At 35.0% G+C, this 226,156-nt stretch overlaps 3 protein-coding genes across 10 annotated transcripts; 2 read left to right on the top strand and 1 right to left on the bottom strand.

Moving 5' to 3' along the window:
- Positions 1-8,842: 8,842 nt before the first annotated feature.
- LOC111048488 (transcriptional enhancer factor TEF-1) lies at positions 8,843-163,489 on the top strand. 7 transcript variants are annotated; one of them, XM_039438763.1, is made up of 11 exons: positions 8,864-8,955; positions 48,613-48,670; positions 96,396-96,440; positions 125,310-125,654; positions 141,377-141,507; positions 147,864-148,025; positions 149,417-149,457; positions 150,527-150,719; positions 154,079-154,320; positions 155,898-156,132; positions 157,465-163,489. In XM_039438763.1, exons 4-11 carry the CDS (start codon positions 125,648-125,650, stop codon positions 157,576-157,578), a joined length of 1,125 nt encoding a protein of 374 aa, XP_039294697.1. In that variant the 5' UTR covers positions 8,864-8,955; positions 48,613-48,670; positions 96,396-96,440; positions 125,310-125,647; the 3' UTR covers positions 157,579-163,489. The 7 variants fall into 7 exon arrangements, with proteins under 7 accessions (XP_039294695.1, XP_039294691.1, XP_039294697.1 ...); XM_039438762.1 differs by lacking the exon at positions 8,864-8,955 and adding an exon at positions 9,095-9,573; XM_039438761.1 differs by lacking the exon at positions 48,613-48,670 and having other exon boundaries at positions 8,843-8,955.
- A 4,877-nt stretch (positions 163,490-168,366) lies between these two features.
- Positions 168,367-188,974, bottom strand: LOC111048486 (synembryn-A). The gene is made up of 10 exons (XM_039439430.1): positions 188,687-188,974; positions 187,926-188,065; positions 187,649-187,782; positions 186,274-186,473; positions 184,522-184,709; positions 183,196-183,370; positions 181,938-182,175; positions 180,794-180,950; positions 178,404-178,523; positions 168,367-176,931 (listed from the first exon to the last, which is right to left on the bottom strand). Exons 1-10 carry the CDS (start codon positions 188,771-188,773, stop codon positions 176,787-176,789), a joined length of 1,584 nt encoding a protein of 527 aa, XP_039295364.1. The 5' UTR covers positions 188,774-188,974; the 3' UTR covers positions 168,367-176,786.
- Positions 188,975-193,504: 4,530 nt separating this feature from the next.
- On the top strand, positions 193,505-219,110 carry LOC111048480 (venom carboxylesterase-6). Of its 2 annotated transcripts, none has more exons than XM_039438754.1 (10): positions 193,505-193,948; positions 195,440-195,607; positions 197,684-197,876; positions 199,696-199,881; positions 202,234-202,442; positions 204,185-204,338; positions 207,031-207,230; positions 209,911-210,067; positions 213,255-213,381; positions 216,020-216,314. In XM_039438754.1, the coding sequence occupies exons 1-10, from the start codon at positions 193,604-193,606 to the stop codon at positions 216,216-216,218; spliced, it is 1,938 nt and encodes a 645-aa protein (XP_039294688.1). In that variant the 5' UTR covers positions 193,505-193,603; the 3' UTR covers positions 216,219-216,314. The 2 variants fall into 2 exon arrangements, with proteins under 2 accessions (XP_039294688.1, XP_039294689.1); XM_039438755.1 differs by lacking the exon at positions 216,020-216,314 and adding an exon at positions 218,894-219,110 and having other exon boundaries at positions 193,609-193,948.
- Positions 219,111-226,156: the final 7,046 nt, after the last annotated feature.

Below are 226,156 nucleotides of genomic sequence, written 5' to 3'. Positions count from 1 at the left end.
TAAGAAGTAGAATTTTCGCAGGACGACTAACAGATGGTTTTTTTATTGACCGAGCGAAGTGAGGTCTAAGATTCAAGTCGTCGGTTTGGCATTTCTCTTAATGTTTAAATGATTATATGTTGCGCATTTACGACGAAACGCGGTAATAGATTCTCATGAGATTTGACAGGTATGTTCCTTTTTTGATTGCGCGTCGACTTATATACAAGGTTTTTGGAAATTTTGCATTTCAAGGATAATATAAAAGGAAAAAGGAGTCTCTTTCATACGCCAATATTAGAGTAAAAATCAGACTATAGAATTATTCATCATAAATCATCTGACAAGTGATTACACAGATGTGTTGAGAAGCCAGTCTATTGCTGTATTTCCATAAGGTCTATAGTTTCAATCAGGTACTTTTGGATGAGAATACTGCGTGAGGTCTACTGTTCACAGAACTACTAGTGATAGATATATGCTGAGACCAGTTGAGCTTCTCATCAACAATCACACCTAAATATTTTATTGCATCGGTCTGACCAACAACCTCACAGTCATTAATTTCGATCACAGCATTTCAAATACAAATTGAAATTTAATGAGGTATTAAGGATATTGAGTTATGTAAAGGTGCGTACAGATTTACGCGCCGCTAACATGAGCAATTCACGTTTAATCAGCTGATGCCAAGCTTTTTATATCTATATCTTATACCGTTTCTGTAAAAATACAGATATAGTCACTAGTCAGCTGATTAAAAGTGAATTGCTCATGTTCGCGGCGCGTATATCTGTACGCACCTTAATATACAACATGACAATAAAGTTTAATAAAATGTTTTTCAACCATTTTTCTACCCTTTTCTAATTCATGCATTTGAATACTCCAAAAGTAATCAATTTAATAGGACAGCTTCTTGTCTCGTCATGCATCCCCAGTGCAATTACAGCGTTGGGCTAGCCACAGTCCATTCTCCCATGATTCTCTACCCATCACCACCCTCTTCATCTCTGTAACAGTCTTTTCTCTTTTCCATCCTATCTCCTCAATACGATCCTCATCCTCATAGGCCTACCTTGGACGTCCCACTATTCTTATTTCCTGTACTCTCACATTCACATACGGTACTGCTTTGTCTTGCAGTCATTCTCCATTTGCTGTAGGCATACACCCTACATGTCCTAAAGTTCGTTTATTTTGCTCTATTCCAATCCTTAGTTCAGTATGGTAATTCTATATGGGGAGGAACTTTTGATTCAACTTTAAAACCTCTATTTGTTTTACAAAAGTTAGTTATCAAAACAATAATGAGGTATCCGAGAGATTTCCCAAGTGTCACATTGTTTCAAAATTCCAATCTGTTCACTATAAGACAATTGTTCATTTTAAAGACTATTAAGAAACATGTGCTCAAATTAAAAAATATTCAAAATTTTCAAAGAGTAACTAGACAAGTCGCTCAAAACTTAATCACAATTGAAAGAGTTGATAGCACCCTATCCCGTAGAAGTATTTCATATTTGAGAAATAAACTCTATAATAAAGTTCCAAGAGGATGGTTGATAAAGAAGCCTAAAATAAAAGATTTCCATACCTGGGTGAAAGAAAATTATTTTTATTCAATTAATGATTTGGTTTAATATTGATTGATGTTGTATGAATCTTAAATTCAGCTTTATGTATATCTTTAATTTATTGTTATTTCTTAGAATAGAATATTTAGTTGGTTGAATGTTAATTACTGTTAGCCTATATTATAATATTGTAGGATCATTTTATATATTAATATTAATGTATAAGTGAATAAGTTATATTAAGACTCCACGTCGGCGCACAAGTTTTCTTTTGCCGACGTGTAGCACAAAGTTGTCAATTTCTTTTCAGTTGTATTCTGTATATATTTTTGTGCAATAAACGATTTGATTTGATTTGATTTGATTCGTGCAAATTTACTTCCGACTTGGGTTGGACATGCGCAGCAGAGAAAGCATACAGCGAGAGGGATACAGAGGCGCGTTGTTGCCGTTTTGAAGCGGCCAGTGTTCACCAACTTGCGAAGTTTCTTGTCTGAAAGCAGCCAAACGACTGACAAATTGGCAACTGCGCTTCTACCTATGACTCTATTAATCACTGTAATTGGCTGATGTCCCTCCATTTTTCTGTGCCGCATATTCCTCCAAGTCTGAACTAAATTTGCACGGACTATAATTACACTAACTGAAAGCCTGTTGTTTCCGTACCTGTACGCCATTTGTCAATGGTTCTTCATTTTTTTTTTATCAAACCTTATATTTTTCAAGTATATCTTATTATAGGCTACACTTTTTAGAATATTTTATTGCTTAAAAACAGTAGCTCCTTTTCTTACACTGCTAAGCACTTTCCTATCTATTTTTCCATCATCTGGAGCTCTAGAAACAAAGATAATTATACATATTTCTCTACCCGTTCCAGCTCCTCATTATTATAACCTGCACATCCACTGATAGTAATAGGATGTTGGGGGGGGGGTTGATTGAGTTCATTTCATATGATATTATAGCTTTGAAGTATCATCCCAGAACTAATACAAGGTGGAATGTATGATGCAATACTGTATGCATAGGTGAATATAGTGAAGGCATTAAAATGTAATAAAATAGCAATTAAGGAAACAGTAATTCAAATAAGTACTAACAGTACTGAGATTTTTTGAAACATTTGAATTCAGCGCTAATAGCGAATTAGGTGGCATTTTTGTCGATAGGTAGCGTGTGTGTTGACCTTTTGAATGCATTGCAAAGTTTTCAAAGCTTCGAAGACCTGAAAAGTGCAGAGGAATATCACTTGGAACTGTTCCGGTTACTTCAGTCTCAACTTGAGTACTGTATCAATTATGAGTACTTCAACCAAGTAACTTGAGCTGAGACTTTCCACGACACGTGAAGCTTGATTTTTCTCAAGTAAAACTCTGTCATGTCATCTCCTTTGCTTATAATAAAAACGCATTCTCTGATCATCCGGAATCCACTTGGAAATGTGTGTTTTACGACCTATATGTTCCATTGATGTATTTTCTATGCACTGGATTTCCTTGTGCTAAATTTGGGGTTTTTTGATGTAAGATAGAATGTTATCAAGTATATCTCAAAATCTAGGGTTATTCTAGATAAAAGAGGCTAATTATTGATCTCAGGCTCTAGAGGACATGAATACTCCCAGAGGGATTTTGAGCTACCATATTTATTTTGAATTGTGACAATCTTAAGATACCTTATTGATAATAAAAATTTCATTTTTTTCTAAAATTTGGCAAATTTTACTAAAATTGTAACTCTGTACAGTAGATAGAGAGTTCAGAATAATCCAATTGTATTTGCAATTTTATTATCTAAATAATGGGGAGTAAAAGTTCATAAATAAAAATAGAAATCCAAGTACCCTTTTAAAATAGTTTAGTCACAACATGTTTCAGCTATATGATGCCATTATCAAGTCAAGATAATGACTTGTCATTATCAAGTCAAGGTAATGACTTGTCATTATCAAGTCAAGGTAATGACTTGATAATGGCATCATACAATGGCTGAAACATGCTGTGACTAAACTATTTTAAAAGGGTACTTGGATTTCTATTTTTATTTATGTTCAAGAGTAGCCCTGAAGAAAAAAAGAGAATAAGTTCTCCTATCTGATGGCTGGTGTTGGTGGAAATTACTGAAAACTGGGAAAGGAACATAACCTTTGAGGTTTTTGAGGCACTCTGTATTAGCACAAGGAAATTTTGCATGAAAATTTGGTTCTGGACACCTTTTATGTATCCAAACAACATATAAAAAATCCAAACTACAATATACTTTGCAATCACGCCCCTTTTTCATGTCCTTGATTGGAATAGAAACAATAAACAAATTTTTTTTTATGGAAGAACCTTTCATTAAAATAGAATTGGGAATAAAACATTTCCAAAATTTGGTAATTACTTAAATTCCATAATGGTAATACATATTATCTATTTGAATTCAATGTTTCTTAGGATTTCTATTTCATAGATAATGAATTAAAATTACATAAATATTTTTGTAAAAATTCAAAATTCATTCAAAAGATGCTGAACAGCGGCGCCAATATTCAAATATTGGGGAGGGGGGCAAAGTCCAGCATTAAAATCTATAGGGGGGTGTCATCCGAAGATGGGGGGAGGGGGTTGTGAAAATACGCAAGCAGTAAGACTATGCGTTTGATTTTCGTAGTTTTATGGTTTGTGGACATCGTGGGAGTAGTCTTTAAAAATAATGCAGTAGGCCTATTATACCGTTCAAACTGTAAAAGCCCAGTTTCCAGATGTAAATATAATAAAAATACCTAGACAGGTCCATTGTTTCGTATAATATTGGTTTCATTTGAGATTTTTGGAATTGAAGATGGGAAAATATTCTTTTAATATTTATTGATGTAATTTTCTCTTGTAACGTATGAAGAACATTGGGGGAGGGGGCAGAATACATGCATTGCCCCCCCCCCCTGAGTGATTATTGAGGGGGCAGAGTGCCTTGCCCCCCCCCAAAGTCGACGCCACTGATGCTGAATTCAAAAATTGATCAAGTATTAAAAAATATATAAAATTTAAGCAATCTGAAACCTATACATGTGACACAGCAACACAAACACTCTCACCTCTCACTCTCACTGTTCATTACACTGAATTATACAGTACCATATACTAAAGTATTTTATTTTTAAAAAATAAAGGGTGCTTTAAGATTTTATATGGTTTTATTAATTTAAAAAGTAGCCCATGTGAATGAAGTGTTTTTATAAAATAGTACCATATACTGTATTATATAGGGGTGTATTATGAATATATGTAGTGATAGATGAGTTGTATAATAATTACCCTACTTCGTACTGGTCAGTTTCTGTTGTACCTGCATAGAAGTGGAACATTCACATTACATTCAACCTAAAAATGAAAATCAATTGTTCATCTTGAATTGATCTAAAGTTTTCAGATTAGCAGTTTGATACTTATTCAGAATCAAATCGATGAGGAGTGGATTGAATGCATCTCTTCAAAATGTTATCAACTGCTTCATGATGGGGTGATTCTGCAATAAATCCATCAATAATGTCGAGTTCCCTAACAGCAATATTATTGTACAAAGTTCAAGATGATTTCAATAAGCACGTGCATTGTGAGAAGAGGAATAAATAAAGCTGGAGATACTCTGGAATGTACTGTTACAGTTGTGTAGGAGTGGGAGGGTGAAATGCCTGAATGAAGATGCGATATTCACCTGGCTAGAAATTTATTATAGGATTTGCTCAAGCAGAATTCAGATGCCAAATCTTCCCCATTCAACCGGCAATATGAAATTGTAAGATCTGCTGGTATTCTGTATATTCTTCTCTCATAATATTCTTGGTATTCGACTGTTCCTTTATTTGCTCTCCCCTCCTTCTTGTTTTCTGTCAATACCTGAATATTTCCATCATAAGATTCTCTTCAAACTAACAGCATTGTTTAAATGAGCAGCGTTTTAGTGTTATATTTATAAGGAATGCTGCTGACAGATTGAAGTGAACTCAACTATAGAGCCAAGTTAGTCTTGTAATATTGTGATGTTTGAATGCCTGTTATTCAAAAATCTCAGGATCATCCCAGGATTTTTTTTGAAATATGAATGAACAGAAGATTTGACTAGTGAAGGAATGTATATTACGCAACTATTGTAACCCTAGATCAGTCAGAGCCGGATTAAGGATTTTTGGGTCCCTATAGTTAGGTCTACGTTATAATTGCAGTGTTTGATTAGCAATTGTATTGCTATCCTTGTCTATCATCCAACAAAGCGAATAGCGCTATCACTTTCTCGCTTTGCTCTGTTGCCAGATCGTTTTTAACAATGTAGACATATAATTTATTAACAAAATATTTCATCTTGAATATATGAATTCATTATTAAATCATTGAAAAATATTATTTTTTGCTTGATAAAATATAATTGATTATTTTAAACGAGAATGAACAGTTAATATGTCATCAATAATAGACCGGTATCAGTTACCCTCCATAGACAAGACAGAGGATCGGCAACGTTGTTATCCTCTCTTTCTCCACTGCCATTATAACGTGGACCCTACTATGGTCATGTTTAAGGTCCAGTCTTCTTCACTTTCAAGCCTCTCACCGGATGAAAGATTTTTTGGGGTAGAGGATGTCACAATTTTCAGGTCACATCATATACTCCCCTAAAATGAGTTCACTTTCTATCAAGAGTTTAGATAGGAAGAAATAAAACATCATTCATTTTCAGACCATGAATTGAAGGGTTTTCATCAGGTGGCAATAGTTCATTGACGTATTCAAAATTCAAATTTTTTTATTTGCAGAAACCCTTGAGGACATCAAGGGCATTACACACGTCAAGGATACAATCAACAAAAAACATTAAACATACAAGCAATAGAGTCTCACTATTAACTAATAAAAAAATCCAAATAGCAATCAATGGAAGTCAATGGCAATAAGTATCAATAGTATGATACTATAAGAGTATAGTATAAAGTAGCAATACTATGGGAGCTCTCAGGGTCAGTTGCATGACAGTACAAGGGGTGCCCATAGGGGGGAGGTTTGAATGCAGACTGCGTTCTTGAAATTCTTGAGAGGGGGTCTAAAAAAGGGTCGGCAATGTTTAAAATGACTGTTGACGACATTTGTAAGGGATAAGGGGTAGAAGCCGAATTTTTCCTAAATTCGTCCTTAGACTGCGTCCTTAGGCTTGGGGGAGGGGTGGTAACCCCTGACAAATATATTGAAACATCGTGAGATATTATCCAAATATTTGAATTATCTTACTCAAAAACCATGAGATAACAAAATTGCATTGACTTCAAATCAATTGATTTGTTCTGCTGGATGATATCATTCTACAACAGTTCACTTGATTGGATTTCTGTGTAACTGATCATTATACTGTATTTGTAATGCTCAAAATATAGTTTGTATTTAGATTTTTTAATTTATCTATTCTGCTGATATTGTGTAATATGAGGATCCAACAGTTTTGAAGATTATTATTATACAGTAGCCTATATGAGTGAAAATTATTACATGAGTGGGCTATTAAGAGTTCAATATGATTAAAAGAGTACATAATTATTATTCAATGAACGGAGTTGAAAAGTATTTTTACTCATAACCTTCATGTGATTTATGGTTAGTAAGAACTACAGTTTTGTGTAAGATAAGTGATGCTGTTATAATAGTCCAGTCAATAAAGACATAAAAACAGGGTATGCTTGCAATTTATATTTTACCGATAGTTCTGATTTTTTAATACTGTATATTATTTGGGTACATAAGACAAGTCCAGAACCAATTTCTTCATGCAAAATTTCCTTGTGCTTTCGACAAAAAACCTCGTATTTTCGGCTCATTTTCCAGTTTTTAGCTATTTCTGCCAAATCTTGTAATCGGACAGAGAAATTCTGAATAAAATGAGATCATTCGGAACTCTCTATCTCCAATGAGTACTGAGTTATGATTTTTCAAAAATGAGTGAAATTTGAAGAAAATAATCAATTTCGATGAATTTTAGTTTTTGATCAACAATATCTTCCGATTGTTACATAAATAAAATATGGGCTTAAGAACATTCAACAATACATTTTATATTTTACGACGGAATTTGAATTATGATGCATGGTCAAAAGCCCTTCTTCTGCTTCTAAATAATGCTTTGGAACTTTTCATTTCTAGAATGGCACTTTTCCCATTGACTTAGCTTTGTGCCATTCTTTCTTTCTTTTTCCATCTGTCGGCCTTCCTTGGTTGTATTCTAACTTCTTCTTAGGCTAACCCAAGGTGTGGACCGTGTTGATGGGTGGTGCTTTTATATGGTGGTTCTAACGGTGCCTGCAGGATACCAGGCGCCCTCCTTTAGTATTGAGCCTTGCCCCATCAGGGCAGGTTCCTCAATCTAATCGGTGCTTCAGGAACACAGGAGGCTCCATTGCCCTCATATGTAGAGGCTATTAACGTTGAAAAGGCTTCTACTGATCACAACATGATGTAAGCTCAATCACACCATTCCAACTGGAGAGGAAGGATGAGCTTCTCAGACCACTGCTCAAAGAAGGGTGGCCATTCAGGCAAAATTTATTGGAGAGGTGAGGCTTTTTGACCCTGCAGATTCTCGAAGGGGCAAAAAAAGAAAAACCCAAGAGACCAGAGATGGGTGAAACTCCAGGCACACATGTGGGCCAAGAGGCTTAGTCGAGGGCTGCCAGTCCCCAGGCGCCCTAGAGGAAATTTGGTGACCCTTCCCTCAGCGGAAGGACCTACAAAAAAGGACAGGAGTGGAACTCACATAGGTCACGAGTTTACGGGCTGGAGAGACGAAACCTCACCACTGCTCAAGAAAGGGCAGCCATTCAGGCAAAACTTCTTGGTAGAGGTGAGGCTTTACACCTTGCAAAGTTTTGGTGGGACAAAAAGAAAAAAACCCAAAAGATGGGTGAAACTCCAGGCACAAGGGTCAATATGATGAGTCAAAGGTGGCCGGGCGCCCTAGAGGCAATTTGGCGACCCCTTCCTCAGCGGAAGGACCTAAAAAGAAGGCCACGAGTGGAACTCACGTAGGTCACGAGGACCAATCAGTCTTGAGAGACTGCCAAGCATATCACACTGGATTGCTAGAGACTATGAACAAGAAGAAGGGCTCCATTTGCCTATAACTCTAATCAAGAACTGAAGAATGGAACAGTTCCATAGAACAGTTATCGGAGTAGCAGTTTGGTGTCAGGTTTGCGAGTCCGTTGATACATAGGTGGTTGCGCGTGAGTAGATGCGCAGTAGCACGGTGCGTTGTCTGGATTCTTTGTGTCATTCTTGGCATACCAAAAACAGACTCGGTCCCTGTGTTTACGGACCAAATACCGTTCTTAATTTCTACAATTTCGCCGAGAAGGCGTCCAAATATTTCTCTGGTAAGTACTTTTCATCTAGATTATAATTTGCAATGACTATTATTGGTTGTTTGTCGAGGTTGAGGTCAAACAAAGCCGAGTTGTTTGTATGCGAGCTTCCAATACCTCACATATTTGACATGTTTGCCTCAGCTAACTTCCGGCGAGGTCTGGTGGGAAACTTAGTTCGTCTCCGTGAATCTGTCAAGGAAGTGATAGGTTATTTTCTACAAAGTGTTGTGTTTATTTGAATGTTTTTAGGCTTTTATTTTTGTGATTAGTTGTAAGTGAAGGGTGTGTTTAGGCTCTGCTGTTGTGTAATGCTATTCCACGACAAGTAGTCATCTTGGCATTGCTGTACTACTGTAGCGTCTTTGGTTAGATTCTGACTTCGGCCGTTCAACTAACTACTGCAAATTCAAATCCATGATGCCAGATCTACCTGTTGTATTAAATTTAACCAAAACTCTACGAACAAAAAATAACCTTCAAATTAATTGTCATGTTTTAAAATAAAAACTTTGGTTAAATTTACAGTGCGTTTAAACTTGGTTGTGAAGTTTTGTGCTTTGTTTTGGTGTTATGTCAACATAATTCATTTTGTCCTAATGGGAAATTAATTACTATGCTTGATTGAACGTAAGTACACTATCATCTGTATTATTTTTCTACCGTATTTTGCCTTCAAATTAATTTATTATTTATATTGGGCTATTAACTTATTTAGGTCTCTTAATTCACTAATGACGCCGTAATGAATTCTAAATCAATCAATACCGTACGGTACCGTAGTTACTTTAAATTTACCTGAATACCAGTCATAACCACCTACTAAAATGTTCCTCTTGAATATTTAGATAATAAGGCTAGGCTATCTTGGAATATTTTTTTTCAAGAATTTAAAAATGTACAATTTTGTTTCAAATTAATCCTAGCCTACTATAAACCCAAATTACAAAATTTGAAAATACAAATGCATTGAGTCTGATTATTAATAATTATTTTGGAACACTATACAATTATTTGATAATAGGCCTATAAATTAGTCAAGTTGTTTTTAGTTTTGATAAAATAAATTAAATATAAGATCAAATACTTTTTTAGTTTTTATAGACTGTAATAGTTTTCTATATTAATTATGGTTAACCATCATCATTCAATAGCCATAGCAAACATTATATTAATTAGGCCTGTTTAGTTAGTCTTCTTCAACAACCCTAGAGAATTGATTTAGCCTAGTTTGATTAAATTTTCAGAGTCCAAGGCCCGGTTGCACAAAAGCAGTTGAATATTTATTTACCGTGATTAATTTCACAAGAACCAATAAGAGAAACCGTCTTTTCAAAAAAGCCTTCTATGATTGGTTCTCGTGAAATTAATCACTGTTAAAATTTAACAGGCTTTTGTGCAACCGGGTTCTTAAGTTATCAAAGGTATAGTGAACAAAAAATTGATTTTGAAGTAACGTGAAAGTTTCAAATATATTTGTAAAAAAATATATATATAATTTGTGAACTTATTTAGCGGTTTCATAGTTCTATTTTTGAGGGCATTTGTTTGACTATTATCAATATAACGTTCTTAAAATTGCAGTAATTACGAGTTATAGATTTGTAAATCATTCTATGAATTATTTAAAACTGAAATTCTACGTAGGTATCCTAGTATTTTTCAATTGTTTAAAAGTCATTGCCTATCCTCAGAGCCAGTTTGTAGACATTTTTGGTGCTATTCTATTATTGGAAATATTACCTGTTATGGACATGCCTCATGTGAAACAATTAATTGCTGGAAAACAGCAATTGTATTGAATTCAATATTATTAACCGATTACGTACAAAAACTCCTTCAATTATCAAACAAGGTGAACAGTAATTAACATTTTATACAATGAACAGTATTAATGATAATATTTATAGATCTATTATCAGACTAATGTAGAACTGATCAGTGTTTTCTATAAACTAGAAAAATTAACAGTTGAAGATCATGGAAAATCGAATTGAATTGTATATCTTTTTTTATAAAAATGTATTTAATCTTTACAAATTATCTCTCTTTTTACATACCGTAATGAGTCTGAACAGCAAACCATCCAGAAAAAATTACTCAAGATATTTCACACTAATTTCAGACGTTGGTCTTTTCAAATATATTGATGCATTAATTTATCTTTCTTATCAAATCATTTTCTATTCTTAGCTGATTACTTTTTCAGAATTCTATTAGATGAGCATTCATCTGTTCTTTTAGTGAAGATTACATCTAGATAGGCATTTTTGATTTAAATCCAGATCTCTTAGATTTATTTTACTGTCGCATAATTTTTATTATTCAGAGACATACTGCATTAATTTACAATTCAATATAAACCTACTAATTAAATTTAAGATAATAGTTTTCCTCCAAACAAAATTCCATTAGCAATCAATTTGATAGAAAGATTTTTCAGCGATAATAAATGACGTCAGAAAGCTCCGTCATAGAGTGTGGAAACTTATTTTTGATAATATTATAAGATGCTAATTCACCATCACTGTCAATGAACTTATTGTTTTATTATAATTTATTAGTTTTGCCTTGATGATAATGTTCAATTACAGCTAATCAGTTCAGTGACTCCATTTTTTTATTCCAGTCTAGTATAATATTGTAGCTTAGTAGTTATTCTGTGTAACTATTCTATTGCAGATCCAACTACCGTAAAATTGTTATTAGATATGAATTTGCAGATGGGAAATAGCTTAGCAGCGATTAGCGAATGAAAATGAATTTAAATAGCATTACATTATCGTTAGATATAATTTTCCAATATTGATAAATTAATAACTAGATTGATGATTTACTGTATTTCGAAGACATTGAAATCAGTAGCTTGTGATTTTTAATGATGTCTGGAACTAAATGTTTATTAGTTTTAGAGTTATCTTTTAGACTTGGTGAACCAATCAGTTTCCCTTGTTCCTCTTATTGAATTAGAAGTGAGTTGTCCATTAGAAAGGTTTAAACTTATGATATTGCTGAAATAGAATTATCACAATTTCTGACAAATTTTTACTTGAGATTCTATGATAGGGGCGAATTTGAGCTTCGCAGAAGAATTACTTATCACCTAGCTTCTCATTGAGTGATGTAGTTATCGTAAAACCGTTTCAAAATGTCCACAATAACCACCTTCCCTTTCACAAAACTCTTATTACTCGAATTATTACAGATTTATATAAAATATATCTTGAGAAACGATCTGTTTTATAGGCTATTCTCGCAAAGCAGCTCAGTTTTTTCCGATGAATAATTCATCAGCTTTCTTTATTATTCTTTCCGAGCTGTATAAAATTCTCACAATCGCGGAGCGCCAGTAAATTTAATGTAGTCTTCATGTTAATGAAAAACAACTGCTTTTCATTACAAGTTTATTGGAGTTTTATCATCGAGAGATCAGTTTTTATGTTGTGATGTGCTCGTTTCAATGCTGTAAATTCATTGTTTGTTAGGTTTGATGATGTGCTATGTCTCTGACACAGGGATGTTATCAAGTTTGAGATTCTTTGATGGTTTTGATTGTAAAATACTATTTTGAGATGCGGTTACTGTTATGTAAGAAAAACATAAATAACGTGTTTCATCAGTTTGAATTAGTTCTATAGAGAGTAGAGTGAAGATGATTTATTCTGTTTGATACATATTATATTTTTGTCAAAATCAAATTTCCTCGTTTTTAATCTGTAGGCTCTTCATTTTTAGAAATTTTTGGAATATCATTTTCAGGGTTTTTTACCCTAACCTCTTGGGTCAGTCGAAACTACTATTCTCTCTAATCTATAACATTTGTGATACAACTCAGCAGCATCTCAATGGAAACGGGAGTCAGAATTTAACAATTTTGAATACATTAAATATTTATGGGAAAACTTGAGACAGTTATAAAACTCACTGAACGCGTCACTGTTCGATTCAAATTAGAGTAGCCTAATGTATGGGATATCATCAGAAAGAAACTGTTTGAATCAGTGGCAGATAATATCAGATTTATTATAGATTTATTCTTTATTGATCAAAGAATATAGAAGATTTATAGATATTCATAGAGCCAGATATCATATAAGAGAGTCGATATGAAAGAATGAGAGGGCATAGAAAGAGAGGCTGTAGGGGAGTGAATGGGAATATCATGAAATGGAACAGGTGCGCAAAATAGTAATCTTAATGCATACAAAGTGAAAGGAAGGACAGTTGAGGAATAATTGAAAAGACTGGCAACGATAGTTGAGAGAATGGTAGTGATAGTGAAGAAGGAGACAAGAAGAAAAAAAAGAAGATAGAATAATAAATGAATGAAGAAGAGAAGATAGCAATGGCGAAGTGAGAAGAAAGGTGAAATACGCAATAAAGCAATATTTACGATCGAAAGAACAATGCGTAATAAAAGGAATCGATCAGGTGGAACGAATGTTGGAAATTGAAGAAACAGTGACGCACTCAACTTTCAAGCATCAGTGGACATTACACTCACACTCTCTCTCTCTTTTACATTTTCTCTCTCCTTTCTCTGTGCCTCGTAATTTTATTTCTCTAGTTGTATTTTCTTTCTCTAGACCTCCAGACACTTTAAAAATGCTTTCCCTGTCATTGGGTGGCGGGGTATCATATCATATCATCATATCATAATTTCTTTATTCATAAGTTTGTACATTGTATACAATGAATAGTGTCAAAAATATATATCTTTGATTAGATACAATTAAAAATAAAATACATAACAAATAAAACATCTACAGAATACAACAATACAAACATACAATACAATTCAACTCATAGGATCTGATCTCATTTATTCAAATATTCTTTGATATTATAAAGAGCTCTTCCAGTTAAATATCTCTTTAATTCCAATTTGAATTTATTGGGATTCAGCTCTTGTTGGATTCGCGTCGGGAGCTTGTTATAGAACTTGGCTCCTATGTATGTGGGCTTCTTCTTGTAGAACTCAAGTCTATGGCTTTGCAAATGTAAAAGTTTATCTCTGTTTCTAGTGCTGTACCTATGATTATGTCCTAACGTCAAAATATTTCCAAGATTTTCTTTCACACACATAATTGTCTCAAAGATGTAAAGACTGTAAACTGTCATTATATTCAAGTGAGCGAAATGTTCTTTAACTGATGTTATGGGGTCTAGGTGTAAAATTATTCTTATAGCTTGTTTTTGTGATTTGAGAATTGAATCCATGTTCTGATTTGAAGTAGATCCATAAAGACTTATACCAAAGGATATTATAGAGTGTATGTAGGCAAAATAAATCATTTTCCGCGTTTCTATTTTACAAAAGGGAGACATTTTTCTAAGAACATATAATCCACTCGATACCCGTGACAAAACCCTTGTGACATGTTCTGTCCAATTCAAGTTTTGATCTACTGTTAATCCCAAGAACTTGGTAGAGGTGGACTGAGAAATGACTTTGTTGTCCAAATTTATTGAAGGAAAAAATGTTTTTACCTGCTGTGTAGTGAATGTCAATAGGTTCGTTTTACTCATATTAATTATTAATTTATTGTTCAACAGATGTTTTGCCAAAGAGGCTGACAACATGCAGAAAACATGAATAGAAGATGAAGTTTTGTTTGGAAATTTTATATTTTAATAATCAATAAAACGATCCTTACGAGCGAACAGGGATCCTGCTCAAAAGTGACCTATTGAGTGAATGTCACATTATCTGAGCCTATTATCATCACATTATTTGGTGACTTATCTGAAGCCAGATAAAATGGAGTATGGTGCAATTTGATTGTACAGTATCTACAGAAATGGTCAAGTGTGTGCATTAGATACATTTCCATTCCTAGCCTTGAAAATTTATCATACATCTTGATGGGATGTTTTTCCTTCCCATCAACCCATTGACTAATTAATATTAGGGAATTGAAGAGACAGAAACTTGAGAGTGTTTTATCTGAATTAATGGTGGAGTGTACTGTAAGCATATGAAACATTTATAAATATAAAATTAGAAATTCAAGTACCATTTTAAAATTGCACAATCACGACATGTTTCGGCTATATAATTCCATTTTCCTACAGTTACGTTGAAAAGTGGTCATTGCTGCACTGATTACAGAACGCAAAGAATCACTTTTCCGCTCTAGTGCGGGAAAAATTTTTCTGCACTCCAGATTTGCAACATGGCAACGCAAAATACTTAGTAGGTTATATGGAGCAACAGTGCAGCAAAATCAAAATGAAGTTGGTAACAGTGACTGCTGTGGCTGCTATAGTGAGCAGAGGTGCAACGAAGCACAACGCGCTAATTATTATTCATTATATATTATAACCAAGGACAACGACAGCACAGTGCCACCACAGCACACACCACACAGCTGCCCCCCGCCATTCAAACACTACTAATTTATTTGATGGATTTCAGGCAATTTTACCCATAATTACCCACTTTTTATATTCAATGGTAACTGTAGGAAAAACTTAATGTGAAATACGTGCGCAAAGTTCCTCTGCTGCACTCAAGAAACCATTCCGCCCGAGCCGTGTTTCTTTCGGTGCAGCAAACTGTCACTTTGCGCACTAGTTGCACAAATAACTATTGTATGTGTATTGTTGCGATTAGAGAAGGAGTGTACGATGAATCATAATTTTTCCCATCAACAGATGACCTACTGGAGGTGAGGGAATTGAGAAAATTTGATTTGAAGGATTAGGAAAATTCTCCCTAGACAGAGAGAGTAAGGTGATAGAGAGTGTGAGATAATGAATGAGACGAAAGTTACAATTGCAAAGAAGAGATGAAATTTGTGAGAGAGTGAGAGCGTTGAAGGAATAAGTGGGATACATGCATAGTAATACAATATTATATCTTCTATTACTATGGCTGCAGGATGAGTTCAGATCTGAGTTTACATTGAAGATGTATCCTGTGTTATACAGCAAAATACCACAAAGGGTAGCCTAGCCCTTTTCAATGAGACAGAGAGAGAGAGAGAGAGTGTGATGAGTGAAAGGGCATATCAGCCAGCCTTGTTTTAGGTTTAGAGGGTTGGGTGTAAGGGAGGTGTAAGGCTGAAAATGCCATTAATAATGGGACGTTCATTAATACGCACACAAAATATCAATAGGACACCAGTCTAGGGGAAACGGCGGTGGGTGGGGGGATTTTGGAAACCCGTGGGGAGGGGTATACAAGCGACAGTAAATTTTGTTGCGCTTGGACAATTGCTTTACGGTATTGGATGAGGTCTCTCTCTCTCTCAACTCTCTCCGTCTATCTCTGTTTAGCTCCCGTTTGTTTCTCTCTCTCTCTCTCTCTGAGCTTGTACACACTCAATAACACAATCATTGCACCTTAAATCATACGATTGTGACAGTAATTAATAAGGTTTCAATGTATCTTTCATGGCTCTCACTCTATCTCTCCACCATTTATTCTCATCTGTCATTCTCTCTCTTCCTTCCTCCCTTTATAGTTTCTCTCTCGTCTCTCCTATCCCATTTGATTCGTTTGTAGGTCTTCAGCTATGGCGGAAAATTGTATTTGTGAGATATTGGTTGGAAATAGTTTTGATATTTTGTGGATTACTCACATGTCATTCTTATCATCTATTTTTCTTTGGTTTACAATAAAGTATTATTAGTAGATGATAAGTTAACTTATTCAGCTTCCCAGTAGAAAATATATATTTGTTTCATTGTGGATGATACTACGAGCTTTTATCTTATGCGTGGGTAATAGAATTGTTTATTGTGTATAATTGGTAATGGAAAGTGCGTGGGTGATTTTGATGTGATGATCAAACGTCCATGCTCAACGGTGGGATTCGAACCCACGACCAGGTAGCGCTAGCATACCTGTTCAATGCCTTAGTCGTCTCGGGTAACCTGACCGGCAAATAATATATTATTTGTTGATTTTTTAGGATTCATATTGGGAATAATTATCTGTGTGATAATCTTGAAGTAAACCTATACAGGAAACAGCTATTCATAGTTAGTAGGAAAAGTATGTCTCATATCATATAGAATCATATGCATTTGACATATTTGTGCATGAAATTCAAACATATTCAAGTGATGGGTTGAACTTGACAGTATCTATCTCTGGTTCTCGCTTATTTGTATTGATAGAATTGTTTTGACTGACAACGTTTGTTGTTTCATGAGTAATAATTAGAAATTCAGTTGACGAGTTGTTTACAAGATTACATTTCTTACTGAAGGTAATAGGTGATAAAAATAATACTTGTTTCATCTCTTCTGTTATTAAACTAGAGCTGGCTTTATTAATTCTGTAGATGATCTTCTCCACAAGGCTGTGCACTTGATCGATTTTTGTTTATGTCATTGATAAAATTTGCTAATAATTAGATTGAGTCACAACAAATAAATTCAAACTTCAAACCTATCCCTCTCTCTCTCTCTCTCTCTCTCTCTCTCTCTCTCTCTCTCTCTCTCTCTTTCTCTAGGTGGGACCTTCCCACAAGGGACTCCCATCAACAAATGTTATTCGAATATACAGTGTATGGTTTTCAACACTACTTGTTCGAGTATTGTCTGACCGTTGTACTGAATCAAACTCTCTTCTATCTTGATCTTGATCGTTCTCTATCACTCTTTTAATTTCCCTCCTTATCTAGTAGATGAGAAGAAGTCTTCGTTCTGGGATCTCGACGCCTGTTTACGTTGCCATGGCGACTGGCGCAGATTAATTACACGTTTCAGTGTGTAAAACGAAGTGAGGAGTTGCATTCCTCCTCCTGCTCCACCTCCTCCTCCTCCTTGACTTCTGAGAAGTCAAGAGTCAAGAGAGAGGAGCTGTTTTCCTCCTCACTGGTGAGAGCTAGGAGTCAAGAGTAGGCTGAAAGAGACTGTGAGAAGCTCGGTGAGATTCGTCTCTCTGAGATGAAAGATAGAGAGAGAGAGAGAATGGGTGAGTGAGTGAGGAGGGCGTTTCTCAGTAGGGCGGTGTTTTTGGTGATGGAAAGGCTCTTGCACTATCACTTACAAGTTAACGGTTGTGTTGAATGGTAGTGAAGAAGGAGAAGAAGGCAGGAGAAGGAGAAGAAAGCAGAAGGAGAAGAAAACAGAAGAAGAAGAAAGCAGAAGAAGAAGAAGAAGAAGGCAGATGATGAAGAAAAAGAAGACAGGTGGAGAAGAAGAATAAGAAAAAGAAGAAAAAAAGAAGGCAGTTGAAGAAGAAAGAAGAAAAAGGAAAAGGATACAAAACAGTACAGACAAGGCACAAGGAAGTTAAAAAGGAATTGAGGAGTGGGAAGTGTTTGTCAGAATAGTAGTATCGAAACAATTATGAAAACCAAGCAGGGTAAGGTTTAGAGATAGAAAGAGAATGAAATGAAGAATTGAATAAAAGTGGTGGGAGAGTATAAAGTAAAATAATGGAAAAGTGATAGAAAGTAAAGAATCAGTAGTCGAGTAAGAAGCAGTAGGCAAAAGAGAGTGAGATTAAGTTGTATGTAGAGAAGAACAATGGAAAGACTGCTGTGGCGGAGACAGGAACAGAAAAAGGAAAAGTAGAAATGAAGAATAATAGGAGAAGGAAATTATGAAAAAGATATTAGAAAAATATTAGTTATTACTTGGAAGAAAAGGAGCAGGTAGAGCAAATAGGAAGTGAATAAGTAAGACACCGGTAAGAGAGTAAAACAGAGTTGAGAGAGTAAGAAAGATAAATGAAGTGTGTATGAAGTTGGAGGACAAGAAGCAAAAGGAGAAAGGAAGTAGGTAGTAAGGAAGAAAACAGATCTAATGAAAATTACGACGAAGAAGAGGAAGTTGTAAGAAAACAAAATGGGATGGTGTGGAGAAGAGAGGGAGGAAATAAGAGAAATAGTAGTAACAAGAGAAGAAAAACAAGTAAACTGGAGAAATTGATTAAAAGAGGAGTAGGATAAGCAGAAGACAGACAAGAGGGAAAACGCTATGAAGTCGGTCCTTCTAAAGTGATTACAACTGCTTTCGCTTATATGAAGTGGGCCTAGAGTGGGCCCAAATGAATAAAAAAGAACCAACCAAAGAAAAGCTTCTGTAGGATGAAGTGGATGGCAGAGAAGTCGAAGAAGGAGGAGGAGAAACAGTCTCAAAGCTTTGATGTTTGTTGCAATTATTGTGTAATTTTGTGTTGGGTTTAAATCGAATTTTCTCCTCTACCTCTCAAACTACATACTGCACCTACTTACTCCATTTAATTGTTGTTTGATTGTAATGAAATTCTGCGAATGTTGAAGTGTTTTTAGGGTAGGTTTGATAAGTTTAATAAGTTTCTGATTGACAATGTGGAGTAGCGACTTGTAAAACCCAAAAGAGAAGCAGCCACTAACTCATGTTTAATCATATCACGGAAAATAAATTTAATAATTCTACAACATTAATTCTAAATGTTTAGTATAACTGGACTGGAAATAAATTTGTCTAGTTGAAATTGAAGACCCAATCCTATTTCATAATTTGTCATCTTTCTGAATGCGGTAATAGTAAATAGTAATAGATAAATATTATTAAATTAGCCATTTTCCATGAAATTCCACTGATGCGTTGAGTGAATTGTGATTTTTCTATATTTCTAGATTGAAACAATTTTAAGCTTATTATGGCTTGAATTTTCAGAATTACAGCAAATTCATTTATGCAGACTATATAGGTATTACTTCATAACTCATCCAATATGAATATTATTATCTAAAGCCAGGTAATAGTATAATATTCAAATAATATCGATAATTGACCGAATGAAGTGAGGTCTATGTTTTAACTCTATGATTTTCTTTTGTCTGTATGTATGTAACGCATTTACGGCTAAACGCGTTGATACAATTCTTTGAGATTTGGCAAGAATATTCCTTTTTCAACTGCGCGTCGATGTATATACAAGATTTTTTGAAATTCTACATTTTGAGGATAATATGAAAGGAAAAGGAATTTCCCCCATACTCCGATATCACTATATATATAATCTAATCTGAAGATAGGATTAATCAGACTATAGAATTATTTATAATAAATCAGCTGACAAGTGGATTATTCATTGCATGCATTACACAGATGTCTGGAGAAGCCGGTGAAAAAGGTGACACCAGATACTTGTGGATGAGGAAACTGCGTGAGGTTTACTGTTCACAGAACTACTAGTATAATTTATGTTTATTTAGCATTCTTTATACACACACAGTTTCAGACATTGGAAGATCATTAGAATGTCTATAATATTGAAATTTATTATAATTGATGAAATTAATACATGGTTTTCCAGTTAGATCCTTATCATTGTTGGGATTTCAATGACTTTAGCTCCCGTGTACAGGCGAATAAAGAGCTTTTGATAGCTCTTGAAAAAATAGCTTTCGAAGCAAGCTCTATAAAAAAGTCACCCGTAAACCGTCCACCAAAAATCCAAGCAAAAACCGTGTGGAATTTCCGCCATTTAAAATGGGAACAGATTACCTTATTTAGATACTGCACATATTATCATAGGCTGCTACAGTTATATTCAGTTCACATTGTTAGCAATCCTAACAGCTTCCCATTCTAGCAATGCTGACAATCCAAAGTGAAACTCACCGTACAGAATTATGCATTCTCTTGGAACACGTTTATGTAGTGAGTGCTGAGTGGAGTTCTTTTCAAACGTTGAGCTACCGCCTGAAATATTTATGTTAACAATTTTCGAATTCCAATGTTTCTCTGTACCACTCTTATTCCCACTATATTTTATCTACCTAATCGGAATCGTACCTCTCCCTCCTCCCTTCTACCTGCTAACCTCCCCACACCACCCCAACCTGTAAGAGCTGTTGCATTGTTTAAACTCCAATCGGCTTACATATATGTGATGTATAATTCGTGTGGGAATATATTCGTCGAATTTCTGTTGCTCACTTAGTGCTCTCTGTTCCTCCCTCTCTCACTCTCACAAACCCTCTACCCCGCTCATTGCCATTTTGGTGGAGCCCCAAAAGCTCCAAAATTCCTCCAACCGTTCTTTTCAGTTGCGAGTTTGGAACCCGAAAATGTTGCATGCTTTTGCAATGCATAGTAACATATATGCTGTAGCATTCTCTGGAAAAATTAGGGCCACGAATACTGTATGAATTTGGGATATTTATCAGTGCGGAAAATAGCATTTCCCAACCTCATTTACCTGTGTTTTGAGTTTTGGGATTCTGATCGGTATTTGAAAACTGCAGTTTAGTTATAATGTGGTATGGCACTCATATTTATGATGATGCTATTTCAGCCATTTGATGTTGGTATTCTATTGTTGATATTTTCATTTGTTGAATGAGTTCTCTCTAAATTCCTTCATTAATGATGGTGGAATTCTCTTTGAGGGTTTGGAAACTATCCCATGCATTAGAATCTTTTCTAATTGATTCCTCAACCACTTTTACATCATCAAGTTATAAATATAAAATTAAAATAATTAAATTCAATTTTGATTTATTGCAAGAAGAATCACGTGGAGAGACAAATAATATGAGATTAATTCAAGATTCAGAGGGAATTTTAAGATTAATACTTGTTAATAGTTACCTATTAGGTTAAATTTATATTATTGAAGGAAAACTATGAAGTCTGAAATATGTACTCAGATTTTGTGTTTGATAATATCAAGTTTGATGTTGAAAGGGATGATTTGGAAATAAAAATGATATCTTATTGTACAATATATAAATTTATTGTTTTTTTTTCAATTTTCTTTAATAAATCCACATTTATGAGATTTTGAGGTGATGGAAACAGGAAAAACAGTAATAACATGAGCATTAGAGTTTGAACTTTGATGAAAATAATATTTTTAGAACATAGATAGATAGGTGATATTCCATCAACAGTTTCCACCCCTAGTCTTCTTTGACCAAGAATTTAATTTAACAAGCAGGATTTAGCAGCCAAGAACATACGTTCTCACATTCAATCAACCTTATTTAAAGCTCACTTTTCCTTGTTTTCCCAGAGTTGGATATTCGGGAACAAAATATCCCCGGCGGGAAATCAGGAAAACCCTGCATTTCCTGGTATTTGCGTCCAGTTTTCCCGTTGGCAGTTTTCTAGATCAGCGGGCAGTGTAGGGCCATTTCACTGTCTTGTTCAATTCGTGGTTGAAAAAATACCATTCAACAAATAAAATGAAAACTCATCAATTCTCTCAATATTTTCACTAAGTTTTCATGTGGAAATTGGCGAGTTTTATTGTTATCAAGTCTATGTTTATTGTTTCAAGTGTTATCAATTTCGGCGAGTTTTATTGTTTCTCATTGTTATCGTCTGATTCATCATAGTTATTGTGATCTCTTTCGAGAAATTTGACTGAATGAGCAGAGAGCTTCACCGAATGTTAGAAAGTATTATAAATAATGTTAGACTGATTAAAATTTGTCAGAAAAGTGGTTGACTCAGTTTTTAAAGCTATATCTGATCGCTCAGATTAGATTAGTGACTTGTTCTTGGTTCTCCTGTTGGAAGGGTGGCTACTTGAAGCCAGCTCCACGAACTGGCAGTTATATGAGTTACGTAGATCTCTACCCCTTTATTTTGATTATATTTTTCATTTTTGACAAGATTTACATAATTGAATAAAATTGTACATTTTACATATAAGACTCCTAAATTTTCTTTTGGTTCCAATCGAAAAAATTGACATTTAGTTGAGGATACACTTGCATTCACTAAAAAGTCTATGCTCCATTTACGTTTCAATTTATGTTTTATGTAAAACTTGGTTTTCATGGTCGCGTGTTACATTCCGGGCTTAAACTAGTTGTGAATCAATAAACTGAGAAATTTCATATGTGTATTAATATTCTATAATCTCTTAACATGACGGTCTGCTGCACTAGATAACCTTACAAAAAACTAATTGTTACATTGTATATCTTTGTAAGTCACTTGGTTTTTTGTTCAAATGAAAAAAAAGAAATGATTATATCATATCTGTTTCTGTCCAGTTATATTCATACTTAGTGTCCTTAGATATATTACTAACAGTATTTTCTGTCTCTCTCCTAACCATAGAATCCATAGGTTGACAGTGTTATTCACATTATTTCTATTATTATTATTGTCACTAATTACTCTAATTGAGGAGAATCGATAAACCTCGAAATGTATCAGATGGATTAAGGTTTGGTCGAGGTAAAATCAATAAAAGGAACGACTATTTTTGGTCTGTTATTATTCGGTAATGAGACTGAACAAGTAAACTAGATCAGTAAATAATAATTAGATAATTGGAGAGAGATAATGCACTCAGCAGAGAAAGAACGAATGACAGAGACAGAGTGACAGAAAATTCACATGACATTGGAGAGAAAGAGAGAGAGAGAGAGAGAGAGAGAGAGAGAGAGAGAGAGAGAGAGAGAGAGAGAGAGAGAGAGAGAGAGAGACAATTCCCATGACATTAGAGAGAGTGAGAGTGAGATAGACTCATTATTCTGTTTGTTTAACGGGAAAACAGATGATGATTGATTTGCTGCAAAACCAGGCTAGCCTAAGGGTGTTTTAAGGCTAAACATGGTGGCGCCAGCTGAAATAGCCTAAGCTTATGCCTACTGGGATGAGATAGGATGTATTTTTCTGTAGCAAGAAGCCTAATTATTGTGGTTAAGAGCTTTCCACTTGTTTGTTTCTTGAGTTTGAATCCTGCAATGTCAAGTCGTGAGAAAATTTATTAATATATAGTTTATATTGTTATCGATATGAGTCGTATCGATTAGTCGATCTCTTATGATTCACAATTTGTTTATACTTTAGTACAGGTGGAACTTTCGCAGTAGGCCAATTCCGGGTAGATTTTTTAAAAATGTATACGAGTATCATTTTCCCTAATTTTTCTTCCTCTTCTTATTATTCCTTTCTTATTTATCATTCTCTTATACTCCCCTTCCTCTTCCTTACTCCTCTTCTTCTTCGTATTCCTCTTCCTCCTCCTTCTCCCACTCTTCCCACTTTGAATTAAGTATAAGTAAGATCAAGGAAGCAGAAAATCTATTATGATTAGTTGTGTCAAGTATGATTATTATGATTAGCTTATGCAATGATTGATTAATAAGATTGTGGGTCGTGGACCTATTTAAAGATGAACATAACGATAATACTATCAAAAAAATTTTTTCCTACAGTTACGTTGAAAAGTGGCCATTGCTGCACTGATTACAGAACGCAAAGAATCACTTTTCCGCTCTAGTGCGGGAAAAATTTTTCTGCACTCCAGATTTGCAACATGGCAACGCAAAATACTTAGTAGGTTATATGGAGCAACAGTGCAGCAAAATCAAAATGAAGTTGGTAACAGTGACTGCTGTGGCTGCTATAGTGAGCAGAGGTGCAACGAAGCACAACGCGCTAATTATTATTCATTATATATTATAACGAGGACAGCAACAGCACAGTGCCACCACAGCACACCCACACAGCCGCCTCGCCATTCAACACTACTAAGTTATTTGATGGATTCAGGCAATTTTACCCATAATTACCCACTTTTCATATTCAATGGTAACTGTAGGAAAAACTTAATGTGAAATACGTGCGCAAAGTTCCTCTGCTGCACTCAAGAAACCATTCCGCCCTCGCCTACGGCTCGGGCGTAAACGTTTCTTTCGGTGCAGCAAACTGTCACTTTGCGCACTAGTTGCACAAATAACTATATCTATGCTTCAAAATGTTTGCTGTTGACATGACCAACTATTTTTTCCAAGCTAATTTCAAAGTGTAACGCGTTACTACAAAATAAATGGTGTTGCACTGTTTACTTGATCAAGTAGCCGGCTACTCTTTCTGGTCATAAATCTGTAGTGATTTCAGTGAAATTTTGAAAACCTTGTAATTTCGAACACAACATGTACAAAGTCAACCAGATGAAACCGACAGGCTGTTAATAGCCCAAAAAATGATATCATGCCACTCAGAAGACATTCTTGTTGAGTTCTGGGGCAGACATATTAGGACATTAGCAGCCTCACTTCAGCGACATGAGTGCAGGTTATATTTGTCCCAGACATGCATTTTGTCTGCAGGTTGTAAAACATAATAGACGAACTATAGACATGGTTCACATAGTCATGTTATAGTTACATAGTCATGTCTGTCTGGAATCGACCTCAAGCCTATACACATCTCTCACACTCTCTCTCTCAGTCTGTCTCAATGATCTATTAGTGATCACAACATCAGCATGTCGTCACCTGACATATTCATGTTGCTCTAATGTTTCTATCAGTGTGCAGTTAATTTTGACTAGACACCATGTTGTCAGAGTAGTCTAGACTGTTGATTTAATTCTGGTGGTGAATGTATAATTCTTGGGTTGAATAATTTTGGGTGTTGGATGGACGGACGGTCAGTGTTGAATGTTGAGTGCAATATAAACAGCATTTGCGCATCATCAACTATGGTTTATAGTTGACAGCGATCTCATACAGTTTTATATAGTGCTCTAAATATTGTAGGGCATTTTCCTAAAAGCAATTGTTTTCTTTTCGGATTCGTAAAACGTTCTTAACCTGTAGAGGAGATCATTGCGGATAGACTCTTGTGTGAATTGATTCTTATGAGAGTTTTCACACATATTCAGTCTGCCGGTGAGAACACTCCAATAATATTCTGGTGAAAAGTTATCCAATGAATATGAAAGTGGTTAACAATTTCAATTTGTGTTTTTCAATAATACTCTAGTTTGTCCAACACAGCAGAAATACTTTACATTGGTAAGCAGAGCTTTAGTCTCACGTGTCGGTGCTTAATATTGTTAATTACACTCAAAAGTCGATAAATGATTGATTTATAGTGAGTTTCATTCACTTGAACTTTGGGCCTTCCTCATAAATTTCGATGCTTCCCAATGAAACAATACTAAAGTAGATCAGCTTGCTGGATACACTAAATCGAATCGATTCTATGACTGTGAAACGGCTATTTAGACTAGCAAATAGAATTAAACTTTAAATGCAACGACATTTGAGAGCGCATCTAGTGTCTAAATTGAGACTCATGCCAACTATAGGCAACACACATTCTCAGACATCTTCGTTTCAAATCAATCGTCTCACTGACTTGTGAGTTCTGTAGAAGAGATTTTCGGTTGAGTCAAATGTCTGCTGTCGGTCAAGACAGTTATCGAGAGAGAAAGAGAGTTACTGAAAGAGAGAGAGTGAGAGCGAGTGAGTGAATGTGTGTGAGTACGAGTGCTAGAAATAGTCTTGACCTTGTATTGGCGAAAGAGCTGTAGTTTTTTTTACTCAGTGCGGGATTTAATCTTAAAGAGTTATTAGTTTCAGATTTGCATTGAAATTCTGTCAATACTTTACAGTTATATGCTAATTCATATTGTAACTAGATTGGTTCAATTGCAGTTGCAGAGTTTGAAATGTTCACTATATTGCTCTTAGCAATATAAAATTACAGAAAAAACATTTGATGGATTTCTGGCAATTTTACCCATAATTACCCACTTTTCATATTCAATGGTAACTGTAGGAAAAACTTAATGTGAAATACGTGCGCAAAGTTCCTCTGCTGCACTCAAGAAACCATTCCGCCCTCGCCTACGGCTCGGGCGTAAACGTTTCTTTCGGTGCAGCAAACTGTCCTTTGCGCACTAGTTGCACAAATAACTAATCTATGCTTCAAAATGTTTGCTGTTGACATGACCAACTATTTTTTCCAAGCTAATTTCAAAGTGTAACGCGTTACTACAAAATAAATGGTGTTGTACTGTTTACTTGATCAAGTGGCCGGCTACTATTTCTGGTCATAAATCTGTAGTGATTTCAGTGAAATTTTGAAAACCTTGTAATTTCGAACACAACATGTACAAAGTCAACCAGATGAAACCGACAGGCTGTTAATAGCCCAAAAAATGATATCATGCCACTCAGAAGACATTCTTGTTGAGTTCTGGGGCAGACATATTAGGACATTAGCAGCCTCACTTCAGCGACATGAGTGCAGGTTATATTTGTCCCAGACATGCATTTTGTCTGCAGGTTGTAAAACATAATAGACGAACTATAGACATGGTTCACATAGTCATGTTATAGTTACATAGTCATGTCTGTCTGGAATCGACCTCAAGCCTATACACATCTCTCACACACTCTTTCTCTCTCAGTCTGTCTCAATGATCTATTAGTGATCACGACATCAGCATGTCGTCACCTGACATATTCATGTTGCTCTAATGTTTCTATCAGTGTGCAGTTAATTTTGACTAGACACCATGTTGTCAGAGGAGTCTAGACTGTTGATTTAATTCTGGTGGTGAATGTATAATTCTTGGCTTGAATAATTTTGGGTGTTGGATGGACGGACGGTCAGTGTTGAATGTTGAGTGCAATATAAACAGCATTTGCGCATCATCAACTATGGTTTATAGTTGACAGCGATCTCATACAGTTTTATATAGTGCTCTAAATATTGTAGGGCATTTTCCTAAAAGCAATTGTTTTCTTTTCGGATTCGTAAAACGTTTCTTAACCTGTAGAGGAGATCATTGCGGATAGACTCTTGTGTGAATTGATTTCTTATGAGAGTTTTCACACATATTCAGTCTGCCGGTGAGAACACTCCAATAATATTCTGGTGAAAAGTTATCCAATGAATATGAAAGTGGTTAACAATTTCAATTTGTGTTTTTCAATAATACTCTAGTTTGTCCAACACAGCAGAAATACTTTACATTGGTAAGCAGAGCTTTAGTCTCACGTGTCGGTGCTTAATATTGTTAATTACACTCAAAAGTCGATAAATGATTGATTTATAGTGAGTTTCACTTGAACTTTTGGCCTTCCTCATAAATTTCGATGCTTCCCAATGAAACAATACTAAAGTAGAAGAAACATAAATAGAATTACTGTGTTATTCTTCTTGAATATTGTGAAGTACGGTTCATCAATTTCAGGGAATTTTGCAATTTGAGACCAGACTGTACACATAAAATATGGAGGATTCAACGTTTATATGTTTATCATTTCATTTGTATGATAAATTCGTGTAAAATAGAGATTATCTTCAAGATTTCATGAATCAATATCTCTTTTGTTTATTTGGCGGGAAGAATTGTTTTAGTTAAATAATTTGCACTGAGAATTTGACATAGATTAACGTTGATTTGTTTATCATTCCATTTGTATGATAAATTTATGTGAAATAGAGATTATTTTTCAATATTTCATGAATCAATAATTTCTCTTTTGTTTATTTGGCGGGAAGAATTATTTTAGTAAAATAATTTGCACTGAGAATTTGAGAATTTGGCATAGATTCAACTATATTCTGGGATTAAACATTGGATTAATCTGAAATAAATTGGTCTACTTTATGAATTGATGAATGATGTATAACTGCTAGAATAGTTTTTGAGGATTGAAGAAACTGAAACTACATTAGAACTTTTATCAGAATTTGATAAAAAGTCCAGGTTTCAATATTTTATTTTTGCAAAACTATTGTCTTGTTTTTTCAGGGTAATGTAGCTTGGAAACCTCGTACAAAGCACACAGGCGAGCGAAGTGAGCCTACTGGGTTCCAGTACCTTAACTGTACTGTATTTAATTTACAGTGGTTACTCTAACAAAGGGCAAAGAGCCTATCAATTACAGATGCACGTGCATTGCATTGCATTTAGATCCAATATTGGCTCTTCTCCCTACTTGACTTTTTTCGCGCGTTTTTTCACTGTGTTCACTGTAGTAGCCACAGCCAACTAGATTACGACGACGTTGTCACCGTTGTCTATTTGTGGACTAAGCTGGTTTTATTTCCAAGACTTATTTACGCTATTTCTCTTCCACTATTTGTGTTCTTATTTTTCGGAATCGTCTGGACGTAACTTCTCAATTGACCATTAAATAAGGAGGGTGGCTGGTGTATTTCTGGGTGATTGCACCAGTAGGAAGACGAAAATTCAGAATTTTTTTTCGCGTACAGTAAAATCTACCAATCATGAAATACTCTGCGATTCACAGAGGAATCTCAGTGTGCTCTTGAAGTAATTTTTCTGCTTTTATCTTGTAAATACAGAAATTTTTGATTTTATATGGGCGCATACAGGGCAAGCCCCAAAAATTGCTCCCCAATCAAAACAATAGAAAATACATCAATTTCTTAAAAATATATAATTTAACACAATAAATAAAATATACTCCTGAAAATAATAAAATAACAAAAGCAAACTACAAACTGAAGAAAGTTATAAAACTAAGCGTGATAAACTAAAAAAAAATTAACTAATAAACTAAAAACTAATAGAATAAAATAAAATAATAAAATGATAATCAAAATCTGAATAATATAATGCGAATTTAGATAAAATTAATTGAAAAAAAGAGATGCAAAAATAAAATCATTACTAATAAGAGGAAATTTATATAAATTTTATGAGAGATGAAGATGCTGATGATGATGATGATGATGATGCTGGAGATGATTCTGACAATGAAGATGATGATGATGACTATGGAGACCAGGGTGAAGAGAAAAGAAGATTCAAAAAAAAGATAATAACCTACATAGAATTACCGGCGGAAAGATGGTGGGTATAGGGCTGCACAAGCTTTCTTGAACTGCAAAGTTGACAAATGAAATGGATCAAGATGAGCTCCACAAAGATTAAAAAGACACATCATACGATTAACTGGAGAATTATAGTGATTATTGGTTCTGCACTGAGGAAGCTGGAACCTAAAACTGGAACGCCGAGCCACTTGGGGGACATAGATGTTAAGCAAAGAAAGAAGGTAAGAAGAATCAATCCTTCCATTTAAAAGATTATACAGGAATACAAGCAATCTGCAGTTACGCGATGCCCCAAGGGATTGCATTTGAAACATTACTCTCAGATCAGAAGTTGGGTAATTGAAAGGACAAACTGCATTGAAGTGTTTAAAGTACAAAAATCTTAAAAATTTATTCTGGATTTTCTCAATCTCCACACTCTGAGAAACTAGATAAGGATGCCACACCTCGGAGCAATAATTGAGCAAACTTTTAACAAGTGAGTTGTACAACAGAATAAGAACTGAAATTTCATTGAAATGAGAGCAAGTTCTGCGAATAAATCCTATTTGCTGGCACGCCTTGGAGCATAAATTTCTCAAATGAAAATGAAACTTAAGCTCAGAATCAAAATACACTCCAAGGTCCTTAAATTGATCAACACGCTTGACTACTAGATTATTGATAGTATAAACAGGAACCTGGGGGTCTCTCTGCCTTGTGAAAGTTACAGTAGCGCATTTATCAATGTTGATCTTCAGCTGGTTTTCACTGCACCAGCAAAATAAGCCATCCACATCACTCTGAAGCATTCGACAATCATCCTCCGACTCATCACCTTGTAGATTTTTACATCATCGGCATAGAGAAGGCAAGAAGAATGCTTTAGGACTCCAGGCAAATCATTTATGAATAGCAGGAAGAGTAGAGGACCCAGATTAGAACCCTGCGGAACGCCTGACGAACTAGTATAGAATTTAGACTGGTTACCACCAAAAGAAACAGATTGAACTCGGTCAGACAGATACGAGGAGATAAGCCCAACACTTGGAATGGAAAATCCAAAGAGTGACAATTTATTGCACAACACCTTGTGGCTCAGAGTGTCAAAAGCTTTAGAAAAATCAGTGTACACAGTATCAACACGCAAACCCCTATCAAGATAGGCTGATACCTCACTTCGGAAATGCAACAAATTGGTGACAGTAGATCTCCCAGGCAAAAACCCATGCTGATGTTCAGTCAGTAATGGCTTAACATGACCAAAGATTTTCTTATAAATACATTTTTCAAAAACTTTAGCAAAACAGTTTATTATAGAAATGGGCCTGTAGTTATTGATAGCTTGTCTACTACCAGCTTTGAAAATTGGAATCACTTTGGCCTGCTTCCACAGATCAGGGAACGTAGATGTCTTTAGTGCTAAATTGAAAATGAATTTAAGTGGTTCCAAAAACAATTCACAGCAACCCTTGACAATATAAGGTGGGATACCATCAGGGCCAACTGATCCTACCCCCTTGAGACCTCTTATGGATAAATAAATATCATCTGACGAGATTGCATCAATGTGAAAAGGAGAGTGATTGATCAGGTTGTCTCGTGCTTCAGTGTTACTGTCACTTTTGCTAAATACAGATGAAAAGTATTCAGCAAAACCATCCGAAATGTCATTGCCAATGAAAACTCTATTATTCCACTTCATCACATTCTCAGTACGTCTCATTTTACGTTTATTGTTAATGTAGGTCCAGAAACCTTTCATATCACCCTTAACGCTCAATTGAACCGAATTTATATAGTTATGATATAACTTTTTGATATGGCTTTTTATGGCTTTTTGTGCAACAGGCACTATGAGTTAGGAAGAAAGTGTGATATTCCATTTTCCTACAGTTACGTTGAAAAGTGGCCATTGCTGCACTGATTACAGAACGCAAAGAATCACTTTTCCGCTCTAGTGCGGGAAAAATTTTTCTGCACTCCAGATTTTCAACATGACAACGCAAAATAGGTAGTAGGTTATATGGAGCAACAGTGCAGCAAAATCAAAATGAACTTGGTAACAGTGACTGCTGTGGCTGCTATAGTGAGCAGAGGTGCAACGAAGCACAACGCGCTAATTATTAGTATTAGATATTATAACCAAGGACAACATTTTTATTCAATTTGACAATAAATTAAGGTTTTTATCAATAAGAGCATCACACACACAAACATTTGATGCATTTCAGGCAATTTTACCCATAATTACCCACTTTTCATATTCAATGGTAACTGTAGGAAAAACTTAATGTGAAATACGTGCGCAAAGTTCCTCTGCTGCACTCAAGAAACCATTCCGCCCTCGCCTACGGCTCGGGCGTAAACGTTTCTTTCGGTGCAGCAAACTGTTACTTTGCGCACTAGTTGCACAAATAACTATTTTATATCTTTAGTTCGTTGTGCGTAAGTCTCGTTGTGTGTTCTCGGCCTATTCATGATATTCTTTACTGTTGACAAGGTAGAAGCCTAGAACCCTCTCTTTGATCAGAACAGCTCGTTAAATGGCAAGGTCCAACACTGTTCTGACAAATCACTAACTTGTAGGTAGAGAGCTATGTAAATGAGTGCAGCTCACATTATATAACCGTAGATTTACCCATATAGAACCCAATATGGCATGAACCCATCTAATGGCAGAATTTAGAAATACATTGACGACCAAGACCAATCACAAGATAGAAGGAGGATGTTCGTAGCTTGTCTGTAGAATAACAACCTAGTTGCCACTGCCATCTACCGGCAGTATACACAAGTACATTATTCGTCGTCCAATCAAAAGAGAGTAGGCGGAGTTTTGAGGTGTGTCATGAAAGATCTATAGTCAGTCTAAGCGATATGAAGACTGCTGGTAGAAGGAGGATATCATTTCAGATAGAATATAATATAATTTATTTATATAATCTTTGATAGAATATATGAATTGGTGGTTCCACACACGAAAGGAGAAGAAACATAAATAGAATTTTCCTACAGTTACGTTGAAAAGTGGCCATTGCTGCACTGATTACAGAACGCAAAGAATCACTTTTCCGCTCTAGTGCGGGAAAAATTTTTCTGCACTCCAGATTTGCAACATGGCAACGCAAAATACTTAGTAGGTTATATGGAGCAACAGTGCAGCAAAATCAAAATGAAGTTGGTAACAGTGACTGCTGTGGCTGCTATAGTGAGCAGAGGTGCAACCAAGCACAACGCGCTAATTATTAGTATTATATATTATAACCAAGGACAACGAGGACTTTAGGATTTTAGGATTAAGGTTTTTATCAATAATAAAATTACACAGAAAAACATTTGATGGATTTCAGGCAATTTTACCCATAATTACCCACTTTTCATATTCAATGGTAACTGTAGGAAAAACTTAATGTGAATACGTGCGCAAAGTTCCTCTGCTGCACTCAAGAAACCATTCCGCCCTCGCCTACGGCTCGGGCGTAAACGTTTCTTTCGGTGCAGCAAACTGTCACTTTGCGCACTAGTTGCACAAATAACTATACTGTGTTATTCTTCTTGAATATTGTGAAGTACGGTTCATCAATTTCAGGGAATTTTGCCAATTTGAGACCAGACTGTACACATAAAATATGGAGGATTCAACGTTTATATGTTTATCATTTCATTTGTATGATAAATTCGTGTAAAATAGAGATTATCTTCAAGATTTCATGAATCAATATCTCTTTTGTTTATTTGGCGGGAAGAATGGTTTTAGTTAAATAATTTGCACTGAGAATTTGACATAGATTAACGTTGATTTGTTTATCATTCCATTTGTATGATAAATTTATGTGAAATAGAGATTATTTTTCAATATTTCATGAATCAATAATTTCTCTTTTGTTTATTTGGCGGGAAGAATTATTTTAGTAAAATAATTTGCACTGAGAATTTGAGAATTTGGCATAGATTCAACTATATTCTGGGATTAAACATTGGATTAATCTGAAATAAATTGGTCTACTTTATGAATTGATGAATGATGTATAACAGCTAGAATAGTTTTTGAGGATTGAAGAAACTGAAACTACATTAGAACTTTTATCAGAATTTGATAAAAAGTCCAGCATTCCAATATTTTTATTTTTGCAAAACTATTGTCTTGTTTTTTCAGGGTAATGTAGCTTGGAAACCTCGTACAAAGCACACAGGCGAGCGAAGTGAGCCTACTGGGTTCCAGTACCTTTAACTGTACTGTATTTAATTTACAGTGGTTACTCTAACAAAGGGCAAAGAGCCTATCAATTACAGATGCACGTGCATTGCATTGCATTTAGATCCAATATTGGCTCTTCTCCCTACTTGACTTTTTTCGCGCGTTTTTTCACTGTTGTTCACTGTAGTAGCCACAGCCAACTAGATTACGACGACGTTGTCACCGTTGTCTATTTGTGGACTAAGCTGGTTTTATTTCCAAGACTTATTTACGCTATTTCTCTTCCACTATTTGTGTTCTTTATTTTTCGGAATCGTCTGGACGTAACTTCTCAATTGACCATTAAATAAGGAGGGTGGCTGGTGTATTTTCTGGGTGATTGCACCAGTAGGAAGACGAAAATTCAGACATTTTTTTCGCGTACAGTGAAATCTACCAATCATGAAATACTCTGCGATTCACAGATGAATCTCACTGGCTGGAGAACTTGCTCAAATACCGCTGAAATGAGTTGAAAATTTAAATTTGATTGGTGAAAGCGTTCGAAAGCTATTGTCCAACATACAAACCCCCAACAACGAGGGTCAAGTCAAAAGTAGGAACTCGCTACGTTTGTTCAATAAATACCCACCAATAAATAATGTATATTGTATGATGCTTTGCTCAAGCTTACACGAGTTTGAGTTGAGGTTTCTTGATTGAATATTCATAAAATTGACACATTAATCTTCATGTTAAAATAGCATTTTAAGCATGTTTATTGTTATTGAATAGAAAAGTGGAAAATTTATAATGCTAATGAATCTTTTTCACACCCATTCGTGATGGTGTTTCTACTACCACATAGGTTTTCTTTTGAGTAGCTATTCTTTATCAAGGTAATATGTTTTTGTATTGTTTTTGTTTTGTAAAGTAATGCTTTTCAATGAGAATTAAAATTATTTCTTATTATTGAGTTGAAAAGAATAATCTACATTGAATAAATTCTGTAGAACTCCACACAAATCAATATGACTTAACATTTACTTAGACCTGTCGATATGAGTTTTTACCGAATCTTTCCAAGTTCAGATAAATGATAAAGCGAAACTATTTGTAAATAACGATAATGTAATCTAAGTACAGCACGGAAAACTCTAATATTTGTTCAATTAACAGTTTTCAAGCAGCTTCTCGAAAAGACTAATGCATGCTGTATGTAACTGAAATTATCACACATTAGTGTTCATTTCGATGAGTTATAGTAATTGGTTTTGCTATCACTGTTGTACCAACAGTTGTTGATAAAAGTTACGTCAACCGAATAACAATAAATCACTATAAAATGACTCATTGCTAGTTACTGACTAAAGAGCGTGGAGACTTGAACAATGAAGTTATTTTGACTGATTCATTTCGTTCAGGTTCTCTTGTATAGCTTTCTCTTTCTTTATTACATTGACGAAAACAATATAGACATTTTCTTATTCTATCGTTGTTATATTGGTCACTACTCACTAAATTAATATTTTGGCAGATTTTTATAGATTGAAACAATTTGAAAACTTATGACAGTCACTTTATTCTTAACACTAGCCGTCAGGCTCGCTTCGCTCGCCATATCCGCCTAGCCAGGGGGCTCCTCCCCCTGGACCCCCGACTGGATCGTCCAAGAATGAGATCAGCAGGCTCGCTTCGCTCGCCTGCATTTTTCATTTGAGCATTTTTATCATATGTTAGGACAATCCAGTCCGGGGGTCCAGACTAAACGTCTGGGTAAACGGATATGGCGAGCGAAGCGAGCCTGACGGCTAGTATTTAATAAAATCAATAATAACAAATGCTCAAAATGAATAAAGACAACAATATCAATCAGTAACTTTCAATAGTTCGCCCATAATAAGGCTACGTTATAATGAACTATTTCATATAATAGTTGACATTAATAATTTATTCTACATACTCCTGTCATGAATTCTTCTAAAGAGTAGAATGGATTTTCAATGAGCCATTTTCTTGAATATCTAGGGAATACAGGCAGGGGAAGGGTACGGAAGGAGGCTGGTAGAAGGTTGAACAATTTTATCCCCACTACTGGAAAACTCGAAAGAGTTTAATTAGATTGTGAAACAAAGTTTATAATAGTTTGGAATATTGTAAATAGGATTATCGTGCACCAATCATTGATTGTTACTACTTGACTGTAGTGACGAGTCTTGAACCAGTAATTAGTGAGTCTCACTGGCTGGAGAACTTGCTCAAATACCGCTGAAATGAGTTGAAAATTTAAATTTGATTGGTGAAAGCGTTCGAAAGCTATTGTCCAACATACAAACCCCCAACAACGAGGGTCAAGTCAAAAGTAGGAACTCGCTACGTTTGTTCAATAAATACCCACCAATAAATAATGTATATTGTATGATGCTTTGCTCAAGCTTACACGAGTTTGAGTTGAGGTTTCTTGATTGAATATTCATAAAATTGACACATTAATCTTCATGTTAAAATAGCATTTTAAGCATGTTTATTGTTATTGAATAGAAAAGTGGAAAATTATAATGCTAATGAATCTTTTTCACACCCATTCGTGATGGTGTTTCTACTACCACATAGGTTTTCTTTTGAGTAGCTATTCTTTATCAAGGTAATATGCTTTTGTATTGTTTTTGTTTTGTAAAGTAATGCTTTTCAATGAGAATTAAAATTATTTCTTATTATTGAGTTGAAAAGAATAATCTACATTGAATAAATTCTGTAGAACTCCACACAAATCAATATGACTTAACATTTACTTAGACCTGTCGATATGAGTTTTTACCGAATCTTTCCAAGTTCAGATAAATGATAAAGCGAAACTATTTGTAAATAACGATAATGTAATCTAAGTACAGCACGGAAAACTCTAATATTTGTTCAATTAACAGTTTTCAAGCAGCTTCTCGAAAAGACTAATGCATGCTGTATGTAACTGAAATTATCACACATTAGTGTTCATTTCGATTGAGTTATAGTAATTGGTTTTGCTATCACTGTTGTACCAACAGTTGTTGATAAAAGTTACGTCAACCGAATAACAATAAATCACTATAAAATGACTCATTGCTAGTTACTGACTAAAGAGCGTGGAGACTTGAACAATGAAGTTATTTTTGACTGATTCATTTCGTTCAGGTTCTCTTGTATAGCTTTCTCTTTCTTTATTACATTGACGAAAACAATATAGACATTTTCTTATTCTATCGTTGTTATATTGGTCACTACTCACTAAATTAATATTTTGGCAGATTTTTATCGATTGAAACAATTTGAAAAAATATGACAGTCACTTTATTCTTAACACTAGCCGTCAGGCTCGCTTCGCTCGCCATATCCGCCTAGCCAGGGGGCTCCTCCCCCTGGACCCCCGACTGGATCGTCCAAGAATGAGATCAGCAGGCTCGCTTCGCTCGCCTGCATTTTTCATTTGAGCATTTTTATCATATGTTAGGACAATCCAGTCGGGGGTCCAGACTAAACGTCTGGGTAAACGGATATGGCGAGCGAAGCGAGCCTGACGGCTAGTAATATAAATATTCCCAGGATTGAAGTAGCAGTGCCCAATCAATTTTTCCGCGATAAATGCATTTAAATCCTCAACTTGGTGCCAACCTAACAAAGTCAACTCAACTTAATGCCATCCTGACAAAATTATTAATTTAGTTGCCAGTTAACAACTGTTTCGAAGAGGTACTCTATCTAGATTATAGTTCTATAGTAACATATGATATGGAAATTTCAATTATAATTAAGAGATTGGGAGAAGAAGAATATACATGCTAAAAGACGAACTTCAAACCCTCAAAAACAACCCTTAGAATTAAAATATCGCCAAAAGATTTCTTAGTGCGCCTCTAAAGGGCCAACTGAACATACCTACCAATTTTGAAGGTTTTTGGTCCGGTAGATTTTTAGTTATGCGAGTGAGTGAGTCAGTCAGTCAGTCAGTCAGTCAGTGAGTGCCATTTTGCTTTTATATATATATATATATATATAGAAGATAGATTAGGTCAAACTTGATGCGGTTTACACAAAAAATGCGTGAAGATTCTATTTCAACTTAATTTTATTGTTTCAATGATTTTATTTGGGTAAAAAATTGTTGCTTGGAGCTGATTGGTAAATAGATAGAGTATTAGCATAGAGTAACGATACTTAGGTTGGTAATTCTATGGTATTAGTAATGAATAAAGCTGGATTCTCACATATCTGTATCAGAACCCGCGTCCGGTTCAGTGAAAATATTTTTTCCTACAGTTACGTTGAAAAGTGTCCATTGCTGCACTGATTACAGAACGCAAAGAATCACTTTTCCGCTCTAGTGCGGGAAAAATTTTTCTGCACTCCAGATTTGCAACATGGCAACGCAAAATACTTAGTAGGTTATATGGAGCAACAGTGCAGCAAAATGAAAATGAAGTTGGTAACAGTGACTGCTGTGGCTGCTATAGTGAGCAGAGCTGCAACCAAGCACAACGCGCTAATTATTATTCATTATATATTATAACCAACGACAACATTTTTATTAAATTTGACAATAAATTAAGGTTTTTATCAATAATAAAATTACACAGAAAAACATTTGATGGATTTCAGGCAATTTTACCCATAATTACCCACTTTTCATATTCAATGGTAACTGTAGGAAAAACTTAATGTGAAATACGTGCGCAAAGTTCCTCTGCTGCACTCAAGAAACCATTCCGCCCTCGCCTACGGCTCGGGCGTAAACGTTTCTTTCGGTGCAGCAAACTGTCACTTTGCGCACTAGTTGCACAAATAACTATTTCTGGGAGTTCTAATGGGACTATTGCCACCCTGCCCGGCCGAGCAGATATGAATAGTCCCATTGTAAATTGAACCTTGAATATCATGGAAACAATATTTTCACTGAATTGGACACTGGCTATTATAATGATAATATGTTGAAATCCAGCTTAAGACTGCAGCTAATTTGAACAATACAAGCACCGCTTGCGTTTCAGATTCAGACTTTAAACTAATCAATTATCAAGTGCAATATAACTTTTCTATACAAGGTAATTCTAAATTTTCAGATTATTTAATTAGAAATTGAACTTGAATACGATAATTTCCATCTGTAGACTGGCTGGCCACTATGGCTTCGTATAAAATGAGCGCTGCTATCCAGAGATTGTCAGTTTGGTGTAAGGGTAAGCATTTCTGACGGCAATTAGGAGGTACTGGGTTCGATTCCCGGGCTTACAAATAATTTTTGAATTGTAGCGCTTATTGAATTTCCATCTAGCTGTTTATCCTGTTGTCAATATTTGCAGTAGCAGAAGTCTTTGGGGTGAATTACAGCATTTAATTTGGATTTTCGTTTAATAATAATGAATACTAATCATAATAATAATGAATACGATAATTTCACAAAGTGTAATTTTTTTGAAAGCGGTTGGCTCCACGGTTGCGCTGATCAGTTATCCCTCAGATAAGTTGAGATTCTTGAGCATAATGGTACCCCCTTATCAGCTTAAAAATTGCGTCCTGGTAGTTTGGAACGTACCTCTAAAGGTATAGGTCCAAACATTTCCCATCATCATCATTATCATTCTTTCAATCAAGCCTGGGGAGTTTGAGAGAAAAGTGAAAATACAACGCTATTTTTGGACGATATCTGAGATTTTAGGAAAATATATTTAGATTGCAATGATCATTTTCTGAATATTGTTGTGATGTGTGCCTGTTCAATAATTTTAATGATTGTAATAAATAACTACAGTGAACATTAAATTGCTGAGAAACAGGCAAAAAATGATTACAATACAAGAGGGGGAAACACAGAGGCTAGCGCTCGTAAAAAGATCAAAGTCTTCCTCGTTTGGTGGATAATTGCGTTCTATTTTTCGGCGGCGCATGGAAAGTGAGGATGAAAATGAAGAATAAGAGCGGAAAGCATTGATGAAATGAGAGATGCAACGGGAAGAATAGGAGGAGTGAGATAATGTCCAGGGAAAACATAGGAGGGTAGCCTACACTTTCGTCAAAGAGAAACTTTGCAAACTTTTTCCGATGCCGGTTTTTCGGCCAGCTAACCTCACTGTTCGCTCTCGAAATATTGAAACGCGTGTTCGACTGGGGATGAATGCAAGACCCACCAAGTTTCCTTTTTCGGCAGCGAAAAAAAACTAAAACGTCCAGTTGCAGCTCAATAGAAACACGGAAGCTTTATCCAAAAGGGGGTTCTTCATCCTGCTCTCCTACTCGAGAGTGAAGGCGAGTTTCCCAAAAAGCCCGAGCTCAAACTCTCCTACTGTTCCCCCTCCCTTGATTCACTTCACAACAGTCAGCATTGGAGGTGAATCCTCTATAGGAAGCTCTCTTGTTTCGAGAGGAGTTCAGCTGGTAGAAATATAATTATTGTTTTTTTGTTTTTTATTGGGTCTGCTACAAAAGCCGATGAGAGTGATTCTATTTTTTGTGTGTTGTTTTGTTAGTGAGCTTTTCGCAAACATTTCATTTGTGCGCCCAATAGCCGACTAGCATGTGATTCCTATGGGAGCATCTCTCAATGGTAGGAGGTTGCAGAAACACCCTTAAATTATAGAGCTGTTTGTTCCAGAGAATATAGAATGTTACATTCTATAGCCTACTCTCTGCTTTGTATACTCATCCGTGTATGTTCTTACCTATGTCAGTTACATGTATATTGTGGTTGATGGCACGATACATACCTACTCTAGAGGCATACTTCACAATCATATTATATGATTATAATGATCATACTCCTTCCATTGTTTTCATATTCATAAAATATTTATATATTTGTTTATAACTGGTTATTTACCAACAGATTTCGAAGCAAAATAGAATCGAAAATTATTCATCAAGAGTATCAAGCAAGGTTTGATATTTTAATCTATTACTTACTATTTTGTTGTTTATGTTTTTTATCTCAATATTAATATTTCTATTTGAAGGCTAAACTTTTATCGTGTTGGAAATAGTGAATTTCTAGTGAAATTAAATTTTTATTCACAAAAACACATTAAAGATGAAAATCATTAAGATTCATAGTAATTGAATCTTATATTCTCTCAACAAACGTGAATTGAAAAACTTTTTTCCTACAGTTACGTTGAAAAGTGGCCATTGCTGCACTGATTACAGAACGCAAAGAATCACTTTTCCGCTCTAGTGCGGGAAAAATTTTTCTGCACTCCAGATTTGCAACATGGCAACGCAAAATACTTAGTAGGTTATATGGAGCAACAGTGCAGCAAAATCAAAATGAAGTTGGTAACAGTGACTGCTGTGGCTGCTATAGTGAGCAGACGTGCAACGAAGCAACGAAGCTAATTATTACATTATATATTATAACCAAGGACAACATTTTTATTCGATTTGACAATAAATTAAGGTTTTTATCAATAATAAAATTACACAGAAAAACATTTGATTCATTTCAGGCAATTTTACCCATAATTACCCACTTTTCATATTCAATAGTAACTGTAGGAAAAACTTAATGTGAAATACGTGCGCAAAGTTCCTCTGCTGCACTCAAGAAATCATTCCGCCCTCGCCTACGGCTCGGGCGTAAACGTTTCTTTCGGTGCAGCAAACTGACACTTTGCGCACTAGTTGCACAAATAACTATTGAAATGAGGTAGAAACGGACTGCTTGATTGCAGTCCATTGATTGTTCATAATCTGATAGATGAATATTATTCTAAACGCATTCAAATTCTACATTTTGTTCAATATATCCTGTGACTGTTTCACAATCCATCCTTAGTATTTTTAAATTTTTGTACCATATATACAAACAATTCTTCCAAGTACTAATCTCCCAAATTTCCATCTTATTTCGTGAACTGCACCACTCTATTCCAACAATCACAAACATAATTCATCCGTACATTCCAACTGTTATACTGTTAACGCGCCACCAATTGAAAGGAGAGGGATGACCACAACATCATCATCCAATCCTTCTTGTTTCCCCTTGCCTTACAACCAACACCACATCCCCCCTCCTGACAGCACCACGAAATGACCAAACACGAAAACTATCCAGATCGGACCAGGGTTGGTAGTCGACGTTGCCTCGTTGCCAGGGTAGGCATCTATGGTGAGCTGTCAGTATTACCCATAAACAGTAACTTAGCTTCCCGTTCAACCTATGCTGACAGTTTCACTATTGAAGCAGCATATCATCGATACACGGATAGATGCAGTATTCGTTTTATGGGAAACGTAGTTGTTGTTTATGGGGAGAAGTGACAGTTGAAAGTGAATCGCCCTATTGGGCCAGCATATCATCGATGCACAGTCATATGTCAGTATTGGTGGAATGGGAAACATGTTGTTGTTATTTATAGGCGACGATGACAGCTTAAAGTGAGTCGATACACGCACAGATTCCGAAAGCGTTGAAATGCAAGCGATCATTGTAACGTCCCCGGAAACGTACTACTGTACGTAACTGGTCAGTAGTGGACGTTGCGAATATTTGTGGAATCCTCCGGAATAATTCTCGGTTGGGGTTATTATGGGTATGCCAAACCCGCGGGCAACTCCCCCCCCCACCCGTTCAGGGGTCCCAAAAAACCCCTAGCCGGAATTCGCAGCCGGCAATTACCCGTGTTTACGTATGGCATTTCGGCGCGAATACTCTTGTGCACTATGTTTAGCTGGTGTCTCCTCAGCCCCCACCCCATCTACTCTTGGTTACACATACTCTTGTACTGTGTGTAACCATCCCCCCCCCACCATGAGGCACACATCATCATATTCATGATTTCAAAGTGATGATGACTGCACGCATGGACCGTTCATCAACTACCATAACTCTATCTGCCTCTGCCTTCCCCTCTCTCTCGACTTTGATATGATGTGTTGTCCGCTACACTATTGTCCGAATATTTGTGCATTAGATGCTGTGCTGTGAAGTATGTGTTATGGAAGTAGTGGTCTACATGTATGTGTTATGTAGGGGAGGAGGGGGTGTCAGGCTTAAGAAATGAGCAGTTGGTATATGTGAATGTGAGGATATATCTTTCCAAATGTCAGCATTGCTAGAATGGGGAGCGTTTGTATTGTTTATTGAGAATGCTGTCAGTTTGAACGGAATCCTACCAGTAACTGATGAGTTTATCACAGTCAGTGTGAGTTTATCATCCTTTCTGTGGGTCTAATCTCATACAGTGTCTCTGTTATGCTGGAATGGAGATGAATTTGAAGATGTGAATTTCTTGGTCTATGAAGAACTGAGTTATCAATGTTTAAAAAGTACCTATGTAATATACAGTTGAATATAATAATTAACGGGTAACGGGTATTTTGTAAATAATTAATTCGAATATTAATTTAATTTAATTTTAATCTTGCACTTTTACAACAGTACTCACGGTTTTCTTGTTTGACGGACGCGTTTCGTGGCACTGATCAACATCCTTAATAATATCAACAGTTCAAGAAATTGATAAAAATACTTAAACTCCTCATGGAATAGTATATTTCGCACCTAGAGCAGAAAATTAGATTTTTCCAGCTCGAAATCGGTTTTCAAGTCCGAGGCCGTAGGCCGAGGACTAGAAAAGATTGAGAGCTGGAAAAACATTTTTGCCCGTGGTGCGAACGATATTTTTCGCCACACTACAGGTATTGCTGACAAAATAAATAAAGAATACAAAATAAAGAATACTCGTTAAGCTATCGTACCTATCTCTTGATTTTAGTGGTAGAAGATTTGCAGTCAGGATTTCAGATTCTTTTAAAATTTCACTTGGAATACCACAGTCATCTTCAAGCATTTTTGAAAATTCGGAATGCACTAATCAACAATAAATAATTGAATAAAACTGGTTGCGAAGCGAATTAGTTTGATTCGAAACTGGAACTGAAATCATGGCTACTTCAGCTGATGATGAAAGTGGCCACTCGCCCGATCTAGCGGATGACTTATTAACTACTTCCATGAGCGGCTGGAAAGAGACAACTTTCTGACCTAGCCCGGAAAAGAAACCCTTTTCTGACGTCGTCTGCAAACAAGGTCTTTCAGATCTACGTAGGGACTGGAAAACAGCTGCTTTCTGTGCAGTGTGGCGAAAATGATGTTTCAGTTTCCCATGAACTGAAAGTGAATACCGTGAATTGAAGACATCTCATGGTTCGAAACAGTTGAGTAGGCAATTTAATCGAAAATTTGTTGCAGAACTGAAGAAAAATTATAGTTTTGCAATTTAAAAAAGGTTTAGGGTTTATAGTGTTTGATAGTGAAATTTGAAAATCTAGTTATCTTCGTATCTTTCTTCTTCGTCTTTCTGCACTGTTTCTTCCTTTATTGCAAGGACAATAATTATAGAAGCTTGCAGACGGTTGGCGACAAGTTGGGTTTGATTTAATGGCGGCAAAGTTCAAACAGAGCTGCTAAGCGGTCCTCAGAAAGGACTTTGCTGACTTCTAAATGCCTTCTGCATTCCTTCTGAATTCTCCGGGTCTGCATACCGATGAGAAAAATAATCGGATAAACAGTTGAGGAAGAAAGAGAGGAAAAAAGTCGAGAGAGAGAGTGAGTGTGTGTGTGAGAGAGGGGGAGTAATATCGTGGTGAAAAAGAGGAGAAGGTTGGAGAAAAATGTAGTGGTGGTGGTACAAGAGTGTAGTGGTAAATAACAGGTGTTAGTGAAAGAAGGATAAAACATGGATAAGTGAAATGAAAAATTAACTGGAGTTGTAGGAAGTGGTGGAGAAAGAGAGGAGAAGAAACTTAAGAGGAGACGGGAGAGTATTAAAGAAGTATAAGTGATAAGGAAAAACATGAAAGACATATGATTAAGATGAAAATAAAAGTTAAGAAATAGGGGGTTGAAAAAATGGCGTAGTTCCTTTATTCACATCACATGTTGGTGTGGATACCAAATCATAATGGAAGAGAAAAATTATCGACCGAGAGAAGTGAGGTCTAAGATTCAAGTCGACTCAGTTCACAGAGTGAACTCAACTGCGTGAGGTCTACTGTTCACAGAGCTACTAGTAGTATGGCGGTAGAGAAAGTTAGGGAGGACGAAGTAAGGGAATAGATGAGGGCATAGTAGGCCTATACAAAGAGTAATAGGGGAAATCTCGGCTGATAGAAAAATAATGAGTTGTATATAGAGAAATTGAGGGAAAAGATTGAGGGATGAGGAAAAAAAGTAAACTTTTGTGAAAAGAAAAACTTTTGTGAATTTCCTTCTTTCTATTTTTTCTTCTTCTTTTTCATACTTTTCAGTTGATTTTCTTATTCAACAAACTTTGTAAAGTTATTTTTTAGTTTATACTTTCTTGTTTTTATTACATTACATATTGTCTTTTTCTTTATTTATTTCGAACTTCGAATGTCATAAAAATTCCTAGTACACTTTCCTAATTATGTTCTTAATATTGTTTTTTTGTTTGGGCACCCGCCGAAAAACCTACAGGTTTGGCAGGACCCTAAATTGTTTTTTTTGAAATTGTGAATAAAATTTGATTTGATTTGATTTGATTTGAAAGAGGAGAAAGTAAGGTATAGGAAGAAGTTGAATGAAAATGCAGATGTAGGTGTAGATAAGGAAATAGATAATAAAGAGAAAAAGGTTGGACACAAATCTGTGGTAGACAAGTTAATAATGCAGTAAAGAAGGGGTTGATAACAGATTAATGATGAAATAGGAGAAGAGACAGAGTGCATCGGAAATTAGTGTAGTGGATGAATTTGAATGAAGCGAATAGGAGGAACAAATGGGTTATAGAGGAAGGTTAGGAGAGTGGCGAAGAAGAAGAAGAAGAAGAATCAGCCGATGTTCATGAGGAAGAAAAGAGGAAGCGAGAGCGAAATTAAGTGGAGAAACGAAGAAATAAAATGCAAATACTGGAGGGATTGCTGATCAATTCAATCTGGGAACGCCGAAGCCCAAGAAACCTCTGGCATGGACTAGAGCGGATAATTTATTGAGGTGTTGGCTAGGAGAATAGGTAATATAAGTTAGTGAGACTCACTTCAAACTGACAGCATTTCGAATAAATAACATCAACACTTCCCATTCAACCAATGCTGACAGTACAGAGTGAATCGAAGTAGAAACAACGTGAGTTTCAACCTTGTTGGTATCTTCTCATGCCGATTCTCTTGAGTATATTCTTGTCTTTAGTTTTATCAAAGTCTTTTAAACCACACATCATATGCGTGGTCAGGACCTACTTCTTTTTTTGTGAGAGGGGTTGCTCCAGAATAGAATTCCAAACTATTTGTCAGGATACAATTATTCCAGAGGAATGTCCGATTTCGTCGAATAGTTTTCAATCTGAATGTGTATCTACATTCACAAGTATACAGATCGATTTACCATTAAGCCTAGCGTTGACGGAACATGGGTAGAAATGTGGAACTTTCATTGTTAGTTCAATTTCTTTCACACACAATACAAGTTTGATACATATTAACAAAATAATACATGCAAACATCATCTATGTTTATAGGAAGGAGTCCATCTATGTTTAAGGAGTAGCCTACAAGGTAAAATCATTGTAATTTACCTTGTAACCAAGGTGAAGTTCATTTTTTGTTTAAAAGCTTATACTCTTTCACTTGAGTCAAGTAGGTTTCCATCAACGTCTTTGCATAAATATACGATACAGAAATGTTCTACGATTTGAACTGAATCCTGAAATTTAGTAGGCCTAGATTTTTTTAGCTTCTCTCGTTTCAATACGTACCTATTAGATTCAAGTAATCCTTGAGCAGAGTTCTCCAATAGAAATATAAATAAGAAATATATGAATTATCTTCTTCTCAAGCCATAGTATTATAGAAGAGGGGAGAACTACAAAAACAGGGGTCCAAAAAATGTATACACAATTCACATTGAATGTTAATTGACCGAGCGAAGTGAGGTCTAAGATTCAAGTCGACGGTTTGGCATTTCTCTTAATGTTTAAATGTTCATATGTTGCGCATTTACGGCGAAACGCGGTAATAGATTTTCATGAAATTTGACAGGTATGTTCCTTTCTAAATTGCGCGTCGACATAAATACAAGGTTTTTGGAAATTTTGCATCTCAAGGAGAATATAAAAGGAAAAAGGAGCCTCCTTCATACGCCAATATTAGAGTAAAAATCAGACTATAGAATTATTCAACATAAATCAGCTGACAAGTGATTACACAGATGTGTTGAGAAGCCAGTCTATTGCTGTATTTCCATAAGGTCTATAGTTTCAATCAGGTACTTGTGGATGAGAATACTGCGTGAGGTCCACTGTTCACAGAACTACTAGTATAGAAGAGGGGAGAACTACAAAAACAGGGGTCCAAAAAATGTATACACAATTCACATTGAATGTTAATAACTCAAAATAACTTACAAATATGAATCTTATTATTAGTATTGTAGTTTTGTTAACACATTTAATTGTACTGTAAGAACGTTTTAAAATATTAGTCGAAAATATAACGCAGTGGCTTCAGCTGTAAAATTATATTTGAAATGAAGATATCCACTGTATGTACATATTTTTCTGGGCCCATCTGTTATACGAGTAAAATACATCTTTTTCCGATTTGTATGATGCCACAATTGAGAGATAAACATTTTCAGTTTACTGTTTTCTGTCTAGCGTAGACTAGATGTTGAGTAGCAGGATTAGACGAGTGTTAGAAGTGGGAATAACAGAAGTCGGATTTATTTTTGGCTGCGGTGTTGTGGTGCTGTGCCATGCATGCATGCATCCAGTAGCCGTATCATGAGAGGGGCGTCATTAGATTTCTAGATGTGTGGTGGTCTATCACACACACACTCTCACACACGTCTAAATACTCTGAAATTCTAGCCGGGCAGTAGCCAATTGAGTTTGGTTTGTTCTTTGGAAAATGGAACATCTTGTCTGTAAACTTTAATAAGATATGTGTGTCACAAATATTAACGCTGAAATATTTTGTTCTTTGGAAAAATGGAACATCTTATCTGTACACTTCAGTAAGATTTATGTTACGCACAAATATTGCAGATTCATATTGACCAATGAATTTATATGGTTCTCGTTCAACTGAAAACTCAGAAATACTAGACAGTCGTAAGCAAATTGAGTTTGTATTTTCTTTTAAAAAGATGAAGCCGGTGCAGGCAGCCGAGATGAAATTTCTCCGAAGAATCAATTCAAGGTATGTGACAAAGGAGATCATTCTAGGAATGAAGATATTAGGAAAGAATTGAATATCTGCAGCATGAATGAAAGAGTTACGGAGAATCGGCATCAATGGAGGAAGCATTTTCAGAGAATGTCAGCTGAAACAATATCGTTTTGAGTTTATATTATCAGCGAGTACGCAAAAGAGATGTTGACAGACCACGCAAGCGGTAGCAATAATAGGATTTTTTATGTTTATTCGAATAATTGGCTAGATGTGAGTCGGAACAGGTTGCAGCCAAATCCTTATTTGTGAGAAGAAGAAGAAGAAGATGAAGCTTCTAGGTCCTTTTTATGGAACTCTTTATAAAACGTGAAATACCATATTTCAAATGCGCAAGATCATGAACAAGAATCAACTATTTATATTTTATCAGATATACCGGATAACTTGAACACCTACTATAAAAGGCGGTGGAAAAATAAAAGTGGCAACTATGCCGTCCTATAATTTCACTGGCTATGAAATAATGTAAACATGATATAATGTATAATACTTGTAGGAAGCTTGAGTGGAGTGTGAAATTATCTGTGGTAAAGTGGGGTTCATCATAAAACTGTCAACTGAATAAGAAGCATTTATATTAACGTTATTTTTGACAGTTTAAAGAGACAGATTCATTAAAATCTAATTATTATACATACCTCTCTTTACACAGTCAGAAATTCCAGTTATTAGATCTTGCTGAATTGATAAGAAGGATTGAATTGAATATTCAGCTGTGCTAACTCTCATTTTTCTAATTGTGTTTGTTTAAATTGTTTCAGGTGAGTTGACGTTGAGTTGTGGGGGCAGTTGAGTTGCAGTTGAGTGTGATGCCAACAGGTAATATTGTCAGTTTCAAAATATGTTTCACTATTTTTCATCTAGCACAATATTCTACTTTTTACCAAGTATATCAACTCTCACACATTATTCTAATTTGTTCACAAACTTACGAAAACATCTTCTTAGTTTGGAATATTTTCCTATACCTGTCCGATATTCTAGTAGCTTATTTTTGGAGATTTTCGTCACGTTTCTCTTGAATTCTTCAACATTGTTTGGTCTCTCTGGACTAACTCATATTCATGCATTAGGTCTAAAACATTACAATATTAGAAAAAAACAGGCGCTTGTCCAAAACTTCTTCTCTTCCTAAATTTAGTTTCTTTTTATATACATAATATTATTATGCTGTTATTTTAAGAATAGTCGAAAATACCTAAATTAGTCTTGGAATTGTTTACTCTTCCCTATTCAAAGCAAAATACACTCTGATTCTGCATAATTACATTAGCATAAAGGTTTATTTATGGTATTACTAAGATATTTGAATTGAAAGATATTTGGCTACTTTACTACTTATCTACTTCAGCATTGTATATTCTGATTCAATATCCTACTGGGCTTGACCTCAAACCATCTTTAGAATTTTTGTGAGGCTTCATAAGGTTATTATTAAACTGTAGGAACCTTCATAGTAGAGGTCCTCGAGATAATATGATCTCATAAGGTCTTTTGAGTTTAATTTGATTTCAATTTTTACGCAAAATCTACTCCTTGAAAGAGATTATGAAATATATAGGTTCTTTCAACAGTCGATCTGTTTGAATTGATGAGGTCTTTGAATTTCAGTTTTATAGACTACAAAATTTTCTGAGGTCCTCGAGATAATATGATCTCATAAGGTCTTTTGAGTTTAATTTGATTTCAATTTTTACGCAAAATCTACTCCTTGAAAGAGATTATGAAATATATAGGTTCTTTCAACAGTCGATCTGTTTGAATTGATGAGGTCTTTGAATTTCAGTTTTATAGACTACAAAATTTTCTGCTTCCAAGAGGTTATGAAATATATTGGATTGTTTTTCCAACAATCGATAAGGTTGGATTGATTGAGAAAACTTGTTTTAAGGGCTATTAGGGTATTTTACCTAATACAATCATGATGTGTAATTTATTTATTTATTTATTGGATAGAGCAAACAATACAATAGTTCGAAAAAGAAAAAAACAAACTATTGCCCAAAACTTCTTCAATTTCCTAATTTTGTCTCAAATTGTAATGTGATGTTCTCTCTTGTTACCTCAATAAACAGTCCAGTATACATTCTGATTATGCCAATGATTCCGTAATATGAGCATGATCAATTGAATTTATTTTTTCCTACAGTTACGTTGAAAAGTGGCCATTGCTGCACTGATTACAGAACGCAAAGAATCACTTTTCCGCTCTAGTGCGGGAAAAATTTTTCTGCACTCCAGATTTGCAACATGGCAACGCAAAATACTTAGTAGGTTATATGGAGCAACAGTGCAGCAAAATCAAAATGAAGTTGGTAACAGTGACTGCTGTGGCTGCTATAGTGAGCAGAGGTGCAACCAAGCACAACGCGCTAATTATTATTCATTATATATTATAACCAAGGACAGCGAGGACTTTAGGATCTTAGGATTAAGGTTTTTAACAATAATAAAATCATACAGAAAAGCATTTGATGGATTTCAGGCAATTTTACCCATAATTACCCACTTTTCATATTCAATGGTAACTGTAGGAAAAACTTAATGTGAAATACGTGCGCAAAGTTCCTCTGCTGCACTCAAGAAACCATTCCGCCCTCGCCTACGGCTCGGGCGTAAACGTTTCTTTCGGTGCAGCAAACTGTCACTTTGCGCACTAGTTGCACAAATAACTATTTTAGTCTTGTCCATTTAGCTGAGAAAACCGATTTTTTATGTACATCGAACCCTTATTATCCCTTCACAGTGACATAACTTTCAGTGAGTTTATACCGTAGTTTAAAAGCATACAATTTATAAGAACTTTTTAAAAATTAATGGCGGTACTAGCTCGCGGCTTGGTGTTGATTGAAAAATTAATATAAGTATATAAATATATAAGTGTATAGAATATAAGTCTGTATAATAAGGCTGTGGCAAATGAATGGGTGTTTGGCACGAGTAAGACCTATTAATACGAGTATTCATTGACAAATAAATTCGCAGTATAACATATTGGAGGGCTTCTCCGGATACGGACCTAGCTATCTCACAAAGCACAATGCCAAGGGATTATTACATTCGGCATAATAATGTAGTCACACAAAACCCAACCCCCCACCCAACCCTTTCACACCAATATCAATGTCATGCAGACCAGCGTCTTGGTGTGTCTGCGTTGTCATGGTAACGGCCATTCTTGTTTTCTCTCTCTCAACATGACTGATACATTTCCCCTCTTTCTCTTTCCATGTCTTTTCACCACCTCTCTCCATTCTTTTCTTTCACACACCCTCAACCGCGCTGGTCAAGTAGAAAGGATTTTCTTGGAGGTTCTTTTCTAAGGTCATTCTTATTTTCCAACGGTTCTTGGCAATACATATTGATTGCTAGTATCGTACCATTGAATATGAAAAGTGGGTAATTATGGGTAAAATTGCCTGAAATGCATCAAATGTTTTTCTGTATAATTTTATTATTGATAAAAACCTTAATCCTAAAATCTTAAAGTCCTCGTTGTCGTTGGTTATAATATATAATAGTAATAATTAGCGCGTTGTGCTTGGTTGCACCTCTGCTCACTATAGCAGCCACAGCAGTCACTGTTACCAACTTCATTTTGATTTTGCTGCACTGTTGCTCCATATAACTACTAAGTATTTTGCGTTGCCATGTTGCAAATCTGGAGTGCAGAAAAATTTTTCCCGCACTAGAGCGGAAAAGTGATTCTTTGCGTTCTGTAATCAGTGCAGCAATGGACACTTTTCAACGTAACTGTAGGAAAAATATTGTAACGTACAGGAATAAAGAACTCCAATCTAATCTCTCTCTGTTAATCATTCTCTGTCTCTCTCTCTCTCACCGGTTATGTTTTAATGGAAAGAATGTAGTTTCATATTATTTTCCAAGAATCGACAGTTATTTGTTTCCATTCATGTACTGCAGTTAAATTACAATATTGTATTATCGATATTCAAATTACATCCAATGTTCGTTCTGATTAATATTTGTCTATACTTTGTAAAATTCGTTGAATAATTTTGAGTATTTAAGCTATAGAGTAATTTATTTAAATTAGTGTATAAGCCAGAATATATTGTAACTCGCACGAATAAAGAACTTTAATCTAATCTCTCTCTCTCCCTCCCACTCACATTTTCTCTCTCTCTCTCTCACTGTCTGGCTCTCATTCTCTCCTTATGTCTCTCTCTTTCTGGCTCTCTCTCTCATTCTCTCCTTATCTCTCTCTCACTCTCTTCCTCATTCTCTCTCTCTCTCTCTCTCTCTCTCTTCCTCTCTCGTGTCTGGTGTGTAGGTTTTAAGTTGCAGGTGATGTGTGGGAGGTTGCTATAGGGGTGGGAGTGAGGGTGGCGGGCAGTAGGGAAAACGCAATAAAGTGACCAAATGGACTGGGGGCTGACAACGCGTGACGACTGGACTTGCCGCCCCCGGGGGTGGGCTCACATCTCTCACAAGCTCAATGCCGCCTCCACGAGAGGCAAGCGATATCTGTTTTGTTGACTCCTTACTCTATCTCTCTTATCTATTTCTCTTACCTTTTCTTCTTCGTATCTGTTTCTTACCCGTTTCTATTTTTCTCCTCCCACTCCTGTTTCCACTTTTCCTTCCCCTCTATCTTGTAATTTCCTTTCCCTTTTCATCTCATTCCACACCCATGTCTCTTTGTTGTGCCATCTTCATCTTCTTCCACTCATATTTTGTGTCGAACCCTCTTCCCCTCTCCCACCCACCTCACACATCTCCTTCCTTCTTTCTCAATCTTTCTCTTCTCCCTTTCCCAAGTTTTTTTCATATCATTCTATACTCCTTCCTATCTCTTTGTCTTGTGAACTTTCTCTTCCTCCATAAGATGAGAGAAGTGAATAGAAAATGGATGCTGTTTTTCTTTATAGTCTTTGGGTCATGCATTTCCCTTTTTCTTTCACTCTCCATTCTTCCTTAAATCTTCCCAATACACTTATTTCTTTCCTTGCTGTCTCCTTCTCACGTTTTCCATCTCATTTTACACTCCTCTGTCGTACCATCCCCTTTTACTCTCAGTGTATACCCTCTCCTTTTCTTCTCCCTATCGTTCCTATTTCCTCTAACTCTCTCTTCTCAACTTCTTCATTTTTCCTCTCCATTTCACCATCTTCCTTCTCAATTTGTTTTGTCCGTATAGCATAAAAAGATATCTTATGGAATAAGTCATTTATGTTCCAAATTTCAAGCTGATTTTTTGATAACTTAAGCTGATGACTGTTGACCGCTGTGTATTATTACTGTTTCAATCTATTCTATCCTCTTGTTTTTTTTCTATGATTTTCTCTTGTTTTCTTCGTTCGGTAGCAGTTTTTCTTCCCTATCTTTCGCATTATTCTATAGTTTCTGTTCTTTCCTTAGGCTTCTGTAGACCTGTAACTATTTCCTCTGTTCCATTCACCCTATTTTCTCACTCATTCTCACCTCTTCTCTCGTCTTTGGGTCAATCTCTTCATTTCATGAATCACCAATCAATCAAATTGATTTCTCCATCAATTTTTTACTTCTCTTTCCTTTATTTCCTATACATTTTCTCATTCGTCCTTGTCTCTCATTTCCCTCCCTTCTGGTCTTTTCTCCTGCTTCTATCCGATTTCTTCTCTCATTTTTCTACTATATTTATTTCTCTGTTATCGCTCTCCGATTTACGGTAAGCTCTCTATATGAATCTCTATATGTGTTTCCCATTACCTCCTGTGACTTTTCATTCTCCTGTCCCGTTTTTCTCACGTCCTTTATCTTCCTCACTCTGTCTATTAAGCTCTCTAACTCACCACCTCTTTTTCTTTTCCTCTCTCCGAGTTTTCTTATCTGCTCCTCCTCTTTTTCCATCCCTGTCTTTCTCTTCCTCATCCTCTCACCATATTTTGTTCCTCTTCCTCTCGTCACCTATATCCTTCTTTCTATCTATAACAACGAATCTGTCTCTCTCTCTCTTCCTTATCCTCATCCTCTCACCACCTCTTCCACTTTTCCTCTTCTTCTCCGACATCTATCCTTGAGTTCTTATTGTATCATTAAGCCTTTACCTTGTGTCTTCATCTCTCTTTCATTCTATTATTGTTGTTTGTTTCCCGCTGTCCTGTGTGAGTGAGAGAGTGAAGAGCGCGGACTTCGCGATATTGATTAAAGCTCTCTTTCCCTCTCTCTCTCTCTCTCTCTCTCTCTCTCTCTCTCTCTCTCTCTCTGGAGCCGCCTAAGAGAGAGTGGATGCGTGGCTGATGGATAAGGGTGAGGGGGAGGAAGATATGTGCTTTGTATTGTGTGCTGTCTTCGGTTGAGGACGGTTCTGTCACTGTGTACTCTCCGAGAGGTCACCCAAGTCTTATTGGATACTTGGCGACAATTCAGTGAGATTTACTTCAAACTGTCAGCCTTAGCTTAATGAGAATCATTGATGAGGAATACATTGTAGATTGTACAAGATTATAGATAATAGATTGTACAAGTCTGATGGAGACAATTTGATGTGTCGTGCAATTACAGACCAAATTAAGGAAAATCAACAAAATCCAATTTGGATTATGAATTAATTCAGTACAATCCGATTGTACAAGTCTGATGGAGACAATTTGATGTGTCGTGCAATTACAGACCAAATTAAGGAAAATCAACAAAATCCAATTGGATTATGAATTAATTCAGTACAATCCGATTGTACAAGTCTGATGGAGACAATTTGATTTGACGATTGTCGTCCACATACGGACCAAATTGTGGAAAACTCAACATAACAATTTAATTTGTATTATCAACTAGCAGGTAACCCGTGCTCCGCAATGGTCTATTTTGAAACTTGACAAACTGAAAACTTGACGGAATGAAATTTTGTAGAATTGAAAATAGGCCTACAACCATCCTCTGTTAATTAAGAATCTATATGCAAAATTTCAAGTTAATCAGTCCAGTAGTAGTTGAGACGTAATGATGCGTCAAACATAAGTCTTTGGAAGTACGCAGTCTTTGGGATAAAATCAGTTACATCAGCTCTGATGCTCTCTCTTATTTTTAGAAATATATTTTCTCCCCCTGTATTATAGATAAAGAAAGGTGATTTCCCCCATGCCTATTATTAACTAAGCCTATTATTATAGATATATAACTCACTTATATTTTCTTTGGTTTTTTTCTCTCTGAAATTTACATGATTGTGTATGTAACACTTATATTCAGTGTAGCTTTTACCTTATTATAGTTTAGATTATAGATTGAACAAGAATATTATGGAGACAATTTTATTTGTCGATTGTCGTTCAAATACAGACCAAATTGAGGAAAGATCAACATTAAAAAGAAAATCAACTTATGTTACTTTTTACCCACATCTCATAGGGGCCAGTATCTTGAAAGCCATTAATCTCCGTGAATAGAGGAAGTTGATGAGGGAATTTTTAAATGTTCCGAAAAGAAGGTAAAAGTCTTATTAGGGCTCAAAATATTTACTTTTTTTAAATATTGTAGCGATTTGAGAATGTAGCATAGCTGGTGGACGAAACTTTGGATGATGAAGTTGACAAAAGTGAAGGTAAAGGCAACCATCTGATAAACCTGCATCACTATTATAAGATTCACTTTCAAATGTCAGTGTTCCTTATAAATAAAAGCAACGCTTCCTATTTTAACCAATGCTGACAGTTGAAGGTAAATCTCATTGTATCAAGATTCACAGGAAAGCTACGAAATATTCATTAAGAGGCAAAAAAATCCACCTTCGAAATAAAACAAGAGAATTCCAATCCTTTTCGAATCAAGTTCGAAATTCCTTTCGGGGAAACCCTTCTTACCTCACTGAACCTCTTCACCGACCCGAAATTAACCAAAATGACAGATGACAATTCAATCAACCTTCATCCCCCTCAACCCCGCGCGCCATCAACCCTCCAAACGAAGAGATTAAAAAGAAAATTCTTGAAAAAGGGAAGAGGACGAACATCGTATGGAATTCGAAACATTCAAAACGTCGTGGGGTGGTGGGGGTGAAATCTGGTAGGGTGGTTGGGGGGGATGATATACCAAAAGGAAAACGGGGGGTTGAACATTAGAATGCTGCTTCCAAGATGAGGGAATAGAGTATAGGTAAGGGCTGAAAAACGAATAGGTGAGACAAGAGAGAGAGAGAGAGAGAGAGAGAGAGAGTGAGTGAGAGGATATTATTGAGAAAAAGAAAGAAAATGCAATAATTAGAAAGTAAAAGAAGAAGAAGAACAAAAATTAAGAAGATGGAGAAGAATGAGAAGTGGAAGAAAATAGACTGAAGAAGAACAACAAACAGAGAAAACGATAATGAGAGGATCAAGAATCCTATAAGAAATGATTGAGAGAAAGAAAGATGATGGTGTATTGAAGGGATGAATTGGAACAGGTGGTACGAAAATGGGGAAGTGAATGAGGAGGAGGAAGAATTTGAAAACAGGGAAACTTGTTTGATAATAGGGGTATAGAAAAGCAAATGAGAAGGAGGAGTTTAATAATTGGGAAAAAATAATTAACGGATTATTGAAAATGAAGAGAGATGAGGCAGGGTGAGAAGAAAAGCCATCAGAATGGTTGAAGGTAGAGGAAAGAGAAGTATGTAGATTAGCAAAATAATGAGAAGAGGAAGAAAAGAGAGGTTCGAGAAAAAATTGAAGGTGAATTGTGTGTGAGAGAGAGAGTGACGCAAAAAAATAGGTGCATGTGGTGAAGAGGAGATTTGCAAATATGAAAAATATCAAAGACGAATTGTGAAGGAGGTGGTGTCAGGAAGAAGAAGAGAAAGAAGAAGAATTCTTGAACAACGAGGAGGAGGAAAAGAAGAAAGAGAAAGATCAGAAATGATGAAAAATGAAGGGGCGATGGAAGAAAAAGAAGAAATGAGAGAGAACTCAGAAAAAAGGGCCGATACTGAAAACACGCCTTCCTTACATTTCCTCCGATCTGTTGTTATCATGATTATTATTTTATTACCTAATAAAGGGTAGCTTTTCGTAACCGTGGCGGTGTGAGGGGAAGACGAAGGGGTTGTTCAACTGATACTTGAGATAGGGTTGAAATTAATTACAATCTCCTGTGCGGCGGCTCTGTTGAGATGAAGTAGAGGGTTGAATCCAGTTAGGGGGGGGAGAGAAACTCAGGAGAAGCGTACCTTGGAATTCATCATCATCATCATCATCATCCACATCATCATAATAATAATCATCTGCGTCTGTTTTACAGACAACATAGGAGTATGATGTGTCAGTGGCTCCTCAACCTTCCCCAAGTTGGCTAAAGCTGAGATAATTCTCCATCTCTCTCTGTATAGTCCCTTTCAGTTATTTGTGCTTGTAGCTGTTGTTAATCGATTGTTCACTCTCTCTCTCTCTCGAGTTGCAAACAGCTCATGATTTGTGTCTTAAGCTCTGTTTGAGCTCGCCATTACCTGTAGTAAACTCTGCAGTGGTGAAGTCGAAACATCAAGATGCTGGCAAAATCTATGAGGTGGAATTGTTTTTTCCTACAGTTACGTTGAAAAGTGGCCATTGCTGCACTGATTACAGAACGCAAAGAATCACTTTTGCGGGAAAAATTTTTCTGCACTCCAGATTTGCAACATGGCAACGCAAAATACTTAGTAGGTTATATGGAGCAACAGTGCAGCAAAATCAAAATGAAGTTGGTAACAGTGACTGCTGTGGCTGCTATAGTGAGCAGAGGTGCAACGAAGCACAACGCGCTAATTATTATTCATTATATATTATAACCAAGGACAACGAGGACTTTAGGATTTTAGGATTAAGGTTTTTATCAATAATAAAATTACACAGAAAAATATTTGATGCATTTCAGGCAATTTTACCCATAATTACCCACTTTTCATATTTAATGGTAACTGTAGGAAAACCTTAATGTGAAATACGTGCGCAAAGTTCCTCTGCTGCACTCAACAAACCATTCCGCCCTCGCCTACGGCTCGGGCGTAAACGTTTCTTTCGGTGCAGCAAACTGTCACTTTGCGCACTAGTTGCACAAATAACTATTGAAACTGTTCTCATAGATTATGAAGGAGTTATCTAAACATGATAGAGCTGGGTGCATTTATAGGGTGTCTAAATCTGTCTCTTTATTCATTTATTCATAGAATAGAATAGTGTCTATTGGAAACAACAACAAATGAACAATATACACTCATTGATATACAGTTTCGATTTTAGACTATCATTTGAAAGTTCATTCCTTTAAGGGTATTTTTACTTTCCTTCCCTATTACCATAGGTAAGGAAAGTATCGCTTTCCGAAAAAATTAAAGTACCTCAATTTCTAAATTTCTATACTATTTCAAGGTCCCCTGAGTCCAAAAAAGTGGGGGTTTCCACTTTTTTTCAAAGTGCGCTAAAACAGCTGATCAAAAAACTTTTCATTATCTGTGTTTATTATTCAAGAATCAAAACATTCATAATAATATCATCTTATTGCCATTTGAATGCTATACATAAGGCAGCATTGAATAATAGTCATTCAAGGCATGACAAATCATGATGAAAAATTTGAATTTCATACTGTTCGGACACATAATATATTTACACAATTATATGTATTACAGATAGCTAATTTTAAAGTGAAAAGGTGGCAAGTCTTGATCGATTCAATAAGTTTATTAATAAATCACTTTCTTTGTAATTTCCATCATAATTTTCAAAAGTAAGACGCCAATCATGAAAAGGCTATAAATGAACTTATTATAGAAGAAAAAGCAAGGCTTTAATGGTTTATGACTGTCAATTTGCTATATGGACAATAATTATTTACGAATAAGCTTTTATATTCCTGTCATATTATCACAAGCTGACATATTTTATATTATGTAACACCATTCTATTTGATGCATAATGTTGAATTAAAATCAACTGAAATATATTTTCGAATGTCCCACAAAGTTTTGTCACTGTGTCAAAAGTTTTGCATGTACGATTTTAAGAGCGTGTGCATGTCTGGGTTGATCTGAACGCTTGTTTTGGTGGTTATGTTTTTGTTTAAAAGTGTGTAATTTTGTAACGCGCAGCAAATAATATTAGCTGCCATAAATTGAATATTTATGCAACAGTAATGCATTTTTGCAGTAGTCTGTGTGTTTTTAGGAAACATGTTTAAATGAGTGCATTATTCGCTTCCAAAAATCGTGTGCCGACATGCAATTTATGTGTAGATTGTTGTGGAGTCGATTGTGGGGCTGTCAGCCAAGTGGTTGTTACTGTTATTATGATTGATAGCTCCATAATCGTATTATCTAACAATTCTGCGGACACCGCGAGCATCATTTTCGTTTAGAAATTTACAAACGAATTCGTTTAGCCATCTGTTATATGACCCTAAGAAAAAGGTTACACACGCAACGATTTTTGGACGTATGATTTTTTATCATCCTTATAAATTCTATTAGATTAAACAGATGCTGTCAAACAGATGATGTTATTAAGCTCCGTTCAACCTGATAGGATTCATAAGGACGGCAAAAAATCGAACGTCAAAAATCGATGTGTGTAACTAACTGACTTCAGAGGTTGCATGCTCTTTACTTTGCTACTGATCACAATTGTTTTTCATCAGAATTATTTATAATTGTCTTTATATTCTCGCAATTTTCAATGCTTTATCACTTCTTCATCAAATTGAAGTTCTATTGTATGTGTTTTTCATTTTTTACTCCAAGAAGTCTGTTTTGTGAAACTAATAGACCTGTCAACAAGATGTGTTGTGTGGAGCTCAGCACCTATAATCACATCAATCGCACCAGGTGAATAGAACTTTTTATTGAAGGGGATGTTTTCTAGTTCAAATTTGTAGCAGTAAAATTCAAATGTGTAGCTCCGTTTATAGTTAGGAGATCATAAATTATATCACAAGTTCTCATTCTTATTCCATGTGCTAAAAGGCTGAGGGTGGATTTAAAGTACCATCTTTATAGTTTCCGCAAATTTCTCAAAAACTCTTCATCCTAGCGACATAGAGTATGCTGTACAAAATCGAAGATTATAAAATTTTCTACAAGTTCTGTTCTGTAAATTTTGTTATATCCCTCATAATTTTTGAGATTTTACTTAATAACACTTTTCCAATAAAAAATACTCTTTTCTAATTTTCGAGATTGATGAAGTGATTATTGTTTATTGAAGAAGTTTGAAAAACATACAGTTCTCAAGTTCTTGTTTTTTTAAATCTTATATATAATTCTTTAACGGTGAATCAAAAATATATGCCGGTTATAGGCTTGCACAGAATTGAATTCTCTTCAATAATAGACTATCAGAGGCTAATTTCTCGTTAGTTATCAATTTTTGTGCACTACTTTTTTCTAATTAACTGGAAGAGATGTCAGAACTATTCCTGTTGATTGGCTGAAAGTAAATGCTCAGTGAGTGGTCTGTCTGTAACATTTTTCATTGGCAATGCATCTTGCTGTCTGCTATATAAATAAACTCACGGTTCAACTCTTCTGGAACCAACTAAATAAAGACTGCCAACAGTCGGGGCCTCTATATCTATAGTTTGAGTCTCGAGTTTATAGAATAGCTACCCAATATTGATATGATAAGATGTTCCAGTTCTAGTTTTATAATACATTAGTTTTAAGGTACCTTTTATAGCTTTGGACCTGTTGATTTTCTATAACACTGAAATCAACTAATAAATATTCTTTGACCAGTGGTTATTCTAATGAATTTTCTAGTTGGCTTGTTCCAGTATTAGATATTATTTCATGAAAATAAATGAGATTGGATGGAAAAAACGTTGGAAAGATTTGTATTTGAAATTGAAAGTATGCAGTATTACTTCTTTGCACCTGCTTGAAATGTGGCTCTACTTATTCATCACAATCATCTGTTTTAACACCAGTAAGTTGACCACGCACAAGCCCAAGGCTTACGTGAACATCATCCTCAGCAAATCCTCAGACAAAATTAATCTGTCTTCGATAGGGAATAATATTTTCCAGATATCAATATGGATATCTATTGTTCAGTCGTCGATGCTTTGAAGCACATGTATTATTGAATTTTTCTGTCATGATGAAGACCCTTTCAATCCATTAATAATTGATTTCCGATATTTCGTTCCAGAGCCAAAGAACAATTCTCTCTCGTAAAATAGCCGGATTTCCTCGTTTGTAGTTTCAATCAAATTAATACGCGGAATGGAGTATCCTTCAGGAGCATTCACTTTGATGAATTCATGCATTTTGAACAGTCAATTCAGTTTTCGCAAAAAATTAAACTGTTCTGGTTCGGGGAATTTGTGGATGTAAAGGGAAATGCTACTTTTTTCAGTTTATTTGCGAGTCTAGAATCAATTGCAGAATTCACAGGGTTATTTTAGGTTTTGCTTACATATATCTCAATCCCTGACTAATTCATTTATTCATTCATAATGCTTTACCTCGTTTCTTAACAAAAAACGTCTTCTAATGTTATAGTAGTGGCCGAATTAAAAGTGATACCTTGATAATTACTAAAGTGATGGAGTAGTTTTGAAAAATTACCGTTAGGTCAGTATAAAAAAAATAAGGAGGGGGAGGGTATCTCACTTATCCAATAAAAACCGTGAAGTGTTTAAAGTGCTCTCATATAATCTGTATTCATATTCATTTATCAGGTCGAAAGCATTACAATATCATCAATTTTTCATCTGTTCATTCATAATTCTAAACTTTGTTCCTTAACAAAACGTTTATATTGTTGTAGTAGTAGCGGAATTAAAAGTGATACTATTAATAATTACGAAGTGAAGAATAGAGTTCTAAATGAATCAGACATTTATTTTATTATTTATTTGATATTTTAACAATTGTTTTCAAGTGATTGCTTAAGCCTATTGAAACAAAACCTCTATAACAATGAATGCAAAGTGAGAAATAAAAAATTGCTAGATTAGTGTAAAAAATTCAAAAAGGTGTGAAGTGTTTTCATATAACAGGTATTCTTGTTCATATTAATTTATTAGGTGAAAAGCATTAAAATATTGTGAAGTAATAACAGGCGCTAGCCCAAAACTTTAACTCTTTCTAAATTTAGATGAAGTATTTTTATTTAAATCGTATTCCAACGTATTTTAATTTTACATTATCATAAATATGGTGATAATTCTTCAAATTATCAAGTTATTAAATATATTGATAACTCCTTCTAATCCCCATTCAGTGTAAAATGATGCATGTTTTATGTACCTTGCACAGCAAGTTCGTCAAAAATTCAAGTGGTAAAGTTATTCCTGAGTGCAGGGAGACAAACTCTAGCCACCAGCAAAAGGGTAAAACAGTAGCACGACAACATGGTGCACAAAACATATCTATATACATATATTAGATCATGTATATACATATTTAGATCATAAGTACTTGGATGAAAATATGTATAGGGCAGCAACCACCCTCTCGTGTGTGTGTGTCATACGGTTTCTCGAAAGTGTTGCCGGCTTCCTGGAAATGGAAGCATGTCACCACACATTCACACACAATATATAATAATATTCTAAACAGTGAAGAGGCCTAGAAATCAATAGCAAGCGTGCATTTGCAGAGACAATCCGACTATAGCATTTAGATTCATTAGTCAGTTTGCAGTTGCATGCTGCCATGAAGAATGCTATGCATTTGCTCAATTAACTGAGTGTTCCTTGTGTGCGATTCGCTTTGAACTGTCAGCATTCCTCATGAGTTACTATCAATGCTTTCCATTAAACTCATGCTGACAGTTTGGAGTGAAGCTCTATGTTCTATGTCCATGTCCATATTAGCATTTGATTCGGTTTGGCTGCCTGCTGCTATGCTGGAGGCCTTTTGTCTAGAGACTCAGGCATTCCTCCATTATCAGTCAGTATTCACCAGCAGTAATTATACTGTTGTATGCAGCTAGACAAAGCGGTTTCCTTGTATTCATTATGTCAGCTATTATTATAATCTGCATGTAGATTTAATTAGTGTTGAAAAAAGTGATAAGGTAAAAATGGTTGTAGGTACCTTTGATAAAGTAGGTTGGCTTGGTTGTGGTGATTGAGTCAATGTTTCAAATTCAATAGGTTGTGAATTTCTTTTTCTTTTTCCGGTTGTAAAATCTTTGTACAGGTAACAGTAGGTATTTACCTAATAATTACTCCCAAATTATTAAAGTAGTCTACTACAACTTAATAGATAACTAACAAAGTTGTGTTGTGTCCAATGTATTTCTCCATAATCAATAAATAAATGTAAAACTGTCGAACACTGTTCAATTTTTAAAAGTTCTACATCACAGAACGTGTTGTTTATCTTTTAAAAAGTATGAAGTACTTGACAATTTCTGATTCGTTCTATGTAAATACCAAATTATTAAAATCCTTATGAAATTTATTGATGCCAACTCTCCTTTACCATTAAACCATCAGTAAAGAGGAGCCATTATCTGGAGCATCTATCTCCTCACCTGACTACATAGATTTCCGTCTGACACATTACACTCCACATATCGCATTAGTGCAGCCAGACTGATAGATGATATGAATAGCTGTTGATGCCTAGACGACTGTCTAGACGGTGTTGATGTAGCCATTAATTGTATTTGTGTTGTCATATGCAACATGTGCAGTTTTCTGCCCATCAACATTAAACATCAAATCAAATCCTTGCCGATGAGGTTAGCAGACAGTTGTATATGCGAGGTAAGAGGAAGGGGCTCAGAAGACACATTTGGACAGGTAGATGTGAGTGATGAAAAGTCCCCCTCTATTGTGTCATGTAGTGTAAAGTTGGCAGACTGCAGACTCCATTCCCGACTGTCTGGCCCCCCTAAAAATGTTTTAGTCCAAATGGTGTGTAATGGGTTAACAGTGTATTTGCCGTTTTAATCTGCTGGTGATGCTGAACAGGTTGAAATCAACTGCTGCTGATTGTGTGTCATGTCAGGGAAATGCAAATGCCCCACCGCTGACACCATTTCTGTGTGACATTGTCAGAATTGTCAACATTAACTGCCGCCACTCTCTCTTTCTGTCTGGGACACTTTTGGGCCAGACACCTCAACTGAGATCATCCCTTCCACTTGTGTCTGGGTCTGGAAATCACGTGATTGACCTTTGTCACGTGATGTGGTCACATGCGCTGATCTGCAGACATCAGCAGTCTGGTTGGTGTCAGAGGAAGCTGCAAGTCTGTTGGTAGTACCTGACTGCGGATGATTGTGTTTGGAGGCCTTCACATGCCCTTCAGTAGCCGGTTGCCGGATTTTGGCTTTTTTCTGGGTACAGGTAGGTTCAAGATTTTTGATTTCCTTCGAAATTGCATCCTGAATTTCCTTTGCTCTTGAATTATGTTCTTTCATGGTCTTCAATATTGACACTTCTTGATACAGGTGAGACCAAAATTTGAAAGTTACTTCAAGGAATTTGTTTGTTTCTATGTATTTTTCTTGGGTTAGTTATTGTTTTTTGGAGTTTTCTTAGTGAAATCGACTTGAAAAATCGTCGAATAGCCAACCGAACTTCAAGACTTTTGAGAATGAGTTCAAGGAACTCAAAAGTACTAAAGTAAATTCGTATAGCTTTTGTTGGTGGGGAGTCCCTTGCGGGAATGTTCCACCGCCTGAATATATAATTTGAGCCGTCAATGGACCTTTTGACTGTCATACTTCAGCCGGGACCGACAAATTAACGTGCCCATCCGATAACATCATAGTTGCAACTATAGTTCTGGCTGAATTTCTCATTTGATACCTTTTTTCGAATTGAACTTGAAAATTGATTAGGTTTGTGACTAGAGAACCGTCGATTCTCTTCAGATTAGATAGGCGTCGGCTGCTTGGTATTCCTCATGGTCAGTTTACCTCTTGAGGCAGCTCCGCTAATTACATCATTTCTGTGCTTTGAAAGTGCTTTGGATCCCACCTGAAACTGTACGTCTATTCATCTCACAGCATCATCAAACTTTGCAACCTTCCCTCACGCACAAGTCTAAGGGTCAAGTGGAAATCACTCTGTCAAAGAACAAGAGAAAAATTCCAATCTTTACTTCTGCAATAAACTACAGCCACATGATTTGTAATCTGTATTTTTATTATCAAGTAGAATTCGCCCCCAAAGTTTTCTTCCACATTTGAAAGTTAGTAAATTTTCTACACTCTCCTGTCTTCAATACTCGATTTCCCAGACTGACAAGTAAATGTTATAATTGAGTGAATTAATGAACTGGAAAGAGTGTTGAAAGCATTGCACTGTGGACGTGTGATCGCCGACTGGCAGCTCAATGGTGGTTGGAGTGCTTTTCATCAGGTTTATTCCACTCTTTTGTCCTTTGAGATTTGAATCGATGTCATCCATTCGTTTATTTTCGGGTGACATGATTTGTTGAAGTGGCTTTTTCAATCTGTTTCATTCAACAATTGTTGTTATCTAATTGAATAGATTGAGGAAGGGATGATATTCCAGCGATTGTATTAATTATGGCAGTTTTATCAACATTAATCTTGTGTTGATAGCAATATTTTATGATAGCAACATCATGGAACTTATTTATGTATTTACATTGAAAATATACACAAATTATATGAATGATTAGGAAAGGATCAATAGGTTCAACCCAATACTGTCCCTTTCCCAAATTATGATATAAATGACATTTTGAAAGCAATTTTGTACAGTGTGTGTAAGTTTAATGTGATGAACTCAATGAATCAAGCTGTGGCCGCATTTATTAATGTGTTACACTATCACCAAATCATCCATTTCAGTATAGCCTCATTCTATTTTGAGCCAACGATCGATCCTTAGAGATTAGAGCCGTTGGGTTCAATCGGAATCGGATTAGTTGGTGGACTGAATCTGGCTATGGTTGCTTTTATTAAAATGTTCCATTTTGTTTTTGATTTCCAGCTACACCATTCCAGTTCAAAATAATACTTTTCCTACAGTTACGTTGAAAAGTGGCCATTGCTGCACTGATTACAGAACGCAAAGAATCACTTTTCCGCTCTAGTGCGGGAAAAATTTTTCTGCACTCCAGATTTGCAACATGGCAACGCCAAATACTTAGTAGGTTATATGGAGCAACAGTGCAGCAAAATCAAAATGAAGTTGGTAACAGTGACTGCTGTGGCTGCTATAGTGAGCAGAGGTGCAACGAAGCACAACGCGCTAATTATTATTCATTATATATTATAACCAAGGACAACGAGGACTTTAGGATTTTAGGATTAAGGTTTTTATCAATAATAAAATTACACAGAAAAACATTTGATGGATTTCAGGCAATTTTACCCATAATTACCCACTTTTCATATTCAATGGTAACTGTAGGAAAAACTTAATGTGAAATACGTGCGCAAAGTTCCTCTGCTGCACTCAAGAAACCATTCCGCCCTCGCCTACGGCTCGGGCGTAAACGTTTCTTTCGGTGCAGCAAACTGACACTTTGCGCACTAGTTGCACAAATAACTATTGCAATGTCTTTTGAGGTTTGTATTAGATTCACTTCAACGAAAAGGTCACCCTCTTCATCTCTTCAATGTTGAACAGGTTGTTCAAATTTATCTTTATTCTTCACTCTTTTATCCATTGTACTTGATTACATTAGTTGTAGGATGTTTTCATTCAGGCTAGTTCTGCACTACACTGTTGATTTGAACGAATTCGTGTTCTGAAGTCGAAGCGATTGGTTCTTATAGAATAGAATTTGAGATCCGAATAGTTTACTGAAGCATTTTCTTGGAAATGTTTTTCTTTTAATCTTTCCGTCGATGTTGTTTGAACTCTGAGATTATAAATGAAGGATGAACCATTCATATGGACATGATGGGTGGATTCGTGAAGAGGAATATTATGTGTCTGGAAAGCTTGTTGCTCAATTGTGTACTCCCCACTCAGCCTAGATAGATAAGCTCCTTATCTGTTCAAGTTCATCTTCTATTGGAGTTCAGTACTGCATTATTTGAAACTTTGACGACTTGGTTGAACTTTTGAATTGAATTATTTTATGTTTTGGATGATTGCTCTGTGAAATTGAGAAACACGTTCAGTACTTTATAAAATTATTACCGTTAAAGCTCTTAATTCTCTTAAAGCTCGATTGGAAGTACAGTAGTTACTGCAGTATTTAAACTTTGACGACTTTGTGCTGAGATTAAAGCACATGCACCTTTAAAATGAACCGTTAAAGCTATCTTTATTGATTATCTCGAATCTTCAAACCTCAATGTATCTTATCAAAAAACAAAAAATTCTGATATTGAAAAAGCCTATTCATTGTTATTCATAACCAAAGTAATAGTCGCATATTTATCTGTTCTATGATCTGAAGACGAACATTTACTTTCAAATCTATCTCTGATTCATATAAGCATCTGATAAACTCCAGTTTTGAACTGAAAAAATAAACTTCATTATAATAGTGCTCTACTATTCGACTTGGATCTATTTCATGCATTGAAAATAACAGGCTTGCAGACAAAGCAATAATCCCAACAGAGTTAATAATTTTGTACTTGTTTTAAGAGTTGAAAAGAAAAGGATTTTGTTCAAATACTAGTAAAAAACAACTGTGATAGATAATAGGCAATAGTATATTATATCGTGTACTATTAATATCGTAATAGATTATATTGCAATACAATACATGATTTCTAAGTTGAATCAGAAGTACGAGTAAAAATATGAATTTTTGGTCGAGAGAGTTGAGTATATCTGATGTGATGATTGTGATGAAATTGTTTGGGCGCTGATACAGTTGAGGCTCAATAAATATTTTGACATGATGATGAGCTTCGACAGCATGTCGTGGGGTAAGGAGGGGTGAAAGGGGGTTGATTTGTCCCGGGGGTAGGAAATGGGTATAATAAGGGTTGCAAAGGGTTGTTAGGGAGGGTTTAGATCGTTTGACAACAGAATTGAAAGCGTTTAAAAACCGCGCGTTTGTGGATGTAGCCACGCGCTGTGCACTTTTTAGGGCAAAATAGGGGAGTGATGTTTGGCATTATCGCTGCTTGTTGGTGTTTCCGCAAAACATGATGACTGGCGGAAGTTTGCTGTGTGTTTTGACGGCATCAAGTACCCGGTTTATGATAGGACTATTTTGAATTAGGATCTAGTGAAGAGTTGGTGTGTTGAATTACAATGTTCACAGGGTTTACATTGCGATCTGACGAGATATTATATATATTATAGTTAAATAAACATCATCTTTATAGATTTTTATCACTAGCAAAAGATTTTGTAAATATTTAACATGTCTACTGGATCTACTAAAGTGTTGGGATGAGATAGAAGTGAAGGGTTACAATGAGATTCAATATCTATATATGTTTACAGGGTTTGCATTGCGATCTGCCGAGATTTAATATTTATTATAGTTAAATAAATATCATTTTTATTACTAGCAATAAATTTTGTAAATATTTAACATGTCTACTGGATCTACTAAAGTGTTGGGTGAGGTAGAAGTGGAGGCGTACATTGAGATTCAATATCTATAGATGTTTACAGGGTTCGTATTGCGATCTGCCGAAATATAATATATATTATATTTGGATAAATGTTACTAGCAATAGATATTGTAAAGATTTTACGTGTCTCCTGGATCTACTAACAAGGTGGAGGGAGGTAGAAGTGAAGTGTAACAATGATATTCAATATGTATAGATCTATTGACATTAAATTAAAACAACATGCAATTATCAATATCACTTATCAATCAGGCACCTTAAACTAAAGCTGTGCTTTCCTATATATTTCTGGCTTGTTGGCCATAAATAGAATATAGAATAGTTCTCACGGGAGTTGAATGAAATTGCCAAAATCTAAAAGACCTGGTGAGAACTGTTCTCTGCTTCAAGGATTATTTTGGGACACAAAATAAATCATTTTTCACTTTTTGAACTAATGGGATGAAATGTGAAATCCATGTATCTCATTTCTTAATATTGCATCTTGAGAAATCGCAATTTTGGAAAAACTGTTTGTCAAACAAGGTTGAATCAATTTCTCAAATCCAAGTTTTCGAAATCTTTGCTGAGACAAGTTTTATTCTGCTATAGTTTAATTCATTCGCAACTAAGCAAGTTTATTTGGAAGATTGGAAAGATTTGGAGGATTTTGAAGTGGGAGGGAGGCATTATGATAAAGACAAATCTAGTCTTTTCTTCTGAAAAAACTCTCGAAATTTAATATAGTTGGAGTAGAAACAACAAAAAGCAAGCAGCAAAGACATGAAGATGGAGTACTGGTTGTCACTGACTGTCTCTTTTACTATCCAAAAGGGATTCTCCAAATGTTTTATTTTTCTTCCACTATTGAAGGTTGTCTGTGAATGCATATAGATATAGGTATCCTTCCACCTTCCCAGGCTTTCTCAGGAGCTTTTTGAATCTTTATATATCGGGTTGTGTAGATATAATCTATGAAATTACTCACAATCCGACATTTCTTTGTGGAAAATGTGAGGTTAGAAAAATGCGACCGACCTGTTTTAATTGGTCAGGATGCCAGAGAGGCTGGTTCAGAGTGAGATTCACTTTAAACTATCGGCATCTCCTGTATATTTAACCACAGCAACGCTTCCTATTCAAACACTGCTGACAGTTTGAAGTGAATGTGATTATAGGCCATAAACAAGCCAGCCGGCTGTTTGTAGATTGCCGCCTCTAACCTTTCAACGACAAAATAATAAAATCGAATGGCAGGCCGAAAACAGGATTAAAAAGAAGTGGGGAGGAGGAGGAGCAGGTAGAAGGAGGAGGAGGAAATACTGATAAGAAGGAAGAAGATAGTGAAAGGAGGAAGAAGAAATGGGGGTAAGGAGGAAGAAGCTGAGAGAAGGAAGAAGAAAAGAGTGAAGAGAGGAAAAGGAGGAAGAAAAGAGTGATAAGAAGGAAGAAAATGAGTGAAGAGATGAAGAAGTGAGGATAAGGATGAAGAAGATGAGAGAAGGAGGAAGAAAAGAAAATAAGGATGAGTAGAAGATGAAGGTGGAGAAGAAGAATATCGAGAAGAAGAAGAAAAAAATAGGAGATCAAAACCAAAACGATAGGAGACGGAGTTCGAAAAGACAAAAAGAAAAGATACCATGAAAAATAATGAGGAGGAAAAGATGAAATTTTAGGAATTTGGAGAACGTTGAGAAGAAATTGTAGAAGAGTTTTTGATATATTGTTTATAGTTGGAAAATGAAAAGCGAGGGTGAAAAACTGACCAAAAGTGAGGGAGGGGATAAGTAGGCTAGAAAGTGGAATACCACAGAGGGGAAAGAAGGTGAAGAAAAGGGAGATAATAGGAAAGCGAAAAATATGTAGAATAGTACTTATAATATAGAAAGACGGGGGGTGATTTAGAATAAGACGGGTGAAGGAGTAACATAATAAATATTGGGTTAAGGGGTGAAAATGAAATATATGGAAGAGGAGAAGAAGATTGAGAGAAGTAGGAATGTTGGTGTATGAGTATGTATTATGAGAGAAGAATAATATAAATAAAAAAATCTGGTGTGGCACACTAACACAACTTTCCTTGCTCATTGATCTATACGCCTCACTCTTAGAGGATAATTTAGGGGAATAACATAATGCCGATTGGCGGCTGAACATTTAAAACTTTACGATCATACTATTGTATAATATATTATTTTCAGAGTACGGTACATTTTCATTTGCATAAATTGTGAAATTTGATGATTTTTTAAAAGTCGTCAAAACAGCTGTTCTACAAAAATAAAATATCGACTGTGTTCTTTTGAATAAACTGCTCTACCTACCTACCTCACGCACGAGAAGGAGGTTACAAAGTCCATTTCTCAAGGATGGGGTGGACCCCCTGTTAGTTTCCTAGGAAAGATACTCATGCTAGTTGATGTAATGGAGCTGATAAATAACTATACAGGTTATGAATTTGAAGAAAATCGGTCAAGTCATTTTTGAGAAAATCGTGATAGAAATTTAACAAAATTCATTTTTCTCAAGAATATTACGGATCTCCTGCAATTTTCCCAGAGATGAGACTAATGTCAGTTGATAGGGCTTATAAATAGCTATCCAGGGTATAAATTTGAAGAAAATCGTTAGAGCAATTTTCGAGAAACCCGTGAAAAACATGGCTTTCTAGCCATTATCCGCCATTTTGAATTGAATTTTATTGTATTTCTTATTGTCGGATCCTCATGGTATAAGGACCTTAAGTTTAAAATTTCAAGACAATCGGTTGATTAGGAATGTTATCGTGTTCACAGACACACACACACCCACACACACACACAGACCAACACCTAAAAATCATGTTTTTGGACTCAGGGGACCTTGGAACGTATAGAAAACATGAAATTTGGGTACTTTAATTTATTTTGGAAAGCAATACTTTCCTTACCTATGGTAATAGGGCAAGGAAAGTAAAAAAGATGGAACAGGACAAATTAGAAATATAATTTGAGGTAGGCCTAGAGATTTCGAAGGAAAACTAGGAAGTACTGTGAAAATATTATAATGATAAAATACATTAAAAATAAAATACGAGTTCTCCTGTTACCTCTGCTATGGAGATAACAGAGTGTGAGATTTCCGAAGAGAGATAGCTCCGAGAAAAACTATAAGAATGAAAAAACAAAAAAAATTCAAAAAAAGGTAGAAGAAAGAAATTTTGAGAAGTAAGATGTGATGAGTACCTTCAAGAAAGTCAAAGATGATCGTGATGGTAGAAGTAAGAAAAAACGTCAATAGTGTGAGAGCAAGAGTTTAACCAGTCATTCAGTAGTAGTGAAGCTGATTATTTTTGTAGCCTAATGTGAGTAGAATGAAAAACCTGTTGTCACCTGTTCAAAAACATGTTTTCCCAGTGATGCTGAGGTACTTAGAGAAGATAATTCACCACACGAAGTGAAAGAAAGGTCATAGTTGAACTATCTAAAGGAAACTTTGTATTTCAAATGAAATAAACTTGAGAAATTCGATTAATACTATTTTTCCTTAATTTTCACTATCTTACAGCTGACAGGATACGTTTCATACTGATGCATATTTCTCTTTTGTTTTCCATCTCTCTAACCCATTTTCATATTTTGATGTATTTTATACCAGAGAATTAAGGGATCTTTGTTCCTCAATATTAAATTGATAATATCCAATCTCTCAGTTCATCACTTTTCCAGAACTCATTAGAACACATAAATTACCTTATTTGGTTCTCTTTTTGTCATGTCTAGTATGACTCTTTGTCATCCGTCTACTACGTCGACGTCCTCATTTTCTTAATTGAATTATTTGTAATGTGTCAAAAAATTGTCCATAATTAAACTGGAGTCTCTACAAGTTACAAATTAGTCATGTAATTGTGCCATTGGTTGTTGCTCATCTATTCTTGGTATAGCCATTCATTACTTTAATTATTCGGTGAAATTTGCGGATGCCAGGTGGCTTCTATTGAGCCGAATTACAGTGAAATAATGCAAGGTAATTTACAAAATGATTTCAAATTCTCATTATTCGTTTATGATTAATAAAATTGGATAGGAGACATTTCATTATTGTCGAGCGTTTGGATTGAACAATAGTGACAAAGCAACTTCAAAATAGCTTGTAAAAGTAGACTAGAATAATAAGAAGAAGGGAATAGTATTGAACAATTAATTTGCTGATCGTTTATCAACTAGAAAACAATTAATTTTCGAAAAATTAACACCTCTGATTATGGTAAATGTACAATATTCGTTGCTATCCATTGATGGTTATGTCCAATTGGCTAGTATTGTGACACCTGCTTTCCTTCTATGGAATTATTGAATATTGAATGAACAATAGTCTCAATGAAAGCGTTTCTCAATAATGTTTCTATTTAATTATGTAAGTATCCACTTGAGTAACTCAGCCTAATTCAAAAACTTTTTATTACAAACTAGCTGTAATATTGATACTCTTGATCGTGAAATTTAAGGGATTCAAACTGTATAATAATAATAATATTAATTAATTAATTGATCAAGATTTTAAAATGTTCATGATAGACACTAGAATACATCAATCGGATGGGCACGGTAACTGTCGGTCCCGGCTGAAGTATGACAGTTGTAAGGCCCATTGACGGCTTAAATAATATATTCAGGCGGTGGGACCTTCCCGCAAGGGACTCTCCACCAACAAAAGCCAAACGAATTTACTTTTACTAGAATACCTAGCGCTATTTCACTATTGACCAACTATTATTATTTCACTATTCCTCTAATACCAAGCGCAATTTTTTATAATAAAAAATGAAATATGCACCAGAAATTAAATCTCACATGCAATTAGAAAGTACTACGGTGTAATCAAACACATTGATTCTTTTTCTGAAAATTCATTTTCCCACAGTTACGTTGAAAAGTGGCCATTGCTGCACTGATTACAGAACGCAAAGAATCACTTTTCCGCTCTAGTGCGGGAAAAATTTTTCTGCACTCCAGATTTGCAACATGGCAACGCAAAATACTTAGTAGGTTATATGGAGCAACAGTGCAGCAAAATCAAAATGAAGTTGGTAACAGTGACTGCTGTGGCTGCTATAGTGAGCAGAGGTGCAACCAAGCACAACGCGCTAATTATTAGTATTAGATATTATAACCAAGGACAACATTTTTATTCAATTTGACAATAAATTAAGGTTTTTATTTATAATAAAATTACACAGAAAAACATTTGATGCATTTCAGGCAATTTTACCCATAATTACCCACTTCTCATATTCAATGGTAACTGTAGGAAAAACTTAATGTGAAATACGTGCGCAAAGTTCCTCTGCTGCACTCAAGGAACCATTCCGCCCTCGCCTACGGTTCGGGCGTAAACGTTTCTTTCGGTGCAGCAAACTGTCACTTTGCGCACTAGTTGCACAAATAACTATTGGTGAAGGAGAAATTAACTGCTAATGAAACTCTGTTATAGTACAGTGTACTTGAGTGTATTTTAGGAGGAGGTATCACTCTTGATGTCATACTTCATGTTTGAATTATTCAGTAGTTGAAGACTACTGTAATCAAATACCTAAGAATTTTTTTCAAAAATATTATTTGACAGGAAAGTTCGTTTTTACCACAGTACGGCTATCAATCAACAATACAGTAGTTGTATCAGAGACAAATAATCTAGGTTTCAAACAAATAATCTTTTCAAAATTATTTTTAACGTACATTATCTATAAAATAACAAAGGAAAGAATTGGTTTATAGACGTACGGAATAGGAAATTCACGAATGACGCATCACGTCTCAACTACTGCACTGATTAACTTGAAATTTTGCATATAGATTCTTAATTCACCGAGGATGGTTATTGGCCTATTTTCAATTCTTCAAGATTTCAGTAAATTAAGTTTTCAGTTTGTTGAATATGTAATTGGACCCTTGTAATTGGAGCACTGGTTACCTGTAATAATAATATTATTATATATTCCACAAAATAATGTGTATCAAACAAATAATCTTTATTTGTACCTATCTAACAAAATATCTTAAAAATTTGCACTCTATGGTTGTATCTAGTGTAATAAAGATACAATATAGTGTAATGGGTAATGTAGTGTCTATAGTTTGGTCCACGTTATAATGGCAGTGAATAAAGATAGAAGAATAGAGATGCCAATTCTCTGCATTAACTAATTATATTTCTATACTGTCAAAAACATAATTGTTATCGTTGTGGACCTAGAAAAGGATAGTACCACCGTCTTTGTCGAATGATAGACAAGGATAGCAAAACCAAAGTTGATCATTATAACGTGGACCTCACTATAGTGTATAGACCCAATACATTGTCTAGTGTAATGGAGATATATCACTTTTTGTGTAGTTGAGAAGTTGATATTGTGGTAATTATTCATATTGAATGAAAAAGACTAAGATATTGTCAAAAAACCACAATGATTGTGGTTGAGAGACTGACAATGGATTGACAATGGTGTAATATCCGAAACCGGTCTTTCTAATTTCAATAAATCAGTGGTTTTTTGACAATATCTTAGTCTTTTTCATTCAAGGAGATATATCAATATCATAATTGTTGATAGTAACAATTATTTTCTTGTCCTTGAACTATTATTACAAAATTTCATAAGACATAGTGACAATGTACACTACAAATAATGTAACATGCATAGAACCAGAGTAGTCAAATTTTATGATTGAAGTACTCAATGTATAAAATTGCAGAATGTTTAGTTTAGTACATGGTTAACGCCCGTTTTCGTCATCGCAGGTGTTGCAATATTTAGAAAGCATTATTTATTAGATAGAATGCTGGCCGTTGGAAGTGAACTTACCGATGATTAATCAACACACCGCGTTTCCTCGTAATGTCTCGCCCGACACCTGAAGCATGACTTGAAGTACTTTGAGTCATGTTTTTGCAACGCATGAAGGCGAATAAGTGGAGAAGTAATTCAGCACCAGAACGGTCTAGAACGGTCCGAGTGGATGGTTTGTTAATTCCGTGTTGGATACTAATAAGTAAGAAGTAGGCCTATTCTGTGCATGCAGATTGATTGCGTTATAAGTGCATTAGTGCATTCGGAATCCACTTATTACTCAATTGCAAAGTTCAGAAGTACTGTACTTCATCATAGAGGAAAGATCATTAAAGATCTTTAGAGGAAAGATCAAATTTCATTACCATTATTCATTATTATTATTATTATTATTATCATAATTGTACTGCCGTTGATTCATCACTTCAATGCTTTTGAATCTTAAAGACACAGTGGAGAACGTATAAAGAAACTTTTTTCAACTATAGTTTCAAAAAAGGTTTGATGCTATTTCTTCAATGATTCACAAAGAAAACAAAATTGTATAATTCAAATAAATATATGAATTTGAAAAGTTCATTACTCTAATCTTACTCTACTTTAGTTCGAGATTTTTTGTCAAATAGTTCCTGTAGTTTGTTTTGATTGTAATTGTTTAATTTTCGGCGTGTAGTTACCTTTAGTTTATTGCATTTGTAATTATTTGAGGTATTAAATGAATCGATATATAATTTTGACAGATCTATACTCTGAAGAACAAAATTCTTATGCCAAAAGTTGAAATTTCAATTTGATCATCACTTGAGCATGTGGCTATTATGTAAGAAGAGTTATGTATATATATATTTTCAAACACTGTTGATTTTTTTGATGTTAGTAATCATTTTAACTGTTGATTTTATTAGATTGCACCATTGAAGTTTAATTTTATTATTCTGTGGTCAATAATATCACTGGATAGACAATAATGATAATAATGGAGCTCGATATTCACTAATGAATTAGATTGATTCCATGCTCCTCTAAATCAATCGTAAAAATGAGTTTATTACTTGAAGAACTATTAACTTTATCAAGCTGAAAACTAACTAAAAGTGTGAATAAAATACTATCTAAAGTTTTGTTTTAGTTTTGTTAAAGGCTACGGCAATATTCAATGAATGAATCAAACCAACTTGAAAACCACCGATTTATTAAAACATAATTGGTGTATAAAACATGCTTATTTAAAACACAAAACCTTTGTTAATTCTTCTAACTTCGGGTACTGCCATGATATTGCATTTTCTGTTATTCTTACTCATATTTTTTATTCGGGTGTGTTAGTTACTATCTACAGGGTGATTCTTAATTATGGTAAAATAATTTAATACGTGATAGTAGAGGTAAAAATAAGAAAAAAAGTTCTTATAAACATATATCCATAAACGCTTCATTAGCGAGCTATACAGGGTGAAAGATTTCGCCCGGAATTCAGTTCCTCTGGTGAAATACACCGATACTGAATTGTTTGGGGACTAGTTTTTGATAAACTTATGCTGGATTAATATGGAAAAATATCTGAAAAATTGAATAAAACTACTCTGGAAGCTGTAGTGTGAGTAGTTTTTGAAAAAAAAGTTGAAATATGCAAAAAATCTAAGTAGAGAAAACACAGACTTCTACGTTTGATGCCCAATAACTTTCTTTAAGACAGTAAACAAATTATTTTTGCAATAAAAATTGTTGAGAATTTAATTCTGAAAAGAATATGTAAGTGTGTCAACTAAATTTAAATAAAAGTTGAATAAAATCTATTCTTATGTAGTACAATCGATGAGAAGACATCTGAACATATGCATTCAGAACAAAGGAGGTCACTTTGAACATATCTTTAGTCTTTTGGTATAAGTTTAATGTCATTTAGATATGTTACTTCATATAAAAATAAACTTTTCATAAAAACCGAATATTTTATTTGCAATCAGCTACAACCTATGAGTTATTAGTTCTCTCCTCATAAAAACGCAATTTTCGTGGTGTAATGTACTACATAAAAATACATTTTATTCAACTTTTATTGAAATTTGGTTTACACAACTTACATAATTCTTTTCATAATTAAATTCTATGCAAAAAATTATTTGTTTACTGGTCATTAAAGAAAATTATTGGGCATCAAACGTGGAAGCCTGTGTTTTACGACTGATTCACACGGCTCAGTTCGTTCACTACAATAATTATATTGGATAAATTTTATGACCAAGTCGTGCGTTCACAATGATTGGATTACAAACCGCAACACTAATTAAGGTGTGCAATTTATAATCGCTCTGCTAGTAAAGTTGGGCGATTTAGAATCACTGATATGTGTGAAACGCAACTTTTATTGTCGTTTGTCGTCACGACTAGAAGTCGTGCGACTCAAATCGCCAGCAATACAAATTGCAAGCGACATTCAGTAGTGGATTATAAACTTGTCGTAGATGTGCGAAAATCTGGGAATCGGTCTTTGATTGTGTCTATTGCTATTGGTGATTAAATGGGTGAAAGTCCTGGAGGGAGATGAGTTTATTGTTTCGGGTCTTTTATTGTAATTATTGGTGATAAGTTGTAATCTAGGAGGAAGATTAGTTGATTGTTTAGGAGTTTATTATTGTGTTTAAGAACAATGAACAAAGTATACTTTCTGTGAACTGAGAAAAATAAATACAATTTCAATTTTTAAGTCAATATTCTTATAGAGTATTTGATGGTTTAAGACCCGTGGCTAGCTTGGTGCCTAATCCAATTGCATTCCTCGGCAATTCTCCCATATCATGCTGCTTTCTTCTTGAGGTACTTTTGCGAGCGCGGCCGACGACCAAGAAAAAATAACTTTGAGTTTAATGGAAGTGTTCACCCATGAATGAAAAGCTGTGAAAAGTGACATGAGAATCAATGGTATTCTTCTCGGTCGTCGGCCGCAGTTACATTAACGAATTATTATTATTATATAATAATTAATATAATAATATACATTATTTATTATTATATAATAATATTTAATAAATTAACGAAAACTCACATTTGATCAGTAAGAAGTGGGCGTACAAAAATATGAGAGAGAGAAGGTAGATGAGAGAAGGATTTTTTTAGGATCCAAATTCAAAATGAAATTTATTTTCAATTTTCAAGACAAAAATACAATTGAATAATAACATACTATTATGCAATATTGTTTACAAAATAATACACTTATTAATACAGGAAAAAAACCGGCTAAGGCATAAGCCTGAGCGCAGGTAACTTGCAAAGAAACTTATCTAGTCCATCTTAATAATAGGAATATTTTATAATTTGTAATTATGATAAAACTCAATGAAGATAATGGAATGGAATGCTCAAAAAAGAGAAGTAATGAGATGGAATGATGGAAAAGAAGGTAGTGGTCGAAGAAGTAAGATAATAGAAGTTGTCGAAGAATAAAAATAGAGAAGAAGACAGAATGAATGTGGTCAAAGACGAAGTTGAAAAATAACTAATATTCATATTTTTTATGTTCTCTCAGGTCATTTATGCACCAGCAGCGTTTAAACCACTGTCTTGCCTATCGTTTGTTCAAACTCGAGTTAAAACCGAATTAGATCCTAATGCTCACTCCATCGCGAACCACTAAACGCCGTTTAAACTAGGTTCAAAAGTTTATTAATCTGGTGGTTTAAACCAGCAATGTGCTTAACCCTAGATGAGCAATGGAGCACAACCCAATTTTTATGAATAGTAGAATAATGCTGTAATACCTGAAGATACTTTGAAAGAATGTACTAAAAAGTAGAGTGCTCTTTGCGGTCATTTTTAAAATAACTTAATACTGACAGTCAACGAAGATGATAAATATGTCATTGATAAATGAGTCATTTTTTCAATGTAATGGGAGAAATAATTAAAAGTGAGATTATTTCAAACTGTCAGAATTTCCTGTATAAATAACATCAATGCTTCCATCTAACCAATGCTGACAGTTCAAAGTGAAACTCACAACAATATTATGGGTGTTTGGAAAATTTTAAAATCCTCGGATACAATCGGTTCTCACTGCAACTCAAGTTCCATTGATATTACTCAGATTATTTCTCAGTATACAATTCAAAACAACTTATTACACTGTTTTATCCGATCATAGAGAAAATACAAGAAAAATACAGTACATACATTTCGTCCTCTCTGATCCTGTACAAGATTTTCATATTGCATGCTGATATCAAGGGTCAGCATCAGCTCTTGAGTGATATTATGACACTTCTGTACTGTCCGACCAGTGGGCGGCAGGTAAGGTGGGTGAGCTAAGGGCGCTCAGTTGAAGATTCGTTTCTGATTTTCCACCCCTTAATCATCCCCGGTGAGGGATGGCGGGAAAGGACACGAGGAGTGTAGGTGAGTGTGTTTGTGTGTGTGTGTGTGTGAGTGTTGTAGCGCATAGAATTTGAACGGTGAGCGAGCAAGTGTGAAGGGTGTTTAAGGGGGTTCTGAAGACCGGAACATCACATAGTTTCCAGATTTGTGCTCGGGGAGAGATATTATACAGACGACGGATGAGGTTGGTAGTGGATTTCTTCCTCCTCCTCCTCCTCCTCCTCCTCCTCTCCCTCCATCTTCTTCTTCACACCCGTTTCCACCCTTGGCCGGTGTCCCTCCAAAAGTGAGTGTGTTGAGTTCTTCTTGGTCCATCTTTGGTTCTCTCTTCACCTATCTCCCTCTATACCAAGCAGCATCCCAAAGTCAGTACACTCCTTCTTCTTCTTCTCCTCCTCTTTATCCTACTCCACACACACCTTCATTCCCCTCCTCTTCCTTCTGTTTCCCTTCATCCTTCCACCTTTACAAACTTCTCCCTTGAGCCATGTCCAGTCCAGCTTTCCATTATTGATCGGTAACACTGTCTTGACCACAATCTTCTACTGATGCTTCTTTTTCTTCTCCGCCTCCTCCTCCTCCTCCTTGCCCTCCTCCTTCTTCTCTCTCATCTATTTTCCTTCTTTCCATTCCCCCCCCCACTTCCACTCACTTTCCATTCTTTGAAAGCGAGTTGCTCGTGGATCTTCATCTTCTTTTGCTTGCACTTCTATTTATTTTTTCCATTTTCTTTCACTTCCGTTCCTTTCTGGGAAAGCAAGGCTATTCTTCCCTCTTGTCATCAACCTGATGCACCTTCTTCCCCACCTCCTCTCTCCCTTGATCCCTTGCTTTCTGCCCTTTCACTCACTCTGCTTGTGTGAGTGAGAGGTTTAGTGAGTGAATTTACCAACACTTTCAATTTTGGCTGGCGATCTTCACTGTTTTCCTGTTGCTTTTATTTTTCCTGAGCACGTTTTCTCTTGCATTTCTTTTCCTCTTGCACTATTGATGTGGCCATCACTCTCTTTTCTCCTTTCTAATCTCCTATTTCTATGTACTGTCTCAAACAAAATTCTATAAACTAAACTGAATATGCACCCATATTCACCAAAAAAGTTAAAACCACGTTTAGAGTAGACGCCGTTCGATACTAGTAGTTCTGTAACTGTAGACCTCTCGCAGTATTCTCATCCACAATTATTACCTGATTGAAACTATAGACCTTATGGAAAAACAGCAATAGGCTGGCTTCTCCACACATCTGTGTAATCACTTGTCAGCTGATTTATGATGAATAATTCTATAGTCTGATTTTTACTCTAATATTTGCGTATGAAGGAGGCTCCTTTCATTTTATATAATATTATCCTTGAAATGGAAAATTTCAAAAAACCTTGTATATACGTCGACGCGCAATTAAAAAAGGAACATACCTGTCAAATTTCATGAAAATCTATTACCGCGTTTCGCCGTAAATGCGCAACATATAAACATTCAAACATTAAGAGAAATGCCAAACCGTCGACTTGAATCTTAGACCTCACTTCGCTCGGTCAATTAGTTGACTGAACTGATTCCTCATAACTAAATTAAATATGCACCCATATTCACCAAAAAAGTTAAAACCGCGTTTAGAGTAGACGCTGTTCAAACCTGCATAGCGAACAAAATCGCTATGCTCAACAGAATCAGATTGAACGTTTAGTTTAAACGAAAAAATCTAGAATACATTGTTCCAGCTTCCTTGGTTTGAATGGCTACTTTGAATCACAAGTATTAGTAGTTGACTGACTTTATTCCTCATATTATATTTATTTATGTATGTTACAAACGACACTGATGTAATAACATTGGTAGATAAAATAGTAAGGCAATCCATGTGTTATTTTCCTTCCAAATTTAGATGATGACACAGTCCAAAAAGTAGGTTAGGCTGTGTTTTCTGTTTCATGTTTCACGCTCTCATGGAACATAAACTGGAAATCCTTTAAATTCAACCTCAGAACGATTATCCTTTCTGGTTCCCTCTAAATGTGAGAAACCAATATCTTAAGTGCAAACACATACAAATATAGAATTTTGAATTTAGATAGTTGAAAACCCAAATTGAATAACGAAATTATACTCAATAAATACTGTAAAACATTGAGCTACTTTGAAAAAGTAGAATACATATTCAATCAGAGTACAGAAGCAAAACGTAAACGTTGATAATTTTGGCTTTGATCGTGTGACTTGGTGTGTATTTTTAATGTACAAAGACATATATGGGAGAAAAGAATGTTTACTATTTTATATTATAAAGGTTGATCGGAGTCCTCAAGTGCACTATGTATATTGTTGTATATTGTTGGAGCATTAGCATGCGAAACAGTAGACATGCTACACAATCGCAATCACTGTCGATCACAGCAGAGAGGACATTAACTCCCATCTTCACCACGATACGATCTCTGGACACACCTTTTCCTACCCAATAACCGGATGACAATCATCCTACTTGCTGAAACAACTCGAGGAACAAACAACATCTTGTGGAGACCCTTGTTTGCATTCGAATCATGCAGTTGGTAGGGTACGTGAAAGCTCACACTGACACATGCACATAACCATCCAAAATTAATGTGCTTCCGCTCATGCACAACACATTTCAAACTGCTTAGAAATGGTCAGAATTTATCATTCAGCGTGTAGTGAGATTCACTTAAAACATTCAGTATTGGTTGATTGAGTAACGTTAGCGATACAGTATTTATGAGAAATGCTGGAGAAGTGATTCTAAGCACAGTATATAGCAAAGTGGAGGATCGAGGAGAATGCAGTGTGGGCATCTTTTTCTTATCTACTGTATATAACTTGTAGAATCTGCATAATAGTTTAGATAATCTACTCCATAGACTCTATAATCTCTACTGAATATTGTCAACCAGTCAGTAATATCTTTTGTCCACTAATATAAATAGCATTAAAGAGCATATAAATTGCACTACGTGCTTCATAATCTCTACTGAATATTGTTAACCAGTAGGTAATATATTTTGTCCATTATTAAAAAATACAATTGAAGGAATTTTGCCACTGATTGTCGAGTTGGAATAATCTGAAGGAATTTTGGTTCGAATATCTGACCTAAACAGGGAAGGCTGGATAATCGAGGCTCAATGTATTTTTTTGAATTAATTTTGTTAATGATGTGGAAAACCTAGTTTTTTTCGATTAATTTGCTCTTATTCTTTGGTCCCATTAGTTCTAGCTAATTCTTTTTCAAAGAAAAATACTTTCCCAGGTCCTACAGAAAATTTACCTACCCATCAATCATCCTCATTATTATTGTCAGTTATCAATTATTTTTATATTCCATTCTAGATTCTATTCAGAGGAAGACCTTCTACAAAATTAAGTTCGATTAACCACAGAAGATAGAAGGAAGCAGTTTCAACTTCAGATTTGATTGTAATTTCTTCACAATTAAGACCAAATAAAGAACAAGATTTTGCTAAGGGTGTACCAAGATTAATGACTAATGAAAATGTTTCTAAAGTATTGTACTTAGTTCATAACTTGTTGAAATTCATTTCACGGTTTATGCCTTTCAAGTTACTCTTTTTCTGCCTGATTGAACAATTCCAAGATCTCAGTTTCCATAAGTATTTTATCAAAAGTATTTGAGAATGACCCGATGTGTTGAATGATATTTCAAGTGATATGTGTTATAATAATATTTAAGTAATATTTTATCAAAAGTATTTGAGAATGACCCGATGTGTTGAATGATATTTCAAGACTGAGGTGCATCTCAGTGGACAGTCAGTGTGAGATTGGCATTGGCAATCTCCAAATGAAAGTAAGTAGGGCTGTTGAGTGGCATCATGGAAGGGGGTGGAGGGGAGGTACTTGGCAGTATACAGACTGTACAGTAGCGAACAGCAATTACTCTACCTGGCCATCATTATCATTAATCATGGCGCGACAATAAACGCCTTCATCTAGTCTGGTGTCTCCTTCTCATCCTCCTCCTCCTCCTCCTCCTCTTATTCTTCTTCCTTTCTATCTCTTCACTTTCTTCTTCTTCTTCATCACCATCATCATCATCATCATCGTCATATTCTTCTTCTTCTTCCCCTCTCTTACTTTTCTATTTTCCTTCTTCATCTTCTTCTTTTTCTCTTGCTTCACTTCTCTCTCTTCTCAATCGAATCTTGGAACATTGGATTAAATTTCGTTTCATGCTCTTGGCTTGAGCCGAAGAACATCCACATCATGTTCTGCTATTTCCCACGTAAAAAGCTCACTCTTACTGGATTTTATTGGAATAATAACTATTTTTAAACGAAAATCCAAATTAAATCAATTGAATAAATGCAATTTCTCAGTAATTTCCGTCTGTTCATTGGAATATACATTATCATATTTTGAAAGTATTCATTATTTTGTAGATAAATTACCTGAAGTGTGCTGATACTCCTCCAATATGGACCATATAGTAGAGGTTTCGTTCATCTATTTGTTCTTTTAAACTATATATTTATGTTAACGATAATATTGATACAGCAGTTGTGTGCTGTCTGTATAAAAACTGTTTAGTTTGGTCTATGTCTACTCATAATATCACAGATACAACCCTCTACATATAGAGATGGTAGTCAGTGATTATACTTTTCTCTTTCAGCCTCCTCTTCTGTTTTGTCTCTTCCACTTTTTCTTCTATTCTTTTTCAATTCTTCTTCGTTTTCTGTCGTCGTATTCATTCTTTGCTACTGATTCTTCTCCTTCTGTTCCTTCATTTCTAACTTTACAACTTTCGTAACTTCATTCACAGTATACTTCAATAGTTATTTGTGCAACTAGTGCGCAAAGTGACAGTTTGCTGCACCGAAAGAAACGTTTACGCCCGAGCCGTAGGCGAGGGCGGAATGGTTTCTTGAGTGCAGCAGAGGAACTTTGCGCACGTATTTCACATTAAGTTTTTCCTACAGTTACCATTGAATATGAAAAGTGGGTAATTATGGGTAAAATTGCCTGAAATGCATCAAATGTTTTTCTGTGTAATTTTATTATTGATAAAAACCTTAATCCTAAAATCCTAAAGTCCTCGTTGTCCTTGGTTATAATATATAATGAATAATAATTAGCGCGTTGTGCTTCGTTGCACCACTGCTCACTATAGCAGCCACAGCAGTCACTGTTACCAACTTCATTTTGATTTTGCTGCACTGTTGCTCCATATAACCTACTAAGTATTTTGCGTTGCCATGTTGCAAATCTGGAGTGCAGAAAAATTTTTCCCGCACTAGAGCGGAAAAGTGATTCTTCGCGTTCTGTAATCAGTGCAGCAATGGCCACTTTTCAACGTAACTGTAGGAAAAATTATTTCTTTTACATGTGAATATTTCTTATTTTAGTGATAATAATGTGAAATTTTTCTTCTATGTTTGGTTTTGAAGCATCTAAATTTAAAAATCTACTTTGTGAAAGTAATTAAGAACTGAAAATTTTGTGAAGTGAACAACTAACTACAAGAATTAACCTATTTCGGAATAGCACAAGGTTACCTTATTTTTTCTCTCCCTATCGTTTTTGATGATGTAATTATTGTATGAATCAATTTCGATCAAATGCATTCAAGATGGCGGCTGAAATGGCGAAAATGTTGTCAAAAACAGGTTTTTTTGCGATTTTCTCAAAAACGGCTCCAACGATTTCGATTAAATTTATACCAAAAATAGTAATTGATAAGCTCTATCAACTGCCACAAGTCTCATATCTGTAAAAAATTTAGGAGCTTCGCCTCATCTATGCAAAGTTCGATTTTAGATTCCCAATTATCAGGCTTCAGATGAAATTTAAACAAAAAAAATTGAGTGGAAAAGATTAAGCATGAAAATCTCTACAATTGTTCAGAACATTTTCACCTAAAATTGAAAATAAGCACGAAATTCGAGAAAATGTTATTATTTCAATTACAAACTGTTGATTCTATTAAATGATTCACTATGATGAGATAGCAGACCTCGTATGTCTCCAGTGTTATTGTCCTGTCACCAGCTGGTTCAGATCTTTGTTTATAAGTAGACTTGAGATGCGCGTGCACACTAGCGTCAGGTGATCAATTTTCATAACGGCAAGGAAAGTTGTGTGAGTGCGCCACACCAGTTTTTTTTGTACAATTTTTATGATAGGAATAATAAATACAATCATTACGGTGATTTTATTAGTTGTTGACGTGTAGTAGGTGTCAGTTAACGCATCGAAGTTTCACAGATAAGAGCAGCAGTTAGAGGTAACTGGTAAGTGGTAACTGCTGAGGTCTGAGGACCCGGAGCGGTTAGTTCTTAGTTGATGTGTTGCAGTGAGAGGAAAGGTGTGCCATGTTGCCAGATTGTGCACAGAGGACTGGCACATAATAGTACACTCAGGCTGCAACTCTACCATGTTATTACCGGTGTTTTATTATTATTGCTGTAGTTGCTCCTTGTATTGTGTGAGAGATGTTCACTGGACGTCTCTGGTTTTTTGTCTCTCCTGTTTTTGCCTCCTGTTTACAGTTTCTGTCCTTGTTGCGAGCAATCTCAGCTCTATGATTTGCCCATCTCCAGCTGATTTAGGGCCATTCCCGCTTCCACAGCCGCTAATTCGACAATCACTCTTGATCTTCTTTTTCATAGTTTTCCTTCTTTGTTCATTTCTTCTTCTCATCGATAATTGTTGTTTTCATGTTATATATCTTTCTCTGATCTCTCCCTCTTCTCTTCACTCGTCTCCAACACTTCTTTTCTAATCCTAGTTTCTCTTCCTCTTCTCTCACTCCAACCCCCCCTCTTCTTCTTTGTTTTGTCCCCTCTTCTTTGTCCTCTCTCTCTCTCATCCTTCGACTACTTACAAGTGCTACCCATGCTACTGTTCACTCACATTCTACTTCTCTTCTTTTGCTTTTACTCTATTTCTTACAGCTTTTTTCTATCTCAACCACTTCCCTCTTCTGCTCCTATCTTTGCTCTCTTTCCTTCAAATCAATTCTCCTAGCTATCACTTACAATTTCTACCTATGCTCCTCATTGTTTTTCCCTTCCTCACTCTCACATCCCTTTTTTATTGTATTATTTCCCATTCTTATTCCCTTTTTTCGACACCTTTTCCTCATACACTCTCCTCTCTATTAATATTTTGAATAATCTTGTAGCTTACCTTACCTTCTATCGATTCTCGTATCCTTTTCACATTGATCTTCAGTTGTAAGATTATATTATTGTTGTAAAGTAGTTTTCGATTCTTCCATTCTCAATTATCTCCATTTTCTCATTCACTTTCTTTCCCTACTCATCACCTAGCTTCCTTCATCTCGTCTTTCTTCACCTTGTCTCATTTCCCTCATATTTCTTGTAAATTTTCTTTGTATTTCTTCTGTACTCATTGTACTCTTGATTCTATTTTGCTCGTTTTTAAATGGAAATCAGTAGTCTTTTCATCGTCCCCTTTTTATTTGTCTTCTTCTTTCTCCTCTCCTTCCTCTCCTATCTTTTCTCTTCTTATTTCTCCTCTCTTCTGTTTCATCTTTTCTTTATCTTTCTTCTTCTTCTCTTCTTCCACTTCTACTTTTTCGTTTTCTTCTTCTTCTTCTTCTTCTTCTAGTAATTATTCCACTTATTCTTCACCTTTTTCTTCTTCTCCTCCTCCTCCACACTCCTATTAACCTCCTCCCCCTCCCCTTCATCATCAATCCTCTTTATCCTCCCCCTCCGCCCTCCTCCTCCTCCTCTCGTTCCTCTTAATCCACCTTGACTTTATTCCTTGTAACTTTCGCTGTACTCTTCCCCTTTGTACTCCTGACTTTTTTTGTTCGTTCGTTTTTCGTATTGATATTATTGCGAATATGGTGCACATACAATGTTACGTAGTTTGTATCTCGAATGCAGTCAGTGGTTCACTTTCTCCCTTCTATAATGCAATGCTGCTGCAATAGCGGCCGGCCGGTCAGACTGCCTTACTTGGTTTGGTGACAACTTGTAAACCTACCTCTTTGCTGGCTTCCAAGTCCACAAATAAAATGACTTCTTTGTAGGGTAGCAACAAGTAGCATGTGTTAAATGATGTGGTGTTCTATAGTTTTCTCCTTTTCCATCTCTATGGTTGAACGATATAATGAACCAATATGGTCGAAATCATTGAATTTATTATTTAATCTAGTGTTTTTCTACATCCATTATTTTAATTTTCAAAATTCGTCCCCTTACTTCCTCTTTGATCACCTCTTCTTCCCCTCTTTCTCTACCTGCAACTGGTTTCCTCTTTTTTCTGCTCTTTCCTCTTCTATATTCTTTTTCCCTCTTCCGTCGTATTCACTTGGTTTTCTAATTTCCTATTCCTTTTCCTTCTATGTTTCTTATTATTCCTCGTATATCCTACCTAGCTCACATTCATTTCATTCGCTTTAGAGTTTTCTTTCTTCAATTCTGTACTCTTTTCATTCAATTTCTCGTCGTCCTCTTTAGTATATTGCAGTTTCTCTTGAATATTTCCTTCCTTTGTAGTATTTTCATCCCATCCTTAGTTTCTCTTTCTTCTGTTCTTCCGTCCTGCTCTCTCTGTTTTCCTTCTCCTAACACTCTCCTCCAACTCCTACCCTCACAACTTGCCCTTTTCCTCTTAAGCTGTTCCTTCTCCACCATCGTCTTCCTAATCCCCTCCACACCCTCTCTCCAATCTCTTCTATTTCCACCTCTTTCACTAATGTTCTTTCTCTTAGTATCCTTCTTCCCCTATCATGTTACTCTCTCTAATATTTCTTCTCATTGTTTACTCATCTCTTCTATTTTCAGCTCTTTCATTTTCTTTTTCTTAGTCTTCTTCTTCCCTTATCTGGTTACTTTTGACCGTCTTCTCACTAATATTTCTAATTATCCATTAATTCTTTCTGATTGTATTTTCTCCTACTTTCTTCTTCATAACTATCATAATCATAACTATTATAATCAATTTTTTCTCTCCACATTTTCAGATCCTTCTTCCTTTTCCTACAACTTCTCTATTTCATTTTCTCTTCTCTCTGCTCATTACTCTGTTTCTCATCTTTTCCTTTCTATTTTTAATTTCTCCTTTTCTCCTTTTTCATCACATCCATACTCTCTATCACATGATCACATCATACCATACACATGCTCTTACCTTCTCCATCTGTTGACTGTAAATATGACTGACTATTCATGCTCATCCTCATAATCTGTGAATCTACAAATAATATCTCCATCACATCATACTGTCTTCATCTGTTGACTCTATGGCTTCACTATTCATGCTCATCCTTATAATCCGTGGACCTCCAAATATTATCATGAACCTCCCCCAAAACACGTTCATCTCCCTCGGAAATCACAAGCATCGAAATAAACAAAGCGCCAATAACGATTGGTGTGTGATTCAGTGAATAGGCCACTGGACCCGGGTCAAGAGCCGAGATCATTGAATGCTTGCCAAGTCTGCACTACAACATCGCTTCAATGGGAAGCACCCACCCACCCACCGGCCGGCCGGCCTTATTCATAACCAATGCTGGCAGATTAACGTGAAGCAGACACCACCTTAGTGAAGTAGATAAATCTTTGAAGAAGAAGAAGAAGAAGAAGCCACTACAGAACAAGGAGAGGTGGGTGAGGTGGTAGTTTGAGTGCAAGAAGAAGAAGAAGAAGAAGAAGAGGAAGAAGAAGAAGAAGAAAAAGGAGAAGTAGTAGTACAAGAACAAGAGAAGTAGAAGGTGGTGGTTGAGAAGTAGGAGTTAGATGAGGAGTAGGAGGTGGTGGATTATTAGAAGGAGGGGATGAAGAGAAGGAGTCTGTAAAAAACAGTCAGACGTCAAAAAGCGCGTCTGAAACTGGTTTCTAGTCGTCGACTCTCCGGTTCAATAGATGGACAAAAAGAGTAAAAATAGTGAGCACTCGCAGTCACGAAAGAGGTTTTGTTACTACACACAGCTGCTTGCTCACTGCTCAGTGGGTAAACTGCTTCACTCACTCACTCACTCACTCATTCATTCAATAAAGTTTGGCCGATCTTATCTACCTAAATCACCGGTGTGGAGGCTGAGTTCTTCTAGACCTCTATTTTGTTAGTGGTTGGGGAGGGGGGTGTAATATTATTCCCCCTTTTCCTAACTGTTATCGAGAGGGGGTGATGATATTAATCCCCCTCTCCATAACTGTAAGGTAGAGGGTGGGTGGGTGAGTGTACTAATGTATCAGATGAAGTGAGAGAGAAAGTGTGAGTGAGCGAAGTGAAAGAGTCTGTCTAAAATTTATGTTAGAAGAATGAGTCATCGTTTCCGTGAGACTGGGTTGCCAAGATTGAACAAGATCTTCTATCCTAAATAATTGATAGTGTTGGAAAGTTTTGTCGGGATTTATTGTCGGAAATTGGGGATTGTTGTTTATTTCCAGAACTATCTGTGTAATTAACATTGTGTCAAAAATGTATGTATTATTTATCTGATGTGAAGAGGCAACCTAGATATGGATTGTTTTATGCGGATTAATCATTACGATCTGAGAGAATAGTTATTTGTGCAACTAGTGCGCAAAGTGTCAGTTTGCTGCACCGAAAGAAACGTTTACGCCCGAGCCGTAGGCGAGGGCGGAATGGTTTCTTGAGTGCAGCAGAGGAACTTTGCGCACGTATTTCACATTAAGTTTTTCCTACAGTTACCATTGAATATGAAAAGTGAGTAATTATGGGTAAATTGCCTGAAATCCATCAAATGTTTTTCTGTGTAATTTTATTATTGATAAAAACCTTAATCCTAAAATCCTAAAGTCCTCGTTGTCCTTGGTTATAATATATAATGAATAATAATTAGCGCGTTGTGCTTGGTTGCACCTCTGCTCACTATAGCAGCCCAGTCACTGTTACCAACTTCATTTTGATTTTGCTGCACTGTTGCTCCATATAACCTACTAAGTATTTTGCGTTGCCATGTTGCAAATCTGGAGTGCAGAAAAATTTTTCCCGCACTAGAGCGGAAAAGTGATTCTTTGCGTTCTGTAATCAGTGCAGCAATGGCCACTTTTCAACGTAACTGTAGGAAAAAAATAGTTCTGTTTTCGACAAATTCACCATTTCAATGATAAATTAGAGTACCCTTTTACTCACAATACACAAAAACCAATCATTAATGGAAATTGGAAAGTTTTGGATGGAATTCTATATAATTCATTTATAATTCATTTTATAATTATTTTATTGTATAAAATACTATAATCATAATACAATCATGACATTGGAGGAAAAAATAGGCTGAGCCTATACTATTTCTCTCCAAAAATTTTGATAAAATGTTAATGTTGTCCAAAAGATAATGTTATGTAATCACACATTGCTTCGTCATTTGATTTTCGGTCCAGGAATAATGATTTAAAATTTGAATTTTGAAGGTTGATTTTATACTTTAATATTTAAAAATAACCGTAAACTCAACTATTTCAACTATACGTTTACATACGTAAAAGTATTCGTAAACATACATCAATATTCAACCATCTAACTTGAATACTCATTTAACTACAGTATTCTCTGAACCATTTAGATTTAGCTAACAACAATTTAAGTTAATCTCAACCTTTTAACTTCGGCATTTATTTGTCTCAAGCATTAAGCATTTCTATTCCCTTCCATTGGTGCATCCTAGTGAATTGGAATGTTTTTTTTTTCAAAATCCCTCAAATAGCTAATAGCTAGAGGAATTAAAATATATGTATACTTGTTTTATTGAAATTGTTTTTTGAAATTAATAAGTTGAAATTGAAGACTCCTATAAGAACCAGTACCAGTAGTATTCTCTCATCTCCTTCCTGATCTCTTTCTGCTTGTTCTGTATGTATAAACAACATACATCAGCATTCAACAATTGAACCTAAGTATTCAAAACTATACTCTGATCCATCTAACTTCACTCTGTATTCTCTTCCACTAGTGTGAAGACTCTCATAAGGACCAATGGTATTCTCTTTTCCTACAGTTACGTTGAAAAGTGGCCATTGCTGCACTGATTACAGAACGCAAAGAATCACTTTTCCGCTCTAGTGCGGGAAAAATTTTTCTGCACTCCAGATTTGCAACATGGCAACGCAAAATACTTAGTAGGTTATATGGAGCAACAGTGCAGCAAAATCAAAATGAAGTTGGTAACAGTGACTGCTGTGGCTGCTATAGTGAGCAGAGGTGCAACCAAGCACAACGCGCTAATTATTAAGTATATATTATAACCAAGGACAACGAGGATTTTAGGATTAAGGTTTTTATCAATAATAAAATTACACAGAAAAACATTTGATGGATTTCAGGCAATTTTACCCATAATTACCCACTTTTCATATTCAATGGTAACTGTAGGAAAAACTTAATGTGAAATACGTGCGCAAAGTTCCTCTGCTGCACTCAAGAAACCATTCCGCCCTCGCCTACGGCTCGGGCGTAAACGTTTCTTTCGGTGCAGCAAACTGTCACTTTGCGCACTAGTTGCACAAATAACTATTCTTCCTTCCTTCCTGCTCTTTTTCTGTATGTAAACATTCATCAGCCTTCGATAATTTAACGTAACATTCAAGATCTGAGAATCATACTTGAGATTGATTTATTCTATGCTCTGATCCAGATCTACGTATCTTCCACCAGTGTGAAGACTTCCATAAGATGCAAAGGTTTTCTCTTTCAGCCCAGCGGGGCAGCAATTCATTGGAAAGCAGGGTATCAGTGACTTGCAACTCAGTTACTGATCAGCCGATTGTATTTGCAACTTAGTTACTAAATCAGCCGATTGTATAACAGGGAGACTCGTTTGCTGCAGTTGTATTTGCAATGGCATTGAGATCAATTAGTCCGGTTATAGTAGGAGAATGTACTCGTATATTGGCGATTGGGAGAATGGCACAGGCATTCTCCTATCTATTGGTTTGTAAATGTTGAGATATGCTTTCAGTGTTTCTGTTGGACGTCTATGAATTAATTGTCGTAAGATCGTTGAATTGGGCTTTCACTGTAATCGTGGCTCACTGTGGCCTTTGCTTGAGTAGTGGTACTTCTATGCGGCCATATAATAGGCTTACATGGTTTCGTTGAGTTTTAGTTGAGTTAAGTTAGCGAGTCAGCTGCAACTAATTGAATGAACGTGAAGTTGAGTCACGAGCTGGTTAGACTGCTACTGTATGGGTGACCGGGCTTCAATGATTTGATTTCTTCTTCTCCTCTCTTTTTCTTCCTCATATAATTAACAATCTCCTCACTTTAATTAAAGATACTTTAGATATTGTCAAAACATCCACTTTATTTCAATAAAAATTGAAAATAAAAAAATCAACTTTAATCAATTTCAACAAAAATCCACTTTATTTCTCCTCACTTCATCTAAATTTTGTTCCTCTATGATCTGGTTTACTTTCATTATTACATATGTCAGATTTGATGCTAACCCAAGACATGCTTCTACTTTATCTCTTCTTTCTATCGTCCTTTATCAAATTTCTGGCTTCTTTCACCTCTCTCTCCCCTCCATTCTCTTACTCTCGTCCTCCTTCTCCAACTTCTCCTTAATCTTATCCTTCCCCCTCTTGTTATTGATGGTTCGCTTCTTCTTCTTGTTCTTTCATCAATATTTCTCCTGCTTCTCTTCCCCTTCTTCTTCTCCTCCTCCTCCTCTTCCTCCTCCTCCTCCTCCTACTCTTCGGTATAGTCCCTCCTTATGTAAGGGTTAGAATAAGATTAATGTAAGGGTAAGGGCTAAGTGTAAGAGAGAGCCGACTGCGCCCTAACTTTGCCCTCACAGGCCAAACATAAAGGCAGTAATTCTATCTATTCTATTCTATTCCTTCTCCTCTCACCTTCTCTTCCTCAGTTCCCACCTTCTTCCTCCTCTTTCTCTTCCTATGTCGCCTATTCTGTGATCAGATAAGATTAGATTTTAGAGATAGAGAGCTTGAGGGAGTTGATAGATAGATGGGTGGAGAAGGTTTTAGGAAAGAGAGAGATTGAGTTGGTGAGTATTTTGTTTCGATATTATTTTGGGAGAAAGAAAGAGACATAAAGTGATAGTCAGAGAGAGAGAGAGAGAGAGAGAGAGAGTGAGAGATTGATTAATTGATTGATTGAGTACTTTATTTATGTAGATTACAATATATACTGGCTTATACACTTATATACAATAGCTTACAATACAGCAAAATTATAGATGAATTTACATAATATAGACTAGGAAAATAACTATAGAACTGTATATGATATGAAAAAGCAATTTGTAATATAATAACTATAGATAATAATCATATTGTTATGCATCTACATAAATTGGCGGAGCTTTGGACATATCAATGTCCATTCTTTGGGAAGAATAATAAAAATATCCTCCCCACTAACTCTCTACCAAAAAGAGAGAGAGACAGAGAGAAAGAGAGAGGTAGTGACTGAGACAATCAGTGATAGAGATAAATTGATAGAGAGAGTTTAGTTTATCTGATGATGATGATGATGATGATGATGATGATGATGAAAGATGGATAGAGAGGGTGGGCGGGTATTATGTGTTTTGTTGTTGAATATTATATTGACTAGACGCTGCTACTGAAGCAGTGGCTAGGCTGGTCCACCTATACGTTCAATGGTGAGGCCAGAATTATGCATTAATTTAGCCTATATTATTAGCTCGTATTCATGAGGCTAATATAAGCAGGGCCGGCAGCTGAACCAAGCGGTCAGATTCACTGTAAACTGTCAGTTGCAGTTGAATGGGAATTATATTGATGTTGTCTATGAGAAATGCTGACAGTGTGACGATAGAATGTCCACTGAGCTTGCATTCCTTGTGCATACCTGCTTTCTCGATTCTTTGCATTCCAACTTATTCTGAGTACCTAAACCACTAAACCCTTACCTCCCTCCCCTCTCCTTCAACACACAGCCGCCGCCAACTTTTATTTTGTTTCAAGTTTGGGGTGAAAAAATCTGCCCCTTCCTCTCCCCATGCATATGGCGGTCATAACCAGTGGTAGCAGGTCGTTTGTGCCTTGAAGTTCAGACGAAATGGTCAAAGGATCACCCCCATCCTTGAGCTGGGGGAAATTATTTTTTTTTCTCAGAACATGTAATTAATATGAATTATTAAAACTTCTCTATATATAAGAGTGGGGTATTGGAGAAAACCTTGTGAGAAACGGTAGTGTTAATTCTATGATTATATGAATCAGAGATTTAGTTTGAGATAGTTTTTTTCGATTAGATGAATATATTTTGATGGAAAAATATCACACTAAAAATTGTAGTTTTTTTTTGCTTTTTTGAGGTACAGTATTATTGGTTTTGTATGAAAAACTTACCCTCATGGAATTAAATAATTTTTTTATCTGTAAATCAGTCTTGAGTGAATAATTCCGGAATGAGTAGGGAAAAATAATTTTGAATAATTTATTTTTGCGTTCGAGAACAGTTCTTACTATTGTGGAAAGCATATTATTGTAAAATAATAAGTTGAAGTATGAATCTTTCCTATGTATCAGAATAGATTAGCATAACAATCAAAATAGTAAGAGATCAAATTACTAGATCTGCTCCAGATTGAAGGGAGAGATTATAAAAGTAAAGGTAAATTATTGTTAATAAGGTAGATCATAGAATGTAGATTATTTTATATAAAATCTCATTCCATACTCTAATTTGAAGGTGACATAAAATGTCATACTTGTCATAGATGAAGTTCATTAATAACTAAATCTGGACGTGTAAAATTTTCATTAGCATGGTCAGTGTTGAAAAAATGTCGAACTAAATTTCATGACCACTTGATTCTCTGTGAACTTCAGAACAGCGCTGGTGGTATCACCCAACAAATTGCCAAAAAAATCCACCGCTTTGCTGATGGAAATGTGATATTATGAAGTGTGCTCTGGACACCAAACACTCATCTCAGTGTGAATGCCTACATAGGAAAACGTGGTACACATTCTGTCGGCTCTGTGTGAACGGTTGCATGCGAAAACATGCTGCACTAAAGCGGTCAGCGGCGTGGTTGCGTTTTTTTGGCCAGTACAAAACCGCCGGCTTGTTTGACCAAAACATTTTCATCTCTTTTCCTCTCACTCTCTGTCTCCCTCCCTCTCTCTCACCAACCCCCGTTGATCGCATCATAATACAAACAACTCGCAATTGACTTCATATCATCCACCTACCCTTCATTTGTATTGTGTACTTCTCAGTTTCGCGAATTACTCTCAGTTGTGATTGGTTTAATGAAAAACTGCTGTTTGTTTGGTGTTTTTTTGCCATTTTTTCAATTTGTTTTTATCGTTCAATACGGTGGAGCAATCCGATATACGAGTACACCAATTTTCCACTTGGAAACTGATTCTTCTGTTATTGTTTAGAATGTTGATTACTCGTATTTTTCCGACTCTTCCTATTGTAAAAAACAGGGACTGTTAGTCCCTTTATCGAAAAAAATGATTGAATCTATAAATTTCCCAGTTTTAAATTATACATGTTGTTGAAAAAATATGTTGTTGAATAAAGTAATTTCCCACTCAATTGTAATTTCATGGTAAAATTAGTACTTGGGATTTACAGGTGTTATCTAATTAATCAATTTGTTTATCCATCCATAAAAAATGTGCAGATCGATTCATTTTGTTGATTGATTCTCATAATAAGGGAAATAATTGTCGAAATTTTGATTCCAATGCATAATTAAATTATCGTTCTATCCACGATTTTATTCATTTATTCAGACTTTTTTATAACACCCAGATTTTTAATCCACTTCACACTTGAAGTGGTTCACATCAGCTTATTGTCAAGAGTTCAATATTTTTTGTACTAATTGTAATTGATTTTTCGAATACCATGTACATTGAATTTATTTGTCCAGTATATTAATGTGAGTTTTACTTATATACTTTTTCTCTTTTTTTTGCAGGTAATTCAATTATGCCAGTTGCTTTCTGTTTCCTGCCTGTGTAAGGTAAATATTTGGGGTCTCATCGTAAATTTTATTTTGATATAATTATCCTAATTCCATTAACAATCATTGTTTTAATGATGCATTCCTTCAATATATTTAACCATTTGCCTAGTTTTTCCTTCAATGTCATAATTATGTTATGATTCCCTTTTTCGGTTTATTCCCTTTTTACTTTCCTTGCCCTATTACCATAGGTAAGGAAAGTATTGCTTTCCAAAAAAAATTAAGGTACCCTAATTTCAAGTTTTCTATACGTTTCAAGGTCCCCTGAGTCCAAAAACATGATTTTTTGGTATTGGTCTGTGTGTGTGTATGTGTGTGTGTGTGTGTGTGTGTGTGTGTGTGTGTGTATGTGTGTATGTCTGTGAACACGATAACTCCATTCCTAATCAACCGATTGACTTGAAATTTTGAACTTAAGGTCCTTATACCATGAGGATCCGACAATAAGAAATTCAATAAAATTGAATTCAAAATGGCGGGAAAAATGGCGGATAATTACTAAAAAACCATATTTTTCACGGTTTTCTCGAAAACCACTCTAACGATTTTCTTCAAATTCATACCATGGATAGCTATTTATAAGCCCTATCAACTGACATGAGTCTCATTTCTGGGAAAATTTCAGGAGCTCCGTAATATCCTTGAGAAAAATTGCGGATAATGACTAAAAAACCATGTTATTCACGGTTTTCTCGAAAACGGCTCAAACGATTTTCTTCAAATTATACCATGGTTAGCTATTATAAGCCCTATCAACTGGCATTGGTCTCATTTCTGGGAAAATTGCAGGAGCACCGTAATATTCTTGAGAAAAAAGGTGGATAATTACTGAAAAACCATTTTTTTCACGGTTTTCTCAAAAACGGCCCTAACGATTTTCTTCAAATTTATACCATGGATAGCTATTTATAAGCCCTATCAACTGGCACGAGTCTCATTTCTGGGAAAATTGCAGGAGCACCGTAATATTTTTGAGAAAAAAAGAAAAAAAGAGAATAATTACTAAAAAACCATGTTTTTCACTATTTTTTCAAAAATAACTTGACCGATTTTTTTTCATACCCTGTATAGTTATTTATCAGCTCTATCAACTGGCATGAGTCTCCTTTTTGGGAAACTAATGGGGGGTCCACCCCATCCTTGAGAAATGGACTTAGTAACCTCCTTCTCGTGCATGAGGTAGGTAGGTAGCCCAGTTCATGAAAATAAAACATAGTCGAGATATTTCATCTGTAGAACAGCTGTTTTGACGACTTTAAAAAAATGACGACTAAAAAAAATCATCGAATTTCACAATTTACACAAAGGAAAAAGTACACTGAAAACAATTATATATATACATATACAGAAGTCTGATCGTAGTTTCAAATTATATGAGCAAGGAAAGTTGTGTGAGTGTACCACACCAGATTTTTAACAAAGCAGTGCTATTTGGAATTATTATACCTTTAATACTAGGCCAACTAACAAATCATAATTTTATATTATTTATTAATTTATTTTACAAAATAGTAGTATTTTGTTTAATAAATTAATTAATAAATTAATAAATTTTAAATTATGATTTGTTAGTTGGCCTAGTATTAAAGATACTTTGTTATTAGTTTTTCAAAAGTATTTTAATGGATAATAATTATCAACAAAGACGGTATCTATAATTAATTCCAAATTGCATCTGCTTTGTTAAAAAGGGAATAAACCGTGAAAAGAAGCTTCCTGAAAAAATAACCGCACTCATAAATAAGTGAGAGAAAGGACAATATTGTCGAGTAGTAGACAGAGAAAGGACAATATTGTCGAGGAATGGGAAATGTAGAAAAATGGTGGGAAAGAGAAATGAAATTAGCACACCCTAAAGAGGCGGAGAAATTACACAGGATATAATATTATGAAATTACACCATCGCTGACAATATTATAGAGGGGAGAGAACACGGCACTCGAATGATACCCCTCGAAAATCATGAATACTCTTTTCCGCCTCATATTATAACACTCGGGTTTTTCTGTTTCCCCTCCATGAATTTTTATTCTCTTCCCTTCCATTTTTCCTTCCTGGTTCTTCTAAACTTTCACTCCCTTATCATAGACTTACTTTCTTCTTCTTCTTTATCCCGGTTCTCTTATTTTCTCTCCACGTATTTCGCTCATTTTATAGTATTTTCCCCTCTTGATTTTCTATCTTCCTCCATTCACCCCCTCCTCTATATTTCCTCTCGTTCTTTCTTGTTTGCTATTCATCTCTTCCATCTCTTCTCTATATACTCACTCTTTCCTCTGCTGTTTCAATTCCCTCTACACTCCTCTATTTCTCTCTAGATCATTTTTTCCCACTTCACTTACTTTCTATCTAGTTCTTTCTTGTCCTTCCTCTTTACTCTTCTCTTATCCATCCCGTCGCTTTTCTTTTCTATTCTTTCCTCGTCTCCTCCTTTTCTACTAACCCTTCTCTTATTTTCTTGGCTTTCATTGTTTATTTAAGATATCTACCTTCCATCTACTCTGGCTATTCTACCTATTATACCTCACTTCCTTCTATTGAATTTGTGATGAAAGATGCTTAGTGGAATAATTATAGTTTATGTTGGCATCACTTGGTTTTCTGAGATCTTGTCATTAATACGGGAGAAAAATTAGGATATTTGAATAAAATTATATTCATTCGACTCTTTATTTCACATTATAATAATAAACACTTCTATTTTAATTCAATAGTCTATTTAATATAAAAATAAAATTATACAATTTGAATAGAATTTCTTAGAGCTTTCATTGGCCTCACAAGGTTATAAAACAAGAGCTCTTCTCTATCAAGTTTATAATTACCACAATGTAGGCTCCCTGGTATAAAGCCATTTTATAATTTAAAAATACTTAAATCACCTCTAAATAAATACAACATAGTTCGCTGTTATGCTAATATAAAGAGACAAAGAGAGCATTCTGTACTTCAATTTTTTTTATCGTTTGTCCATAACAAATGTTTATGAAGCAGGCCCTTAGGGGCTTATATTATACCCATGAGCCATATCTCATACCCATAGAGATATAAATGCAAATATAACAATAATTTTGATGAAATAAATCTGATGGATGGTGATACTTCTACCTTGATGAGTACCATACTCATTCCATAAGAGGATTGCTACATATAGTGAGCAATACTCCACAAATAATACGAAGTATACTTCACATTATAGTTAGCAAATCTCCACAAAAAGTACAAACTATAGTACACAGTATAGTGAAAAATACTTCACAATCAATACAAATTATAGTTAACAGTATTCTGAACAATACTAATAGCAAATTTGAATATTTTCCCAGTCCATTTTCAACCCCACACATTTGTAGCACACTATCATTGAAAGTTGGCAAATTTGTTCATCGCTGACAACACACGCGTGCATCTGCATACTGCATAATATCACGTCTTCTTTCAGCCAGGCTGACTGACGACGGCTCTAAATTAATATAACCGCGGCAAAGACTAAATACCCCTTCCTTCACAACGCGTCTTGTGCCTATTATTTGTTGGGGCTTCCCCTCTCCTCATCGCCCAGCTGACTTTCATTTGTGGGGATGGTAAGGGGTAGTGTTTTCATTGTTGTCTCTTGAATTTGGGGTGGGGGCACGCTTCTAGGAATGGTCGCAAGGGGTGGGAGAGGGAGTGGTGGGATGAAGTTTAGTGAATTTATTCGTGTCGCTTGCCTCTCTCCGCTCTCCCTTCTCCTCACACCCTTATCACTCGATGTATTAACGTTTTGTCACCCTCACACTCACACAAAGAGAGATTCGCCCTCTTTGTCTTACCGCCGTGGACTTTGGTGAGGTCGTTATATACCACCCCTGACTCCTCCCCACCCCCTGCCATTCACTAGCACGCTTGTCCGCATTTTATAAGCTGTAAATTCAGCGAGCTTCACTGTTGGGTGAGAGGGTGGGGAGGGGGATGATGCTTTCCTTCTCCGTCTCTCTTCCGCTGTGGACGTCGACTATTATTATTCCCTCTGCTTTGGGGTGAGAGGGAGTGAATAGTGAAGGCAATGGGTCTTGCAACCCCCTTCGAAGTTGGAAGGGCAGTTCTAGGGGTAGTTTGGTCTGGTATGCGAGTTTTAATATCGCTTACAGCTTCGTCGAAGTCACCCCCACCCTCCCCTACGGGTGAGATACGCTCTCTAATCCACGGGACCCTCGTTGTAAGGGGGGTGAGGGGTGGTTTTCTCGCTCGCTTTCGCCTTGATTATTATCGTTTAGTCCGAAGCGTCATTGATGCCGTTAGAGGGCTGCGGAGGGGGTAGAGAGAGATATATAAAAAAAGAGAAAGAATTGTAGAGTAAGGAAATTGTAGAAGCGTGCCGTTTTCATCCCCAAAGCAGCCGGTACTAAGTGTAAAGGTTTGTGAATAATAAAAGTAGGAAGTGATGAATTGTAAATAGAAGATAGGAAGTTTCTGTATCAATTCTATTTTACATGTAACTTCATCAGAAACTGGACCTCAAGCTAAAGTGGAAGCTATCATAAATATTATAATTTTCATTTTCATCATATTCTCTCCCGATCATATTGTTTATTATCATGATCTGATGATTGTTTATTATTATGTGTATCTATATTATGATCTGTGGCTCTGTTAATAGATAGATAAATAAATTCTTCCTCATAAAAATTGTGTTGTGTGCAGAAATAGTTATTTGTATATATAGAGTGAAAAGTACGACTTTTTCTCCCTGTGGGAAAAAGTTTGAAGCCCGAGGCGAAGCCGAGGGCAATAATTTTCCTGAGGGAGAAAAAGTATTTTTCGCTCGTGATGTACACAACATTTTTTTATAGAAACTGCAAATTAAATCATTCTAATAACTTACGTATTGGTGACAATGTTTCCTAACAACATAACCTAAAATCTAAAACCTAAAAACCGGTCGTCTGATTGGTACTGCCGATTGCGCTATCTATCGGCCAAAGTTGTAACAATTATATCAGCTGGGCAGGCTACCAAAAATGGCTGACTCCAGATCACGCGGTTCAGATTTGAATTGCAGAATGCAGATAAAAAATATTATTGTTGACTGGTATTTTGAATAGAATAAAATATTTTAAAAATTGTATAAATTTTTATCGTCTACTAATATTAGTCTAAGAATATAATATCATACAAACATATTATATTTCATGAGTTGATCAAATTTCTGGTTGTGGTATTGAATTCAGTTGACTCAATGACAGACACCTCTATTACGCTTTCTCATCTGAGCTTAGACCTTCTAACCTATTTAGTATTATGTTTCAGGGAGTAAAGTAAGTACTTTAAACAGTAGGTGGAGGAAAAATAAATTAAATATGGCATACAATGCCAAAAGGTACAGTAATAGTTGACCGAACGTCATGAGGTCTATGTTTCAACACGGATTTTCTTTTGCCTGTATGTATGTAACGCATCTACGGCCTGCGTTGATAGAATTCTATGAGATTTGGCAGGAATATTCCTTTTTAACTGCGCGTCGATGTATACACAAGGTTTTTTGAAATTTTTCATTTTATGGATAATATGAAAAGAAAAGGAATTCCCCCATACTCTGATATCACTATATTATATTATCTACTCTGAAAAAAGGATTAATAGAATTATCCACAATCAATCAGCTGACAAGTGAATATTGCATGCATTACACCGATGTCTGGAGAAGCCGTGTCTATTTCTATAAGATCTATGGTTTCAATATTTTGTTTTGCAGTATTATTATGCGTGACCATCATTATCAATATTCTCACATTTGTAAAAACAAATTAAAAATAAAAAATAAACAAACAAATTAAAAGGTGATTAAAAATAATTAAATGAACTAAATAATGCTGAAGAAATCATATTTTTTAATGAAAAAAATAAATTTTTAAATTTTTGAGTAATATTTTCATCAGATGGAAAGATTATCACGGAACTGGATGAATTATCATATGGGATACAACTTCAAACGTGAACTGCGTTTGTTAACATTTCTTCAGATACTTGTGGATGAGAAAATTGCGTAAGGTCTACTGTTCACAGAACTACTACTTTAAGATTCGACTATTTAGTCATTCCTTTCTTCATTCATTTCTTAGTGTAAATGTACAAACTATTGGGTGACAGGATATTATTATCTTGAAAACTGAAGGACAAATGAACGCTCGAAGAGGTTTTGCATTTCCAAATATTAATATTAGTAATACCAATTTCCCAGGAGGCAACAGTAGCCTGCCTGAAAACAATGATCATATCATGTTAAAATAGTTCTATTGATTGAGAGGTCTAATTTATCTCTTAACAGCAATAATATCAATTCAAGTAATAAATTTATCAATGATAGTATTATATTTTATTATTTTAATCCAAAGATATATGTGGAGGACATACACTATACTATCTTCATTCATTTCTATACCTATTATTTCTTTAAAATCCAAAATTTCAATCAGCCGCTAAAGATATATAATTTGAGCTTGTTCTCAAATTAGTGAATTAATCACTTTGTTTTTCAAGATCAATTAATTACTTACGAAAACGATCACCTACTAAGGACAATGTTATTACATACCTTTGATTCCTATGTCCTACCTTATTTCTGTGGCCCAATTCTTAATTATTTATACTAACAGATACATAATGTATATGACTATGTGCATACACCATATACAATGCTATAATACACGTATAGGTATAGGCCTATGTATTATAGGCTAATAATACACGTGCCATAGCTTTGCAATGCCAATAGTAACCCACTGTAGTAATGTTTTGTGTAGATGGGTGAGACCTCCTCATCTTCCTCCTCCTACAACACCCCCTCCTCCTTCTCAACCTCCTTCTCCTCCTCCTCCTCCTCCTCCTCCTCTTCTCTTTCCATTCCACTCTACCCCTTCCACAAATCAGACGCACCCCTTCAATATAGGCCAACCCTCTCCAATATGCGTTTATTGATAATATGTAGACATGAATTACTCGCCATCCCATTGAAATACTGCAACTCAATTGAATTGATTAAGCAGCTATTACTACTACTACTATTGCACCTCTTATCCCGATAGGGTGGAGGTGGAGAAGCCTTAGCTCCAAAAAGGAGGGTGATACAATCCGTGTCATGAAGTTAATTTCAATTCAAATTTCAAGTTTAAATTATATTGAATAATATGATGGAAATAAATTAGAAATTGCATTTGTTTATATGCTAATTAATAAATAGTTATTATTTTGGTAGTTATTTATTCCATTGTCATTACAGATCATAAATATAATATGATTGGTAGAAGACAACAGGCATAGCCCAAAACTGTCTTCTCCCAAATTTTCACAAATAAAAGTTTCAAAAAAGAATAAGGTTAAGATTTCACTTTCACTTCAAAAAGTCCAATTTCCACTTCAAAACTAAAGACTAAACTAAATATTTTGAATTTTGATATTTAAAAACTGATTAAAAACAAAAATATTTCACTCAAATCTCTACAGATTGGAAATTTTTGAGTAATTTTGCAAAATTTTGAGCCAGAAAAGAAACACAACACTTCACTATTAGCACAGCTGTTATATTATTTAAGGAAAATCCTAATTAAATGCTGTAAATCAACCTGAAGACTTCTGCTACTGCAAAAATATTGACAACAGGGTGAACAGATAGATGGAAGCTCGATGAGCGCTACTATTTAAAAATGATTTGCCAGTCTGGGAATCGAACCCCTATTGAACCCGTTTAATAATTATTATTATTTTGAAAGTATTTCTAAATTTAATAATCCATGTTGCTTGTAAATTGTTGTGTCTAATTAAAAGATGTGAAAGTGACACATAACTTAGCTGCATTTGGACTGTCGTATAAATTGGAATTGGAACCGTTTTGGGCGTAAGCCTGTCGTACTTTTCTGGAAGTTGTGTTATGTTAAATAATGATGGAATAAATACATATATATGGAAGATGAGATCTCATTCTAATCTAGGATAAGTTTGTTTTGTTTTTCCTCTAACAGACAAAATAGTCTTAAAGTCGGATAGATAGATGTGTGTATTGAGTTACTACTCACCCAGTGAGTAGTGAGTTACCTCACTGATTCTGTGAAATGGACAGTTATTTCACATCGATTATGAAGTGATAAACAAACATAACCTATATTTGGTCTGTTTCCATAAAAATTTGTAAAATGAACAGTTTTGGGCTTTGTTCCTTTCCAATCCTCTATATAAGTTATGAATGATTGTGTATTACAGAATGTAGACTATCAAATGAAACAAAATTTAAAGTCAACAATGGGCTAAGTTTACAACACCAAGCACTGCTGTCCATTAACTCTATCTAGCAATCAAATCCAAGCAGTAAATCTACTTTGTGAAAGTAATATTAAGGACTGAAAATTATGTTAAGTGAACAACTAAAAAACTTTGCCTATTTCGAAGTATGTGTAACCTTATCTAAATTTGGGAGAGGAATAGCACAAGGTTACTTATTTTTTCTCTCCCTATCATTTACATGATCTACTCATTCAATGAATCAATGAAGAATAAAGCAAGTCACAGTTTTGTTGGAAACCCGTGATTCTTGAAACCATTCATTTTTACTCAATCTACATTTTTTATCCAATGGACCCAAGCCGCATGTCAATTGACCTTATCTACGATTTTTTCATCATCGATTCTACAAGCTTTGTGTACTCAAACCGAATAACGACACATCTTGTAACGACGCATCCAAGGATCATAGACTCCATATTGTGTTTAAATTCCGTCTTGTTGTAATCTCTTGAGAAGTTTGTAATTTATTTGATTCATTGCTGGAAGAACTAGAGAATTCGAAGATTCTGGTCGTATTATTGGGATGATACCTAGTCGTAGAACATGTCCGGAGGTTAGTTCTTGTTATGAATAATTCAATTCTATTCTGTTTTCTTGAATTGATTTGTATAACAATAATCAAAAATACTTCTCATCTTTATCATTTGGTTCCCATTCCATATTATAGCAGGTTGAGAGAAATACTCACCTTTTTCTCTTCCTATTCTCTCTTAGACCACTTCCTAAGATTCAAAAATGTATTGCTATGTTGAAACCTACTGATAATAAACGTGAACTAAGTTTTAATCAAAAGAATGTTCAGAAATCTTGCTGCAACCTTCCAAAATTCTTACAATAACGAAACACCGGTTGGGAACTACTGCCCTAAGCATTTTAAACTATTTCAATCTTGATAATGTGATGATTATAGTGACAATGTGTTACATGTAATCAAGTCGTTATAAAATATCAAAGGAAAACTTTGAAAATTATTTTTGACAGTGCTCTGTTGCAATATGAGATTGATCCCTATAATTCCCCTTCTATGATTGTACTCAGTGTATAGTAGCAGGGCAAATGCAACAGGTGAATCCATTGATCTCTTCTCGACTATTAACCTCCTCCTTTCACTCCTCCTCCTCCTAAACCTCCTCTCTTCCACCCCACTTCTCTTACTCCCACACCCTAACCTCCCCCTTGTGTGGAGTTGAGTTTCAATTTTATTTAATGCAAGTTTGAATGAGAATCGTGAATGGCTTGTAATTCAGATTTTATCGAGTCAAATTGCGTTAGCATGCATTTTCTTTTGAGAGATTTTCATCTGATTAAATGAATCATGGTTGGAAGAAGAGTGGATTTGAGAATGGGGATAATATAATGGCTGAAGAATGGAGTGAAGTATATTATACAGAAATGTTTGGAGGAGTGATCGATGAATTTTAAAGAATGATACTCAAAGTGGAAAAAATAAGCAAGGTTTGTTATAGAATGATACTGTTCTACTGTTGAATCAAATAAATAGTTCAAGCTAACTTTTTCTCTTCCGATTATTTTATTCTGGTAAAAATAAAGATAAAGGAAACTTTGATGTCTAATATCCTATTTATAGTAGTTCTGTATTATTACTTAATTAGAGGAGATCTGATCTATTTAACCCTAATATTCCACTCATAATATTACTATTATAACAAACATGAATAATGTAACTCTAACTACAACTCTAAGGGATGGATAGTAATTCAAAACTGAATAATGACATAAATTGTTTTTGGTGTTGTAATCCCATAATAGTCGGTCTCGGCTGCCTAAAAAGCAGTTGTTAGGTCATGTCAGAGGCCCTGAAATTGATCAGTTGCGACCTGAAAACTATGACACCAGACCTGAGCCAGCCAGGTCACTCGATACTATACTACAGTATAATCCCATAATGTAATCAATATTAAATTCAGTTTCATTCATTTTACAGGGTATACAATAGGTAGCATTGAAAATAGTGGTAGGTTATTCATGGTATCATTCAAAACTATTCGTGTAGTAGGAAACCATCTTAAAACTCTTCAATATATTAAGTTAACTTTGAACCAAAAACGTTATGCAGTATTTGAAAAAACATTCCATCGATGCAGGTACATTCGACAAAATGTTATAGTAAGAATATAATTATTCAGTATTATACCAGAGATTTTGTCCAGTTTTGTATTTATTTTCAGAGTTGAAAACAAGAAAATGTTTTTGAATGAGTCTAACTGGTACTTTTTCCTAGTTTGAATTCTTTACATTGCTGAATAAATTGGAAAACCCCTACAACTAGGAGAAAAACTGAAATAGGGAGTTATATTATAAGCAATCTAGGAGTTATCTCCCTTCATTTTTTTTGCATCGCTATGATAATTCTTGAATAAATACAGTAATGGTAAACTAGGAGAGCTATTAGAGGGAGGTGAAAAAGTGATTCAATAATCACTGTAGTAACCGTGACAAGAGCATGCAGCTTGCGGTAAAGCTAGAGAAACTGGAAGACTAGGTGATTACTGTACTCTTGTTGGTTGATAGTATTGTTGGGGGAATACAGGGGGAACTTGGCTACAGTTTGGAGGGGGAAATTGGTTTTGTGGGTGGGGGGAACGGGTGAGGCCAGAGATGAGTCATCATTCACCAACACACACGCAAGTGGCCTGTTTAAAATAGCTTGCACTCGACATACGCAAGCGCACTCACGTTCACTCAGCTGTGGAATGAGTCGTGCATTCAAGTTACAAGACACTACACTCTTGAAGCATATGGAGTGAGAGAGAGAGTGTGAGGAGAGCGAGTGAAAGGGTGAGTGATTGAGTGAGTGAGAGAATGCAGAGTGTGAATAAGGTGGTGATATTATGGGGATAGGTGAGCTGTTCATTGGCTGCACCATATCTTTGATAAAGAGAGTTCGAGAAATAGGTTGAGGAGGAGTAGTAAGAGAACAGAGTGAGTGAGAGAGAGAGAGAGAGAGAGAGAGAAAAAGATTGCGTGAAGGAAGAGAGAGTATTATTGGGAGAGTGAGAGAGAGAGTGTGTGTGAGTAGGTGCAACAAGAAGTTTATTTAAATTTGATTTCGTAGGAGAGATAAAACAAAAATTGTTAGTGAGTTTGGAGTAGATAGAAGGAGGTAATAATGGTAGTAGGAGAGATAGTTTTGTGAGAGAGTTAAGAAGGGAATTAGCTTATTTCATGAATTTCATTCATTGAGAGAGCGGGAGAGAGAGAAAATAACGAACAATTAGTGAGTTTGGAGAGGAGAGAAAAAATATCTAGAGGGAGAGATTTGTGTGAGAGAGTATGATTGACATAAAGTAAATTCAAATCTGATTCTTGAAGAGAGAGAAAACATTATATCAGTTATTTAGTAGAGAGAATAAGATTTAGAGGGAGAAGAAGGGAATTGTGTGTTAGAGAGAGTGCTTGAATTGAATTTTGCACATCAGGTTTTAATAGTAATAAGAAAACAAAGATATTGTCAAACTTCACTGAAAATTTATTAAAAACTTAACAGAATCATGGTTTCACGTAGTTAATTCTACTAATTTTATTAAAGGTTTTAATAGGTTTGTTACTATGGTACTGTACCTCCTAACCTAACCTCCACCTCCTCTACAATTCCAGTATTTTATCAAAGCGTGGTCAAGTGCTACCAAAGTAGGTCTCTGTGTATTATGGGACAGCCAGAGAGTAAACTATGTAATATAGAATTACATTCTATACTCTCTGACTCTCTGGTAATATCTGATAATTCTATATATTCTAGTCATCAAGCAGAAAGGTGGTGTACGATTTACATTTTATTATGAAAATAATACCAAACCAATTTCATTATTTATTTAATTCATTCACAAGTGCACAGAATCAAATCAATGCTAGGGTGAGGATCAACAGCATAAACCCAAAACTGCTGCACTCCCTAATTTTGATAGTTTGTACAGTCCATCAATAACATTGATTAATAAACATAAAACGTATGTAATTCTTCAATATGCAAAATACTATGATTAGCTACATTCACTAAACAAATTCAATCAATTTTCGACTCAACAGCCACTCCATAATTTGAATTTATTCATTCTAGACCTGATTCCTAATTGTCTGGAGTATTTTTACCAACCAGTACCTATCTATTTATTCTTTTTAACGAGCAATTGTTTTCATCTCGAGATCTTTTATTGTTATTTCTTATTTCATGGTACAATGAGAGATGCTTTTATTGGTAATTTGCCAATCTATTCTTGTAATTGGTGTCTTGTCTTGTTGTTTTGCAACTCTGTGAATGAAATATCGAAAATACGAATTAAAATCAACAAAAATACGCTTGGGATGCGGAAATTACAAATTCAATTCATGCATATCTCTTTCATTATTTCATTTATAATAATATGCACTATTTATTTATCGGTATCATATACATTAGATTGAATAAAAATTTCCTTAAAATTTAGAGTAGGCTACACTCCAACAAATTCAGTACTTTTATAAATTAAAATACATTTCAGTGGAATACTCGTAAAAATACACGTATCAAGTTGAATCTGAATTGGCATCAAATGATCACCAATTGGAGATTTGATCTCCGGTCGGAATTGAAGTGTAATAACGGGGTTTGTATACCGCTGCCAGTAGTCCTCAAAATCATTCCATCGATTTCAGGTCGATTAAACCAAACCAGCCTACCTGTTTTTACATTAACTACCTATTCTTCTTCCTCTTCTCATCCTTCTTCTAGTGGTTTCTCTTGTCTAGCATCACTTCTTTTTCTCTTCTTCTTCTTCTTCTTCTTCTTCTTCTTCCTCCTCCTACTCCTCCTCTTCCTTCCTTTTCTCCTGAAAAGTCTTCTTCACCTTTTCTTTGTGTATCCTTAAGATCGTATCCTTTCAATTCTCTTCCACTTTTTTTAACATTCCCTCTTACTCTTCCTATATCTTTCACTATATTTCTTGTCTACTCTATATCCTCATCATCATCATCATCATCCATTTACTTCCCATTCTTTATATCATCTTCTACTCGATTTTCAACATGAATATCTCTCTTACCGCCATAACTACCTTCTCCAACTATTCCCTTCCCCTATATTATCCTCTTTTATCTTCTTTTCCACATCTTTCTTTTTTTGCCATTCGATTTCCACCACCGCTACCACCAACATCATCATCATTTTCTCATCCTTTATTTTCTAGATATATTATGCTTTTTGATCTTTCTTAATCTCTCATATTTCCAACAATCTTTCCCCTGAAATATATATTTCAATACTTCTCATACTTTTTTTTCGCTCCCTTTTGCTTCTCCACTTCCCTACTTTCTGTTTCTTACGATTCTTGTTCTTACCTTTCTGTTGTACTCTCATCACTCTCCTTTTTTTTTATTTCTTTTATTCATTTGCTCTATCACTTTCAGCTATTGTTTGTTGTAAAATTTCTTCTCCTTTTCCATCTACATCTCTTTTTTCCTTCATGTTACTTCTTCCAGTTGTTTCTACTTCTTCTTCTTGTCCTTTTTCTTTCTTGTACTCCTTCCAGCTTTTTTGTTGTTATTTTCCTTCTTCTCCTGTTCCTTCTTATTTTTTACTCCTGTACTTTCATCTGCTCTTCTTATTAGTTTCCTTCGTCTTAGTTTCCTGTTTTTTTTCTATTCTTCTGCTGCTGCTGCTTCTTTTACTCCTCCATCATCTTCCTCTCCTTCTTCTTCCATCTTCTCACCCCTTCTCCTCCTCTTACTACTCCTTCATCGACTCTTTCTCATCCTCCTCCTCCTCTTCCATCGACTCTTTATCATCCTCCTCCTCCTCCTTCTTCACCTCCTCCATCACCACTCAATTCTCTCTGGTTTCCTCTCTATCTTTCGGCTTTCTCTATCTCTGCCTCTCTCTAGAGCTAGTCCACAGCATGAAGACAGCAGACAGCCGATAATCAGTGACCATTTGGTCAGGTAACTGTGTGAGTGAGAGAGCAGAGGAGGAGGAATAGTGAGTGTTGATTCCAGTAGCTGTGGCTGTAGCTGAAGAGGAGAGGAACAAAATCACAGGTGATAAGTTTGGCAACAGCGCCCTACTCTAACAGGTTACCTGGTCGGAGGAGCAACTAACAGCTGACTGGATCCAGCCAGAGCCAAGTGGACACTTATCGCTAGTCTTGTTCAGATTATTTCTTGTTAAATCTTCTTGTTTCGGTTCCGTATTTTATATCTTTACGGCCTTCGTCTCACTTCTTATACTTCAGCTTATTCTTATTATCCTTCTATATGAAGGAAGATGTAGAAAATATAGAAGATGTAGACTCCTCCTCCTCCTCATCCTCTTCTCCTTCCTCCTCCTTCTCCTGCTGCTTCTACTTCCCTTCTTCCACCTCATCCTATTCCTCCTACTTATTCTTATCATTCTCACTTCCTCCTCTTCCTCATCCAGCTTCTTTTCCTCCTCCTTCTCCTTCTTTTTCTACTTGTCCTCTTTACACTCTCTTCCTCTCACACCTTTTCACCACCGTCTTTCCATTACCCTACTTTATCATTTTCTTTTCCCTTCGACTTTTTCCGATTCGCTTTTCCTTCATTATCATTCTATTCCATTCTTTCTCGTTTTGAGTAGCTTCTTCCTCCTGATTCGTATTTCTTCTCTCTGTTTCTCGTTCTATTCCTCTCATTTTTCCTCTTTTTCCTGTCCATTATGTTTTCGACCTTATCTTGTTTCTAACTTTGCCTTCTCTAGACTTTCTATTTTCTATTTTTTCCCTCATGTTTACTTTTAATTATTCCTTGGTTTTTTGGCTTCCCCTTCCTCCTACTTCGGTATTCACTTATTCCATCCTGTTTTAATCTCCTCCCTGATGCCCACACTTTCATCTTTCCTGTTTTTTTTCAATCTTCTACTATTTGATAGATTTATTGGCCCATATGAATAAAACCAGAGCAAATGCTCATGAGCAAGATCATGGAGCATAAGGTTTTGCTCATGAGCAAAAGGAAGAAGCAAAAGCATTTGCTCATTTTTATATGAATAAGCTTTACCTTATACTCTTACCTTCTACTAAATATGCAAGTAGGGGGCACCGCTTGTGTTTGCGTCGTCTGCTCTGTTTTCTATTTATGAATAGAGTTTTAGGTTAGTTGAGTTTAGAATTTTAAAATAATAGCGTAAAAAAATGTCATCTCTATAATAATCTTTAGCATATTCTTATAATATCAATAGCCTTCTTATAATCGTCTACACTCTCATCTTCTTAAATGCCTATTTCCTATTTTGTGATGGCTATCTTTATAACAGGTAATCTTTTGTATTTATTCTTTTGTAGGGATAATGGTGATATATATCATGGTTGAATCTAAAAAGAGTTTTATAGTTCTCAACTATTGGTTGTGATCGTATCTGGTGTAGTTTCCTCTTCCTCTTTCCTACGAATTAGTTGAGCCATTTTACTATGAGCAAAAGGTGATAAGCTGCTCTAGACTAGACTCACCTTTTTTGAAGCATTTGCTTCAAAAGTTGAGCAAATGCTCTAGTTTATTCATATAATTTTGAGCAAAAGGTTTTTCTCATGTTTATTCATAGAAAATGAAGCAAATGCTCAACTCTATTCATATGGCCCATTGTCTTCATTCATATGGCTTCTATTGTAAGCTTCATATTCACTCCAATTCTACTCCTTTTCCACATTCTCATAACTTCTACATCCCTATCTCTTTTTCCATAACTCTTCCTCCACTATCACTTTCTGCTTTCGTTACCTTTCTTTTTTATTCATCCTCCTCTTCATTTCTAACTAACTTTCGTCTTTGTCCTTTCCCTCCTTCCTCCCTCCTCCTTCACTCCCAATATCTCTTCTTTCTCACAACTCCTTGAATTTTCTTTAGAGAAGAGTTGTCTCCTTGGAAGAGGTACTCGTAGCTTTACTTCTTCCCTGACAACTCTTATTGTCGCGTTAACTTGTTCCTTTTTCTTCTTTTCATACTGCAGCTGTTCTAGTTTAGCTCTATCTTCTTCTATTTCTACTAAACTACTCCAGAAGAGAAGTGAGAATAATAGTGGAAGAAGTTTGAATCCTTCCTCTAGTTTTAAGCTCTTGGCAACGTCCCGTATTCCAACGTTTATTGTATGTTTTTAATATTCTATTCGTATTTACTATTTTTCTTCTTCCATTTCTTTCATCTTATTGCTTGTTTTTGTACATCTCATTACTCTACTAACACCATAAATCACTGATTATCTCACTTCTTCATAAGTAGAATATAGATTTAAGAATAATAATTATTTACGTATCATGTCTTCCTCATTCTAATTTATTTGGTTCATTCATTCTCTCCTTCTCCAATCTCCACTTCACTCTCTCTCTCTCTCTCTCTCTCTCTCTCTATTCCCTCTTTCCTTTCTTTCTCCTTCTTCTTTTCCTTATAATATTCCACCTTCTCCTCCAACACCTCCCTAGTTTTCTTCCCCTCCTCCTCATCTATATCATCTTTCTACTTGATTCTTCTCGTCCCCTGATTCCTTCTTATTATTCCCCTCCTCTTTTTCCCCATCCTTGAACTTATTTATTCTTTCTTCTCCACATCAGTAATCCCTCATCATTTCACTTCTATTTCGCATTCTTTCTCCTTTATTCGGCATTTTATTCTTCATCTCTTCCTTTATCTATTTCCAAATTTCCACTATTTTCCAATCCAACTTCTGTTTCTTATCTTCGTTTCCGCCATCTTTCTTCCTCCTTGTTTTGTTCCCTTCCTCCTTCTCCTCCACATTCTATTTCTCCTTCTTCTCCTCCTCGTCTCCTGCTAATCATCCATCACCTTCGCCTTCTTTTTTTTCTCCTCCTCCTCTTCCTTTTCCTCCTCCTCTCCCCCCCTTCTCCTCTCCCCCCTCCTCCTCCTCCTCTCCTCCTCCTCTTCCTCCTCCTCCTCCTCCTCCTCCTCCTCCTCCTCCTCTTCCTCGGTTTCCTACGGCTTATCCTCCTTCTCCTCCTCCTCCTGCTTCATATTTCCTTATTTTTAATCTAGTTCTATTCAATTTCAGAAAAGTGAAAACATAACCCTATTTCGGACTTTTTAAATGTTATCTAAATTTAGGAGAAAAATAGTACAATGATTATCCTTAGTTTTTCTCCACCCGGTCAGTGCTATCCTGTAAAAATAAAAAATAAATTTCTCTTGTATTTTCGTCTCATCTCTATATAATTATCAAACTCTTATATCTTTATTACTCTTCATAATATCACTGATTGAATCTTCATCCACCTGTTCATCCGAAATGCACCTATTCAACCAGAGGATCTCTGTGGCCCGAGGCTTTGTTTATCTGTGGCCTGGCTTTTCAATTGGATACCTGCTGATGCTCTATGGTGCGTGCGGTGTTGCCAATTCTATTTCGCGCCCTTACCACTAATGTAACCCAGCCTACCTGTGGAGAGAAACCAATTCCAAGAAATCTTCACTGAATGATGATGATGGTGATGATGATGATGATGATGATGATGATGATGTGAAGACAGCCATTTCCGGTGAACCAGTGTTGTCTGAGTTTATGTGGCTTGTCCAGACTACTTTGGCTATTTGGTTATTTGCTGCTTGAGCTATTTATTTTTTTTGTTAATTTAGTGTAATTTATTCATTTCTAGATTAAAAATTTAAAAGTTGTCATACAAGTTATTACTACTTATTTCTATTTTTTCAATGTTTCTCTTCCGAATATTGTTTTTTCTCAAAAAATTGTTCACATTCCTTCTTCTTCAATTCCTTCTTTTTCAATGTTTCTCTTCCGAATATTGTTTTTTCTCAAAAAATTGTTCACATTCCTTCTTCTTCCAACTTATGTCTACTCCTTCTACTCTAGGCCCAATCTTCCATTTTCAATAATTTACAGATTTTTTGTTCGTTTTACACCTACATCCATCACTCCATGTTTTATATTCATTCCGTAATTATTCAACCTTTAGTCTGTCACACCAACTTAGTTATTGATATTCTTTTATTTCCAGTCAATTATCAATCTCAGTATTGATTTCAAATGAGAATAAAAACAAACAATAAAAAAAGCAACTCTGTTAAAGTATAAACTACTTCTCATAAACACTTTTAAACTACAAACTACTTATATATCTAATATCTATATATATAAAAGCGAAATGGCACTCACTCACTCACTCACTCACTCGCATAACTAAAAATCTACCGGACCAAAAACGTTCAAATTTGGTAGGTATATTCAATTGGCCCTTTAGAGGCGCACTAAGAAATCTTTTGGCAATATTTTAACTCTAAAGGTTGTTTTTAAGGGTTTAAAGTTCGTCTTTTAGCATGTATATTCTTCTTCTCCCAATCTCTTAATCATAATTGAAATTTCCATATCATATGTTACTATAGAACTATGATCTAGATAGAGTACCTCTTCGAAACAGTTGTTAACTGGCAACTAAATTAATAATTTTGTCAGGTTGGCATTAAGTTGAGTTGACTTTGTTAGGTTGGCACCAAGTTGAAGATTTGAATGCATTTATCGCGTAAAAATTGATTGGGCACTGCTACTTCAATCCTGGGAATATTATATTACTAGCAGTCAGGCTCGCTTCGCTCGCCATATCCGTTTAGCCAGACGTTTAGTCTGGATCTCCGACTGGATCGTCCTAACATAAAAATGCTCAAATAATGAAAAATGCAGGCGAGCGAAGCGAGCCGGCTGATCTCATTCTTGGACGATCCTGTCGGGTGTCCAGGGGGCGGAGCCCCCTGGCTAGACGGATATGGCGAGCGAAGCGAGCCTGACGGCTAGTATCGTATATATCCCATATAACACTTTCTCGTATGTATTCCAAGAGATACCCTGATAGGAGAGTGAGATGAAGAGAGTTTATTTTTTTTAATATGAATAAAATAAATAAATAAGTATATGCTACTGCACTTAACTAAAATACATGAATGTTAATTTATTTAATTTTCAATTATATATTTTAATGGCATTGCTAGCATAGACAATTAGTCTGTTCGCTAGCAATGAGTTGAGATTAAAAATAATAAATAATAATAATACAAGAATAATATGAAATAATATATAATTTAAATGTAATACAATGTTTTTTGATCTCTTAGAATAGGTAGAAGAAGATGAACTAAAACGAAATGCAGCGAGGTTAAGTGGGATGACTGACCTCCATCTTGATCTTAATTTTTGTTATAAAGTTTTACATTTTGACGCAATCTATCAAGCAAGTGCTGGTCATCCAAAGAGATTACTGAATTCTCCTCTTATAATATTCACGCTTGTTCAAATTATTGGTTAACCAAATATCATTAACGGTTATGTTGAAAATCACAAAATATTTGTATCCAATTATCATAATGTACATTAGTTTTGTACGAACGAGATAGTCAAACAAGAGATAGTTTACAGACAAGTGAAAACTTATTGCAATAATTATCAAGGTAGAAAAGTTAGCTGAAAAGTCCCTTTCGAACACTTTCATCTTCTGGCTCTTTTATACGTAGATAGATGATGAAAGGGGAGGCTCCATAAATATCTTGGCCCAGTTCGGTGGCATCCTATGGCTGTGAATGCCTGCCAAGGGCGGTAAGGGTAGGGGTCAGGTCACACCTACATAATAAGGAGAAGTTGACAAAGGGCCACACAGGAGAATCAGAACAAGAAGAAGAAGAAAAAGAAGAAGAAGAAGAAAAAGAAGAAGAAGAAAAGAAGAGGGAGAAGAAGAAGAAAACCAAAACAAAATGAAGGGAAAACTTGAAGGAGAGAAAAAAGAAGAAGTTTAGTAGAAGGAAGAGAAAGATAAAGTAGAACAAGAAAGACTTGAAGAACAAGAATGAGGAGAGGAAGAAGAAGTAGGACTTGATGAAGAAGGAAAAACAGGTGAAGAAAAGAAAGAAAGCGGAGAGAGAAGAAGATGAACTAAAACGAAATGCAGCGAGGACTAGAAGGAGAAGAAAAGGAGGAGTTCAGTAGAAGGAAGAGAAGTGGAAGAAAAAGATGAAGTAGAACGAGAAGGAGGTGAAAAAGAACAAGAACTAGGTTGTGGTAAAGAAGTACACGTAGAAGAACAAAAAAATAGGTGAAGAATAAGAAGAAAGCGAAGAATGAGCACATAAAGAAGACAAAAAAGGTGAAGATAAGAAGAAGATCGGAAGAAAAAGAATAAGATCAAGGAGTTGGAGAAGATGATGAACGAGAAAAATAATAAAAAGAAGAAGGGGAAGAAGGAGCAGGATAAGTTGAAGAAAATAAGCAGGAGATATGAGAAGTGATAGTGAAGAAAAAGAAGATGGAAAAAGTCAGGTGAACCACGAAAAAGATCCATGGAAGAAGAAGGAGATCAAGGAGAGAAGAAGATCAAGAAGATGAAGATTTGGGAGAAAAGAAAGAGAAGAGAATGAAAGAAAACGATAGAATAAGAAAATTGATAGAAGATTATTAGAAAGAAAAGTGGTGGGGGGGACTAGAATCAGAAAATGGAGGGGAAGAATGATGACTACGTGAAAAATGAAAAGGAGAAAGGAAGAAAGATGATGATGATAAAGTAGCAGAAAGACAAGAAGAAGAAGTAGAAAAAAGAGAAGGAGAAAAATGAAAAGAAGAATATGAGGGTGATGATGAAGAAGAAGTTTAGAGAACAAAGGGGATGGCCCGAAGCTGTGAGCAGGAGACCAAGCCTCCAGTCAGAAGACTACACACGTACAAAGTTGAAACGCTAATGTTGGATGTGTGCATTATGATGAAGCCACCACCACCGCTACACCACCAAGCGTTCTTCAAGTTTTGTCCGACACCCTATTGTCACCCCAGCAGAGAGCTAAGCGAAAAGCACAAAGGGATTCGCCCCCCAGTGTCCCATGTATAAAGGATTGTGCAAATTACTGTTTCCATCTCAAGCTACTGCTACTGTGCGTTTCCTTGCCGACGTAAAACCGAAACGAAACTGAAATGGAACTCGAACAAGGTTAATTCGATCACGTTGTAAGTTCAGTAAAGCTTAAAGTCTGTGAGAGAAAATTGATCAGAATTTTGTTTATAGGTTGATGATAATATGATTGATGATATATTATAGTAAAGTGGATAGATGATAGAATGATAGATGATAGAATGGAGTAAAGATACCGTAATAGTTATTTGTGCAACTAGTGCGCAAAGTGACAGTTTGCTGCACCGAAAGAAAAGGCGAGGGCGGAATGGTTTCTTGAGTGCAGCAGAGGACTTTGGCGCACGTATTTCACATTAAGTTTTTCCTACAGTTACCATTGAATGAAAAGTGGTAATTATGGGTAAAATTGCCTGAAATGCATCAAATGTTTTTCTGTGTAATTTTATTATTGATAAAAACCTAATCCTAAAATACTGAAGTCCCGTTGTCCTTGGTTATAATATATGTAATGTAATAATTAGCGCGTTGTGCTTCGTTGCACGTCTGCTCACTATAGCAGCCCAGTCACTGTTACCAACTTCATTTTGATTATTTTCTGCACTGTTTTCCATATAACCTACTAAGTATTTTGCGTTGCCATGTTGCAAATCTGAGTGCAGAAATTTTTCCCGCACTAGAGCGGAAAAGTGATTCTTTGCGTTCTGTAATCAGTGCAGCAATGGCCACTTTTCAACGTAACTGTAGGAAATAGTATATTTCGCACCTGGGCCGAAAATGGGACTTTTCTGGCTCGAAATCGGTTTTCAAGTCCGAGGCCGTAGGCCGAGGACTAAAAAGATTGAGAGCCGGAAAAAACATTTTTGCCCATGGTGAGAACGTTATTTTTCGCCACACAGGAAAATAACACTATATATATATGAGAATAATTGTCTATTATAAGCACTTCCGAAAGCAAAAGTGGAAGGTCATAGCTCTAGCAAATCTGAGGTAATCTGATATCAAGAAATTGTCCAAGTATTTTTATTTTTTATTCTGATTTGTCTGAATAATCTAAAAGATTATGTTCAATTATGTAAGAGGTTGAGTTTATACTTTTTATTCTTCCAAATGAACAATAAGATGATATTATTTATAAATGTTTTGATTATTGAATGATAAACACAAAGAATGAAAAGTTTTTGATCAGCTGTTTTAGCACACTTGAAATTGGCCAATCTGAATGTCAACAGAAGTTTAGGTAAGAATTTCTATCCTACTCTGAAAATAGAATTATTTGAATAGTTTATAATATATATCTTATCTGTATTTTATTCATCCAAATAAAATGATAGTATATTATTACAGAATACTTTATTGAATTCTAAAAGCATAAAATGATTCCGTTTATCCACCATGTTCCATGATAAACGCTGTACTAGGAGGTTTGAGGTTAGATTCTATTATACTCTGAAAATTGAATTTGAATAGTTTATAATATCTCATTATTTGTATTTCATTCATCCAAATAAAATGATAGTATCTTATTGCAAAAACTTTATTCAATTCTAGAAGCATGGACTGATTACATTTCATAAACTATTTTGTAAACACGTTCACATCAAATCAGAATCAGCTGATTTCAAGGTCATTTTACAGCCCTAGGGGCCGTAAAAATTTTACCGGCCTGGTCAGAAAACAATCACTTTCGGCCTCCATATGACGCACGTAAACAAGCTCATTACATCCAAGTGGGGCGAAAACTGTATTATTTGTCTCTGATGATAGTCTTCATTCAATTCAATTCAAATTATAATTGCATCCTAAACATCTCTGATCAGACGAGGATGAGTCAAAAAGAGCAACGTTGGGAAGGTTATCAACATATATCACAATCACAATGCTTAAATACTGTAATTATCATTCATCTATTTATTTATTTGAAAATTTACATATTTGAGGGCACCAGGAACTGAAGAATTATGAAAACTTTGCAAATATGAAACTTATAGTTAAAAAACACTAATATATTAATGTAAAGATAATTATGTTAGTAGGACAACTATTGGCATGGAACTATTGTAGGAATAAGAGCAATCAAACTGGAAACACCAATAGTATAAACTAAAATGATATGTATTCAATACAATAAAGATTCATTTCTTTCTCTATTGATTTGTCACAATTCACTGTGAAGCAATTATTTTGAATGCATTGTATTTTTAAAATAATGATGGAAAATAATAAAGAGTGGATAATGTCACTCGTTTAGGAAATAGATATTCAATAACGTTTGACAATAGATTACTCCAGGTCTAGACTCCAGCTCTAGTGGAAGGTTGAGAAAAATTCAGGGTGAACTCTTTTGTGAAATTCAAGTTTGAAAGTCAGTGGAAATAGGAAGGCATATTGTTGCCTTCTATTTTCCACCACTTTCAATATTAAATAGATGTGATTCAAATTATACTGGTATATCTGATTTAATATTAATAATTGTTGATTCTCGTTGATTATAATCTTTAATCTATATTTTACATAAAATTTTATTACTGAAGAAAAGTTCTTTTACTGATGATTTTTATGTTAATAAAAATGATGTGAACAATAAAATTGATTTGATTTGATACTCGTATAAAAACAGAGGATGCATAAGAAAATGAAGGATGTAGTGGAAAAAGTAAGTAAGAATTCTTATGGAGGATTACTTGTGAAGACGCAGAATATTAAAATGAAGATTGCAGAAGAGAAGAGATTGCAGAGATGAAGAAAGGTTGAGAAAATCTACAAAATGAAAAGGAAGATTCAAGAGAAAGCAGTTGATAGAACAAGGAGATTTGAAGATGAAGCTCCGATGACATGGAGATGTAAGGTGATGAATCATAATTCAAATAATATGGTATTATTAAGGCATGAGACATAGAAATTGGTAGATGGAAAAACATAAACTGATGAAGAACAAGCAGAAGATATGACGAAGAAGGAAGACATTAAGCCGAAATTGGAGAAATCGTAGTTAAGAGGGGAATGAGAAGAGGAAGAATCTGACACTAAATAGATTACTCAAAGCAGAATATCGAAGTAGAAGATGAGAATGAAGATGATGATTCAGTTTAGCTGCAGTGTTATTCAATACTGGCACACTGTGACGAAAAGTGACTCGCATCTCTCACTTTCTTTCTCCTTTTATTATATGTTTCTCTTTCTTTGTTCCACACTCACATTGACCGCCTGTCGTTTGTGTTCCTCTTCTTTTTCTTCTCCACTATCTTCTCATCTGCTAGTTCATTGACCCTGAACTTAGAGAAGCAATAAGCAAAGGCGACGCCTGTGTGTGTGTATGTGTGTGCACGTGTGTGTGTTAGTGAAGAAATGAGATGAGACGATGTAATGGGAGAAATAGTAAGAGAGATAGCGAGTGTGTGTGTGATTGAAGCATCATGAAGTGTGTCTGAATATTGAGTGTGTGCCCCCTTCAATTTTGTGTTTCGGGGGGGGGGAGGTGTAGAAGAAGATGATGATAATGATGACTTGTGGTCTAGGTGCTGAATGCTGTCTCCATCGTATTACATTGGGTTTGGCTACTCCATCACTCTATGAGTTTTTGTGTCTATGTCATTCTAGTTATGAGATTGACTCATACAATTTTAATTTATGAACTTATGAAATCATTCAAAATTATAGTAAGTTTGTATTTTCATATTTATTACTGTAAATCCAATCTAATTGGTGATTCTGATTGGTGTTGAAAATTGTCAATTTTGATATCTATGTATTTTGGGTCAATTAAATATCGGATATGTTTTATTAGTCGAGTTTTAAACGTGATTTAATAATACATTTTTATAATTAAGATTGAATATTCTGGTAGTTCATTATATCGCTATATAGTCTAAAAACAAGTTGGCAACGGTGATAAGTTGGAAAAGGATAGAGCTATCTGTTTTGTCTAACGAAAAACAATGTAACCAATGTAAATCATTTTGCAATATTGAACCAATGTAAATCAAATGCTGACTTTATCAACATGAATCTCACAATAGATGTTCCATTTTTCCTAAAGAACGAACCAAACAAACCAATTGGCTACCAACCGGCTTTTCCGGCTTACCAACCGGCTGGAAATAGTATATTTCGCACCTAGGGCCGAAAATGGGACTTTTCTGGCTCGAAATCGGTTTTCAAGTCCGAGGCCGTAGGCCGAGGACTAGAAAAGATTGAGAGCCGGAAATAGTATATTTCGCACCTAGGGCCGAAAATGAGACTTTTCCGGCTCGAAATCGGTTTTCAAGTCCGAGGCCGTAGGCCGAGGACTAGAAAAGATTGAGAGCCGGAAAAACATTTTGCCCGTGGTGCGAACGCTATTTTTCGCCACACAGAGAAATAAACAATATATATGAGAATAATTGTTATTAAGCAGTTCCGAAAACAAAAGTGGAAGGTCATAGCTCTAGCTATTAGTATAGTTATTAGTATCTAGTTATTAAAGTATAGAAAACTGAAGAATACATAATACTTGGAAACCTCACAGAATCATATGATTTTTCCAATACATCAATAAATTTAGTTCTATTAGGATCCTCCTCAATTTGAATCAGGCAGCCTCTTGTTTTCCAATTCCAAAAAAAATACTCGTTTCACTGGGAATTCGTGTCTGATAGTAGCCTACATTATAACTGAAGAATAAAAATTATTACTCATTTTATTGTGATCTATTCATGTTTTCTTATGAAATTCAATAAATTATAGGCCTACAGCATGAAGACTATGTCCAATCATTTGTACTGGTGGCAAAATTTTACATTGAAAATAATTATTGATAAAATCCAAGTTCAATAGTAATGAAAACAAATTCCTTCAAAAAATAATTGATAATAATACGTTTCGAGGGAAAAAATTAAGAACAAAAAAATGGGAAGCATCGGGGGATTGAACCGAGGTACCATCGCTCCGTAAGCAAGCTTCTTACCGCTGCGCTACTTAGACGTTGGTAAATGGTAGTCTTATAACTGCTGATAAAAATACACACTTTGGGCTATGGAACTTCAATTAGCCTACGGTAGCATAGATGAATTTGAACATTAATATTCTGAAAAATCTAGAAGGAAAATAGAAATTTGGGCTTCCAGGTGCACGAGATTGATATTTTTAGAATCTATGTTCAAAATTTGGAGATCTAAATCATTCCCGTTTTTCCGGTATGCAATCCACAAGTTGACATGTTTTGATGCGAACAAACACAACCCACTCTCTCTATTATATAGAAGAAGAAGATATCTTACCTCTATTTCATTCATCCAAATAAAATGATAGTATATTACTGCAGAATACTTATTCAATTCTAGAAGCATAAACTGATTCTGTTTCATAAACTATTTGTTAAAACGTTCAGCACCATGGATATTGCCCAAGTAGTTCCAAAACTATCCACCAGGTTTTGTGATAAACGCAGTACTATGAGGTTTGAGGTTAGATTCTATTATACTCTGAAAATTGAATTTGAGTAGTTTATAATATCTTATTTGTATTTCATTCATCCAAATGAAATGATAGTATCTTATTGCAAAATACTTTATTCAATTCTAGAAGCATAAACTGATTCTGTTTCAAAACTATTTTGTAAACCCGTTCATATCAAATCAGAATCAGCTGTTATTCAAGGTCATTTTACAGCCCTAGGGCCGTAAAGTTTTACCGGCCTGGTCGGAAAAACAATCACTTTCGGCCACCATATGACGCACGTAAACCAGCTCATTACATCCAAGTGTGGCGAAAAAACATTTTGCCCATGGTGAGAACGTTATTTTCGCCACACAGGAAAATAAACAATAATTATATGAGAATAATTGTCTATTATAAGCACTTCCGAAAGCAAAAGTGGAAGGTCATAGCTCTAGCAAATCTGAGGTAATCTGAATATCAAGAAATTGTCCAAGTATTCTATTTTTTATTTGATTTGTCTAAATAACCTAAAAGATTATGTTCAATTATGTAAGAGGTTGAGTTTATATTTTTATTCTTCCAAATGACAATAAGATGATATTATTATAAATGTTTTGATTCTTGAATAATAAACACAAATAATAAAAAGTTTTATGATCAGCTGTTTAAGCACTCTTGAAATTTGGCCAATCTGAATGTCTGAACTTCGGAAGTTTAGGTTAGAAGTTCTATCCTACTCTGAAAATCAAATTTGAATAGTCTATTATATATATCTTATCTGTATTTTATTCATCCAAATAAAATGATAATATCTTACTGCAGAATACTTATTCAATTCTAGAAGCATAAACTGATTCAGTTACATAAACTATTTGTAAAAACGTTCAGCACCATGGATATTGCCCAAGTAGTTGCAAAATTATCCACCAGGTTTCGTGATAAACGATTAAACGCAGGTTTGAGGTTAGATTCTATTATACTCTGAAAATTGAATTTGAATAGTTTATAATATCTTATTTGTATGTCATTTATCCAAATAGAATGATAGTATCTTATTGCAAAATACTTTATTCAATTCTAGAAGCATAAACTGATTCCGTTTCATAAACTATTTTGTAAACACGTTCACATCAAATCAGAATCAGCTGACTTCAAGGTTATTTACAGCCTAGGGCCGTAAAAATTTACCGGCCTGGTCAGAAAACATCACTTTCGGCCTCCATATGACGCACGAAAACCAGCTCATTACATTCAAGTGGGGCGAAAAACTCATTTCGAAGTTTTCATTTGGACGAGAATCACACCGATTTAATAAATTATTGTTGCATGAATTGACTTTAGAACGTGAATCTCATTATATATACAATAAAATGTTGGTTTAGGCCCCTTTCATCCACGTTTATCAATAATCTACGACTGCATGAATGGTCGCATTTATTAGAATGTGTTTCATTTCGGGTTTAAACCAACAGCTGATCTATCTCCGCTTAAACCGAGTTCAAAAACGGCAAAGGATCAAATTATGAATCTTGAAATTGGAAATTTCTTCCTCTTTCCAACCATATCCTTAGAATTAGAATTTGACTGACAGTTCTTTAGTTAATAAAAAAATATCGAAAAATCTATATATTATCTCGAAAACTAAGGTCGATATAAGAAAATGCTACTGGTCATTTTTGTTGCAAATTTCATTTAGAATCTATGGTCTTCGGGTGTTACACCTTTCGATGGACATCCTTCGTTGCATTTTGTCAAGAGATGTATAATATATATGGTACCTTAGGGCTACTTTGGGGCTACTTTTGAATATAAATAAAAATATAAATCTAAGTACCCTTTTTAAATATTATTTATTCACATGTTTCGGTCATGTGATGCCAATGGAAATAGCACTTAGATTTCTATTTTTATTTTTATATGGGACCTTAATATGCGGTATTGATTTTTTTTTCTATTTATACATTGCAATCTAGTCTAAAAAGACTAATGAGCATTTTTTTCTAATATATAATAAAGAGTTTAATTAATAAAATGGGTAGTTCTCACCAGGACTACTACTTGTAGCAACTAACTTGAGATTGGCAAATATTAAATATAACTAAATTATCATGTATTATAGATACACTATTAACACTGCTCTGCTTTTGGCAGATTTATGACTTAGATTTCTATTTTTATTTGGGACCTTAATATGCGGTATTGATGATATATTTCCTCTGTGATTTTGTCTAGTTGATTTGTAGTTTTATGGAGAATAATGAATTGAATTCGAATGTTGCAGGTTTCTCTGCGGTAACGGTGTCGTCAGCTGTGGCCGGGGGAGGGGCGATCGGAGGCACCAGGTTGGCGTCGCCGTGGGCAGGAGGGGGCCAGGGGGGCCCCCTGGGGGGGGACGGGTCGCAGTCGTCGGCCGACTCGTCAACGAAGGGGGGCGCCGGTGGGCCACCCATCCAACAGCCGCACCACCTGGACGTCGGCGACTGCGACGATGACAAGGAGTTGGCGGCCGCGGATGCCGAGGGCGTCTGGAGTCCCGACATCGAGCAGAGCTTCCAGGAGGCGCTGGCCATCTATCCGCCCTGCGGACGCCGCAAGATCATCCTCTCCGATGAGGGCAAGATGTATGGTGAGTCAATCATTTATTCATTTATCGTCTTATTCCAATACGGCTACTTAAAAGGTTTAGTACATAGAATTAAGATGTATGGTGAGACAATCATCTATTCATTTATCCTCTTATTCCAATACGGCTACCTGAAAGGTTTAATAATAATAATAATAATAAAGGTAACCGTCCACTGGAACCGTATTCAACTGTTCCGTTCGGCCGTTGTATTGGATGAATATGCCGGCCGTCAATTCGGCCGAATATGGTCGTCCATTGATTGGAACCGTTTACGTCAGTCTAGTTCAGAAGTTGGCTGGTTGCCAATTAACTTCTATTATAGCCACCAAATTTTTTCATAAACAATGATTCTATTGAGATTTTGAAAATTGAATAAACAAATATCCACTAAATTAGTTATTCATTACAATAATTTTACCTTCAGATCCTATTTATTCAGCAATATTTGTCCACTGATTCCTATGAACATCACGACGATGATATCTTTTGTCTCGCATATCCCACAATGGAACATGCTCTTAAACCAAACTTATCAACTATTCATTGTCCATAGTTACAACTTTATAAAACAGAACAACTTAAAAAAAAAAAAACAAGACTGTGAAACAATTTTAGGTTAGAAAAACTTTGTTGACTCAGCTCGTCTAGTTAGTTCGGCCGGATAGAGCCGGAAAATTCCATTCAATTCGGATCGAAAAATTGATCGGCCGGAGACGGCCGTGAACAGAGAGTATAGAATGTATTACATTCTATCCTCACTGGCCGTGAACGGCCGTATGAACCTGTTGCAATGGACGAGCATCTATTCCTTTCTTTGTTGGGGATCGTTCGGTCGCGTTCGGTAGTTTTCGGCCGATGCTAGTAGACGGGCCATCACCTAAAGCAATTGCAGCAGGAATTTTGGTTTTTTGAAGAAATGTCCCCATACCAGTCTCACTCTCCTCCTGTATTTATTGAGAGAAACCAGATTAAGATTTACTGGGGATGTTCAAATGATCACTGACAGGCAGGTTAATAACTAGCCTGAAATCCTAATGTTGAACATGAACCAAAAAGAAACCCCAATAATTGATGTAGTCATACCAGCAGATGAAAATTGTCTAAAAACAAAAGTTAAGAAATTGAGAAAATACCAAGAGCTCAAATATATGTATGGGCTCAAGAATGTCAGAATAATCCTAATTGTAATATATGTGTATGGTCTGATTCTAAAGGCAACAGTGGAGAGCTGTAAGGTTGTTGATGTCTCAGAAACTCTGGTAGGGAAAATGCAATATCTTTAAAATACTTTATCTATAATAGAAAATAATGCCAAGAGGTTGCATAAATTTTGCCTCTTCGCATAAACTATCCGCAATCACGTGACAAAAGGAATGATGAAGATGATAATAATAATATTTATTCATGAATGTAAATTTTTCATTTTATGTTTCGCATTTGTCATTTAAAATCAAAAAGTCATGAAGTGTCCGTGAATATTGTCTCCATTAGTACAGTACATAAAATTAAGATGTATGATTAGTCAATCATCTACTCAAATTATACATTACATTAAATTATACAGGAATAGAGACAATAGTTTTCTCCTTATACTGTATGTCTCCTTGATACATACAATTAAAACCAGCGAATGCAATCCTTGAAATGAACAAATCATAGAATAAAATTACGAAAACAACAAACAAAAAGAATAGAAAACAACAAACAAAAAGAAAAATATTGAAATAAAAAAACTGAATATTAACTAAACTAAAAATCAATTGATTAAAATTACTGATATATTGCATTTATTCAAATGCTAATGAATTAATAATTAATCTGTATTTTCGTTTAAGGATAATTATTGAAAATCAATCAATTTATGATTTATTTATTTCAGTAGGGCTTCTTGAAAGTTTAATTACATAGAATTTCTAGTACCCTTTTTTATTTTTCAGACTTTACTAGTTTGGTTGAAATGGTTGATTGGCTGAAATTTGTAGCATCTGAAAGTACAGTAAATGAAAGCAAGGTACTTGTAATTCTAATCTTTTTCATTCATATCCTATTGGGTCAGAAAAATACAAATATTGGAACGAAAAACAGGTGCTAGCCCAAACAAAGCTTATCTCTCTTTCTGAATTGAGTCCATCGAATTGTACGTAAATGCTTATATTTCATTATATTAACTATATTTACTAATTAAGTGAAAATACCAATATTAAGTAACTAACTTCATAGTATTGATATAATAAACACCATTTTACCTGTTCAACAGTACTTGCTTGTTTACTCATTTGTGATCATCGTGGGAGAAGGGAGAAGAAGAAGAAGAAGAAGAAGAGAAGAAGAAGAAGAAGAAGAAGAGAAGAAGAAGAAGAAGAAAGAGAAGAAGAGAAAAACGACAGTTGACATGGTGGAGAAAATGAAGATGTCAGTTAGAAGAAAATACAGGTGAACAAGATAGATATCAAGGAGATAGGAGATAAAGAAAAGTGAGAAGACGAAGAGTGAAGGATAAGAATGAGGGAAAAGGAAGAAGAATTAGCAGAAGCTTATTTTCTCTGCCTAGGTTGCCTACGACTTGAGAACATAGGTTATCCCAGACCCAAATAATATAAATGAAGTATAAATCATTATTATTATAAGAATTTTACGTTTGGAAAGCTCTTCTTTTGGAAATGTTTTTCTTCTTTCCACTTGACACTGCTCAGCCTGCTAGTGGAAAATCATACGCCTCATAAACCCAGCAGCCATTAGACAAAGAGATATAGAAGTTGAAAAACATAACAAGCATTCAGAGGAGTAATAAAACATCATTACTGTAGACTCCTATTTGCAGTCGTTAGTCCAGTTAAACGAGCTGCCTTACAAACCATACTGGTTGAAGATATAGATGTGTAGTTAACTAGTATAGTTATGCAGTTTCTAGTTGAGTTGGTCGAAAATTAGCAACGTCTGGATAGCATCAATACAACAAGAGTTTGGAGTTGGAGTTAGAACAGAGTTCGAATGGAGTTGGAGCAGTTAAACTCAGTTTTACGACGTTGCTACCCGTTTTTCTGAAGTCTGTTGCTTGTGTTTACTCTAGGAGAACAGATTTATATCGAATCGCAAACAATAGTTATTAGTAGAAATGAACCGTTCAAATCGAATGTGATTGGGGTTTTCATATTTTCCTAGGGTAGTAGAAGACTATACTCACCTAGGATTGAAAAGAGCCTTACCGGAAGGGGAATTTGTTTTTTTCAATGTAGTATCAAAAATGAATAATTTAATTCAAAATGATAACAGTGAATAACTCTACAATTTTCAAGTGAATCGCTGTTCATTATATCCTCGAAATTCTCTAGATAGTAGTATGATAATATATAATATCAACGAATAGTATTCTAAATATTTTACTGCGAATTATATCAATTTGTATGAATTATCAATATTTTTTGTTCTTCAAATGATATTTCTCTACTACGATTGTATTGCGAACTAGAACATTAACTACTGACCTAGAAGATTATTATCAGTTTGTAAAATATAATCTATTAGGTGGTGAAGAAAAGACAATCACGTTGATCTGTGGAAAGTTGGTTTAGTTGTAGTTGTTGTGGTCTATTATTATTATTTAGCCCCAAACTGTTCCAAGAACAGTTTACGAGTGAGTGACGCATTTCCTTGCGCCTGCTTGCACATTGGCGTGCGTGCGACGTTCACTATAAATTACACTATTCACTATCACTATATTTTCAATCCAAGAATAGTTAGTGCAACTATAGATCTTATATGTTGAAGCCTGGAGCATTAGCACACTAAACAAGACGTTAGCTCTACTTCTACCTGGCGGCATTTACATGAACTAATTTTATAATTTTTGTGGAAATTTTGGTCCTTCCAGCACTAGAAAATATTAGCCTACCTAATTTTTTGCTGTTGATGATGAAGCATATTAGGCGAAGTCTTGTGCGTGTATGTTGATGAATTGACTGAATGCTAGGAACACACATCAATATATGCAACGTCACATATTTCAATGCTAGCAACAACAATACAAACATAATATGCTTGTATTGATTATCATCATGTATGTTGATTATATTATAATCAACAATCAATCGTATTGTCTTTGTTGTCAGGATGGATAGAAATTTAATGTAGGAATTGATGACTAGGTTCAGCCAGTTTATAGAGATAAGGCAGGATTGGACATTAAGCATGTAAACACTTGAAAACTTTCTTCGTCTTTTTCCATTCCTCCTCTTACCCTTCCTTTTTAATCCTCTTTTCTCTTGTTTTCTTCCTTCTTTTTCATTTTCCTTCTTCATCTGTCTTTTTCTTCTTCTTCCTCATCACATCATCATCTGACTCCCTTTTTCTTTTCTTCTTCATCTTCTCTGTCGTTTTTTTCTCTCCACTTCTTCAGTCTACTTCTCTTTCTCACCTCTTTACTACCTTCAACACCTCTTCTTGCACACCTTCTTCACTTTATTCCGTTTCCCCCCATAATTTCTTTATATTCTCTTTAACTCATTCTCAAATATTCATCTTTCAATCTTAATCCTACTCTGTGTCTCAGTCTAGCTTTCTTTCTCCTTCTTCCCCTCTTGCATCCTCTTCTTGTTGTCTCTCTCCCTCTCTCTGCATTATAAGTAATTAGAAAGTATATATTGTTATATGTATTTATAAATCACACAATCAATCTCTCTCCCTCCCGGTCGTGTGTTTATGGGAAGGATATTATTTTATATCCTTCTTAAAGAATCGACAATTATTTGTTGAAACACCGCCGATTTATGAAGTTACATTACAATTTTATATTATCGTTATTCTAATTGCATTCAATCTTTATTATCATTTATCAATTTTCTATACTTTGTAAAATTCGTTGAATAATTAGCATTACCGTCATTCAATGTAAATTAGTGTATAAGCCAGTAATTTTTGTAACATACATAAATAAAGAAATCTAATCTAATCTAATCTCTCTCTGTCTGTCTTGGTACAGATTTAGTGGAAGGGATATTTTGAATATTTTTTCCGAAGAATGGACATTGATATGTCAAAGCTGCTCCGCCAATTTATGTAGATGCATAACAATATTATCTATAGTTATTCCAAATTGATTTTTCATATCATATACAGTTCAATAACTATTTTCTTAGTCTATATTATGTAAATTCATCTATAATTTTGCTGTATTGTAAGCTATTGTATATCAGTGTATAAGCCAGTATAATTTATACTGTAATCTACATATTTCCTATTTATTTTTATCTACAATGCAAATGACACTAATGTAATAACATTGGTAGATAAAATAATAAGGTACAGTAGTCCTTGTGCTATTTTTCTTCCAAATTTATAGGTGACAAAGTCCAAGATAAGGCTAGAATTTCACGTGTACAACTTTATAAAATTTTAGTCACAAATAAACATGAAAACTATAAATTTTGAATTTAAATGGCTTGAATTAATAAATTGATTAGAAATATTCCACTCAATTACCACTTGTAACGAATAATATTGAGTTAAGAATTTTGGAATCATTGATAATGTACCAATTGAAACATAAATTTGGAACCATTGAAACATAAATAAAGTACTCAATCAATCTGTCTTGTCTCTGCTAACGAGAGAATCAATTTCAATAATTTTCTAAAACTCCCAAATCTCCACTACTCTTGTCAATCCCTATCTTTATTCTTGCCGTGAATCTCAGGCTACCTCAGACAAATGCTCTTCCTCCTTCAAGTCAACAACTCCTATCCTTACCCCTTACCCCTTCTAACCCTTCTACATGATCCTCTAAACTCTTTCCCCTAACGCTCTTCATCCTTCTCTCATTCTCTCACTCACTCTCTCTCTCTCTTTCCCCTTCCCCTAATCCAACCCTTCAAAGGAGTATCAACCAGCAACCACTATTGCTCCATTGCTCCGTGTAACAACAGAGTAGTAGATCAAGCTTCAAGCAGCAAAAGCACTGTCATCATCGCCTTTGTGCAGGTTTGCTCCATCCGTGTCTCTCCTCATCCTTAGCGAACTGTGCATCCTTGTCCCTCCTTATCCTTATGAGGCTCCTTTGCCGCCGCCGCCGCCGTACACCTCATGAACCGACGGCTTCCTCCTTTGTTGGATGTGCACCGTTCTGCTCCTTGCCTGTGTGTCTATCCTAGCAGCACTGAGGCTGATTGTGGCAGTGCTGTGCTCAATTGACATCAAGCTCAGATATTGAGTGTCTATGAGAGAGAGAGAGAGAGAGGGAGAGTGAGAGAGAGGGAGAGAGAGAAGAAAGAGAAAAAGTCGAGGATTGATTGATTGATTGAGTACTTTATTTATGTAGATTACAATATATACTGGCGTATACACTTATATACAATAGCTTACAATACAGCAAAATTATAGATGAATTTCATAATATAGACTAAGAAAATAATTTTTGAACTGTATATGATATGAAAAAGCAATTGTAATATAATAACTATAGAGAGAGAGAGAGAAAAAAAGTCGAGGATTGATGATTGAGTACTTTATTTATGTAGATTACAATATATATGGTTATACACTTATCTAAAATAGCTTACAATACAGCAAAGGTATAGATGAATTTACATAATATAGACTAGAAAATAACTATTGAACTGTATATGATATGAAAAAGCAATTTGTAATATAATAACTATAGATAATAATCATATTTTATGCATCTACATAAATTGGCGGAGCTTTGGACATATCAATGTCCATTCTTCGGAAGAATAATAAAAATATCCTCCCCACTAACTCTCTACCAAAACGTTAATTTCGTTATTTAAACTAAGGATTTATTTATTAATGGAAATATTGTAAAAGTTTTAATCAATAAATATTGAAGAGAAAAAAAACAGAAAATTGATAAAGTAAAATAATTATATAGGTAGATAAGATCAAATAATTGATTAATAAAATGAAGTAGGCTGAAAGTAGATCAGGGTTATCAAATTTCAGTAATATACAGCAGTATGCAGTGGATAATTGAAATAACATGAGTTTATATAATATATATATATATATAATATATATATATATATATATATATATATATACAATTCGTTCTATACATGGTTTAAAGGTTTATATTGGTGGAATGGGTGGGGATGGTTGTCATGTGATCGTTCTAGGGCCGGACAGTTTCAGTCATTTGTTCCAAAATATGTTTTTTTAAAGTCAGGTTGAAGCTCGCTCGGCTCTCGATAGACCTGATAGAAACAGGAAGTGTATTCCATGCACGACAGGCACTGACTAAGAAGGATTTTGTGAAAATAGTAGTTCGATGATTGGGTATCCTTAAAGTACTTTCTCCGGTTCTAGTATGTGAAGCATCTATCCTCCTACCTTCAGAGACAAATTTGAAATCATCTTTAAAATAGTTCGGATTACCGTATTTCAAGATATCTCTAACAAGCTTGACTATTCGAAAAAGCCTCTGATCGGGAAGCTTCAATGTTGAACTAGCAATGTGGGCTGGGGTGATATGATCATGGCGTTGGAGAGAGTAGACGAAACGTAGACAATAATTTTGGCAACGCTGTAGTTTATCATTCAGAGTGACTTGCATATCATTAAGAACAGAATTACAATACATTAAATGTGGGAAGATGAGAGATTGAACCAATAATAATTTAATGTTTCTAGGGAGGATATCGTGCATTTTCTTCAATGCATGCATGGCTGAGAATACCTTTTACAAGTTTTGTTCACTTGTTCTGACCAGTCAAGAGTATTATTCATAATAATGCCTAAATTTTTAACTGAGCTACAGTAAGGAATGTCATTACCGTCTACACTAATTTTGTGAATCGATTCAAGGTCAATATTGTTTATAAGACGAGAATATCCAATTATAATGGGTTGTGTTTTGATGGGATTAAGCTTAAGGCCATTTTTCTTTGTCCATTCCACTATCGAATTGATATCCTGATTCATTATTCCAACTGTTTCATTAATTTTGTTATGGGACAGCTTAAATAGATTTGAAGGTCGTCTGCATAAGTATGGAAACTGGAGAATTTGATAATGGAAGAAAGGTCATTAGCATACAAAGTGAAGAGGAGAGGGCCTAAAATTGAACCTTGTGGTACTCCATGCATAACGTTTTCCAAGTTGACTTTTTGTCACCGACAGATACACATTGTTTCCTACCTAATAGATAGGATTTAAACCAAACTAACGAGTTGTGACTGAAACCAAGAATAGCCAACTTATTCAGAAGGACTGTATGATCAACAGTATCGAATGCTTTAGAAAAATCAAATAGGGTGAGGATGGTGCATTTTCTTTGGTCCATAGCTAACCTTATATCATCAGTGACACGAAGCAGAGCTGTCTCAGTTGAATGGAATTTTCTAAAGCCTGATTGAAAGTTATGAAGCTTACTATTGTTGTCTAGAAATTTTACAACTTGAGCATGAATGAGTCTTTCTAGCACTTTGGACAATGCAGGTAAAATACTGATTGGTCTAAAATCCTCAACTTTATTGGGTGATGGAACTTTATTTAGAGGGCGAACCAGAGCAAACTTCCAGTTTTCAGGGAAAATGCCTTCTTCAAGTGACTTGTTGAAAATGTATGTAATGGTTGGTAAAACAGCAAATAACATCTTCTTGATAAATTTAATAGGAATTTTGTCTACACCGTAGCATTACTATGAATACGTTGAATTGCTCTGAAAGTGTCTTCTTCTGAGATTGGATGGAAATGAAATTGATCAGTGATTGGTAAATCTAAGTTTGTAACCTGCTCTTCAAGATCATCTATATGATTAGCAATGACAACTTCGTCGCGTTGGTTAGAGTGTGAAACGAAATGGTCATTTATATTATTTAATGGTAAGTCAATTTGTGGATTCGATTTCTGTTTGCCAAGCCCGAATTCTTTATTCCCTGCCAAAGTGATTTAGAGTCTTGTCTATTGTTTGTCATAAACGAATTCAAGTACCTAATCTTTGAGTTCCGTAATTCCTGTTTAACCCTATTTCTAAGGCTCCTATACTCTATCAAACTGTCCAAGTCAAATGTCTTTTTAAATTTTCTATGTGCTTTGTCTCTACGTCCCATCATCTCAAGTATGTCTTCAGTCATCCACGGTACTCGTCGTTTTCTATTAATCCTCCTTGTCACATAAGGTGCATGTTTGTCATACAAAGTCAAAGTCCAATTCTCGAAAGTCTTGACCATGTCATCAACTGAGGGTAATGCTTCAATTTGATGCCATGGAGTCTGAGCACATCAGTCAGGAAGGCGGCTTCATCAAAGCTTTTGAAGTCTCTATAAGTGATAATTTTCTGTTCTGGCTTGGGTATCTTATGGGAAAGTACACAGTAGATCAAATCATGTCTAGAAATAGCTGGGACTGAGATTTGGCCTGCTTGAACAACCTCATTGGGATCACTAACAATGAGAAGGTCAATGAGTGTGTAGATTCATTAGTATGATGAGTTGGATCGAGGGGTAAAATAGTCATGTTTAGGCATTGGAAAATTGTAGTCAGTTGAAAGTAGTCAAAGTTACGATTCGTCATGTTCAAGTCGGTGTTCATATCCCCCATAACTAGTATACGGTTATAACAAGGCATAAGAGAGAAAGCAAGGCATCTTCGAAATCTGTGAAATGACCTATTTTGGTGGGCGATAACAGATACCAACGAGTAATTTATCATTACTAGATAAGGATAATTCAAGTAGCATAAACTCTGGTCTGGAACAATACTCTTGTTTAGATGTGATTAAAACTTTTGTTTTGATACCATCTTTCACATAAATTGCTACACCCCCACAAGCTTTATTTAATCTATCATTCCGGAAAAGATTATATCCAGGCAATGCAACAAAATTTGATGAAATACTAGGCTTCAAAAATGATTCGGAAATTCCGACTGTATGATCAACAGTATCGAATGCTTTAGAAAAATCAAATAGGGTGAGGATGGTGCATTTTCTTTGGTCCATAGCTAACCTTATATCATCAGTGACACGAAGCAGAGCTGTCTCAGTTGAATGGAATTTTCTAAAGCCTGATTGATAGTTATGAAGCTTACTATTGTTGTCTAGAAATTTTACAACTTGAGCATGAATGAGTCTTTCTAGCACTTTGGACAATGCAGGTAAAATACTGATTGGTCTAAGAGAGACAGAGAGAGAGAGATTTATTGAGTGTGAGTGTTTGTCTATGAGAAAGAGAAAAGGGCAGGAGAGCTATTGAGTGTGAGTCTATGAGGGAGATTCAGATTCAGATTCCTTTATTAATGTGTTTAACAATACAATATTCAACTTACCTTCTAGCGTTATAAATAAATACCATAGTAGAAGTGAAATAAAGAGTTGTAGTAAAATAAACTAAAGAGTTCTATTATATTGAGCAAGAAAAATTATGAAATATGAGAAAGTTAAGGTATAAAAGTAACGTTTTCACATGAAACGATGAAGTTTGGACCTTAAGAAGTCCATTCTCAGAGAGGGTATCGAGGATACCATTTTCAGAGAGGATATCGAGGATAAGAAATAGAGTGAAAAAGAGAGAGTGAGAAAGACAGGGTGAGCACATGAATGAGACATGGAGTGAGAGAAGGAGAAAAAAGAGAGAATGAGAGCGCTATGAAAAATTTTGTCTTTATCCTATTTGTTTTCTTACTCTTTTGTATTTTTGTTCCTTCTTCACTTCTTTTCCATTCTTCTCATCTTCTCAGTCGTACATTCCGCATCTTTCATTCCAAATTCGCCTTCATCATCTCCATTTTCTTCTATTCATCCACCAAAGTTTTGTTTGTCCTGCTCCTGTCTCTCCTACTCTTCATTCTCCTTCTTCTCTCTCAACACCTCTTCATCTTTCTTCTCCTCCTCCTTTTTCTAGTCCTGTTTCTCTTGTAACATTCTTTCATCTTCATCATCAACACTACTACACTACTTTAATCTTCTCAGAATAATTATCAATAAATATACTTTTTCAATAATTTTTTTGTATTGTAATTTTTCTTTACCTAAGAATGATACAATATTGTATTGATACAATATTGTTTCATTCCTTGTTATTCTGATTATTTCAAATTTTTGCTGTCCAGTGTAGTATTTCATCTCATGTACTTTATCTTCATCCAGCCTGATTTTTTTTCTCTCTTACCCTTATCATGTCCCGTTCTCTTCATCCTTCTCTTAACATAGATTACCGCATCATATTCTCTCAACAAATAATTAATAAGAGAAGCTAATGCCTCCCCATAATGCCCTGATATATTAATAATTAACAAAAAGTATTATACTGACACTGTAAGAGCTTTGTGAAAATTAAATTTTATATGAACTTGATATCCATGTCAACGTGAGAAATTCTAAAAATTTCTACATCAAATACAGAAAATATATTACTATTACTTGTGAAATGATCTAGAGATCACTAGAGATGTACGCTGAGTTGATCAAATTGGTTATGAATTAATTGGCAGATAAATTGGACAGGCTAGATTGAATGTAATTGAAACGAGATGCTTATGCTTCCTGATAAATTAATAATTAACAAAAAGTATTATACTGACACTGTAAGAGCTTTGTGAAAATGAAATTTGATATGAACTTGATATCCATGTCAACTTGAGAATTTTTTTAAAATTCTACACCAAATAAAGAAAATATTTAACTGTTACTCGTAATTCAAGTGAAGTGATCTAGAGATCACTAGAGATGTACGCTGAGTTGATCAAATTGGTTATGAATTAATTGGCAGATAAATTGGACAGGCTAGATTGAATGTAATTGAAACGAGATGCTTATGCTTCCTGATAAATTAATAATTAACAAAAAGTATTATACTGACACTGTAAGAGCTTTGTGAAACTTAAATTTGATATTCATGTCAACGTGAGAAATAAAAAAAAAAAAATACTCTACCTAATAAAGAAATATTAATCACTTATAATTCAAGTGAAGTGATCTAGAGATCACTAGAGATGTACGCTGAGTTGATCAAATTGGTTATGAATTAATTGGCAGATAAATTGGACAGGCTAGATTGAATGTAATTGAAACGAGATGCTTATGCTTCCTGATAAATTAATAATTAACAAAAAGTATTATACTGACACTGTAAGAGCTTTGTGAAACTTAAATTTGATATTCATGTCAACGTGAGAATTACAAAAAAAAATACTTTACCTTATAAAGAAATTAAATCACTTATAATATTCAAGTGAAGTAATAAAAGTTGTATCAAGACAAATACGGTGAACTGATCAAATTGGATATGAATTGAAAGATAAATTAGACTGGCTAGATTGGATGTAATTGAAAAAGTGTTTGCGATAAAAAACACTATCAACTAACTTCTGTGACGGAGCACCTAGTTACTGTAGTTATTAATTCAATGCAGTCAATGTTAATCGCTCATGCAATAAGTAATCATAGAGTAACGCTATTTCAACGGTGAAAGGTAAAAACCTGTTACTGTTTGAAATAGAAAAAGATGGCGGCTAGAAGGAGAAGAGAGAAAGAAAATAGAGCATAGAAGAGAAGAAATGGGAGAGGAAATTGAGAAAGAGAGCGTTTAAAAAGAATAGTAAGTGGTGTAAAGAAGGAAAAGCGAATGTATAAAATGAAGGAAAAAGCTAACAAGACCGGAAAAACATGGTTTCCAACGATTTTGCATGCATCCGACAATTTAAGTGTTTCTTTGTTCAGTGTTATTGACGTCATGTTAATTTAACCGCACTTGGCATACTATTATTATAATAATGTTATTCAACAGTTTTTGCCATGCAAGTAGTTTAGTAGTTGTTCGTAAATCGTTGAACTGAAAACAACTTAAATAATGTTTATTACCGTGGAAAACAACTGGCAATAAGTTATTCGAAATTAGAAATTGCACAATAATTAAGAAATTGGTAATAATTGTTATTTTAGACCTACTGATTTATAATCTTGAGCCTGTTTGATAAAATTGGAAGTCCAGTGGTAAGAATATAAGGAAGGACGGGGCACAGAGGGTCGAACTTTTGCTAGTTACCATGTATGAAAATCTCTTCCCAATGGTTCGGAAACCACCTAAAGCTGTAGGTCAACTCTCATATTTCATCATCAACAGTTTCATTACCCACACTTCACCAAAACGAAAACTTCGCTTTAGCGTCAGTTGATTCTAAATAAACAAAAAATCATATAACAAAACCAATTCAAAATCATCTGACTTAGAAACCAACTGCCGCTCAAACCTAGTTTTCGTTTTTAGTGAATTTGGGCCTAAGTGGGCATTATCCTAACAATTTTTATAAGTTTACTCCAGTTACCTTATGTTTATAAAATCTCTTCTCGATGGTTCGGAAACCACCTGAAGCTGTAGGTCTACTGTCATATTTCATCATCATCATCATCATCATCATCATCATCAGTTTCATTACTCAAGCACAAGCCGGGAACTAATGTGGACACTATCCTCAGCAAAAATAAATAAATATAAAAAACAAGTCACAGAGACATTGAGAATGAGGTACCGGAGAAGGGAGGACGGCAAACTGTGGTGCCAATATGATGAAAAAGAAGAAGAGGAAGAAGAAGAAGAAGAAAAAAGAAAAATGAAGAAGAAAATTAAGAAAAAAGAAGAAGGAAAGTAACAAGAAAAGAAGAAGAATCACAAGTTGACGAAAAAGAAGGAGAATATGAGTTTGAAGGCGTAGAGGAGTTGATAGAGGAGGAGGGGTGTAGGAGGAGGAGGAGGAGGAGGAGGAGAACTGAGACGGTGTTTGTAAAGCAGAAGTGGAAGACAGAAACTATGTGAAGAATGTGCAATTAGTGCCCAAGAGGGAAAACGGGATATCTTCCTTCTTCCCTGTCTCTTCCTTCCTCCTCCTCCTTCTCGACCATTCCCTGACTTGCTTCTGCTTGGCTGCTCCTCGCCTGTCCTGTCCCTTATTCCCTGTTTCTTGGCCCTTCGGCTGTCCTTCCTTCTGTTTGCCTCAAAATCGCTCGACTTTTCGCTCCCTTCATCCCTGCAGTGATGATGCTCTCACATTGACTGCCGCTTCATTTTGTTGTGAAGCTTGGCGAAAAAAGCGAAAGTATAGAGAGTAAAAGGTGTGAGAAGCGAGAAGGGAGAACTGATGTGAGGAAAGTGAGAATTAAAAGCAATAGGAGCGATTATACTATCATATCACTCATTACTTATCCATTTGAACTACAAAATGGAAAGTGAAAACTCGCCCTTAACACATCCTTTCCATCAATTTAGTAAGGTTATAATTGAATACAAATAATTGATTAGTTATCTATAAATAATACGTTTTTTAGTAATTATACAACTTTTTTATCAGAATAAGTTTATGTATACCCAACAATATAACCACCAACTATAACTAATTTTATTTTCAATATTATTACTTCAAGTAAATTTGTAATTTTTATTTTAGAAAATCACTTTAGTCAACCGCACGAAAATAGTCTGATGGAAATTGAAACTACTAGGGTATATAGACGCATAGAGAAAAGAATAGGCTACTACTATTTTAGGAATAAGGATATTCTATTGTCTCTGATAGAAGGTATTGGCTTATACATGTTGTGAGGGATAGGAGGCACATGAATGACGCATTATCACTTCTTATGACCTAATGAACTGATTAACTTGCAATTTTACATGAAGATTCTGAATTCACCGTGGATGGACATCAATTAATAATTGAAACGAATTCGTTCAATTTGTGATTAAAATTTTACGTAACTATAAAATGCCAACCAAACAGCTTTCTCAAATGATTCCGTAGCTTCATTGGTAGCAAACGCGACTCATGGATGAAAGGTTGCGGGTTCAAGACCAATCAACCAATCTTTTTGCTGGAAATTTTCAACTCTGATGAAGATCATCCAAGTAATTTTGACAAAATAATGAACTATTATTGTATTTTATTATGTTTCCTGGTCAGGAGATTGCATTTTACAACACAAAATTTTCCCTAGTGCAAAGCACGGGTTACCTGCTAGTTGTTAATAATGCATTTTATAGGGCTAATTGAATTTTCAATTATATAGAATTACTAGTACCTTTATTATACAGAGTGTCTCACAAAAGGTGAAGCTGCTGAAGACCATGGATTCAACATTCAATTTGCAACTAAAAATGTTCAGTAAAATTATCGATTACTTATATCGACCTTAGATTTCAAGATATATACATTTTTAGATATTTTTTTAAAAACTTCAATAACTTGAAAACCATTGGTCAAATCTTATTCAAAGGATATGGTTGGAAAGAGGAAGAAATTTTCAATAAGAGTCATATAATTTGCTCCGTTGTTTGACGTTTTTGAATTTTCTGTGTTGAAAAAAGTACATTCGTGGAGTTTAAAGCCAAATTTCAAACAATTTGAACGCTCATTAAAAGTTCAAAATCGTCAAACAAATTACCAAATTGGATGAATCTTATTGGAAATTTCTTCCTCTCTCCAACAATAACCTTTGAATTTGATTTTGACTGATAGTTTTCAAGTTATTGAAGTTTTTCAAAAATATCGAAAAATCGATACAACTCTAAAACTAATATAGATATGAGAAAATTTTTCTGAACATTTCTTGTTGCAAATTTAGTGTAGAATCTATAGTATGGTCTTCGGCTGTTATATATTTTCTGGAACATTGTGTAGCCTATTTTTTGTATAAAACACTTATGATTTATTGATATTAATTGACTAATTGATATGTGAATTGGTTTTATCAATAATTTGACCTTTGTGTGTTGCAGGACGAAACGAGTTGATAGCGAGGTACATAAAGCTGCGCACTGGGAAGACGAGAACGAGAAAGCAAGTGAGCTCCCACATCCAGGTGCTGGCGCGGAGGAAACTGCGAGAAATACAGGCAAAGTTGAAAGTGGTCAGTATAAGCATGTGTACATGGGCGGCGGCGGCGGCATCCAGCCCTTCACACTGTCAGCATCAAACCCAACTATACAAATTAATTAACAAAACATATTCACTTCCAAAAAATCATATAAATAGTCCAAGATTCTAAACCTTTGTCATGTTCTTAGAGAAGAAAACATGCAAAGATTGTTTTGAAGAAGTAAATTAATTTAATATAATGTGCCATAGTTATTTGTGCAACTAGTGCGCAAAGTGACAGTTTGCTGCACCGAAAGAAACGTTACGGAATGGTTTGTTGAGTGCAGCAGAGGAACTTGCGCACGTATTTCACATTAAGTTTTTCCTACAGTTACCATTGAATATGAAAAGTGGGTAATTATGGTAAAATTGCCTGAAAGCATCAAATGTTTTTCTGTGTAATTTTATTATTGATAAAAACCTTAATTTATTGTCAAATGAATAAAAATGTTGTCCTTGGTTATAATATCTAATACTAATAATTAGCGCGTTGTGCTTGGTTGCACCTCTGCTCACTATAGCAGCCCAGTCACTGTTACCAACTTCATTTTGATTTTGCTGCACTGTTGCTCCATATAACCTACTAAGTATTTTGCGTTGCCATGTTGCAAATCTGGAGTGCAGAAAATTTTTTCCCGCACTAGAGCGGAAAAGTGATTCTTTGCGTTCTGTAATCAGTGCAGCAATGGCCACTTTTCAACGTAACTGTAGGAAAAAATAATTTCTTAACTAAGTATCTTCAGTTTGTTTAGAATAAATAATTGGTTTTTCTAAACAAAGTCAAAATAAACAAAACAAATTCAGTTTAAAAAAATATACATAGAAGTAGTCCAAGATTCTAAGCCTATGCCATGTTCTTAGAGAAGAAAATATGCAAAGATTCTTTTGAAAAAGTACACTAATCTATAATATGTGCCAAAATAATTTCTCAGCTAAGTAACTCCAGTTTGTTTAAAATAAATAATTGGTTATTCTAGACAAAGACAAAATAAACAAAGCATATTAAGTTTCAAAAAATACATAGTAGTAGTCCAAGATTCAGATTCTAAACCTTTGCCATGCTCTCAGAGAAGAAAATATTATGCAAAGATTGTTTTGAAGAATTTTTGCATAAAGATTCTTTAAAAAAGAATAATGACAAAATAATTTCTCAACTTAGTAACTTCAGTTTGTTCAAAATGAATAATTGGTTTTTCCAAAGACAAAATAAACAAATCATAATCAGTTTCAAAAACTTAAAAATAGTCCAAGACTATACACCATGTTGTTAGAGAAGAAAATATGCAAAGATTGTTTTGATGAAGTACACTTATTTATAATATGTGCCAAAATAATTTCTCACCTAGTACCTTCAGTTTGTTTAAATAAATAATTGGGTTTTCCAAAGACAAAATAAACAACATCATCAGTACAAAAAATACGTATAAATACATATAATAGGGTCAGCATGATCCTTCAAAAAAACGTTGTTATGCTTGTGAGGAAAATACATTAATTTATAAATACATCAAACACTAAACATTCATCATGTTCAAAAATTAACGAAAATATGCAAATATTATTTTAAAATAGTACTTATTATATTCATGCCAAAATATCTGTTCAAAAATTAACGAAAATATGCAAATATTCTTTTAAAATAGTACTTATTATATTTATGCCAAAATAATTTCTCAACTAAGTACCTTCAGTTTCATAAAATCTTCATTCGATGACATGGCGAAGCTAGGACAGTAATGCCCACTCTATTAAACTTCTATTTTCTAGCTATCTTAGAACAATATTATCAAGCAGTTTGATCTTAAGCCTCTCGCACACCGGTGCGAAACGCATGACGGGGACGTTAACGGGAGTATTTTCATCAAGGATAGTACTACCTGCTTTGTCGAATTATAGACAAGGATAGTAGTATCAAAGTTAATCAAATACTGTCATTTTAACGTGGACCTCACTATAGATTCTAGCCTCTGAACCACATCAATACAAATTATACAGTTTTATGGATTGCAACATATCAGTATCAGTGAACGCATCCGGTACAGTATGAATATTATTCCTATAAGTTTTAATGGGACTATTCATACTCGCTTGACCAGACTGAGTGGGAATAGTCCAATATGAACTCATAGGGAATTATGTTTTCACTGGACCGGTCATGTTCACTTATACTAAATACTAATATGTGAGAATCCAAGTTTAACCACTAAAATAAGCATTGAAACACTAGTAGGAAGCATTGAATGAAGCTTGTTATGTATAAGAGATGCTGACAGTCTGAAGAGATTATAATAACACTGTAATAACACCTACCCTTTTCTCCCTTATCTTATCCCTGTGAACTCGTCTCATTTTCTACGCTAGTTCTACTCAGATTCGTTGTGAAAGATATAGAACATATGGTAAAATGGAAAGTTTGTGAAATTTGTAAAACGAAAGATGGAAGAATATGGATAGCGTCCAATGATTGGAGAGCGACATGGAAAAGTGTGAGGAATAATGATCTCGATTGTTATGTAGTGACATAAGTAACAGTAATATAGTAAATGAATTTTTTAAATTGATAAAAACCGTTTGTTGAGGAAGAATTAGTGAATGATTTTTGTAGGTTTATAATGTTAATAGGAAAGCAGGAAAAATGATCAGTTATAAAGAAAGTGGACTAAGGCTTGGCACACACCAGTTAGTCAAGACAAGACAAGACATGATCAGACACTTTTAGTCACAATACTTCACATAGTTGCTTGTGTCTAATTGCAATGACTAATCAGTGTGAGTTGCGTCACAAGCAGCTATGTGAAGTATTGTTACTAAACGTGTCTGATCATGTCTTGTCTTGTCTTTACTAACTGGTGTGTGTCTAGCCTAAGGGTGTATGCAGACATACAGCGGCTTGCTTACTGGAAGATATTGTAATAGATGATTTATCGAGGATTATGCTGAGGAAGAGTACAACGGAAATCGAAGTATATAGACTGACAAAGGTATAGAAGATTGGCCGGAAGTTATAGAGTATTGAATTTTACATGAGCATTGAAAATCATGTATTCTATATCATCAACCTGCTCACGTAATGCGTAATCCATAAGGAGTTTTGTATCATGCAAAAGGATTTTGTAGTGGACGATTAGGGGGGCTCTTTGTACAGAAACTAAATTGATTTAGTAATTTGATTTTAGTTTCCAAGCTAGAACTGTTTTTCATTAATTATGTATTTCAATTAAAGCCGTTTTGGGTGTATCCCGTGGCTTTATTTTGTATATACATTGTATTGTGAATATTTTTGGTGAATAAATAAATAAATATAAAAAATATAAATACTGTTAGGAAAACGTAATGCATAATCCGTAAAGAATGGATCATGGTAAAAAAAGAAATTTGTTTGAAAGCGTATATGCAAAGTAACTAATTGCATTATGGTTAGTATAAAATCAAGAAATGGGTGGAAACCAAGAATAATGATGATAAATAGAATAATAATAGTATAGTAGAAACAGAATAGAAGAATATAGCAAGAGGGAGGAGAATTATTTCCTCCTAGAATGAAGAAATAGATAAAAGTCTTGTAAAAGTTCAGACATAATTTGAGGAAAATTGAAGTGGAGTTGACGAAATAATAAAATTACTAATAAATACTCTACTGAAAATTAGGATTTGCTTTGGGGAAGGGATAAATTGAACCATCAAAGAATATAAATAACTGATATTCTATAATAATAAGGGTTTTACTTGAAATCTCTTCAATTCAAATCTTCTAAACAATTTTGGAGAATATGGAAATTATTGAAAAAGAAGATGCATAAGTTGAGTTCATATTGAATCCTTTCATCCCTTTTGTAAATTAAAGTTGCACTTTCGAGGTACTAACGGGGCTTTTCTTGCTTGGAAGATGTGGTTTGGTCTTGTAATCTCTGTCTCTATCCTATTGTGAAACTCTGGTGGAATCATTTGTATAAAAATACTTGATTTCCCTGAAAATTTATTGAAAATATTGCGATTCCAATGTTCAGTAATAAAATATTTGTAACCTTGTGATGATGGTCGATTTATGGAAAATATAATAAATTTATGAAATTCAAAAAGTAAACATTGTTACTTGTTGTTTATTTATATTATTAGTGATGGTTTGATCGTAAATTTGGAATAGATATTCTAACTGTGATCTACCAACTAGAAATGCGAATATTAAAATCAAATTCAATCAATTATAAAATTTGCAATTCGTTTCACCTAAAATTTACTACATTATTTCCACATTTTTTTCTAAATTCTTTCTAGTTTTTTTTAGTCTAGTACCTTTTTAATTGATCCTTATAAGATAGAGGATTTGCTTCCAAAATTTATTTAATGGTATTTTGTCATAATTGAACAGGTTTCTCTGTATCTGAACTCTGTAGTTTGAGAGCAAGAACATTGCATTAGATACTGACCAATACTTGAAACTGTAGCAGTGGCAAGAGTCTTATCCTTGATTTATCCTTATCCTTAGTCTTGACATATTAAATGACCATGCCCTTGATGAAAGTAAATGACTTATCGTCGATATTTTACATCAGCCTCTGCACTTCACACTAACCAATGCATAGAACTTTGACTGAGTGCCTCATTCTTTACTCAACTGTAGTAAATATGTCCAGTTTCTTGGACCTTGTTATGAACCTTGATATTAACCTGATTGACCTTGATCTTTCACTTTAGGATCAAAACCGCTCATTTAGCATCTGACTAATGTTTACCATTGAGTCAAGACATATGTCTGATTATGTTATCAACGTTGTTGACCTTGATTTTCCTCGACCATGAGACTTGACACTTCTACTGACTCTTATCTCTCTTGACATTTCCTCTGTCTTCCTCTGATCTTCCACTTTTGCATCAAAACTACTCATTTCCCAAACTGACTAAATACCGAGGCAAGTGTGTTGTGAGGGTGACAGGTGGACGAATAACTTTGTTATCAATGACCTTGAAATTGTTAACAATGACTTTAACCTTTGAACCTTACCTTCTTGACCTCTCACTTCTACATCAAAATCACTCATTGGCACTTTGACCTGATTCAAGAACATAGATGGTGGTGCCTTACCTTGTTATTAATTACCTTGACTTCAAGAACTGACCCTTATCGACCTTGGTCTATATTGACCTTGACCTCTCATTTATGTATCAAAATCAGTGACTTGCTCACTAACCTGTGCCAAGAGCATTTTTGAGGATAAAGACTGACCTCGTTATTAATTACCTTGACTTTGAACCCTTACCGTCAACCCTTATTGTTTATTGTTTTTGAAGGGACGGATTAAGGATCCAAAGGTTCAAAGAACCCCACACGTCAACCGAAGCTTATTATGTTCCCAAGTAGTATGTTAGTAAGGCAAACTAACACCTGTGTCCTTTACAAGAACCAGGAGTTTTTCCCTATACTAACATCCCATTCATCACCTGGTTGCTTGTCGCAATCCAGTGTGATATGCTTGGCAGTCTCTTCATCTGATTAGTCCTCATGACCTACGTGACTTCCACTCCTGGCCTTCTTTGAAGGACCTTCCGCTGAGGTAGGGGCGGCCAAGCTGCCTCTAGGGCGCCCGGCCACCCTTGACTCAGCCTCTTGACCCACATTTGCGCCTGGAGTTTCACCCATTCCTGGTCTCTTGGGTTTTTCTTTTTGCCCCTTCTGAAACTGCCCTGATGGGTCAGATCCCGTGGGTTTGAATATAAACTCCCTCTCCCAAGAAGTTTTGCCTAAATGACCGCCTTTCTTTGAGCAGTGGTGAGGCTTGGTCTCTCCACCCAAAACTCGTGACCTACGTGAGTTCCACTCCTAGCTTTTTCGTAGGTCCTTCCGCTGAAGGATGGATCGCCAGATTGTGCCTCTAGGGCACCTGGTCAGCTTCGACTCAGCCTCTTGACCCGCATTTGTGCCTGAAGTTTCACCCATTCCTGGTCTCTTGGGTTTTTCTTTTTGCCCCTTCCGAAACTGCCCTGATGGGTCAGATCCCGTGGGTTTGAAGGCAAGGCAACTTCTGGAGTTGCATTGGGGTCCCTTTTAGTCGCCTCCTACGACAAGCAGGGATACTGTGGGTGAATTCTGGTTTTCAACACATTCTTGAGTACGATGTTCGACTCAAAGCTCCTCCAACCCTTCGTTGACTTCTTACTGTTGCATCAAGCATATTCACTTTCACACTGACCTTGCTAAATACATTGACCTTTAACCTCTTCGACCTTCCTATCTCACTTTTGCATCTGACTGTGGTGGGGGTGCAAAGAGCAGTGCAGGTGACGGCAGTAGTGGTGGCCGGCCTTGTTGTGAATGAGCTAGCCCTTGAGCGTGCATTTTGACGTGTGCAGGTGGTGCCGCAGGACCATGCTGCCAAGGAGAAGGCGCTGCAGACAATGTCGTCGATGTCGTCTGCGCAGATTGTGTCGGCCACCGCCATTCACAACAAGGCAGCCGCCGCTTCACTCGCCTCGCTCGGCCTGGCGCCGTCGCCCGCCTCCTATCCTGCTGCTGTGAGTACCCATCCTAACTAAATCACGTTATAGTCAGCACCTGATTACCATTGGTTTGATATATATTTATTTATTTACATACAGAAAATTATATACATACAGAAAATTTATCAGGATGTCCACGGGGCGGGTAAATCGGGAAAACCGGGAATTGTACGTGAATTTCATTTGGGCGGAAAATGTATTGGAATTTCACGGGAATTTTTTTTGACACTTCCGTCAATTAGCTACTTTGCTAATTCTATATTAATTAAGGCCATTAAGGGCAGAGTTTGTTTTCTATATTATTCGGAATACAATTTACAGTTATCATCGTATAATGGTGCTACATTTTGATGTAAAACATGCTGATTTACTTTTGATATTGTTATTTAAGAATATTATTTTTTCCAAATGACCACCCTTCTGAGTAACCCTATACCCCATAACCACCCACCCTCCGCTTACAACCCATATTTTTACATATTAATCATGTGTTATAACCGGCGGGAAAAACGTGAAATATACGGGGATTGTACGGGAATTTCCTAAGCCGGATTCAGTGGACACCCTGTTCATTTGCATACGGAGGCAAACAGGTAAAAACCCAAAACTTGCCTCCTTAACACAAGTTGCACAATACAAATGTTATAAACATATATATCCTTGCCTGTCATCAGACAATGCAAATAGTCCTTCGATAGATTTATAGTTAGGCTTCCAACTCGTTGGGATTCGATCATTAAGAAGCAGGGAGACTACATTGAAGGAATTCAGACATATTTTAGTGTAAATTGAAAAATGCAAGTGATAAGAATTGTTGTTGTGCATTATTTATGAAATGACTTTCGCATTTTATCTCAATTTTGATAGTGCTCAAATCAAATCATGAAACGATACATTTTCTAGTTGAATAAAATCTTATTGAGATAGAATTGATTATTATACAAGAGTAAGCAATTGATATTAGGCTATATCTGATACACAGGGATGAATTGAATCACAGATACAGTATATCTACTAATGAAGGCAGTGGAAAAAGCATTTTGGAGGATTGGCAACATACACTGATTTTATAACGTCGTTAACTCACTATAAATCAATCAATTGCAATGCAACTCATTCCTCCACTGTAATATTATGAAAATACTCCTTGTATATTTTCTCGTTTATAAAGCTCCAAAGCAAATACAAAAGTATCAAATTCCAATGTCATCCCATCATTCCCGCCGAATCCCATTTTGATCAAAGTAAGATTCAACTTTCTTAACAATATTGACATTCCAATTCATCTATTAATTTTCATTCTCCATGAACATTTCTTATAGATTTTGTGTAAGTCTCTCCTGATTGTATAACTATATTTGCTGGTGTTTTCTCGCAGTTTGATGTAGCATTTTGGTTTGTTTCAGTTTTGGCAACCCGGCTTACAAGCGGCTGGAACATCGCAAGAGTAAGTACGCTTTATGCTTTATTGATCTCAATCCAGGAATAAAATCCCTCATTAACATTTAATTTTGATATTCAATTGACATCATCTACTCTATTAGAAAATATATTTCAGAATTTTTATAGGTGCCTTTTTTGTAAGAATTCAGAAGTCCTGAAAGGTAGATAAAAGGCCCAATTCAGACGGATATCCACATACCAGTATGAGCATAGATAAACAATAGCATGAGATAAACATAAACTCATGCTATTGTTTATCTATGGTATGAGTGAGTGTCCGGTAAAGTAAGAATACTATTCCCATACGTTCTTATGGGAATCTTCATACTCTCTCAGTCAAGCTGAGTGGTTAAAGTCTCTATAGAACTTATGGGAAGTTTATAATTTCACTGATACGTGTGAATCCGCCTTTACACCTGAGACTAGACATGGATAGTACGGGGAACTATCAGTGAACATGTCATGATTATATATTTTTTTTAAATCACAATCAAATAAAAGAATAGCGAAATGGTAGTTATTCGACGATCAATTGACCATCCATTGCTACTTCCATTGCTGTAGCTTGCAACTGATTGTTCAGATCGAGCTGATTCTAATTTATTGAAAGCATAATGATGTAGTCAACTATGTAAACTCCAGAATATTAAATAGGGAATTAAATTAATTGAAATTTTACAGAAAATTTCAATAGAAATGACTATAATCAATATGTTGATAAAAAATGCATCTACTCGATTGGAATCTCCAGCCTTACTGAAAAAATATTGATATTCAAATTCATTTATTAATCCCTACTAATTGGAAGTCGTACATCTAAGAAATTATCTCAAAATATGCTTATGGCTCTAGTATTATGAGTAATGAGTTTACGATTTAATGTAAAAAAATGAATTGTTCAAATAATGTGATGCGAGATTGCAACAATCCTGGTCTAGAAAAGATTTGAAGAGAACTGTATGAATAAAAATAAAATAAAATAATATCCCAAATATCATTTGGAGAAAAACACGAACATTCAACACCAAACTCTGTGTCAGAAGTGATTGTAATTAGTTATTGTTGGTTTGCAGTGTGAAGCCGTTCTCGGGAGCAGCCGCCTACAAGCCGTCGACAGCCGTGTCGGGGGGCCCAGTAGGGGGTGGTGTGAGTGGGGGTGAGTTGGGGGGTGCCCCCCCACCACCGCCCTGGGAGGGCCGAGCCATAGCCACGCACAAGCTAAGACTGGTCGAGTTCTCGGCCTTCATGGAGCAACAGCATACACAGGTAATGGCCTGTTTACAACATTCATTTTTATAATACAAAATGATGAGTTGATCGAGTTGAAAAGTCTAAGAATTGATAAATTTGATAAATGATTGATGCGATCGACCAGAAGCTTCAGGGTTGGATAGTCTAATTAAAAATGTTCCTTCGTATTGGTTTAATGGATAATTTTATTAAGGTTGGAGTATAATTAGACTTTTCTAACTAACCCTGTTGCACAAAAGTCTGTTGAAAATCCCGATTAAATGCCACTAGAATCAATAGTAGCCCTTTTTTAAAAAATTCAACTGATTGGTTCCCTTGGGATTTAAACATGATTAAAATTAGAGGCTTTTGTGCAACAGGGCCTTACTGTGTTATAGTAGAGTGATGAGTGATGCGATTTAGTAGAGGCAATGGAGTGATCGGTGGTCTAGTGGATAGAGTGCTTGCGTAGCAGCCTAGAGATCCCGGGTTCAAACCCGCTCATAACCAAAAGTTTTCGACCAGGTCACTCCCACGTTATCGGATGGGCACATTAAATTGTCGGTCTCGGCTGAAGTATGATAGTCGTAAGGCTCATTGACGGCTTAAATGATACAGGGTGACACAGAATAACGGGAACTTTAAAAAACGCCATAAAACATTAGTGGGAAGGGCAGAAATGATTCTATTCAAACTAATGTAAAGTTCAAGACTTGCCATTTGAGAATTATTGATAATATCTATCACTTTTTGACAATTACTTCTTCAAGATGGCTTCCTTCCTCCGGCACAAATACACTCTTGAAATGAAATAGAAAATACACTCTGTGAAAAATGAAAATACACTCTGTGAAAAATGAAAATATAAATGAAAATACACTCTGTGAAAAATGAAAATATAAATGAAAATACACTCTGTGAAAAATGAAAATATAAATGAAAATACACTCTGTGTTTGAAATAGCTCCACAAACAGAAAATCGCAGGTGGACAGATCATGGGACCAGAAAACTCAGATGTTGCAGCGATCAATGAGGAATCGTCAACACAGATTTCAAGAATGTATTCGTTCAAATGGAAGACATTTTAAAGAAGTAGTTGTCAAAAAGTGATAGATTTTATTATTAATTCTCAAATGGCAAGTCTTGAACTTTACATTAGTTTGAATAAAATCATTTTTGCCCTTCCCACTAATGTTTTATGGCGTTTTTAAAAGTTCCCGTTATTCTGTGTCATTCTGTATATTCAGGCGAAGTGGAACCTTCCCGTGAGAGACTCTCCATTATCAAAAGCCACACGAATTTACTTTTCCTACAGTTACGTTGAAAAGTGGCCATTGCTGCACTGATTACAGAACGCAAAGAATCACTTTTCCGCTCTAGTGCGGGAAAAATTTTTCTGCACTCCAGATTTGCAACATGGCAACGCAAAATACTTAGTAGGTTATATGGAGCAACAGTGCAGCAAAATCAAAATGAAGTTGGTAACAGTGACTGCTGTGGCTGCTATAGTGAGCAGAGGTGCAACCAAGCACAACGCGCTAATTATTATTCATTATATATTATAACCAAGGACAACGAGGACTTTAGGATTTTAGGATTAAGGTTTTTATCAATAATAAAATTACACAGAAAAACATTTGATGCATTTCAGGCAATTTTACCCATAATTACCCACTTTTCATATTCAATGGTAACTGTAGGAAAAACTTAATGTGAAATACGTGCGCAAAGTTCGTCTGCTGCACTCAAGAAACCATTCCGCCCTCGCCTACGGCTCGGGCGTAAACGTTTCTTTCGGTGCAGCAAACTGACACTTTGCGCACTAGTTGCACAAATAACTATTTTAGTAGAGGTGATATAGTAGTAGATATTATCATTATTGTACAAAATGAATTGGAAATGTCACAACTAGATATTGCCATCCTTCCAATGTTGTAATGTTTTTGAACCAATAAATGAATGTAAATATAATGTATCATGATGTGTCATTAAGGCTCTGACTGGAATTTGTCTGCGAAACTTTCTATCTTTGTATCAATAAATAAATAGATATAAATCGATAATAGTGTAGCAGCCGGAACTTGTTTCTCAAAAGGGGGTTTATAAGTAGTGTTTGTGACATAAAATAAAAAATTGCATGGTTGCCTGTAAAGTCGGTATACGGGCGAAAGTTTTACGTGACAACGACTTTAAGTGGTAAAATAATTTGAATGTGAATATTCATTCGTATAGTAGGAAGAAGGATGAAATAATAGTAACAATTTAAAACATTTATTTATACAAAGAATTATATTGAAAACATTAATTTATACAAAGAATCTCGCACTGAACCACAACATTGTGATAACTACAACATAACCTATTCACTTATGCATGATTATATGATTATGCATTATTGTGATTACTACAACATAACCTATTCACTTATTCACCTAAGCAGGCGTAGTCGCAGGAGATTGCTTGCGGCGCCTGCGCAGGTTGACTGCTCCGTTTCACTCTCTCTTCAGGTGAATGCCTTCGGGCTGCTGCGGCGTTGCTCGCCACTGCTCCTATTTGTGCTCTTTCCAGACGACCGTGAACCGAAACGAACGCTCTCACTCGCTCTCATTGTGAGCGCATAACGTGGGAACGTAACGCAGTTTCTTGAAGTGTCACCCGGCAAACCAATTTATAAGACATTGTCACGTCAAAAGACTAAGAAATTGTCAAAAACCACAAATTTATTAAAAGTAGAAAGACCGGTTTCGGTTGTTACACCATTGTCAATTTCTGATAAACTGAGTTACTTAGACCGGTCTTTTTTCATTTAATAAAATCTGTGGTCTTTGACAATTTCTTAGTCTCTTTATTTAATATGAATAATTACCACAATATCAACTTCTCAACTACACAGAAATTGTTTGTAACACTTCAAAGTCGTTTCATGCAAACGGTGTAAGCACATTTTTTTGCCCAAACATCAATCCTACACATTCTTTTGAGTCATCAATCAAGAATATTCTTTATTTCACAATACAGTAAGTACAAAGATGATGAATAGTATAAGATATAAAATACAAAATAATTAATACTTGAATTAGGATTCCATATTATAGATTATGGAATGAGCCTACATGGGCACTGTGGCCTGTGCGAAGACTCGAGTTGGAATTTCAAGTAGGTATGGTGAATCTTCGTGAAGGAGACGAGAAAGAGAGCCGAAATGAATTCAATTTATGAGGGTAATAACATTATAATGATTGTCATAGTTTTGTATTGTAGAAAGTCATTTTGTATTGTAAAGTCTGTCTGTATCGTATATCAATTGTCCGTATCACAATAATTGCTGTGATATATATTCTATTCTATTGAATATTGAACGTTGGATCGTTTGCGTTGTGTGTTGTTTGCTAGGAGCCAGACACGTACCACAAGCACCTGTTCGTGCACATTGGGGGCGGCGCCGCCTACACAGACCCGCTGCTGGAGGCGGTCGACGTGCGCCAGATCTACGATAAGTTCCCCGAGAAGAAGGGCGGCCTCAAGGAGTTGTACGACAAGGGCCCGCAGGCCGCCTTCTTCCTCGTCAAGTTCTGGGCCGACCTCAACACCAACATACAGGACGAGACGGGCGCCTTCTATGGTGTCACTAGCCAGTCAGTATTCACAAATTTCAATTGTTTTCTCATTCTCATAATCTATTTCTAGATTACACAAACTATTGTCCAAGAGATACTTTTAACACGGTTCTCACTAGAAGACAAAGAGGCTTGATACTCTTTCCTTCACTAATCACTCCCACTACCTATGTAACAGCATTCTCCCTACTTTTGTGTCAGCTTCCAATAATTGTGGGCAGCATGCTTACTCCTCTCCACTACTCTGTCCATACTAAATTCAAATTCATATTCAATTTATTGAGCCAAATACAATACAATACAACAGCCACACAGAAGTCAAGTACTATTATTAATAAATTCATCTACACTATAATGCAACAAATACGCTATAATACACTATAACACGCTACAAACTGTGCAAGGAGAAACTGGTTTCCTCTCTTCATGTTAAAAGTTATATCTCTCAGACTAGTGTAACCTTTACAAACTTTGTTAACTTCACCCCACCTTACAACATTTTCTATTAAGTACTTTTATCGAAAATCGAATAGGGCTATTTGAAAGTTTATAATTACATGGAATTGCTGGTACCCTTTTTCATTTTATTCTTCAACACGACTAGTTCCGGCCAATCACGTCATCAATACCCAAGTGATTTTGACTCTTGCTAATGGGTGATTGGCCAAAACTAGTCGTGTCTAAAAGGAAATGAAAAAGGTACTATAATTCAACCGCATGAGAATAGTCTGATGGATATTGGAACAGATGAGCAATGTTGCCAATTAAAATTGCTTTTGTAAATAAAGAGAAATGGATAATATTGCATTGTACTATTATACTCGACTATCTGTATGATCTTGAAGATGATTTTTAGTTTGTCTACTTGTATTATAATTTGTCACAAATTCTTATTACTTTGTAGACCCATATCTCTGTAGGAAGTATTGCTCTAAGAAGTCTAAAAACTATTCGACTAAAGAAAGAAGGGAAAAAAACTACCTCATTTGATCCTCTAATAATGATATCAGAGCAGTCGCTGATTTTTTCATAAAATGGTTTGTATTTGATTTATGAAAAACTTGTAAATATGTATTTATTATGCCTACTTCACACGTTGGCCTAGTGGCTTGCCAAGTCGCTGTCGAAGCTGGTAAGCTTGGCCACGTTGGTCTTGCCATCCACACTGCAATGTGACTTGTGCCTCATCAAGGACAGCGGTAGCCAGCGACATATCCATGATACAAACTTGAAATTTCAACTAAAAGGAACACATTAAAAACTATGAAAAAGTAACGCAATAACAATTAATGACAACTAGGTCAATAGCAACTCAATTACACAGAAAAATCAGCCAAGCAGTCGACAAAACAGGAAACAGCACGCATTGTTTGACAAGAGTGTGGATGGGTGGTTTGCTAGCGCCTGCCTTCATTTGGCTTCGCTGGGCTCCACTTGAAAAAAGTCGGAGCGATGGCCATCGAAGGCTAATGAAGACGAGTGCTGGCAAACCACCCATTCACTCTGGCGCTCGTCATCATTTGTACGCATTGGGTGATAGTGTGGATTAGAATTAAATAGAAGGGTTATTAACTTATTGATGGTTGTTGTTGCAGATACGAGAGCAACGAGAACATGACGATCACGTGTTCGACGAAGGTGTGTTCGTTCGGCAAGCAGGTGGTGGAGAAGGTGGAGACGGAGTACGCGCGCTTCGAGAACGGCCGCTTCGTTTACCGCATCAACCGGTCGCCCATGTGCGAGTACATGATCAACTTCATCCTCAAGCTCAAGCATCTGCCAGAAAAGTACATGATGAACTCCGTACTAGAGAACTTCACCATACTACAGGTACCAATAACAATTATAAATAATCATAATCATAATCGTTAAGGACTTGAGAAGTGAAGTTGATTGTTTGAAAACAGAGAATGTTCAATTGAAGGCAGACATTGCCTCCTTTCAAGAATATTCTCGTAGGGATAATATAGTTCTGACTGGTCTTCCTGAAACACCAAATGAATCAGTATTCGAAATTTTCAACAACTTATCATCTGCAATCAAAAATCCGTTATCATCTAGAGATATAAGTACAGCTCACAGAATTCCAACCAAAATAAAGTCTGACATCAAACCAATTGTAATAAAATTTCTCCGGAGACAGGACAAAGTGAAATGGTTAGCTGATTTTAAAATAGTATCATCCCTGAACAAAGAAAATCCCGGCATACCTACAAAATCCATAAATAATAATCTTCCAGATGGAAAAGTTTTTGCAAATCACCACTTATCACCAGAAATGTTGCAGAAACTTGAACAAATCAAAAGTGTCGCATTCACAAAGGGCTATAAATTCGTATGGACAAGAGAGGGTAAGATCTTCGTCCGCAAAGATGCTTCACATCCAGTTATCACGATAAAGTGCAGGGAAGATTTAAACAGTCTGTAATGTTTCATGAATAGGTCTATAAGTTAATAGAACTTTATCATTTCAATGTCATTTGAGGACTTTGGCTTTGTTTTTCCATGTGATCTTTATGATACTAAGGTAGTTGAGGATTTTTTTAATTACGAAACTGTGAGCTCCTATAATGTAAATATTATTCATATGAACATTAGAAGCATTAGAAAACACTTTGATGAGTTTGTTTATTACATAAATAATTGTGGAACTAAATTTAATATCATAGTTTTGACGGAAACATGGATCGATAATGAGTCTGAATTTGTTTTCAAATTGGAAGGATATGAAGCTATTAATAGAAACAATAGATTCACTAAGAGTGATGGATTATGTGTTTTTGTCAACAAAAATTTTGATTGCAAAGAGATAAATGTAACCATAGATAATGTGAACTCATCCACTGTTAATGCACTAGCTTCCAGGCTCATAAAAACCCAATTTTTCAATATTGTTTTGCTAAGGTTAATGCCCACATGAACTCTAAGCTTGTGCGTGTGTAATCAGACAGTTGATGATGATGAGAGATGAACGGTCCTACAGCTTCAGTTGGGTTATGAACCAACAGGAAACGATTTTTAAACTCATAATGGTTTTAATATAAATGTTGAGACTGGGGTATTTTTTAAAAACTTTCTTATATTTTGTTTTTGGCAATTAAAATATTAATAAATGAATAAATGTATATAGGCTATATCTTGAATGGCTGTTTTGTGTTTTAGGTTGTGACCAATCGCGAAACACAAGAGACCCTGCTGTGCACGGCGTATGTGTTTGAGGTGTCCACATCGGAGCATGGAGCACAACATCACATCTACAGGCTCGTCAAAGACTAGGCACTGCCTTTGTGTGTGTGAGTGTGTATGGTGAACTATGCAACTGACGAGATGGCCAGTCATCTCTCTCACTCTCTCAGCTACCTATTGCACTAGATCAAAGTCACTCTAACAAACATGTGACAAAACTGTTTTAAAGATTTGTAACACATAACCTTGAAAACAAAATTTTAGAGTTAAAATCAGATGCTGCTTTGCTTATGGTCCTAAGGCCCTTATGCTCAATAGCATTTCAGTTAAATTACGAGTTTAAATAATAATCTGTTTCATTTGTGACACAGTTTAATAAATTCTATTCTCCATTCAATCCTAGATTTAGTTGAAGTTTGAGTGAACTGCTATAGAGCAAACAGGCCTGAGGCCCCTATGCAGATTCTTGGATTCGAACGGAGAAATGTCAGCTGTTCGTTTTAAATCCACATTATGATAAATGCAACCATATCTGCTAGTGAACGTGGTTTAGTGTTATCATATGACCCTTAGATTGATAACTGGTCAACTCTGGCCAGAATGAGATCCTGGTATCATTGAAAACGTAGTTTCTACTACAAAATAGAAACCAATGGTAAGAAATGTCCATGTCCTATTTTCTAACTATTGACTTTTCTTCGATATCCTGTAAAATTGAGAAAAATGGAGTTAGCTGATTTGGGGTTCTATAATGATTTAACAAATGTTCTACTAAAAATACTTTATATACTATCAAATATTTTTTAATTATATTTGATAGTGTAAAGTGATATGTGCTTTATGTTACAAATTATCAATTGTTCTCCAACCATTACCAGGTGTCAAATATTTTCCTACAAGTAATTTAATAGAAGATTTTCTATGAAACCTTCGTTATTTAGTTGTCATTTGATTACAATTCCAATTGTATGGAATATCTTGGAAACCTTTGGTATTGTGGTTTCGTTCAAGGTTATAGGTTACAAATCACCAAATGTTTTTCAAAAAACCTAAAGTATTAAGCAAGGTTTCAAATATATTCCCCATTTAATGGAAAATGTTGTACAAAATATAAATATGGAATATGGGAGATATGCAGTGATTCATAAAATCGAATCTTTTTTATTGTTATTTTATGAATGTAGTTTAATTTTTAGTTGAAAAGTGACTAGTTAGAGTGCGTAGTAGTAGATGAGAGCTTGCCTTCTCGTCAGTTTTGTACTTTTTATATATAATGAGAGCCGGTCCCAGTGTCTTATTCTAGAGACAGGAATCTCCTCAGTGCCTACTATGTGACAGCTATCAACGTTTCCTCATCGATACATTTTTGGGGGCCAATCAAACCCCTTTTCCCTCACTTTTTTTTAACTGTCTTCTGTTTCAAATCTTTGCGTCGAAGACCGTGGTTCTCAACGGTACTAGATTCAGATTAATTATTCAAATGATATGAATTTTCTCTTGGGATAATTTTCTAATGCACCTGAAGTCAAATGTTTAATGCAAAAGTCTAAAGTGCATTCTAATAAACATGAGTCAAAAATGTTAAGAGATTCATCATCATGTTTATATCAGATTGGTAAGATTATTTTGGAAAGTATTCTTTTCAAATACCAGTACAATCAATAACTGTATGGTTGTATACTTGTTCCATCTAGCTAATACCTCGAGCTAAAAATTGGTATGTTGAATTATCTAGCAAAATTAAGTTATTGGTAACTGATTACCAAGAAAAACTAATTTCAAATTTTATTTGAGTTAATTCCATGCTTTTCAATGAATTTCTGTTCTGTTGGGTAGCAAATGAATACCGTTCTTTCTTATTGGAGAGTTCATTCATTTTCAATCTGCCAATGTGTGAAAACTGCCATAAGAACTAATGGTATTGTTTTTCTGACTAGCAGATTAGAAACTCTTTGGGAACCACATTCAAATGATGACGGTATTAACAAGTTTCATACATAGTTTCGGCTATCATTTTTGTACAATTTACAGGGAAATTGTTTTTGTTTATGAAGATGAATAATGTGTTAAAATTCTTGCAGGCCTATCGAGAACCGCGGTTTCAAGTTTACAAGGTTTAAGAGTGATGTGATGAGTGAGAGCGAAAATGTTGTGAATTGGTTGTGATTTAGTATGCATGACGCTGAAAGAATAATATTGTTTGTGTGAGTTTGTATGAACATTCTTATTCCATTTTCTCATCACAATTATTGCAGTTTTTACAAGCTCAGTAGGTGAGTCTCCTACTGTCGTTGAAAATCCTATATTGAATAATATCAATCATCTTTGAAATATAATTTTCAATTTGGCAGCTATTATCAATTATTTATACTAAGTTAATACATAAAAAGATTAATACATAAATGGTAATACATAAATAACGATACAAGATGACGCTACCTTATATTAATAAACAATTATTTTGTACTTTTATTTAATTGAAAAAAATCATCTCATTAAGAAATTTTTATAATTTAATACTAAATCTATACTTGAAATTATAAACACAAGAATGATAACACATAAATTATAATACAAGAAAATACCTTAAATACAAGAAAGTAGGTACCTTATATTTATAAAATGAAAAAGAAACTATCAATTTGTACATTTAATTGCCTAATTTTTCGGGTTTTTTTATTATTTAACAGAGTTGAATAATTTAGAAGTATAGAAAGAGATTTCATCAATCGATAGGGTATTATTACTCGACTTATTAAAAACGAATTATACATTAAAAATATGAGAATCTTCTAATAAAATTAGAGGATCAATTCTTGCTGGATTCAGTAAGTAAATAACTCATAACATTTAAAAAAATGACTCCATTTATTAGGACTAGAGTGAAAGTCCATTTTATTTATGCTTTAAAAAAGGTTTGTTGCAATTTAATCACTTGCCCACTATGAAGTTCAGAGTTTGATTCTTGATCTAGGACTGGTAGCTATTCTTACCATAGTTTATTCATCTTTCACCCCCACTCAAAGCATACAATTTTCCAAATACAGTAGATATATAGGTTGTATTTTTGCTTTTTTCTTAGAATGTGATTGTGAATAAGTGTGTGATTATGAGTGAGATATAATGAGTGTGTGTTCAAAAGAGTGAGTGAGTGAGAGAGTGATTGTAATATTTCCAAGGTATTTGTTTTCCGTCCATGTTCCCTCTGTAGAGTTGTGGATGAGTTGTATCTATAAATTGAAAGTCTCCTTTGAGAGGTAGCATCTGAAAAGTATTTATTATTTGCAGAGAAATTTATGTTTGTATAAATGTTTGCGCAGCTTGTGCCTGCTTCAGTTTGTGTGCAGAAAATTGATAAAACATTTTCAACGCATTATTCTATGGGAATCGCTGATTTGCTGTCTAATTCTCTTAATTTTATATATAAATATATATGTTGAAATAATTATAAATTAATTAATAATTAAGTGTGTGGCATAATGAACACTTTGCAATCATTTGATCTCTATTGTGTAGTCAGGTATTCCCTTAATCGATGTGTTTTTGTTTTATTTTTTAATATTTTTTTATCTTGGAGCAATTGAAGTTATACTATTGAAAAGCAGAGTAATGATGAGAATGAACCATGGAGCTAGTTCGAATAGTTTTCTTTTGTCACACTTAATTAGTTTATGATGGCCTTGAATAGGATTTCTTAAATTTCTCAAATATTTTTTATCTTTTCATAGTATTTTTTTAAAATATTTATTTATCTTTACTCCTCGTACCTTTTCATTCATCAAACTTTTGATGAAAAGTGCAATACTGATATTCAAAACTCTACTTCCATTACCGTACTCTTTTATAAGAACTTTCAATACTGAAAATGTTTTCAATTGATCTGTATGAATAATCTTTTTTGTAAAAATTTGCACTAATCAAGATGTTGTCTCAGCAATAGATTTTTGTCGATTTCACTGCATCTAGAATTATTATAAACAAGTTGATAGTTTTCCAAACTTTTCCTTAGTTACTAGGTTCTATTGTAATTGTTCAGCCTAGTATACCGTACGAGTTTTCACAAAATGAATTTTCACACTGTATCATGAAGGTTTGCTTGTTTTCAGTCTCATTTCACTTATTGACTAAGCAATGCTTTCTATGTGGAATATTTTTGCTCTACTTGTATTCTTTCTTTAATTTGTTATGAATGTTTCCTAATGACACATGTAGCATGTTCTTCATGTTTGTATTCATCAAAATGAAGTAATGCGTTGATATTACATTGAAAGATGTTGCATTAGTTTTTTATTGGTAATTTAATGTTTTGCATATATTTTTTCATTAAAAAAAAGAACAAGATCTCAAATGTCAAGACATTGAAAATCTTCTTGACTCATTACTCTCAAAACTGCACTAGTTTTTTTAAAGATTTTTCATTTTCCCTTCAAAATTGAACTGATTTTATTTTGTGTAGCTAATTTCGATTGTATCATAAAAATGTGTAATTGAAAATACTTTTCTTATAGAGAAAATTTGGATATTTGAAATGTAAAATTACTATTAACAAACATTGGAAAGGAATTTGTAGAACTGTATTTATAGATGACTGAAATATCTTCTGTGAAGATTAAAACCGTAATATCTATTAAGAAATAATCTATTGTTTATTAAATAAAAAGCGAATTGATATATTGAAAAATTGGATGGAACCAAGAATCTTGAGTAAATAAGGAATCTGTTGAAAATATTATATTATTGAATTTTTGTTAATGTAAATGATGGACAATAGTACAGTATAGTGAGAAACACGTTCTCAAGTCAGCATTTGAATCAATCTCAATATGAAATATTCAATTCCAATAATTATGAGAATCTATCATTAAATTATAAAGATATATTTATTGATGAATATAATGTATTTTAGGTTTAATTTATCGTTATTTACATGAATCAACATTAATATTAGATTTGATAAAGTGGAATATTGTCAATCGCAGCTATCTACTATGGAAAGGGAAAGTGACAACATCGCCTCCCTATCATTTCCTCTGACTTTGAAACGTGAATCTCACATTGGAAAAATTATTTCATATTTTATCAAAGATTTTACACTAACTTATAGGAAAATTAATATTGAAAACTTGTTTGATTGTTCTCATAATAATATGTTCTCTAACATAATATGAAGAATAATTTATGTTCAATTGGGTAAGATACTCTCTTACAGTACAATATCTCATGCAATTCAAGAATCAGTTTTCTATTACTGATGTATTTTTTGTATTACTAAAAATTTTGATCTGCATAAGCCTTGTCAATATTGTAGCCTACAAGCTATGTGCTATACATTCTCTCCAATAGTTTATTGTATCGTGTAAATGGGAATAATTTTTCAAAGCGAGAATCATTGTATAGTTTGCAATCAAATACCATATGGTACAAATAACCGTATTACATTATTGATCTCAATTGCTTGAATTCTTCAAATTATCCTGCCATTATTGATACAAGAATATTATGGTTTATTTCAATATCATTAAGATTAGCAAAATCTTGGTTAAATAGTATCTAAGGAGAAACTACTTCAATTGGGAAAACTCAAGTTCCATCCATTTTTATTGTATCAATATTATCAAGATGAAAATAATTGTGAAGATTAGGCCATATCTTGCTGCCATATCAAAAAAATTTAATAATTGTTGAATAATATTGATACTGAATTTTGTATACAAACCAGTTGCTAGAACTTTGTTTTTAATTCATCTTTTGTTTTTTACGTAGAGTTTATTTTCAATTTTTACACAACCGCTGTTGGGCGTTCATCTCTGTAACTTTTATAAATGTATATTTTCCAAGCGCTAAGATAAATTGGATAGATTTATGATGATGATGATAATAACTTTATTGATAGTAAAGAAAACTATGATAATCTAATATTGTATATACAGTATATATTATAAATATATCAATTTTTATTATGTAATTGAAAAGTGATGAAATATATATTTTTTTCTGATAATGTTTTTGTATATTTTTCGAGTTTCCTATATTTTGAATGATTGCTTGTTCATCTTGAAATGATGTTTTATTAATGTTTGTGACTGTCAGAATCGTAGGCCTGTGTGATTGAATGAATGCTGTTTCCACCCATTGAAAGGGTGGCTGCTTGAGATCACATCCACTAGCATTCTGATATGACCTCCAAAATATCTTTAAAACTTTAAAATTAATAGTTTTACATAAAAATAATACACATTTAATTTCTAATACTAAACAGACTCAACTAAATTTTAAAGCAGGGTGCATTAATGCATAGATACCAGGTCATCATAAATTTGAAAAGATCAGTTTTCATAATCTGTGACCTACTGTATTGAAATAAAGATTTTTGGATTCAATTTAATTTTATTTTAACACTTTCTTATAATATCAATTCATATTTATGGTGCCCTGAAAATAGCTATTTACATACTCAATTCTCCTCGTAAAACAGCTCATTTCTGAGGAGAATCTACTTTTTCGCTCGCTAACCATCTGCGCATGCCCAGTAGATTTTCTTTACGCTCGCAAATCATTTGCGCATGCGCAGAAGAGTTTCTTTACACTCGCTAATCAGCTGATGATTAGCAGCTCGCCTAAAGTAGGTCAGATCTTAACCTAAAAAGTCGGTAATTGTACCGGTTCTGCACTCAGCAGCCATGATGAAGACGAATATTATCATTAACTCCGCCAGATATAAGTAATTTAACAGGTTTGGACAGTTGTAGAATTAGCTATTTATGTATTAAGAGCGTAATGCGCGACTTTATCGCTCGCGCAAAACAGTTATCAAGCGACGCGAAACGGAGCGTGATAATTTTGCAAGAGCGATAAAGAAGCATTACGCGCGAATTACATACAACATTTTTTCTACAACTGCCCAAACCTGTTAAATTACTTATATCGGCGGAGTTACAATTACCGACTTTTCAGGTTAAGATTTGACCTTTTGGCGAGCTGCTTACCATCAGCTGATCAGCGAGCGTAAAGCAATTCTTCTGCGCATGCTCGAATGATTACCGAGCGTAAAGAAAATCTACTGCGCATGCGCGGATGTTGACGAGCGAAAAAGTAATTCTCCTCAGAAATAAACTGTTTTACGAGGAGAATTGAGTATGTAAATTCTTTTTTTACGCGCAGTTGTAGAAAAAAAATTGTATGTAATTCGCGCGTAATGCTTCTTTATTCTCTTGCAAAATTATCACGCTCCACTTCGCATTGCATGATAACTGTTTTGTGCGAGCGATAAAGTCGCGCATTACGCTCTTAATTCATAAATAGCTATTTTTACGGGCAGTTGTAGGAAAAAACGTTTTTTGAATTTGAAGACGAATTTGCATTTTATAGATGTTCAAAATGGTACCAGGGCAGATGTCTGTGAGCTTCTGATATACTACACATTTATGGTACCCTAGTACAAAAAATCTGACAAATCTCACTTGTTTGGAGATGTTTGAAATGTGCTTAATAGTACCAGCTACCAGGGCATCATAAACATTGAAAGATCAGTCTTCATAATCTGTGACCTCCCACTGTATTGAAATGAAGATTTTTGGATTCAATTTCATTCATTTTAACACTTTTTTATAATTTTAATTCATTATAGTAATTTTCCTCCCAATAAGTCTTTTTGTAAGACAATTTCTAATAATTTACTCACCAACAACCGTTTACTTCAGAATAGACATAGGCTAGTGCCGGTTGCACAAAAGCCGGCTAAATTTTAACCGTGATTAATTATTCCACGAGAACCAATCAGAGAAGCCGTCTTTTCAAAAAAGCCTTCTCTTATTTGTTCTCGTAAAGTTAATCACGGTTAAAATTTAACCGGCTTTTGTGTAACCGTGCCATAGTGTCGAGGGTCAGAAATGAAATCAATTGTACAATTCAAGAAACTTCAAGTATAATAATTATTGTTCTATCTGATATAATTAAACTTCACAAAGTGGAAATATTATTCATCACACTCATCAAAATACACACTGTAATTTAAAACTGAAAATACATAAAAACTTTGCACAAGTACCAACATTTAATATTGATATGAAATTAAAAAAATGAAAGTCACACCTCACAATAAACATTGAATTTTTTAAAAAAAATACATGTCTTATAGACAATATAGGGATCCTAAGAAATTATACATAGACTCACAATAATTCGGTTGGAACATAAAAAATGCATTTGATATAAGAAAAACTGCGTTAATTCTAAAAAAAAGATATTTCATGAATATTCTAATAGCAGTCACAATCACAACATCCAACTCCAAATAATCTAGAAATTATAACAAAAATCTCATGATGAATAACAATAATAGATAAAATTTGATATGGATCACACAGAACAATAAGTTGAATACATTCTATTTATTCTTAACCTTATGATCTTAATTTATTAACAGCCAATCCTTTATAATTGGGTATTTTGGGTACAATAAATTCTAATAAGGTTTAGTAAATGTTCAAGGTAATAAATTCCAATAAGGTTTAGTATAGGTTTAAGGTTTGTTTTAATAGATACAACTATTACTTGCTTGTCCGTAATGATGATAATAATATTGCTTGTCTGTGGTAATACCAGAGTCAATAATTATGAAGCTACATTATTCTTCTATTGTATTTCGTGATACATAAATAATGCTGGACTTCTAATTTTAATTATTCAGAAATTAGAAAAAGTTCGTAAAATACTCCAGTCAGCTCAACATACTACACTATGGAACAGAAGATTCTTTAAAAGTATGTAATTGAAGCAATATGTAAAACACTTGCAAATTTGTGGTAGATGAGCTACAGGAATAATACACTTATTGTTATAATATAGCAACATTGTAATGCAATTAACGGATAAACATGACTACCTACTATAAACATACTACTTTGACTCTTTGAGTATGATATTTTCACTTTAAAAAACACCTCATTCAAATTGGCAAGAGCTTAAGTCATATTGCAGACTACTTAAAATCCTATCTCACTATACTTTAATTTCAATGGAAATTTTCGAAATTATTTACAATTCCTAAAAATATTCCTAAACAACGCACCAATATGGATTAGTATTAATTATCAGTTAAAACCCGTAAAGACGAGAAATATTTTTATAAATTACCTAATATTCTGGCCCTTATTAACCAGGATCTCGATATTTAGCAAAGTTGAAATTTTACAATTAAATTTGATAAATTTTGATTAATCGATGGACATTATATACAAGTATATAGGTCTAGTGAGATTCTCGTTATAGAACCAGCATCTGATTCAACATTTCACGGGGCAAACGAGCGGCATGCACATGCAACCGAAAAATTGAACAAAGGAGTAGGTTGGACGCGAGCGTTTCTTTGAATGTGTTAATTTGTAATCTCTGAATTTAATTTCTTTTCAAAGTCTAAATTCTCGTTCTCTTAAATCCAGTTTAGTGTTCCATTTCAATTTAAAAAATATATGTTTGACTTGACTAATCAATGTCGGGAAGCAACGCGTCTGGGGCGTTTCTTGCAGAGGATACTAACCCAACTGTTAGTCCAAATATCGTCAGGAAACTTGAAAAAAAGCCGAACAGACCTTTCTCAAAAAGGAATCTACTCTTTCAATCAAGAAATAATTGGAGTTACTGACTTCAGTTGACAGGAAAAGTATGGCAGTTAAAATGTATGACGCAAATGACAAGTTTGTGTGTGAACTGGATGATGACATGAAACAGTTGGCATTGTATGATATCGAAGATGGGATGCGTTTACATGTTGAAGACTTGACTTGAAAGCTCAGTGGAGTCTACGGAAGGCATAGTAGAACGTAATGATAATACTGAGCATGAACAAGCTGTGGATTCCAATGAACCTGCAGTTGGATTTATGCAGTCTCCAAGATATAGCGAAGCATTCAAAACTAAGGCCTACCGCAAAGGAGTTCATTCCCACAGCGCAACAGATCGCAGACCACGATACATCCAACATTGATAATGGAGAAATTACGCAAACTTTGGAATACATAGTGCAAGAACTAGTTGAGGAACCAGGCTCTTATAATCGTATCATGAATGAATTGACAAGAAAAATGCACCGATGGGGTGTCAACGATACCATGGTTAAACGGATTCTTTGCTACTTAGTTGAAGCAGCTGTAGTATTGGGCCACTTCTCTTACTTGGGAGCAAAGATTTGCTGTCGTCTATTCAGATTCGTTTCAGATATTTTACCAAAAATTATTGCTGTAGGTCATTTTTTGTTAAACATCTGCGAAATTACGTACATCTTGATTGAATTCTGGCTGAGGATTGAAGTACGCGAGGCAACACATATAGATTTATCTATTTTTTGTCAGACTTTTATGATCAGCTGCTGATTCGTAATTCACAGGTAAAATGTATCGCTGATGCACTCTGTAGAGCGTACGGTTTGCTCTTGAAAGAACCTCATATTTTTTCGAACATTCAATGTGTGTGCAATGCTTTAAAGCTGACCGTACGCAACCTGTATCAGGACGAAAGGCTAATGTTGCAACAAATAGTCTCAAAATTGGGAGAACTCTTCATTTGTCTTTTTTGGATAAGATAACGATGGCCTTTTTGTCTAATGTGATTGAGCTGTCGAAATGTGGTTGGGGTCTCGTCGAAAGTCACACAACTAGTGTCGAAGACAATGGCAAATGCCGTCTTGAGTCAGTTGAGAAAAGCTGGGCGGCTGACGTTGACCCAGACGGCGAGATGCTCACCAATGAACAGAAGGAGTTCCTGAGTGACAATGGATTCCATTGCGAAGGTAGACCGGAAACAGATGACAGCGGTATGACCGATGAAATGATGACGGCATACGAAGAATTTTTGCTCACAATACCGCCTAAGCAAAACAAGTTTTAGTTTTCAAGTATATAATTGGCCAAAGCAGGATATCTTCTTACTGCATGCGGTAAGTTATGATGTTGTATTTTGATGTTGCACGATTTTCATGGTGTATGACGCCATAGTGCTCAAGCTTTTGTAAAGAATTTGTTAAGGGAAAGTATGCTATCTTTTTGAGAGAAATCATTCATGGAAAAAAGTTTACTTGTCTTATTTAACTAACTGAAGGAAAGTTAGTTTGTTTAAAGCTTTAAAAGTGTTCTAATTTGAACTAATTTTTTAAATGTTTATATTTTTTAGGTATGATTGAGAGATATCATTTATGGAAAAAAATTTATTTGTCTTGTTCAACTAACTTGAACGAGAATTAATTTGCTTAAAGTTATAAAAGTATAATTGAGAGAAATCATTTATGGAGCAAGAGCTGCTAAAGTTTGATTCAGATGAATTCTGTAAGCTTGGTAAGAGTTGAAATAATGTAGTGTGCATTTGCGGTGTGGTGTGTGGATGGGAACGTGAGGATTAAGGGTCGAAGCCTCCTTTTAGGATGGGTCACTTGAAAATGACTGAAGAGTGCGAATCATGTTTGGATTTACATTGAAGGGGTGCTTTGATTCTCAATTTTTGTGTCTTTGTCTATATTATGCTGTACTTGCGTACTGTATTTTTATTCTTGGCGAGTTTATTCTTCTGAAACAACTGACACTTGAAATGACTAAAGAGTGCGACACATGTTAAATTTATATTGAAAGGGTGCTGTGATTTTTTATTTGTATGTAAATACGAGTAGCCCTAAATAACAACTTGAACCTTATTGATAGTAAACTAAGTGAGAATACACGCGTAGTATAGATTCTACGTTGTACCTGGTTTGGTTTTCTATACTGAAAGCTCAGTAAACTATCCAAATAATTTATGGTTGAGGTAGCCAAATTGAAAGAAGTTTGTATCGAGGAAATATTTGAATGTTGTGGTGTAATTGTAAAAAAACGGTAAGCACAGTTTTATACTAATAAATATATACAGACCACCCTATCGAACTAATTTCCTACAATTCATGGAAATTTTTGAAAATACTTCATGCATGGTCAGAAACTCATACTTTAATCACCAAATTGTCTTATGTGGCGACCTCAATATTGACAGCCTTGTAGATAGCTGTGAAAAAGATATTCTCTATGACTTAATTGGATCTTATAACCTGCATGTGACCTCCGAGCAGCACACTAGAGTGGACCACAGAACATACCGTCATAGCCAACTTGACTATTTTACTTGACCATACCTACGATGCAAGCGAGAGCTTTTTAAGCTCTTCTACAACAATTTTCTACATATATTTGAAGTCTGCTTCCCTAAGATGATTTACAGAGAAAGGAAGAACTCACTCAATGTTGGATGGATGAAGAGTGAAATTGTTGAAGCAAGAGATGAGTTGAAAGAATTATACTGGCATACACACAAGTACGGAGGACAACATCTAGAAAATGAGTACAATGAAGCTAAGAAGCAATACTCCTACCTGTGTAAAACAACCAAAAGAAAATTCTACAAAAACAAAATAGAGAAATCAAAAATGTAAGTAAGGCTTCATGGAATGTTGTGAAATGCTTAACAAATGATGATATAACAGTCCACAACAATATATGCTTGAAACAAGATGAGAAGGTTATAACCGATCCTGGTTTGGTCGCAAATATTTTCAATAACTATTTAATATCCGAAATTCGGAAGTTAACAGCCACCACAATTGAGCCCAACATTGATACAGCCCATGAAATATCAGATAGTGACTTCCAGCTCTGGCCAACTACCACAAAAGAGATCAGGGATATCATCAATCAAATAAGTGCCAAGTCTAGCTCTGGTGTGGATGATATTCCTTGTAGTTTGATGCAGGTATGTGTAGACTCAATAGCCGGACACCTATCAACCTTGATAAACAAATCTTTTGACCAAGGCCAGTTCCCTGATTCAATTAAAATATCGAAAGTAATACCTTTCCATAAGAAAAATGAGAATGACCAAGTAGGCAATTATCGACCCATTTCAGTTCAGTGTTTTTTTCTAAAATATACGAATTTGCTTTTCTTAGGAGACTTATACCCTACCTAGAAAAAAGAAAATTGTTCAATGAATACCAATACGGCTTTAGAAAAAAACAGGAGCACAAACGACGCCATCTTTGATCTGATAACTAAAATATATGAGAATCTTGATGAAATTGGAGAACAAATTTGTATATTTTATGATATGACGAAAGCTTTTGACCTTCTCTCTCATAACATACTCCTGCATAAATTGTCAAACCTAGGAATAAAGAATAAACCATGGAGATGGATTGCCACCTACCTGAAGAACAGAACCCAGACTGTAAATATGACACTCAGTACAAGATGGAATGACTATATGCTATAAATCATCCGTTTCACCGCCAATACAAACCTTGAGTCCCTCAAGGTTCAAATCTGGGCCCGTTATTGTTCTTACTTTACATAAACGACATGCCTGATGATATATCAACGGGAAAAGTGTGGCTGTTCGCAGACGACATCAGTCACCTAATACAGGAAGACAATATGAAAAGCCTCCATATCAGAGCTCAGGAAGGATTAAAAGATGTGAGTGATTGGTGCCATGCTAATAGGCTAATACTAAACAAAGTGAAAACTAGAGCCATGCAGTTCTATAACCGAAATAAGCATGATTCAACACCTCTTCTCAGACTTGAGGGATCTAGTGTAAAGGTCGATGAAAATATAAAATATCTAGGAGTTACTATCAGCAACAACTTAAAGTGGCAGACTCACATTGACCTTATTTCAAAAGAACTTACTGCAGTTTGTTACATGATGAGCCGATTGCGAAGCTTACTCGACACCGAAATACTAATGAGGGTGTACTATGGCTGCTTCCAGAGCATAATGAATTATGGCATAACATTCTGAGGGAGCAGCCATAGCGCAATACGAGTGCTTCTCCTGCAGAAGAGGATTGTTAGAATTATATGCAATGAAAACTACCTGGCACATTGCAAACCTTTGTTTATTGAGACTGGAATACTACCACTCCCAGCCCCCAGCCCTCCTTATCTTTGAATTAGCTGATGGTTAAAAGAAGACCGGACTATTTCCAACGGAACCAACATATACATGGATACAACACAAGACGACATAATGACACCCATATACTGGCAGTGAGAACAGGACTGGCGCAAAAGGGGCCCAGATACTTATGCAGCAGGATTTAAAACCATCTCCCAGGAGAAATAGAAAATATCGAAAGCATAGGCGCCTTCAAGGACCTACTGAAGAGACACCTACAACAAAAGCCATACTATAGCCTGCAGGAATTCTATGATGACAGTGTGTTCCACAGGGCCAACCAATGGATACCACGCAACCAATGACTACCACGCAACCAATGACTACCACGCAACCAATGACTACCACGCAACCAATGACTACCACGCAACCAATGACGACCACGGCGCTGTCGCGCTACTAGTGGCATTTCTACAAGTATCAAGAGGTTATGCATCTCACTTTTAGAAGCTTTCTACTGGTGACATTTTTCAAATTTTTCGATTTGGGAACTTTCAAGTTGCCAAGGTGGTACAGGTTTCTGAGGATGAAACCTTTTTTGTAAATTATACTTCTTGAGATAATTTAATTTATCATATTTCAGAAAGTGAAGGTTGTAGAAGGTTTTACCGTGGAGGCTTGTTTATTTTGGTGGCTTGGTGGAGTCCCAATTGAGGTATTTTGTGAGGATTGTGACCACTGACCACACACAAGTGGAAGGTCGGGGTTTCTAGGGGCGACGTGTACAACCTTATCAAGTGTAAACCTAGGTACTTTCCAATCCTATTAAATATGATAGAGTGGGAGATACTGTAGGAAAATTAGTGTAATGTTCTATTGGTAAAAAAATACATTCGTATAGCTCGAGTCCCACCTTGTTTGAATGCATAATTTTAGCCGTTAATGGGCCTTAAGACTGTTCATTTTGTTCTATTGTTATTAATAACTAACGTTAGAATCGACTGATTAAAATTACTTATTCTTATAAAATATTTTTTTTTATGCTTTTGAGTTGTTTTGAGTTTTGAACTGTTTAATATACTACGATAAGTTCCTGTTGGCTAGAGCAATTTGATTAATCGAATTATCCCATCACATGTATCAGACTGAACTCTATTTAATTAAAAATATTTTCAATATCACGTTGACTCTTGACTCTTGAATAAACAAGATTGGTTTGCTATCCTTGTCTGACCTGTTGCTATCCTTTGCTGAACAAGCTGGCAGAAGAAACTATTTTTTAGTGCTCAGCTGCTGAAGTAGTTGTAAGAGTGGGAGGTAAACCGAAAACTTGTTTATTCATATCTATATACAGAACCCCAAATAGCAACGCACTGATATTTCTTCATAAAATTGAGATGCTTTTTGAAAAGATAAGAAATGGCTCTAAAACCAAATATTTATTTATTGGAGTTGATTTTAATATTAATCTATTGGTGGATGATAACATTAGCAAGGAATTTAGTCGTTTGATCCGATCTCATCAACTCAACACAGTAATCTATAAACCGACGAGAATCACCCCATTTACTGGAACTTGTATTGATAATGTTATCACTAGCATTAATCACAATCTGATAACAAGTACGTTGCATGAGCTGGGTATCTCCGACCACATGGCTATTGGAATTGAATTAAAAAAGTCACGAATCAAACTCTTTCTTCATTACAAAACGAATAGTATCCGAAGATAAAATGGGCCTATTCCTCCAGCTTTTGAATTCTGTACGATGGGATGACTGTATGAGAGAAAAATCAAGTAATGGTGCATTCAACGCTTTTTTCCGTTCATTTTATAATAAATTCATAGAGGCTTTCCCAATCAGCACAACAAAAAAAGAAAAATTATGGTCTCTAATAGGAAGAGATGGTTGACAAATGGAATCAGGAATAGTATTGCCAGGAAAAGAGAGAAAGTCAAACTGAAGGATTATTGAAATATTTAAAAAAATAAAAAACAGTTTTGAAGAAGGTTATCAATCTTGCAAAAAGGAAGATGAATGATGAATTTTTTTACAAGTCTAAAAACATAAATAAAGAAACATAGAAGGTTGTGAAGAAAGAAATTGGAGGATGTTAAAACAAAGCGCAATCCCAGATATAAATCTCCCTGAAGAGGTTATAACTAATCCGAAACAGAAGACCAAGCTGGATTTTTTATAACTTCATCCTCTTCAAACTTAAATTCACAATCTCTTGATAAATGTTCTGAGCTCTTGAATAAAGCGAAAAGATGTACATCTTCATTCAATTTCAAAACTGTTTCTAAGAAGAGTGTTGTGAGTATCATAGCAAGATTGAACAGCTCCCCCTCCTCGGGTTGGAATGAAAGTCCATCTTCAGTTATAAAAGCATCCAAACATCTGAAATCAGGACCTCTAACTTATATTATAAATCTGGTATTGAAAACTGGCGAATTCCCAAGTAGGCTAGAATATGCTATTGTGAAACCCCTATTCAAAAAAGGGAATCAGAAAGAACTTCGGTCAATAGCAATTTTGCCAGTTTTTTCCAAGATTTTTGAAAGAGTTGTACATGAACAACTCTCAAAATATTTCGAATATTTCCGGGTTCGAATCCCGGCCGGGCAAGATATTTATCTCGGGCCACTCCCGTGTTTCGGATGGACACGTTAAGCCGTCGGTCCCGGCTGCTTAAAAAGCAGTCGTTAGGTCATGTCAGAGGCCCTGAAATTGATCAGTTGCGACCTGAAAACTCTGACATCAGACCTGAGCCAGCCAGGCACTCAAATAATATTATTTTATTTAGAAATAAATAACATCCTGTTCAAAAATCAACATGGGTTTCGCAGAGGTCATGCAACTAGAAATGCTGTTTTTAATGTTGTAAATGATGTGCTGGAGAGTTTGGATCAGAAAAAACATGCAATGGGGATCTTCTGCGACCTCTCCAGAGCTTTTGACATGGTTAATCACCACCTGTTGCTTTGCAAATTGAACTATTATGGCCTGGATATCTCAGCTTTAAATTTCTTTGAAATTTATTTATTAAATATGAAACAGAAAGTGAAGTTACATGATAACAATGGGATAAGCTATTTTCAGAATGGAGAAATATACCCTGCGGTGTACCACAGGGAACTATTCTTGACCCTTTGTTATTCATAATTTAAGTGAATGACCTTCCAGACAATATCACGTCCAATGTCTTTCTTTTTGCGGTTGATACCACAAGGATTGTGACTGGAACGTGGGAAAAAGTTGTCCAGAGGACTGAAGAGACTATTAATCAAATGAACATCTGGTTTCAGGCTAACGGTCTTTGTTTGAATATAAACAAAACTAAATTATTGGATTTCAAATTGACTGAGACCAGTAAGTTAAGTGGCACAATCAGCCAAAAGATGGATGAGATTGTTCAGGATGAAGTCTGCTTTTTGGGAGTCAGAATCAGAAACTGTCTCAAGTGAACAAACTCTCAAGTGTCTGCTTCTCTTTGAAAGTACTGAAGAATGTAGTTGGAACAAAAACACTATTTAATGTCTTGCATGGTTATTTAATGTCGATAATTCAATACAGCATAATGCTCTGGGGGAGTGGAGAAAATAATCTTAATTCTGTCTTCAAAAAGCAATAGAAAGCCCTCACAACTGTCCACAACTTGAAGCCTTATGTAAAAACTCTTTTAGTAGACTTAGAATTTCATCAGTTCCTGCACTGTACTTCCTCAAAATTGCAACTATGGCAAAGAAAAACGACAAGATATTGAGAGAGAGTCATATCCATCATAGTTACAATACTAGAAACCAGATAGTTCATCTTCAGTACCCGCAACACAGAACAGCAAGCTTAGAGAAAGAGCCACATTATAGCGAATTAAGAGCATAACTCTCTTCCTATTGGAATAAAATGTATTGAGAGCTCAGAAAGGTTTAAGAATGCAATAAAAGCTAAATTGATCGATGCATCCCCGTACAGTTTAGAGGAAAGTTCCAACTGTTGGCGCGTGTAGGCATTTTTTTGCAAGCATATTTTTTCAACTCCTTTGTATGTTCTGATTTTCTTCTTTTTTTCTCTCTCTCTTTTATGATTACTTTTTTTGAGTACTGTACTCGATACTTTTGACGTGTCATATACTACCCAAGCTTTGCTTTATTCTGTAGTGTTATATGACGGAAACTAAACTCTGTTATTAGACAAAGCACATAGCTCTATCCTTTTCTACCTCCGCACTGTTGCCAAATCGTTTGTTGACTATGGAGAAACATAATGAAAAACTAGTGGTTCTGTGAGCAGTAGACCTCGCGCAGTTATGAACCACAGCCTCAGAGTAAATAATTCTGTCGTGTTGGAGACATTATATCGGTATGAAAATGGCCAATGGCTGATTGGGACAATACTAATCATCTGTTGAAAACAACTACCAAAAAAAACCTAATTTGCCAAAGACATACTTTCAACTGGTCAACCCGAGTTGAAAGCAAAGAAAGGTCGAGAGAAAATACTATGTTACTTTGAATAATTCACTCGACATCTGATTAATCATGAATAATTCTATAGTCTGATTTTACAGTAATATTTGACTATGGAGGGAACTCCCTTCCTTTTATACTACCCTTGAAATGCAAAATATCAAAAAACATTATATATATACGTCGACACGCAATTCAAAAAGGAACATACCTGTCAAATTTCATGAAAATCTATTGTCGCGTTTACTATCAACATGCAAAACAGTCAACTTGAATCTTAGACCTCACTTCGCTCGATCAATTATGAACAACTCTATCTCAAATATATTTTCTCATTATTTCATAATATATTTTATTTACACAACACGACAGGACAAAATTTACTCTGATGGACAGTAGAGGCTGTGATTTATAACGATGCTTGGTCTACTGTTCACAGAACTACTAGTTAAAATAATCAGCAATTATTGATATTATATCAGAGATACGGGAATATATTGAATCAGAGCCAGATCTATCATATTATATAGAAGGCGGTGGTTACTGAGAATCAAATATTATATAGAAGGCGGTGGTTACTGAGAATCAAAAACCATGTAGTCCTATCATTTCGACTGACTTACGAAAATCTCCATGAGATTCACTTAAAATTGTCAGCATTAATTATAAATAACACCAATGCTACCCATTCAACAGTTTAAAGTGAATCCCACTACAATAAGTGCCGGTTGCACAAAAGCCGGTTAAATTTTAACTGTGTTTAATTATTATTCCACGAGAACCAATCAGAGAAGCCGTCTTATCAAAAGGGACTTCTCTGATTGGTTCTCGTGAAATTAATCACGGTTAAAATTTAACCGGCTTTTGGGCTTAAGAACGTTTAAATGAGATAATTAAGGGACTATTTGATGAATAGATCAGTCTTCATCGCTGTGATGAGAAGAGTTATTGAAGTGGCTTTTCTTGACTAGTCCATTGCTGCTCTCTGCTAGTTGCAGCACATGCTCCACAGGCTCCGGACGACCATCCTCGCCTATTCTACATGGCTGAATTAGCCCATCTCTGAAAAAACAAACATTCAAATCAATTACATTGCGCAGATGGAAAATAAATAGATAAATGTATGAATAGCCTGGGCTCTAAACTCACGAATAGAGTCCCACACACAGTGGGCTTAGCTTGCTAGGCTCACATCTGTGCGTAAATGCATTTTGTCGTTCTTTGTGAAAAAGAAATGAATAATGACATTGTTTTTAACAATTTATTACATTTCCACCTCGTAAAACTACCCATTTTTTATTTTTCGTGGTTGTTTTTCAACTGTTATGCATTTCAATATAATTATTATTACACCCCAAAAGTGAACAATACCGTAGAGAAAATGAATATTGTCATAGAGAAAAAATAGCATAAGAATATATCCCATGGTATAGGGCGTTTATGTTAAAAAATTCACTGTTAAATCAAGCCGATAACCCAAGTAGTTCATTTATGTGGAGCTATGTGACGCTAGTAGTCTCTCTTACTGTGCCGTTCTTACATTCTCATCCGGCTAACACTAATAATAGACAGTAGTGACAGTAATCGGCTTGAGTTAACAAAAAATCTACTAGAAATAGGACATAACCGACCTATATCATGGGATATCTTCTTTGCTATATTTTCTCTATGATAATACTCATATCCCTCCACAAAGTATACTTGGAATTGAACTATTTGAGACGTTGCCAAACTGTGCGAAATTGTGACATTTTCATGCAAGTATGGTTGAATAGCACAGCCGATGCAGGGTTATCGCATTGAATATAATCAGTCATATGGGTGTGCATGGAAAGGTCACACAATTTGGCAAAGCGAATATTTCAACTGGAAAAAAGTCAAGTGAAAAACAAAGTCTCAACTTTATTCAGTGTTTATTAAGCTAACTGGAGAGGCATTTCATTCTGTGAACACAGATGAGACCAAAATACTAATATTTTCCCAATGTAGTTGAGTGACTTCATTCACTACTACCCTTTCACCAAAGGGTGAAAGGGTAACTCAAATAACAAAGGTGGCATCTCTATTTGTGTCGGCGTCTATATACTAAATAAAACAAGTTGAGACTTGGAGAAAATATCCAATGTGCAAAATTGCAGCCTTTTCATGCAAGGCTATATGACTGAGTATATTCAATAAGGCAACCATGTATCGACTGTGTTGTCAGATTGAATGTAACCAGTCATAAGTGCTTGCATGAAAAGATTGACATTTTGCACAATTTGGCAACACGGATATTTTGATAAATTCTCAACTTGTTTTCTTCAGAGAATAAGCGTTTACCATTGGAGATGTAGGTTATGTTTGTAGAACGTTTTTAAGCGAAGAATGATAGTAAAATAAATAGTTATAAATATTGTTTATAATAAATTATATGATAGTATTATGGTAGATAATTTATTCTGGGTAGAGGAAAAGTGTAAGGACCAAGGGATTTAATTAATTTTCATAAGTTTTTACATAATATTTAGGGATGCTGTTTTACTATACAGTACCTGGCTAGTTTGTCCATCATGTTGGCAAGCCTGAGTGCTTCATACTCCTTCTGCTCCTCGGTCATTCCATTGGTCGGATCTGGCTTGGCAGGTTCGTAACATCCCAGAATAGGGTTGATCCTAGACAAACAAAAAACCATACTCAACACATATTCTTCGAATTATTATATCAACGTAATTGACCCACTCCTTAGTTGTTTTTGAGGATATGAAGAGGCTTATGAAGGTTGCTATGTGCAACGAACTATGCTTATTATATCTGTATATTACTGTTTCTGTACGAATACAGATATTTTTCATTTCATTCCATTTATTGTATAAAACACTATAATCATATATATATATATATATATATATATATATATATATATATATATATATATTATATATATATATATATATATCACAGAATATATAATTTATTATGACATTGGAGGAAAAACTAGACTGAGCCTGTACTATTTCTCTCCAAAGATTTTAATAAAATGTTGATATTGTCCAAAAGTTAAGGTTATGTAATCACACACTGCTTTGTCACTTGATTTTTGGTCCAGGAATAATAATTTGAAGATTTTGAATTTTGAAGGTTGACGTAATACTCTTAATAAATAACAGAATGAATCACAATAGATTAAAAACTTGAGAAATATTGCATTTATTTTGAAAATTTGAATACAAAATCACAAACCTACCCACTATTAGTAATTCACAGCTGATGTTTTAATATAAGCTTAGCATCAGCTGATGAGAAGTGAAATGCGCGTGTTCGTGGCGCTTAAGAATGAACGCACCTTAACAGGATGTTTTTGAAAGTGCATAAGAAAAAATAGTAGTAGTTCATCCATACAAATAAAAAACAGCTTTTAGCTGTATTGTTAATTGCTTGCATTTAATAGCTCAATACAATAATTTGAATTATTTCTCTTGACATTCCACTGCTTTTAGCTGAATTTTGAGCGAGTTTACCTCCCTGAGGGGCTCACTGGCATATGAAGATACTATGCACAATATAGTGATGGTTCGGGCCATGTAAGAATCTCGTATGCTACGCTTTCAATTTGTAAATTTCCATTTCGTAACTGAAAATGTTATTGACCATCAATCCTGCATTATGAATGGTTTATTGATACGTGCTATAATTTAAAAGTTGTACTGTAATAACAGCTCTATACTGTACACAGGGAGATCACTGGCATTCACTAGCTACTAATTTCATGTAGTAGCATCCGCCGACCAATACAATATCATGGAAATGTCATGAACATTTGAGTTCTGGGAATTTCCCATTCCACGTTCCCGTAGCAGCTACCGGACGCTACTAATGTCCATGAGTGCAACGTGCTTATGCAACGGATTTGAAAAACTACCTACATCCAGATGACAGTTATTCAACATTCATTCTAATTCCATTTAAATCACATTAATGGGACTTTTCAATATGATAAAAGGATATTTTTATCACTCATAATTATTGCATTTATTTATTCAGATCAGTGATTCACACTGCAGTGTTGAATTAGATAACGAACAATGATTTTGGAGGAGAGTATGACATGAAACGAAGATGAGTCCAGGTCTAGAGCATGAATTATGAAGTTACTTCTGTGAACAGTAGTAGACCTCGCGCTCAGTAAGTTACATTGACCTGTTGTTATGTTTTCTCAAAAATTAATAAATAATTTTAAAAAATCCTAAATAAACATAGAGCTTTCTGTCCTGACGTGTCGTCCCGGAATGTGAGTGTGAGCGCTGTTATCAAGTCTGGCTGCAACTGTCTACAACGTTGATGGAAAGATACATTTTCAAGATGTTCGATGTTTTTGAACGGGTAGTATTATAGATCATTAGCAGCTAATTTATGATGAATAATTCCAAAGTCTGATTTTTACTGTAATATTGGCGTTCAAAGGAGACTCCTTTCCTTTAGTATTATCATAGCCACCTCTAATACAAGGCCCCGGCCTACGATATTGCAACGTTGCAGCGTAGGCCTAGAACCTGATACATGATTGGTGAAAAAGATCAGCTGGTATTTTCTAAAATCTTTTTCACCAATCATGTATTAGATTCCAGGCCTACACTGCGACGTTGCAATATCGTAGGCCGGGGCCTTGTATTAGAGGTGGCTATGGTATTATCCTTAAAATGCAAAATTTCAAAAAACCGTCTGTATACGTCAACGCGAAATTCAAAAAGGAACATACCTGTCAAATTTCATGAAAATCTATTGCTGTGTTTCGCTGTAAATGCGGAACATAAAAACATGAATATAAACATAAAGAAAAATACAAAACCGTCGACTTGAATCTTAGATCTCACTTGGCTCGGTCAATAATGTATGAGTAGGAGATGAAGAACATGAATTAAGCAAGGATTAGTAGATGGTTTACCTGTCCTTGTAGGCGCTGTACTCCTCAGTTTCACTGTCGTCACTGTCACTGGAGTAATAGGGGGCACTCCCCCCCTGTCGGCTGCACCCCAGCAGCCCCCTATCTGCAAACATCCCCGCTGCATTCCCGTACCCCGTGTACTTTATCATCCGAGCCACTAAACACACATCAAATTCAAATTATTATCCATATTAAATTACATATCACATAGATATCACTGAGAAAGAGCTATATGACTACTCAAAAACCGCTATACTCCCAAATTCTATAAATATCAGAATTCCTAAAATATAGTTTATATTTTACTTCCAAGAATTTAAGTCTAATTTTATTATTATACTAAACTAATAGTGTAATGACACTCAAAATGCCTAACATATAAGCGTCTATCAATATTTCCTGTAAAATAATAAGTCCAGGTAATGAATGTTCAAAAAAGGGTGTAGAAGGAAAAGTTTATGACTCCGCAGTTCTATTTAGAGTAGTAAGGAGGTAAACTCATCAAAAGTCAACGTTTATATCTTGGAAAAATGAAGCTTGATAAATTTCCTACAAGTTTTGTGTAGTAGATTTCTATGATATCTTAGATAGTTTTCGCGATATAAGGTCTTCAAACAGTGAAATTTTCAAAAACACAGGTTTTCATCCAAATTAGAGCTTATAACTCTCCAAAAATGCATCGAAAAAATAAATACTAATCGTAGGATTAAAAATCATTAAATTTTCTTCAACTTGATGAACTATCTCACAATTTCATGTTTTCCTCCAATTGTTATAGCAGCTTTAGTGTCGGGGGTGAATTCTTCAATTTTGCAACAAGTGTCAACTTTGCGGTTTGACACCTTTAGCAGAGGGCTAAGAGACGGGCTCTTTAAATATGTTTACCTCTCAATTAGCCCCAATATAGCAGCAGAATCAAAAATTGGGTTCCAGACATTATCTTTGAATTTCTTTGTCAAATGGTCTATTGTGGCTAAATTGAAGATTTCATCCCCGACACTAAAGCTGCTAATCTGTTTTTTTATAATTAATGGATAAATGATTGAATGAATGAGTGAACAAACGAACGAATGAACAAACAAATTAATGAAAGAATGCATGAACGAATGAATGAATGACTGTTTATGAGTTTGAATGAACTGACCACTCTCCTTGCAGAGGACGAACAGCAGTTCTGCGACGAGGTCGCGCACATTGGTGACGGGACATGTTAGCAGCCGGCACAGCTTGTTACGCAGCTTGTCGCCCTGTTCCGGTCGGGTGGTGACGTCACGCAGTGGGGGCAACACCTGCGCGCGCACGTATTTGCGCAACTGAGAGTCACTCTTCGCGCACTCTATCAGCACTGTCAGGATTGGGCACAGCGTCTCTGTGTCTGAGCACTGCAACAGGAAAACAAACATTTCAATCACAGCAGATCACTCTAATCAAAATATTTGGTGCAGATACTAATAGTTATAATGAATAGAATAGAAACTTTATTGCAGCCATATCTGAGGTCTTCGGATACAATACAAGAGTCAAATATATACAACATAGTACATGATACAAAAAACAAATATATTGATCAGTAAGTTACACTACGGTTCAACTCACACTTACTCGACTCAGGTCGAGAAGAGACTCGACTCTAGTCGAGAGCATGTGTTTCGAAATGGTGACACTCAGACCAATCGATTCTAGTCTCCGCGACGTCACCATTTGAAAACACATGCTCTCGACTAGAGGCGAGTCTCATCTCGACCTGAGTCGAGTAAGTGTGAGTTGAGCCTACCAGTACCCTATGATAATATGTTACCTGATTTTCAACTTATAGCCTAATATTCCTAGCTAATGTATAATAGAATAGAATAAAATAAGTCAATCTGGATTTATCAATAAAATATGTAATCTAGGTTTTAGCTAAGTCCTAGACTTTAGCTGGCTTAAAAATCTGGAGTCATAAAATTGGCTTTCCGAGTCAGAGCGTTAACGTAGAGCTTTTCGCTCTCGCTGTGATGACACAACAATGTATTGACGACATGTGTATCATGCATGTCGTACCATTAGTAGCCAGCCTGACAGATCAAAGAGAGTGTTTCAATTAGTCGAGATATCAGTTTATCAAGTGCCTATTTTGACCATTTCTTGAGTTATCTTGCAGATTGGCAGTGGGTTTATCTTGCACCACTATCATCTGAAGTTATGGTATTATTTTGTGTTCCTAAATAAATTCAGTCACTGGATAGTATGGCCTTGCAGTGAGATACTTTTTGTAGTATGTTGATCGTGAGTTTTTCAATTTTTCCAAAACTATCTGATTTTATGATTTTTTAAAACGCAATAAAGTCGAGTTACGCCCTTAAGACATAAATAACTACCCTTCAAGCACCAACGTTTATTGAACAAAAACCAACACTCACCTGCCCATTTTTTACTTGATTGAGCCTTTTATCTAGGAAGTCGATGAGCACAGCCACAGCCTCCATGTTCTTGCCATTGAACTCATGGCCTCGTGGAGTGTCATTGGGAGAAATTATGGAGATCAGTTCACGGTGGCAGGCATTCGGAGCTAACGTCAGTAGGTTCACAACATGACTGAAAAACAAAAACAGAAGGCGACTTACATTCAAAGTTTACGAAATCCACATCTAATATAATTTTTTTAATTTTCATAATTATATATTAAATTTTATAAATATTTTTATCATAATATTTAACTAATATTTTTTCCTATGTCTCTTTGTTCCTATGACACTGGAAAATTTTGAAACTAGAGCTCAATTACAGTTAATATCAACAATTATAAATGTTTATTATCTGATTGCTTATGAGCGCGACCACCGAGTCAAACGCTTCCTTAATGAAACAATATGAAAAATCTATATTCTTACTTGAGATACTGTTGCTGGTGAGATGTTGTGATACCTATCCATAATGAAAACACTAGGATGTTGTCAAAAATATCACTTATTTATTGTAAAAAATGTTTCGACATCAATGGTGTCATCTTCAGTGTGAAAAATTCATAACTTTGACATTTAAACAATAATCATGCTTGTTATTTTATAATAAATAGGGGATATTTTTGACAAAGTCCCAGTGTTTTCATTCTATATTCTTTTCCTACAGTTACGTTGAAAAGTGGCCATTGCTGCACTGATTACAGAACGCAAAGAATCACTTTTCCGCTCTAGTGCGGGAAAAATTTTTCTGCACTCCAGATTTGCAACATGGCAACGCAAAATACATAGTAGGTTATATGGAGCAACAGTGCAGCAAAATCAAAATTAAGTTGGTAACAGTGACTGCTGTGGCTGCTATAGTGAGCAGAGGTGCAACGAAGCACAACGCGCTAATTATTACTATTATATATTATAACCAAGGACAACGAGGACTTTAGGATTTTAGGATTAAGGTTTTTATCAATAATAAAATTACACAGAGAAACATTTGATGGATTTCAGGCAATTTTACCCATAATTACCCACTTTTCATATTCAATGGTAACTGTAGGAAAAACTTAATGTGAAATACGTGCGCAAAGTTCCTCTGCTGCACTCAAGAAACCATTCCGCCCTCGCCTACGGCTCGGGCGTAAACGTTTCTTTTGGTGCAGCAAACTGTCACTTTGCGCACTAGTTGCACAAATAACTATAGTTCTGTTCTGTAGAGAACAATTAAACACTTATCTCGATGCTCCAAATCCTGTAGTAAATAATTGAAACCAAGTCGAAAACAATGCTCACTTGTGTAAAGATTGAATGAGTTGTGGAGGCGTGGTCTTGCACAACAGCATACTCTTCAGAATAAGCTGCAATTTCATGAATTGGGCCGTATCGTCCTCATCATGCGCCAGCTGTGGAGTGGTTGTTGACTTCAGCATTATGTTGAACAGAACCTTCAGCACTTCAACAACAATAGCCACTTGTTGGTCCTGCAAAACAACATCAAAGACTTGAAATTCCTTATAACATTATACTTTCTGTGTTGTGAAAAATATCCATATTTAAAATAGTTATTTGTGCAACTAGTGCGCAAAGTGACAGTTTGCTGCACCGAAAGAAACGTTTACGCCCGAGCCGTAGGCGAGGGCGGAATGGTTTCTTGAGTGCAGCAGAGGAACTTTGCGCACGTATTTCACATTAAGTTTTTCCTACAGTTACCATTGAATATGAAAAGTGGGTAATTATGGGTAAAATTGCCTGAAATGCATCAAATGTTTTTCTGTGTAATTTTATTATTGATAAAAACCTTAATCCTAAAATCCTAAAGTCCTCGTTGTCCTTGGTTATAATATATATGAATAATAATTAGCGCGTTGTGCTTGGTTGCACCTCTGCTCACTATAGCACCACAGCAGTCACTGTTACCAACTTCATTTTGATTTTGCTGCACTGTTGCTCCATATAACCTACTAAGTATTTTGCGTTGCCATGTTGCAAATCTGGAGTGCAGAAAAATTTTTCCCGCACTAGAGCGGAAAAGTGATTCTTTGCGTTCTGTAATCAGTGCAGCAATGGCCACTTTTCAACGTAACTGTAGGAAAAAGCTATTTAAAATTGTCTTAGCCACTGATTTATTGGGTAGATACTAAGTATTTAATATGATGGCCAACACAGATGAATCAGTGGATGTGAGAATTTCAGGTAGTATTTATTCAATTAACAAGAAATTGTTAAAACTCCTGAGCGAATCAGAAGCTAAATGGAGAATATAGCTACTCTGTAACAAAAAAAAAATACAAAATAAATAATCACACAGATATAGAGATGACAGTATAAAAAAATTGACCCATTCAACCTATGGTCAGACAGTCTGTCTACTAACTTTGAAGTTGACCTATGAACTGGAGTAGGTGTAGGTGTAGTGATAGTTGAATAATATTTATCTAGAAGAGGAGATATGTTAGGTAAGTGAGCTCACATATCATTCAAATTAATATTATCTATAAGATATGAGACTATAGCTAAAACTTCAACTGAGTTGTGGTCGATGTTGTAGAAACGTTCCATGATGAAATAAAAACACATAGATGTTGTCAGTTTTCTACACTTTAATTTGGTACACGACCATGGTTCGTGACCACACAGGTCACATTTTCAAGCTGACTGTACTATAGCTGAAGTTCAACAAAATTCCAACGGTAAATTCAAAATTAAATGTCAAATAAACTCAAATCAAATAACTGTACTTCCAATTGAACTCAAATGCTAATGAAAAGACACTCTTCAACGGATAAAATTTCCTATAGTTAGATAATAAAGAGATATTGGTTATTGAATCCAAAGATCAATCTTATTATCATTAATCACTAATGGTGATACATATAAATTGTAATTGAATAACATTTCGACAAATTGTGGAAGCATACTTCCCGATTCGTCACAATAAATGGATGATTCTCCCAATTCACATTACAACTGGGCAATAAAATCCAAAGCTTTTCAAGAGTTAGTGCAAGAAAATATTGTTCTGAAAGTTTATAAAAATACGGCTTACCTAGCTGCTGGAGAAAGCGCCGTAATCAGAAAAAGGATTTTAATGTCGAATATTTTGACATCATGTGGCAGTGTTGGTTCATTGAAGAGTCTCAATCGGGTAACAACCGATTCTATAGTCCTGTTGCAACTGCAGATCGTCTGCACTTTACTGCTATTGAATAGCAAATTGCACAGCGCTTTCTGAGCTTCTATTATTGCTGGAAAAACACACAATAATTGGGATGTTAGTTAAAAACTGAAGCAACAGAAATAACTATAGCTCGGTAGTTGAAATTAGATTACATTATTGATCAAATGTGCAAGAAACTCGTCTGATTGGTATGATTTTATCAACGTAAATTTGAATAATTATTATAAATGAAGAATATTATCTATGTCTAACCCAAAAAGGAATATAAATTTTAGAAACATTATTCAACATTGACTACACTACGAATTCGTAGTAACTGACCACTACATCTAGTAAGCGAGGCCAGTATTTATTCTTTATTCATTTATAAAATAAGTACATTATCAAAATGATAGGGAGAGGAAAAATTAGGTAACCTTGTGCTACTCCTCTCCCAAATTTAGATAACACATAGTCCGAAATAGGTTAAGTCTTGTAGTTCTTCATTTCACAAAATTTTTAGTCCTCAATTTATTTTCACAAAATAGATTTTCAAATTTAGATGTTTCAAAACTAAACATAGAATAAATATTTCACATTATTAAAACTAAAATAGGAAATATTCACACATAAAAAATAATATAATTTTGAAGAATTACCGAAAAACAAACTTAATTTAAATAGGTTTATTGGTTCAAAATGTTGTCAAAGTGAATAAAAACGTATGAAATTATTGGAACCCACTTACAACTTCATGTTGTTGAATTTCAACAACTATAGGTCTATTCGTCTTATGCCATCACTTCCATTACTCATTACGCTTACAGTCTACGGTGAGAGATTCACTTCAATATTTTAGCATTACATATTACATCTATGCTTCTCATTCAACTAATCCAAATAATTCAAAGTGAATCTCTCCCTAGTACAAATGTGAAAATCTGAAAATCAGCCTCAGCAAAAAAACTTGAAATGTCTAAAACTTTCTGTGAATAAGACTCCTGATTAATGAATTTGAAAGACAGCATCATCAGATTAAAAAAACCTAGATAAATAAATTATTGTAGTGTTTTGAATTCAACCTGTAAGAATAATGATGTAGGCTATAATGATAATGAAATTATGTTTAAAACTAGTGGCATTATCGTTTTCACTGTGAACTGTCAACATTGATAATATAGGAAGCACTGATTTTATTCATAAGAATACAGTAGGCTATATAAAACTAAGTTAACATTTTAAAATGAATATTACTGCACTTACTTTCATATTTGTGTTGCTCATCTTGTTTGTCAGATATGTCGTGCAGTTGATCCTGTTGATAGAGACCTGCCTGCATCAGCAGTGTATCCACATATCGTTCATCAATCATCGCATCTAGATTAGTGTCGTCTCGACTGAAAAAGCAAAATTATCGTATCAATTGGCCTGAACTCTTGAGTAAAATGTTTCATCAGGAATGACGTCAGCGTAGATTTGTAAAAGGAATAGGCCTATTTCATTGTTGATTTATTTTATGATACATATTTTAAGAACTAACCTTAACATCCTTATTGTAGAAAGACATCCTTTGTGGCAGCCCGCTGATGAAGATTTATTCAGGTGATGGAAAAGCAAGCTCCACAGCTTGCTTCTCCTGTCTGATTCATTCAGTTCTTCGAATTTAAATCTCTGAGAGTTCTGAAAAATATATAAAACTCAAGTATTAATCGAGTCGAATTGAAATATCTGACAATTCTGGAAAAAAAATTATAAACCTTAAGTATTAATCAAGAATATTACCTTGGATAGTAAAATATCCAATATGCAATTGAAAATTTGCAAGTCAGAATAGTATACTCAAATAATCTTTCAAACAGTTTAGCAACTGCAATTTTATTATTAAAAATAAAGAAGGATGTGGATGATTTATATTTGCATTTTCCAAGAGATGTATTACAAAATGTCAGCATAGCATTATGTCTTGTGATTATATTAAACATGCATTTAATATGGTTAAGTTGAATTTAAAAGCTTGTTTAACTCAGTCAATGTAAAAAGGATTAGGCTAACCTAAATTAAATTTAGCAACATTTCAAAATGTGAAAGGCATTACATTACCTCACAATGTATTAAATTACTAATAGAAAAGCATAATGATAAATAATTAGATTAGTTCCAACATAATTGGATTATTGGATAACAAGTAGAAGTTGTCCAGAGTACAAAGTTAAACAGGGCGTAACCATTATTTGGTAATTGAACTTACATCAGACACAATTATTATTTTGTAGTAACCAAATAAAAACTCTCAACACTCACTTTTTCTGTAATATTTTTCAAAACATCTTTAATATCATCGATACTCCCAGCTTGTAGCCTCAACAACACTATGTTATCAATCTCCATTTCATTAAATTCTAGGTCTTTTCCATCCGTAAATCTAGCAGAAACTTCTACACGAAATGAGGATAATTTGCTAAATTTATGAAATCAGCAGCAATTGATTTACATTTTCAACTGGGAATAATTCAGCAGATAACAATAAGCATTGTTCATCACTGAAATATCAATTAATCAAATCAACACACCAACATAACCTAAAATTGAGTTCATTCAAAATTAAAAATAGAGCAGCAGAGCACTCTATTGGCAATGACACAAAGCTGCAGCATCAGCTGTAATCAGTCTACTGTAGTACGAGCGCGCCTAATTGTAGCGAGATTCGATGGTGAACTTTGATGTCACATTGTAAAAATTTCATATCAAAATCCTTAGCATAATCAATCATAATCAATCTTAGGCGACTCGCTTGCTTTTGGAGGTTAGAATCAGTGCCTGCCTTCTATAAATAGAAATTAGTCATCTTCAGAAGGCATTGCTCAGCACAACAGTTTTCATCACGTGATCACTAGCCTATCATGAGATTCACTAATTCCTGTCAGCATAATTTGAATGAAAATCTTTATGATTTGATGCTCTGAGGAATGAATACCATTTGAAGTAAATCTCTCTTATTTCAGTAATATTTTAGTCAGGGATAAAATGTCGGCAACAATGCTTGTTTATTAAAAAAAAACTTCAAGTTGAATTTATTAATAACATCAAAAGACCAATACCGTAGTTGAAAAGAGTAGGCTACCTAGGCAAACTCTCCATTATTCTTTCTTATTTTTGACTGAGGCCCGGTTGCACAAAAGCCGGTTAAATTTTAACCGTGATTAATTTCACGAGAACCAATCAGAGAAGGCTTTTTTAAAAATACGGCTTCTCTGATAAGTATTTAATAATAATAATATTTTATTTATTCAATACAGTATCAAACAATACAATTGAATATCGTCATTAAAATGAACTTATACCTAATAAAAAATACTAATTTTCATGTTATACATGAAACATTGTTGACGAAAAAAAGTTCAAAAACTGCCGCGCTAGGTTGTCATAGTAACACGTAGCCTAGATAAGAACCAGCAATATAAACAAAAACCAGCTGGAGATTATCTGCTTTGAAACAGTCAGCGGTAGTATAGATAACTTTTCAGATTGTTGCCGTTATCAGTTATTTGTGGAGATAATAACGATTAAAATTTTACCGGCTTTTGAGCAACCGGCACTCAGGACTCAGTTTGCTATTCTCCAACTGGAAGCGCGTTTGCGCCGTGGTCGTCATCAAATCTTGGACAGCACTCATAAATATAGCCTACTCCAGGCTTGTGTGTGGGGAATGGGGAGGATGATAAAATTGGAGATCATAGTATCCAACGACATTGTCTTAATCCAGGTATTACTGGATAAATTGTATCAGAATGATTAAAAACATAATTCAAAAACTGTAATCAGCGTCACAGTCCATCAAATCTTTTATCAAAAAATCCACTAACTGATAGAAGCTCCTTCCAATGAGCCCATAATAATTATAGGCCTATGGTTTCTGTTCATAATATAGACGGATGAGTTGAACTATAGAGCTTTAAGTAGTTTCCAAACCACTGGGAAATGGGTATAGGCTTAATCCTCAATGGAAAGAGGGTGGGTGATTGATGAGACGACCAAACGTCCATGCCACCTGCGGGGTTCGAACCAATTTTTTTTTTAAATAATTAGAATAATATATGTTTTTTAAATTGTTTTATTCAATACTTATTACGTTCTCGATTTTTCTTCTTTTTGCCAAATTTACACATATTCTTACAGGGCGATTTAGACTTCTTGTCCTCTCGAGGACAGTGGTAGCAGTCTTGTTCATCAGCAGACCCATTTCTGAATCGTCATAGTTTCTTGCCTGATAGCAATATTGCAGCAAAATTTTACACAAACATAGCACACTTGTCAACACTATACCTGCCAAAATTCCGAACGACAAATATTTGAAAAAGTTCACACAAGTTTCCGAACAATGAACATTGCTGAGACCGGTTTTCAAAGCAACTATCGTGTTTTCCATACGATCAAAGAATGGGTCAAGTAGTTTCAGCAGCATTTTTGAACAATATTCAACAGTAACTGAGTTGAGGTTTCAAATTAGGCGTGAAAGAGGAGTATATCTATAACCTCAATGAAATCACAATACAACACAGTAGAGCTCACTGGATTAAATCAACATAGCAATCTAATTTTCCAGAAAAAAGTCAAATCTCTGTTGAGCACATTTCTACAAATGAATCACGAAATCTATTTATCCTATAAAAAGCTTGATATTCTTTTATTTATACCCTCTTTGCTGCATTTACAGACCATAAGGGCTATAAGAAATAATTGCAGTTATGTTTCAGGTTCTCTACTTTCTGACTTTCTTGAGTGAATAGACAATCATTTTTCAAATTTCTTCAAAGCACCTTTTCACTAAAAATCCACACGATCACTTAGCTTTTTGCCAGTAAAAACAATTTTCATTTTTGGAATTTTGGTGGCCAGTTAACCCCAAAATGATAAAATATACAAACTACTTGTGATTAAAAAATTGTGAATATCTTATTTCAATCATTGAACAGCTTTCTTAGCAGCTGTTTATGATGACGATCATTGATTGATTCTCCCAAGGTGTTCGAATGTTGCAACGCATAAATAAAGACGTCTGTATCTGTATGTATATGTCTGTATATGTCTGTCACGTCTGCATGACGATTGAGAAAAAAAATCTCTACAATTAATGTTCAGTAACATTTCCACCTAAAATTGAAAATAAGCTTGAAATTTGAGAAAATGTGATTTGCCATTGCAAACTGTTGGCAACTGTTGATTTTATTAAATCATCTAGGCCTACTATGAAGAGATAGTGTATCCAGCGTTATTGTCCTGTCACCAGCTGGCTAATATCTTTGAATAGTAGACTTGAGATGCGCGGGAACACTAGCGTCAGGTGATCAATTTTCATAACGGCAAGGAAAGTTGTGAGTGCACCACACCAGATTTTTTCACTTATCACCCATTCAAAAGACTGTAGCTCATGTGAGAAGCATCCTCAGAAAAAAATGAACAAAGTGCAGTTATTTTCAAATCTTCAAAACTCCATTCCACAATCGAGTAACTCTGCTAACACCGATTGAATTGAAATCTTTCAATCACAATTTCAAAAAATAATGAACAATTCATAAATAAAAATGGAATTTACACTTCAAGCTTGAATCTTCAACGACAGTCACCTCATCGACAGTATTCATCATGGCCACCTCAACGCCAATTTAGTTTCAACAAAAACCAATTATAAAAACTTGATAACTGATTTTGGAATTTATGGTTGAAGTCTGTTACTTTATGTCAGAAGTGTGGAAACTTTGTAAAGATGACGTTCACTCTGACAAAATGGATTTCCTTAAATTTTGTGCTGGTTTTCTCGAGTTTCGAGGTGAATTGCCAGTCAGTCAATCGAATGTAGGATGAATTGAACATATAGCTCCGGAAAATCTGTACATCAGATCAGAGGCAAAACGCTAGGAAGACGCAGTAAAAACGGCCTATCTTGGGAGTATATTTGGCGTAATTCTGAGTCCTCTCAAGACAAAATTTTTAGATCATTGCTGAACTTCTGTACCAAATTTGAACATGATCAACATGGTCAAATATGGTCAACTAGTTCTTGAGAAGACCTAGAAAACGCAGGAAAAACGTTTAAAAAACGCCGATCTTTGGCGGAACTTAGACGTTACTAGGAAACCCTCCCAATACAACATTTTTATACCTCAGCTGAGCCTGTGTACCAAATTTGAACATTTTTTGCCAATTAGTTCTTGAGAAAGCTTAGAAAACACAAAAAGGCTGGAAAACGTAGATTTTGAGCGTATCTTTGGAAATTTTCCAAATCCGTTCTTATTGTGCCTCTAGATGGCCAACTGAACAAACCTGCCAAATTTGAACGTATTTGGTCCAGTAGATTTTTAGTTCTGCTGATTATGAATGAGTGAGTGAGTGAATGAATCAGTGCCATTTCGCTTTTATATAATAATATCAAAGACCTTAAAGAGATATAGACCCACAATGCCTATGCCTTCCCAATGATAGCTATTACTTGAAATTGAAGGCCGCCATTGGGGTATTTTAGCACGACATATTATATCTATATGTTTGTAATATTATAGATTACAAAGGCATTGGTATGTAATAATCTTATAGGTTGCCCCCTCAATGGCCGATTTCAATTCCAACTAAGACACTAGCGCTGCATGTGAGTCTATGCATCTGCAAGGTCTTTGAATAATATAGATAGATATTGCAAGTGTTATGGACAATATTAGAGGAGGCTATGATTTATAAATGCGAGAGGTCTACTGTTCACGGTAGGCCTACTATTAGTATATGCCTTCTTCACCCATATAATTTACGTGTTAAATTGTGGCCTAATCGACGAATTAAATTCCGATGACTATCCGACTGATAAGTGCAGATCAGTAGATGATCATAGCCAAGGTCCATAGAAACCTTATAGAAGGTTTGTATAACCAAGGTTTTATACGTAGACCTTGCTCATAGCTACTAGTAGTAAGAAATTGTCATTTAAATAGCCTGTAGAAACTCGTTATCAAATCACACATGAAAAAATACTTCAATTCAATTCCTCGAAATTCCATTTCACACTCCAGTTACTTCTCTAAAACCTATTGAACTGGAAACTTTTAATTGCATCTCAAATATGAAAATGGAATTCATACTTCAAACTTGAATCTTCAATTATAGTCACCTCAACGCCAATTGAATCTGAACAAAACCCAATTAAAAACTTGATTAGTGATTTCGAGATTAATGTTTGAAATCTGCCACTTCCATTGGAGTGTTATCAGAGCTCCAGTTCTGTGCCAGAAGTGTCAGGACTTTGAAGAGATGAAGTTGAAGTCCACATGGATTTTATTAAATGTTGTGCTGATTCTCGCGAAATTTGAAGTAGATTGTCTAACGGTCTACGATGAAACCATCCGAATGTGGGATGAGTTGGGCATAGCTCCAGAAAATCTTTACATCAGATCGGTGGTTGAAATTGAGTATGGTTTGGTGAGGGGGTTTTTGTACAATACGTCATTGGACCAGGAGCATCAATCTTTCACCAATATCCCTTATGCTAAGCCACCTATAGGACGGCTCCGATTTAGGGTAGGTATATGAAAACATATTCTATTTTATGATAACAAAAAAATGAATGAATATGTTTGAGAATATTCTATTATATGATAAAATATCATTAAAAATCTGCTTCTAGGTTTACCTATGCTCTCTTTCATGTTAAGATCTGATAATGTTTGATTTAGGGTAGGTATATGAAAACATATTCTATTTTACGATAACAAATGAATGAATATTATTAAGAATATTCTATTCTATTCTATGAAAAAATATCATTAAAAATCAGCGTCTAGGTCTAACTATACTCTCTTCCATGATAAGATCTGATAATGTTTGATTTAGGGTAGGTATATGAAAACATATTCTATTTTATGATGAAAAAATGAATGTATATGTTTAAGAATATTCTATTCTATGAAAAAATATCATTAAAAATCAGCGTCTAGGTCTAACTATGCTCTCTTACATGATAAAATCTGATAATGTTTGAGAAACACCACCTTCCTTCGTATCATCTTTGTTTAATATATGTATCACCTTCCCAAAGTGAGGTGCACGATATGAATGCAATATTTGATTAAAATTGGTGTTGCTATCCTTGCCTATCATCCTTGTATCATCTTCTTATCATCTTTGTATCATCTTCTTATCACCTTCGTATCATCTTCTTATCATCTTCGTATCATCTTTGTATCATCTTCTTATCACCTTCGTATCATCTTTGTAATATCTTCTTATCATCTTCGAATCATCTTCTTATCATCTTTGTATCATCTTCTTATCATCTTCTTATCACCTTCGTATCATCTTTGTATCATCTTCGTATCATCTTCCTATAGTAAGGTCCACGAAATAATAATGGCAGTGTTTGATTTACATTGGTGTTGCTATCCTTGTCCATCATCTTAGTATCATCTTCGTATCATCTTCGTATCATCTTTATATAGTAAGGTCCACGTTATGATGACCGTATTTGATTTACATTGATGTTGCTATCCTTGTCTATCATCGTATCATAATATCATCTTTGTATCATCGTATCATATCATCTTTGTATAATTTTCCTATAGTGAGGTCTACGATATAATGGCATTGATGTTGCTATCAGTGTCTATCGTTCGACAAAGCAGATAGCACATAGCCCTTTCTAGCTCTGCAATGTTGCCAAATCTGTTTTCAACGATGTAGAAATATAATAATTAATCTAGGCAGAGAATTGGCAAGCCGTTCTTCTACCTATCCTTATCCACTACCATTATAACGTGAACCTCACTATATAGTATGGGTAATATTTAGGCTCAACTCACACTTAAACGCGACTCAGGTCGAGAAGAGACTCGACTCTAGTCGAGAGCATGTGTTTTCAAATGGGTGACGTTGCGGAGACTAGAGTAGACTGGTCTGAGTGTCACCATTTGGCAACACCTGCTCTTGACTAGAGTCAAGTCTCTTCTTGACCTGAGTCGCGTGAGTGTGAGTTGAGCCTTATTGTGTTTGTGATTCATTTCTCACTTTTTTAAGCCCCCCGAACCACCTGAGAGATGGGAGGGCATACGGGATTGCACCAAGCCACCCTGGCATGCGCGGGCCAAGAAAAGATGCATGCAATACCTCAACTGGAGCGACTTTGCTGGCAAAAGAATTGTGGGATCTGAGGATTGTCTATACTTGAGTATTATTCGACCAGCGGTAAGAAGTAACTCATTATTTATTGAATCATTCAGAATTACACAACTTTCAGAAGAGTACCACAGGCTTACGCCCAAAACGGTTCCCAATAATTCTAATTATTATTTTCAATAATATTCAAGTGATCATTTCTTAATTATAGTCAATTAATCAAACATAGAATAGAATGTCTGCCTTTATTTTTGACCTAGGAGGGCGAAGTTAGGGCGCAGTCGGTCCTCTCTTACACTTGACCCTCGACATACGTGGCGAGTTCCTACTTTTGACTTGAGACTCGAGTCGTTGACGATTTGTATGTTCGACGATTACTTTCGAATGCTTTCATCAATTCAGCTGACATGCAGTTCTTTCCTTACTTCACTTCAACTTAGATTAGAGATACTGAACTTGTATTATTTGTTTCTGGGCTCCATCTTGTTGAAAATCTTGAAGCTTTCGACTTATTCATCATACAGGGTGATTATAAAAATACTTTACAACTACTTTGAAAGCACATAAATATCTATTGAAATTACTTACAGAATTGAGAAAGGTACTGAGGAAAATACAGCAACCTATAAAGTAATGTATAGGGTGATTATAAAAGGACTTTACAACTTTGAAAGCACATAAAATATTCTTTTGTAAATACTCACAGAATTGAGAAAGATACTGAGGAAAATACAGCAACCTATCAAGCAATGTATATGGTGATTATAAAAGGACTTTACAACTTTGAAAGCACTCAAATATCTATTGAAATTACTTACAGGATTGAGAAAGGTGTCATTTTGTTACAAAACACTTCAATTTTAAGATGTGGGTGTTATTTTGGTTTGATGTGACAGCCGTTGGTAATGCGACATGCATACCACCGATAATAGATTTCTTGCCACACTCGTACCAGCATATTAGGCGTGACTTGTGCATCCGAAGCGATCCGAATGTGATCCGATTTCGGAGGTCATCAAGATTATCTGGTAGAGGCGGGACATAAACCTTATCCTTAATGAAACCCCACAGGAAGAAACCCATCGATGTAAAATCCGGTGAGTGAGGTGGACATGCAATTGAAACTTGCTCATTTGAAAGGGAACTTGTTCATTTTGTTCAGCAAGACGGTGCACCACCTCATTTCCACGGAGAAGTTTGGGATTTTCTAGACATTCACTTTCGACTTCGCTGGTTTGGCCGTGCAGGGCCAATTGCATGGCCACCTCGCTCACCACATTTAACATCGATGGAGTTCTTTCTGTGGGGTTTCATTAGGGATAAGGTTTATGTCCCGTCTCTACCAGATAATCTTAATGACCTCCGAAATCGGATCACATTCGGATCGCTGCAGTTGTACAAGTTACGCCTGATTTGCTGGTACGAGTGTAGCAAGAAATCGACTATATTATATTCATTTATACAATAAGTACATTATCAAAATGATAGGGAGAGTAAAGATAAGGTAGCCTTGTGCTATCCCTCTCCCAAATTTAGATACCACATAGTCCGAAATAGGTTAATAGATAGGTTATCGGTGGTATGTACGTCGCATTACCAACGGTTGTCACATCAAACCAAAATAACACACACACATCTTAAACTTGAAGAGTTTTGTCACAAAATGACACCTTTCTCAATTCTGTAAGTAATTTAAATTAATATTTATGTGTTTTCAAAGTTGTAAAGTCCTTTTATAATCACCCTATACATTACTTGATAGGTTACTGTATTTTCCTCAGTACATGCAGCTTTCCCCTTACCTCGCTCCACCTTAGATTAAAGATACAACTTGCATTATTTGTCTCTTGCTTCACATTGTTGAAAATCTTGAAGCTTTCGACTTATTCATGATATATTACGTGGAAAATCTGTGAATTTTGTTCAGGACATAGAGCTGGAAAACAGAGTACGTCACTTATGATATATTACTTGATAGACTACTAAATTTTCCTCAAGACATAGAGCTTTCCCCTTACCTCGCTGCACCATGGATTAATGATACTTAATTTGTATTATTTGACTCCTGCTTCACATCGTTGAAAATCTTGAAGCTTTCGACTTATTCATGATATATTACGTGGAAAATCTGTGAATTTTGTTCAGGACCTAGAGCTGGAAAACAGAGAACGTCACGTGAATCATTTTCCCGATGGCAAGCAGGATGCTGACGTGGTGGTATTTCTGGAAGCGAGTACATTCATGTACGATATACCTTACAGCAATCACAGAATGGTGGCGAACCTTTGTTGCACATACACCCTGTTTGTGTTTGTCAGATTTCGTCTGGGACCTCTCGGTAATTATTCGATGTCACTCAATAATCATTAATTCTCTGTAATATAATAGAAGGAAAGATTATTGTAATGTGAATAAATAAATAAATAAATAAATAAAGAATCGGCTAATATATGTATGGGATAGAGCTTACACGATTGACGCATCATCACGTCTGAACTACTGGACTGATTGATTTGAAATTTTGCATATAGATTCTTAATTTACCGAGGATGGTTGAAGGCCTATTTTAAATTCTTCAAGATCTTAGTAAGTCCAGCTTTTTATTAGACGGAGCACGGGTTACGTGCTAGTATTTGTGTATTAGTAATTGGTATCAGGAATGACTCACTCTCCACTCTCACTCAACACTCACAGACTCAAGTCTTTGTGGTGAGTATTCACTGTTAAATGTGTAAATGAATTTCATGAATTTGTATTATGTTTTGTGAATAAAAAGCTATTTGATTTGATTTGATTTGATCAATGAATGGATGCAAGTTCGAGACCACTCAATTACATCACATTTTCAGAAAGTAAAACCATAGAGAAACGATAGCATAAGTAGATATCCCATGGTATAGGGCGTTTATGTCGCAACTTTTACTGTTATCCCAAACCGATAGTTCACGTAGTGCTTTCCCATGCAGCTGTGTGACGCTGGTAGTCTCTCAAATTGTGCCGTTCATACACTCTCAGTATAAATTGACAATAATCGACAGTAATCGGTTTGAGATAACAGTAAGATTTGCGACATAAATTCCCTATACCATGGTATATCTACTTACGCTATTGTTTCTCTATGGTAAAACTATCCTAAATGACATTTTTGTTGAAGGCTATCAGGTATTCTTGATATTTATAAATACTATCAGTATTCAAACTCAATTTTTTTCGCTGGTAATTTTCAACTCTGATGAAGATTATCCACGTAATTTTGACAAAATAATGAATAATTATTCTATTCCTACGTTTCCTGGACATAAGGAGACTACATTTTACAACACAATGTTTTCCCCTGTGCAATGTTTTCCAGTTTATAATATAATAAAGAAAAGAATTGGCTTATACACGCACAAGATAGGGAATACACGAATTTCGCATCATTTTTGCATGCGAAAAATAAAAAAATAATTTTTTTTGGAGGCTCCTCTTATGGGCAGATGCCTGTGAGAGAGGAGCGAGTTGTCTAGTAGCATCTCAATATGCATAATCTTAAATTAAACTATTTATAGCTATGGAAAATATGACTAAATACAATAAAAAAAATTTGTTTAAGAAAGAGTAGACTAGAGTAACAAATAAAACAAAACTCAATCTGGAGAGAGGTATTATTATAAAGCAAATAAAATAAACCAAATCAGGCAAACTAAAACGAAGTGGATTAACTTGGAACTTTGCATATAGATTCTTAATTTACCGAGGATGGTTATAGGCCCATTTCAAATTCTTCAAGACTTCAGTAAGCCAAGTTTTCATCTGCCCTTGCGGAGCATGGGTTTCCTGTCCTAGTCATAAATAATTATCCTATCATAATAAAACAAAATAAAACTTGTAGCACCCTTATTTATTAAAAAACTTATAATAGTTCACTATATGTGAGCAATATCTAATTAATAGTTCACTATTATAAGTTTTTTAATAAATAAAGGGTGCTACAGTTTTATTTTGTTTTATTATGATAGGATAATTATTAAAGGGTACTACTAGGGATAGGATAATAAAGGGTGCTACAGTTTTATTTTGTTTATTAATTTAAAAGCAGCCCATTAAGTGTTTTATGCTATCATCTATTCATCTAAGAAATTCATGTCATTTCTACCTGCGATTTCATTCAACAGGATTCATGACAACTGGTGACAGCTTGTTGCCAGCCAATCTTGGCATGAAAGATCAAATAGCTGCTCTGTCATTTGTGCAGAGGAATATCAATAGATTCGGTGGCAATCCAATCAGAGTGACTTTTGCTGGCGTCTCGGCCGGAGCGGCTAGTGTGCATTTGCATATTATGTCATCGCTTTCCAATGGTGAGCAATATAACACTCAGAGTTCCTATTTCTCTAAGTTTTATTCAATTTATTGAATTGATGTGACACAATTATACATTAGAATGATTGGAGAAGGAGCACAAAACTGTACCTTCTATAGTAATAATCCTATACTATTAAACGAGCAATTTCTGTTAATATGTCTGTATGTTTAGATGTTTATATATTTATTTTTCTGTATGTGACCGGATCTCGAAAACGGCTCTAACGATTCTCACAAAATTTGGAACTAAGAAGGTTTATGATATGAAAATTCGATTGCAATAGGTCTCAACCCTGGGATAGCTCGCTGAAGGACATTAAAAGGATAAATGCGTCCTTGGAAAAACAGCCGGAAAATTTTGTCGTCTGTCGATACAGTAATGGAATTTAGTGAAAGAGTGCATGTGTGAGATCATTCAGCAGATCTCACGAGAAGAAAAATTCAGCAAGAAAAACATTTTTGTTTATTTTTCTTTTTTTATAAAACATGTTTCTTCAGAAAGTCCAAAAAAGTAAGTAGATGCTGTTAGTGTAGAATAGTACATAGTATATTAACAAATATTGTAGCAAACATAATATAATAGTATATCATTCTAAATCGAATTTATAGTATATATATATATATATATATATATATATTATATATATATATATATATATATATATTATATATATATATATTTGTAATATTGATGATGTGTATGTTTTTTGAAGTGTGAATGAATTGTTATTTTGATGAGTGATAGTAGCTTAACCTAGATTTTGATTTGGACTGTAGTATGCATTTGAAAAGGGACAGTTTTGGGCTTAAGCCTGTTGTGCCTCCTCATATAACTGTAAAAATAATTGTACGACTGGGAAAATTAATAGATAAAATAAATTCAACTGTTGCATATCCATACTTTTTCACTGTAAGTCACTACCAAAGTAAGTGCATTTTAACTCCAAAAGTGTTTTTTAAAATTCAATCGTTCGTTACAAATTTTCTATGCTTTTACACTCCAGAGCGAAGCTCGGTCCCCCGATATTTGAATTGATGTGACACAATTATACATTAGAATGATTGGAGAAGGAGCACAAAACTGTTCCTTCTATAGTAATAATAATTATTCATCATGATGAAAATGTCTTAGAAATTCAACAAACTAATTAAGAAAGCTCCAATGCCGTGAAGCTGCTTTATACTCCAATCTTACATCAATTTCCGTCAACAGTATAAATATCATTCATTGAACGAGCAGAGCAGTTCCTACTGATGATAGATAGAAAATAAAAATGTCTCTCTATAAAATAAAAAATTCGCCATTATAATAGTGTAGACCAATGGTCGCCAAACTTATGAGCCTGTGAGCTAGAATAGCATTTATAAATCTTCTAGTGAGCTACCAAGGAATGTTGAATAAAGAAAGTATGGTGCGCAAAATGAAATATTTACACTTTTATTGCCTCTAAAGAACATTTCTAGTGTGAAATCTATCATCTCATAAAGTAAAAAGCAAAAGTATAACAAAAGTTGAAATGTACATTTCAATGAGAGCAGTGGAACTCTTTTTGGTCATCAGTCAGTCTGTTCCTATATCTATATTTTTATGAATTTCATACTTGAAAAAGATGCTTCACACAAGTAAGTAGAGCTGAACATATCCTTCAACCTCAATGCAACTTGAATGATTTTGAATATTTTTCTTTGGGGACTTGAGGCTAAATATTTCCAGTTGTAGAAAGTGATCTGAGAGACAGATCATTTTGAAAATCCACAAATTCCATTTCAACTGAAGCCTGATCTCCACCAAAATGTTTTACAACACAAGCTGCAAAATCTCCTGCATTGATCTCTGCAAAAGAGAGTTGATGAATATTGTTCGATATGCCTTTAAAATCTTGAAATCGTTGATCAAACTGTTGTCTCGAGTCTGGAAGAATTGCAACGTATTCTTGGTTATTGCTGAGGTGCTGTGGGGGATTTTTTCGTCATAGATTTTCTTCAGACTGAAAGAGTGTTTATATTCAAACTGGACGACATTCTTTTGCACGAGCATTTCTGTGAGCTACCAAAACTACCCCACGAGCTACCGGTAGCTCGCGATCGACTGTTTGGCGACCACTGGTGTAGACTCATGTCAATCTGGTAGAATTCATAAGGGCAAAAATCGAACGTCCGAAAATCGATGTGTGTGTAAGGCTAGCTACACACTCATCTTTTTTTGATCGTACGATTTTTTACCGTCCTTATGAATTCTATTAGATTAAACAGATGATGTTTGTCAAGCTCCGTCCAATCTGATAGAATTCAAAAGAACGGCAAAAATCGATGTGTGTGTGTAACTGGCCATACTTTGCTGTTTGAAGGTCTGTTCTACAAGGCGATATCAATATCAGGAAGTGCAATGAACCCGTGGGCATGGGCCAAAGAAGAGACCATCATTGAGCTGACGCGTGACTACGCATCTGACGTCAATTGCTCGTCACGTGACATCCCCACACCCAAAAACGAAATGGTCGCCTGCCTCATGGAGAAGCGTGCCGTCGAAATTGTTCGACAGCATGACAACGCTTTTGTGAGTTCGGAGTCCACTCATACTCTTGATAAAACTCTTTTTAGTCATAGTCTGCTGTGTCCTGTAGCTTTGCCTATCGGCGAAGGGCCACTAGACTATAATATACTACCAGTTCAAAAACATCGAACATTCTTGAAAATGTATCTTTCCATAAGCAACAGATGCTCTTTTGTATCTTCTCCAAATCATCGTATTGCATCCAAAAAGATACACAAGGAGCGTTAATGTATCTTTCCATAAGCAACAGATGCACTTTTGTATCTTCTCCAAATCATCGTGTTGCATCCGAAAAGATGCACAAGGAGCGTTAATGTATCTTTCCATAAGCAACAGATGCACTTTTGTATCTTCTCAAAAGCAACGTGTTGCATCCGGAAAGATACACAAGGAGCATTAATGTACCTTCCCATAAGCAACAGATGTTCTTCTGCATCTTCTCAAAAGCAACGTGTTGCATCCGAAAAGATACACAAGGAGCTTTTTGGAGTAACGTCCTTTCAGCACAGCACAGCCTAAATATATTTTCCAATGATTAATTATTAATTTTTCATGATTGGGATTCAATATTTAGTTGTTTAATTGAATCAGTTCGAAGAGAAAGGGAACATGTCAAAAATCAGAATTTGTCAGGGGTGAGAAAAAACTGGATACAGATAAAAGTATTGATAATTTCAAGATTGTTTTTTGTCATTAGGGTGCAAACTCTTTTAAGACAACAATTTTAATCCAGTATAAGCACTTATATAAGATTCACCCCTTAAAATAGAGTTTTCTGTTAACTTCCTTTTACTCATGATGATATTATAAATTATCACTCTTCAACTTTTACAATAAACACCTCAACCGAAAGCAATCCAACCTCAAAGCAACGCGTGAATCAAAGGTAACCCAACAATAACATGAAAATCACAACTGACAAACAACTCATTTTCGAATGTTCGGCGTTGAAAGGAAACATGTGTGTCATGACTAGTTCCCTTTCACTCCAGTACAGCAAAATTCGATATCTGTTTCTCGTATAAAGAGAATGCTGACATGTTCCCTTTCAACTCCAATCGATGTATCCCACAGTAAACAACTCATTTCAACCATAAAAAAATGAAAATTTTTGACATGTTCCCTTTCTCCTCAGGCCGATCCAATTATATTTCTACATTGCCAAAAAACGATCTGGAGACTTTACGGAGGTAGAAAAGGATAGCACTCTCTGCTTTGTCAAATGATAGACAAGGATAGCAACACAAATGTTAATCAAATACTACCATTATAACGTGGACCTCACTTTTTCATTCTAATAAAAGAGTTTCCAGATTCAACTTAGGAACTATTTCCAATGCTTCGTGATCAATATTTCTTGAATATCTTGTATTTGTTTCTAAATATTCTGAAAAGATATTCTCTTTTCTTAGTAACTATTAAACGTGGATAAAAGTTTATTCTCATATTCTTTCTAGGAAATATTGTCTTCTTGCTTCGGAATAATTATTATTTCCGATGTTTCGCGAGCAATATTTCTTGGATGTCTTGTATTTGTTTCTAGATATTCTTGAAAGATATTCTCTCTTCTTGGTAACGTCGATAAACGTTTATTCTTGTGTTTCTCTTGTAGAATAAACATTAGTCTTCTAGCTTAGGAATTATTTCCAATGCTTCCCAAGCAATATCTGAGAAAACTTCTATAATTGTTTATTGAGATTGTTTACTCCGTGGCAATTTCTGGAATATTTTGTATTTTTTTCTAGGTTTTCCGTAACATTCCGATCAGCGCCTTCTCTCCGACGGTCGATAATGACTTTCTAAGGGCGGAACCCCATCAGATGTTGAAATCGGGGGCCACAAGACCTATGCCATGGCTTGTCAGTTATACCACTGAGGAGGCTATTTTTCCTCTACTGGGTGAGTATTGCCATGGAGGAAATGTAGCAAAGATATCCCATAGTATAGGTAGGTTATGTTTCAAACCTCAAACCGATTTTTGTTAACTCGAGCTGATTACTGTCGACTACTGTCTATTACTGTCTATTATTATTGTTTTGGCTGGGTGAGAGCGTAAAGGTGCGTACAGATATACGCGCCGCGAACATGAGCAATTCACTTTTAATCAGCTGATTATATATGTATTTTTACAGAAACAGTAAGATACAGATATAAAAAGCTTGGCATCAGCTGAAGAGAATTGCTCATGTTCGCTGCGCGTAAATCTGTACGCACCTTAAGAACGGCACAGTATGAGAGTGTAACGGCACCCATGGTTTATAGAATTCATTCGAAGTTTGGAAGTTTTGTATCTTATCTTGGTAATGTTTATCTAGTTGAGATGATACTGTATCATGTGTGGGGATACAGAATCATGTATGGTGATCATGTGTATCATGTGTGTTGATACTGTATCATTTATGGTGATACCATAGAGAAAAGATAGCATAAGAAGATATCTCATGATATAGGTAGTTTATGTTCCAAATTTCAAGTCGATTACTGTCAACTACTGTCTATTATTACTGTTTTGGCCGGGTGAGAGTGTGAGAACGGCACAGTAAGAGAGACTACCAGGATTACATAGTTCCATGAAAAAGGAGTACGTGGACTGTCGGCTTGAGGTAACAGAGAAAATAGGAACATAAACGTCCTATACCATGGGATATCTACTTGTGCTATCTTTTCCATGATTGTTATTGCAAACATCTGATATCAATTGCTAATTGAAAGGTTTGTAGTGCTGGGTGCCAAAAGTCTTAGAGCTCGTTAATATAAGAAAATTGAAGGCCTGGATGCTGGACACTCAGAGAGCGATTAGAGCGATCATAGGAGGATATAGATAAACAATATATCTAAAATTCTATCTAGACAATCTACATAGATACTAAGAATCTGACCACTGTCCGCTGATCGTTCACTATGATGTATCCAGGCTCCAATTGTTGCCCTTCTTCTTCTTCTTCCTCTTCTTCTTCTTCTTCTTTTTCTCCTACTCCTCTCATTCTTCTTCTTCTTCTTCTTCTTCTTCTTCTTCCTCACCAGTCTTCTTCTTCTTCTTCCTCTCCAGTCTTAAGTCTCTTATCTCTCCAGTGATAAGAAAAGAAGGGGGAAGGAGAAGACAGAAAAGTTAATAGCGAAAACCTGTAGAAGGTACATTCTTCACGCTCCCAATATTTTGAATCCAAAGCAACTCAAGAAGCTGTGTGCTGTGAACCAGGAATTCAGATTGGGAACCCCCGCGCTATCTAGCGGGAGAAGCGTGGAACTACGTGGAGAGGAGTGATAAGCTAAGGTAATTATTATTTATTACCTTATCGGATTACCTTTCGGCCGAATTGCTATATTTATATAGCTCTCCAGTTTCATTTGAAATGTGTTGTCAAATCTAGTACAATTGGACAATCATTAGCACAATTAGATAGGGAAAATCATGCTCAATAGTTCTTTTTGAATAACTTTTCTCAATCCACTGAGTTTAAAGGATGTAATTTGCATAAAACTGATACCGTAGCTGAAGCCATGCTACAAATTTGTTCTGTTTGTGAAGATATAGTTCGGTTAAATACTGGCACAACTGAATAATTATTAGCACAATTTGATAGATAAATTTGTGCTCTTCATTTCTTGTTGAATAACATTTTTTGATTAACTGAGCTTGAAGGCTGTAACTTTCATAAAACTGAAACCATGTTACAAAGTTCTTCAGTTTGTTAAGTTCTAGTTACATTATCTGCCGCTAGGTGGCAGCAGCGTACGGTCACTGAATTTCTGTAGTCTTCTATCAGTTTGATAGGGAATGGGAACTGATAACTGAGTGCTTCTGATGCGAAATCTCAGATCAAAAAATTGGTAGTCGGTTCAGTTTTCTGATTATAACTCCTGAACGGATCGTCGTAGAACAATTTGAGTGATATTCAATTTTGTAGACAGAAAAATTCTCTACAATAAATATTAGGATAACATGATAAACATATCGGAAATAGACGAGAGAGAGAGAGAGAGCTGAAAATGGTGTTTTTCTACACTTCTGAAAATGTTTTGGATTCAGTTTTTTGCTTAGAACTCCTGAACGGCACATTTTAGCTGAATTTAAGTGTAATTAAATTTTGTAGTCAATAACATTTTCTACAATACTGTATAGAACATTTTATAATGTAGAATAGTGATGATACAGAGATTACAGAGCTACAAAAGATGATGTGAATTCTGATTTACTAAGAATGTATTCCGTTCTACTTTTACCAATAATTTAAGGAAAGTGAATCATAGTTGAAATTAGGTGTGAGCCAATTTTGAGAGAGAGAGAGAGAGAGAGAAATTATCTACAATATCGTATTTGGTAATTTATTGAAAATAATAATGTACGGTAGGTTTGCAGACATGTGAAATCGAAAAAAAAGACAGCTTGTAGAAGAAAAAGAAGAAGAAGAAGAAGAAGAGAAGAAGGAGAAGGAGAGGAGTAGGAGAAGGAGGAGAAGAATGAGAAGAAGAAGACGACGACAGACAGGAGTAGAAGACAAAATTCGAAAAAAACATCAAAGCAGCCCTATAGAAATAGATGATAAATTATCAATATTTTTTAACAAAAAATTGGTAATTTTTGTTGTAGACTGGTTCGATCGTGAACCGTACAACAATGCAGTGGACCTGCAGTGGGACACTTTTGCGCCCTACCTGCTCGATTACAAGACCACCATGCCCGAGAATCTGCAAGCTCAGGCTGCTTGGGACATCAAGGGACATTACACCAATGGCCAGCTCAACCAATCACTCACCGAGGAGCCTTCTCAATGGAACACACTCATCAGGGTAATCGGCAACATTGCCCTCCTAATTATTTTATTTATTCATTAATAAAATCACAAATCATATAAATATGATTGGGAAGGGACAAAAGGCTTGTCCCCACGGTATTTAGACAAAAACGGTAGTGGTCGTGAAATGTGTGCGCAGTGGCCAGCCAGCTAGATTGCGTCATCGCCACCAACCGAAGTTTCCAACACCTATTAGAAATTTAAGAAACTTATTTTCTAAAAACAGTTTGATTGGATATAAAATGACGTCAGCTACACCGAAAATTTAGCACAAACATGCGCGTGACACCTACCGTCTTCTTCTATATACCGTGCTTGTCCCGAACCTATTCCATTCCCAAATTTTGATAATGAAATGTTAAAAAAATAGGTTATGATTCTACTGTAAGAAGTTCAAGTTCAAGTTCAATATTCGTCCAAAAATATATATGCTAGAAATTTTAAATTTAGAATAACTAGTAGTTCTGTGAACAGTAGACCTCACGCAGTATTCTCATGCACTAGTACCTGATTGAAACTGTAAACCTTATGGGAAAGCCAGCAATAGACTGGCTTCTCCACACATCTGTGTAATCACTTGTCAGCTGATTTATGATGAATAATTCTATAGTCTGATTTTTACTCTAATATTGGCGTATTGACTTTTTCCTTTTATATTATCCTTGAAATGCAAAATTTCCAAAAATCATGTATATACGTCGACGCGCAATTAAAAGAGGAACATACCTGTCAAATTTCATGAAAATATATTACCGCGTTTAGCCGTAAATTCGCAACATATAAATATTTAAACATTTAAACATTAAGAGAAATGCCAAACTGTCGACTTAAATATTATCTCACTTCGCTCGGTCAATAAAGACACCAAATTATAGTTAAATATTACACTTAATTATCACTGCACATTGAATTAATTAAGTGACATTCACGTTATAAATTCAGTGGAATTATCATTTAAGTGATAATAATGTGAAATATCTGTTCTATTTTTGGTTTCGAAGCATTCAAATTTGAAAATCTACTTTGTGAACATATTTTTAATGACTGAAAGTTCTGTGAAGTGAACTTGATTAATTTTATTGTTTCAATAATTTCATTAGCCCTTTAAAAGAGAAGTAAGCTTATCAATAATAGTATATCAATTCAGTAACAGAATTGAAGAACTATAAGACTTAACCTATTTCGGACTATGTGTAACCATAGAGAAACAATAGCATAAGTAGATATCCCATGGTATAGGGCGTTTATGTCGCAACTTTTACTGTTATCTCAAGCTGATAGTCCACGTAGTTCTTTCCTGTGAAGCTTTATGACGCTGGTAGTCTCTCATATTGTGCAGTTCATACACTCTTACCCGGTCAAAACAGTAAAAATCGACAATAATCGACAGTAATCGGCTTGAGATAACAGTAAAAAGTTGCGACATAAACGCCCTATACCATGGGATATCTACTTACGCTATTGTTTCTCTATGGTGTAACCTTATCTAAATTTGGGAGAGGAATTGCACAAGGTTACCTTATTATCTCTCCCTATCATTTTTGATTATGTACTCATTGTATCAATGAATGAATAAGTAAGAATAAGGAAATAATTGAGCGGACGCCAATTCCATATCTCCACAGCATTCTATAGTTGAACGAGCGTTAGCGAGTTCCTACTTTTGACTAACTGAAGGACAAAGTGTTGTCCTTCTTCTGTTTGTAGACTATGTTCTACAATAACTTTAGAAATAATCAATCAGCTTCAAATTTTGAAACGTATTCTTCGATTTTTAGTTCTGTTGATTATGAATTTGGGAGTGAATGAATCAGTGCCTTTTCGCTTTTTATACAGAGTATCTGATAAGGAACTCCCTATTTTTATACAGCTGTAATATCTTTATCTATAACAATTTTGTTAGAACTACTTTTGTTGGATAAAGCACTCCTTGAGGTTGTGTTTAACACCAATTTGCATTTGTTTCAGTTTAAAAATGCCCCATCTCTTGACTGTGGAAGAACGAGCCAAAATAACAGCTCTTTATGAGGTGCGAGTACAAAGGTGGTGTAGGGCTGAACGAGGGATCCATGCAACACTGGATGCAAAAACACTGAGATCTTTCTTAAGAATCGTTGCAACAGAGTAATGTGAAAGACCACTTCCACGAGATCCTTGACGCAGGATTCTTATGGCTTCTCATGAACATTTCACGAACTCTGTCAACATCTCTGCCGTCCTTGACATTGATGGTCTTCCTGATCGTCTTGCATCTGTGACACTCCCTGTTGTTAGTAATTTGGAATGGCAATTTTCAACAGTTTTTGCATCCAGTGTTGCATGGATCCCTCGTTCAGCCCTACACCACCTTTGTACTCGCACCACAGATCCCCACACCTCATAACGAGCTGCTATTTTGGCTCGATCTTCCACAGTCAAAAGAGGAGGCATTTTTGAACGGAAACAAATGAAAATTGGTGTTAAACACAACCTCAAGGAGTGCCCCATCTAACAAATGTAGTTCTAACAAAATTGGTTCAAAAATAAATAAATTATAGCTGCATAAAAATAGGCAGTGACTTATCAGACAATCTGTATAATAATAAAAATGGATAGATAGATTAAACAGGTTCAATAATTGAACCGACTTTGGAAAAAGCAACCCATAATTAATATTTAAATTTTTGTTGTTCCAGATAATGACCGACCGTCTTTTTGCGAGTGGAATTGTCGAGTCAGCTCGCTACCAAGCGCGGGCCACGCCTGAGAAGGTGTGGCTATATGAGTTTGGTTATAGAGGAGAATTCAGCATGTCTAATTTGCTTGCCGTCAGACTCAGGAATCATAGGTTTGGTAAGAGATATCAAGTTAATATTGGGGGACCGAGCTTCGCTCTGGAGTACAAAAGCATAGTCAATTTATTACGAAAGAAGAAATTATAAAATATTTATAGTGTATACAGAAAGGTTCTACCCAATCACAGTGGATTGAGATTAATTCCCAGTGGAATGCAAAAATATCTAACAAAGGCCCGGTTGCACAAAGCCGGTTAAATTCTAATCCTGATTAATTCCATGAGAACCAATCAGAGAAGCCGTCTCTTTAAAATGATCTTCTCTGGTTTGGTTCACCTAAAATCAATCAGGATCAGAATTTAACCGGCTTTTGTGCAACTGCGCAATCCGGATTAATTTCACGTGAACTAAATCAGAGACCATTTAAAAAAAACGGCTTCTCTGATTGGTTCTCCTGAAAATCAATCAGGATTTGGTGCAACCGGCACTAGGTACCTGATTGAATGATTGCAATAGTTCAACAGCTGAGTCATAATTTTGTCTCAGTCTCACACACATGCACTCGCTCACTCACTTCCATTATCAGTGTTTTTCAAAGTATGAATAATTATTATCCATATTTTTTGGTCTTCAGCGAGTTTTCCCAGGGATGAGACCTAGTGCAATCGAATAAATCTCCTATAAACCTCTATGTTCCAAATGTCGTGAAAATCGTTGGAGCCGTATTCGAGATCCGTTGGACATACATAAATACATGAATACAAATACATACAGCAATTGCTCGCTTAATATAATAGGATAAAAGAGTTATCAAGTTATAAGAGTTGTAGAGTTATAGAGCAAGTGAGAATAAGATCATAGAGAAGATAGCATAAGAAGATATCCCATGGTTTGTAGAATTCATTCCAAGTTTGGAAGTTTTGTATCAAATATTTTGGTGTTGTGTATCAAGTTTAGATAATACTGTAATCATATTGTGTTGATACTGTATCATGTGTTGTGATACTGTATCATTTATGGCGATATCATGCAGAAAAGATAACATCTCATAATATCCTATTATATTAAGCGAGCAATTTCTGTATATATTTTATATTTGGTTATTTATATATTTTGTTTATATCTAGTTATTTATATTTATGGTTACTCATCTTGGTTCAACGGATCTCGAAAACGGCTCTAACGATTTTCACGAAATTTGGAACATAGTAGGTTTATATATAAAATTCGATTGCACAAGGTCTCATCTTGGGGAAACTCGCTGAACGACATTAAAAGGATAATTCATCCTTGGCTGAAACAGCTGAGACTTTCGTTGTCTGTGGATATTAAAAAGTGAGCGAGTGATTCTGTGGAAAATCAAAATATCGCATCCCCGAAATTCATAAGCTGACGTATAGCCAGCTGTAAAATATAAACACGATCATTTCAGAGAATTATTGTGTCCTGTTTATCAATAAATAAAAATAACGAGCGAAGCTCGGTGCCCCGATATTAGGTCGTTTATGTTTCAAATTTCTTAGATGATACTGTATCATTTATGGTGATACCGTATAATGTGTTGTGATACTGTTTCATTCATGGTGATAACATAAGAATAGATAACATCTCATTATATAGGTTGATTATGTTCCAAAAATCAAGAGGAATTTGTTAAACTCAAGCCGATAAACTGTCGATTATTACTGTTTTGACCGGGTGGGTAAGAACGGCTCAGTATGAGAGAAAATAGCGTCACATAGCTATCCAATAAATTATAAACAAATTGTCAAGTGTGTTTTGTTTTTTAACAAAATAAAGAAATAGAACAGATTCTTGACGATCGCCTGTTTCTGCTTTCTGAAGATTGAATTGATGGAGCATAGAAGCTAGATTGTATCAGAGAAGGTAGCTTAAAGTAATTAATAATGCATCCAAATTTGTCTCCACTCCCTTCTAACTTCTATCCTACTACTGCCTTCACCCATATGATCTGACACATTTGAATACATGCATTATTTTGATAAAACAAAATAAAATCTTATAGCACTCTTTATTTTTTAAAAAACTAGTTGTTCAACTATTTTAAAGTCTTTTAAAAAATAAAGTTTTAAAATTTAAAGTTTTTTAAAAAACTTTAAAGTGAAAAACTCAAAACCTTTTAGAAGTGATATTCACTGAAACTAGTTGTTCAACTATTTTAAAGTTTTTCAAAAAATGAAGGGTGCTGTAAGATTTTATTTTGTTTTATTAATTTAAAAGTAGCCCATGTCAATAAGTGTTTTATGCATTATTTTCTACACTCTCAGCTACCTTCTCTGATACACTCTACGTTCACCGCTCCTCTAGGCTTTGACCCTCATGTGTGGGCGAGCTGCATTCGTACAAAACAGTGAAAGTGAGCAGTGAAAATATAACTTCGATGTGTTTTAATGGGATTATTCATACTCTCTGAATGAAAATAGTCCAATAAAAACTTATGGGAATTATATTTTAGCTGCATTCGTACAAAACAGTGAAAGTGAGCAGTGAAAATATAACTTCTATGTGTTTTCATGGGATTATTCATAGTCGCTGAATGAAAATAGTCCAATAAGTACTTATGGGAATTATATTTTAGCTGCATTCGTTCAAAACAGTGAAAGTGAGCAGTGAAAAATATACTTCGATGTGTTTTAATGGATTATTCATACTCTCTGAATGAAAATAGTCCAATAAAAACTTATGGGAATTATATTTTAGCTGCATTCGTACAAAACAGTGAAAGTGAGCAGTGAAAATATAACTTCTATGTGTTTTAATGGGATTATTCATACTCCCTGAATGAAAATAGTCCAATAAAAACTTATGAGAATTATATTTTTACTGTCACTATTGTGTGCAAATCCAGTTTCATATTGTATTTGTGAGATTCACGAACATAGCTTCACGAAAAAGAACTACTTGTAGGACTATAAAAACTTCTATAGTGCGGTCCACCTTATAATGGCAGTGGATGAAGATAGAAGAATAGCGATGCCGATTCTCTGCATTAATTAATTATATTTCTACACTGTCAAAAACATAATTGTCATCGTTGTGGACCTAGAAAAGGATAGTACCACCGGCTTTGTCGAATGATAGACAAGGATAGCAAAACCAAAGTTGATCAAATACTGTCATTATAACGTGGACCTCTCTGTAGGTTGCCAAGCGAAATTACACTTACCTTATTAAAAAACAAATATTTTGCAAAATATAAATATTCGAAAAACGAAATGTTGTAGGTTGCGGACACGCTGAAGACTTTCTGATATACATCAATGGCTTTTCAACAGCCAAACTGAACATCACAGAGGACATAAGAATGCGTGAAATGCTGACATGGCTTTGGATAACGTTCATTGTCTACGAGTGAGTTGACACTAATTCATTTATTGCTCTTTATAAACTAGGACCGTTCCTGAAGTGAAGATGATGTTAATGATAAACTAGGGAAAAATTCACCTCTCAAACTCTTTTTAGAACTATGCTGAAGAGTTCCGTATCGGTAGCTTTCTGGATTCTAAAACTATGGAAAGTTCTGCAAAGCTCTACAAGGCTAAACTTCAGAGTGCAAAAGAGTAGACGCAGCTATTTATAGTAGTGATTATTAATCTATATTAGTTAATTTATAATTATTATTTAACGAAAATCCTAAATAAATACTGCAAATCACACCGAAGACTTCTGCTACTGCAGACATTGACAACAGGGTTAACAGCTAGATGGAAATTCGATGAGAACTACTATCAAAAATTAGTTGCCAGCCCGGGAATCGAACCCGGTACCTCCCAATTGCCAGTCAGGAATGCTTACCCTTACACCAAACTGACAATCCTGGATAGCAGCGCTCATTTTATACAAAGCCGTAGCGGCCAACCAGTACAGAGGGAATAAATAGAGAATGCATTATTCAAATGCTAATTAATATATAATATTATTTAACGAAAATCCTAAATAAATGCTGTAAATCACCCCGAAGACTTCTGCTACTGCAGACATTGACAACAGGGAACAGCTAGATGGAAATTCGATGAGAACTACTATCCAAAAGTTAGTTGCCAGCCCGGGAATCGAACCCGGTACCTCCCAATTGCCAGTCAGGAATGCTTACCCTTACACCAAACTGACAATCTCTGGATAGCAGCGCTCATTTTATACAAAGCCATAGCGGCCAACCAGTTACAGATGTATATTAGAGTTACAGAATCTATATTAGGCTATTTTCAACATGTATCTGAATCTTGGATACCTAATGAGAAAGAATGGAGTAGGTTACAGGCTGCCGAAATGAGGTTTTTAAGAGCAGTTAAAGGGTGCACAAGTGAAGATAGGCTTCATAATGACGATATAAGAAGCGAGCTCAACATAATCTTTTGTTTTCTTTTGAAATTGGTGTATACCGTTGGAAATGGAATAAATGAATAAATAAATAATCTCCATATGGCAGAAGAAAATCGGCAAAACTGGAAAGATCATGTCGAAAGGATGGAGAGCGACAGGATTCCCAGGGCAGTCATGTTGTATAACCCGGTTGGGAGGAGAAGTGGGGGCAGACCCCGTAAAAAATGGATGTGATGGTGAGTTAGAAGTCGGAACAGGCAAATTGCCTAATCCTTGTAAGAAGACGACGACGATTAATAATCTATTTATTTATTGGTAGTGACTTTAGTCCGAGAGATATTACTTTTAACATGGAGAGGGTAAACCGATTTCTCCTTCCACAGTTTGTAGCATGGACAGAGAAGTGAAGAAGAATAACCATATGCTGTGCTCAATTGGATGCTGACACAAAAGTAATGCTAGTAATGTAGTAGTAGTAGTAGTTCTTCTTCTTCTTCTTCTTCTTCTTCGTCTTCTTCTTCTTCTTCTTCTTCTTCTTCTTCTTCTTCTTCTTCTCTTCTTCTTCTTCTTCTTCTCCCCGGCATTTCTCTCCTTCAGCCGTCTCCTCCACAAAATCCTGTCCATCTCCAGAATGGACTATCACTATTATTATATATTATCAATCTCTTACACTATTTCACAATAATTTATTTATTATAGAAATATTTTTCAATCCAAATAGATTAATTTTGAAATAGCATGAGATATAAAATAATATCGAGTGACCTGGCTGGCTCAGGTCTGGTGTCAGAGTTTTCAGGTCGCAACTGATCAATTTCAGGGCCTCTGACATGACCTAACGACTGCTTTTTAGCTTGAGGTATCTCTATACAGTCTACTATATAATACAACGTATTTTTCATCCACCTATGAAATAAGTTCAATAATTATGCTCACCCTGTACTATTTACCTCAATTATCTCATTCTCTTACACTATCACACAATTTATTATATAGTGAGGTCCACGTTATAATGGCAGTGTTTGATTAGCAATGGTATTGCTATCCGTGTCTATCATTCAACAAAGCTGATAGCTCTTTCGCGCTTTGCTCTGTTGCCAGATCGTTTTTTAATAATGTAGAAATATAATTAATTAACAGAATATTTAATCTTGATTTCATTAAGAAAACATTAAAAAATATGATTTCTTTATTGATTAAATATAGTTGATTATTTTAAACGAGAATGAACAGTTGATATTACATCAATAAATCTTCATCAGCTACCGTCTATAGAAGGCTATTAATTGAATATAATTGATTATTTTAATCGAGAATGAACAGTTGATATTACATCAATAAATCTTTATCAGCTACCGTCTATAGAAGGCTATTAATTAAATATAATTGATTATTTTAATCGAAAATGAACAGTTGATATTACATCAATAAATCTTTATCAGCTACCGTCTATAGAAGGCTATTAATTAAATATAATTGATTATTTCAATCGAGAATGAACAGTTGATATTACATCAAAAAATCTGTATCAGCTACCGTCTATAGAAAACATTGAGAAGACGGAGGATCGGCAACGTTGTTCTCCTATCTTTCTCCACCGCCATTATAACGTGGACCTCACTATTGAAATATTTCGAGTCTGAATAGATTAATTTTGGAATTGCAGTGCACCCGAGCTGGAAGGCACCGAGAAAAGCACTAAAAGATTACCACACGTTTTGGAGGGGATTGATGTGGAGCCCGAATATGCCGAAGAGATTCGCTACACAAAGATCCGTTATCCGTTCGATTACACCATCGAAAGATCCGGGTTTCTAGCCAATAAACGCTTTTGGCGTACTATACCCACCAATGATTTCTATTAAAACTCTTTTCGAACTCAATGATAATTGAACTCTATTGAATTTTTTATCCAGTATGTGATTCAGATAAGTGATGTAAATAACACCAATTCCTTTTTCCATGATTTAAATTTACTCTTCCAAAACATGATACACGATCAATCATAGAATACACAATATTTTTTTCTGGAATTCCCGTCTAGATTATCCATCAATGTGTAGGGAGGATTCAATGCTTCATAATTAAGTTCTAAAATGCAAAATTGAAAATGTATGTAGTGTTTTGTTTAAATGTGGAAATTAGTGAAGAATTGAAAAGTCTCACACTAGTAGTTCTGTGAACAGTAGACCTCACACAGTTTTCTCATCTATAGTAAGGTCCACGTTATAATGACAGTATTTGATCAACTTTGGTTTTGCTATCCTTGTCTATCTTTCGACAAAGCCGGTGGTACTATCCTTTTCTAGGTCCACAACGGTGCCAATTATGTTTTTGACAGTGTAGAAATATGATTAATTAATGCAGAGAATCGGCATCGCTATTCTTCTATCTTTATTCACTGTCATTATAACATGGACCTCAGTATACAAGTAGGTATCTGATGTCACCTGTTCTAGTTAAGTCGGTTGAATCACAATTCACATTGTTTTCTCGAAGATGAAAAACTCACTCATGTTAATAAACTCAGTTCACGTTTGAATTTTTATCCCATATGATAATTTATCCAGTTATGTGATAACCTTTCCATCTGATAAACATATTTCTCAACTATTTTAAAATTGATTTTTTTTCAATCATGAATATTATGATTTCTTCAGCATTATTTAGTTAATTTAATCATTTTTTATTTTCAATCACCTAATGAATTTGTTTTTCAAATGTGAGAATATTGATACTGATGGGCACGCATCATAAAAATATTGAAACCCTACTTTATAGAAATAGACACGGCCGGACATCTGTGTAATACATGCAATGAATAATCCACTTGTCAGCTGATTGATTATGGATAATTCTATAGTCTGATTGATCATATCTTCAAAGTAGATGTTAGATGTATATAGTGATGAATATAGTGTATATAGATGTATATAGTGTATATCAGAGTATGAAGGAATTCCGTTTCTTTTCATATTATCCTTAATGCAACATTTCAAAAAAAACCTTTTATCTATATCGACGCGCAGATGAAAAGGAATATTTCTGCCATATCTCATAGAATTCTATCAACGCGTTTGGCCGTAATCGCGTTACATACGACAGACAAAAGCAAATCGAGTTGAAACATAGACCTCACTATGTTCGGTCAATAACCTTCATTTGGACAATTTATTTTATGAAATTGGGATGAAAAGAAGTTTAGGACTGTAGTATGTTTCTTTGTCCTTGAGTTGATTTGTGAATGATAAATGAATAATAACAATATCAATTTTAGAAACACAACAAACGTTATCAAGTACTCTTATAGTTCATCAGAACACAACTAGTTTAATCTCTCCAAGAAAAATCTCCAAGGCTTCAAAATGAAACATCAATTTCGACTATAAAACAAAAATAATTGAGGAACAAAGTATGGACATTGAAACCTAACTCTTGAAGAGTTGAACTAGCTGTGTTTTGATAAAATAAAATGGTACTTGATAACTTATATTTTGTTTCAATAATTTCAGTAGCCCTTTAGAAGAGAAGTGAGTTAATCAATGTAGTATATCATCTCAATAACACAATTATTGAAGAACTACAAGACTCAACCTATTTCGGACTATGTGTTATCTAAATTTGGGAGAGGAATAGCACAAGGTTACCTCATTTTTCATCTCCCTATCATTTTGATAATAATTTACTTATTGTATAAAGAATGAATGAATAAATGAATCATGCTTCAATGGAAGTTTGAAGTACAGTTTTGAAGTCTATAATACGCGTTTTCAACGATTTCATAATGAATTTTCAGAATAAAGTTTACATATTTTGTTAATTAAATATATTTCTTTATTGTTAAAATACGATCTGGCAACAGAGCAAAGCGAAAAAGAGATAGTACTCACAGCTTTGTTGAATGATAGACAAGGATAGCAATACAATTGATAACCAAACACTGCCATTATAATGTGGACTTCACTGTAGGTTCGATGTTTCACATCATCTTTAGGTTTTTAAAATAAAATACATACATTTTAACAATATAATTAATTCAATAGCACAATGACAGTTAGATATGGATCTCAGGATGGCAAATTTTCACGTCTCAAATACGCGTATTCACCTGGAAAGGAAGGAAGAGATTATTTAACAAACGTAAGCTATTCTTCCAACGTATGAATATCATTCTCATACGTTCAAATCATCCTTATACATACGTTCAAATCATCCTTCTACATTCAAATCATCCTCATACGTTCAAATCATCCTTATACATTCAAATCATCCTTATACGTTCAAATCATCCTCATACGTTCAAATCATCCTTATACATTCAAATCATCCTTATACGTTCAAATCATCCTCATACGTTCAAATCATCCTCATACGTTCAAATCATCCTTATACATTCAAATCATCCTTATACATTCAAATCATCCTTATACGTTCAAATCATCCTTAGTTCCACCTTATGAAGGAAAAACGTCAAACTATCTATTAATAGACAGAGGAGAATTAAATCTAGACTTAAATAGATTAATTTTGAAATTTGCAGTGCACCTGAGCTGGAAGGCACTGAGAAAGGCACTAAAAGATTACCACACGTTCTAGAGGGGATTGATGTGGAGCCCGAATATGCCGAAGAGATTCGCTACACAAAGATCCGTTATCCATTCGATTACACCTTTGAAAGATCCGGGTTTCTAGCCAATAAACGCTTTTGGCGTACCATATCCACTAATGATTTCTATTAAAACTCTTTTTGAACTCTATTGAAATTGATTGCACTCAAACTCAGATATGAGTTCAGCCTTTTGTCCCCTTCCGATCAATTTCAATTTATTTATCAAATAATGAGCTAATTTAACCTTCCGGTAGTCGCGCCCTACTCAATCACCCGAGCAGTCGCGTGTTGTATTTTGTACAACATCCAATTTTCCAAGTGTTATGTACTCTGTTTACTGTCAAAACATATTAATTAATTGTATAAGTACTTTTTCCATCTTTTTGGTTTATTTTACGCCTATAGACATTCGGATGTTTACCATTTCATAGCCCAATCAAAGTCATCAATTCTGTGTTATTGGTTCGTTTATAGTCCTCGTATACAGTCTTTCCCTATCTTACGCACTGTCGCGACTAAATGGCACCTAAAGACTGAACCATTGCTCGGTTAGTTCTGCAACTCAGTGGAGTGATGGGGGAAAGTTTTGGAATACATAGGTTACTCATTCACTGACACCTCCCCATTCAATAGTCTTGTGCAACAAAAAAGCTGACACTGTTGTACTTTTTACAACAGCGCGACTGCCGGAAGGTTAAGACATTGAGAAGCTATTACAAGATTATTCTCGTTAAATAACTTGATGTACGGTATTAAAAAACTGATCGTTAGTTCTAGTACTAGTAGCTGATATATTCAATTTGAAAAAAATATCAAATGTACTCATCCATCTATACTATAATAAAGGAAAGAATTGGCTTATTCATGTACGGGATAGGAAATTCACGAATGACGCATCATCACGTATGAACTATTCAAGTAATTAGCTTGAAATTCTGCATAAAGATTATTTCAATTACTGAGGCACGGTTGCACAAAATTCGGTTAAATTTTAACCGTGATTAATTTCACGAGAACCATTCAGAGACGGCTTTCTTGATGGCTTCTCTGATTGGTTCTCCTGGAATTAATGACGATTCAAATTTAACCGGCTTTTGTGCAACCGGCATTGACGATGGTTATAGGCCAATTTTAAATCATTCAAGATTTCAGTAGGTCAAGTTTTCAGTTTGTCAAATTTTTATTCAGACCCTTGCGGAGCACGGGTTACCTGCTAGTCTACAATGTAATATAATTCTATGGGAAAAGATCAAAGATGCTGTGGTATGTATTCAGAATAAGGTTCAGCTGCACAAAAGCCCGTTAAAATTCAACCGTTATTAAATGACACAAGAGCCAATCAGAGAAGCCTTCTTTCAAAATAACATTCTCTGATTGGTTATCGTGACATTTGATAACGGTTAAAATTTAACAGGCTTCAGTGCAACCGGTGCTTAGACATAGTTGTATGACAATACCACTATATTTGTTCAAAATCAATTCAAATTACAGAACCTGGTTTCATGGCAACACCTGCCACATCTTCTGCTGCACTGATCATTGATGGAACTTGATTCTGTAATTTGAATTTATTCTGAACAAAAATAGTGGTATTGTCAATATCAATAAATTGGTTGTAGGGTGGATTCAATGCTTCATAATAAAAATATATAATTGAATAGAAATACTAAGAAATTGTCAAAAACCACATATTTATTGATACTTAGAAAGACCGGTTTCGGTTGTTACACCATTGTCAATCTCTTATAAACTAAACTAAATACAAGAGCAGCAGAATTTATACTAGTAGGCGAGTACTGCTATTGGTCAAGGGCATGAGCACCTGCCATTGGCCCAGCTAGACAGTCTCCTCCCACTCAGGTTAAGTGGGAGGTTAAGTATACCACTCTTTACAACTCGATACCACTCGGTAAAAGTGTACCGGTCTTTCAAAGTATTAATAAATCTTTTGTTTTTGATAATCTCTTAGTATTTTTATTTGATACTAGCCGTCAGGCTCGCTTCGCTCGCCATATCCGTCTAGCCAGTGGGCTCCGCCCCGGACCCCCGACTGCATCGTCCAAGAATGAGATTAGCAGGCTCGCTTTGCTCGCCTGCATTTTTATCATGTTAGGACAATCCAGTCGGGGGTTCAGACTAAACGTCTGGCTAAACGGATGTGGCGAGCGAAGCGAGCCTGTCGGCTAGTAATATAATATTCCCAGGATTGAAGTAGCAGTGCCCAATCAATTTTTCCGCGATAAATGCATTTAAATCTTCAACTTGGTGCCAACCTAACAAGTCAACTCAACTTAATGCCAACCTGACAAAATTATTAATTTAGTTGCCAGTTAACAACTGTTTCGAAGAGGTACTCTATCTAGATTATAGTTCTATAGTAACATGATATGGAAATTTCAATTATAATTAAGAGATTGGGAGAAGAAGAATATACTGCTAAAAGACGAACTTTAAACCCTTAAAAACAACCCTTAGAGTTGAAATATTGCAAAAAGATTTCTTAGTGCGCCTCTAAAGGGCCAACTGACATACCTACCAAATTCGAACGTTTTTGGTCCGGTAGATTTTTAGTTATGCGAGTGTGAGTGAGTGAGTGAGTGAGTGAGTGAGTGAGTGAGTCAGTCAGTCAGTGAGTGAGTGCCATTTCGCTTTTATATATAGATAAAAGACGAACTTTAACCCTTAAAAAACAACCTTAGAGTTGAAATATTGCAAAAAGATTTCTTAGTGCGCCTCTAAGGGCCAACTGAACATACCTACCAAATCCGAACGTTTTTGGTCCGGTAGATTTTTAGTTATGCGAGTGAGTGAGTGAGTGAGTGAGTGAGTGAGTGAGTGAGTGAGTCAGTCAGTCTGAGTGAGTGCCATTTCGCTTTTATATATATAGAAGAATAATTACCACAATATCAACTTCTCAACTACACAAAAAGGAAAAATATATCATTTTTATTTTAAAAATAGGATTATATTACCCTTTTTTGGATTTTTTTTAAATAATAGATTAAAAACACAAATTAAAACTACTATAGTGAGGTCCTTGTATTAATAGCAGTGGAAAAAGACAAGAGAACAACGTTGCCGATCCTCTTTCTTGTCAGTGCCTTCTATGGAGGGTAACTGATACCGGTTTATTGATGTGATATGAACTGTTAATTTTCGTTCAAAATAATCAATTATATATCTTCAATGATTTCATAATGAATTCTCATAATCAATTTTAAATATTGAGTTAATTAAATATATTTCTATATTGTTGAAATACGATTTGGCAACAGACCACACAGGCTAGGCCTCGGAGCGTTTTTGTTTTATTCATTCTTATAAAAGAACAATATCATTTTATTACATCATTATTACTGTACATTTCTATGTTTCGATGATAAGAAACAGATTTTCCTGTTATTGTACTGGTCCTTGGATGAATAAAACCTTTTTCATTTCATTTCAACACAGCAAAGCGAGATAATTCAATAGTGAATTTTAATGATTGAGATAAAACATTTTGTTAATTAATTATTAGTTCTACATTGTTATAAGACGATATGGCAAGAGAGCAAAGCGAAAAAGAGATAGCGCTATCCGCTCTGTTGAATGATAGACAAGGATAGCAATATCATTGATAACCAAACACTGCCATTATAATGTGGATCTCACTATAGTTTCGATGTTTCTCTTCATCTTTAGGTTTTAAAAATAAAATACATACATTTTAAAAATATAATCAATTCAATAGCACAATGACAGTTTGATATGGATCTCAGGATGGCAAATTTTTATGTCTTTAATACGCGTATTCACCTAGAACGGAAGGAAGAGATTATTTAACAAACGTAGTAAGCTATTCTTGTAACGTATAAATGTCATCCTCATGCGTTTAAATCATCCTTAATTTCACCTTATGAAGGAAAACCTTCAAACTCTCTATTAATAGACAGAGGAGAATAAGATCTACAACCCAGCAACCACAACTCACTCTTCAATATAGAAAACTCGTCATTGTTCTCCTTTCTTCTATAAAATAGAATAACTTTCATCTGATATCTCTTCAACTTCCTTTTTCACCTGTCTCAATGCACGTGAACACTTTGACTTCCGAGAAAACTCTACGAAGATGATTAGATCACTTGAGATTCTTTCTGAACTTTTAACAGATAATAGTCATAGGCTATTTCTTTATTAAATAATAGAGTTAACAATCGTCATTGGTTTGCAATATAGAACTCGACATAATTCAAACAAATAATATGATAGATTTTCTAATGTTCAAAATACATAATTCACCCGGCGGCACAAACTCTGTTACCTTTTAATCCCAATTAAATGCCACTAGAACCAATCAAAGCATTATTATAAGAGAAATGTTCTCTGATTGGCTCTCGTGGCATTTAATAATGATTAAAATTTAACGTCTGTGCAACCGTTCCATGAAAAATAGGAAACTCAACTGGACCGTCATAGTGTCGTTTGCACAAAAGCCAGTTAAATTTTAACCGTGATTGATTCCACGAGAACCAATCAGAGAAGCCGTCTTTTCAAAAACGCCTTCTCTGATTGGTTCTCGTAAAGTTAATCACGGTTAAAATTTAACCGGCTTTTGTGCAACCGGGACGTAGTATTTCACAAACTCATGTGTGCTCGCAGAACTCAATAGATGGAACGTGAACTTGGACCATAGAACTCCTCAGAACTCCTGACCACTTTGTGTAGCCTATTGGACGCTTATCAACACATTTCTTGGGGGTAGCGTGAAAAGTTGAAAGGCTCCAATGAACTGCCGTTGATAGCCGATTTTCAAGACCTGCAATCAATTTGAACATTTTTCGACTTCATAGCAGACTAGGTTTTTTTTGTAAATAGTAAAAACTACTACCACAGATACCACAGATAAAATAAGTAATAATTAATTAAGTAATAATTACCAAGTCCTCTCTGCTACTATCATGGAATAAATAAATAGGTTTTGATGCCGAAGTGTTTTGAGTTGATTAGGTACCAATTCACTATACTGTTGTGTGACTTTCTATGTTGTGGTAGATATTGAATGACTAAATATTATTGAATTAATATCCAATAGATATTGAGTGATTCAGACAACACATAGTGAAAATTGACTTAATACAGTCAAAAAAATGAGATAGCCCACTACAGATACAACAGTTACACAATCATTCATAGTTGAGAATGAAATTGTATCTATCAATATAGAAATGAATAAATATAAATGAATATCAATCTTCAGTAAACTGGAAGCATAAACATTGAGCAGCAAAATATATAGTGTGTTAGAAGCTATACGATTGGCCACTGCTGTCAACCAATGGACGTTGAGCGCTACTTGGAGTACTTGGGCGTGTCCAGTATCGGCCAATCACAGAAGCAAAGAGATCAAACCTCGGCCTATTAGATCAGAACAAAAACATAAATGGCACACAACAACAGAAACTATCATCTCGAATTGTCTCAATAAATTGATGGATTTGACAATGTTGAGTCGTTCTCATTTAAAACTACCACTAGCCTATACTCACATGGAACACTTCCAGTGTTGAAGATGAATGTTATATCCAAAAGCTCTTTAACACATGAGTTTTCATGACGTCAAAAAGTTATCGAATTGATTCAAAACTTTCAAATTAGAAATAAAATCATGACTCTTTGTAATTTAATATTGTAATGAGTCTGGTGAAAAATTGAAATTCTTGAATCTTCTTACCAGAGAATCTTGAATGAATATTCCATTATATATTGATTATATCAATAGATATATTGAATCTTATAACTCTATTTGGCTATTTTGAAAGATTTATACTATGACGGTTATTCCACATCCCTCCCAACCTGTCTCTCACTCATCCTCTCCTTTTCCTTCCGCTCCTACTCTCTTTTCTTACGTGAAAAACAGATAGAAACGAAGGTGGAAGTGGGAAACAGATGCATACGTCAAAAGCATGGTTTATTAAGCGCAGCACACGAAATCCAACTTTAGACAACATCGGAGTGATATACCGTGATCACCTTTTCCGAAATTTATTGTAAAATTTAATTTATTATTGTTATTCGATCTATAATTTAACATTATCTGGTTTCATTCATCACCGTACTCATAGATTCATTCATTCTATTTAATCTCAATACAAACATTTACATGAATAGTTTGACAAAATTTCAATTTAACATTATCCAGTTTCATCCATCACCGTACTTTTAAATTCATTCATTTTATTTTACCGGAATACAAAAATTTACATACATATTTTTGACAATGCCGTTATCGGTCGACATTGTTGTGATCATCTGCTCTTCAGTTCTTGTTGGAACTTTTTTCGTGTCTGCCGCAGAAATCAAGGACTCTGATAGGCTGAATGTGGATAACCAAGAGGTGAGTCAACTTTTTTCAAAAAAATTACAAGATTTCAAACAAGACTGTCACCTTATATAATAGATACCCTGGAGATAAGTGACTTTTTACTAACTATTATTAGACGAAAGTCCAAATTGAATGCTGTAAATCACCCCGAAGACTTCTGCTACAGCAAATATTGACAACAGGGTTAGCAGCTAGATGGAAATTCGATGGCTTAATTTCCATGTGTGAACTTTATATTTCTGTGATGTTGTGAAGGTGATGTTGAAGTAGAGATTATTTTTTAATTTATCTATCATTTACAGCATCCAATTTGGACTTTCTATTAATTGAAATGATATATAATTTCTTTCACTTTTTGTGTAGTTGAGAAGTTGATATTGTGGTAATTATTCATATTGAATGAAAAAGACTAAGAAATTGTCAAAAACCACAGATTTATTGATACTTAGAAAGATCGGATTTTATCAGAGATTGACAATGGTGTAATAACCGAAACCGGTCTTTCTAAGTATCAATAAATCTGTGTTTTTTGACAATTTCTTAGTCTTTTCCATTCAATATAATTTTCTTTGATTTGATTAGATTTCTTTGTTATTTTGTTTCATATTCGCATTTTATGAAATGAATTATTAATTATTGATTGATATCTATATTGAATGAAAACGGCTTGATATTGTCAAAACCACTAATTTATCATAAAAATTTGAGATACTAGTTTCAGTTATTAAACCATTATATCAATCTCCAGTCAACTGTGTAACAAGAGAGTAGGTCATTCTCGAATAGCAAGAGAATTAACGTTGAGCAGGAGAGTATACAGTATATGA

Source organism: Nilaparvata lugens, chromosome 12 (assembly GCF_014356525.2).
Source record: "Nilaparvata lugens isolate BPH chromosome 12, ASM1435652v1, whole genome shotgun sequence".
NCBI classification, from domain to species: domain Eukaryota; kingdom Metazoa; phylum Arthropoda; class Insecta; order Hemiptera; family Delphacidae; genus Nilaparvata; species Nilaparvata lugens.
Note: the sequence above shows the minus strand (reverse complement) of the source record. Positions and strands in the feature narration are given on the sequence as shown.

Coding starts and splice junctions, on each gene's coding strand:
- LOC111048486 (XM_039439430.1), bottom strand. CDS start 188,773: ATGGAGATTGATAACATAGTGTTGTTGAGGCTACAAGCTGGGAGTATC. Junction 187,783..187,925: donor TCTACAATAAGGATGTTAAG/GTTAGTTCTTAA, acceptor TTGCTTTTTCAG/TCGAGACGACACTAATCTAG. Junction 176,932..178,403: donor ATGATGGACAAACTAGCCAG/GTACTGTATAGT, acceptor TTGTTTTTTCAG/AGATGGGCTAATTCAGCCAT.
- LOC111048480 (XM_039438754.1), top strand. CDS start 193,604: ATGTTTGAAATCTGCCACTTCCATTGGAGTGTTATCAGAGCTCCAGTT. Junction 193,949..195,439: donor TAGGACGGCTCCGATTTAGG/GTAGGTATATGA, acceptor CACTTTTTTAAG/CCCCCCGAACCACCTGAGAG. Junction 210,068..213,254: donor ACTCAGGAATCATAGGTTTG/GTAAGAGATATC, acceptor GAAATGTTGTAG/GTTGCGGACACGCTGAAGAC.
- LOC111048488 (XM_039438757.1), top strand. Junction 141,508..147,863: donor TACAGGCAAAGTTGAAAGTG/GTCAGTATAAGC, acceptor TGACGTGTGCAG/GTGGTGCCGCAGGACCATGC. Junction 148,026..149,416: donor CCGCCTCCTATCCTGCTGCT/GTGAGTACCCAT, acceptor GGTTTGTTTCAG/TTTTGGCAACCCGGCTTACA.